Source organism: Nyctereutes procyonoides, unplaced genomic scaffold (assembly GCF_905146905.1).
Source record: "Nyctereutes procyonoides isolate TBG_1078 unplaced genomic scaffold, NYPRO_anot_genome, whole genome shotgun sequence".
NCBI classification, from domain to species: domain Eukaryota; kingdom Metazoa; phylum Chordata; class Mammalia; order Carnivora; family Canidae; genus Nyctereutes; species Nyctereutes procyonoides.
Window position 1 is genome coordinate 21,975,872 of NW_026575146.1, and position 287,607 is coordinate 22,263,478.

Here is a 287,607-nt window from a genome sequence, read left to right on the forward strand (position 1 = left end):
TTGGCCAAGCTCCTCCTTGGATGAGGCAACAGAATCATCTGGAAGTGACAAGGTGGGGACCGATTCATAGTCGTGGAGCAGGGTTCAGGTGGGTGCGCACCCTAGAACCTCACACCCCTGGCCCTGGAGCGGCAGAGGGGCCTGCAGGACACTGCTCTCCTGACCATCCCCCACACCACTGCCCTCACCAGCCAGCACCCCTTAGTCAGCCTGTGGAGGCAGGGAAAGTCACAACTGAAGGGAGGCCCCTGAGGGGATGGTGTCCCTGACCCCGACACCTCACATGTCAGCTAGCTGCCCTGGGCAGGCAGCCGTTCGAGCAACACCCAGACTTTCTGCTCAGTCTGTATTAAAAAAAATGCAGACAATATATAGTCATTGCTTTTGCCCATGAATTAGGCTCCCTTTGAGCTGTCCACCCGGTTGTACTTACTTAGGGGCCACAATCCTTTGCTATAAAAACGCATAAACAGCCAAGATCTTTGATGCATTTAACGCTATTTTATATAGAACATTCTGGAAGTGCGTGTCCACACAGAAGCAGCTTCTAAGATTCCGTGCTCCGAGAATTGACTTACTTGGGAAAACACTGACATTTTTGTTTGGACCGTAGGAAATAACGGGCGGTGAGTGACTGCGTGAAAAGCTGAAGTTATTTTTGAAAAACAGGAGAGATTTTTTTTGTTTGTTTCCATGGTTCTGTTTGGAAATCCGTGGAGCTGTGAGGCGTGGGTTGGGTCCCTCAGAGTCCTTTTCTGAGAGCTGTTTGGACTCTCTGGGAAGGTGGTGGCCTTCCCAGAAGCAGGCCAGGCCCCCCCGGGCTGCATCCCTGCACCCTGCCTCTCCCTGCCCTGGCCCCTGTTGTCTGCACCCCGGGCCCTGCTGTCCCTGCGCACAGGTGACGTCCTGACTGTATGAAGCTATCCCGAAGCCCAGCACGCACTGCAGTGACATGGACTGATTCCAAGTGTGGGCTGATTTGGACTCCAGAAGCCGCCAAGTGACAATTCTTTTTCAGAAATGAGTTTCATCGCTTCTGCTTTACAGAATCCTGCAGGGTGTGCTGTTTGTGGTGGCTTCTTCCACTCAGCGAGATGTCTCTGACATCCGTGCGTGTTGGCCCATCGTCCCGCTCACGGGTCAGTGGGCTCTCAGGTTGTTTGTAGTCCTTGCCGTTGAGAACTGACTGAGTGGCTGCTCATGTGCAGGACTTCTTGTGGCTGTAGTTTCCACGTCTCGGAGGTGAGGGATCCTAGGAGTGGCCACGTCACTGGGTGGACTCACGGTCACCCGGTAAGAAGCTGCCAGTTTCCAAAGAGGCTGTACACGCGGCCTGCACGAGAGGGAGCTCTGGCTGCTGCACATCCTGGCCCGTGTGTGGTGAGGTGGGTCTCCAGGTTAGCTGTTTGAGAAGGGGCACAGTACTGCGATTATTTCGATGCATTAAGAGCAACAACTTCAGTAGCCGAGGCATCTAAATCCTGGAGTGCGTGAATAAGCACGTGGGTTTGGCTGGTCTGTAACCACCAGGGATCAAAGACTGCAAACTCCGTGTTAACCTTCTAATTTAAGGGGACGTGTGTGAAGCTCGGGGTCCCCGTGGCCCCCACGATTCCCTGCACCGGAGCCCCTCATCTGTAGGCTCATATCCTCATGTACATTTTTGACATCAGTGTTGCCTTTTCTCCACGTCATGGAACAAGCTCAGAGACTCTGCATGACCATCAGCTTGGTCTCTCCAAGCATCAACCTCATTATTTGTGCAATAAAGGTCGTGACAGTAGTTGCTGCAAACAAAAATCATAAGGAAGAAAAGAGCTAGCAATGGAGCAGTTGAAACGGTGCTGGACACGCAGCAGGTGTGCCGGTGATGTTATTACCTAGTGGTGGAACTCTTCTCATGCTTCCCGGGGAGCAGAGCTGCAGACACCGGGCCGCACCAGCTGACATCTCTGGGAGAAGCCCAAAGCCTCCTTGAGGCCTCCAAGGCCTGGTGGCCCCATTCTGGGTCCTGCCACCCGCCCCATGGGCACCCGCAGCCCCGGTGCTGCTGGGGTGTGGGCAGGGAGCATGCACACGGCTGTGGTCAGAGCCCTTCTCACGCAGGCCCTCCAGCCACTTGTTCTGTCTCTCTGGGGGCTGTTCCTTCTGCTTCCATTTTCTGCAAGTGGGGGAAACGCAACTGCCTTCTGATGGAGCAGTGGGCTTGGCTCACAGGCCTCTCCGGGTGCTGACACCTCACGAAATCCTGCTCCTTCTGCAGAAGAGATATTCCCGTGGGTGGAAGAGGTAGGAGCAAGATGTGCTTTCAACCACCCTGCGAGGGGCAGGTGCGCCAGGGGGGCACCTTCTAAGGAAGCTCAGCTCCGTGGCTGACGCAGGTGAGAAAGCCGGGGTCCTGCTGCGTGGTGGGCCACTGGCTACAGGTGGAACCCCGATGCGCTGTCCTTGGGAGCAGAGCCCGGTGGCACGTGGGTGGCCCTTAGAGGCCTGTGTCCCAGACTTCCCACCACCTCAAGGGGCGCTGGACAGACAGGACGGAAGGAGGCAAACTCTAGCTGCATCAGTCATGTGCTGACCTTCTTGTTTCTCAACACCCACGACAGTCTCATGAATTAAACCATGTGCCCAGGGGAAGCATCGTGGAGCACACAGAAGGGCCAAGGGCGCCACCCTGGGTCTGAGACAGCTGTGTGTGACCGTTGTGTGGGAAGCCTGAGTATCGCTGGGGATGCTGTGAGTGGTCTCCATCCCCAGCCTGCAGAGCCTCGAGTTCTCAGCCTCCCCAAGGTTCTCCTGGGGCCACGTGCTGGAGGCTGCTCTGGGAGCACCCTGTGCTCAGACTGGAGATGCAGGAAAAGTTGTCCTCACGTGAAACCATCTGGGGGATGCCAATGCATGGGGGTGGGTGTCGTGGCTGGAGCCTGTGGCCGGCGCCCGTGGTTGGTGCCCGTGGCCGGCACCTGTGCGGGTGTCCCACCCTGTGGGCCGGCTCCTGCTTGGCCAGCCACACAGACTCTGGGCGTGGGATGACGAAGGTGATCTCGTGACCTTTATTTGCTCTTGGAGACTCTGATGTCGTTGACAGGTTTTGAGGACTTGTGCTCAGAGACATGTTTCGCTCCTTCAGCTGGCACGCTTAGTGGGTTATTCAACTGCCAGTGCGCTTATCCGTTTTGGTCTGAAAGTGTTGCGCAGGCCCCACAGGCTTTCTAGCAAAGGGAGTGTTCCCTTATTCATCAAATGACATACTCAGATCTGGGCAGGTGCTCTTCAGAGGGTGTTTCCTGCAATCGTGACTTATGGCCCAATTTCACAGTGAGGTTGTGGACTGGATGTCAGGCTCTCCCTTTGAATAACAGAAGACAGAGAGACATGTACCTTCTGGTTTTTGACAGTTCTTGGCTCTGCCACCTTAGCACCAGACTTGCCAGTCGTGGGATGATTTGAATTCTAGGCCACCATGTAGAGCTGCACCAAGGGGTGGCACCTTGGGGTTTCTTAGGGTTCTTATAAATGGTGAGAATCTGCTTCCATCATCTCCAAGAATATGAAGAAATTATTTTAAGACCCACAAAGGCCTGAGTCCACAGCATTTGTCACGAACCTGCCATAAGCATCCATTGGATTATGGTCTTGGCCCACGATCCGGGGATGGGACATCGGGCCTCAATGCTGCGGTTTCTACATCTGCACGCGGCCCCCCGAGGGAGCCCACCTCAAGGAGCGGGTGTGAAGAGTAAGTGACCTGAAATACAGAAGTCCTGAGAAAAGGGCGTCGCATGGGGCAAGCACCCGGTAGATAATTGCCGGTGTTAGCAGCGTTAGAAGGGTAGAGAACGGCCTTGTCTGTGAGAGGTTTGAAATCTAGGTAGTGAGAAAAATAACTGCCATTTGAGTGTTGACTCCAGGCCAGTCAGCAGCGTGGCACTTGCCATAGGTGTGAAGCGGGGCAAGGACCCGGGTGTGGGAACTGCACACGGCACGGAAACTCAGAGAGCCGGAGCTGGTCCAGACTCTTCCCAGCAGGTGCGCGCCGTCTGGAAGGAGGACCCGCCTTGCAAGTGTGAACGTGGGCAGGTGTGGGAGGTGGGGCTCACTCAGAGACGGGACGGAGCTCGGGTGTGGCTCGTCTTTGGGGCCCTGGTGTTGAGTGACATCTCCAGACAGAGGAGGCCCTGGGCGGGAGGGTGTGGGGTCCAGGGTGACAGCTCACCTTTTACTGGGATTGTTAATCAGCTGCCGGGTGAGGACGCCTCGAAGAGAGGAGGTGAGTGACAGAAAGGCCTATGCTCAACCACTGGGCTGGGGTGTCTCAGGGCGCCAACTGCCCTCGGGCCGGGCCTGCAGAGAAGGAGGAGGTCCCACAGGGCGGGACACCTCCAGCTCAGAGGGGGCCCGGGACAGACAAGCCTCCCTGCCCTCAGCACCAGCTCCGTGCCCGCCTGCGGAGCCTGTGTGTGTGTGTGTGTGTGTGTGTGTGTGTGTGTGGCTCCGGGCAGGGGCCCCGTGAGTGGAGGTGGAGGGGCCCCTCTCTTTCCCTTCAGTGGCTGAGGCTTCCTGGGGCTGAGGGTCTGCAGGGGGCTCTCCTACCCCCTGCCTCCCTGTACCACAAGCACAGTCTTACCCAGGGGCAAGGGGCTCTGTGCTGTGCTCACGCCCCACGTCCGCCAGGGGAGGACCGGGTCAGCAGCAGGTGCACAAAGGGGCACATGAACATGACAGGGCTCAGAAGGGAAGACCCTGGCCACTTTTCCAAGCAGCTGGTTCTCAAATTCTGATCCTGGAGCCCCTCAGGTGCTAGGGCAGGAGGCCTGCCTGAAATGCAGTGAAGCCGCTCCCCTCCCGGCAGGCCTGTCCTGGGGCCCCAGTGCAGACAGGGAGGCGTTCAGGTGTGGGCTGCTGGTGAGGGAAGGGTGCCCTGGGTGCAGTGTGGACAGCAGTGGGGGCTTCTGCGTGCTCCCTGCCCAGCCAGCCGTGGTGGGCTCTCCCCACACCCCAAGCCCAGGATTCTCCTCCCCTGGGGTGCCGCTGTGCAGCGAGGGTCCATCCTTTGTCCAACCTTTCTTTTAAAGATTTCCCCACGTATGTTCTTGGGTTCTGTGCATTTTTGAAGCTTAGGCATTTTTGAAGCTGTGGTTTTTCTTGAGTGTGACATGGCTGCTGAGAGGCCTCCCGTCGCCGGGTTCTGGGCTCTGCTCTGATGCTCCTGGGCTGTGTTGTGTCAGGGATGGTTTGCTTTTACGTCTGTCAGGTGCTGGTGACCTGGTGCCCCCCAGGGCCCCTTTGATCTGCATTTTAGCTTCAGGAGCTTGAATTCTGCATGAATTTGTCCTGCTCTGTCTGGGCCATGCCGATCCTCAGTCCCCTGTGAGGGGTGGGCTTCCCGCGGGACCCTGCTGGGGCCCCCACCTTACAAGGATGGCCCCCCAGGGGGGACACTGCTCCCACGTGCTAGGGATCTGTGGAAAAAGCAGCAGGAGAAAACTTCAGGTTGAGACAACGGTTCTTTGTCCTGACAACGGGAAACAGCAAAACAGAACAAACATAGTGTCATTATTAGATTTTATCGCAATATCTCACCCGAAAGAATGTGACCCCAGAGCAGCACCACATCATCGCCGGCTTCTGTCCAGGGTCAGCGGAGAACACATCTGCAAGACGAGGACGCCCGCTGGGTCGTTGTGATTTATTTCCTGTCGTCCGACACATTTCCTGCTAAATAAATGAGTTAGTTTTTGTCACCCAGACAGGAAAATGTGCTCACATCTCCTGCTTGTGATATTCTCTGGGTGTCAGGGTCATTTTCAGGAGAGCGTTAACACACATCACTTCATTTAAATTTTTTTTTAAATTTTTATTTATTTATGATAGTCACACACAGAGAGAGAGAGAGAGACACAGGCAGAGGGAGAAGCAGGCTCCATGCACCGGGAGCCCGACGTGGGATTCGATCCCGGGTCTCCAGGATCGCGCCCTGGGCCAAAGGCAGGCGCCAAACCGCTGCGCCACCCAGGGATCCTCACAGCACTTAATTTAAAGCTTGGCGAGCCCTGAGAAGCCGGGGGCATCCTTGCCCTCGTGTTACAAGTGGGGAACCAAGGCGAAGGCCCTGGACGACCATCTTCACATATTGTGATTATTCCTTGGCCAGGACCTTCCTCCGGGTTGGGGTCCTCAGACTGGATCTCCAGGCACCCACTGTCAGGCTGCTTCCCAAAACCAGCTGTGAAAGCACCGGCCTCAGGAACGTGAGGTTGGCTGCGTCCTGGCCGAGAGCATTCTGTGGTGTTTTCCTGACCCAGGAGTGAAAGTTGGTGTCCTGGATGCAAACTCTGTCTCACTTGCTTGATTTGCAATGTTGTTGGTTTTTTTCAAGATTTTATTTACTTATTCATGTAGAGACACAGGCAGAGGGAGAGGCAGGCTCCCTGCAGGGAGCCCGATGTGGGACTCGATCCCAGGACCTCGGGATCACGACCTGAGCCAAAGGCAGACGCTCAACCACTGAGCCACCCAGGCGTCAGGCAATGTTGAGTTATAATAAAAGGCCTGAGTCAGAGCAAAGAGATGGATCAGGAATCTCATCCCGCGTGACACTTGGGGGTGCCCTCCGCCCTGCCCTGTGAGCCGAGGGCCATCCCATCTCCTCTGGAAGGGCCTCCTTCTCCTCCCGGGACAGCTCACCCCGCAGTTCTGCAGCTGCTGCTGGCTCTGATCTCACGGAGCTGGGAGCACCTCACATTTGGGACAAGCTCCCCAGATGGGCTCGTTCTGACAACCAGAGCACGTGGAAGCAGCTCGTGCTTTGAAATCAGGCGGACGTTCACCTCTGGGTGGGCTGTGGCCCTGCGGTCAGCTCCGTCAGCGTGGACACGGCGCCCCCTGGTGAGCACGCAGGAGGCTGCAGGGCACCTGCCCATGGGAGGAGGAGATTGGGGGAAAGCTCTCTGACCTGTGACCCTGGCTACAGGAGCACCACCTCCCAGGGTGTGGGATGCCTGGGTTCCCGTGGGCTCCTGGTGGCGCCTCTGGAGAAGCCACCTGCTGATTGCACCTGCAGGCTGTCCCTCCTGCTGCCATGGCGGCCGGTGCCTCCCTTCCCTGTCTTTGCCCCCACTCCCTCCTCTGCCCTATAGGTTGGAACGCAGAACTGGGACTCCCGCTCAGGCCCAGCAAGAACTCCCCCCGACTTTGGACAAGTTACTTCAGCTCTAGCTTCCTGCTCCTCACCTGCGAGGCAGGTGTTGGAAGTGTCTCCTCCACTGCAGTGTGTTAACGCCACAGTCAGCCTGGCCTGGGGCCTGGAGAGGTCACTGTGCATCATGCATCCTTCTCCCTGTGGCCTCTAGACTGTCTGCCTCTTTGGGGACCCCGGTGGGAGGGGGGGTGCCAGCTGGGGTGGCCTGCAGATGACAGTCACCAAGACCCCTCCACACACCACAGCTGCGGTGGGTCCACTGGCCTGCAGCATGTGGGTGGGGGGTGGGGCTGGGGATACCCCATCGGGGCGGGGGGGGTCATTCCTGTGAAGATGCTGGTAGCTTAGAGCACAAACTACAATTGCAGGCATTCTCAGGAGGCAACGTGACACAGCCCCTGTGGCTCCTCGCTGTCCCTACAGCCGACTACCTTTGCTTTACGATAATTCAGGTGTGAACAGGTTAGTTCAGGTGGAGGAACAAGCACGAGAGGGGATTGCTGATGATTCAGCACACTCCTGTTGTATCTGCAGGGACAGTCCAGCTCGCGGGAACGGTGATGGGCTGGGTGGTCACTCCTGACTCTCCTGCCTGGGTTATTGTGTCCCCCAGCAACCACTGTCCACAGGCGGGGGAACCCATGCACTTTCTTCACCTGCTCACCTCTCAGGCTCTGGAGATGGGGGGTGAGCTGACCCCAAGCATGGGCAGGATGTGAGGGGCCCTTGCAGACCACAGGCCAGTTGCACCTTGCATATCACAGTAGAGAGGATGCCATGCATAGGAGTTGGACTTACCCTGTGGGTGACGGGAAACCGGTGGGATTGTGTGATGGGGTACCCTGCGGGGCGTGGCTCTCTGTGGGAGGCAGGGCACAACCAGAGGCCCTGGGGGGCTCATGGTGATTGCTCGGACAACAGCGGGAGGGTGAGGTGAGCCTGAAGCACAGGGAGGGGTGAGGGAGCAGGGGAAGTCCCAGCCTCCTGTGAGGTGCAGGTGACAGGCCCATGTGACTGGCAGGATGTGGGTGTCCAGCTTCTGAAATGGGTCATGGATCTCGGTGTCAGAGAAGGTGCAGGAAGAAGGTAGTGACTGTGCCCGGGGATGCCTTGGTGAGGGGGGTGAGGCAGATGCAGACGCTTGGCCAGGGCTTGGCTGTGTGGCAAGGCTTGAGAACTGGGGTGCAGAATGTGATCTGGAGCCCATCAGCCCAGAGCAGGCGATGGCTCAGCCTTGGTCACAGCAAGAACGGGCCAGTGTGCAGGGGGCAGCTGGCGGGGGGTGCGGTGAAGGAGAGGAGAGTCTGCCCCACGGGGAGGAGGGGAGAGAAGGGGGGCCAGCTGGTGGTCAGTGCTGTCAGAGGAGGCAAAGAAAGAGGCGAGTGAGGCCAGCGGCCTGGGGTCACCACCCTCAGCATCAGAGGTCCCTGACCGCTTTAGGGGGAGCACTGTCTGTGGGGTGGAGGATGAAACCGTAAAACATGCAGACGTGGAACACAGCGGTGCCGACGGGTCCCTGCTAGAGAAGGCATGTGGCCCGGGGACAGCTCCTTCTGCTCGCGGGCAGGGCTGCCATACGCTGGTGGGCCAAGCACATGCCGTGCAGGAGCGGCTCCGCCAAGGAGTGGCTGGGGGGGGGGCAGCAAATGAGACCCGTGGCAGGTGCAAGTTCCGCCTTGGGGAAGAGTGAGGGATCTGCACCTGAGCCGAGGGTGGGGGCACAGGCAGCCTGGGGGCCGGGGGCCGGGAGCTGGGGCCAGGGCGCTCTGGCCGGCTTGTTGTTCCTTTCCGAAAACAAAACTATATTTCGAAAATCTCAGTCTTTCCTTTGGCCCACATCCTCCTGTGATCTAGAGTCTTCGCCCACGGTGGTGGCTTAAGACAAAGCACATCTAGGAACCTAGACGTGCCCGGCACCATCTGCCTTCGCGGCTCAGGCCCTCCTGGAAGCATTTGCCTTTTCAGGGTGCTCCTTGGGGGGTCCCCCTCTGACTGTGGGTCCCAGCAAGGCCATCGGAGTGCTGCTGTCAGAAATTCACGTGTGCTCTGGCCTAAGTGGGTGCGCGTGAGAACACCCTTGAGGCCAGCAAAGCTCCGAGCAGATCACAGGCGCCGCGGTTGACCCTCTCGGGGTGTGGTGTCCTCTAGGTGGCCGGCGTCTGTTCTAGTATAAAAGCTCAGCAACTGCCTGGTAACTCAGTCGATAGAAGTAGCCAACGTGCACCAACCAGACGCCAACATTTTATGCAAAGGGAGAGTTTTGTGATTTTATTCAGTGATTACCTGAATTAGTCTCTTCCGTCTGCCTATTTATACAAGTTGGTGATTGCAGCGGAATGTTCTTTTTAAAAAAAAAAATCTAGTTTTTAAATGGTGATTATTGCTATTCAGTTGTTTTTGTAGTCTAGGCAACAAATACCACACTGTTAATGAAAACAGATTATTCTTTATGATATTAGTTGTCTACTTTACAAAATTATCTCTCGTGCGGAATTTAAAGAGGCACCTCTGACTGCGGAGCTGGGGGAAGCAGCAGGCTGGAGAGCGTCGGGTTCATGGAGCAGAGATCCCGTGAGCAGGTGTCTCCAACCTGAGCGGCTGGGGAACGGAGCCTTCTCTGTGCATTGACGGGGGGCACGGGTTCTCCGGTAAACCACTCTGGCTCTGGGGGTGGCCAATGGCGCCTCAGGGCAGGTACCTACATTTTAAAATAGCTCTCCTTTCAGTGCTCACAAGGGGCCTTCCCGTGACCCGCACGGGGCATCCCAGCTGCCCGGAGGAAGGACTTCTGTCCGGTGAGTGCACTGGCACCTGCCCCCTGCCGTCCCGAGGTGCCCTCCCTCCGTGTCAGGGGAGCAATCAGCGCACCTGTTGTGCCCAGAGGACTTGAAAGGAGCCAGCCCGTGATGGGGCAGAGGAATTACTCATAATCTGCTCCTGATACAGCAGGACTTTAGACAAGTAAGGGAAGGCGTGACGTGACAGTCTAACCAGGTGTACGCTGGGGCTGACCACAGGAAGAGGGCACATGAGGCTTAGGCTGGAGACGTGTGGTCGCCTTCGCCAGAACCCACAAAGACATGCCCTTCTTTCTTCTGCTTCTGGAACGAGAGCATTGACAGGCCCTTGAGGGGCTCTCTCCTAGAATAGAAGGAGCTGCTCTCAGAAATCCCAGCGTTTTGGGAGAATAGAATGAACTGGCTTCTTTAAAACCACATTTGAGGGGCACCTGGGGGTTGGAGCGTCTGCCTTCAGCTCAGGTCATGATCTCAGGGTCCTGGGATCGAGCCCTGCATCAGGCTCTCTACTCAGCAGGGCGTCTGCTTCTCCCTTTGCTGCTCCCTCTGCTCGTGCTCTCTCTCTCTCTGTCTCAAATAAATAAATAAAATCTTAAAAAAATAAAACCACATTTGTTTTTCAAATAATGACAAACTTACAGGAAAGTTGGAAGCACCGTACAGAGAACTGTTCGTCCTTGAAAGCCACAAGGGGCATGTTGCCAGCCTGGCACTGCTCCCACCGATGTGTGCGTGTGTACTTCCCGTCCCCCGTCCCCCGGGCCACGCTCCATGCAGCCGTGATTCCCATAACCACCAGGCAGGGGGTCGGCCCCCCCGGGCATCGCCGCCTCCCGAGACACAGCCCCGGGACGAGATCTACCTGCTGCCTCCGTGGTGTCTTTTCTAGCAAAGCGATCCAGGCCCCAGCAACCTCGGGGTGGTGTGTCGCTTTCCAGAGTCCGTCCTTCAGTCTGGAATGGGTCTGTAGTCTGTCTCTGTTTTCTGAGTCTGGCCCTTGTGAGGATCCTGCCATCGATGCTCCTCAGTCCAGGCTGGGCTCAGGCCTCCGGGCAGAGTCGTGACGCTGAGCTCCTGCCGCACCCGTCGGGGGCACACGGTCTCCCCGTCTCACTGCGGGTGCTGTTTATTCTTATCACTGGACGGCCGTGCTGTCAGCCGGGCTTCTTCCTTTTGTAAACTTTCTTCTTTCCTGTTTGTAACTAGCTAGTAAATTAGATGTTCATGAAGTAAAAAAAACAAAAACAAAACAAAACAAAACAAAAAAAACAGTCTAGGATTTCTACTTCTCTCCTTTGCTATTTATATTAGTATATTTCCTTTCTTTTTTTTTTAAGATTTTGTTCATTTATTCATGAGAGACACAGAGAGAGAGAGAGAGAGAGAGAGAGGCAGAGACACAGGCAGGGGGAGAAGCAGGCTCCATGCAGGGAGTCCGATGTAGGACTTGATCCCAGGTCCCCAGGATCAGGCCCTGGGCCAAAGGTGGTGCTAAACCGCTGAGCCACCCGGGCTGCCCCCCCTGATCCGAAATGTTTGGAAATGCAAAGGATCTTGAACAACAAAACAAATTTAATAAAGAAGAACAAAACTGAGAAACAAATGCTACCTGATTTCAAGACTTGTTACGGAGCTACCGTGAACAGGGCGGAGCACTAGGTTCAGCCAGAGAGGCGGCAGGCAGACCCGTAGGACAGACTGAGGAACGTGGATGTGGATCTGCACATACATGGACATCTGATTTCTGAAAAGCGTTTAAAGGCCATTCACTGGAATAAGAAGAATCTGGAAAAATCGTATATCCAGATGCCAAAAACAAACAAACAAGAAATCTTTGGTCCATGCCTTGCACCACATACAAAAATTAACTCCAAAAAGATCAGAAACATAAATGTATAATCAGAGAAGACAGACTCCAGAGGAAAACAGAAGAAATCTCTAAGACCTCTGGGTAAAGCACAGGTTCCTTAGGGTCTCAGAGCGTGATCTCAGAGTAAAATACCCACAGACACACACTCCGATTGATGACTTGAAGTTGTTCAACTTCTGCTCTTTGGAAGATGCTGCTGGAAGAAGGAGGTATTTGCAAATCTTGTATCTCGTAACAGACTTGAATCTTGAGAGTGTTTAAGGGACTCCCAACGCTCAGCAAGAACACAAACAACCTGATGAAAAACAGACAGAAATTGTGAGCTCCTCCAGAGAAGATGTAAGGATGGCAAGTAAGCACGTGAAGAGATGCTCGGAATCGTTAGTCGTCAGGGCAAGGCAAAGGAAGACCACGACGAGACGCCAGGACACACGTACTAGAGAGGCTGAGATCCGCAAGGATGAGCTCGCCCGGGGCCGAGGGTGTGGAGCGCCGAGACTCACACGCTGGCGGGGATGCAGGACGGCACAGCCACAGAGCATGGTTGGTGTTTTCTCAAAATATTAAAGACAGCTGCCCTGTGATTTAGCAATTCCCTTCCTTCGTACTCACCTGAGAGAGGAGGAGGAGCTATCTAGAACACGAAGGGACACAGAAAGTGTACCCACTTTATTTGTAGCAGCGAATGACTGTAAACTCTCCAAATCCTTATTAGGAGGTAAATGTATAAAAAATAAATTGTGCAATGCTGAGAAAGTGGGATGCTATCAGCAATCCGTGAGACTATCAACCCGTGAACTGGCACGGAGGTGCCTCCGAATAACTGTGCAGAGCGAAAGCAGCCAGACCCAGAATACCAATTGCGTGACCTTGTAGATGAACCTCCAGAAAAACACGAGCTCCTCTTGGGGGAGACACTAGGTCCATCCTTGTCTGGGGACCCCCGAGAGACAGGAGGAAGTTCACTATCTTGACCGCATTGATGGCTTCACGCATGGGTCCGTGCAGCCAAACTCGCCAAATTGCACACTTTAAGTGTGCAATGTGTGGTATGTCAACTGTACCCCAATAAAGTCACCAAAAAACCAAGTTCCCTGTGGTCATTTCCCATAGTTACGTGTCCAACATGGACTACGGTCTGTTCCATTTTTTTTCAGTGGTGACGACTGCTAGTTTCTTTTATTACATTTTATCTGTAAAAATGTATATACTTCTCCAGCTGAAGCCATAAACAGGGAACACTCAGGAAAGTCCCATTTGTACTCCTTCCCTCCTGCCCGGCTCCTTTCCTGCACCTAAAGGGAAACTTTTCTTCTCTTAAAGGGAGTTTCCATTTATTTTCCCATCAACTCTCTATGGAACTCTCTATGGAACAGGGAGTGTGTGTCCACGTGCACATATGCACACTCACAGTACACCCCCTCTTCCCCTCCGGAGCAGGGCCGTCCTGTATGTCTGGTCCTCATGTGGCGTCTAGAACATGGTGGGAGGAGCCAGCTAGTGATTTATAAGATGCTGTCCACACGTGGTCTCCTCTGGACAGCAGGCTCAGCTGTCTACACAGGTCAGGAGCACAGACACTGATGCTCTGCACCTGGCTGAACCCGTCACACAGCCAGGTGTAGCTCCAGGTCCGTAGGGGTGTGAAGACCCCACTGGAAACCTGGTGTGGCCTCCACCGACGCCAAGACCCTGTGCCTATCTTGGTGGTTCCCACCTAGAGATCATTTGTGCCCCATGTGGCCTGTCCTGGAGGGCTGTTGTCCTCAGTGACTCGTCCTGCGGTGCTGTCTCCTTCACGGGGACCCTGTGTGCACCTGCGTGCCTTCATGTCCACCGCGGGGCTTTGCGGCTCTCTCGTCAGTGCTGGCGGCCTGACCCTGGCAATTCTGTGTCTACTTTGGTGCTCGGGAGGATGTGAGATGAGGAGAAAGAATTTCCTTCTGTAAAGGAAGACATCCGTCTGAACGCTGGGGGGTGAGGGGGGTGAGGGCTTCAGACATCAGCACATTCCCATCCCGGAGCTTGACGAGAGCTGCTGTTCGCTCAGAGCAGCACACGTGTCCCAAGGCTCCTTCAAGACAATGACGGACGCTTCCGGTGAGAAAAGCCAGGGCGTTTCAGAGCTTTCAGGTCATGTTCTTCACGTGAACACAGTAGGGACAGAGCAGTGCCCGCATGATGTCACGTCCACGTCATGTACCTGAGACGGAGTTCACTGCATCTTCATGCTTTCAAAGAGTGCTTCACGCCTAGGACCCATGATTCAGAAGCATGTTTCTAAATGTGCATAATATTAAAAGACAGTCTTTGAGGACAATCAAGAACCACTCCATTCCCCAGAGTGAAAAAACATAAAGCTTTTTTTTTTTTTTTTTTACAACGTTGATGGTTTCAAATTTTAGTCAATATTGGAAATGGGATCCAGGCGCTGGTGATGGCAGGCCTGACACTTTCTTGAACATGCTCTTTTTTATATAATACAAATATGTTTTGTTTGCCAGAGCTCTTCTGGCACGTGAAATCGAGCTTTGTGTAACGTGGTTGGTGGTGTTGAAAAGCAGTCTAAGCGGGCAGAGCAACCCGGCCAGGAGGGAGGGGTGGGAAGGGGTGGTTCGCACAGGCTGGCGGGGGAGCTGGTGGGACGAAACAGTCTCCAGGGGCATGGGGTGAAGAAGGGTCCCCAGCACCTTCCACCACCGTTGTCTTCACAACATGATCGAGTCGGAGTGAATCAGAAGACACAAGTGCGGCCTCCACTGGGGAGGGACGGCAGGCAGTGGCTGCTATGAGGGGGTCCACTGCAGTACTATGTATAAGCAGCTGCAGAGACAGCACACCATCTCCAGAAGGGGAGTGGGCATCCTTCATTAGAAGCAACTGATTGAAAGGACCCCTTGAAATGTGGTCCCACCTGTGAAATGGCCATCAGAAGTGGTCCAGGAGGTGACGCTGGGGGTTAGTACTGGAGAGTGGTCCTGGGGATGGTCCTGGGGAGTGGTCCTGGGGGATGGTCCTGGGAGGTGGTCATGGGAGTGGTCCTGGGGGTGGTCCTGGGGTTGGTCCTGGGAGATGGTCCGGAGGTGGTCCTAGGGGTGGTCCTAGGACTGGTCCTGGGAGGTGGTCCTGAGGGTGGTCCTGGGAGACTGTTCCTGCACTCAGAGGGTGGGTGTTGTCTCTAAATCTGTGATGGTTTATATGTTGAAAAGGATGAATAGGGTGGGTTCCGGCCCTCACTGGGCCTCATGGTGACCCCAGGGAAGGCATTCGGGAGGAGTACAGGGTGCATCTCAGTGGGAAGGCACTCCTTTTTATGGAGGGACCTTCCCATGGGCACCCTTAACTATCCTGGTGTAAGCAAACTCCTTCTTCTTCCTCGGGAGGCCTGGAGCCCATGAGGTGTCAGCACAGATGCTTCAGGCTGACCTGGAGATGATTGTGTGGATGCTGGCTTGTTTCTTCGGGTTTGGGTCAGAGACAGGGAGATGAGGCCAGGATTTATAAGGAGGAATTTCTTCCCTAGGGAAGGCAGGGAGGCTCCTGGACATGTGGCAGGCCTGGCTGGGAGAGGGGCTGGCAGCGGTGGTCCCTAGGAGGGTGCAGTCACCTGCAGGCCTGCGCTTGGTTTCTCCTGGAGAATTATCCCCTACGTCCCCAAGGCTTCCATCTGTTTACCTCTGTAAGTGGGTTTTCTGCATCTGACAAGGAGCCTTGTCCTGTGTGGATGGAGGATGGCCAGGAGCAGGCATCTGGGGTGACACATTGACCCTCCGGCTGGGCTGGGTTCTCAGTGAGCACTTGGGAGGATGGGGCCTGGGCACCCAGGTTGCATCACAGGCATGGTGCCAGATCCATGGGGGATGCTGGGTTATATGGTTTCTGTCTCTTGAGTCCCAGCTTGGGGCTCCTGCTGAGTGAGACACATGGCCTCCAGGGTACTTTCAGGTTGGCCTTCCTGAAAGGAAGGGTTCCCAGGAAGACCCCCAAAGGGACCATATGCCACTCCCTTGGGTGATGTGGGGGGAATCTCTGGGGGGAGGCAGGGGCAGTGCATGGGAGCCAAGGGGAGGGACCCAGGGGCCTGTGTGGCTGCAGGGCTGAGGGGTGGCCAGGACAGACTCTGGTCAGGGGGTTCCATCCCAGAGGGTGTCTGAAAGGGCAGGAGCCACCCACTGGGGCCGGCCATTGGGCAAACAGAGGGAAGCTGGCGGGGGGCAGGGGTGGGCTTGGGCAGGAGAGGGGGGCGGGCTTAGGTGGGGATGGGGTGGCCTTGGGTAGGAGATGGGGAGCAAGGAGGCAGGATGCTCCCAGTCTCTCCACAGGACAGATGGGTGTTTGGTGGATGGTGGGTCGAGGTATGTGTTCCGTGAGTCCTGACTCCATGGCTGCTTACAGAACTCACACCACCCCTTGGTCCACAGGGCTTCTGACCTTTCCTGACAGCTGAGCACAGTGCACCCCCGCCAGGGCCTCTGCTGCTCCCCCTTCAGCCGCAGGCCTGCCCTCACCTTTGCTCAACAGCATGCACGTGTGGCCCAGGACTGTGCACAAACCCGCCAGCACAGACACCCTCCGGACAAACATTGGATGCTCCACTTGACTGTTGGCCCCTCTGAAAAGAGAAGAAAATCCAGAAGTTCCACATTTGACAACATGACCTTCTACCTCCCTGGACAGAAGCCGGGGGCCTGGGAAGCAGGATTGTGAGCGGGAGGAGTCAGTCTGTCCTCCCTGGAGCGCCTGACACCCCCTTCCACTGAGCACAGTGTGGACCTGTTGGCACACACCCAGGGCCGAGTGCACAGAGCCTAGGCCCCTCCCCAGGGCTTCCTTCCTTCTTCCCATGGCCTCATTGGTCTCAGGAAGGTAGACAGGGATGTGGGCAGGGTGCGAAGGCCTGTGGGTGGGGGCCCATGTGTGCATCCTGACACTCCACGTGGCTGCCACTGCCAGCACAGGCCCCGCCTCGCCCCACCTGGGTGTGCTGCACCAAACAGCTTGAGAGACCTGGTGCCACGGATGAGATTAGGAGGGACGGAGAGCAGTGTCACCTGTTGGCCACACCTGGTGACCTTCCTCCTCAATTCGGTGTGTGTCCTGAGGATGGAGACACTCGCCCAGGACACAAGGAGCTGGTTGCAGACCTCCCTACACACCCTGCAAGCAGCCACTCAACGGCCACGTACTCGTCTGCATACTCCACTGAGGTGGGTCAGGCCGGCCACGGAAAGCGTGTATATTCCCATCTGATTTGGGTGGAAAAGTCTATAACAACAGACGTGGGGGGATATGCCAGGATGATGATTATTCGGTGGTGGCCGCATCGTAGGGCTTTGGGCTGTTTCCCTCTTTCCTTTACACTTTCTCTGTTGACTATTTTTATTGCAAAACATGCATACTTACCTTGTGCGCGGAAAAAAATCAAAGTTCCTCTAACACGTAAGTTATTTAGAGCCCTGCTCCGTGAACGCTATTCTAAGAAAAGTGCGCTGCTGCAGAGCTGCAGGGAGTGGGCACCAGGAGGAAGGCTCCTGCATGAGCTCTGTTTGCAGGGCACACACTTACCCGTCCCAGAAAGCGGCCCCCGAAGGCGCCCCGTGGCTGCTCGTGCTCACGCGGGCCCCGGCCTCCGCCCCAGGTGACCGTGCTCGGGTGGTCCATGTAGCAGGAGGCTGGAGAAGGGAAGCGGGGTTCGTGCCCAGGTTTGGCCCGACCCCTGTCTCGCCGTGTGACACAGGGTCTCTCCTCGCATTTAGCTGCTTCCTTGACGGATCTGCACGCCTTTGAACGTGACGCCTTCCACCCAGGAGCGCGGGGAGCCTCCGCCAAGATGATGGCCGTGCCCGTGGGCTCCAACACGGGAAGAGCTCCGTCAGGTTATCAATACCCTTTACCAAGTTTATGCTTTGGGGGCTTGAGATGCACCCAACACCGTGCAAATTAAAATTCTGTTCTTCGTCTGAGTCTCTAGGTGCAAACCAGGCCTTTTACTAAAATTGCACTTAAGTCAAATCCCATCCCCACTCACAGTAATACTGTTTTCAGTTTTCATCTTGAAAATTATTTGCAGACTTGCTGGCTCACGGTGAATCTCCAAGTATTTTGCAATTCTGCTTTATTAAGTTATTTTTGGGGCAAGTTTCTGGCCACTGCCATGAAAACCGAGGGGTGAGTGTGGGGTCGGAGTGACCGGTGTTTTGCAAGAGAGGCTCTGAGCCCCGGATGTAGACGGCTGTGTGGTTGTCTGTGGGTTAGCAGTGACCATCCCTGGTCCTGTTCCGTCCGTGTCAGAAGAAGAGTTTGTCATCCATCTGTCTCTTCTACCTCCTTTCAAATTTCAAGAGAGAGGTGGAGAAATGTGAATCATGCAAGGGTTTTTATTCCCAGGGCATGAAGCGCCTCCTCCTCCCAGAGCCATGGAGCGTTCCAGCAGGTGGGCGAGGACACAAGCTCTTTGGAGACATGTGGCCGCACTGCAGGGTGTCTCTCCACGTGTGGCCAGGCCGTAGGTGTCTCTCCACACGTGGCTGGGCTGTAGGTGTCTCTCCACGTGTGGCTGGGCCATAGGTGTCTCTCCATGTGGCCGGGCCGTAGGTGTCTCTCCATGGGGCCAGGCTGTAGATGTCTCTCCACGTGTGGCTGGGCCACAGGTGTCTCTCCAGCGGGGGCTTCAGGAGGAGGTGTCTGGGCACCAGGGGCCACAGAGGCTGTCTGGTCTGAGGACCCCAAAGGCTCTGGTTCCCCTGTTCAGACAAAGCTGTGGACACAGGCTGGCAGTGCTGATCACCTTTCCCAGGGTCCATTTGGGGGCTCTTGTCAGGGGCAGTGGATGGAGCAGATGGTCTCCCTGGGGGGTGCTCGGAGACACAGACTAAAGGCGTTCCCCTTTTTTTGCGGGAAAGGATCTGCTCCCCTTTTATGGATCCACTTGGATTTCTGGATCAGAACCTAGATAAAATTTTGCCACCAGGACCAGGTTGGATAGATTTTTAATCCCCAGAGTGCCACGTGGTGTGAAACCAACAAAATCGTACTGTGCAGCCTGCCTGGAGAGGCTCCCAGGGTCCCCCCATTTTGTGCCATCCCTGCTGCTCCCCTACAATGGCCGTGGGGGGAGGGATCCAGGGATGGTGGTTCCTCTTTCAGCTGGAGCTGGCTTCCATGGGCTGCGTCCTCTGGCCACGGGGTGAAGCCCACCTCCCAGCTGCCCCGGGCTGGGCACTGTCTCCCTGCTCGTGACGCTGGCTCTCCCGACCTTCCAGTCTTCCCACCACAGTGGAGGTGCCTTCTCCTGTCCACCAGCAGCGTGGCCACTGGGCCCCTCTGCCCAGACCCCTGCCCCTGCCCCTGCAGGCTGCCCTGGCTCCACCCAACCCCCCCACACTATGCAGGAGGTCTGTCCCTCACTGTCCCCCTGTGCCTGGAACAGCCTGGCCTGTGAGGTGCCCAGCTTCTTCCTGACACAAATCTGCCCTTTAGCTCCGTTCCGTGATGGAAGAGCTCTTCCCAGGCCTCTTTGGGGATTTCCATTAGGACAAGTGCTTAGCACGGCTTCCTGTTGGCACTTTCGGAGGCCCCGGGGAATGTGCTTCTCTCTACAGCTATTGGTTCTCTTGCTTCTCCTGCTGAGAGCAGGAAGGGGCTCCTAGGATGGATAAGCGCACGTCTGCTGGGATGCTGGGGGTGGACAGGTCGGTCCCCTGTTCCTCTAGTGTGCTCGGAGCACACACAACACAACACCACACTTCTCCTCATCAGATCATGCGTGTCAGACCCCGAACAGAGGTGTTCACATGTTGTGTTGCAGTTGATTTGCATTTCTACACTATAAAGTTAAAAGCAGCATATATTCTGTATTATTTATATGACTGAACCATTAATACAATGTTATACCTGGTTACATGCAGTTCATGTATTTACATGATAGCATTTCCCATGCAGTGAGAAAATGAACATAAACATGAGCGGGTATCTGTCTATAAACCTTCTGTTCAATATTTGGCATTATTTTAACTTATTGATAATAGAAAAACTGCTTTTTTATTGTTTCAATAACGTGGACTCAAAAATCTTGTGTTGCAGTGCTCACAAACTGACCTACAGCTCCGGAGGGGCTGTGATCGCTTCATTAATAATTCATCAAAATATTTGCCTAGAGGTGGTAGGATCCAGAAGTCTCCATCAGATGCATGTTCATATGGTATTTTAGTCCTAATGTTCTGAGGACCCTCCACACCATTGTCCAGAGTGGCTGCACCAGTTTGCATTCCCACCGGTGGTGCACGAGGGCTCCCATTTCTCCTCAGCGTCGCCAGCACCTGTTGTTTCCTGTGTTGTTGATTTTAGCCATTATGACAGGTGTGAGGTGATAGCTCATTGCATTTTTTTAAAGATTTTATTTATTCATGAAAGACACACAGAGAGAGGCAGAGACACAGGGAGAGGGAGAAGCAGGCTCCATGCGGGGGGCCCGATGTGCGACTCGATCCCGGGACCCCAGGATCACACTCTGAGCCAAAGGCAGATGCTCAACCGCTGAGCCACCCAGGAGTCCCTCTCATTGTGGTTTTGATTTGCATTTCCCTGATGTCGATTGATGCTGAGCATCTTTTCATGTGTCTCTTGGTCATTTGGGAAAACGTCTACTCAGGTCCTCTGCCTATTTTTATTTATTTTTATTTTTTTTAATAAATTAATTTTTATTGGTGTTCGATTTACCAACATACAGAATAACACCCAGTGCTCATCCCGTCAAGTGTACCCCTCAGTGCCCGTCACCCATTCCCCCCCACCCCCCGCCCTCCTCCACTTCCACCACCCCTAGTTCATTTCCCAGAGTTAGGAGTCTTTATGTTCTGTCTCCCTTTCTGATATTTCCCACACATTTCTTCTCCCTTCCCTTATATTCCCTTTCACTATTATTCATATTCTTCAAATGAATGAGAACATACACTGTTTGTCCTCTGCCTATTTTTTAATTGGATTGTTTGTTTGCTTTGGTGTGGAGCTGTTTTTGAAAAGATAAATGCACTCCTATGCTTATTGCAGCGTTGTTCACACAGCCAAGAGATGGGAACAGCCTAAGTGTCCCTCAGCAGATGAACGGATATGGAAGGGGTGCTGTGCATACACAGAATATTACGTAGGCACCAAGAGCGGTGAGGCTGTGCCACTTACGGGAGCGTGGAAGGAGCTGGGGGGCACGAGGCTAAAGGACATAAGTAGCCCAAGAAAGGCAGATACCCTGTGATTTCCCTCGTGTGTGAAATCGTTAAAACAAATGAATAGACAAATGCAGAATCAGACTTATAAAGACACAGAACAAATGGATGGTTGTCAGTGGGAAGGGGGCGAGGGGTGGGGGAAGTGCGTGGAGCGGAGTGGGGGACACAGGCTTCCAGGTGTGGGGTGAGCGAGTCACGGGGAGGAGAGAGCTGAGGACGCTGCAGCAGTGTGCACAGGGACGGGGGGCAGCCACACGTATGGGGCGCACAGAATAACGCAGACGCTTGTCGAATCCCCGTGTTCTACACCTGAAAACAATGTCACACTGTGTGTCAACTGTGCTCAATTCTTTAAAACCCACGTGATTCATGCGTGGGGTCATGGAGAGCCGCCACCAGCCTCCAGGGAGCAGCTTCAGACCCAGGGCTGGGACCGCGTGTGGAAAGAGGGGTGACCTTTCCAACCCTCCTGACTCTCCCTGCAAACTCCCCAGTCTCCAGTTGGAAAGGTCCCCACAGCAAACGACGGCCAAAGCCCCTCCTCAGGCGGTGGGAGATCCGGATGCTCCCGGGCCTGCCAATAGCAGGTGCCCGGGGAAGGGGCGCTGGGATCTAGCCGCCCCGGGGCAGGCGGGGGCTTCCCAAGGTCCCCAGGGGTGGAGGAGCTGGGATGCTCACAGGACTTGCAGGGCGCGGTGGTTCAAAAACACCCTGTGGATGAAGCTGTTTTGCAAAGCTGGCTTGCTGGGAGTCCTTGGGTGAGAAAGCTCCAGGTGGCCTAGACCCCATTTCTGTCATGAGTGAGGAGGACAGGAGGATGGGAGGATGGAAGGATGAAAGGACAGAGGACAGGAGGACAGTGGACAGGAGGACAGAGGACAGGGGACAGGAGGACAGTGGACAGGAGGATGGAGGACGGGAGGACAGAGGATAGGGGACAGGAAGACATGGGGACAGAGGACAGGAGGATGGAGGACAGGAGGACAGGAGGATGGGGACAGGAGGACAGGACAGAGGACAGGAGGACAGGGAGACAGGAAGATGGAGGACAGGAGGATAGGAGGACAGTGGACAGGAGGATGGAGGACAGGAGGACAGAGGACAGGGGACAGGAAGACGGGGACAGAGGACAGGAGGATGGAGGATGGGGACGGGGACAGGACAGGCAGACACGGGGACAGGAGGACAGAGGACAGGAGGACAGAGAACAGGGGACAGGAGGATAGGGGGACAGGAGGACAAAGGACAGGAGGACAGGAGGATGGAGGACAGAGGATGGGGACAGGAGGACAGTGGACAGGACAGGAGGACAGGGGATAGGAGGACAGAGGACAGGAAGACAGGGACAGGAGGACAGAGGACATGAGGACAGAGGACAGGGGGACAGGAGGACAGTGGACAGGAGGACAGAGGACAGGGGGACAGGAGGACAGTGGACAGGAGGATGGAGGACGGGAGGACAGAGGATAGGGGACAGGAAGACATGGGGACAGAGGACAGGAGGATGGAGGACAGGAGGATGAGGACAGGAGGACAGGAGGATGGGGACAGGAGGACAGGACAGAGGACAGGAGGACAGGGAGACAGGAAGATGGAGGACAGGAGGATACGAGGACCGTGGACAGGAGGATGGAGGAAAGGAGGACAGAGGACGGGGGACAGGAAGACGGGGACAGAGGACAGGAGGATGGAGGATGGGGACAGGGGGACAGGACAGGCAGACACGGGGACAGGAGGACAGAGGACAGGAGGACAGAGAACAGGGGACAGGAGGATAGGGGGACAGGAGGACAAAGGACAGGAGGACAGGAGGATGGAGGACAGAGGATGGGGACAGGAGGACAGAGGACAGGACAGGAGGACAGGGGGATAGGAGGACAGAGGACAGGAAGACAGGGACAGGAGGACAGAGGACATGAGGACAGAGGACAGCAGCACAGGCCTCAGCAGGAGAGCTGCGCCAGGGAGACAGTGAATCTGCTGCCGAGCTCACCGACAGCCTCCCTGCCTGCCACCTGCCTGGGGTTGGGGGGGGCGGAGGGAGGGGAAGGGGGATGACCCCCCCCCAAGAGGCCGGGTCACCGGTGTCACCGGGTTGGCCCGCTGCTGCAGGGTCCGGCCTGAGGACCGCAGGCCACCCTGGAAACTGCTGGTGGACCTGATTTTCAGAGGAGCGTCATGTGACCCGTCCCAGGCCGACCTTGGTCACCTGGGAAGAGCCAGGTGCCCTCGCCGTCCTTGGAGTGTTTGTGGTTTATGGGGCTGGTGGCAAAATCGGCCCCGTTAAGCATTTCAATGTAACGTCCGTGTCTGTCTGTCCCAGCGTCGTTGTAATCTCCTTCGATCTGGAGCGGATGCAGGGGTGACAGGCCACAGCGTCACCCGCATGGCCCAAGGCGCCGCACACTGTGCCGGAGCTCCGTGCGCCAGGGACCTGGACCCGTGAGCCGCGGGGACCCGTGGGGTGGCCGACTGCGACGTCTCCCGCCAGGCCCCGCAGGCTCCGCGGCGGCCGAGGAGTCGTGGGCAGCTCCCTGCTACCGTGGGCCCCGGGCGCACCCACCCACCGGCCTGGCCAGGGGACCCCCGGCCGTGGGGAGCCAGGCCCGCCACCGAGCGCGACTCACTCAGCTGCCACGTGCTCCTGGCGAAGGGGAGGCACCGTGTGTCCTCCGAGCTCGTGGGGCCCGTGCCAGTCAGCGCCGCGGGGCAGCCCGGGCGGACGAGAATCCTGTCCCCTCCCGTGCAGCCTGCCACGTTGGGCGTCTTGCTCTGCATGGATTTTCCCCTTAGTTCCGACGCTCCAGGCCCTGTTTTAGGGGTGCGCGGTCCTGAGACTGCTGCCGTGCCCCGCTGTCCTCGGCCTGGGCCCACCTCTGCGTGGGGCCCTTTCGGTTCCTCGGAAGGACGAGCGGGAGGAGAGCTGGTGCCGATCCCGGCACCCACCTTCCGGGACGAGGAAACAGCCACAGCAAGCTGCAGGATCGGGCGTTCCGGAGACTTCGGAACCTTGCTGTGGAGACGGGCTGCTCCTTGGCTGCGGATGGCTCACGCCCGCACCGTACTCCCGGGCCGCTGAGCTGTGGTGCTCCGCCCGCCGTCCCCCACCCACCCGCTGCGTCCTGCACCCACGGCCCCCACTGGTGCGCCTCCTCTTCCACGGGGCCACCTCCCGCGTGAGGACAGAGCTCCTGAGCTAGGGAAACGCAGCCCCCCCCGGCTCTGGAGGGGGGCGAGCCGTGCTCCTTCGGGTCTCCAGGAGGGGCCCTCCTGCTGCCTGCAGCCCTGCGTGGCCCCCCGACCCCTGGGTCTGTGGCCGAATCCCTCGTCTCTCATGTGGCCTTTCCTGGAGGGACGCCGGTCACTGGATTAGGGTCCACCCTCCTCTACGATGGCCCCGTCTTCCCTTGGTAGCACCTGCACACATAAAGTCGCCTTATTATCCGCAAGTAAGGGGAGCTGTGTTGGGCCCTGGGCACTGTCTCTGGGGACACAGTTCTCCGTAACAAGAGGTGAGGGCGGTGTGTGCTCCCTCCCCGGGGCAGCGGGGCTCTGTGCGGACTTGGGTTTAGGGTCAGAACCTGGGGAGGCCCTGCAGGGGGAGTGGCCACCAGATGGCACTATTGTCCAGGGTTGTGTGGCAGGGGGCGCCAGTTCCTGCCCTGCCCTCCGCTGGGGGCCTCCCTCGGGGCTCAGCTGGGAGCCGCAGGCACCTTCCCTCCATCGGCCCATGGAGCAGGGGGGCCGGGAGGGTGCAGGGACGCGTCCGGGCCAGGAGCCGCCCCGCTCAGCTGCAGGGACGGGCTGTCGACGATGACTGCTCTGAAGGCACAGCAGCCAAGGAGTCAGGGACACTCAGGTGCCAGGGAGTGCACAACTGCTCTCACACACGTGTATGCACGTGTGTGCACCCATTCACAGTGCACACACACACATGCATGTGTGCATCGGGAGCAGACCCCAGCTGGGGGCACACTACAGTATGGGCCATCTTTGCCCTTGGCACCCTACAGTGTGGCCTATCTTGGCCCATGGCACACTCACTACACTGTGGACTGTCCTGGCCCGTGGCACACTCACTATACTGTGGCCTGTCCTGATCCGTGGCACACTCACTATAGTATGGACTATCCTGGTCTGTGACACACTCACTGTAGTGTGGCCTGTCTTGACCCGTGGCACACTCACTACACTGTGGGCTGTCCTGACCCATGGCACACTCACTACAGTATGGACTATCCTGGCCTGTGGCACATGCACTGTAGTGTGGCCTGTCTTGACCCGTGGCACACTCACTACACTGTGGACTATCCTGGCCCATGGCACACTCACTATAGTGTGGATTGTCCTGGCCTGTCGCACACTCAGTACAGTGTGGACTATCCTGGCCCGTGGCACACCACAGTGTGGACAGGCCCCCGGGCTGTGCCCTGTGGGACACGGAGGTGGTTGGAGGCAGGGCCCAGCTGTCCTGGGGCCCGATGTGTGCGTCTGGGGGCTTGCGTCTGTCCCTCAGTGGCAGGCAGTTCTGGAACCCTCCCCCCAGGCGGGTGACAGCTCGAGCCCCTCTCTCAGAGCGGCTGAAAGTCCATGGGCGGCAGACACTTGGCACCTGACAGGTAACAAAGCCCCATTCACCCCCTCGCGCTCACTTTTATGGCCAGTGTGCGGTTTCCTGGAGGATGCAGCTACTTTGATGTGAATGTTTGCTCCTCCCGAGCAGACGCCGTTGATCTTGAGCAACGGTCTGGGGCTGTGCAGCGGAGGCGGCGCTTCCCACAGCCTTTTATTGCTTTACAGGTGCCCGCAGCGGGGTAAGCGGGCGCGCAGGCGGTTATTGATAAGATTTAATACCTGCCGAGCGCCAGGCGCTTCCTCCCCAGCAGGAGCAGGCAGGGCTGTGGCCCAGGTGGGCGCGGAGCTGGAGGCAGAGCCCGGCCCCACCTGCTCCCGGTTACCGCAGTTACCCGGCACCTGTGTTGACTTGTTCCACACGGAGCACTCATCTTTCCAGCAACGCGACGCTTTATTCACCCAGAAAGACCAGTATCCGGAGCTCCCCCTTTCATCGGAAAACTGACAGCACCAAAAGAAGAGAACTTTTTTTTCCCTTTTTAATTTAGGAACGTGGATGAAGGTGACCTTCAAGGGAAAATGACTGGGGTTGTGACTTCATTCAGCCATCGTGGCTCAGCCCGAGACGCTCTGGAGAAGGGGGTGGACGCAGCTCGTGTGATCCTGCCCGCTTCTCCATGGAGACTTGCACCTGCGCCATGTGCGGGGGACGCTCTGAGGTCCCTCTGTCCTCGGCGGCTCTCGTTGGCTCTTCCTCTGCCCTCGAGACTCAAAGTCTGCCCCCACTCCTTGGCTCTTCCTGAGACTCAAAGTCTGCCCCCACTCCTTGGCTCTTCCTGAGACTCAAAGTCTGTCCCCACTCCTTGGCTCTTCCTTTGCCCTCGAGACTCAGAGTCTGTCCCCACTCTGGGCTCTTCCTGTTGGCGAGGAGGACAGGGGACTGGTTGGCCAACCAAGCACCTCTCCCTCCTTTGGTAATATACTCTGAGTGAATGTAACACATGCTAAGCATGAAAGTAACAGAACTTTGATGCTTCTCAACCATCTTTGACAGTGAATTGGGAGAATGTTTTTAGGTGAGAAGTGGTTTCAGTGGTTCTTTCTCACATATTTGTTCAAGTCCAGAACCCCTTCTGTGGCTTTTCCAGGTGGTAATGTGGGGGGCGGGGGTCCCCAGTGGGGAAGGATTGAGCCACTCATGCCTGAGCCATGGAACACCAACACTGGCCATGGTGGAAGCTCAGGGGTAGAGCCGGGAAGGTCCACCTGCTCTGGGCCTGTATTCCCCCATTGTGGATTGGGGGGCACCAGATATGGGCTGTGTGGGAGCGTGACACGGAGGGTGATGGGTCTTGGCTCATCCTGTGGACGGCTCCCTCCAGGGGCTCCAGCCCCAGGACACACCGCACTCTGTTTCCAGATGAACCTCCATGGCCTCTTCCCCAGAAGCTGCTCAGCCTGAGCGGAAGGGATAAAGCAACCCGTGGCTTGAACCCACGCCCGAAGCGGGACCGGAACCAAACACAGGCCTTGAGAGCCTTGAGAGCAGGGTGCGCTCCAGATCAGTGGAATTTGAGAGAAACCCGACTCCTTCCCACCGACTGCCTGGTCCTTCCAGCTGCTTGAGCTGCCCTGCATCCCACTTCCTGTGGCCTCTGGGATGGGGCTCAGGTCCAGCACAGCTGGGCAGACATGTGATGACCAGGGTGTGGCAGGCAGAGCCAGGGGACAGAGCCACCAAGGGGGGCTCCAGACCCCGCAATGCCCACAGGGCGTGCACTTCTCCCTCTCCTTTCAGAGGCTGCAGTGCAGAGGGATTTTGTGAAAGGGGATCCCTCTGGAGTCTGCCGTCTGCTGGAGCTAACCCATGTCCCCGGCTCCTCCATGCTGGAGAACCTCCTCCCTCACTCTTGCTCAGGGGACTTAGGGCACATCTCTCCTCAGGTCAGGTGTGAGAACAGAAATCTGGGTGTGCCCCCTCCTCTGTCCTCTGTATGGCCCACCAAATGCACACCCTGCAGGCGGCTGCTGAGAGGCCGGAACTGCTGCTCGGAGCTCCAGGATGCCAGGGTGGAGATTTTCAAGCTGCGTCCCTCTGAACTCCTGCATTTCCCTAAGTGTTTCAGGGTAGGGCCCTTGGAAGAGGTCTGGCCATGCCCCTACCAGGCCAGGTCGCCCCAACAAGATCTCTCTGCTCCTGCCTGGGGTTTCAAAGAATAATGCTTGCACAAGACACTCTGGTGCCAGGACCCTGTGAGCCATTGGGTGAAGGGCTCTTGCATCCTTGGAAAGCCTGTTGCTCATTCACAGAAGCACGGGGCTGGCAGGAACCCCGGACTGGCCCTTCGCCAGCCAAGCAAAGCCACCAGCTTCCTTGGGAGAATGGACAGGGCTTCACATCCTCCCCTGGCCCAGGCTATGGGTCCGAGCCACCGTCCCACACAGGTCGCTGGGCTAGGTGAGAGTGCTCAGGTGTGGGGTCAAACCAGGTGGATTAGAATTTCAGTGCTGTTGCTTTGTAGTTTCAGAACTTGGACAGTCACCTGATCTCTGGAAGGTTCTATTTCCTTATCTGCAAACTGAGCATAATAGCGGGTCCTTCACAGAATTCTGTGGATTAGAGAGAGAGTTTCCCTAAACACCTTGCAGGTGCTCGGGGTGATAAGGGTTATGCCTGCAAGCTGTCACAGCCCTGAGGCCCCTCTCAGGAACCTTCTCCATCTCCTGAAGCAAAGAACACCCAGGAGCCCCCTGTGCCTACCCCCGGCTCCTGCTCCCTCCCCTGGGTCATGGATTCTGCAGTGTGAGGCCAGAGGCACAGGGGTCTGGGTGACAGGAGTCTACAGCCTCTACATTCCACACTGAGCCATGTCCGGGGAGCATCCATCAGGGCGGGAAGGTTGATGGTAGCATGGCCACCATGGCTGTTACTTCACGTCCATGCAAGAGCTTGAATGTGGAGAGGTGATAGAGGAGCCAGGGTGGATCCTCCAGCCGGACGGTTTGCCTCCATCCTCAGGGTAAGAATGAGGATTCTTACCGGGAAATGTCCTCTGGGTAGTTAGTGATAAGATTTGAAGGTGAATCCAGTTTTGTGTCTTAAAAGCCAGGCTAACCACGTGTCATCGTGTGCTGACTTTTAAAATTGTCAAGGAGGAGCTGTCTCTGAGTGGCGTGACCCAGAGGGGACCCGGGGGTGCACTCACCTGCCTCACCCAGCCCTCAAGTGTGACTGGTTCTCTCTGCCATGTGGCCTCACCCAGCACAGTGATCCAGTGTGAACACCTGTGGCCCTGAATTTGGGAGCCACATGGAATGGAAGGTTTGACATCACGTCCCGACTCTTGGCCCATTTGGCTCCCTAAGCAGGTCAGTGTGATCAAAGAGGCTGAAACAAGTGGGTTTCCCATCTTTTAAAAATCCTCTTCTCCATATGTCTGTTTGTAAGCATCTTACATTTATCAGGTAATGGTGTCCGTACACTGATGATTTAGGATATCTAAGCTAATGTATTTTTTTTTCTAGGGCCTCATAAAATCTCATGTTTATAATCTCTCTGTAGTTACAATTTTAAAAATGAAAGGCTGGTGCCACCAAGGTGGCCCTGGCACATGTGCACATGGTTAAATGCATTTTTGTAAAATCAAGGCATCTCTTAGGGTTTTTTGTTGTTGTTGGTTTTATGTTTTCATACCACAAGATGCTAAGTAATCTGTTGAATTTAGTCAAGTACCCATTTAATCCCCCAAGAAAACTCTCAAAGGGCTGGCGTAAAACAGCATGCACATGTGATTGAATTAGGAATGAAGAGCAACCCCCCCACCCCGTCTTTCCCTTGGGAGTGAGGACAGTGGACAGTCCCTGGCGCCGTTTCCAGAAGACACAGCAACACCCTGCTACTGTCATGCGGGGAGCTTTTCCTCCACGGCTCCTGGCTCCTGGGTGGCCGGGAAGCCCCATGTTCCACCACGGATGGAAGCAGACAAGTCAAGGTCCCTCGGAACACGGGGGATCACTCTACTGCTTGTCCTCATATTTGCTGTTCATCCTGCCAAACTTCAGCTGCAAATTTAAGAGTTAAAAATCAGAAAGTCCTTAAATATGACATTTGTCCCCTTTGCAAGGCCTTCGTATGCTCTGGAATCCCACTACTGAGACACTTTGGTGCCTGCCCCGGGCTGCTGGTGGCGAGATGCTCTTTCTGACATTTCTCATTTCCACGTCACGTTGGGCCGAGCTCAGCAAAGCCTCGTCCACATGCTCTGCTTATGCAGCAGAACCTGTGTCTGCATGACTTTCACCCCCAAGAGTGCCTCTCCCAGCCTGGCAGTTCCAAAATGTCACATTGGTGGACAGGGTCCCTGAAGCATGTGGGGCCCACGCCCTGCAGGCCAGGCTATGGGCTTGCATTCTGTGGATGGAGGAGCGAGCCTTCCCTGCCCAGCTGTCCAGTCTGATGAGCACATCTTTCAGACTTTCTCTTGTCCTGGAAGTAACACCTACTCATGTTCACCTGGCCAGGGTTGCCAAATCCCATCAGGACTTCGGGAGTTGAGCCACCTCTGAGGGGTCGTTTTGCTCCATTGGTGACCCTTAGCCATCTGTGGACCCAAGGGCAAAGACGAGGGCACCTGCTGGTGCCCCCCCCCCCAGGGCCGTGAGAACTTGTCATGTGTGTCCTCTTAGATAAATTTGCTTCCCAGTTGCTTTCCCTCTGCCTGGCAGACCAGCACCAGAACCAGAGCCAACCACCCAGGGGAGGACCCGTGTTCTGTGACAGGTCTGCAGGCCATTGTCTCCATCCTCCAGGATGTGGGATTTGCTCAGACAGCCCTGGAGTACAAGTGCATCTCTCAGAGGAAGCTGCCCCAGCTCCAGACTCGCCCCAGGTAATGTGAGCGTGTGTGCGGGAAGTCCTCCTCGTGGGGGGTGGGCTGTGGGCTGTAGCTTGTTCAGCAGCACCCCTAATCTGTCCACCCTCTAGTGCCAGAACCATCCCTCCCCAGATGCCCAGCCCCTGCACTGCCCCTGGGGGCAGAACTGACCCCAGCTGGGAGCCCTGTCCAAGCCGACCATGGCAAGCCAAGTCTCCTTTCAGAGACCTTTCTGAACATGCCAGTGACCCGTGTCAGGCAATGACATATGAAGAAAGTTTGCTGGGGAGGGTCTGAGAAAAAATTTTTGCTCTTAGAAAATATATACGGGGAGATTTTCCCTCTGTCTCTTGAATTTTGTCTAATTTCGTGCAGTGCCATGCTGACCTGACAGACACAGAATGGGACAAATCCAGGTAAATCGAGGCAGGCACAGTCTTCAGCAGCCTGGGCCCCTCCTGCCTGTGGACTTCCTGTTACATAGGGCGTATGACTCTCTGGCCTCTGCTGGAACAGATTAGCACAAACTTGAGGGCTTGAATAGCACAAATGTTTCCTTACAGTCCTGGAGGTCAGTGGTCTGAGACCCGGGTCCTGGGCTACAGGGAGGGCATGTGGGTGGTCCTTCTGGAGGCCCCAGGAGACTGTCTGTGCCCTTCCTGTCTTTGGAAGTGCTTGGCCCTTTCTCCCTCTTCAAAGCACATCCCTTCATCCCTTCATCCTGCACTGGGTGACCAACTTTCTCTCTGCCTCCGTCTTGTAAGGATCCCAATGTCACAGTGAGGGCCTGCAGGGCAGCCCAGGATAAGGTCCCCAGCTCAGGGTCCTTAACCCTCTCATGGCTACAAAGTCCCTTCTGCCACACAGGGTAGCATATTCACAGGTTTCAGGGATCAGGGTGTGGACACCCTGGGTGGTCAGGATTCTCTCTGCCCCTCCGGGGTGAGTTACTGCCTCAGTGTTCATGTTGAGGGGATGCACAGCTGAAAACATCTTGTTGACATCCACATACACTGAGATTCCAGCACAGCCTTCACAGCCATTGTCACCAAGTGGGCTGCTGAGGCTTGCCAAAGACTGGCCTTCTTCCTGCTGGTGCTTCCAGCCAAGCTTGAGCATCTGTATTTAATTTTAATTTAAAAAATTTTAATTTGTATTTTTATTTGAGTATAGTTGACTTGCAGTATTACATTAGTTGCAGGTGTACAGTGGTGATGTGAAAAGCCTGGGCTGGTTATGCTGTGCTCACCACAAGTGTAGCTCCCATCTGTCACCACAGGATGCTATATTCCCCGGACTATGCCTTTCATCCTTGTGACCTATCCACACCATAACTGGAAGCCAGTATGTCCCACTGCCCCCCTTCCCTGCCCGCAACCATCTGTTTGTTCTTTGGATTTATGGGTCTGTTTCTGCTTTCTGTTTAGTCCATTCATTTATTTTACTGCAGCATTATTCACAACAGCCAAGATATGGAAGCAGCCCAAGTGTCCACTGACAGACAAATGAATAAGGGAGCTATAGTGTGCATGCGTGCTTGTGCATACACACACACACACACACACACACACACACATACAGAGGGATATTATTTAACCATAAAAAAGATTGAAATCCTACCATCTATGACAACATGGGTCGAACTGGAGGGTATCATGCTAAGTGGATTAAGCCAGATTGAGGATTCTTATTAGAAAATTACTCACCTTCAAGGTTTAGACTGGGGGTACTTAGCATGACAGTGAGTGATATTCACCAGAAGGAAATTAAAGAATCAAATAAAGCAGCCACAAATCACTTGCTATGGTCACATGGGCACCAGGCATCCTTCTAGAAACAGGCAGGCTACTGAGCAGGAAGTGAGCTCATGAATAATATTGCTAGTAAGTGCCCCCAACTGTTTCCTTCTGGCACGGAGCCTGATGACTACCAAGGGTATTTATGTGGCCTTCACACACATAAATATGTCATGCCTCCACAGGACGGTGATGGGTCTTTAACTTTTTGTTGTTATTTTAAATTTGGAGCTGTACCAAAAATGACATCTGATGAAAGGCTAAGTGGAGGTCCCACTGTGAAATAGATGAGTACCTGGGGCTCCCAAACTTCTCTGCCCATTTGGGTCCCAACATTATGGGCTGCATCACTTGCTCTGTGATGTCACTAATTTCTAACACTTTGTTAGGTAACAGCTCCAAGTATTACTGTAGATGTATGGAGACCTGACTCCAAGTCGGGGGCCTGTGTCAGGGCCTGGCCATAGCGGGCCTTTGAGCTCTCCATGGGAACTTTGCTGCCCGATTATTTTCGATGATGTTCTTCTCTCCTCCCAGAAGTGTGACCAGTTCTGTCCATCCTTAGGGTAGCCCCTGCTCTTAAAGTCTCTCAATAGTTCCCTTGCCACCCGTAGGAAGGGTTTTTTCAGCACAACGTGGGGCTGTCAGTGGTCGACCAGCACTCTGGTACTCGGGGTGGTTCCCAGGTGGTGCCCTGAGCACCACGCCTTCCCCTTCATGGCAATGATATCTGACCGTGCTTCAGGCTCGGGGAAAGTCTCACCTCCTTCTGCATGCATTGTGAGCCCCGCCAGTATCACTCATCACGTCCCTCCATGGATAGTGTGTTCCATGATGAGTACACTGGCTTTTCTCCTTTGCAGCCCCAGGGCCGGTGTCTGGCTCCCAGGAAGCGTGTGGTGAAGGTAGATTGAATAAATGGGTAAGTGAGAGGAGACAGTCCCACTGCAATCTCCTCCATGGGGTTTTCCTCCTGTCCTAGTCCAGCACTGCTCCCCCAGATGTGTCCACTTCCTCTTGTAAGATTTTAAAACACTTCACTTGTTCCTCACCTTCCACTGGTCGGGAAGCACTTTCCAGGGCACGTATTCTTGTGCACCATGGCCCCCCTGTAAGCTCCTTGAAGGAGAAATATGTCTTAGGTGTCTCATAACCCCTGGACCCAGAGGAGTTCTTGGCCACAGTAAACATTGGGTAATTGGTTCTAGAACAGACAGGGAAGGAATGAATGCAAGAGTGAGCGAGTGGGTGCTTTGATTTGAGGCTAAGTAAAGTTTACTTGATGCTTAGCCGGCATTCTCCGTGTGTGTGTGCACATGGGCACATATGTGCATACACACATATGGATGCTGCTAGCACTTGGAGCAAAATTCATGTTAACGCACTGAATGTGACAGGAGAGAAATCTGGCATTCTGATGTGTGGCTTTGTGTCCTAAGTTCTTGGCTAACGGGGACATGGGGGGTAGGAGATGGGCTTGCGTGGCTCACCACCTGTAGTTTGGGTCCCATACTTCTCTGCCTCCAAGAATGAATATACAGACTGGGCTCGGGATTACTTTACCCTCAAAGCCATGAGTAAAGGTCAAAGTCTGCCACCCTGTCGAGTGGATGTACAATGGTAAAATGGGGGACAACTTTCTAGAAGGAAGTTCACCTGAGGTCCATGAACTCACCTGTGTGGGAACGTCTCTATCACATAGACCATCACAGCCCCTATGTCATGTGCTGCATGCTGGCAGCTATGGGAGGCCCCTCCATAGGTGCGGCAGGTCCGGACTAGCCTGACCCCTCCTCGGATGTGCCCTGTGGGAACTCTATCAGGCCCAGGCATGCAGAAACAGGGCACTGAGCACTGGTGGGAGGGAGGTCTTAGGAGAGAGGCCACAATCCACATAGAGTGGGCACCCACTGGATACCAGGAACCGTGATGTGTACCCTACATTCATTATCCTGCTGAATTTAATAATTTAGAGCTGTGAGTAGGTGTTACTGACCCTGTTTTACAAATGGAGACTCTTTGTAGTGCGTAAGTCACTTGTTTGATACCACAAACCAGTGAGCCCTGTGGCCAGGTTCAAGGCCAGGTCTGCCCCAGCCCGGACCTCCCTCTTTCCCAGCTTGTGGTGTGCTGTCTGGGACCAATATCCATCTGAGTGGACCTGGACCCTCTGAAAAGACCAGAGTAGCCTACCCTTAAACAGTGCATTGCTCAGTATCCGTCCCTCCTGCCCCCCTGCCATCAACCTGTGATGATAGGCATCACCAGGCAGTCAGGTAGGGCGACCATCCCTTGAGGAGAAGGTCAGTGTGTTGGAGGACAGAGGGTCTCAGCCCTTAGCACCTGAGCCAAGCTCTCCAGGAAAGGCACCCGGTGAGTTTCTCTGGGAATGAACCAAATATTTGCCTCTAAGGACAAGAAGTAACCCAGCAGGTGGAGTTTGGATGCTGGAATGTTGGCATCAGTGGGACATCTAGGTGACTTTCACATAACAGCACAGAATGGTACAAATACCAAACCTGTGACCAACTGAAACAATGGCGATCATTCCTGGCAACATGCACACGTTCTAATAATGGCAAGGGTGGTTCCCCTGGGGAACTGGTGGGCAATGCCCCTCAAGTCTGGTCAGCAGGTCCAGTGGTCCAGGAATAAGACTGTGGGAAGGCCAGGCCACAGGATGAGACTGCTGTGAGTGTGCAAGTGGCGATCCCTTTTAGGGGACGGGATGGCCAGTCTCAGGACCACCGTGGTCCTCTTGTCAGGAGCTCTCAGCCCAGGGCCCCTTGGAGGGCCTGGACACTGACTCGGCCCCTTCACCATCTGGGGATTTCCTGGTCCCGAACCTCACCTTGAAGAAGAGGCAACCTCAAAGGACAAGCAGTGATGGAGGACCCAACACTGGGGACCCTCGCAGCACACCCTGTGGTGGCCACGGTCCCGGGCTCGAGGGAGAGGACACATCTCTCTCTCGCCTGCGATGTTGCCCTCACTCCCACACCACAAAACCCCAACCCTCACCCTGCAGCGGGTGTCAGCTCCACTAACTTGAGCGTTTTCAATATAAGTTCACCTTCTTCTTCCTCCTGAGTGGGTGTTACCTGAGAAGACGCCTCTACGAGGAGGTGGCGGGGGCGCAGGGCGTGAGATATGGGGTATGGGACGTGGGGTGTGGGACATGGGGCACACTCCCCACATGCTTCTGTCAGACCTGAGCTTTCTGTCTGTCAGGGTGGAGAAAACATGCTTTTCCAAGTCTAAACCACTTGAAAATCACGGGTTCTGAGTTACAACAACAACAATTCTGTCCCGTTCAGATTTGGGAGACATGTTCGCAGGGCATGTACTACATTCTCTCTGCGTGGTCAGAGTGTCCCGGGCAGGACGGCCTCCCGAGGGTCCCCCCAGGGCTCCGGTGGGGCGGCTGCGTCGCTTTAAGGATTCAGGGCCAGCCCTGGGCACCCGCAGGAACCCCCACCCGCCACCAGCCAGCGTGGATGAACAATGAGTGAATCAGAAATGCATGGCTTATATTTCCCTTAAAATAAATATATGCTAAAAAATTAGAGGGAAATGCGGTTGGCCAAATACATCTGGGGTTTTAATCAAACCGAAGTTATGTGAAAAACATGCGAAATGCTCGAGGAGCAGAGGCCGCAGAGGAGCCACGGACGGTCTGCATCGGCGCGGGTGCCCCAGTGCGCGGGGGCGGCCGGGCTCGGGCCTGGGCTGCCCCCTCCTTGCGGCCTCCGCCCTGAAGCGGCGAGACAAGTTTATAATTCTAAATCGGAAATAAACATACCCATAATAAAAGTGGCTGTTTTGTTTTCCGATTTTCCCTCTTCAGAGAGGCCCTGAACAATCCTTCTGCAACCTCACGGAGATCGCAGGCGCACCTAACAACGAGAGGAGGAGGACCAAGCTCGTGGCTGCCCAGGACCCCACGTGGACCTGGGAGTGACCCCGTACCCAGTGCCGTAGGTGACCCCTGTACCCAGTGCCGTAGGTGGACTGGCCTCAGAATGGTGGCCTCCAAGGGATGGCCAGCTTGGGGAACATTTTGGGGCTCACACCGAATTTGCCCTCGGATGCACAGCAGAGCTGTGGGGAAATCCAGGGCCCGTGGCCACCCCTCGCTCTGCGGGCAGGGCTAGGGGACAGCACCAGGGCGGTTCTCGCCAGCAAACCCACCAGACCCAGTTTGCATCTCCTCCGGTCACTGCAGAGGCCCCATTGTTTGTAGCCCTGGCACAGCCCCAGGGAAAGCCAGACAAAGTCTCTTGATTCAGGTTCGGAGAGATAAGAATCCTTCTTATGGGAAAATCATTTCAACCCTCCCTCCCAGCAAGCAGGAAACAGCTCTGACTGCAGCCTGGACCCGAGAAGTGGGTGGACGGCCCCCCCCTCCGAGGCCTGGCCGAGGCAGGAGGTGGGTGTGCCGGGCCAGGTGTGCCAGGCCAGGTGTGCGGCGTGTCGGGCACCGCCCTCGTGCCAGTTCTCTCGCCCCGCTGGAAACCCTGGGGCAGAGGGCCCCAGGCCCGGAACTGGGAACTCACACACTCACGAGCAGAGGGTTCTGCGGGTGATGCCGGGTTCGCACACGTGTGCAGGGGTGGGGGCCAGGCACACGTGTCCCGCGGAGGCGGCCCTCTCGAAACCAGGGCAATTCTTAGTTTCAGGTTCTCAAATACCCCAAACCCGGCTGGGGCTCGTGGGGCTGCCTGCCAACACTTGGTCCCACTTGGCTGGCAGATCCCTGCCCCTCGCTCCGGCATCCTCCGAGGCTGGCCCGCCAGGCACAAGCCTGTTAGGGAGCCTCCGCCCCAGCTTGGCAGCACTGCTGGGAAGGCTGGCGGGCCTGGGAGCGCACCTGGGCTGATTTAAGGCCCGATTGGGAGCCATGGTCTCCCTCTCTGTTTAGGGAGGGTGAGGCCAGGAGAAAAGACTGGTTTGATTTAAAACCAGGTGAGCTTCCTGCATTTCTTTGATTCCCAGAATCCAAAAACAGTTCCTTGGATCCAAACATGTAATGAAGCCAAACCAAGAGTAAAGGGGGTGCAGAGACAGACCCTGTGCAGGCCTCGGCCCTGCGGGGAGGATCGTTGCTCCTAACGGAGCCCCCTCTGCCTGGTGTTGCAGGCCTCGCAGAGCAACTCAGCCTCGTGCATTTCCTGGTCTAGCTGCGACTTGTCCTATATACTTTGCAAACGACACACCTGCAGGCGTATCCTGGCCTCCTGCTGACTGTAACGCTGCTCACATCTGGAGTCAGGGCCGGGTGTGAGCTGTGCTGAGGCCTCGGCTGTGTTGCTCCCCCGATAACCCCTGTCCCCCCACGCTCTCCCGGCTCCACCACCAGCGCATCCTGGGGAGGTTCCTGGATACCACATTGTGAATTTAAATGTGGGTTTACATGTGTGTTATGTAACAGTGACCTGGTCCCCAAGCTTGTCTTCATTAATTCACAAGCCACTGGTGAGTGCCCATGGCGTGACGGGGATCCTGCTGCCAGCTGTTGATGGGAGAAGGGGAAGGAAACCTCCCTGCCCTCCCAGAGCTGAAGGGGCAGGAGGTGTGCAGGCGAAGGTCAAGCACCTTCCCTCATCTATTCTCCATGGCCTCGGGCCGCGGGCAGCTGGGGCCACCAGAGGGCTGATGGGCACCGAGGGCTCCTGGAGGAGGTGGCTTCCTGGCATTAGTGTGGCGGGGCGGCTGCCCACCCAGAGGCTTGCAGGACCTATATTCACACCCCCAGGACCCCTGAAAGCCCTGAGGTCCCTGGGGAGAGCGTCTGGGAGGCCGGCCTCCTGCACCACGGTGAGGGACAGTCCTCTATGCTCTGTTGCATGTGTTTACATTTCTGGGTGAGATTTCTTTTGAAAAAAGGAATCTGCATCTGAGGCTAAAAAAATGTCTGGAAACCCTTACTTTAGTTTCAGATGGCTGCTGTATACTTACCGTGCTAAAATAGGCTCCGTGTGCCCCATTGTGTCTCAGCAGCACATACATCAAGTGACCGCTGGGCACCCTGACAGCTGCTGGCCTCAGAGGAGCTGGTGTTCACGCAGCGGCCACCAGGCCTGACCACCCAGGGCCTGCGGGACGGCTCAGTGTGGCCTCAGGGATCCTGCCCAGGAAGTGACTTCTGAGTTGAGCAACTCAACCTCGAAGGCCAATATCAATCTAAGATGTTATAGATGGAACATGCTGGAACCACGTCCAGGGATCAGTAAAAACCTGGCACATCAGATTAACCTACTTTTTAAAAAACACCCATCATGTTCAACCTCTGCTGGAACCACAAATCAAAAACAGGTTTGGTCCTTGCCCTTGAAATAAGATAGTTTAAAATATTATTCTGTTCTTCCAAGTATTTTAATCTCCTATGCTAGGTGCATCTGAAAAGTAAGTTATTGCCAGCGCTTATTACATGGTGGTGTTCCTCCTGGGGAGGCCTCTCCCTGCTGTGTGCTTCTGGGGGGCTGTCCTGTAGCAGCGGCGTCCATGGCCCATCCTGGAGGGTGCTGGCCCAGCTGGAGACAGGCCCCAGGATGACTGGGGCCGGGTGGTGGTCTGTGAGTCCCCATCCGCTACCACTGTGTGGGGTAGCTCGCGGGGCACCTTCTGTTCTGCTCCCAGAGACCCCAGCACCACATCCCTCCTGCCTTCCGCTTCTGTGCACCCTGCACCCCTGCGAGGATTTCCTGGCACCAACTCCCAAGTTCACTGCTTCCCCCTGAACCCTCATTTCTGGGTCTGCTCCTGGCAAACTAAGCAAAAACATGTAGGCTTACAAAACCGAGTGGGCAAGGAGCCATCTGTTGCATGCACGGGCGAACAAAATGTGGGGACAAAGCCCAGCCTCTGCCCGTGCATCCTGGCTGCACACCTCACCGTGTGTATCGTCACCAGGCCTGCTCATGGGGCTGAAGATGCCGTGTCCCACTTCCCAGTAGGTTTCAGAGCAGCGTGGAGTCACAGGGCGTGTCCAGCTGAATGGTGCAGGGCAGTGGGCCCCGGGGGTTCTTGCTCCGACACTTCTCAGAGGAATAAACTGCCAGCCACGGTCAACAGCTCAAGGATTTGTGTCTGCAGCCCCCACACCTGACTCGGGAGCTCATACTCCTGGCAGCCTTCATTCCTTGTGTCTGGGGGAGACTCCTGAGCTGTCACAGCGTTGGCTAAAGGACCCAACTCTCTGTGCTGTCCTGCCCACAAAATCCTCCAGGACGAGGTCTGAGCTGATACCCCTGGATGCAGAAGCCAACCAGGGACCACTCCCCTCCTGGCCCCTCCAGGCTCCCTCACTGTGGGGCAGGAGTTAAAGACCATCCTAGCCTCCCTTCGACGACGGATCTCGTGCTGGACGACAGAAGCAATGCGTGTTTCTGCAAGAAAAGGAGAAGTTAACACAGGGCAGGATGGAGGGAGGAAGGAGAGAAGGAAAAAAGAAAGGAGGGGGGCAGAGAGGCCCTTTTGTGACTCTGACACCTGAGACTTGCAGTTCATTCCATTTGCTACCACACACACGCACACACATACACACATGCAGGTAAACATGCGTGCACATGCATGCACACCCACAGACACAAACACACATGGATACCCACGGGTGCTAAGATGCACCCATGCACACCCACGAGTGCAAACATGCACACATGGGCACAAACATGTGTATACACACATATGCACACCATGGGTGCTAATGCACACGGGCATAAACATGCACACATATATGTGCACATCCATACACACACGGGTGCTAACCTATACATACACGTGCACAGAGGCACAAACACATATGGCTGAACATGCACAAACACGCACACAGATGTGCACACCCACATGCACTAATACACATGCATGCACACTGGCACAAATACACACACATGCACACAACCGTGCACACCCACGGGCACTAACATGCACACACAGATGCAAACATGCACACACCCACATGCACTAACACACATGCGTGCACACGGGCACAAACACCCGCATGCACATGTGCACATGCACACACACACACACACATACACACATGTGCAGGTGCAGCTAGAGAGGCACCACACACACACCTCAAGGTCAAATAGCCTGAACTGAAAGTTCGGACTCAAGTGCACTTTATGGCTCCACGGCTGCTCTGAAGGTGAAGTTGATAATAAGAACCCAAAGCGTCTCGAGATCAGAAGTGTAAGGAGAACACGCAGGGTTGCACAGGGCCTGTGCTCACAGTGGGGCGGATGTGTATGTTGTATAAACACACCTAACTAAACAACATGGAGAGCACGTTTAAGATTTTTTATCACTGTATTTTGAAAGTTTTTCTGCCCTGCTCGTGCGGGGATTTATTTAGCCAATCCCCTATTGTTAGGGCAGCTTCTAAATTTTCTCTTGTTAGCGAATCTCTGAGTTTCTGTGCACCTAGTGAACCACTGTGCATTCTCTGGCAGCTCCTCAGGCTCGTTCACAACTTTATTATATGGTGGCTGTGTGGTGTGGCCCAAGGATGCGGATTTTAGACGCACATTGTCTGGCGATGTGTCAGGAGGTAGCAATGTCCCCGCGTCTCCTTGCTGCTCTGGGGAAGACCTGCCGACCGCACACCCTCTCTATCCCTGCTTCTCGGTCCCTCTGTCAGCCCTCCCCTGGGGTCCTGTGAGAGCAGCAGGTGCAGGGGCTTCAGAACAGAGCAGGGGGTCTTGTTAATCCACGGAGGTGAAAGGAAGCTGCCTCGTCCTCAGCTTCCCTGAGCTGAGCTTCCAGATGAGCGGGGAGCAAACCAGACAGAGTGGCCACCCGGTTAGCTCTAAAGACGAATTTAGTGTGTTTTCTGTGTGCATGTGCCTGGGTGTGCCCGTGGGAGTGTGCACCAGTGTGTGCACATAAGAGCATGTGCATTGAGTGCGTGTGTGAGCATGCTTGTGTGCCTGGGTGTGTGTGTGCATGCAAGTATGTGTATGTGCATGCACCTTTCTGAACATGTGAGTGTGTGGCTGTGTGCATGTGGCTGTGTGTGCACACGTGTGTGAACATGTGAGTGTACACGAAACTTGTGTACACATGAACATATGTGTGCATACTTGTGTCAACATGTGAGTGTGCCCGAACCCATGTTTGAATGTGAGCATGTGTGTACATGTGTGAGCATGTACATGTGAATGTGTATGCCTATGTGAACATGTGAGTGTACATGAGCCCTGTGCATATGTGAACATGTGTGCATGTGAACATGTGAGCATGTGAGTGTGCATGAGCCCTGTATGAATGTGAGCTTATTTGTGAGCATGTGCATGTGAATGTGTACATGTGTGCAACTTGTGTGTGCATATGAGTGTGTGAGCACGTGTGTGAGCAAGTGCATGTGAATGTGTGCATGTACCTGTGCAAACACATGAGTGTGCGTGACCTGTATGTGTGTGTGTGAGTGTGTGTCTGTGGTGAGCTCTGCACATCAGGGAAGCCTGGTGGCTCTCTGCGAGGTGAGCAGCCAGGACTCTGCATGTCCTGCACCCACGGGTGCGGATAGGAAATTGGAACCGCAACACGCATTGCCACATTTGTCATCTCCTTGGTCATTGCAGACTCTTGGTTTATGGCCAAACTTGGACTTTCTTGCCGTTCTGTGTTTGTTCATACAGGCAAGCACAAGCTTTTGCTTTTGAGACAGAAGAATTAAAAGGCCATTAAACACCCTCACTGACCTTAAAGAGCTTGAGCATTTCAAGGAGGTAAAAACACAAATAAATCAGAATCAGATGCGAGGCTTCCATCAGATCTGCCGTTTTCAACATTTAAGGGCTGAGTGCACAGGAAGTGCATGCGGAGGCGTCGAGTGCACTGAGTAAAACCAGAATTCACACCGCCTCTGATCAGAGCGGGACGCGAGCTGGCGGTCGGCGTGAGATGCCAGTTCTCCGCAGGTCTGCACCGCATTGTCCGCGCGCGGCTCTGGGGCAGCGACCCGCCACCGTCCGCGGAGCCCCGAGCAGCCCTCCCGCCACCCCAGCCCGTGGCCCGCACCGGCCTCTGCCAGATGCACTTCATCTCATGGGCGAGGCTGTCATCGGTTTCCCGGGGAAATTAGATTTTTAGTTTTGGAGCGGATTGAACACTTTTCTTTGAATGATCCTAGTTTCTAATATTATTGTTCAGATGTTAGTTTTTAAAAACCAGTACAAATTTGAAGCAGAAAGGAGCTGATCTCGGAGGGTGAGGCAGCCCCCTATTGGGTCACAGGGCCTCAACCACAGAGGCTCCCCAGAGGGTGGTCCCGCATCCCCTCCCTCCAGCCCCCTGGGGCTTTGTCAGAGCGGGTCTCAGCCCCCCGCCCATTCCCCACCCACTCCCAGGGTCTGCGGGTGGGAGACACAGAAATGCCCTCTGTAAGCAGATCTCTGGGGTGGCCAGACTCGGTCAAGGTTAAGAGCTGCTGCCTTAAAGGGTGCTTGTGTCAGGGGCGCCTCTGGGCCTGAGGAGGTGAGAAAGTGTCAGGCTCCCAAATATCCTTGAGGACCTGAGCCAGTCTGAGGAGCTCAGGCCCACCCAGAACATGATTCCTTTTGGCCCCGATTAGGGACCTGATCACAGGGGTGACACTCATGCTGTTTGCAGGTTCTGTCCTGGTGCACGCAGAGGCCTGGCCCAGCATCCCCTTAGATATCCACCCACCACACTCATGCCCAGTGCCATCCACGGGAGGCAAGTGATTAGAATGAATGAGGGGAGAATCAATGACAGTTCTCAGGGCCTGGTGACCAATAGGCCCCGCCTGTCCCCCATACACAGACCCCCTACCCCTCACCTGCCCCCCACCCACAGGCCCCCTGCCCCTCACCTGTCCCCCACCCACAGACCCCCTGCCTCCCACCTGCCCCCCACCCACACCCCCTGCCTCTTACCTGCTCCACCCACAGACCCCCTGCCCCTCCCCTGGAGAACTTGCCCCTTACCTTCCTGGGCACGTGTTGTCACCCCTCACTGTACTTGGGTTGACCTCCCGCTCAAATCTTGTCATGTAAATGGAGCTCAAATGGTCTCAGAACCGGGAAGGCAGGGCCAAACCCCATCTACCCTGAAGGCAGCCGCCTCCCCACAGTGTCAGGGGTGGGGACCACTGGGTCCTGCAGGTGGTTCTGCGCAGGCGCTGGGGGTGGGCGGCGGCGCCTCTGGTCCGGAGCCCCTGCTCTGGGCTCACCTTGGCCACGCGCCCCTCATCCCCTGCTTCCCACTGGTGCCCGAGCTCTCCATTCTTCCTCCTAAACTGAGGACCTCTTTCTCTTTCCCATTGCGCTGGCCTCGCTCACCGGAGATTTGGACCGGGCAGCAACGGGGCTGGTGTGATCACGTCGGGAAGGCAGCATCTTAGCAGGAGCAGGCTGAGTAGCAACATGCTTGGAGGATGAGGGTCAGAGCACGGTCCTGCTAGAGACCCCAGGGCAGCCCCAGGCTGGCAGTCTGCGGGACCGGGGACACACGGGGCCCTGGGGCACACAGGCCAGCAGAGTCGGACCCATGGTAGGAGCACCCAGCTAGGGCTCTGTCCACACCCTGCACGGCCCCCGTTACCACACTATCCAGCAGCTGCTGGAGGACACACTGTCGCAGACGCTGCGGGTGACCCCTCCTTAGGCGGCAGATACACTAGGCAGGTTTTGAGGTCCTTTTATGTTCAAGACCCTACATTTATAGGAAGCTGGCCTGGAAAGGCCCTGATGCTCTGAGCTGCGGTGTCGGTGGTTCATGCCCTTGGTCCCCACACCTCGTCTTCTGCAGGAATAGAGCCTTGGGTGGTACGTCCACTTAAACCGCGGCCTTGCTCGGCATTGCTCTGCAGCCGAACCAGGACCTACCAGCGGCTGCCCTGAACTTGTCAGTTCCTCTGTCCTGGTGGTCTCAGGTCTGAATGGGTTCTTCCAAGAGGCTCCCGTGGTCCATGTGGACACCCCAGTTGTCTCTGCTCCTGTTTCTCTGCCATATGACCTCTCCTTTCAGGTCCATATAATGACCATCTTCCAGCAGGTGGCTTGGGGCCCTTTCACTGCCCAGACCTCAAACTTTCCAGGGCGCAGGGTGGCCTCACCCACTGAGCACGAAATCCACCTGCCTCGGCAAGAAGTAGGTGTCCCTCGAATGTATGTGTTGAAGTCCTAGCCCACAGCCCCTGCGACCATGGCCTGACTGGGAAAAGGGCCATTTTAATATGACTAGGTAAGAGCTAGAAGGGTAGAGTGTCCTTATGAGGGGAAGAGTCTCAGAGACAATCACCTGGGAAGGCTCGCGTGAGGTGGAGGGACAGGGAAGGTGTGCGGGGGTGATGCTCCACCGGTGGAGCATGACCTGCAAACAGCAGAAGCTGGACCCTAGGACAGACCCTGGGTCCCCTGCATAGAAGGGGCCATCTGAGGTATCTCCGACCCCCAGACGAGAAGAGAGGACACTCCATATTTAAGGAGCTTTGTTACCCAGCCTGGCTGCCCCACGGGTTGTTTCCTCATCTGCTCCACGGGTAGCAGGTAGGATTATGGTCCAAGACCTGGACACAGGCGAGGATTTCCCCTCCTGTTCACCTCTAGATTTTCTTCTTCTTTCTCTCCAGTGGCCGGTATCTGACGTCTTCAAAGCCCCATGCACTGATTGACAAAGTTTGACCCAAACTCTCAGGGCAGGTATCTCTCCTTTCATCCCCTCCACCCTCGTGAGCTGAAGCCTCATTTTGTAATCATGAGGGTGCTTCTCTTCCTCTCAGTTCCTTACCCCTGACCCCTCGTCATATTGTCCAACAAACACGTTCTGGTCATGGGGCCGTGGCTCTGCTGTCAAGAACTGCAGTGTGGAGGGAGGGCAAGCATCCCTGCAGCTCTAACCTGGGACAACTGAGGCAGTCACAGGTCACAGCCCCTCCAGCTGTGTGGGCGGGCCCCAGAGGCCCCCTCCTCTCTCCCGGCCCCCTTATGGAGAAGAGGCGGATGTGTCAGTGTGTGTGCTGGTGAACTCCAGAACCAGAGTCAAGCCCGGGATGTCCTTGGGCCAGCCAGAAGGCCCAGTACGGGCTGGGACGGTGCGCTCCCCAGACTCCAGCAGCCCTTGCAGTCGGCAGGTGGGGGCACTCTCAGAGCAGCAGGGGCCACCAGGCCACCTGAGGCCTGGGCAGAAGGACGCAGGAGAAAGTCAGCAGTCAATGTCATCATCCCAGGAAGGTGGCCAGGCAGAGTGAGCACGCTTGAGCCATCATGTCTAAATCCTACTCTGCCTCCCAACAGCGTGTGACCTTGGGCAGCTGACCTCTTGGACGAGTCTGCTTGGCCAAAGGTCACCAAACACCTCAGAGTGGACAAGGGAAATGCAGCCCCTCACTTTAGTGGAGGGTGCAGGTCTGTGACCTGCATGCGGGCAGGGCCGAGGTCCCAGCAGGTTCAGGGAGGGGTGTCCAGGCTCCCATCCTTGGAGCTCGGCTTACAGCCTATCCCTCCTCTCTCCACGTGGTGCTCTGTTCGTGTTTGTGTCTAATGCTCCCCTTTGTGCAAGCACACCCGTCGTGTTGGACAGGACTCCAACCGCCTCACTGTGACCTGGTCAGCTTGTAAAGGCCCTACCTCCAAGTAAGGTCACACTTGGAAGGGTATACGAGGGTCAGGACTCCAATGCTTCTTGCTGGGGGTGGTCAGAGTTCAACCCAGACACCCTCGAATCCTCTGTGTCCTCCTTTGAAGCGACAAGTGACACTCTAACTCCTACAATTTTTATAAGCTCTTAATTAGATAATGGACTTAAAGTGTTTCATTCTGTTCTGAACACCGGGAAGATTAACTGTTTTCTTGAAACTCAGCCGCTCAGAGCTGGCACGTGGGTTTCAGCACAGAGTTGCTGAGGCCACGCGACTGGTTTCCTGCCACAAAAACCCAACCCTTAGGCCCAGATGCCTGACCAAGCTGCAAGCAGAAACGAACTCAGAGCAACCCTTTTAATTTAATGTCCAAAAACTGGACTCTCCGTGTCGTCCTCAGGGGATGTCTGCGTAAGAAATTCTTGACAATGTAATTATTCCCAGACCGTACAGTCATGGACGTAAAAGTCTAATCACGGGCTAGGACTCGCATATAAGGATAAACAGATTGGAGGGGACACATGTGTCACCATAGTGAGGTGGATATATTGAACAACAGAGGTGTGTGACGAGCCAGAAAAGGTAAATAGACATTCTTTCGTAAATGGCATGCTTGAAGGTCCTTCAAATAGAGTTTGCAGAGCGTCGGCGTGGGAAAATCTCCAAATGGTTTTTTATCCAGTCCCGTTGAGGTTAGGCGCTGCATATTTCCTGTTAAATAAAAACCCTGAGACGCGCAAGTGATTTAGTCAGAGCAAACAAAAGACGTTTTTGAAGCTGATAACTAATTCTCTGAAGGCTGAATCTCTGAGTAGATGGAGTTTCGGATCGAGTGAGCTCAAGCCCAGCCAGGGCGTCTCAGTGCTTGGTGTCGATGCCAGGGGCGCAGAGATACCACTGTGGATGACACCCTCTGCGTAACTCTCCACGCACATCTCCTGGCAAAGCGTTTTTGGGGCATTTGCCTGATGTCAGTAGCCTGGGCAACAAAATATGTATTGGCACAGAAGTATTCTTACCATAACCGCCAATAAATGCAACCATTTTGCAAGTCACAAACAAGTGTGTTCTCGTTATGCTGACACAGATTCGTCTTCAAACTGCTATGAGCCTCATGGGTTTTTCCAAGGGCAGAAATGGATAAATTAATCTATCTTTATTTTCTCAACTTACGTCTCTTATGATCAGTAAAGTGCATTTTCCAGGTGACTGATTGAGGTCAGGAGTGTCAGCTGGGGAACAGAGGGAATCCATCCATCCTCCCACAATGCGTTCAAGATGTTGCAGGAAATGAGTAACTGCTGATTCGCCTACTCAAAACAGCAAATACTTAGTTTTATACTTTGACCAAGGAACAGACTGACAAACTTTCTGTGGAATGCCGTAATCTGCATTTCCAGAGAGAAGGGAAAAACACGCTGCCTCGGGCCTTCGAATCCCTTTCTCTAGATTAAACCAAGGTGTGGCATTTCTAATTCATTGACTCTACCTTTTGGTTCGTGTGTTAGCCAACTAACCACTCAAGCTGCTAGAGTCCTTTCCAGCTCCCCGAGCTGCGACATTAATTGCAGAGGCTCTGCTCTGTGAGCTCACATCCATGAATTCAGCCTGACTCAACTTTATGTTCTTTCTTCCCCGTCCCATGTGTTCTCTGAATTTCTGTCAGGTATAAATAGGAAACTCAAGGAGGAAGGAAGGAAGGAAGGAAGGAAGGAAGGAAGGAAGGAAGGAAGGAAGGAAGGGAGAGACAGAGAGAGAGATGGAGAGAGAGAGAGAGAGAGAGAGAGAGAGAGAGAGATAAAGGCCATGTGATGGTGGAGGCTGAAAGTCCCAGGATCTGCAGTGGCAAGTTGCAGGCCCAGGAGAGCTGATGGTTCCGGTTGAGTGTGAAGGCAGGAAAAGACTGCTGTCCCAGCTCAAGGCAGTCAGGTAGGTGGACTTCTCTCTTCCTTGAGGCAGTGTCCACCTTTTTGTTTTATTCAGTCATTCAACAGATTGGATGGGGCCAACCTATGTTAGGAGGAAAGTCCATGTTACCAATTAGTGTACCAATTCAGAGGTTACTGTCATCCAGAACGTTCTCACAGACACACTCAGAATGTTAGACCAAATATCTGGGCTCCCTGGGACCCAGTCAAATTTACTTATAAAATAAACCATTACAGTGACCTCAATCAGACTCTTGGCTTTAAATATCACTGGATGTGAAAACTCCCAAATTTGTATTTCTAACCCAGACCTCACTCAGCTCTGAATTACACATTCACGTATTCAACTGATTGCTCAGCACTTCTCCCTGAATATCTAATAGGCTCAACCCATGATCCCCTTCACCACAAATGCTGCTCCTCCCATGGGCTAACCTATGTTAGCAGTGGACAGCTCCATCGTCCATGGACGGCTCCATCATCCGTGGGAAGACCCATCATCCATGGACAGCTCCATCATCCGTGGGAAGACCCATCATCCTTGGGCAGCTCCATCGTCCATGGGCAGCTCCATCATCCATGAGCAGCTCCATCGTCCATGGGCAGCTCCATTGTCCATGGGCAGCCCCATCATCCATGCACAACTGTATCATCAGTGAAAAGCTCCATCATCAGAGCACAGCTCTGTCGTCAGTGGGCCACTCCATCCAGTGGATGGCTCCGCCCTTTCAGTTCTTTAGGTCAAACATCTGTTATCCATGATTCCTTGCTTTGTTGTATATTCCACATTCCAACAGCTAGGATTTGCTCTTGGCTCTGCTTTTCAAGTATATCCAGGCTCCACCTAATCCTCACACCCTCACTGCCACATCCACTGGAGCCACCATCTATTTGTTTGGAACATTGTGGCTCCTCCTTCTCTCACCTTCACCCATGTTCCATGCCCATGGGCCAACTTTGTTATCTACTCAGAAAACACAATGATCTTCTAAAAACATAAATCAGGTAATGTTAGTCCGCTGGTCAAAACACTTCAGGGACTCTCAGCACTAAAAAATAAAACCCAAAAGCCTTAGCATGACCTATAAAAGCTTGAGTGATCTGCATCCTGGCCATGGGTTACATATCTCCTCTCACTGCCCCTCTTCAGGGTCCATTCTAGCCACAGTGGCCACCTCACACTCCATCAGTAGGCAGAAAGACTCCTGATCAGCCTCTTTGCCATTGGACCCAGGGGCTGGAAAGCTCTTTGCCCTGAGGTCCAAATGGCTCTTTCCTTCACCGTCATCTTCAAGTCTTTGCTTAGGTGCCACCTTTTATGTGAGACCTTCTTGACTGCCTACTCAACAAGCAATGCTCTTGCCTCTGGTGATTTCTTACTCCTTCTTCTGCTTTTCCCTCCACCCGACTGCTATGTGTGGTCTTTGTATCCTGACTGATGTACAAGCACCAAGGGGGTGTTTTGTCTGCTGCTTCCAGAATGCCCAGTTCTGGCTCATCAAAAAAGGCTCAATTAATACTTGTTGAGCAAATAGGCAAGTGCATAAAGCAAGATACAGCTCAACATGATTTTGTGCCATAGTAGGAGTGTGAGGAAAGATTGCCCATTTAGACTTGATGGCAGAAACATTTACCTGTTAACTGTCTAGTTACTTGAGTCAATCTGCTTGATCCTACAGTGAATAAGTTGGATAAAATACAGAAGACTTCTGTTTTTCAATGTTTAGAATCATTATGTCATAAAAGGATATCAGGATTACAACCTGACCACACAGAAGAAAGAATGATGACAGGTGCTGAAAGGCAAGAAGGGAGGGAAGGGAGGGAGTCCAGGTCAGCCTATTCCCTCAGATTTAAAGGTGGGGAATCCATTGATAGAGTCTACATTCAGAGTATCAGACATAGAAATGATCAAAAACTGGTAAGTGATGACTAAGAGGAAATGGGGGTTCAATGTATTGTGTTAAATTCCTTAACTTTCCTAAGTCAGCAGACAGCTGGGTCAAGTGGATATGCCAATAAACAGATGCATTCATTCCCTTCAGAGGGCATTTAGACCACCATCCAGCAAAGCTATAGATGCATGTCCATAGCCTCTACCCCATAATTCCACCTTGTGGAATTTATCCTACAGCAGGTGCTCTGATGTGCAGAAATCATCTGCAGGAACCCAGACTCCAGGAGTGTGGGGCTGGCCGGGTAAGTCCCTGTACCGCCCAGGCAGGCATGCTACAGAATTGTAAACCAGGAGGGATGTTTCCAGGCACCCATACGGATAGTTCTGTAAGGCCAATTGTGTAGTAAAAAAGCAAGGTCTTGAATAGCATATACACTACAGTAATCTTCGTATAAAAAAAGGCTGAAAATAGGAACCCACCTGTGTCTTTGCCTATTTGTGCATAAAGAAACTCTGAAAAGACCTGTGAAGGACCGTGAGGCATGCTTACTGATGAGGGCGGGAGCCGGGTGATGGGTTCATGTCAGGAGGGAAATGTTCAAGGTATACATCCAAATAATCTGGCCTTTAAAATGTGTTGACATATCATCCACAAAAAAATTAGACAAAAACTAATGGTATCTGTGTATTAGTGATATCTAAGTGTTACTTGCGAGGATAGAAGAACCCAAAGCCAGAAACAGAAGGGACTGGACCCAGTCGGGCAGTGAGAGGCACTACACTTGCTTTCTGTTTGGAGCCCACTTTGCTCTCACTGAAATCTCCTTCCTGCGTATGTGCATTATGGCTTTTGTAAGTGCTTTCATCGTTTATAAAATCAGAGCTTCAAAAAAACAAGGCTAACACGACATTCGTCTTCTGTGTCCTGTAACCTATTCCTGTGACCCAGGAAACCTCGGGAAGACCTACTACGTGCAAAAGCTCTGACAGTGTGGCTGCTTTTCAGTTTCAGAGAGAACTCAGGAAGGTACCGGGACAACCGTGAGGCCCAGAATGGCCAGGGAGCAGTGAGTGGGCAGGGGACCAACCTCAGGGTCTGGAGAATCCCCTATGGGGCTGGGGGAGCGGGCCCCAGGGGGATGGCCCAGGATCATGGATGCCCAGGACTGCTCCGAGCTTCCCTGGATCCTTTGGAGGGAGGACGTGCCCTCACCTCACTCCCTAAAAGATGAGGCCCGTGTGGGGAGGATCCGACGTGAATTAAGCAATATATTTTCAGTTTTTATACAATAGAAAGATTGATTTTTATTTCCTTCAAAGAAAACAAATTTGTGGCTGACTACTTAGCAGGACCTGCCCCACATCGCCCCGGAGTGAGGCCGTGTTTATGCTTGGGAAGGAGGGGTGGCCCTGCCTGCCACTCCCAGGACGGTCACCCACATGTTTCCTCAGACGTGGGTTCCAAAGCCCTCAGGAGCGAGTGTTTATGGAGCCTGACAGGCCTGTGGACGCTCCATGAAAGGGAGGCTTCTTCAGACCCTCAGAGGACGGCCTGCCCGGCATCCACACCTCGGAGAGAAGCCGTTGGCCGGCGTCCACCTCCGCGGCCAGGTCAGCGGCTGCTCACCGACGTGTCCCCTCCTGCACTCGGCACCAGTGAGGAACCCTGTGCTCCTCCCAGCGCCCGGCCTCGGCCCTTCCTGCACGCCCTCCTGACCTGCGCGGCTGAAGCTGCTGGAACAGCCTCGGTGGGCCTTGGGTTTCTTAGGTGACCCCAGGGGGAGCTTCGCCGAGGAGGTCAAGCCTGTGGCGTGTGTAGCCAGAAGGCCTGGGTTCGAATCTCTCTGTGAATTGGGCAAGCCTGGGGTCACCCACAAAACGAGAAACACACGATTCATTCATAGTGATTCTTTTTTTAAAAAATATTTTATTTATTTATTCATGAGAAACACACAGAGAGGGCCAGAGACACAGGCAGAGGGAGAAGCAGGCTCCCTGCAGAGAGCCCGGTGTGGGACTCAAACCCGGGACCCTGGGATCATGACCGGAGTCAAAGGCAAATGCTCAACCACTGAGCCACCCAGGTGCCCCTGAGTGATTCTTTTTTTGAGGATGAAATGAATTTTGATGCATGTAAAGGGCTCGTGACAGTGGCAGCCACGGTCCCCTGTTGGTGATGATGGGGGTTGGGTGTTCCGAGGGCTGGGTGTGGAGTCCAGCATTGTGTGCCCACTAATTCCTCACCCCACAAGGGGGCGGAGAGAGAGCCCAATGGGACTACAGGCACCTGGGGACAACTTTCTGGAGCAGGAGTGAGCACATTGCCAGAGTCTACCCTTCAGGGGCTTTCTCAAAGAATGACACTGAGGCCAGTGTCCCTCCCAAGGCCTGTGTACCTTGCATCGCTGAGGGGACTTGTAGTGACCGGCTCATCTACAGGGTCCCTGAGCATCGAGGTCTGAAATGGGAGAAAAACACACGATCCACTAACAGTTCTTGTTAGCCTTTGTAATAAAGGTGATACCAGGTGAGGTGCAGGGAGAGGTTAGTAGTCCAGGGGGAGGACAGCGGGGGGGGGGGATAGCAACGGGAGGGCAGTAGTCCTGAAAGGAGGACAGCAGGGGGAGGACAGTTGTCCTGGGAGGAGGATAGTAGTCCTGAGAGGACAGCAGAGAAGCACAGTAGTCCTGGGGGAGGACAGCAAGGGGAAGACAGCAGTCCTGGAGGAGGACAGTAATCCTGGGGGTAGGACAGTAGGGGAGGACAGTAGTCTTGAGGTGAGGACAACAGGAGGAGGACAGTAGTCCTGGGAGGAGGACAGCAATGGGAGGACAGCAGTCCTGGGGCGAAGGCAGCAATGGGAGGACTCCAGAGGGACTCTGTGTTGTGCAATGAGAGGAGACAATGGGCAGCACATGGAGGAGGGCCGGTTGCACACTGTGCAAGGGGAATCATCTGTCCCGCCCGGCGTGAGAGTAGTGATTCGGAGGCTGGTCTCTCTATTTTAAAGATGCTCCTGATTGTACCTGAACGTTCTCTTAGATCCTGAAAGTATTAAACACTAAACGATTCAGAGACCTTGAGCCATAATTATGGAATGAATCATATGCAATTTAGTAAAGATTTAACTCAAATATTTATAAGGAAAGCTAACAATATGCTCATTGCGCAGTGTGGTTCTGTTGGTTGGCAGGAGGCAGCAAGGAGTCACGTCCCTCTGTTCCTGCGGGCCCTGCCGCAGCCTGACACACAGTCGTGGGGGTGGGGGGGTGGGAAGCCCATGAGCCCCTGACTCCCAGGCTCTGACCTTCCTCCCGTTTGGCTGAGGAGGTGCTCCCGGGACTCCCAGGACTCTAGGCAGCGTCTGGGCAGCGTCTGGGCGCGGGTCAGACCGGGAGGTGCTTGTCGTATCTCCGATGGCGTTTCTCTATCTCAGTTATTTCTGTCTTCATGTGTGTGACAGAGAGAGGACCTGCTCCTTGTGAACGTCTGTCTTAAAATGCTTTCTGACATGGAGATGAGGTCAGCGCTTCCCTGGGCTTGGCAGGAACAGGGCGTCCTCCCGGACCAGGGATTCCCGAGGCAGCCTCTCCTCTTCACAAGCACAGGTCTGGTTATTTCCCCGGCTTTGTTCGGAGATGCAGGGAGGTGAAGGCTGGTTCCCGTAAGGGGAGGGAGCCCCGGCCCCACGGGGAGCGGGGCTGGGCCCTGGCACCTCGGCCTCGGAGCTGCACCGGGTCTGGGTCCTGCTGGAGTCCCGGGCTCCAGGACCGCGGGCCAAGCTTTGCTAGAGCGGTTGTGGTCAGGGCATTTATGAATCTGGAACATGCAGGGCATCTTCCACGCTCCACCCTGAGCCACGTACCGGACACCCTGGCAGAAATGTGCTCAGACAGGTGAGCTCGTCTGTGGTTTCTGCGACTCAGCTCACGGCCCACCCCTCTCCGCAGGCCGGGGCTTCAACTGCAGGAGATATTGTGTCCCAGGCCTGCAGGTGGGTGTCTGGTGACAGCTCTCCCCCCCATTCCCCCTCCACCTGCAGATGCTCGTGCCTCAGTGCCTCAGTGGGTGCCGTGTGTGGAGAGAGGGCTCTGGTGTTCCCCCCCTTAGAAGGACACAGCCCATGCAGCAGCATCAGAATCCCCCCTCACCACCTCACTTCACCTTCCCACCTCCCTAGGGGCCCCATCTGCAGTCACCTTGGGGACAGAGCATTTAGGGGACACAGTGTGGTCCATGACAAGGTCATTAGGCTGAACCGATGTCTTCATCTTTGCTGGTGAGTTAGCAAGTGGTGCGGCCCAGCCTCCTCCGGGGACTCGAGCAGAGGATGCGCTGTGAGTGGGGGCTCTGGCCCCAGGACGACCCCAAGGAGGGCCCTCCTCCCCTCTCCTTCCCCTCCCCTTGTTCCTCTTCTCCTCTCCTTTCCCCCTTTCCTTCCCCAGTCCTCCCTTCCCCTCCCCTCCACTCCCCTGTTCACACCTGAGCCCTGTCTCCTCCTTCCTGACTGCTCCCTAGTCTGAGTGGAGGGTCACCTGTGAAATGACACATGGAATTTAACCGTTTGGGGATCTCACACACCTAATAGGGCCGTTGTACCTTTACAGTGGATGCACACTCTGTTGGGATGTGGTTCCAGGTGAGAAATCATTCTCCAGCCCAGATCTGAAGCCATATAGGCCTCACTTCCCTTTCCTGACTGTAGGGACAGTTGTGGCTCTTCTGAGGCCTGGTGTCTTCTGTTTCCTTTTGTTTTTATTTTTTTCATTTTTTCCCTTTTAATTATGATTAGAAAACCCCCCCACAACATAAAATCCACTACTTCAACCATTTTTAAGTGTGCAATCCTGTATTGACGTGCACGTCATTGGCCCCCCTCTGTAAACATGCACAAAGGTTTGTCGAGAGAGGAGCTCCCAGGGGGGCCTTTTGCTCAAGCTCTACATCTTGGTCCTGAGTGAAGTCCCCAGACCTGGGTCCTGCCACCACTCAGGCTGGAGCCAGCCCTGCAGGCCGACCACACCGCCCCCCTTCTGGGGTCTCTGGGTCTATGGGGGTTCCGCCTATGCTCTCCTCCTCTGCATCGTCCTGCCATCGGGCATACAGGGGACTCTGTCCCAGATGTTGCTGTCTCCTTATGGGGGTCACATTCGCCGGTGTCCCACCAGTGCCTGCCAGGGAGGAAGGGACACCACATTCCCTGCCAGCCTGTAGAAACCCTCGGAGGACACCACAGTGGCCGCGGCTCCTGGGGAGGGACTGATGAGCAAGACCGGGTGATGCCCAGTGCAGCCCTTGCGTTGCTCTCACAAGCCATCTTCACCTGGTGAACTCAGAAAGGCTTGGGCATCTGAGGACCCTCCTCCGTGTTTGGGGCCTGGGCGTGCTGAGCCTGCCACCCTTCGGGGGACATGCGGATGGATGCTGGGCCCGCTGCCCCGAGTGGCCCTGCCCCGCCTTGGGACCGCACAAAACCTACACAACTTGGCTCCACCACTTAGAAATGATGTCGGAGAAGCAAAGACGCCTTTTCTGAACCACTCTCTCTCATGACTCAAAAATAAAACACAATTTTGTTCCGTCTGCAACGTTCACACAAAATCACCTCTTTGGGGGAAAAAAAACAAGACTAACTAGCTTCAGCCAAGACGTTCTCGGAGAGTTCTGAGTCACTGAATATAGGATTATAACGAGGGTCTGTGAGCAAAGGCAGCAAAGCACAGTGCTCCATTCTGTGTGCGGGGAGGAGCAGGTCCGCGGACCCGCCTGCCGGGGCTATGTTGACCTTGGCACACCCTGCACTCTACTCCGGGCCCTGCCAGCTTGTGTCTGTCACTGGAAGACCCGGCTCGGGACCCAGCTCCTTCCCAGCCTCCCCTCTTGGCCGAATCCCCTCGTGTCCCCCGCTCCCCAGAGTATGTGGGTCTCTCTATGCAGCTGATGACACATTGTCACGTGAATGTGTTCTCCTGTGTTCACAGGAGTTCTGCACTTCATCACGCAGACTTGGTATCTCTGCATCCCTCCCCCAGAGCTGGTGACACTGCCTCCTGGGGGGACACGCAGGATGCCAGATGAACTAATGGACTCGGCCAATGTAGGTGAGGGGACACTGCAGGCACAGGGCGTGCGCAATCTCACACGGACCCCTGCTGGCGTGGGCTCGGGCTGCTGCAGAGCACAGGAGGGGTGCCTGGCGGCTCCCGGCCATCGGAGGGCCCAGCGCTGTGACAGCGGCGTGAGGGACTCCGGCTTGCTCCACCCAGGAGGGCAGAGGGAACACCAGGGCTGCGTCCAGGGCTCCAAGGGTCAGGCCCAGAGAGGGCACGCATGCACTACGGTGTGTGTCCCCAAGCAGAGAACAGGAGGTCCTAGCGCTGGGCGGCCCTGCTGCTGTCCACGGGATGAGCGGTACCCAGACGGGGAAAGTCCAGCTGTGCTCCCCGCCTTGGCCATGCTCGCTGTCCTTTCCCGGGGTTTGGCTCCTCGGTGTGTGCGGGTCAGCCCCGCATCTGGTTCTCCGAGTGGTGGCCCCCAGCTGTTCTGTGAGGGTACAGCTACGGGGGGTGGGAGGGGCGAGCCACAGCCCGATGCCACCTCCCTGAAGGGAAGGGGCCCAGCGCTGGTGGGACATGCACACTCATCAGGGAAGCGAGGCTTTACTGAGCCCGAGATTCCGGGGATCACACCCCATCCTCACCACGACCCTCCAGCTAGGCACAGGCACCCTTATTATATGAGGGGAAACCGAGTCTCCAGTGACCTGGTTGCACACAAGCATCGAACCTGCATCAAGCCACTGCACCGTGCGCCTGCCCTTCACGGGGGCCTCCCCACTGGCCCGCTGCTCTGGCCTGACCCTCTGAGGCTGAGGGGGGCTCCCGCCGTCGTCAGCCTCGGGGCGGGGGGGGGGGCGGGGGCTGGCGGTGGCGGCCCCGTGGCCGTGTGGCTCCCCGCACACGCTGCAGGCCTGTCCAGTCCTCGAGCCCCCACGCCCGCCTCTCCCCTCCTGCCCCTTGCCCTCCTCCCCGTGCTTACTGAGTGTCTGACCCCGACGCCCTCCCGGCGTTTGGACCGGTTCCTGGCCCCGGAGCAGTTTCTGGCAGACCACCAGGCACCTCGGCAGCACGTGTCAGAGCCCGGGTTTGGAATCGCCCTGCAAGCTCCTAGCGAAGCAGAAATGCATCGTTATAATGAAAATGCTAATGTTTCTCTGGCACATGAACTCTTCATTAGATATTTATCAGATATTTTAAAAGTTGGCTTGAAGCAATGCCTGAGTTCCCACGGAGCTTCCTCGCCATCAGATGAAAGGGAGAGCTCTAGAGCCAGGCTGGGATGGCTTGCCCCGATTTCTCATGTTGCTGGCAACCGGCTGACACCCACGCACGGTCTCCCCGGAGGACGCTGCCTCGCTTCCGATGAGCGCAGGGTCTGCGCAGGCTGCCGTGGGCACACAGGTGTCTCTGGGCCCGCCTTGGGGGGGTGGGGGTGGGGGGTCCAGCAGCACACCTGGCTGGGAGGCCGCCGGCACCTGGCTGGGAGGCCGCGGGCACAGCGCACGTCCCCACGTGTGCGCGGGACCCTCTCTCATGACCCTGTGTCATCACACCAAGTAACTCAGCAACAATAACAACCCAGTGCGGACGTGAATGGGATGTGAGGAAACACGGTTCTGGTATTTAAGTCGATTTTCCCATTTTGCTTCTTTCTCTCTTGCACACACCCAGACACGGCTTATCTACCTATCTTTAGAGAAAGGGAGATGTTACCCAATGCCGAGGGATAAGTCAACATTTATTTTTGAAAGGCACTGTGAAATCAGGGAGGCTGGGGTTTGCCAAAGACGCCGAGCAAAATTCCTTGAGGCCTCCCTGAGAGATTCAGGCCGCCGGGGGCACCGTGCTGTGCCTCCACGTGGTGCAGAATCAAAGGCTGGCGCCGGAGCGTTCTAGAACCCTGGTGCCCACGTAGAGGCCGCCGCGGCATAGACAGCAGGCCTGGCATGGCTGGGGGGGGGCGGGGGGAGGTGCTCTGTGGCTTCCGCTGATGGGTTCAGCTGTGTGGACGGACCCGGGAGCTCCGGGCACAGCGCGAGCTCTCACGAATCCCAAGTTTCTCCTCCTAAACTCCCATCAATTTTGCAAAGCAAACTTTCTTCAAGACATGTCAAAAGCTGTACACGTCCCAGGTGGGCCAGAGAAGAAGCAGAATTGGTGTAGAACGAGCCAAGAATTTTCATTTGTTGATGAAAGGTAGAATTACGCACCTGGCGCTCGCCGCGTGGCTGAGCCAGCAAGGAGATGCCTTCCCCGGGCCTTCCTCTGAATGTGGCTCCACGGGGCTCAAACAGAAGTGCCTTTCACATCTGGCTGCGCAGACCCGGGTTCCACCTCCCCTGGACGTGCTGTGCGAGCCCGGGGAAGGCACTGGTCCTCACGGGCCTGTGCTCCCATTCTGACGAGACGGCTAAGATTTCAGGAGGGAGGAAACATCTTCTGAAGTCTTCTGTCGTCTATAGCCCAGGAGGCCACTTGAGTGGCCTGGGCGCGTGTCCGTAGGTGGGGGTGAGACACGATCCCGGGGGAAGGGAAGGCGTGGGTGGCCCGGTGGCCACAGATGCACGGGGTCTCGGCCACAAGCCAGGTTCGCAGGGAAGGGGCCGCCGGCCTCAGTCAGTGGGAGCTCTGCTGCGGCCTGCGTTAGAGGTGACAGCCCCTGCCTGGTGTGAGACAAGGAGCCCCCCGAAAAATCCCTGAGAACGTAGCCCTCGGCCCCCGAGCTACGCAGCTCCTCGGCATCCAAGCCACCAAGTGGGCTGTTCTTGAGGCCCAGGATGCAGCAGGACATTGTAAACAGAGACCTGTGGCTGGAGAGTAACTCGGGGCGTTTGCTCCGCTGCGTGTGCGAGACCGACGTGGTTAAGGAGAGGCAAGTGGCAAGAAGCAGGCGCTGATAGCGGCCCTGCAGCGGAGCGGACACGCGTGGATTCCTGTCCCCCAAGGTCTGGGGACAGTACAGGGTGGGGAATGAGCAACCAGAAGTACCAGACCTAGGACAGGAAGAGGCCGTTGCCCCTCAGGGTCATCGGGCAGGACCATTACCCCTCAGGAAGGGAGTCTGGCTTCATCCGTGCTGGCCGCTGGCGGACACACCTCCCATCAGCAGACATTCGTTTCTCAGGCTTCGAGGCCAGAGTCCAAGGCCAAGGTGCCCACAGAGTCTGTGTCTGGTGAGAACTCACTTCTCGGCTCACAGACGGCATCTCCTCCTGTCCCTGCACATAGGGGAAGGGGCCCAGGGGCCCTCTGGGGCCTTCCAAGGGAGTGATCCCATCCACGGAGCCTCAACACTTCCCACAGGCCCACCTCCTACCACCATCACGTCACCCGGCGGAGCAGGACTTCAGGGCATGAGCTCTGGGGACACACGTCCTTAACAGGAGCCAGTGTGATATGAAAAGCCGCACACATTTCTCACGTGACCATCGGGGAAATGGAAGACCCTGATTTCATAACTTAGGCTGGAGCTGCCATCAGACTGAGAACGCTGTCACCTCCTGCAGCCCTCAGCCCACACCGGGGGTCCACGGGATAGGATCGCGCCTGAACCTGAGGCTTTCCGAATACGCACACGGACAGCACTGGTGTGGGCTGTTGCCTGGGCAGGTGGGGCCTTGCATCTTTAGGATCTAGGCTTGCAGGGCTGGGGGAAGCGGGGCGGGAGGGACGATCGATCAGAGAGCACGCGACACCTCCCTGAAGGTGAGGTGAGTCTTCAGCCCTCAGGAAACATAGGAAGGAAAGTCACTCACCCCTGCATCACAGTCAGATGTAAGATTATTTTTATTTTTTTAAAAAGAGATTTTATGGGAGATCCCTGGGTGGCTCAGCGGTTTAGCGCCTGCCTTTGGTCCAGAGTCCCTGGATCGAGTCCTACGTCGGGGTCCCTGTGTGGAGCCTGCTTCTCCCTCTGCCTCTCTCTCTCTGTGTCTGTCATGAATAAATAAATAGAAGAGACTGTCTTTCTTCCAATGGATAGTCTTTCCTCCTTTATCGAATATTAGTTGACCATAAAATTCAGGGTCCACTTCTGGGTTCTCTATTCTGTTCCATTGATCTATGTGTTTGTTTTTGTGCCAGTACCACACTGTCTTGATGAACACAGCTTTGTAGTACAACCTGAAATCTGGCATTGTGATGCCCCCAGCTATGGTTTTCTTTTTTAAAATTCCCCTGGCTGTTCGGGGTCTTTTCTGATTCCACACAAATCTTAAAATAATTTGTTCTAACTCTCTGAAGAAAGTCCATGGTATTTTGATAGGGATTGCATTGAACGTGTAAATTGCCCTGGGTAACATTGACATTTTCACAATATTAATTCTGCCAATCCATGAGCATGGAATATTTTTCCATCTCTTTGTGTCTTCCTCAATTTCTTTCAGAAGTGTTCTATAGTTTTTAGGGTATAGATCCTTTACCTCTTTGGTTAGGTTTATTCCTAGGTATCTTACGCTTTTGGGTGCAACTGTAAATGGGATTGACTCCTTAATTTCTCTTTCTTCAGTCTCATTCTTAGTGTATAGAAATGCCACTGACTTCTGGGCATTGATTTTGTATCCTGCCACGCTACCAAATTGCTGTATGAGTTCTAGCAATCTTGGGGTGGAGGCTTTTGGGTTTTCTATGTAGAGTATCATGTCATCGGCGAAAAGGGAGAGTTTGACTTCTTCTTTGCCAATTTGAATGCCTTTATTGTCTTTTTGTTGTCTGCAATTGCACTGTTGGGGATTTACCCCAAAGATACAGATACAATGAAACACTGGGACACCTGCACCCCGATGTTTCTAGCAGCAATGTCCACAATAGCCAAACTGTGGAAGGAGCCTCGGTGCCCATCGAAAGATGAATGGATAAAGAAGATGTGCTTTATGTATACAATGGAATATTCCTCAGCCATTAGAAATGACAAATACCCTCCATTTGCTTCAACATGGATGGAACTGGAGGGTATTATGCTGAGTGAAGTAAGTCAATCGGAGAAGGACAAACAGTGTATGTTCTCATTCATTTGTGGAATATAAATGATAGTGAAAGGGAAAATAAGGGAAGGGAGAAGAAATGTGTGGGAAATATCAGAAAGGGAGACAGAACATAAAGACTCCTAACTCTGGGAAACGAACTAGGGGTGGTGGAAGGGGAGGAGGGTGGGGGGTGGGGATGAATGGGTGACGGGCGCTGAGGGGGGCACTTGACGGGATGAGCACTGGTGTTATTCTGTATGTTGGCAAACTGAACACCAATAAAAAATAAATTTATTATTAAAAAATGAATATATAAAATCTTTTAAAAAAATAAAGATTTTATCTATTTATTCATGAGAGACACAGAGAGAGAAAGGCAGAGACACAGACAGAGGGAGAACCAGGCTCCTTGCAGGGAGCCTGACGTGGGACTCGATCCCAGGACCCCCGGGATCAAGACCTGAGCCAAAGGCAGGTGCTCAACCACTGAGCCACCCAGGTGCCCCTATTTCTATTTTCAAATAGATAACATACCCAGGACAAGCACGAAAGAGGCACAGTGGGTAAGCAGTGGATATGAGGCTCTTCCCCGTGGGTTCAAGTCCTGCGCTGATGTCCCAGGCTCCCTCCATGGCTGCGGGCACCTGCAGGATGAAAGGTGGAGGGAGCACCGGGCAGAGGGTGCAACATGGATGCTGGTGCAGAGATACTGATGTCTGAGACACATTGGGGCAGAACAAGTTACCTGGTGCAGCCAAACAGGGTGCTAGCAGGGAGCCCCAGAAGGAAAAAATCAGAAAACAGCAGTGTGGGGAGGGAGCTTGGCTTCTATGCACTGACCTGTGGGAACCACGGAGCATCCAGGAGGACGTGGTGCTGAGTCGAACCTGATGAAAGGATCATTCAAGACTCTCAGGAGGCAGGAATTTCAGGTGTGGTCCCTTTGCCCTGCACAGCCTGGGTGGGGAGATGAGCAGGTCCTGGCTGCCCTGGTCACACTGTGGGGTGTGTGACCCAGCTGCACCCAGGGGTCCAGCTCCTGTCCAGCCCTTGTCACTGCCACCGTGGACTTTTACCCTTCCTGATGCTTCCCTGACGACTGCCCTGGGGTTAGGTGACATCTCCCCGTGGGTAATGATGCCGGACATCTCCCCATGTGCTTATTTGCAATTGTGTATTTTCTTTAGTGAAATGTCTATGCATGTGTTTTGCCCATTTTTTTTTTAAGATTTTATTTTTTATCCATGGAAGACACACAGAGGCAGAGACATAGGCAGAGGGAGAAGCAGGCTTCATGCAGGGAGCCCGATGTGGGACTCAATCCCGGGACTCTGGGATCACGCCCTGGGTCAAAGGCAAAAGCCCAACCGCTGAGCCACCCGGGCGTCCCTGTTTTGCCCATTTTTAATAGGATTTTTTTTAACCGTTGAGTTTTGCAAGTTGTGTATTCTGGTTACAAGCCCTTTCGTTTGTCAGGTATGTGGTCTGTAGATACTTTTGGGGTCTGCTTCATTTTATTATGTGACGAATCTCTGTGATGAATCCTGTTCACTGCACGTTTCAAAAGAAAAATCTCAAATATAGACAAAATTTCAGTTGGCGAATGGAAATAAATGACTGAAAGTCTTTAGGAATGTCATCCGTACAACATGTGGCTCTCTGAAACTGTCTCCGCCATAGCACTTGGACCTAAAAGCCTCATGCCTGCTGTGAATGGTCCTCAGTCCCGGAGCTCACCTACAGAGGAGGCTCTCAGACAATGCCCAGGGTTTTCCTGGGGTCAGGAGCCCAAAGCCTGGAGGGAAGTGAAGAAACACGATGTTCCAGCCCAAGAGCCACCTCCTGTCCCACTCCTCCCTCCCCCGGAAATGGCCATGGCTCCGATGCCTCTGGTTAGCATTACCTTGTTTTTCCCTAAATGTGTCCTGAGGTGACACAGCTCAGCTTCATGGCCTTGATTTTTGCACACTTAAACCCACACACTCCAGTACTGAGAGTCACTGTGCTTTGCTACGACAGCCAAGCTCACGTACGTGTCACAAAGGGACGCAGCCATGACGGTTGGCAGGTGCTGAGACTCACGACGACCTCCTTTAAGTCCCATCATTCTCATCCCGTCAGGTGCATCGCTGGACACGCAGAGAGGACTGCAGTGGTGCCACCTTCCCGAAGTCCGTTTTCTCTCTGTCCTCCCTTCTCCGAGCTCCTGATGAGCAGGACACGTCAGGAGAGGACACGGCAAAGAATGCGGACAGTTCCCAAAGTGAGCTGTCCTCTGCAGCTTGTCCCCACTGTATCTTCTGGGCCTTGTCTTCCTGCGGAAGCAGGGACCCAGCCTGGCGCCAGAGGCCCCCCCGTGCAGAGCCCCGCTGCCGTGCCTCTGCTTTGCATGCTGGGGTGGACGTATTCCCGCCTCAGGAACATGCAGTGACCAAGCTGGCCTAGTGTACCAGTCCCTTTGGCCAGGCGATTGGGTGTTTGGTCAAACGACCCTCTCAGTGTTGCTGTGAAGCTGTTTCCAGAGGAGATTGGCATTTAAATCAACTGACTCTGAAGCCGAAGACCTTCCATAGGGTGGTGGGCCTTGTCCAATTACTGGAAAGCCCCAGTCTGGGGTTCCCCGAGCAGGAAGGGACTCCCCTGCAGGAGGCCTCTATTCTCCCTCGGGCTGCAGCCACCGGCCTGCCCTGCAGATTTCAGATGCACCCGCCCACGGGAGCCATGTCCCCACAATCTACCTCTCTCTAGATGGATCAATCAGTCTGTTCCCTGGAGAACCCTGACTACCACGGCCACTGCCTACTGCGTGTCTTAAAACCAGTTTCCTCTAGAGTAGGAGGCTCGCCGCAGTGGGGTCTGAGCTGACACACGTCACCGTACCGGCCACTGCCTCTGCACAAGCACCTGTATCCTGCTCATACACGTCTTCTCACGGCGCGACATCCAGGCCGCACCTGCGGGAGCTGTCTTCCTGCAGCTGGACAGCCTCCAGCTCCCGTCTCTTCTAGAAATCCTACCTGTCCTTCAAGAGGCGGCTGAAGCCCCACATCCTCTGTGATTCTATGTACCTTGAGCTCAGAGACATCTACCTCCCAGTGCTCAGGGTCTAACTCAGTTGCCCTCCCAGGAGAGCATGTGTGCCCGGCATCGGGAACCCCCGGGGGATGTCACAGCACAGGGGGGAGCCTGGGAGGTAGGGTCACACTCACCATGACGCCGTCTGACCCTGGAGCAGGTGGGAGGAGGTCACAGGATGTGCTGTCCCAGGGGGCCGGTGCTCCGTCCACGCCGGGAGACTCATGGGACCAGCTCAAGGAATCGGCATAGCAGACACGTTAGTCAGACGTGTTCTAGGAGCCAAATTCTGGGGAAACCCAGCCAGGTCTCGAGTTCGACGAGTGCCCAGACAACTCAACAACAAACAGTGTGGTCTTTGGCCTGGGGGGCAAAGCCCCTTTCCCGGGAGACAGCGCTGGCTGAGGAGTGGAGGCGCGCCAGCTGTGAGTGCACTGGACAGCAGCACGGGGCCATCCCTGCGAGCTGGGTGCAGACGAGAACTCGAGGGCCAGAAACCCAAGCCCTGGGGGCAAGTTTCAACTCCAGATGGGTGCCAGGCTACGGAGAGATTTTCCTTCAGACTTATCTCGGACATAGATCCTTTGCCCTTGCAGCTCCCTGTGGCCCGGCTGCTGCCCTGCCTTCCGGGGCCTGGGAGCTGAGCCACTGCCAGCAGGGCACCCTGGTGGGACCAGGGCCACACCACAGCGCAGGCCTGGGTGGCTGCACAGGACGACCCTCGGCACCCTCATGACCCTCCAGTGGGGCAGCTGTGCTCCGGGGGCTCCCTTGCAGCCCTTGGGGTGTGTGTGGGGGGGGTGGTTGTGCTCTAAGGACACCCTCGCGGCCCTCCAGGGGGACGGCTGTGCTCTGGGGGCACCCTCGCAGCCCTCGGGGGGGGGGGCAGCTGCCCTCCATCTGGGGACAGGAAGATGTTATTCACAAATGTGAACCATCCTCTGAGGACAGGCCGTGCCCTCAGGCTGTAGGAAGGGGTCTGGTCTGGGAAGGATGAGGGGCCAGAGAAGGAGGAAGCATCAGACCTTATGAAGGCCCAAGGGCAGTTTCCTGGCAGCAGGGTTCTGGGGGGACACGGGGCATGCCATCGCACATTGGGCCCGTGGGTGACTGCCAATCTTGGGGCCTCCGTGCTCCTCTCCTCCCCTCGTCCCTGCTGAGGACCAACTGCCTGGGAATTTCATTCTCTGTCACCTGTGTCACCCATCTCTGCTTTGAGCCAGTGCTATTGGGCCCCTAATTCTGTGCAAAATTATTTAAAATTCTGTTTCTTCCCCGAAACTTGTGACCAGCAAGACGCATCCCTCTTATGTTTGCTTCCCTGGGTTCTGTGCAGGTGGCGTCTTCGACGGGGGAGGAAGGGGTAGCCCCTGGGCAGACGCAGAGGGACTGCCACGCTGGGATTGAGCTGCACGCTAGCCACGTGACTTTCTCAGATGATTGAGTCGAAAAGGATTTGGAAAGTATGCATGTGCCCGCATGCACGTGTGCATGTGTGTATACACATGTGTATGTACATGCACATAAGTGCCTTGTTCACCTGCATGTTTGTGTGTATTCCACACACATGCAAACATGTATGCAGTGCACATATTATGTGTACACATGCATACACACATGCATGTGTGTACACGTGTGTAAGTGTATATACATGTACACACATGTGTCTGTGTTCATTTGTACACACCTGCATGTACATGTGGATGTGACTATGTACATGTATACTTGTGTATTTATATACACATGTGCATAGTGTGTGTGCACACGTGTGTCCTGGCATGTATGTGTATAGCTCTCCTGTGCCCCACCTCTACTGCACTGGGAGGGCTGAGACCACCCTGACCCCTGCTCTTGTGGATAAACGTCTCCTTTCCCTGTGGGTGTTTTAGCTCTTGGCCTCAGGGCTCCTGTCTTTCCCCAGATCTTGGTGGGGGGTGGTCCCAGGAAACCTCCTTCCCAGAGGCTGGCCTGTCTCTGGGAGCTATCCCTCAGGACGACTGTGACAGGAGACCCGGCTTGCTCTCCAGCCCGGTGGCCACACTGGCTCCCCTCCGGGTGGCGGGCAAGGAAGCAGGTTTCTTAGCACCTGGCCCCTCTGTTGGACCTTGGGATCGAGGATCAGTGTCCACCTGGGAACTGGTCAGGGAGCCGGGGCCAGACCCCCAGTCCTGTCCCAGGTGGCCCTGTCCCACGGCTGTTCTTGCCCCTGCTTCTGTGGGTCAGGGTCCTCAAGGTCAGGCTGGGCACCTGCGCAGGTCAGGGCGGGTGGGCGAGGGCAGGGTGGTCTTCCCGGACGGCTTCCTCTCCCCTTCCCAAGGCCCGTTCCTGGGGGAGGCTGTGTTCTCTCTGTGTGGGGCTCTGATCTCCCCTGGTTTTCTCTCCCGTTTTTCTAGTCTGTGTGGTTTTGCTTTGTTCTCTTCACCTTTATCTTCAGCCATTGTACCGCGTTTCCATCCCTGCCACACTAGAGATTGTTTATTTACCCTTTCCTATTTGAAGTTGCTTTGAAAAGAACCAAAAGCATCCGGTTCTTGCTTGTTGGATGTGGAGATTCCTCAGAGGGGTGTATCAGAATTCCGCCCGGACGAGCTGGTCTCTGCGCAGGTGGCAGCTCCATGGGCCGGCGTTGGGCTCCGCGTGTCCAAGGAGAGGGTTCCCTCCACCGCCCCGGGCCCGCAGTCCTTCAGGGAGCGAGCAGGGTGGGGGAACAGACCTTCTCCAGTGTCTGTTACACAGACCTGCCCCTCACCTGCACATGCACCCCGGAGCCCTGCCCTGGATGGTCGCAGGTGTCCAGCAGTCCCGAGGGCTGGCATCCCTGCTCTCTCCGCTCGGTAGGAGAGGGACAGGGGCCTTCCTGGGGCTGCATCCATCTGACGGTCTGACATGGGTCTGACAGTTTTATGACTTCTAAGTCATTGTCCACCTGCACATCTGCTTTCTAGCTTCTGTAACTTCCCTGCACGTGGGTACCTCTTCTGTTCTCTCTCTCCTTATGGATTTATGGTTTTAAAAACTCCACTATGCTTTCTGGAGAAAGTTGGAGAAAATATGTGCATCCCAACCACGGTCACTAATTGGAGAACTCTGGGTGTTGTCTGAATTTTTCTTTTCTTTCTTTTTCTTTTGCTCTGTGGATATGATCTTACTTTGAGCAAGAATAATAAACCAAAGTACAAACCACACTGAGAGATGCACCAGAATATGTACTCTTGGCCCCATGTTGTGGCATCTCCCAGGGCACAGACCCTACACCACTTGTGAGGCAGTGTCATAACTTTCTCAGAACACTTGCTTCCTTTCATAGTGGCAGAAAAAGTACTGGCATTTTTCCAATGATGGCATTTTCTGTATTCTAATATTTTACATGTGGAGATAAATTAGAGATGTAAAAAAATGCCAAAGATGCATAAATAACCTGACAAATTCTTAAAATGACCAAAAATCCTAAAAATAAAGGGCTGAAAAATGTCTCTGAGGACTCTGGTCACTAAATAATAATAAAAAAAAAATAGTAATTTGAGGTTTTTTTCTTTTCTTTCTTTCTTTCTTCTTTCTTTCTTTCTTTCTTTCTTTCTTTCTTTCTTTCTTTCTTTCTTTCTCTTTTTTTTTTTTTGGCTAAAAGCTTCAACCACACTTTTATGCTGACCAGTGTTCCAAATTACCGTATGTTGATCTTGCATCCTACAACTTCATTGAATTCATTTGTCACTTTTAATAAGTTTTTGGAGTTTTTAGGGTTTTCTAAAGATAATACATGTAATCTGCAAATAGTGACAGATTTATTTCTATATTTCCAATTTGGATGCCTCTTATTTCTTTCTCTTGCTTAATTGCTCTGGCTAGGACTTCTAGTACCGTGTTGGAAAAAATGATGAGAATGGGCATCCTTGTCTTACTCCCAATCTTAGAGGAAAGCCTTCAGTTCATCATCATTGAGTATGATGTGGCTGTGGCCATGTCACATATAGCATTTATTTCATTGAGATACATTCCCTCTATACTTGCTTTGTTGAGAGTTCTTATCATAAATGGATATTGGATTTTGTCAAATGCTTTCTGTGCATCTGTTGAGTTGATCGTGCGATCTTCATCTTTTATTTTGTTAACATGGTAGATCACCTTGATCAATGGGTGGATGTTGAACCATCGTTGCGTGCCTGGAATAAATCCCACTCGATCATGGTATGTGATTCCTTTAATGTAATGTTGAATTCGGTTTGCTAATATTTTGTTGAAGATTTTTGTGTCTATGTTCCTCAGGGATATTGGCCTGTAATTCTCTTTTCCAGTGCCCTTGTCTGGTTTTGGTATCAAGGTAATGCTGGTCTCATAAAATTAGTTTAGAAAAGATCCCTCTTCTAGTTTTTGGAGAGTTTGAGAAGGATTGGTAACCATTCTTCTTTGAACATTTGGTGGAAGTCACCAGTAGAGCCGTCTAGTCCTGGACTTTGGTTTGTTGGGAGGGCTAATCCGCCTCTTCAGATTCTTTGTCTCCTCATGATTCAGTTTTGATAGTTTATATGTTTCTAGAACTTCATCTATTTTTTCTAGGTTTTCCAGTTTGTTGGCATAAAATTGTTCATAACATTCTCTTCCGATCCTTTGTATTTCCGAGGCAGAGATGTAATGTTTCCTCTTCCACGTTATTTATTTGAGCCCTCTCTCTCTCTCTCTTTTTTTTTTCTTGATGAGTCTAGCTAAAGATCTGCCCATTTGGTTTATCTTTTTAAAGAACCAGCACAGTTTCATCAATCATTTCTATTGTCTTTTTAGTATCTATTTCCTTTATTTCTGCTCTAATTATTGTTATTTCCTCCCTTCTACTAAGTTTGGGAAGAGGCATTTTAATATTCTGCTTAAAGCTGGGGGAGCACACAGGGAATAGTGGGATGCCACCCCTGGCGTGTGTGCTGGGCTGGGGAAGGGGGAGTGGGTGCTGAAGGTAATTGAAAGGTTTCTTTATTGGGGTATCTTCTTACACGACTTTCTGTGGGTATAACTCGAATCTGTGTGGTCCACATGCCGCAGAGTGTTCCTGGCAAGCTGTATTTCTGTTGCCATTTAAAAACTTTTTTTTTCCCCCTAAAGGCAGTTCTCATGTGAAGACAGGAGGAAGGGACTCCTAGACTGTGGTTAATAAGGAGGAAGAACCCAAAGGCAGTTTCGGTCATCTGGAGCCATTAACTGGCTCTAGGCCTCTCCACACTCACACTTTGCACCTTCATCAATCTTGATGGTGATGGGCTTTTAAGATTATCATGATTTTTAGCTCTGTAACTGATATATTCTGTAAGTTTCATATACTAATAAATGTAGTTTCATGAATGGCAAAAACAGCTTCTGGATATTATGGAAACAAATAGATTTCAATAAGCCTGTGCTGTTTCTGCTGGTGGTAGCGGCATGTTGGGACCTGATGGTAGATTGGTTGGTTAGATTGAGTAGATCTCTGGCAGCAGCAATACATCCTTTTAGAATGGCTCAGGCAACTCCTGTCAACTTTAGAGGGAATGTTCTCACTGTAAAGTAGTAATTTTGCATTTGGCTTTGTAGCAAATGTGTATTTCTTTGGAAACATTAAATCTTACTTTTGGAAAATACTCTAGTGGGGTTGCAGTATTACCTATGAATCAAGAACAACCCTAAAGTTCTTTTCTTACTTGTTTGGTGGTGGATCTTAACGTGCAAAACAGTGCAAGCCACCAACGGTGCATCCATGCACTCGTGCACACGGGAGTGTCAACTGATGGGGAGAAGAATCCTGGGGCCTGGGCGTAGGCTGAGTTCTGCTCCTACCCCTTACTAGTCATGCAAACCTGGGCAGGTCCTGTAGTCTCCTTGGGCCTTATTATTATCATCTGGAAAATAATCACTTCGCAGGGTTTCTGTAAGAGTCAATTAGATAATGTGTATAAAACAGCCAATATATTTCTTTTTTTTTCAATATATTTCAATTTGTTTAAAATTTCCATAAAGTGCCTGAAAAGTGTTGTTGAAACACTTGTTATAAGGCATCTTGGGAAGGAAGGATAAACTTGTCTACATGATTTTATTGAGACAAGATCAATCCAAATGATCTGTTACTTAAATGTATAAAAATAGGGAGAGAACACTCACATTGTGACCCCAGCTGCTGTTCACCTTGTCTTGCCATCACGGCGAAGGCCAGCTGACCCAGCACTGTCCATCTACCTGACCAGGCAGCTTGGTCTCTCTGCAACTCTTTTTTGACACACAGGTTTCTGGGGTTGCGGGATGGATGAAAACCCCAGGACTGAGGCGAGGGGCTACATGGTGAGGGCAGGGTGCAAGTCCCCAGAATCTCCTTAAGGGAAGCTGAGTGAACCAGGAAGATTCTTCTTGCTAGGGTTAAGTAGAATCTGGGAGAAGTGTTAATAAAGTGAGTGGAGGCTGCTGGTGACCTGGGGTGTGCACTCTGAGGCAGCTGACAGTGACGTTGAGGTAAGCTCTGGAAACAGGACATTTAGTTAAATGTCCTATATTTGCATATGCAGGTGGAAAGGAGCGGACAGAAAGTGTTCTGGCCAAACACAAATTATCCAGAAATAGTAATTAAATTAAATCATAAGAATAAAGTCCTCCTGCAGTGTTTATATAGTAAAAGAAATAAACAAAGTAAGCTGGTGTGCCCGAGAAAGGGTTTTGCTAATGGCCTGAGTGGGTTAGAAACCTAAGCATGGCTGGAATACTCCGTCTTTCGTTTCCTTTCTTTCTCTTCTCTTTCTTTGCTCTTCTTTGCTTTAACTTTGATCAGTGACAGGAGTTTAAATTCTGGATCCACAGGGCTGTTTTAGAATGATCTCTTATTACTTCAGAAAATTTTCCATTTCCAAGAGAAGGAAACTTCTTCTACAGACATGTCTGTCCTATAGGAGCTGTTTGGAAAATACTGACTTGATTATATCCTGTTGTAATTTTGAAATACTTCTATCTGTGTCCCAACGAATGGGGCGATTATCTGTATTCATGCCAGTAATAACTTCATAGAGACCTGAGAGTGACAAACAGACATAACTATGACCTGGTGTTTTAAATAAACATGTTGGTTTTTTCTCCATAAAAATGGAAACTATGTCTCCAGACTCCACCACGAGTATCTCTAAGAAAGCGACTCTGGCATCCAGCGCCCATGGGCTTGTCCAGTTGTTAGGGAGTCTGTGAACGATCCAACCCTGCCTCATCTGTCAGAGACTTAGACAAACCCATTGCATTTATCTTTCTGGAATTCCCGGAGGACCTGCAGGTGATGTGTGACAGACATGCTGACACATCTTTCTTGAATAAAAGGCTTTGAGAGCCAAGTTTTCTTTCTGCTCCCATTGTACCCCCACGCCTCCAAAGGAAGGGAAGTGGAATTGCCAGTACTGCAAGCTCTGGCATCCAGATCTGGTCCTGATTTTGTTGTTTATGAGATTTGGCTAAGGTGTTTGACCTATTTGCTTATATTTCTCATAGGTAAAATGGGGATCGTTAAGTCTCCTTCTCTGTTGTCCTTGAAGGCAATGAGGGTGAATGAATGGACATGTGTCCAGTCTTCTGAGTTCTGCTGAAAAGTGCACAATATCACATGAATATTTCAGCTATTGGCCATCCTCTAAGTAAAGTAGAAAGTAAAAACGAAATTTTTAGTAGGAAGTGCTTTTTAAAGGATTCGTGTCAGCTCTGAATGTAAATGTTCTTCTTTGGATGGTCTTACAATTCACGGTATGCGGTATTTACTTCTTTATTTTTACCTTAATTTTTATTAACGTTTCCTAATGGCATTCCATATTTATGTAATCATTTGCAGCTGCTTTGCTCACCTGTTTCTCAGGCCCCAAGAGCCTTATTATAATTTCCTTCTGAGCCCTCGAGCCAGGAGGAATGTGTTTAAGTACTCAGCAGATTCTCAGGGCTGTGGAATCTGAAGGAGACTTCGTAGTGGCTTTCAGGAAGATCCATTTCTTTCCTGACCCTGTCTGTGTCCATCACTTTCCTGCTGGAAGTGGGAAGACCTCTCTCTCCACAGTTCGGGACCCTGTGGTTGGAATAATACAGCTTTCGTCCCAGGAACCAGGCACCGGACTTGCTGATGCAGCCCGGAGACTCATCCCCACCCCTTATAGCCAAAGCTTCAGATTAAACATCTGATTAAAAATCAGATTTGTATTTTCTGTTTTGTTCTTTTTCCCAGCCCCCTGACAAGTCAATTGAGGCATTGTTCTTGAAAATCCTCACTCTTCGGTTTTCTGTGTGAGCCAGAATTAGTTTTTTTTTTTTTCTCCCTGTAAAGTTGTAAGCCAAGGCTAAACTATTTCAGCAATGTCGTCTGCGATGGATACTATCCAGAGTCTGGGTGTGCAAAATTCTCTTGGTTTCCAACCAGTCCCCACCAAGAAGTTTGCACCCCCTACAACCACTGTGCTCCCTGCGTAAACACCTGAACCCCTTGACAGAGCTGCTCTAGAAGCAGCCACATTTCTTCCAGACTTGACCCGTGTCACTGCGGGCCGACCCAGGATCTCTAGTTCACAACTCGCCCCCAAGTGCGTTATTCTGCTAAGAAAAAAAAAAAAAAGTGCCAAAGGCACGCAGCCCCCTGTGAATTTTCTGGCCCTTGTGGTGCTGGTACGCTTCTTTTGCTGGAAAGCCAGCTAATCAATCAGCAAATTTGAGAGGTGACATTCTGGCCTGGACGCGGCAGCAACGGAACCTGCAGGTCGAGGACAACCTGGGGGCTGACCCAGGTGTGAGAGCGGTGGGTGAACCACAGGGCAGGTCCTGCGCCCAGGGGGTCGGTGCCCTGGGACACCAGGAGGGCGCAGCGCATCTTGTGGTGGTGCCCGGGACTCTCCTAGGGCGCGCGCGCGCGTGTGTGCATGTGCGTGTGCATGCGTGCGCATGAGTGTGCATGAGTGTGCATGCGTGTGCATGTGCATGTGCATGCGTGTGCATGCGTGTGCATGAGTGTGCATGCGTGTGCGCGCGCAGCTCTGCTGGGCGGCGCGGCCCCAGCGGCCCCTCTCCACCTCCCGCTCCGCAGACCCGCGCGCGGGGCGCCCCCGGCCGAGCGGAGCCGAGCCGGGCGCGGCGGCGGCGGCGGCGGCGGCGCGGGGGTGGGGCTGGCGAGGGGAGGGAGGGAGCGCGCGCAGGGGGAGGATCCGGGAAGTCCTGCAGTTACTTGACAGCAGCCGGCGGAGCGGCTCCGCAGCCGAGGGCCGAGGGCCGCCGGGTGAGAGGGCGGCTGCTGGAGCGCGGGGCGAGGACCGCCGGGGAGCACCCGGCTCGGCTCGGGCCGCCGCGGGCGCGCGTCACCATGCTGCTCCCGCAGCTCTGCTGGCTGCCCCTGCTCGCCGGGCTGCTGCCGCCCGCGCCCGCGCAGAAGTTCTCGGCGCTCACGGTGAGTCCCGCGGGGACCCGGCCCCCGGCCCCGGCCCCCGGCCCCGGCCCCCGCCTGCCCGTCCTCGGCCTGCGCGCGCCCAAGCGCGGGAAGCAGGTGACCCTCGGGGACCGCCAACGGGGTCGCGGCAGGTGGGGCCCGGGCGCGTCCCCAGGCGCTGCGTGGGCTCCTGGGGTCTCGCCTCCGCGTGGGGGTGGGTGCTCTCGGGGTCCTGCGCCTCCGGCGGGCGGGTGGGAAGGGCCGGCGGCGGCGCGGACAGCAGGCGGGGGACACGGTCGCCCACCGGCTCCTGTCCCTGCGGCCTGGAGCGCGCTCGGCCTCGCGTCCCTCCATCACCCCGACCTCCGTGGGCACAGCGCGGACCTGCGCCCCCGGGTGGAGAAGCCGCTAGCCCCGTGCGCTGCTCCCGGGAGCCCCCTTTGGTTCGCCTGCGGGTCCCAGGGACCCTCCCCAAGTGAGCCCGGGGGGAAGCAGATGGCATTACACACTATTTCCCTCGTGCCAGCAGGCAGCAGTCGAGGCGTCTCCGTGTCCTGCGGCCCCCTCTCCCGGGTCCCCTCCTGGTCCCGGTGCTGCGCGCAGGCAAGCGCGCTCCCGAGCGCGTGGGTCACCGTGGTTGACCGCTGCGTGTTTTTCTTTCTTAGCTGAAACTTCTCTGCAACAGCCCCGGGGCCGGCGGCGCGCGGGGCCAAGCCTGGAGCTATGCGCAGGGCGCGAGCCAAGCCACCGGCTGCCGGCCTGGGCCGGGTGTCTGCAGCCCCCAGTTGGGGCAGACCTCGTGGGCTTGCAGTGTTTGCAAACCCATAATTAATGCAATCTGCAGAAACGAAAACATTCCACTTAAATGTGTTTTTGAACAAGTGCTTGAGAAAACACGAAGGTAGAGAGAACACCTCTGGTGGAGAGATGCTTTTAAGTGGTGGGACTGGTCCTGAAGGGGTTTATTGTATCGAGAATACCTAAGGTTTGAAAGGAGCTGTGGTCCGGTTCTGCTTTTCAGCAAATTTGAAGCAGTCCTGTGAGCCTTATTTTTTTTCCCCCAAGCAGTATGAGGGGGGAAGAAGTTAGTGAGTTCACTGTTCATACCTAAAATTCTTCTGGAGCCGTCCTTGGGTCCCTGCCTTGTGTCTTGCAAATGACTTGTAGATTAGAAACCGCTCCCTGGAAGCTCTACCGAGGTTTGCACAGGCTCAGCTGTCCTACAGAACTTTTCTCCCCCAGAGGGGCCATCAGACGCTACTTCCCGTGTGTATTTCTGTGCGTCCGTGCTCCTAGTACCTGTGCACAGGTACACGCACATCCATACAACAGACTCCTCCCGCCCACTGAGCACTGAAGGCCACAGAGCAACAGACGGATTCTGGAAATACGACACTGGCATTTTCTCCTAGAGCGGTCGTGACAGCTTTTCCACCCTTGCCATGGGTGTTCTGAAGGTGTGAAAGGTAGACTCCCGTGTGCCTGCGCTCCGGGGGCGCCTGGGTCTGTTGGTTCCTCCCTGGAAAAGCAGAAGGGAGATGCTTAGTGATTAGATCCCTGCAGGTTCTCATCTCTTCCCTCCCCACCACTCTTCTGTTTAACATTTACTCCGGAACTCTTGTCCTTCGTTTCTTGGGATGGAGGCTCTGTGGCTTTCCTGGCTGCCCCCGGGGGAATTCCAGTGCAGAGCAGAGCCCCTCACTGCACTCCCCCAGAAGACCCTTGCCTTAAATCTACATTCGCAAATGCAATCATGATGCTTTTGCATCCAGAAGAAAATTTGAAAGCCCTAAAATATTTTGGCATAGTCTTCCCACAATCTGGGAATTCAACAAGTTGGCTGAGGGGTCAGGAGGGAATGTTAGATGTGCTGGGTCTTCTGCGGTGATCATCTCTCTTCAGATCACTTCCTAGTATTGGGGGATCTTTTGTTTCTTCTACGAGATTTACATCTGATCTTTAATAAATCAGAGAGGCAGCCTCAGCCCACGGGAGCCTGGGAGTGGCGACTCTGGATGTGTGATCGACTCTAGATGCATTACTTAACTTTCTTAATCTCCAGGTTCCTGATCGGTGAAGTGGGCATATCTGCTTAGCACGCTGTGAGGATCACAGATCAGGCTTTTAATATGCCTGGTATGTGTTAGTTCTCCAATTAATGTTATTTTTGATGGCACCCTTGCCATTGGTCCCTATGAGGTAGTTTTAAATCCTATAATCACAAGCTACATTGCTGTGTCCTTCAGGTGTGAGGGGATTGGTTTCATGGTGCTGTCACCTTTCACAGATGCTTAGAGCACGGCGCTTTGCTGTTGGTGTGTCCATGTGCTTAGCTGAGGTAGGTCGTGCAGGGCTGGACGCAGATTTCTCTCTGCCTCCTTCTATCCCACCTTCTCTTCTCACCTAGAAACAGGGATAATCCTCCACCTCTGTGGGTCAGAAGCCTGTCACACCTGGCTTCCCAGAACGACACCTGCCTTCCTCGCCCCTGACACCAAATGCTCTTTGTCTGGGGGCAGTGCTGTCAGAGTGTCCCTGGGTTTGATCACCGCTACTACTTTGTGTTCAAGACTAAGAGAATCTGCTTTGCTTGATAATTATCTTTTTTTTTTCTTTTTTTTCCAACCAGAGCCATTCTTTAGAAATGGCACCACAAGGCCCTTTGTGTTTTCCTTATGACTTTTTCTTGGCTTTGCATGGTCATCAATCAGACTTCGGGGTTATTGCTAATCAACAGATGGTGTTGTTAAGTGCGTTTGATCCTCCCTAATGGGGTCCACATCTATTTCTTCCTTTAAGAAGTAGAGACATTCAAAGGCCAGATCATGTCCTTTTTTCTGTGGGAATGCTTGGCTTTTTTCTTTTTACTTCTTTCTTTTTTAAAAAATTTAAAAAATATTTATTATTTGAGACAGTGGGGGGGGCAGAGGGGGAGGGGGGAGGGGGAAAGAATCTCAAGCCGACTCTGACACTTTACCAACTGAGTCACGCAGGCACTTCTCTTTTTATTTCCGTGAATGGCGAGACTGGAATAATTTGTAGGAGAAGCCATCTGGGTACACTTAATTCTATTCTCCAAAGGGTGCAACAGCTGTGATCACCATGGCTTTACTTTGTCACAGGTGTAGTTGTGTGGGTTTGGCAGGCTGGCAGTAAACCTGCACCTGAATGTTTTCTTCAGGGCCAGTGAGTAACGATGTTCCCTGATCCCCTTCCCACGGTATTTGGGGTAGAGCCCAGGGATTCCTCTTAGAACTGACTGAATGGTATTTTGTCCATCCTCAGCATGCAGACATCCTGCCTTTTCTTGTGACCAGTGGATGCTGCTGCCTTCGGTTCGCATCCAGGACTTGGTTGTGAGCACGGGCTGTCTCTCAGCACTACATACTCTGCTTGGGGCACTTTGTGTGTGCTGTTCCCGTAACGCTCACAACCAGCCATCCACACAGGTTCTGTGGCACCACGTTCAAGAGCCAAGGGAACTGCCCCTGGACGCTGGGCTGGCCTAGCCGTTTCCAAATTCAACCTGAATTTGTTTTCCTTGCTTTGAGGGATGGGTGTTCCTGCACTAAGGTCAGTGTCCCCTTCAGGGACTTGGTGATTCCTCAGGGTCTTTCCCTCCCACCTCCACACTGGGGAGGGAGCGTGCTCAGGACTCACTGGTGTGTGGGGGGGACATGTAGGAACGGAGTCCAAATGGCTGTTTTCTGCCCCTCTGTGAGTTCCTTTGCTTTGGAAGAAAAGGAGGGAAATGGAAAGACAGTGCTTGCTCATACATAAATTTTAAAATATTTCCTCATTAACACGCCTGTGAGAGGGGCTGGTATCGCTGTTACTGGAACATGGGCACCAAAATGCTCCTGCGTCTCTGGGCCGTCGGGGGGTGAAATGTGCACCACATGGTTTCGGTGCTGTGCTCCCTCAGGGTCAGATGTTATAGGCAGTGATTCTGGGTGTTTCTCCTCCCACCACAAATGCTGTGAGCACGAGCACGTGTGATGCTCTGGGAAGGCCGTGTTTCCTTCGTCAGCAGAAGGCAGGCCAGAGGTGGCTGGGGAGGAGGACAGTAAACACAATGGACAGTGTCCAACCTAGTCGTACATGGCGACTGAACCCCCACATCTGGAGGGCCGCTTTAACTTTGATTTGGAATCAAGACCATAAATAAAACTATAAGCGACTGCAGGCAGTAAATTGGGGAGTAAATGGGCATTGATGTGACAAGGGCTCAGAACAGAGCAGATTTCTAGGTAATTTGGGATCAAAATAAGCCTTCATGACCCTCCAGGATTTTAGGATTGGAGCTGTTATTAGGATTAGCAGAATGCTGGGATACAGAGCAAGGTAACACCTATGTATTTTTTTTTTAAGATTTATTTATTTATTCATGAGACACACAGAGAGAGGCAGAGACATAGGCAGAGGGAGGAGCAGGCTCCTTGCAGGGAGCCTGATTCGAGACTCAATCCCAGATCCTGGGATCACAACCTGAGCCGAAGGTAGGCACCCAACCGCTGAGCCACCCAGGTGTCCCAACACCTATGTATTTTTTAATTAAAATTATGGCATTCTCCAAATACCAGACATGGACTGAAAATAATGGATTTCTAGTGGGATTTTGAAGTTAAAAAAGAAACAACAAGAAATAAATTCTGAGCTCATTTATAGAAAACTAGAACGGTCCCTTCTCATTTTGCCAATCGATGGTGTCTGTAATGGGGTTGGGATCCCACTATTAATACTTGTACGTGCTTAGAGTTTGAATAACACTCAGTACGTTGAATATTTTTAACTGAAGCCCGTGAGAGGCAGGAATTGAGAAAATAAAATCGTCATTTCATATGGACTGAGAAGAAATTATTCTGGAAGTATTAATAAGAGACTGTCTTATGTGGTTTGGTCATCTCAGGCTGAAAATCAGAGAGCAAAGATTCGTAATAAAGCACACACAAAAAATTGGAGCCAAGCAAAGTGTTAACGCATTTATATTGTCAGAATTTTTTAAAAAAAGAAATTATAAATGAAAGATTGGGTACTGTAATATCTGGCTAAATTTAATTAGAAGTTTTGACATGAGGGCCGTCTCAGAATGACTACTAAAACCACAATTATGTGCAGATTTTATTGTGTATGACATAATGCGGCCTGTAACCCATGAAGCTGGCACTTAAGACAAGGTGAAATGTCCGTACAGTAAGTAAATTCTTCCTTCCTTCGGGACGTGTTTTCCCTTGTTTTACTTTCTTTTCCCTGGTGGTCTCTCTGTCTTCTCCTTCTGCCCACATTACAGCGGATCCCCTATGCTTCCATCACCAAGACACCCAGCATTAATGCGGCTGTTGTTTGTGTGTGAGCAGCGGCCTCTGAGCTTCTGCCCCCGTGTCCCCCTGGGAACACTGGTGTGTCCCCTCCGCTTGTTCTGCCCTGGAGGTCAGTGTGCTGTAGGGGGTGGGCCACCGCTGTCACTGTATCCCCAGCATCCTGTTACTGACCCATCCATTAGCAAGCCCCAACGTCTCGGCCAGATTTTTTTTTTTTTTTTTTTTGCGGGGAGGGCGGGTAAGCCAACTTTTAAGGTTTGAGGTTGCTGGCAACGTCTCTCCCGATAATAATGAAGTTTCAGAAAGCATGAAGAGTTTTAGGTAAACACAATAATCTGCGGTGTGTTTGATCACGGGTTCAGAACACTTTAGTGTGGCCCAGGCCATGAGGCCCGTTCCATGCTGGATGTTCTCAAATTTGTTAGACTTCAGTCACTTCTTAAAGAACAAGTTCTTCGGTTTGTCGGCAAAACAGTGCTGTAGCACCCAGGCCACCCTTGCCTGAGCGGGGTTCTGTGCATCTGTCTTATACTCTGATCAGGAATCCAGGTGCTGGAAACAAAGGCATCCGTCCTACCTATGAGATGCTGTGTGCTAGATGGCCGACTTCCTTCCTAGGATGAGGGGGGGCCTGTGTGACTTCCAGCAGCTTGGTCCATCCCCTCCCAGCCCTCAACAGGCAGACACAATGGCAGACTTCTCCCTGGACCAGACCAGGGCACTCCAGGATGATGTGAAGGCTATGCTGTGAAGGGGGCTCTCGTGGACACTCCCAGTGAAGGCTGATGTCCTGGGGGGGCTCAGCCCCCAGTCCTCTCTGGGTGGTGGGGAGGGCACAGTGCCCCATGGAGCCTGAGGAGGAGGTTTTTTTGGCTCTTGTGTCTGCCCCCGACAGTGAGGGCTTTCAGACCGGCAAGCAGTGGATCCCTTTCTTCAGAGGGGGCCGTGTTTTTGTGCCTCAGTGAACAGTGGCTGAGAAAAGTGTACACACATGCTGGGGGGTGATGGGAAGTGCATCGCTGAGTGGGCCAACCGAGGGTTCTAATTTCTGAGGGAACCTCCTCAGCTTCAGTGTGGCTCAGTTTGTCATGACCTCATTTACCTCTGGGGTCTGGCCAGTGCCTCTCCCCGAGACTCCTGTGGTTGTGCCAGGGCTGTGAGTGCTTGGGCGCTGTGGCCCCACAGCCCAGATCTAACCGCAGGCCCCATCCTTTTCCATCTGGTGCCATTACCTCTCTCTCTGCTCTTTTCTCACTACTTTTTTGGAACTGTCTTGAGAAGAACTGAAGGGAGAACTGCCCTCTCTTCAGGTATCTGGCCGCTGTCTCTGGTCAGCTCCTTGCACAATGGTAGCCTCTTCCCACACACCTGTCACAGACTTGCATTCTCCTACCCTGCCCCCAGCTGTCCCATAACACAAATACCAAAATGATCACAGAGGCACCCTCGCAGCTTTACCTCCACGCATTAGACACCAATCAGAGTAAAGCCTTCATAGGGTCCCGTCACCTCATGGAGAGGAGCCAACCACTTGGAAACGTGAAATGGAAATTACAAAAGATGGTAAATTCCATGAATGCCTGTAACTTTAAAAATGACTTGTGAGATTTGAATGAAGGTTTCAGAGCAGCATTTAGTGTATCGTTTGTTTTTGGTGGTGTTTTGATTCATTCCACAGAGGACCTGGGTGTGTGGAATCACACATTTTTTTTACAAGTATATTTAAAATTAGTTTAAAAAATTGATCTTTGGAAACAAGAAGTCAGTGTCCTGCCATTCTATGTGGCTGGCAGTGTTGAGACCGTCCCCTAAATGATCCTGTGGGTGTTCCCGGCCGACTGGGGTAGGGCTCCTGATAGCTCATCCCCACTGGGGCAGACACCCTTTCTGTGATTTGCCATTACCTTTGGGACAGGGTAAAATGAATGTCATGCCTTCCCATCCTACTTTCTGCTCAGAGATCCATCATGTTAAGTGCTCGAATAAACTGTTACATTCTTCCCTGCGAGACGCCTGAGCCAAACCAGGCCAGCAGCACAGCTGTCCAGCCCGAGCTCTACGCGGGGCACGGCTCAACCCCCCACGCCTTCCCCTGGGCCAGGTACCAGACATAGCTGCCGCCCGAGGACGTGCCATCTGTAGGAGGCAAGAGGAGAAGAAAAAAGGAAGAGGCCCCTGTCTCCTGTAGAGCCAACTGAGTGTTAGGACATCATGGCCAGAGAGTCTTTCATCTTTGGGAAACAGACACACATGAAGTTGTAAACATTGAGAAGAGGGATAATACAAACATCATGGTGCCCTGCTCTCATGCTATTCTTCGGGGAACACAATTTGTCATCAGCGGGATTCTCTTGGACCTATAGGAACTCTGGGAGGAGTTTGGTTTTAATGCAGGCTGAGAATCAATCATGCAATCTTTAAAAATTCATCTGTGGCTAAATCAACAAGAATTTACATCACCCCTTTTCCATGGGCCACTCATGTAGGTGTTTAGAGAAGATGACTAGGTCTTCTGGAGGCACAATGCCTTCCTCCTGCTGGGACCCCTTGCTTCTCTGGCCTGGGCTCTCTCTCCAGCCAGATATCTGACAGTACCTGAAGATTATCTGAAGATAAAGGGAGTTGTCCACGTGCCTGAGGCATCCGCTGAGCCTTTCTCTGGGTCTGTTCTTTTCCCTTCTACAGTCCTTAGGGCCTGAGGCTCCCAGGGCCCTTCTAAACAGGCTCCCTTTTGAGCTCCAGTTGATCAGTATCCATTTAGGAATGTCGCTGTCAGTCTAGATACAAGATCGCAGAAGCAGTTGGTCATTCAGCAGCAAAGCATGACTTGAAAGAGGCACTCATGGTGGGTGCTTGTGGGTGTTCGGCTCACTTTTCTATGTAACTTTCTAAATTTGAGATTCTGTTAAGCCAGTGTCCCCTGTAGTTGCTTCCTGCCCACCATTTGTAAGTGGAATAAATTATTCCAATTAAAACTGGACTTACATCCTGATCTCCTTTATCCCAGATTGGGACTACCCCTCTGGCTCATGCAAATTTGTTTCGCACTCCTCTGTCATCCTGTAAGAGGGCTATTGACCCCCATACACCTGAGGGATAGACTAGGAGGTGAGACACAGGGCTCATGTCCATTTGTTGCATTGATTCACTGTTCTAGGGAAAAAGCCCCGGGAGATTCCCATTCCCCACCTCCTGACCCCTGGAATCGATGACTTAAAATCAGTAAAAACACCACGTGGGGCTCTTAAGTACTTGTTCCTGTAAACCTTACTCTGAAGAGCTTGCGCTAATCCCATAATTGACACTTTGTGAACGAGGTCATTCAACCAGCTGCCAACAGACCCGGTTGTTCCACACCCTATTCTCGAACCTTGTGCATGGGGTATCTCCTGGAAACGTGGAGTGTTCTTCTAAGCATCGGGGTGATTGCCTCTGGGACACGGGATTAGGAGTTCTGTGTGATATAATAAATTGTTTTGACGCTCTGAATCTTTCTCTCTTAAAACAGATAGAGCCAGCTTTCTGTGCTCTTACGATCGTATCTCGTTTGTCCCCGAGACATCCCTGCCAAGAAGCTATATATATGTCGTGGGTGTATATATTTTAGATTTCTGCAGACGCCGCAGGGTAAGGAAAGTGAGTAACAGCTCTGACCTGAATATACACGTTGACTAAGTTGTAGCTTTGCTGGATCTGCAGATATGCACTCGTGATAATCAGTTCTTCATTCTTAAAAGATTTATCTTTTGGAGGGAGTTGCCGCAGATGGATCATTCTTTTCATTCAGAGATATAATCCAGGTGGAGCCACGGATCCGGATCCGGTCTGTGGCACCCCTGGCGTCCCAGCCCCTCTCGGCCCTGCTGGTGTGCGGGCTGCAGGTTCCACGGCCCAGCATCCGCCACAGGAGGGAGCCCAAGAGCAGCCTGGCTCTGGCTCTGGGGGGGCTCCTGGGTGGGCTTTGGGGTCCGACCACCGGCAAAGCCTCGGCCACCTCGACAGCGAAAGGACCCCACGGGCTGCTGCTGCTTTGTGTTCAGGTGCCGCATTCAACTCTCCACTTTTGAAGCTTTGAGTCCTGATGCAGCGATGCTCAATCCAGGAATTAGGACACAGGGACACATTTTCTCCGATGTGTCTGGCAGCTGCCCTGCAAGTCTGGGACGAGCGTGTGAAATGCCGGGCGGGTACTCAACTAGCGGGCAGGAGCGCTGTGATGTTGGGGTGCAGGAGTGGCTCGGAGAGGCCCCGGAGCGGAGTGGACTGGCCCTGGCTGCTGCCGCTGCAGGACCCGCTGGCTCAGTGAGCAGATTTTACCTTCCTGCCAAGTCTGCATGGTGGACGATGTGCTCCAGGGCGGAGGTTCTCAAACATGCCGAGTTTACAATGGCTCTTCCCCTGCAAGATCAGATGTGCAGCACATCGAGCCCCCCCATGAGGCCCTAGGGACGCCCCGTCCCTCTGGACTCCCACTGACCCCTCACTGGCACCAGGCTTGGAAACCACTCACATTACTTTGTTCCCAAAACTCTCAAGGAAGTTCAGAGAAGATGTTACGGGCCCATGTCAGGCTCTTTCCTTTCTGCTCTCCTGCTGTGGCTGCAGTGGCCCATGGACTGTTTCTGGGGGCCATCAGGAGGACGGTCACGCCTGCTGTCCCGGGGTGTCCCTTCACCTGCCTGGACCTCGTCAGAGCTGGGGCTTGTTTATAGCCTGCATCCTCATCCCTGTGGGGAGCCAGTAGCCGGTAGCCCTGCCGCTTGCTGCTGGGTCGGAGGGGGCTTCCCCTGGGCTCCAGGGGTCCTGGGCTGTGGCCTGGGTGATGAGGGGCCCTGGCATCTGGTCTGTGTCCCTCAGAAGGCTGTGCACCCATACTCTGCAGCTGGAGCAGGTGTGGGATGCTCAGATGGGGCAGCCCCTGTCCTGCAGAATCAGGGGGAGATCCCACAGCGACCCTACACATAGGGTGCCGGGGGGACCAGGAAGGACGAGCCCCTCCAGTGTGGCAGGTGGCAAGGGAGGCTCATCCTGGGTGATGGCAGGAAGCATAGATCTCTGCCCTCCTGCCAGATCGGAAACGTTTGTAAGATGCTCAATCAGATGCAGTCCTCCTGGGCTCACACCACATCTCCATCTTGAGGCTGTGTCCTCGGGGCAGGTGGAGCACACTGGGGGCAGGTGGAGCCCATATCCCGGAACAGGGGAGGGGGGTGAGTAGCCTCCTGGAGCCCGGGGCCAGCCCCAGGTCAGCCAGTGGTCACGCTCAACCAAGGACCTTTCCCAGCAGGCCTCCCTCCTCCACTGTGTGTGTGATTCCTGCCTCAGGAGGGGCAGTTGGGCAGGAAAGATGCCTCCAGGGAGGGCCCAGCACCCATGCAACCCCTGCATCCCTCCTTCCTTCTGGGGCAACTTGGCACGTCAGCCCTTCCCCCGAAATCTCATCCTTGCTCTTATCTAACCCCCACATTTAGCAAAAAAATGGCAAAATAATTCAATTTGCAAAGCAAAGGTAGAGTTAAATGTTAATCTCTGCTGTCTCTCGTCTCCCTCAGTCTCTCTCTAATGCTTTTGGTGTCTCGGTCTCTTTCTTTCTATCTCTCTGTCTCTGTATTTCTGTCCCTCTCTATCCTGGGGTCTGCCCAGTGTGCATGGAGACGCAGCCATTCTCACTACACTCCCCCCCGCCCCGAGCTGTGGCCCCACCAGCCCGGGCCCCTGGGCTCGGTTACCTCCTTCCAGCACCAGGGAGGAGGTCCCCTGTTCCCTACAGGGAGGATGGAGAAGTCTGTAAGTCATCGGGCTCCGTGAGCTGCAATATCTGAGAAGAATCCTGACCTAACCCAGAACCCGAGTCAGCCAAATTCTAACCAGGTTTTGTTTTAAAAAAAAATTGCTATTTTTTTTTCACCTTTTCTTCTTTCCTTTCTGGGTTTCCCAGTTTCATCGAGAACTTAAAATTTCCCTCTCTAAGTTTACGGCTGTGAGATCCAGGCTCTTAGCCCTGGCGTCCCTGCTGTCTGGGTGTCCCCAGGGCGAGCGAGGTAGAGCTGGTTTGACCTCGACTCTGCAGGTGGGGAGGCAGGCGCCCATCTGTGCCAAAGATGGGAGGCACATGTGACCGATGCGTGCTGCAGCTGGCACCCTGTCCATGTGCTGGTGGGATCCTCTTAGGCGTGTTCTGTAGAAGGAGAGGTAAGGCCGCCCTGTGAGGTATGTAAATACCGTTGTAACATAGCATTCACAGTGTCTGGATGTGCTTGAGGGGCCAGGGGCATGTGACAGACAGGAAGTCTCCCCTGGGTGCCTGTTCCTTGCTCAACACAATGATGCAGACAGGTCACCATCCAGCAGGCGAGACAGTTGTGTGTCGTGCAGCTTGAGCCTCTGCTGGAGCCGTGGCCAGTGGGCTGGGGCTGTGGGGAGGGGTCACCGCTGTCAGAAATGCTGCCTGGGAGGTGGCTCCCCTGGCTCCTGAGTGTCTGGGTGGCAGCCAGAGGTGGGGAAGGTACCATGTGGAGAGGCACCTGGACAGGGAGGAGGCCTCATGAGGGGCCCCCTCAGGGCACAGGGGTCAAGGCAAGAGCAGGCGGTGTTCTGAGAGGGTGGGCTGGACAGCTGAGGGGACACTTCCAGGGTGTCAGAGCAGGAGTGCAGGGAGTTGTGATATGGAGGCAGGGGTGCAAGCTGTGTGCTGCGGGGGGTGCTGGGGGCAGGGATGTAGCTGTTGTGCTGTGGGGTGCAGGCAGAGCAGGAGTAAAGGGAGCTATGATGCTGGGAGCAGGGATGCAGATGGTGCTGCAGGGGGTGCAGACAGGCAGGGGTGCAGGGAGCTGTGATGCTGGGGGCAGGGATGCAGATGGTGCTGCAGGGGGTGCAGACAGGCAGGGGTGCAGGGAGCTGTGATGCTGAGGGCAGGGGTGCAGCCATGGTGCTACAGGAGTTGCAGACAGGCAGGGGTGCAGCCCATGATGCTGGGCACAGCACCCCTGGTTCTGGCTCTCCAGCTGTGTCTGTTGGGGTGAGACTGCACCGTGCTGCTTCACCCTGACCCTAGGCCGGGCAGTGGGCTTCAGTGACTCCACAGTGTGCAGAGTCCCTAACAGACGAGCGGTTTCCACCTGCTGCCCTTATCCTAGCCGCTGTTTCCTCCGAGCAGAGTCTCAGGGGAGGCAGGAAGGTCGTGGCTGGGGTGTGCCCTATGCAGGCTGGGGCATGGGGGCGGGGGGGGGGGGGGCGCTGTGCGGGGCCTCTCCACCGCTGGGGGCAGGCTGCTCCTCTCTCCTTGTGGTCTTTCCTCGGAAAGTTGGTGCCGGTGCTGCTCCTTTCCTCCATGAGTCTCACTTCCTGAAGATTATCTGAGACTCCCTCACCTTGTGGACGTAACAGAAGGCAGACGGAGAACACAGATTGCATCCTCACTCAGAAGCGGGGTGGCCGGTGTCCCTGGGGTTGTGGGGTTAGTTGTGGGGACCCCAACACCACGAGGAAAGAGTTGTTAACAGACCCCAAAGGCCATCCTGACCTCACAGGGGCGGGCGCTCTGGGGTACAGTTGCTTGCCATGTTGCACGTTGGTGGTGTGCAGGGGTGCAAGGGGGTGCGCTCCGGGTCCCCCAAATGTCTGCAGAAGCTGTGCGTGACTTTCCAAACTGTGAAGGGCTGGCAGGGCCCTGGCCAGGCCCCTGAGGGTGCTGGTCCCTGTGTTGCATGACCCTGGAGGACAGTGGGGTGGGACCTGCACGTAGGTATGTGGGCCGTGCCAGGAAGGACTCGGTCTCCCTTCCGGCTTCATCATGTGAGGGCTGATGTTTGAAGGCTTGTGACTAGGGAGTAGATTGCATGTGTGTGTGTGGGGGTGGGGCCTGGGGTGGGGTGTGGGCAGGGTCCTGGGAGGTAGAGGGGGAGTGGGTGGGGCATGGGAGGGGCTTGAGGAGATGGGGGAGTGGGCAGGGCGTGGAGGGAGGAGGGATGGGAAGGGTGTGATGAGACAGTGGGGGTAGTGGGTGGAGCATGATTGGGGTGTGGGGAGGTGGGGGGGTGGGGTGTGGAGGGGATGTGACTCTGCACAGAGCCCATGGGTGGGCAATCCCAGGCAATGGTCTTTCCCTGGTGCTGGCCTGGATCTGGGTCGAGTGTCCTGGCTGGGTTTGCAGCAAAGCCAAACAGACTGTGTGTCCCTCCCATGTCGCCCCTCTTTCTGGGGATGAGGACCCTCACGGTCCTTAGTGGGAGTTGCTCCAGGACATGTTTCTTGGTGCTACGTGGTGATGACAGTGACTTTCAGAGGTGGGCTTTTTTCTTTTCTTTTCTTCTTTTCAATCCTGGAGACAAAGCCTCTATTTCTGAATAGAAGTGTCCTTTACTTGTGAATTCTCTGCTAGATTTTTTAAATGCTCTCCAGTTCCAGGTGGTTTGGAGGAAAATCTGTTTTTTGTTTGTTTGTTTTTTAGCAGGGTGCTAGGGTCTTCATGGGCTGCTCCTTTAGGTGACAAGCAGAGAGCGTGTCCGCAAGGAGCAAAGGGAGGGCGGGGAGGTGCGTGGCCCACCATGGAGGAAGGTCCATGAGCCAGGCTTCACCAGAGATGTGAGTTTGGTAATGAAGATAAAGTCAGGCAGCAAGAATTTTCAGGAACTGACCAGGAACAGGTGCACACAGGTGAAGGTGAGGTGGTTATTTTCTGGTCATGCTCAGGTTTTTCCATCTGGCAAACACAAAATTAGGAAGAGCCAGGCCCTGCCTGATGTGTGCAATCTCCCTGAGAGTTTTTGCTGGCTACCGGGCTCATCTTGCTCTGTCCTGTGACCTTGGTGACACCTGTGTGTCTGGAGTCTCAAATGAGCATTCAGGTGGGGTACAGGTGTGAACTCTGAACAAGAACACAGTGTAACCCCAGGTAACACATTCCACACCCTTTATAAGGTGCCAGAGCCAAGCTTCAGGGCAGTCGCGGGTCCCCATGTGGCCACCGCCTCACTGCCCCTCTCACCCAGAAGTGACTCCTTGTTGGGTGCGTGCTAGGTGACCATGGGCGCAGGTGGCCCTCGTGCAGGACTCACTGAGCAACAGGCACTTCACCCCTGTGGGCTGTGCTCAGGTGCCCTGTGGTTGTAGAGTGACCTGGAGGCGTTGCTCGTGGATATGCAGCAAGCCAGAGTCTCTGTGGTTGACACAACGGCCTCAGGGCGCCCACACCAGCTGAGGTACATGCTTCCTCCTCTGTGAGGTGACATGCTTCCTCCTCTGTGAGCGCTGCCGAGGCCTGAGGCCAGCCTGGTGCTGCACACGGCTGCTTGGGCCGCTGCCTGGGGGCTGAGGAGCCACGGCCTGTGACTCAGGATGATCCCAGCAGGAGAGAGGACAGTGGACCCACCAGAGGGTCAGCTCTGGTTTTTCCAAAAGTGCTCCTTCTCTCTCTTTCCTGCTGTTTAGGAACATTCTAAATAGTCTAATGGGGACATTCCTGCTCCATTTCCTCTCAATCTTCAGCCGTTTTGTGGCTAACTCACCTCATGTTTGCAGTCTTTGCAGATGTTCAGGGCACGACACGACATGTAGCCGATCTTTTACACCAGCCAAAAACGTGGACATGGGGCCCCATGACGAAACAGGCTCTGGTGTGGGGCTTGGCACCACACGGTCCTCCTGGACTTGTACTGGAGGGACCCCACAAGGACAAAATCCCTAGGCCCCTAGGGATGGCCAGCAGAAGGCCCAGCGGCGGGCGGGGGGGACTCCATCTGGTCCTGGCGCTGCTCGTGGTGGGCGGCCAGCTATGGAGTCTCGGTGCTCTGTGCCGCAAGGTGGGAGCATCCTCTTCCGTCACCATGTGCTTCCTCCACTGCCTGGCATAGAGGCCGGCTCTTCGAGGGGAGATGGGCCTCCTGGACTAGGCCACCCCCTCTGTGTGCCCCTGTCTCTAGCTGGGCTGCTTCTGGCCTGGCCTGCCGAGTGCTTGCTCTGCCCCAGCCCCCCTGCTGCGCCTGCAGGATACCCTGTATTTTGTTGTGTGCTTGCTTTGGCCTCTTCACTTTCTACAAACAACAGCTCTTCCTCCAGGAAGCCTTCCTGACCCTTGGGTTGGTCTGATGCCGACTCCTCATGGAGGCTGCAGGAAAGCTGGGGGCATTCAGTTAAGAGCATTGTTTTTATTACTCTCATTTTATAATAATTAAAGAGCTAATTTATTAATTATATCTTGGAAACCAGCGTAAGGTTGCAGTTTAATTCAAAGGAAGTTGCAAAGTGGCCCCCCACGCCCCTTGCTGTGCTGATGAATGTGAGTTAACGGGATGCTGGCTGTATTCTGGGCACTAATTCCCCTGTTCCTTGTGGTGGGTGCACTAACTGTTCCACTTTGTGGGAGGACTTGGGCACAGATGGATCAAGTCCTGTGCCCCGGGTCACACAGCTAACAGTCATGGGCCAGGGCGAGTCTCTGGTGTGGTGGGTTAGCTGGGAAGCAGGTTGGCAGATGAGGGTCTTAGAGCTGTGTTGCCCACGAAGCGTTCCGCAGACTCAGAGCTGTCGAGACCAGAGTCCACCGGGTTCATGGACGAAGAATCAGGGGTAGGGGCAGGGGCTCAGCCAAGGACGGTCAGGCGGGAAGTGTCGAGAACTCTCCACACATACGCTACAGGGTGACCATCCACACCCACTGTGTCCATGGGCCCCTGCGGGAGGCCCTGGGTCTGCAGCGGCGTCAGGGGTGGAGGGCTGTTCCCATCTGGTAGCCCAGGTTGTGGTGGTGGGGACAGTCCCCATGGGGCTGTGGCCAGACGTTTCTCCCCGTGCTCTACCCATCTCGTCTGTGCATCACGTGCATCCTCCGAGTGGTGGTGTTGGCTTCCAGAGGCTTCCTGGGTGCAGGTTTGTCTTGCTGCAGGTCTGAGCTCTGTGGGGTCCCGTGGAAGCCTTCCCTTCTGAGGTGGTGTAAATGCAGTGTATTTAGGTGGAGTTCACCTTGACAGGCTGATGTGTGAAAATATTTTCCAGGGGCACTTGGTCTGCCTTGGACTTTAGCTGTGCTCACATGACTGCCAGCGCACATTCACGCGGCCGGAGGATGCCTCAAATAAGATAGGTGCTCCAAAACCCCGTCCTCTGAGACGTTCTTTAGGAGGACGTGATGGGGTGTCTTCCTTAGGAGCTTTGGAGAACGTCTAGAAGCAACGTAGTGACGTAACAGACGTTGTAAGTAATGGCACTGCTGACCCACACGTGCCACTCGACACATCTACTCTGTTTTGCTGTGTCCCCTTCAAGACCTCCCCACGTCATTTTGAAAAACACTTTTGTGATGAGAATTTTTCATCTCTTTACCTGGTAGCGTTGAGGGGTGGGGTAGACGAGGGAGAGAATGAGTCATCTCACTGGCCTGGACGTTACTAGAAGGGGCTGGAGATGCCCTTGCCAGCCCGAATCGGGGCCCCTGGGCGGCCAGGTGTATGGCACAGGTGTGTGGGCTCCGCCCCACCAACTCCCTGCCACTCCCTTTGGTGGCTTAATCTTTATGGTGAAACCTAATGCCAAATTGTAGCAAAAGTGATTTGGGCTCCCGAACCTTCATGGCGTATTGCATTCATTATCAGGAGGGACTTATTTTGGTGGAGACGTGTTAATAGACAGCAGGACCTATTTTTAAAATTAGGGATGCAAGACGACGTGAAGGCCGCTGTGGCTCTTCTCTGCCTTCAACGCTGGTTGCGTGAGGGTGAAAGATGATCTGCACATGGGGTGAGCTCAGGAACGGCCTTGGCCCTAACCCTGTCTGCGAGGTGCCCATGCTGACACGTGGTATTTTCACCGAAAGGCCATGAGAATCTAACCTAATTCCCGTGTGGTGTTGGGCATACTGTGAATTTCAAGTGCATCCCTTGTAAACGTTTTGGGTGATTTTGCAGAGACTACCTCCAATGGTGATATGCAGGACAACCTCTTAGGGGTTCACCCTTTCTCTTGAAGCAGACAGAGGAAGGTTTATGCTACCAGTGGCTTTTCATTGGCCTCCCATGGTGGTTTTCCTTTGGATATTTATTGAGCCCGGTGTGGAATTTGGGTGTAGTTCAAAGCATAGTGGATGTGAACTAAAATCTCTACTAGCACGTTGAACAAGGAGGAGCACATGCAGACGTGCAGTTCTCACAATTGGACCTGGTCACTCAGCTAGTGAAGGTGCACCCAGTGGGGAATGACGCAGCTGCCTGCAAACACTGCTGCCCCCCGGTCCCACTGGCGCGGGCTGTCCACCAGCTGGTCTGTGCTGCTCCTGTCCGACTAGTGTTGTTGGGGGCACCGTTTTTTAATGCCCCGTGTTTGAGGTCAGGGCTGGAGTTTCTTGGCATGGAGATGGCATGTCAGCTCCTTGGGAGTGAAATCACTAACTTAATGAGAATCTTTGGTGGTGGCTCTTGTCTGGGTCAACCAAGTGGTCTGGGCTGTGCCCTTCCGCACCAACGCCCTTTCCTCTCTCCTCCCTTAACTTCTGACACTTTTGGTTGCCTGGTAACTGGGGTCAGCAGAGTCCATCACTTGAGGCCACTTCATGGGTAACTCTGCGATCCCACTTCATCAAGTATAATGAAGGCTGTTCCCATATTGTGCGGTTCAGGCCAAGCGCTGACAGACTGACCTTGGGGAGATTTCACATTTGCAGCAGGGTGGAGGATGCAGCTGGGTTAGAGCGGCCCCGTGTCTGCAGACTGGGTGGTCCTTCCCAGGCTGGCGCGCAGCCTCCCCCGTTCCAGGGCCCCTCCTGGGCGGCCTCTGCCCTGAGGATTCCGGGCTCCTCTGAGCTCTCTCTGGCTGGGGTCACCTGTCCTCCTCCCTGACCTCTCCTGGTCAGACACGCGTGAGGCTCTCATGTCATGCTTCCCAAAGGGGGATTCTGGTGACTGATGTGGAATCACACAGGATGCTCATCAATGCCAGGAGATGGCATTGATGCAGAGATGCTTAGGGAAGGGGAGGGGATGGTGGACTTAGAGGTTGGAGGGAGAGGCTTGGGGGACAGGTGCATCAGCTTGAGAAATGAGCCGACCTCATGGGCATTGCCCGCCAATCTGTGTGCTGGCGAGACTGAAAGGAGGGTGTGTTCCTGGGAAGAGGGTGAAGTGGGTGACTGGGTAGTGAGAGAAACTTCTCTTCCTATGGTTTGCAAGATTCAAATGACCTTTGGCCATGTTGGCGGTGATCTAAGGTACACCAAGCAGATGTCTAATTTGGAGGTCCCCACGTCTTTTTTTTTTTAGGTTTTATTTATTTATTCATTAGAGACCCAGAGAGAGAGAGAGATAGAGAGAGAGAGAGAGAGAGAGAGAGAGAGAGAGAGAGAGAGAGGCAGAGACATAGGAAAAGGGAGAAGCAGGCTCCCCAAAAGGAGCCCGATGTGGGACTTGATCCCAGGACAGGGGATCATGCCCTGAACCAAAGGCAGGTGCCCAGCTGCTGAGCCACCCAGGCATCCCGGAGGGCCCCATGTGTGAGGATCCTGTTGGGGTCTGGCCCTGCGGGACAGTGGGGTGGCTCTCACTGCACACTCCCTCCCTCGCCACCCAGCTGTCTGGTGCTCTGTTCCTAAAACACGCTTCTGACCCACACTCGAAAAACAGAGACTCATAAAATGCAGCATGAGGATTACCTGCGTAACATAAAGTAATATATCTTTCTCCTCTGTATTTACCTTAAGGATAATCTCATTTTAGTAAACAGAAACATTAGTCATAAAGAAATCAGAGCTTGAGGCAGTTCACAGCTAGTAAGTTTTAATGAAGCCATTTCAGGTGGCACCTGTTGCCTACACTGTGTTCTAACGAACGTGAAGGTTGTTCTCTCAAGATATAAAGGGGAAAACACTTATTTTGAGTGGTTTGAGAGGTTACTAAAATCTGCTAGCTTTGACTTTTTCATTTAATGCATGTGGACACTTGAAGGGATGTGAAGGGGGAGGGAACGCGGCTCGTGCAGGGGAGGCCATCTGTGAACTGCAGTGGTGTCTGGGACGGGCCGAAGGATGAGGACGGTATTTCTGGGTAGTAACCTGTGCGGGCAGCAAGTAGCCGAGAAAGCACCTCCATCCCAACGCTGGTCAAGTGATCTCGGGGACATCAGGGCAGGTCCGGTGGGGCCCTGGGCCTTGCCGAGGTGCGGGGTCACAGGGGCAGGTACCTCTGCGGGGAGGGTTTTCCATGGAGAGAGGCTGGCCAGAATGGAGCTGGGCCGGGTTCTGCATCATGACACAGTGTATCCCTGGGACTTGAACCCGGGTCCATGCTGGTGACGGCTCTGGGGCTGGCCCTGTGGTGACAGTGTCTGCGGGGGGTAGCTGGCAGTACTGTCTGACAGCCAGAGGCTGCTGGAGGGACGTCTTGTCCAGGCCACTTCTGGGTGCATTGTGTTCCCCGGGGAGGAGTTGACGAGGTCCCCCAGGAGGAGAACCAGAACCGCGTGGGCATCATGAGTGAGTGACGGGCCCAGGTCTCCCCGCTTCCCTGAGTGTTGGGTTGGTTCATGCCATGGTTTCTTCACATGCCCTGTGCACCTGAGGGTCAGAAGCCAGCGTTGATGACAGTCCCACAAACCGTACATAGATAAGCTTGATGGTGTCAGGTGTCATGGACATTACATGTTCATATTGAACTTTGATGTTTTCAAAGTTTCCCGATTTCCCTCAGGACTTTCCTAGTCAGCTTTCTTCTGCTGTTGCAGAAACAGATATCCGTGGGGCAATGTTGCATTCAAGGAACCACTGGGTAGAGGGATAGAAAGTGCTAGGTGTTGGGGAGGGTAATCCGCCTGCAGGAGTGTGGACAGGAGCACCTGGTGAGTCTCCTGCCAGCAAGATGCTCCAGCCCCTCGGGGGTCACAGGCAGGGGTCATGGGGGGGGGGTCATGGGCAGGGAGTCACAGGCAGGGGTCACAGGGACTCACAGGTGGTGGTTATGGGGGGTCACAGGAAGGAGTCACAGTGGGGTGTCATGGGGAGTCACAGGCAGGGGTCATAGGGGGTCACAGGTGGAGGTCACAGGCAGAGGTCATAGGGGGTCACAGGTGGGGATCACGGGCAAGGGTCACAGGTGGGGGTCATGGGGGAGTCATAGGTGGGTGTCACAGGCAGGGATTACATGGGGGTCACAGACAGAGGTCATGAGCAGGGGTCACATGTGGGGGTCACTGGTAGGGGTCACAGGTGGGGGTCACAGTGGGGAGTCATAGGGAGTAACGGGGGAGGCACAGGCAGGGGCCATAGGGAGTCACAGGTGGAGGTCACAGGCAGAGGTCATGGCAGGGGGTCACAGGTGGGGGTCACGGGCGAGGGTCACAGGTGGGGGTCATGGGGGAGTCATAGGTGGGGGTCACAGGCAGAGGTCATGGCAGGGGGTCACAGGTGGGGGTCACGGGTGGGGATCACAGGTGGGGGTCACAGGCCGGCAGAAGCCCCGGCACTGCAGGACAGCCCCTCCCACCCAGGAAAGCCTTGCCCCAGGGGGTGGACCACTTATTCCTGGGGCATAGCCCCCCAACCACACCGCGTGCAGCAGCGCCGGCTCCCGTCCGCCACAGAGAGGAGCCTGGCAGCCTTCATGGGTCCTGTGGCTTCGTTTAATCTGCTGCTTCTCATCAAAGCTTCAACACTTTCTTTCTGTTCTTTTTTTAATAAAAAGTGGATTTCTGTGTTGGTTTTTGTGATCTTTACTGGGCAACACCTAGTCGGCAATCCTCCAAGCTGTTATTTTGTGTGAGTGTTTTTAATGTCGTGTTTTACATGTTAAGTTCCTGGTTATACATAGAACAGCCTTTGCTCTCGACTTCTCGGCTGTGAGAGAGCAACCTCAGAGGCCCTGGGTGTCCTCGCAGAGCTTCTGGAAGCCTGTGGGCTGGGCTGTGCACAGTCAGAGGGTCGCCGGGCTGCCGGCAAGGTCTGTAGGCGAGGAAGCAACTTCCATTGGAGGCAGTTTCCAGAAGTCTCAGGAAGAAAGCATAGTTCTCATAGTATTGGCCCCAGAGGAGGAATTCTCCGAACCCCGCTGGATGCAGGGTGCACCTGCAGGGTGTGTATGTGTGCGTGAGCCAGGGCTGGGTGTGGGACGGAGGTGGGCGGGGAGGCTGGCCACCGCCAAGTTGTCCTCCTGGTGTGGCCTCCCTGCAGATGCTGGGGTGGCCCTGGGCAGAGGCAAGCAGGGCGGCCGGGCGGGGGTCCTGGGCTGCTCCCCACCACCCTCCTAGGAAGGGGGGCTCTGGCTGGGGTTTGTCTCAGCCAATTGCTCAAGGTCCCAGCACGACGGGTAGGTCACTGAGCACCCGGGTGGTGTCTCTGGGGCCCTGCAGTTCCTGCTACACCTTGGGGGCCATGTAGCCCGATCTGCATCAACCCCCGAACCCATGCCATCGGACTGAAATGCAAACTGTTTCTTGTCCATATGAACTTTATAGTATGTGGAACATGTATCAACAAAGCTGTGGAAATTGTACTTTACTTTCGATGTCTTGCTGAGTTTATTAAGACGCTGTCCCTGTCAATCAAGGATATTTTCTTTTGGACAGGCCTGCTGTGAATGATTCTTTTTCAGACTTTTCTTAAATTCTGTGTAATACCTGTTATGTGAAAAGATTTACTGTGCATGTAATGAAATCAGAGCAAAGAGTTGCAGACTCGTCTATACTCTGAGGGAGCAATGATAGTGTTGTTTGCTAACACAACAGATGCGCTTCATTAATAGCAGCCCTTAAAGGCAACTCCAGGAAGCTCTCAGGTGTCCAGTTCTGCTATTACTTGGCTCCAGTAGCACGAGCTCCTTCCATCAGTACCAACACTGAACAAAGTCAGAAGCTGGAGACCAAACGCTAGGATGTTGGCCTGGGTTGGTGTCCAGACCCGTGGATGCAAGCCTGTAGGCTTTCCTTTCCCACGGCGATTAGAGCAGGTGAGGAGTGCGTGCCATGGGCCTCCCTGCCCTGTGGTGCTGCTCCACGCATGAGTTCACAAGCAAGTGTTGGTTGTTCCGGGTAGTGATTTTCAAGGCCCTCCTTTCGGGACACACAGATGCCCTCTGGAGACCTAGAACCACTCCTACCTTTGCCCCACTGCATGGATAGGGTGCCACCTTGTAGCTGCCGTGAGTGTGGGTGTTGGCCACGGGGTTCCATAAGCACGAAGCTCTCTTCTGTAGCTTGTACATTCTGAAGGGCTGTGTGAGGAGCTGAGCTAGTTGGGCAGTCTTTTTTTTTTTTTTTTAAAGATTTTATTTATTGATTCATGAAAGACACACACAGAGAGAGAGGCAGAGACACAGGCAGAGGGAGAAGCAAGCTCCATGCAGGGAGCCTAATGTGGGACTCGAACCCAGGACCCCAGGGTCACGACCTGAGCTGAAGGCAGACGCTCAGCCACTGAGGCACCCAGGTGCCCCTAGTCGAGCAGTCTCCCATGGTCCTGCAGGAAGCTGGAGCCCTGGTGTAACCGACCTTCACAATGAGGTCCTGCAAGCTCGTGTTCTGGGAACCCAGGCAGCGCAGGTCCCAGGCTGTCTGTCAGGGCAGCTGTCTTGTGCCTGCGTTCTTTGAGGACCAGGGTCAGAGGTGGGCCAGGGCAGTGCTGCCCCTCCAGGGATGGGGTCTTCTGTGGCCCCTGACTGCAAGCAGGGCTTTAACCCAGGGTGAGGGCCACATCTTCCAGGGGGCTGTCTCTGGCTCTTGTAGGAGCCTCAGAGGGAAGTGATTTCAGTAGTGCCTTTTGAAACTTCTGCATTTCTCTGGAAACTTCTGAGTGAGCAGTGCGTTCCCCAGTGAGGAAAAGGTTGGCAAAACCTATGGCCAGTGGGCTTCTCTGGGGGCAATTGAGTGTGTTTTGTGAACGGATGAGTGCTCGTTTTCCTAAACACGAAGCCTAGGCTGGTGGAGCCCAGGGGCGCTGTAGAACTCCAAGGGTCAGGGTTTGGAGACAGAAGCGATTTTCTGAATCCTTCTGTTTGTGAACGTTGTCCTGAGGTCAACAAATGTTAGCCGTTCAGAGCACTGTGCAAATTCAGGCCTGCACCAGAACCCCAATCACGTGGCTTTGTAGTAAAAATAAGCAGAGCATTAGGCTCCCTCCCAACATAGCTGGTCTGCGAGATGACAGTTAGGAAGACAAAGCGCATCAAGCCCATCAAGAGCACTGCCAAGATTCCTGCTCTGTAGTCTCATTGCAAAGTCTTTCTCATCCTTTCAAGAAAACTGAATGGAAATTTCCAGACCATTCAAGGAAATTGTGTGTGTGTCTTTTTCCTGGTCTCTGCACTGGAGGGCTAGCTGACACGATGATGTCTTCTAAGCTCGATGTACTCATAGAAAAGATGCATGAAATTTTACATACATTCATTTCCTCAAAACTGGCCCCATGACCATGTGTAGGATCTCACACAGGATTCTCCAGAGCATGGGCAAGGGCTGAGACCATCAGAACCACCTCATGTGCAGAAAGATGCAGATCTGCATCCATTCGGGGTCCCCCGAAGCAGGATTTATCAGCTGGACCCAGAACACGCTCTTTTCTTGGCAAATATCCTAGGGATCCTTACAACTCCATGTTAGTCTCTCCATAGGATGTCCTTCAGAAATAAGGCTCCCACTCTTTCCTTGTAGGGCATCTGATCTGTTCCCTTCTGCGAAAAAAACCTGCCAGTGGAGCTGCTTTGCCCCACAGATAGTTTATTGTTTTTTTTTTTTTAACAATTTTTAAACTTGGCCACCTGTGACATTAGTTTGTTCTATGTTGAACAAGTATAATCAAAATTTGGAGTAATAGGGGCAGCCCCGGTGGCCCAGTGGTTTAGTGCCGCCTTCAGCCTGGGGCGTGATCCTGATCCTGGAGACCCAGGATCGAGTCCCACGTCGGGCTTCCTGCATGGAGCCTACTTCTCCCTCTGCCTGTGTCTCTGCCTCTCTCTCTCTGTCTCTCTCTCTCAGTGTGTCTGTCATGAATAAATAAATAAAATCTTAAAAATAAACTTTGGAGAAATATTTCTCTTCCAGGATTCCACAAAGTATTTCTCTGACATTCTGTTTTTCAATGAAGTCATATTAAATGCATCTAAGGCCACAAATCCCAAGACACAGAAGATTAGCAAGAAGCCTGGACTCTCTCCACGGCCTTTTGAGGCACTTCCAGGATAACTTTTACCAAAACATTAAAAAAAAAAAAAAAAAAGGAAGAAGTATAAATGTGAGATGCTAGGAGCTTCTTATATACACACCCTGCTCTATCTAAGTTTATGTTAATACTGAGATTTCTGTCTATGCAAATGATTTCTTGCAGGCGTGGATGGCGGGTTGGGCGGGAGGCGCCATCTTGAGTTCTGGGAGTGGCCGCTGAAGGCAATTCTGTCTCACATTTATTTCGATGAAACTTTCCATGTTCCTAAGATAGCAGATTGCTCTTGTGTGTGGCGTCGGGATTTGCCAGTAACCGTATGATTAAGACTTCTGTCAAATTAGGTTTTAGGTATCATCCTTCATGCAGACAGATGGAAACGCAGGCTCTTTCCCTCCAAGGCAGGGATGAGGCCACGCTGCGGGAAGATGGTTTCTTAGGAACGAAATCTTTTTCTGTGTGTTTCATGTTTTAGTGAAAGCTGGAGGGCAGACGGGGGACTTCCCATGTCTTCCTGGGAAAGCGCGGGGCTGGAATACGTGTGGCATGTTGGAGCGTCATGCCCCCCCCCCCACTGCTGGCCCGCCCTGTCCTCTCTGTCCTTCTGGGGCCCCAGGGGCCTGTGCAGACACCTGGAGCAGGTCATGGCTCACGCACATGGGCACATGATGCTGCTCCCCTGGCTGTCACCCAAGACGACAGATCCTGTGTCCTCTGGTGTGTCCAGTGTCCAGTCTGGTCTGCACACCTCTGTGTGACTAAGGCTCTGGTGCTGTGGAAAGGGGTGCAAGACAGCCAGGGCCACTGTGGCCCCCCGGGGGGGATGTGGGCGGGGAGGTGGCCACTCTCTGCAGGCCTTCGCCATCTCACCTGGGTTCCATGGTGCCAAACAGCATGAAAGGGTGCGTTCCATAGTCAAAGGCCTACAGGTCCAGCAGGACAGGTGTGCTGCCAGGTGCCACTCCTCTTGGACACCGTAGGGCTTCCTGTCCTCTATCCACTGCCCAGACGTGTTACCTGGGCTTCCCCTCAGTGAGTCTAGGTGTCCTCACCACTAACTTTCTCCCTCTTCTCATGTGTAGATATGTGTGAGTGTGAGCATGTGTGTTTGTGGGTGAGCACCTGTCAGAGTCTGTATGAACATGTATTTGGGTGTGAGTGTGTGTCTGGGTATGAGCATGTGTCTGAATATGGATGTGAATGTGTGTGCGTGTGTGTGTGTGTGTGAGCATGTGTGTGGGCAGGAGCATGCGTGAGCATGGGTGTGGGTGTGAGCATGTGTCTGGGTGTGAGTCTGTGGGTGTGTGTGTCTGGGTGTGAGAGTGTGTCTGGATGCGGATGTGAGCCTGTGTCTGGGAGTCTGTCTGGGTATGAGTGTGTGTGTATGTGAGCGTGTGTCTGATCTGAGTGGGTATGAGCATGTGTCTTTATGTAGGTATAAGCATGTGTCTGGGTGTGAGTGTGTGTGTGTGTATGAGCATATTTGGGTGTGAGTGTGAGTGTGTGGTGTGGATGTGAGTCTGTGGATGTGAGCGTGTATCTGGGTGTGAGAGTATTTCTGGGTATGGATGTGAGTCTGTGTCTGGGTGTGAGCGTGTGTTTGGGTGTGAGAGTGTGTCTGGGTGTGGATGTGAGCCTGTGTCTGGGTGTGAGAGTGTGTCTGAGTGTGGATGTGAGCCTGTGTCTGGGTGTGAGTCTGTGTCTGGGTGTGAGCATGTCTGGGTCTGACTGGGTGTGAGCATGTGTCTGGGCGTGAGTGTGTGTCTGAGTGTGAGCATGCATCTGGGTGAGCCCCTCTGCACCTCTGCTCTGATACAACAGGACCATTGCACGCATGGTCGGACTGGGCACTGGGTCACCTTCAGCGCTGAGTCCCTCCCAGCATGGGGACGGCTGGGGAAGGGGAGAGGGTGGCTGGCCCTCCTGCCTGGTTGTAGGTGCACAGCCAGCTCCCGAGCATGTGCTCTGTGTGTGTGTGTGTGGGGGGGGAGGGCAGCGAGGCTAGCCCACCTGGACCCCATGTCATGGGGGTACATTTAGTGAGGCCTCGGCTTCCTCCCCTGGAAGCCTCCCCTGGGCTCTGCAGCCGCCGGCCTCTCCTGGAGTTTGCCCCCACGCTGACTGGCCCTCCTGTCCGGGCACCCTGTCCTGTGCTGAGCCCGCTCTGTCCTCCTGTCTGCTGCCTGGTCCTGGCCCCTTTGCCCTCGGCACGCCCTCTCTGGGTAACGCTACCATGTCCAAGTCTTTAACACCAGCTGTGATCTGAGGATTCCTAAATTTATCCATCCAGCCAAACTCCAGGTGCACATACAACGTCCGTGAGAGCTCCGCAGCCAAGAGCATGGGGCACAGCCGCTCACGCTGAACGCTGAGCCACTCCAGGGGTGTCATTCACGTGCACCATAAAGCACAGTGACCAGCTCAGCAGAGCTGCTGCTGTTGGAGTTAGAAAACGTGGAACAGTTGACCGAGTTATCAGCTAAGCATCTCCTTGGCCTTCTGAGCATTTCACATTTTCCAACATTTGGGCCTGGACGTGTGGAGGTGGCTCAGAGGTTAGACCACGGTTTCAGTTATTGGGACATGTTACAGGTTTACTTCACTTTTCAATGATACCGCACTGCTAAGTGCATAGAAAACTAGTTTCTAGGGACGCCTGGGTGGCTCCAGTGGTTGAGCATCTGCCTTTGGCTCAGGGTGTAATCCTGGGGTCCTGGGATCGAGTCCTGCATCAGGCTCCCCACAAGGAGCCTGCTCCTGCCTTTGCCTGTATCTCTGCCTCTCTGTGTGTGTCTCTTAAGAATAAATAAATAAAATCTTTAAAAAAGAAAAGAAAAGAGAACTAGTTTCTAGTCCTAGGACTAAGGATTGAGGTACACTTCTAAATACATTTTTAAAAAATAAATGAAGAACGTAAGATAGATTTGGCAGTAATTTCAGATTAGATGGCTTTGTATTGAGCAGACACTCGTGATGCAGACTTAGGTCAGACCATTCTTGTTTTAGAGACCCATGGAGATGGGAGATGTGGGAATCAGGAAGAGTGAGGTTCAGGTGCTAGCTCTGCACCTGGGTTAACTTCTCAAATTCTTGGTCTCCTCACATGAATGTACTGCATTCCTCCCAGGTTTTGGACATGACGTGCATGTGTGGGGAAGGGCAGTGGGTGATGCAGGGGGGTGGCTTACAGCCCAAGGTCAGGGGCGCAGGACAGGCTCGCTGCCCTAGGTTTGGGGTGATGCAGGGGGTGGCTCCCTGCCTGAGGTCAGGGGTGGAGGGTGGGCACGCTTCCCAAGGTCAGGGGTGCAGGGCGGGCTTGCTGCCCAAGGTCGGGCAATGCACGGAGTCGTCGGCTACAGCTCCAGGCTTTGGAGATCTTCCGTCCCGTTGGGAACAAAAGCAAAAGGACCTGGAAACTAGAGAACAGTCTGGACCCTGTCCTGAGGCTGTTAGGACGATGATAGTTGAAGGAATTTGGATAAAGGGAGGGTGACTGGTTGGGTGGGTGAGCCGTGCTACAGGGGAGCCAGAGTCAGCTGAGCCTTCAGAGAAACGGGGCTCCTCCCCGCAGAGGAGGCCCGCATGGGTGGGTCGGCAGGAGAGGTGGGAGGGGTGGGGGGTAGGAGCGGGTGTGCCCAGGGAACCAATGGAGATGACACCCAGGGCCCAAGGGTCCGTGTGCCCGGCCTGGCACAGGTTCACAGGAATGGGCCTCACCTGAAGCAGATGGCTTTCCGCTCAGCGCTCCGCCTGTCCTTGGAGATTCAAGTGCTGTCTGTGGGCAGAAGGTAGTGGTGCAGGGTGTGCTCAGCATCTGTCTGTCTGTCCAAGGTCCCATAGAGGAGTTGGGGCACCTAAGACCGTGGGTGTCTGGTTTCGGATCGTTCCCATTTACAGACAAGTCTTCTGTCTCTGATCAGCAACCAGGTATAGCACCTGATTTATAGCGCGAGGGCGGTTGGGAGCATCACGTGCATCCATCATCCATCAGTATGTCAAGGTGTATTTGTGAACTACATCTATGAGGCCCTCCTGCTCCACGGAGTAAAGGGAATCAAGGAGGGGAAAATGCTAGTAGATTCTGAGTATTAATGATACAGTCCAAGGGGTTCCCTGTAGGTTCCCACGGCTCTTCATCAAATTCCAATGTACCCAGTGCTAGATTGTGTGTGATTTTCCGAGTAATTCCGAGCTGCCATGAGCTGAGCCACGGAACGTCTGGGAATGAAGACAAGACTTGGGATGGTGCTCCCGGTCCCTGCTGGACGGCTGGGCTGCCCTTAAACTCCCGCCTTCTCCCGGTCTTGCAGTGGGGTCTCCCGGTCCAGCCTGGGTTCAGCGCAGGTCCAGCCCCAGAGGCTGGCTTTGTGCTTCCCCGAGAGATGCAGCCAAAGGAATGGGCTCCGTCTGCAGAGTCACTGAAGAAATCTGAGGGCAGAACAGAGATATAAGGTCCCAGTGGGCGATTCTGAAAACAGCACTGCACCCTTCGCCCTGTGACCCTCATGCACCCCCTGTGTGGGGGAGCCCTGCAGGTGCACGAACAGGACAAGCCAGCTGGGCCAGGGAAGGGGTGCATCGTGCCACCCGCTGCTGCTGCTTCCCAGGGGCGGCAGTGAGCAGTGCTGCGGAGTGTGGGGGCCAAGGAGCGTGGGGTCCATGTGGCTTGGGGTCCGCGTGACTTGTGTTTGCCAAAGCTGCTCCCGATTGTGTGGCTGTCGGAGCTGCCCCCACGACTTCCATTCTTGGAGCCGCAGGGACATCCGAGCCGCTGGTGAGTCACCGATCAGTCAGTGACGGAGGGCTCAGGGGTGCATCTGCAAGCACTTGACTCCCCATTTTGCTCGGATGGCATCATGCCCTCCAGAGTCTAGCAAAATACTGCTGGTTCCAAGTCGGTGCTCCAGAAGCACATCTTATAACTTCTCCTCACGGAGTAGAAGTCCCGGGTGAGCCCTCAGCCTGGGAGAGTCACAGACGTCCATGCTCACGTGTCGGCCGTGCACAGGGCCGCGGCCCAGCACGGTCAGGCCCTCCCCCAACCTCTGCTGTACCACCGCTCGGGCAGGCCAGGGTGGGCTTGTGCTGTCCTTGGGTTTCAGTGGCCTAATGCGTTCATCTGTGTGCCCCATGTGAGTGGACAGAAGGTGACAGTCGGCCGCGGGAGCAGGGAGGAGGAGAGGGTGTCACTGGGAGGTGCCTGCAGAGCCCCCCAGGCTGCACCTGCTGGTGGGGGCGGAGCACACCCTAACAAACCCCCGAGCATCTGCCGCAGGACACGCCGTCCCCACTCCACAGTGACCGCGTCCCACGGCTCCCCAGCCCTGTTCCCCTCCACCCCCCCCCACATTACTGCTCACCTGTTTCAGCCACACAGAATGGACCTTGAGCCTTGATTTTTCCATTTTTTTGGAAAAAAAAATCCATTTTCCTTTTTCTCCAGCCTTGATTTTTTCATCTTGCTTTTTCCATTTCTCCCTCACAGAGCCGTCACAGGTGCCTGTCCTGTGAGTCATGTTCTCCCGGGGGGTCCCGAGCAGGACCGGGGAAGAGGTGAGGTTGGTCCTCCCACTTCCCCTCTCCTCAGCGTGTGCCCTTCTGGGATGGCTGCTCCGTCACGCCGGGCGGCAGGAGCTGGGTGGTCACCCCTCCAGGACCCTGCTTCCCGGCTCTCTGTTCTCGCCAGGCTTAGGGCACAGGTGCCGTTTAGAGGAGCTGCTGGCAAACACGGGTGGCCGGCCTCCGGCTTATGACATTCAGCTCCATGACATCTCAAGGCCTGCAAACGTATATATTTTAGAAAAATACAATATGCAGAAAAGATTTGGGAAACTTGATTCTGCCCAGGGAGGGCATTTTAGTGTTTACTGGGTGACCCAGACACCTGGCAATGTAATTCTCTACAAAAGGTAAGTACAGCGTGAATTTAAAAACTGCCATATGATGGAAGAACATACATACACGTGGTACATAATCTATATATAGATATAGCTCTTTTTCCCATTTTGAGTATTTTTGGGGTAATTTTCTGTGCATATTTTATATGTAAAGCAGTAAGATTTTCCAATCATTTTGGCTGGGGCATTTTTTATTGTGATGACAACACCACAGTTCCATTATTTTACTCCTTCGTTGTTATCAGATTGCCAGTCTGTTAGTGTCCTGGCACCACCACATGGTCCCAGGGCTGCTAACAATGGTCCCAGGGCTGCAAAGGATCATCCCAGGGCTGCTAACAGTCCTCCCGGAGCTGCTATCGATGGTTCCAGGGCTGCCACGATGGTCTCAGGGCTGCAAAGGATCATCCCAGGGCTGCTAACAGTCCTCCCGGAGCTGCTATCGATGGTTCCGGGGCTGCCACGATGGTCCCAGGGCTGCAAAGGATCATCCCAGGGCTGCTAACAGTCCTCCCGGAGCTGCTATCGATGGTTCCGGGGCTGCCACGATGGTCCCAGGGCTGCCATGATGGTCCCAGGGCTGCCACGATGGTCCCAGGGCTGCCACGATGGTCCCAGGGCTGCAAAGGATCATCCCGGGGCTGCTAACAGTCCTCCCAGAGCTGCTATCGATGGTCCCGGGGCTGCCATGATGGTCCCAGGGATGCCATGTGGTCCTAGGGCCGCAACAACAAATGATCTTAGACAGCAGAGATCTCTTCTCTCCCCGTTCCACAGCCAGAAGTCCAAGGGCAGGGGTGTACAGGGTGGGGGAAGAGTTGGCCCCAGACCCCTGTCCGGCTCCCGGTGTTCATGCTCTGGCATCTTTGGTGACCCTGCTTGTTCGTCCTCACACAGCCTTCTCCCTGTGTCCATGTCTGTGTCCAGATCTCTCTTTTTTATAGGACAGCAGTCATATTGGATTCAAGGCTTATCTTCCTTCAGCATGACTCAGTTTAACTTTACTACTTACATCTCCAACAGCTATTTCCAAACCCGGGGACATTCTGAGGGGTGGGAGCTAGGATGTCACACGCAGACTGGGGGAACAGAACTGACCCTGACACTCACAATGGCACGTGGGGTCACCCTACTCAAGTGTAGACTGATCTGAACTAGATCATGTCAGCAAAGACCCTATTTCCAGATATGGCCACATATGCAGGTACCAGGGAGTAGGACGGAATATATCTGGGGGTGGGTGGGTGGGGCATAGCTTGGCCCACAACATCTACAAAGCACTCTCGACCCGATCCCATGCCTCGCCTTCTGACCCGCAGCCTCGCGTAAGGCGGAGAGAGCAGGCCTGATTTTTGAATGCTCCTCTAGGAGGAGGCCATGGGGGGACCCAGCTCCTCGGGCAGCTGCGCCAGGTGCTCTGCACACGGTTCCATCCTGGAGGGAAGAGGAACTCGTCCTCTGGAGGACACAGCAGTGCAAACTGTGGTGTGCCCGGAGGAGGTGGCTGCAGAGGGGCTAGAGGTGGGGTGCTCCTGCCCTCCTCCTGCCCCACCGTATCGCAGATGCTGACACACATGGTTGGAGGAAAGAGGTTTCAGATTTTAAAACTTGCTGGGACCTGAGAAATCCTCTCGTGCCCCAGTTTTGTTTTTATTTATTTATTTTTGAGAGGAGCACACAAGTGGGGAGGGAGGGGCAGAGGAAGGGAGGGGGGCAGACTCCATGCCCAACCTCGACCTCCCCACCCTGAGGTCATGACCTAAGCTGAAACCAAGAGTCGGGCTCTCAACCAACTGAGGCCCCATGTCCCCTGCTTCAGTGCCCTTTGCTGTGGCCACGCACCCACGCAGCCAGGCCCGAGGGCTCTGGGGTTTGCACTCCCTGCTCACACTGCGGTGGGATGTGCTTCTGCTTGGGTGTGTCTATGGATCATTTAAACAGGGCAGGGAATGTGCTTCCCCCATAGAGGGTGACCCTGTGTAACTTGGTTGGGGGGTCACTCCTGACAACGGGCAATGCCTCTGGGTCATTGGCTAGATGTCATGGTGGGTCAGCCTAGGTCACCACAAGTATTTCTCCTACTGGGCCCTCCCTGTCCTGTCTCCGAGCAGGGCAGTGCTGGTGGTCTGGGTCCAGCTGAGGCTGGACGGGCTGGATGAGCAAGAGCCAGACACACACGAGGCTGAATGGGGAGTTGACCTCAACACACTCACCACGTACTTTATGTCTCTGAGATTGTGGATTCAAGACAGTTTCCCGAGCACATGAGGACCGGCTTGCCAGTCAAGGGCAAGAAGGACCCCAGGGTGTGGGGTCAGGGAGGCCTGAAATCCTCCTGTGCGACACCTGCTGGAGTCAGGCCGCACGTGTGTCTGAATGGTAATGATAATGGTTATTCCTACTAACGAAGTAGTTCATGAAAGCTTAAACCAAAACAGTGTTTGGGTATAGTGGAGTTAAGACGTCCGCACCTGTGAGCCGTAGGGATGTTCTCATCTTACTGGACAGGGACACAGAACAGCCAGGTGAGTTTACGGGACTGGGATTTCACTTGGCTGTTTCCAGAGAGCTACTGCCCTGCTGGCCCTATCAGGAGGACTGACACCGGTGGGCATGGACCGCAGAAGTTTATGAGCCTGGGGATAGTGAGCTGTGTTGTTCGGTGTCTTTGGTCTTTTCTGGAGCAAATCTCGGTGCTTCTGAGTGTGCGGCGATCACAAAGTGGCCGTCGGAGGACCAGACGCTCATCCCAGGGCCCCTGTTCTTCAGGGAGCCCTGTCCTCACTCCAGAAGACAGTCTTCTAATTTATTGATTTCCTTTAATTAATTTCTTTGTATTTTAGTTCATTTTAATATCAAATTTGCCTCTGGAATTACCGATAAATTTATTTAAGCAGAATAAGGTCTCTTCCATCTTTTACTTGTGCATGAAGAATGGCAGGTTGTATTTGAAGGGGGATTCCTTGTGGAGGCAAAAAAAAAAAAAACCCCAAAAAACAAACAAAAAAACACCCTCTATATCTCGAGTGGAAATGCACACTGTGTCTAGAATGGAAGTTTAGCTTGCCATCACAGGGGGATCCTGGTGGCCTCACCCCATCCTCTTGGAGATATGCTGTGCACACAGGCATGGAGTTTGGCTCACGCTTTCATCTTTTCCTACGTCTACTTCCCTCCCAGTCCCAGTGGGTTTTAGTCAGTCTGTTCCAGAGGCTGGAAGGAAGCACCACTCATGTCCACCCACGCCTGCCTGTGTCCACCCATGCCCACCTGTACACACACTGATGCCTGATTGTCACAGCTACTGCTGCTTGATGTGCGGCACTGGAGGCCGGCCAGTTCCCTCCTCAGTGACAGTCCAAGGCCGGAGGGGAGATGGTGAGGCCAGAGAGGCTGCGTGAGCACCTGAGGGACCAGGAGATGGTGGGGACATCATTTTTTTTTAAGATTTTATTTATTTATTCATGAGAGATAGACAGACAGACACAGGCAGAGGGAGAAGCAGGCTCCATGCACAGAGCCTCATGTGGGACTTGATCCCAGGACTCCAGGATCATGCCCTGGGCTGAAGGCAGGTGCTAAACCTCTGAGCCACCCAGGGATCCCCGGTGGGGACATCATTACAGAGCAGCGTCACTTTAGCTCGGTAGGCTCCTCTCTCGGTTCTGGACGGCCACAGATTGATGTGCACGCACGTGGTGGACTGGTCTCCCCCCCGGGATAGCCTTCCACCCGCGTGGCTCGCAGGCACCAGCACGGCTGCCTGCACAGGGAGGGCCTGTCTCCGCTCCCCGCATGCCGGGCCTTGCTGGGTTACACAGGCTTCCACAGGAGGAAATTCGGTTTCACCAGACACGTTTTCTGGAGTCTTTCATAAACTGTTGGGAAGGTACTTTCCAAGGACAACCTTGAAAATTGAAATAAAGACAAAACCAAAATATTTGGATGCTCGGAAGTGACCTCTGTGAAGGACGCTGGCTGCAGCCTTGATCTTTATTGGCAGAAGTTTGTTAAAAACCCAGATCCCATGACTTTTTGCAAGATATTGTGTAGCTTTGCACAGTGGTGGTGGCAAATGTTTTATGAACAGTACCCAACTCTAACATATCTGACGACCTTCCGGAGCCAAGGACAGCTTCAGGAGATGATATTCAAAGTATGAAGATATCTTCAGGATGGATGCCACTGTGATAATATTTGGCTCCCCAATAGTATCATCACTGAAAATTATATTGGTTTGGTATAATAATATCAAAATTTTTTTTCCATTCCTACACCCTATGTCTTTTGATTGGAGCTCTTAGTTTATTTACATTCAGAGTGATTTTTGATAGATATGAATTTAGTGCCATTTTGTTACTTGTTTTGTCATTGTTTCTGGAGCTATTTCTCTATTCCTTTCTAGTCTTTGTCACTTTTGGTCTTTTCTTCCCACTTACAGAGTCCCCTATACTATTTCTTGCATCTCTGGTTTATTTTTTATTTTTTTTAATAATAAATTTATTTTTTATTGGTGTTCAATAAGGGAACTCTCTTACACTGTTGGTGGGAATGTGAACTGGTGCAGCCACTCTGGAAAACTGTATGGAGGTTCCTCAAAGAATTAAAAATAGACCTGCCCTACGACCCAGCAATTGCACTGTTGGGGATTTACCCCAAAGATTCAGATGCAATGAAACGCCGGGGCACCTGCACCCCGATGTTTCTAGCAGCCATGTCCACAATAGCCAAACTGTGGAAGGAGCCTCGGTGCCCATCGAAAGATGAATGGATAAAGAAGATGTGGTCTATGTATACAATGGAATATTCCTCAGCCATTAGAAATGACAAATACCCACCATTTGCTTCAACGTGGATGGAACTGGAGGGTATTATGCTGAGTGAAGTAAGTCAATCGGAGAAAGACAGTGTACGTTCTCATTCATTTGGGGAATATGAATAATAGTGAAAGGGAATATAAGGGAAGGGAGACGAAATGTGTGGGAAATATCAGAAAGGGAGACAGAACATAAAGACTCCTAACTCTGGGAAACGAACTAGGGGTGGTGGAAGGGGAGGAGGGCGGGGGGGTGGGGGTGAATGGGTGACGGGCACTGAGGGGGGCACTTGACGGGATGAGCACTGGGTGTTATTCTGTATATTGGCAAAATTTTAGGTAAATTACACCCTGGTTACTTAATTTAATTTTATTTTTTTTAAAGATTTTTAAATTTATTCATGAAAGACACACAGAGAGAGAGAGAGGCAGAGACACAGGCAGAGGGAGAAGCAGGCTCCATGCAGGGAGCCTGATGCGGGACTCAATCCGAGGTCTCCAGGATCACGCCCTGGGCCAAAGGCAGGCGCCAAACCGCTGAGCCACCCAAGGATCCCCTGGTTACTTAATTTCAGATGAGCAAGTTGACAATGCAGATATATTTTGTTTTCAAAAAAGTGTATAAATCCTGGTTTTCTTTCCCCAGTTCAATGGCAGCTGAGAAAACCTATATTCCATTGGCCATGTGTCCTAGTTTTAAGTGCCTTTGTTATTGAGCTCCTCACCAGTTTTTGCCGTCCAGGGTTATTTGACGTGAACGCCTAATGGAGTCACCCTTCAGAAACCATAACTGGACTCCGTGCCACGGCCACTTCTGTGAGCTTCGCAGCTCAACGACCATCGCTTCAGAGTGCTGTGATTCTGAGGCTATTGGATCAATCCTAAATTAAAGTGTGTCTCTGTTTCCATGATAAACCTCCCTGTTTTCTGGATTTGACATGATTCCAAGCGCATTGGTCCAGATCTTGGCGGGATTGTTAAATAGTCATACCAGATGCTGTTCAGAGTAGGTTTGCCTCTTTGGCAGTCCAGTGGATTTACTCTTGACGTGATGGTGGCATCTGGGGCTCGAAGCTGGACCTGTGGAGCGGGCCCTGTGGCAATCCTGTCTTCACCCTGATTAGAAAACTTTCAGGGGTAGAAGAGTCTTCTCTTCCTCCCTCTCCTATTTTTCTGGATGTAACACCTGGCATCTTTCTACAGAGATAGAACCCGTCAAAATCTTTTTTGGATAAATGAACCTTCACTAGAAATATTTGCTGGACTCATCATTGCTGCCAAGAAGATGGGAACAACTTGATAAGGATGTTGGAACTTTGCAGTGCGTCTGACTTGGGATGTGGCTGATTTTCCGGGGCACGGAGCCCCAGCCCTTGGAGCAGACATGATCTGAGGGTGCAGCTCTCCCTATGGTGCTGTTCTGTGCTTCTTCCCCCAAAGCCAGCACAGCCCCCGGCAAGAGCCGTGCCAACCAGGGTGCAGCTGCAGATTCGCCCCCGGCCCCTGGGGCTCCCAGGTCTCTGGGAGTCGGCCGTGTCAGCTGGCCCAGCTGAATCAGAGCATTGGTTCCTAACCCCCAAGTTCCCAGGCTGATCAGCCGGGGTGTGTCCGAGGATGTGGGGAGCCCGTGTGTGGATGTGGACTCGCATTCTGGCAGGGATTCATTCTCTAGATGAGTCATGGAATTAGGGACTCTGCACACCCTCCTCCCCACCCGGGGGTGTGTGTCCCCCGGCCAGAGGCGGTAGAGTCTGGGAGACCCACGATGGCAAGTCCCCTTCATCCATCCCTTCATCCATGACCTCACATGTGCAGCGCTGACTGGTGTTAACCCAGGGCTGCCTGTGCCAATTCCAGTCGACGCTGCGAGGCTTGTTTCCAGAGTTCTGACACTTTTCTTGGAAAAATCCAAATTGTTTGTGTCTCTTCAGGACATTAAGTTTCTCCATAAAATGGGATGATGTGTACGTGATGCTTCGAGTGCCTCATGGAGACAGAAGGTGCCTGGTGGGCAGCGACCTGGCTGCCCCTCGCTCCACACCACTCGCTGCTCCGACTCTCTAGCTGCAACACTGAAATGCTGGTGACTTCCCTACAAACCTCTCTATCCCCTCTGCACAAATCTCTCTTCCCTGAAAGTAAGGCATTTCCTTTCTCTGTAATTAAGGTTGTGAATTTTGACATTTTTTTTTCCAAAAGAAGCTTCTTTTCTCAGCATTTTGGATTTGTTTCATTATTGATAGAGCCACAGCATTTATTTTTATTTGTGCTTTTGCAATGGTTCTAAAAACTGGACTTTAGGGAGATAGATGAGGGATTGACATCACATCTGTGCAGGTTAGAGCACAGAGCTGGTCCTGCCTGCGTTAGCACCTGGGGAAGGTGGTGTGGGGATGGTGTTGGATGAAGGGTGCAGATTAGAGCAGAGACCCAGTTCTGCCTGTGTTAGCACCTGGGGGAGGGTGATACAGACGCCCTAGCAAGAGGTGTCAGATGATGGATCACAGAAGCAGCCAGCACTTAGCAAATATGGGGCTTCCAGAACCGTTTCCACCTATCTCAGAGATTGTACTTATGCATTTCAATAATGATGATAATTTTGGGTGGTGGCATGACTGCATTAGAGGTTTCAGATGCTACATTTCAAAGAACTGTGAAGAGAATTCCCTTGGAGGATCCCATGCCGTGGCTATCTCGTAACATAAACCAAGACTGTTAAAAAATGTGAGGAATCTGTTTTAATGTGTAAACCAAGGTGAGAAGGGCAATAAGCCACGTTCCCCATCTGATGATGCCAGACATGAGCCAGCACCGAATGCCCTTCCAGGCAGGAGATGAAAGGAGGAGAAGGTGTTGGGAAGGTAGACAGAAGGTCCGTTCTGTGGCCAATCCTCCAGCCCCTCTTCTGTGCATCCTCCTGGAGCTTCTTTAAGAAAATTGGTCCTATGTTTCAGGTGAATACTTTAGCCCTGGAGTCAAGACCTAGAGAAAGACGACCCAGCCCTGGCACCCTTGGGTCAAGGACCCTGCCATGCATGCCTGCAGTGGAGAGTAGGGGCCTGGGTCCAGACTCCTTGGTTTGGTTCTAGTGGTGTCACAGACTAGTTGGGTGACCTCCTCTGGGACTCTCTGTCAGTCATAGGAGGTACCTGTGCATGGTGTCCTCTGAGGACCTTGGACTCTTCATCTGTGCTCTTGAGAGCTTCCCACCTAACCTTCAGGCCCTGACAGGATTCCATCTGCACTTGGTCCCTGGCACATGAGCAAAGGGCATTTGGTTCTCTTCTTCACAGAGAAGGGACTCAGATGTGTGTACCAGTTTCTTTAACCTTGGGGGTGATAGTGTGTTGGTTGGTGGAGATGAATATGGAGAGATGAAGGTCTTCTCTTGTGCCCTCTCGTCCTCCAGGGATTTCCCCTCTGCTTGTCCCCCATTGAGCATGCACCTCCCTCGGTGGTGAGTGGAGCAGGATTCTTGCTGCTTGGCATACAAGAGGGCTGCCCCAGGGACACCCCATTGTCCGGCTTGTTCACATGGCAAATACTTGTTAGAACCTGCTTCGTGCACAGACTTGTCAGGAACACTCTACAGGAACCAGAGCCTTGGCTGTCTCCAGCCCTGTGACTCTTGCTAGCAGGAAGCATCGCTACTTTCAGAATCCCTGTTGGGCCCACATCTTGTCCGAGAAAGGGCAAGATCACGAACACAGGGGCAAGTATGAGGATTCGGTGCAGCAGGGAACACAGATGGCATTTCAGATACCATGTGGGTCTCCCTGGAGTTTAGACAAGGATGCAGATCTGGGCCCTGTTCTGTCTTCATTCGTAGAGCAGAGTCCCTGACCCTCATGTGAGGTAGTTGCTAATACTTAAAGAATGCAAACATGGCCGTAAGCATCCGTGAGGCTTCCTGCCCGCCCCCCCCCTCCCGCTCCTCACTCCAGCTTCTGGGGCGCTGCGGTCATCTCTCGTGACAGCGTGAGCAGGTCGTTTCCAGCAGGGCTTGTCTCCTGGTTCCCGCTTCCCCCTCGTGATGGCTGCAGCAGCGGGAGTGGTCTGTCCCCTGAGGTCTGGCCAGTGAGCAAATGGTCTGGTATCTCAGCGTTTGGATGCCTTTCCCCTGCTTCCCAGGTTACTCAAGTATTCTCTAACATGTATTTTAGTGCAATTTGTTCTAAGTGCTTTGAAATGAGCAGGAGCCTCAAAAAAGAAACTCCGGCTGAATGCCTTGGAAAAATGTCATTTTATCAACGAAACACATTTGGTCTTCTAAGGAAAACCAGGACGCACAGAGAAACAGCAGTAATCATTGCCTCTTAGGTGCCTCAGGAAACGTGGGGCCACCGGGGAAGTCACGAATCACTTAGAGCCCCTCTGGGAGCACAGAGGCCTGTCTGTTGCAGGCAGCACCTGCTGCTGCCACCTGGCCCGGTGCCGGCAGAGCTGATGGTGGACACCTCTGTCAGCAGCGGAGCATGATGCCGGGCCAGGGGTCCCACGTGTTCACACGCCCTGTTTATTAGACACGGAATTCCTGCCTTCCACCCCAGGCCTGCGAATCAGAGTCTCTGGGCGGCGGGGAGGCCAGGGGTCTGCTTGGTGAGCCAGCTGCCCAGCGGACAGCGGTGCTGCCAATGCAGAGCTGTGGTGATCCCGGTGTTTAGGAAGTGGAGTCCAGCCAGGGATTAATCCCTTATATTCTTATTTTCAGACACTTCTGATATAGAGCATTTCATCCTGTTCACTGAGAATTGCTGTCCAGGGAGAATGTTTGTCTTTGGTGCCACCCAAGGGCAGAGCTGCTGTCTGAGCTTTTCCGTGCCTCAGTCCGGAGATGCCCGGAATGACTGGCAAACAAGGCATGTGCCACAGAGGGGGGTGGAGAGACTGCGGGTGTGCAGAGAGCACGCTGCTGGTTCCAACGCGGTCACAGTAGGGCGCGCCAAGCGTGCCTTCCTCCCTGAGTCTATGGTCTGCCCGCGGCCTCAGCCCTCTCTCGTTCCTGCGTCCCCAAATCACTGTGTTCAGAACCTTCTCTTTCCTCTGCTGTCTGCCCTCGTCATTCTGTAGTGACTTCCACAGAGTTAGCTATACAAGCATTTACTGAGCACCAACTGTAGACCAGACACTCTGTGGGGTGGCCAAGGCCGTGTGGATGAACGTGTGTCCTCTTTAGCCTGTAAGGGTGGTGGTCCCAGTTGGTTGCATGTCCACTATAATGGGCTCCTATGTGCCAGCCTTGCACTATTTCATGAGGCCGTGGTCCCAGAAAAACATCATTTGGCATGTTCCTTGATTCTTCCTGAGAATTCTGGATTCTGGCTGAGAAGCTGTCGCTTAAACTAATGGCAATAGTGCCCAAGATCCAGTGAACCCTCTGTAAATGCTTTTATATGACTGAAAGTCCTGTGAGACCCCCAGGTAGGAGTATGACACCTAAGACTAGAAATTCAGTTCCATGTAGTCTTCTATAGGGTATCAAAGTCAAAATCTGCCACGTGCAGACAAGTCAAGTCTGATATTTGGGAGTAATGACGAATGTTGACTAATGTGATTTTTTTTTTTTGTGTGTGTGTATGTGTGCCAAAGTTCCTTCTTGCGTTAGGGTAATACCATCTGCATGATTTTTTTTTTTTTTGTTAAGAAAGATTTTATGATAACCAAGTTCTCACTGAATGTCAAGTTAACATGAATCTGGAACAATTAATAACCCAAGAGATTTCTTGGCTTGGCTCCAAGAAGTGCTAACAAGAAGTAAAAATACAAGAAAATAAATATTGAAAATAGGGTTGATGTGGAAGCAGGTGAGGAAAACAAATAAATAGGACATGTTTGGAGAAAGGGGAAGAGACAGGCACAGCAGGTGGTCCAGCAGAGCTCATGCCCATCCTCAGTTGTGGGCTGGAACTGAAACCTCACCATGCAGAAGGAGATGTCCACAGAGGAGCTAGAAGAATTTCAGGAACAATGGGTCAGGGGGCCAAAAGCCAGCAAGGAGTCTATAATAACAGTTATAGAAAGTCTTCCGTCCATGCCAACGGTGAAGGCAGTGAAAATAAATAAAGAGAAAAATACCAGTTTCTATGCTCCTGCTTTCATCATAGTGCATCTGGACTGTGTGTTTCCATGTCACTCCTGACCATAAGAAGCATCCAGAACCTGCATACCTGAGCGTCTCATCGAAACTGTCCAGACTGCATTTGTCCTGGAGGCTTTCCAGCCCTGAGAGTTCTGTCTTGGATCCCCACACAAAGTGGACAATCCTCCTGGGGCTTGGTACTCAGGGGCTTTGCACCAGCCCCTGCATCACCCCATCCCACACCTGTTGCCCCCCATCAGTTAGGTCCTCTGGTCATAGGCATCCACTCAGCATTGGCTGTGAGAAAATGAAGGGCTGACCCTTCATTTTCTTCCTGCATGATCCTTGAAAAACCTGCTACTTCCTCCTGACCTGGTGATCATGGGTGGTCCCAGATAGTGTGGGTCATGGGTGGTCCCAAATGACCTGGCGATCATCTGTGGTCCCAGATGACTTGGTACTGATCAACTGTGGTCCTAGATGACCTGGAGGTGATCATCTGTGGTCTCAGATGATGTGGTGGTGATTATCTGTGGTCCCAGATGGTGGGGTGATCATGAATGGTCCCAGATGACCTGGTGGTGATCATCTGTGGTCCTAGATTTTCTGCCCCCTACATTGTAAGCTCTACAAGAGCAGGCCCTCTTTTGAATCCCACCATTCTTTAGACCAGAGGAGGTAGAGAGCAGTTGCTCAATAATTAATGATTTTATTTAAAGCTGGATCTGACTCGGTTTGTATTGCCTCTAGCACATGAGTGAGTGAGTGTGACAGCCGTCTCTCTGGGAGAAGCACCCTGCAGCAAGTACCCAGCTGGCTTCACTCTACCCTATAAGTGCAGTTGTAGACGTGACAACAAGATCTCCACATTGGCATCATGGATTTCGGGTCTCGGACTCACTAAAAAGGCAGGGAACTCTGTCCTGGAATCTGAGGAAGCTCAGAGCTTGAAGTGGAGATGTTGTGACTTAGAACACACTTGTGTTTGTGAACACGCTCATCCCTGTCCTTCACTGGCTTTCAAAATTACTCCGTCTTATGCCCCAGTGGGGGTGCATGCTTCGCCGATGCCCTTACTGTGCTCCTGCACCCCCAGTCCCCAGGGTGAGATTCGCCTATAGATTAAGCAAACGTACTTGGAAGCTATACTCACTTTTGAGTTACCTCTGATTTAAAAAGCTCTTGCTTTTGTGAATCTTACAGCTGCAGAGCAATTATTTCTTAATGCTATCCCATAGCATAAACGGTTAAAAAAAAAAAGTCTTAAATCAACATCTCCGTGGGAAAATCCTTCCACATGAATATTTAAAGAGTGTTTGAACCCGTTTCTTCAGTGTTTGGGTTTTGTTCTAACTCTCCCTCTGGCTCGCACCTTCGATTTAGTAAGCAAAATGTGTTTGTGATCCATTTGCCTTGGACTTATCTATTTTCCATGCAGGACTCCATGGTGTCCAGACAGACATTGCTCGGGCACCCTCTGCTGCTTCCTCCCGCCACTGTCCTTGCACTTGGGCAAACAGTGCTGCTTTGTTAACATTAAAGACCTGGGGACCCCTGGAACTCTGAGGTCTTTCTTCATGTCACTCAATGTCTGATTTCCTTCTAAATTTGGCAAATTACCTTTTATCTTAACTAGTTTGAAGACCCTCAACCAAGTCCTTTTAACAAACAGTGAATTCTTTAAAATAGGGCTGTTTTATTTCCCTTTTACGGCCTTTGTTGGTTAAAGAATATAGCCTGGGTAAAAGCTCATTTTCCTCTGTGCACTGTCTCCTTGGAATGTAACTGCCATTAAAAGTGGGGAGGGGGAGAAACGTGCGTAGTAAAGTGTGTGTTCTCTTATTTCTGATAAAGAAAAGCTCCATTGTTAGTTCTACACCATTAAATTATCAAGAATTATGGTCAAATTCCAAATGCCTGAATGTTAGGCTTTCTTTCCTTCTTTTTTTTTTTTTTTTTTTTTGTTTTATTGTAAGTTGTAGAATCTGTCTGTCTCTTTGGAGAAAATGATAATTACAATGTCTTACCGTAAGTAATCTGCATTTCCTAACTTAGGGTTTCAGGAGTTGCAAATGGACCACCTCATACACATCACACTTAGTGGGATTTGGGTGACTTGTAGCTTTGCGCTGAAATGGGTGGGCGTGGCTGATGGGGCGGGACTGGTCCTGAGCACCTGACTCCCTCAGGTGGGCTCCTGCTTTCACAGGCTCTCTGTCTCCTGTCTCTGTCTGTCTTTGGTTTGTCTCTGTCTCTATCTCTCCGTCTCTGTCTCTCCATCTCTGTTTCTCTGTCTCTCTCTTGCATGATGCTCCACTGTTGGGCTGAACTATGTGTTCTGAGAGGACGTCTATCAAAACTCCCCAGAGCTTTTTGGGAGGAAAGAGGTAAGGGGAAAACTGGGCAACATTGGAAGTGACATTGCAGTGGGTGGATGCACCTCCTCAGGTACACTGTGCTGAAGTGTGGCATCTCCCGGGAGCTGGGGAACCTCCAGACCTGCACCTCTGTGGCTGGAAAGTTAAAACACACTTGGGGCAACGTGAGAAAACCAGGCCTTAAAACTCCATAGAGACACATTCAATCAAACGTTCTTACGTGCTTGTGTGGCCCTTTTTTAAGTAAAAGAACAAAGTTTTGCACGACCGCGAGAAAGCAACGATCTGTTTTCACTCGCCTCTCGGCTAAAGGCAACACACATCATTGTAGCGAGAGAACTTGTTCTCAGGAAACATTAGGGCATGCTGCTGGAGCAAGTTAGAACCGGGCGTCCCTGCCGTGTCCTGGGCCCCGCTGAGGGAAGACCCCGCTGCCTTCTGGGGCTGTCACCTGTCTTGTGGCCTGAACCTTCGTCCAGATGTCAGGGACTCAGCCACCTTCCCCAGCCCCCCTGAGTTCTGGGATGTCCGTGTCACACCTTCCTGGCGCCCGTGCCCTTGGCCCTTCCCTCCCAGGACCATGATTGGGGCCCTTCCTCCCTCCCTTGTGCTCTGTCTCAGTGGCAGCCCTGAGTCACCCTGGAAACAGTGCCAGCAAGGACCCCCCAGAGCTTCACGGGGGGAGGTATGCTACCTTTTAAGGAATGGAGTATCTTAAATTTGAGAATTTCTTTTTTTTCTTGTACTGATGAGGGAAAAAGTGAATGAGGGTCCCTCAGCATCTGAACCCCGTTCCTACTTCCCCAGCTTGGACTCTGAGAGGGAACAAGCTGTTCTGAACACAGGTTCTCTACCTCATAAATATTACTGGGACACACAATGACAGGTAAACCTGTTCAGATACACGCTCAGTAGTCAGACGGCCAACCACCACCGAGCGGTGCTCAGAAATAACGACAGCTCTCCCACGCCTGGGCGCCTCCATTGGTGAAGCATCCGCCTTAAGCTCAGGTCATGATCTCAGGGTCCTGGGGTCGAGTCCCAACTGGGCTCCCTGCTCAGCAGAGAGTCTGCTTCTCCCTCTGCTGCTGCTACCCCTGCTCGTGTTCTCTCTCTCTCTCTCTCTCAAATAAAATATTTGAAAAGAATAACCACAGCTCTCAGTTTTCTACTTTTTCCTTCCTTCCTTCCTTTCCTCTAATGAATTGCTAATGCTCCATAGATCAGAGAAAACACGTCCGTGGGGCAGGGGATACGCCAGTAGGCAAAGGCCCATGGAGATCTGTTTATCCCGGAGTACGGAGCCTCCCTGGATGCTTCCTGACTCCACCTTCATGCTCGCTGCTCTGCCCGGCATGACGGGGGCTGCACAGGTGTGAGGCTGGACAGTGTGCAGTGGGATTGTCCACCGAGTGCAGGTGTGGGGAGGGTGGGCCCCAGGAAGACCCTGCTGGCTCCGTGGTGGGGTCTGGCATTGGGAGGAGCAGAGGCCAGGATGGGGACCCTGGAGCAGGCAGGGGGAGCACGGGCATCTCCGTGGGCTCCCTCGTGGTCCTGTGCTTGCATGTACCTGCCATATGGGGTGAGAACAGGCCCCCCGGCCTGTGTGTCCACTTCATGCTGGGGGTGAGGTGTGCATGTGTGCAGTGCTGCTGGGCATGTCGTGGGAATCAGTGGCCTCCCAGGGATACCCAGGGGCTCCCAGGGGTTCCCTGGGGCTTGGGTGCTTATTCAGAAGATGGTAATCTAGTTCAAGCAAGTGGGGAAGACACGGTGGCTGGGACACAGGTAGTTACAGTGCCTTCCTCCCATTACCCACCCCGTGGACTCCTGACTCTCCGCGGCAACTTCCAGGCTGGGGCAAGACAGGGCTCAGGCAGGAGGGGCTGGGAAGCCAGTTTAGAAATTAAAGGGCCAACTATGTCATTCAGGCTGGTGCCAGTCCCGCAGCACTCCTGCGCACCCCACAGCAGGTGTACAGCTTCCTGCACCACTTAGTGTCTCATGTGGGAATCCGGCCACGGGTGCTGGTTTGGAGATGAAAGGTTGTAGAGACCGTGGCAGCCCCCAGCTGGGATTTTTAGGGGTCCCTGCGATGTTCCTGGCAGCCCCCCTGCCATGGGCGGTGGCCTCGGGCAGACTTCTGTCATTGGCTGCGCTGCAGAATGCCTTTTTACATGTGTCTGGCTTCTTTTTTTTTTCTTCCCCAAGTTTTTGCGAGTTGACCAAGACAAAGACAAGGACTGCAGCCTGGATTGTGGGGGCTCCTCTCAGAAGCCCCTCTGCGCGTCCGACGGCAGGACCTTCTTGTCTCACTGTGAGTTCCAGCGCGCCAAATGCAAGGACCCTCAGCTAGAGATTGCTTATCGAGGAAATTGCAGAGGTAAGCTGGTGTGATCATTTCTTCAGACACTTGTCGGTCATCCGTGGATGGGTAAGACCATGCATTTTGTCTACATCTTTGCTACATGTAAAAGCTCAAGGGCTTTAGGTGTGTGATGTTTTTTCTTTTCAGGTGTGTAAAGAAGAAGAGTAGTTTCTGGGACTCTCAGGAGCAGAGGCATCTTTTAAAGATGTTTAATGCTCTTCCCTTAGGATAGTTCAAATTGGCAGCATATGAAATTATTTCATAGAATTATATATACTTATATATGCCGTCCCCCATAAAAAGCATATTGAAGTGTCACATTTAGAGGTAGCAAGCTGGAGTCTTGGTTGTAGCTAGGACTTGCTCTGTCTGTCTTTGAGGGATGGAAGAGAGCAGAACATACCTTTTAAAAAAGATTTTTATAAGTGAAAAAAAATTTTTTTTTCTCCTTAAATATCCATTCTGGGGCACCTGGGTGGCTTAGTGGTTGAGCATCTGCCTTTGGCTCAGGTCATGATCCTGGGGTCCTGGGGTCCTGGGATCGAGTCCCACATCAGGCTCCCTGCAGGGAAATTGCTTCTTCCTCTGCCTGTGTCTCTGCCTCTCTCTCTGGGTCTCTCATGAATAAATAAATAAAGTCTTAAAAATATATACATTCCCACTTGTAGAAAACAGAAGAAAATAATTTATCAAATCTCATCCCCTGAGTTTCCAGAGTTCTGTATCATGTTTTGTCCTCGGACTTGTTTTCTCAGGGGCCATTAGGTTTCAGTAAACCATATACTGTTTCTGATTTCTTCAGAGAAGACTTGAGTATAAAGCCTCAGATTCGCTTGACAGAGATACAGACACATGGAATCTTTGTTTACTCAAGTGAACAACTGATACTCTTGAGGCAGCTTCATTCTGTATGATTCTGAAGTTGAATGACTGCTTAGAACCAGCCTGATTTTTCCCAATAGATTCTGAAGTTATTCACTGTGGGTGTGCCTGAGACATGGCGGGTTGGGCTCCTCACCACCACAGTGGAGTGAGTATCCCGATAAAATGAGGCAAACCAATGTTTTGGTTTCCCACAGCATGTGATTTCTGTCTACACTATCCTGAAGTCTACTAAGTGTGTAATAATAGCATGATGTCTAAAAAAAAATCCATACCTGAATTACAAAATACTTTATTGCTAAAAATGGCTACCCTCAGCTGAGCTTTCAGTAATTTATAATCGCTGATCACAGATCACCAACAAAATATAGTTATGATGAAAAGGTTTGAAAAATTGCAAGAATCACATTTCTGGCTCAGAGATAGAAGTGAGCAAAAGCTGTTGGAAACATGGCGCCAGTAGACACACTTGATGCTAGTTTGCCACAGACCTTCATTTGCAATATCTGAGAAGCACACTAAGAGGAAAAACAGTGAAATGAGGGATGCCTGCAGTGACACTTAGTAAACTAACGCTTCTTGTTATGAATGGTTCCCTGAAGAGTAACCTGGATGAGCATGGGAGGACATCACTGTTGGTGACCTTCAGGCCCTCTCCCTGCCTTTGATTGACCTCTAGTTCCTAGACATTCAGTGACTCTGCAAGAACCTTCAGTTCATAATGCCATCATCAAGGCTGTGGACAGCCTCCTCCATTCTCCAAAATGGCCCATGGGAGACTTTCCAGAACCTTAGTGCTCTCCCCACCCAGCTCTCCTCTGACAATCTCTCACGTGGGTTTCAGGGACCTGCAGTGACCAAGAGAGCTTGCACCTCATGAGGCAAAGTGAAACCGAGGTTCCCCAGTGCTCAGAGGGCAGCTCCCCCATCTGGGGTCATGAAAACAGGACCTCCAAAGCCTCCCAAATGGCATCCCCCAACACTAGAAATTTGTTTACTCTGCCTTCAACAAAGACTGAGTTAGCCCAGGTACTTGGTGATGAAATAGTTTTTGGAGAAGCGATCTTTAAGCCCAGGCACTCCTGCTCATCAGAAACCACCATTCCTGCTTTGTTCCACTTTGCTTTTCAATACAGACCACTCCAGGAGTTCTTACACATTTTACTAGGAAGGATGGTGTGCCCAGACAGTTGTCTGGGGGTTAAAATGATTTGCATTTTTCTGGATATGTCTCCTGAGGCAAGAAAAACAAAAACAAACTATTGGGATTTCATCAAAATAAATCTTTTGCAAAGGGAAAGAAACAATCAACAAAAATAAAAGACAACCTACTGAATGGGAGATGATATTTACAAATGAAATATCTTTTTTTTTTTTGAGTCAAAATGACTGTTTATTTGGGTCAGAGTGCAAGCTACTTACGGCAGAAAACCTAGATTGAGGTCCATCAGTGGAAGGTCCTGACTGACATGCATCTGAGTTTGTTGTTTGTTTGTTTGTTTTTTTTAAATTTATTTTTTATTAGTGTTCAATTTGCCAACATATAGAATAACACCCAGTGCTCATCCCATCAAGTGCCCCCCTCAGTGCCTGTCACCCAGTCACCCCCACCCCCCACCCACCTCCCTTTCTACCACCCCTAGTTTGTTTCCCAGATTTAGGAGTCTCTCATACAAATGACATATCTAATAAGGGTTAGTAGTCAAAATATATAAAGAACTTACACAATTCAACATCAAAACCACCAATAGTCCAATAAAAAATGGGCAGAAGACATGAATGGACATTTTTCCAAAGAAGACATCTAGATGGCCAACAGACATGTGAAATGATGCTCAACAATGAAATCAAAACCATGATGAGATGTCAGAATGGCTGAAATCAGCAACCCAAGAAACAACAGGTGTTGGCGAGGATGCAGAGAAAGAGGAACCCTCGTGCACTGTTGGTGGGAATGCAAACTGGTGCAGCCACTGTGGAAAATGTTACGGAGATTCCTCAAGAAGTTAAAAATAGAGCTACCCTATGATCCAGTAATTACACTACTGGGTATTTACCCAAAGGATACAAAAACACTAATTCAAAGGGATACACACATCCCTATGTTTATAGCAGCACTATCCACAATAGCCAAATTATGGAAGCAGCCCAGATGTCCGTCGACTGATGAATGGATAAAGAAGATGGGATCTGTATATACAATGGAATATTACTCATCCATCAAAATGAATGAAATCCTGCCATTTACAATGATGGGGAGGACCTAGAGAGTATTATGCTGAGTCAAATAAGTCAGAGAAAGACAATTATATGATTTCACTCATATGTGGAATTTAAGAAACAAGACAAATGAGCAAAGGAAAAAAAAAAGGAGGAAGAGAGAGAAACCAAGAAGCAGACTCTTAACTCTCCAGAACACACTGCTGGTCACCAGTGGATAGGAGATGGAGGGATGGGGAAGACGGGTGATGGGGATGAAGGAGCACACTTGTCTCGATGAGCACTGAGTAATGTGTAGAATTGGTGAATCATCAGATCGTACACTTGACACTAATATAACACTGGCTGTTCACCATGCTGGAATTCTAAAAAAATGATTTGCAATGGGCCTCAGCATGGAAGAAGTTTGATCATGGTTTATAGAAATGTGGCATCAAAGAAGTGGCATCTGTGTAAGGACTGCTCCTCCTATTCTGTGTCTAATTAGCGTGTTCTTGTTCCAAACACATCAATCTGAGAAAAATTTGGATGCCTTGGTAGAAGTTCCGCTTACCAACCCTGCCCTCGATGTCCAGCAGGCAACACCCCAAGCTGTCCGGGGTGCCGACAGGGAGAAGGTGGTTCCTGGTGAGTCGGAGGAGGAGGTAAGGTGAGCACCAGGGTGGACGTGGCCCAGGGACAGGAATCCTGCTGCCACAGGGCCGAGTATGCTGCAACCCCCCACCCCCATCACCTAAGGGCATGGATATTGCAGATTCGAAACACAGCCAGCTCGAAAGCTTGCTTGTCTGACTGGGACGGAGGGTGCACAAGACCGAATGTCCCTTTACACCACTTCATGTGATACCAATAACCATCTGAATTTTTTTCTCTAAATCATTCCCAGCATTGAAATAGGCTAGTGCACCATAGGGTCAATTCCACAGATGGGAAACTGCATATTTTGAGGGCATTTACATGGACTGGGGACTGGGTTCCATAGGCCTGTCTGTTTCAAATGTACTAGTTTGAAAACAACAATTAAAATATTTTAGTCCATATTTAATTAGGTTGGGTTAAAATGTTTGATGATTTCGATGTTATGACCTAACCGTTGACCTTGAGTAGAAATGCAGTGGTTTGCGCTGATGGATGTTTCTCATATTTTCTTAGAAATCTGTGGAGTTTGTGTTTTCAGAACTTAGCAAACATATTAATATTTTTCTTTTGATCTGAGACAATTAGAGCTGTCTTTCTTTTCAACAAAATTTCCGGGATTGAATTAAAAAAAAACAACCCTCCCCCCCAAAAAAAAAGGAAGAAGAAGAAAGTCTAATGCCAGGAGGCATGGAAGTCTGTGGAGGTTTCTGGAAACAAAGTGATAATGGAGCTCTCACAGGGATAGCTGTCTTGGGGAATCCCATGAACGAGGAGTTTCTTTCTTTCTTTTTTTTTTTTTTAAGATTTAATTTATTCATGAGAGACGAGAGACAGAGAGAGAGAGAGAGAGAGAGAGAGAGAGAGAAAGCAGAGACACAGGCAGAGGGAGAAGCAGGCTCCATGCTGGGAGCCTGATGCGGGACTCGGATCCCAGGACCCCAGGATCACGCCCTGGGCCAAAGGCAGGTGCCAAACCGCTGCGCCACCCAGGGATCCTGAACAAGGAGTTTCTGAGGAAGGGAACATCGTTACAAAATGCTCCTGATCTTGCCCCACTCTTGTCTGCTGCCAGCATCTTGTGGTCCTACGTCGTGACCGCCTGAGCGAGGCTGCAGTGTCCATGAGCCCACGGGGAACCCTCAACAAGTCCCCAGCGAGACCCCGTCAAGCCCACGGCACTCGGGCCAGGACGTGTGGGACCTCCGCAGTGTCACTGTGGAAGCAGATTGCATCCTCACAACAGGGACAGATGAATGGTTCTCATTCATAATAACTGCTGTGTTTGCTGAGGTTTCAGAGTCTTGTTCTTTCCCATCGAGAACCCCGAGTGACACATACACAGGGCTTCCTCCGGACAAGCAGTAATTATTACTGGCGTAGAAGGCTGAACATGTGCTTCTAGGGCCTTCCGTCCCTGGTTGTTGTGCTGTGACTAAGCCTTTATCTTATTGCTGTTCTGGGAAACCCTGTGTCCCCAGGACCGTGTGGCCCCTGCAGAGGCCTCATGCCACTGCCATCTGTCCTGGAACCTTCCCCGCAGCTCTGCAGAGATGGGTGGCCATGTGGGGCTTGTGGGTGGCAGTGGGAGCAGCTGTGTGGGGGCTGATGCATGTGCACGGGGGACCCTCCGACGATGAAGAACACACAATGGAGCCCCCAGCCTTGAAGGAGAGAGCACTCCAGTGGCCCCAGCACCTTCCCCTGCAGACATGCCATCCAAGGGCAGCCTACCAAGGGGCTGCTTGGTGACACTGGGTTCTGGTGTGGTCTGACAACCCCAACAGAAAGGCAGCCCTAGCTCTGTGCACCTGCATCCCAGGCCGGCGGGGGTGGTGGTGGTGGTGGTGGTGGTGGTGGTGGTGGTGGTGGTGTGTGAGCCTCAGCGGGGCTCGTCCTCCCTGAAACCAGCCAGGCTGTCAGGTGGGATTTCTGTGAAGACTGGAGGGCTATGTCACTCCGTATTGGGTTGGGTGTTGCCATGAATGTCCTCTATTTTTACATTAATTTTATCGAAAATGTGATGTAAACCTGACAGGAGTAACTGCCCTGCAGCCTTGGACCCCTCACATGGGGCGCGAGGATCGTGTGGCCTCTCCTCGCTGCTGGTTCCCCGAGTGGGTGCTGGGAGCGTGGCTGTCAGAGCCCTCGTGCTGCTGGTCGGGTCAGGGAGGGGAGGTGCCAGCACCTGCACCTGCAGGCTTCCTGGTGCTCTGAGGCCTGCTTTCACGGGCGACAATCACAGACCCGTGCGAGGGGGGCTGGGCCCGGGCACACCTGCTGTTTCTCTCACCTACTGGCTGGGGGCCACACGTCCACATCAGCCGCTCGGCTCTCTGACAGGGCAGTGAGATCTGATGAACACTAAGAGCTGTTCCTAATGAGCCTTGGTTTACATGCAGGGAGTCATGAAACAGGCCCAGAAACTCCCTCGCCTGCTGTTTCCTTAGGCTTCTGGTGACGTTGCCTTGGGAAGCCAGGGCAATGTGGAGCTTTGCCCGGAGGCTTTGTGAACACACAGAAAACATCAGGATCAGAGTGTGGTTCGGTTACTATAAATTAGTTGATAGCCTGCTGTTATTTTCTTCAATAAAACAGATCTTCCCATAAAAGTAGTCTATGTAGAATGTAGGGGTGTGTGTGTGTGTGTGTGTGCGCGCGCGCATGAATATCTGTGCGTGTTTGTGTGTGTGCATGTGTGTATATCTGTGTGCATCTGTGCATGTATATCTCCATGCACATGTGTGTATATATGTGCATGTGTATCTGTGCATGTACCTGTGTGTACACATATGTGTGTCTGTGCATGTGCGTGTGTCTGTGCATGTATGTGTCTGCACACGTATGTGTCTGAGTATGTTGTGCATATGTATATGTAGGTGTGTGCATGTGTGTATCTGTGAGTCATGTGTGCACATGTGTGTATGTATATGAAGGTGTGTGTGCTGTGTGTCTGAGTGTACACATGCCAGTGTATCTGTGCATGTATGTGTCTGTGCATGTGCGTATGCTCGTGTGTCTGTGTGTGTGTGTATGTGTGCCAGTGTGTCTGAGTGTGTGCATGTGTGTGTCTCTGTGTGCACATGCCTGTGTGTATGTGTGTGTGACTCTCTGTCCAGTTTTTAGACTGGGTCCCTGTCGGCACCTGCCACACCTCAGCTACACTTCCTTCTGCCCACAGCAGGCTATCCGAGGCAGGCACAACATACGGGGTGGGCTAGGATTTTTTTTTTTTAAGATTTTATTTATCCACGACGAGAGAGAGAGAGAGAGAGAGAGACAGAGACAGAGACACAGGCAGAGGGAGAAGCAGGCTCCATGCAGGGAGCCCGATGTGGATCTCAATTCTGGGTCTCCAGTATCACACCCTGGGCCGAAGGCACTAAATCGCCGAGCTACCGGGGCTGCCCTGTGCTAGGACTTTTAATCATATCTGTGTTTGTCTCTTGCAGAAGCCCTATGCAACTCACATTTACCTTAGCTCTTTGATGGCATTCCAATAGGTCCGACGTTAGAAATGTCCTTTTTTCTGACCGAAGTAGACAGGACTAGAGCTAGCACCATTGCTTTCACGTTCGAGCTGCCATCAGTACCTCGACAGAACTTTTTGGGATGTTTTGTGGAAACAAATCCTCCCTCTGCCTTAGCAATGCCTACATTCATCAGCAGACCAAGAGGATCTCAGCACAGTGTCGGGCGGTGTGTCCTGGGCAGGTTGCACTCAGATTGGTAAAGGGGACTTGGTGACGGCTTCACAATGGTCTGTTTTGATGCATTGATACATGTGGTTATCCATGATCGTGCAGATGGTTGTGATCAGTTTTCGTGTATAAATGCTGTCAAAACTGAGTACTTTAATATATTCTTGCAATAGTTTGCAGTGTATCTAATTTTTTTCCTGTATGACTTGGCAACCCCAATTATGTACTAACGGTTTTCCTGTTATAATTTGTTTCTATCTCTCTGCATTTAAAATGATAATACTCGTTTAAAAGGGATACTCTGTTTCTTCCCCCACCAGCCCTAGAGTGCTCTGGTCGAGTGCTCTGGCCAAGACTTACAACACAGCTGCCCTAGCTGACCTGCGCTGGATGGGCGGACGGGGTGCCTTGCCCTTCCTGCTGGTCTTTTATCACAGCACATCCACCTATATTAAGGAGGGAAAAAGAATGTTCTATTTATGTAAAGAGCTTTGCAGCACAGAATCCTTAATTTTTCTCAGAGTCTGGCCTTCAAAATTATGGGTGGATAAAATATTACAACCTTTGAAACACAGTGTCTGCCTTCATTGGATGCCAATACAAATAAAAGGCATGTCACTCGTAGGGCCAGCATTTCTGTGGCCACCGCCCCAGGAGAGCGTGCCTGCTTTGTCTGGTAGCCTCTGCTCATCCAGCTCCCCTGTTCTGAGGCCAGCCTGGTCCGTGCTAGGCCTGCACTGGGCCACGAGCTGCCGCCGCGAGGTCTGTCTGGACCTCAGAGATCACACAGCACCAGGCTCAAATCAGACCGAGTCACCAACCAGAAAACGTTCAGTCTCGCCTCTCATCTCGCTGTGCTTATTACCTGGATTTCTGTAAAGAGAGGTGTTTGATTTAGCCCGAGCGTGTATACGCTCACCATGCGAGGGTTTAAAGTTAAGGACACAGGGGACGTGTCGGCTACCCAGGATCACCAGGGACATGGCACCGTAGTGAATCACTTGTTAGAAAGGTGGATCTCACGTGGAGTGTTCTGACTGCAGTAAAACAAGTAACAAACTTGGGGATCCCTGGGTGGCTCAGAGCGGTTTAGCGCCTGCCTTTGGCTCAGGGTGTGATCTTGGAGTCCTGGGATCCAGTCCTATGTGGGGCTCCAGGCATGGAGCCTGCTTCTCCCTCCTCCTGTGTCTCTGCCTCTCTCTCTCTCTCTCTCTCTCATCTCTATATAAATAAATAAATAAATAAATAAATCTTAAAAAGAAAACAAGTAACAAACTAAAGAGAACAAAAGGAGGTGTTACTACTTTGGGGTGAAATTTCTGGTGTTTTTGCATGTTTGAGTAGAGTTGATCTGGTGGGCTGCCTTCCAGACTCTTCTCCATGGAAAAGGGCCTGATTTAGAATATCTACAGGTGGTGTAGGCACACGGCACTTTTATTTTTGAGGGATGGCTGACACAGACTGCAGATTCGTGCTGCTGTCTCGTTCCCTGTGGCTACACGGTCAGCAATGTGCCAGATGAAAACTTGGAATTTAATCTTGTGTCCGATGTGAGGGCTGCCTGTTAGAGGACTAGCCGAGCGGCGGTGAGTGCAAAGTCTTTGAAGGAAGGCATTCAAACCAGGAATAAGGTCCACAAGCTGTTTGGAAAGTTTATGCTTTCTGGCATGTTCGATGACGGTTCAAATATTAGATACGATTTGTGATTCCATCTGTGCGCTGGTGGGGACCTTGCAAGCTGGAGGTCGTATCACTTTTCCTTTTAGACAGTCAAACCACAGGTTATACTAAAAAAACGAGGACAGAAGTCCAGCAAAGCAGTGATTTGTCCTCAGCTAAAACACAGACTGCATTAAAACCACATGTTGCTGAGTGCTGGCTGGCCAGGCCAAAATGTAGATCGGGATGTGAGCCCCGGATGAAAGACCATTTTCTGCAGTGTACAAGCCCTTAATGCACGGAGTGGCCTGCAACCACGGCTTCACGCAAGCCTGAGACAAGGATGTTCCACGCAGGGTCTATATTCAGCACAAGGACGCCGCTGGAGCTGTGGCCGCGGCCCAGGGCCCTGGAGCGGGTGCCCAGATGGCACACTGTCATAGCCAGCCAGCCGTTTCTACTACCAGGCAATCAAGTCACCATCTAAAGACGTTGGCCAGGGGACACGTTTGAAGAAGCATCTCTCCGAGTCCAGAGGGCCTTTAAGATCTAGACAACTTGTTATTTAAATCTGGAAACACTTTAGAAAAATTGGGAAAGCCATTCTTTTCAAGTCTTAAAACTCAAATGAGCTCCATCATAGGATGGCCTGAGGAAGGGAAACAAACTCGCGGTGGCGTTCTGGGGCGAGAGGCCCGTGGTGGACACACAGGGGGCCCCAGGGGCTCACAGCTCCACGCCCTTCACTGGAGGCCTGGTGCCTGCAGCGGGCGTCACCAAATGTACCTCATGGTCCCAGACATCTTAGGCCCGTGGGCGCAGGCTGTGGGGATGGCAGAGGGGCCTCGCTCCCATGCCAGTGCATCCCTCATACACACACACATCTCCTTGTTTGGTTTGAGGGTCTGGGTCCTGTCCCTGAACTCTTCATGTGCAGAGAGATTGGACACACTCACATGTGGGTAGACTCTTCCTTTTTTATGAACGTGTTTGGTTCCAGGAGATAGCTCCCTAAGGAGCGGTAGGAACGGAGCCCTTTTTGTTGAATTCTGTAATAGAGATGTTAACACAAATGCCTGAAAGTGTAGGACAGAGAGGATGGAGTGCTGAGGATATTTGATTTTTTATCTGACTTATCGTCAGATTTTCTACTTGCAGGTGGAAGGGGCAGGACCTCAGTATCGCTTTGAGACCCTATGACTGGGTGACACAGACACGAGGGCAACTCTGGTCTCCTGGCCAAGGGGGTCTTCAGAAGGGGCTGGTCCCCTGGGCCTGCAGCTTTGGGCTGGAACAGCACAGGCCAGAGGGCACTGGGTCAGCCCCTAGCAGGACTTCTGGACCTGGCCCCTGGGTGTGTCCTCACCTGGTGCACTCACACACCCAGGCCCACAGCGAGCGCGTGTGCAGCTGCCACACCACAGCAGGCGCTTCTTCACTCTCCAGGGAGCGCGTCCACCTTGAGGCAGGATGGCCCAGCGGCCTTCTCCCAGCCGCCCTGGCCTTGCTTACTCCGTGTAGACCACACCCCGCTCTTCCTACTGTGCAGGCCCACCTTCCTCGGGGAGCCCTCCGGCCTGCACCCTGCACGCCACGGGGGCTCCAGCACATGTGTCCCCCAGTCGCATGAGTGCCGCCTCTGATCTGCTCTCTCCTGCAGATGTATCCAGGTGTGTGGCCGAGAGGAAGTACACGCAGGAGCAGGCCCGGAAGGAGCTACAGCAGGTGTTCATCCCGGAATGCAACGACGACGGCACCTACAGCCAGGTGACCGCGCGCCCCGGGGCCTCTGTGTCCAAGCAGCAGGGTGGGGGGCTGCGGGAGGGGGCCGGGGCTCCACCGGGAGAGGGCCCCACGCATGTGCCCCTTGGTCCCGGTCCTGAGGGTGGCGGTGCTAACCATCCTAGCCCTCAGTAGAGAAACAAAGTAGGATCTGCTGGGAGCCTCCCATAAGGACCGAATTGTGTGTGTGTGTACAACAATCACCCCTCGGCCTTTGGGAGCCTGAGGGAGGAGGGCAGGAGACGGAGAAGCGGGCGGAGGTGGCTGCAGCAGGAAGGGTCCTCTCTGGCCAGTTGGTGTGGATGGGGCCAGGGGCAGGAGGAATGCTGGGGGGGAGGGATGCCAGAGAGACCCTGAGAGGGAAGGATACTAGAGAGACCCTGGGAGGGAGGGATGCAGGGGAGACCCTGGGAGGGAGGGAGATGCAGGGGAGACCCTGGGAGGGAGAGATGCTGGGGAGACCTTGGGAGGGAAGGATACTACAGACACTCTGGAGGGAGAGATGCTGGGGAGACCCTGGGAGGGAGGGATGCAGGGGAGACCCTGGGATGGAGGGATGCCGGGGAGACCATGGGACGGAGGGATGCCGGGGAGATCTTGGGAGGGAAGGATACTACAGACACTCTGGAGGGAGAGATGCTGGGGAGACCCTGGGAGGGAGGGATGCAGGGGAGACCCTGGGATGGAGGGATGCCGGGGAGACCATGGGACGGAGGGATGCCGGGGAGAGCCTGGGACAGAGGGATACTAAGGAGACCCTGGGATGGAGGGATGCCGGGGAGACCCTGGGAGGGAAGGATACTAGAGACACCCTGGAAGGGAAGGATAACAGGGAGACCCTGGGAGGGAGGGGTGCCAGGGAGACCCTGGGAGGAAGGGATGCCAGGGAGACACTGGGGGGCAGGAAGGATGCCGGGGAGACCCTGGGGGGATTGGGTGCTAGGGAGATCCTGGTGGGGGAGGGATGCTAGGGAGACCCTGGTGGGGGCAGGAAGGATGCTGGGGAGGCCCTGGGTGGGTGGAGCAATGCTGGGGAGACTCCCCCAGGAGACCCCAAGGGGAGGGAGTGATGCGGTCCCCTCTCCTTACTTCTGCTGCAGCAGAGCAGGGGCTGCTGAGCGTGTCTCTGGAGTCCCTGGGGCCCAGCCTCTTGCCTTGCCATGAGACGTGGCTCTAGCTCAGACAGGTGAGCATCCTGGACAGCAGAGTGGCCAGTGCACTGGCACGCAGCACAAGTGCTGTGGTGGTGCTCTCTAAAGTCCCGGGGCCTGGGGCCACCCCGTGTCTCACTGAGTGATGCAGCGAGGTGAGAGGTGCGTGGCCCAGCAGTGCTGTCAAGCTCACCTCCCTGTTCTGCTGTCCCCCAGGTGCAGTGTCACAGCTACACCGGATACTGTTGGTGCGTCACACCCAACGGGAGGCCAGTCAGCGGCACAGCCGTGGCCCACAAGACACCCCGGTGCCCTGGTAGGTCCACAAACAGGCCGGCTGGCCTGCTACTGACAACTGGCCACTGTCATTCTGGTCACCCACCCGTGTCTGCTCACAATGCACAAGAAATCCAGTGCCGGTGGTTGTGAGGCGTCACAGGCATTGGGTTTGTGTCTCTGGACAAAGCCTAAAATACAGTAGAAAAATGTTTTTAAGACTCCTTTACCAATGGAAACTCTGGCCTGAACTATGATAGGTTCTTTGATTCGGGACTTAGTGTTTTAGGAATGACCCCAAGGACTAGAGTCAGTGGTGAAAATGACCACATGTTTCCTCTGCCAAAAAAAAAAAAAAAAAAGGAAAAAAAAAGAAAAAGAAAAGTTATGTTTTTATATGTATATGTTTGAAAAGAAAAAGAGGGCCATTCCCTGTAAGTCCATTTCCAGACAGTTTGTGTTCTTTTATTACTCAGAAGGAGACTTGATCCACCGAAAGTGAAAATACTGTCAGGAGTATAGACTGTGAAATAGTCCATCTTCCTTTACTCTTTTACCCCAAATGATATAAATGATTATGATCATTTTTGGTGGAGACTGTTTTACAGCTTGACTTGTGACTAATTGGCTGGGGGACGGATCAGACCACCTGTGAAGGGGCTTCATGGTCTCTGCATCAAGGCTCCTAGAGTGGACTTAGTACAACGGTCAGGGAAGCACAACGTGTTCCTGATTTTTCATGTAAAATATTGAAACATTTGCACTTAGGATTTACTTCTAGACTTTTTTTTTTTTTTTTTTTAAGGTCAGACATCTTATAATTAGGAATTCTGTTCATGATTCAGACGTTTACGCCAGGAGCCAAGGCACAGGCCAGAATGCCTAAGTGCTTCAGCATGATGACATCTGTAATTAACAGTAACACGAAACCTAATATTTCCAGCGACTGGTCATCACTTAAAAGCCACAGGGTGTGCATAACGTGAAATTAAAACATATTTATTTAAAAAAAAACTATCTTGTTATCCAAGAGCTAAAAATTGCTGACAAATATTTTTAGTGAGCTAACATTTGCACCTAATAATTCTTTTACGAACTCATGGAATAAATGAGAGAAAGAGGAAAATTAACACATGCTATTTGCCTCTGCATGCGTCCCTCACCCTGGAAGATACTTTCACATACGCGTTTTATTCCAGGCGTGTGGGCACCGCTAGGCATCGAGCCTTATTTTCACGAAGGAAAAAGCGGGGAGGATACCTGTTTCTGTGATTTTAGCGATACTGTTAGAAAATTAAGTTGTGTCTGAATGATCTTTATTGAAAAACTGGGACAAAATTGGCTGAATTCCTTACATTTTCCAACTAGTATTTTGTTTTTGAAATCAAACCACTGTACTGTCCATTTTCGCATTTTTCTTAAACCAGGTACCAGTAGTTATAATTGGACCATATAGAAATGCTCCATTTTCACACTGGCCGTGCGGGTTATTTGATTCACGTGATGGTTCTGGTATTTCTTGTGTGGGAACAGTGGGGAAACTCAGTGTTTCAGGTCAGACTTGCAAGTGAGGTTGGGGCCTACTCTCCTTTCAGACTTGCTTTCTGCAAATGAGTGTCCCTTTCCCCTCTGGGCCTCAGTTTTGGGGCTGTGACTTCAAGATGCCTGGCCAGGGTCACCTCATACCTGCTGATATGACCAGTACATTCCATCACTTGCAGGGTGCTTCGGGAAAGGTCTATGGGTGCCCAGCTGCAGTCATGCTTTGATTCCACACAAATGTGTGTGTGTGTGAGAGCAGATGCCTGTGCTCAGAAACTGCAGCGTTGTGGGGAGTTGTTGAGAACATCTGAGACCAGGGAGTTTCGGGACGGTCGAGCTCCCATACATGTGCATGGTGCACACACAGACTCCCAATGCTCAGTCACACACGCACACACACACACAGTCCCACACACACGCTCACACATGCATGCATGAAGAGTTTATGGCAAACCTTTGCATAATGCACTTCAGCTTCTTCCTAGCTGTTGACAGAGCCTCATACATAATGCAGCCAAGCAGGGCGAGAGGGCTTCGCTCTGCGTGGGGTGGTGATGGTGACACGCACCACAGGGGTTCACGTTTTTTCATCTGCAAACAGCCAGGGTCTTGTGTAGGTACATCTTCCTCCCTTCACTGGTACATCAGCTGGGGTGTATTGTGTCTGGTGTGTGTTATCCACTTGCTGTAAATGATGAGAGTGGCTTTCATCCTGTTTATTAAAATTGACTTAGTCTCAGGGTTCAACAGTTATCTTTCGCCCTGAAGTTCACACCAAGCTTCCCCTATAAATACACACTGTAAAACTGTGAAAACCAGGACAGGAGACTGAAAACAGAGCCATAAACAGGAGCTGTCACTTAGAATGTGCGTATGTGTGTTTATTATGAACACATGCAAACGCGCCGTGAGGCCACAGCGGAGTGAAGCAGGTATCCACAGGTTTGCGATTTCGGAGAAGAGCCCCTGCCCCCAAATCCTCCACGTTCTCACTTCTCCCAGAAGGACCTTCAAAAGGGGGAGCATCCTTTATTTCATAATTCTGGATTATAAGCCATTAATACAAAAATACCCAGATTCCTATTCATTGATAAGGAAAGTAAGATAAGACACCATAGCAGAAAAATGGTCAAAAGTCTTGAATAGGCAGCATTTTACACAGGAAGGAAACCCTAATGACCAGTGAACATAGGAGAACAGGTTCAGGCTCATTAGCACCAGGGAAATGCAAATGACATAACAGTGAGATTCCCTTACACACCCGCCTGACCAGCGGCAGAGGAAAAGTGATGTACGATGTGCTGGTGAGGACATGGAAGCATGGAACTTTCTGGGCTGCTGGTGCCATTGAGGCAGAATCAGCTTGCCCTCCGCATGTGGTAATGGGATGTGAGTGGCTCCGGAGACGTGCACTCAGTTTCCAGCAGTTTCCATGCACCGACACATCCAGAGCAGCGTTTGTACAACAACCAGATCTGGGAAGTGGATGTGCATCCGTGGTACCTGACTGGATGGGCCACGTGGCCCACCTGGTCTATACACACACGTGGCTCCCCCGGGGTCCTGAGAGGAAGCACCAGAGCGCAGAATGCAGGAGTCCACTCAAGATTCAAAACCAGACAAAACTCAGCTCTTGCACTTGCAGAAATGTGTTTGGGTAGAAAGCCACAAGGACACTGAGGCAGGGGTTACAGTGGGATCAGGACAGGGTTGCAGGCGGGGAGAGGGGCCCTGACCAGAGACCAGGCTGGACGTGGTGACTCCTTCTGCCCTGGACGCTGTTTCTCTGGATCTTTAACGACAGTGTACCATGCTGTATGTCTATGTTCTTTATGTGTGAGTGCAGTATTCCACAGATTTAAGGAGATTTAAAAAGTTCAAGATGCAAATATCATTGGAGAAAGTAATACACAGACTTAAATCCTCCCTAGAGTCATGCATCTGTGATGTCATTCCCCGAGGGTTTTGGTGCAGAGAAAGGGGTGGATGTGTAGGACCTGAGGGGCTGGGTGAGAAAAGCTGCACCCGGGCTGGAGGGCAGGGTGGGGTGGAAGAGGCGCACGTGAGGATTTGGGCACGGCCAGCATTAGTGTTGGGCATCCGTGGCGTTCCGGGAGTGGAGGCGGCAGCTGTGCTTGCTCACGGGGACCCAGCAGGCGCCGGGGTCACAGCAACCTGATCAGAAGTTGTGTCGCCTTCCCTTTACAGGTGAGGACTCTACCTGGGGCTTCTGTGCTCGAAAGCGATAGACCTGGGATTTAGAACTCTGTCTTTTGTCTCTAGAGCCCACATTTTCTGCCAAATCCGATAATGGAAATTCGCGGGCCTTGCAGTCTTTACTTAGCCTACGTAGAGCTCTAGGTTCGAGGTCTGTGAGCACGTGGTAGATTTTTCCAGGCCTCGGCATAGTGCCAAGAGGACTGGGAGCCACGTGCTGCTCCCCACCCACCACACTGACTCCACGGGGCTTTTGGAAACCCACCGTCTGCTGTCATCAGCGGTAATCAAGGCTGGTCCTTTGGGGTGTGTGCTGCACTCAGGTTTTCGCAGCGAGTGAGTGGTCGGCTTCGTCTTCCTAGCCAGGCCCCTGAGTGAGTGGCGCTCAGGCTGGCAGAGGCAGAGGCTTCAGTGCAGGGGCACTTTTGGGGGTGGCAGGTCCTGCCTGCCCACCCCTGTTGACCCCCGCTTCCCGACGGCTGAATGATGGAATGTGGTGATCCCTAACGCACTGATAAGATTCTGCTATGGTAAATCATGGGGTAAGTGACCCGTGAACCTAGTGCTCATGGTGAACATCCACGCTACCATTCTCCCAAGGAATCCACCCATCGTTTGTTGCTAATTCGTTTGTTGTGGAGCGTTTGCCAGGCAGGGCGCACATGGTCTGTCGAGGGCTCTGCAGCCACACGCGTCATGGGCTGGGCGAGTCAAGTGGGAGCTGCAGGCACTCGGCGGGGGGGGGGGGGGTTGGGGGGGTAACTCGCTGCCCGAGGACGTGGACAGGTGACGGGGAGACAGTTCTAGAAAAGAGGAACACGTTGGCCTGACATAAAGAGGGGGCAAAACGGTCTTGTTCACAGCATTTATTCTTGAGAGTCCCTACTCCTTGCTGGGCCTGTTCCAAGGCGGGCATGGGAGGGGTGCGTGCAGGATGGGAGGAGCACTCTCCCTTCCTGGATTAGGGAGAGCCTGTGTGTCGATGGCAGACAGCACATGGCCTTGAGAAATATTTGGGACCAAAAAGCTGCTCTTTGAGCTGCATCCAGATGCACTCCAGGCCTTGCCCTGCTGAAAGCAGGTGTTTCTTGCTCATGGCTTGCAGATTTATATGCTCACCGAGCCCTGTTGACTTAGACCCCTGGGTTTGCAGATGGGTTTGTGCTTGGGGTCTTCTCCTGCTTGGGAGATGCTCAGGGGATGAAGGAAATGACAGGGAGCCCACCGAGCATTGCCCCCACCCCCTGCCGTCCTCCACGCTGGGGAAGAGCCAGGTCAACGTGTCTCCATCTGCACACCTCTGATTTATATTTATTCTGTAAGGATTTCTTCTTTTCTTCTTCCTTCTAAAGATTTGAAGACTAACATTGCTGGGGGCAGAGTAGAACTCAGAAACAAAGGACTTTTCTCCAAGGGAGGATTTTTGTAGCTCGTCTCTTCGCTGTTATTTGGAAATCGCTTCAGGGTTTTTAATCTCATCTCCCTTCTGTAACGACGCACCTTGGCCAAGAGCTTATTCCTGGCAAGAGTACAAAGCACTTCGAGACGCTGTAAGCTGAACGTACATGCAAGAATTCTCCGTCTTACAATATCCCAGGAATCTTTGTATGTCGCTCAGCTTGAGGCATGTGTTTGAAGTCAGCTACAGAGTTGGGGATGCAGAGCAGAGGAGGGGACACATCCCACTATATGACTGAAGGTCTTTGAGTGCCGCCCAGCGCACCCCTTTCTGAAACCAGGGTCGGTCGTGGGGGGAGTTCTCCGGAGCAGGACAGGGGTCATGTTCAACCTGGTGTCCCCATTCCCCGTGTTCCAGCGCCTTCTCGTGGTGCAGGGCAGAAAGTCAGCTCTCTGGCCCTGCTCATTTCCCGGCGAGTTTTATCACATCAAATATTATCTCTCCTTTGGTGTCAATGAGATGCTTTGCATTTCCGCTGAGAGGGATGAGTGAGTTAGTGGTTCTTTCCCGGAGCTGGTTGCTTATCTGAGCAGCTTCTCCCTTTGGGTTTGGGATGGTCCATGCATGAACCATAGAGGCCTTTGGGTGAGATCAGAGAGCTTCTTGATGCAGTGTCTACATGAGCTTAACCATGATCCTCGTATTTGTTCACAACGCCCACAGTTCTGGCCTCTCCCTGAAAGGGGGGGGGGGCTTCATGTGTCCTTGAACATCCTAATCCTTTCTGAAAATCTTCACTTTATAGACAGAAGCTGTTTTATTCATTTTTCACTCATGAATTTCCCTGGCACTAAATGAAGGAACTTGCACAGCTGAGGATTTTTTAAAAAATATTTTATTTATTCATTCATAAGAGATAGAAAGAGAGAGGCAGAGACATAGGCAGAGGGAGAAGCAGGCTCGCTGCAGAGAGCCTGATGTGGGACTTGATCCCTGGACCCTGGGATCACACCCTGAACCAAAGGCAGACGCTCAACCACTGAGCCGCCCAGGCGTCCCCAGTGGAGGAATTTGAAAGAAACATCCAGAACAACTGAATTTCCAAATATTGAAATCAACAACACAGCCACAGCTGGCTTCTCAAGTCTCTGGAGTATTTCTTTGTACAAATTATTGAAATGCAAATTCAGAGTTGCTTTGTGTGAACCAGTCTACATATTAGAAGGAGCTGTCTTTTCCCCCAAAATGCCTTCCCTTGGCTTAACAATTCTCTTCCTGAAAAATGATAGTAAAGTAAAACATTTCAGTGCACACTGGCAAGGGAATTAGATCAGACAGCTTTAACAAGAGTAGAAGGTGCACAAGGACGGAACCCGTGGGCCCCTGGGGTGAGAACCAGAGAGGGGTGACCGTGGCTGCTAGGCTGCAGTGTAGACGTCACTCACTGACATTTGCTTTAGAATAAAATACAAATTGTCAGGGACTCTTATGACAATTTTCAAAGTTTTGAGGAGATTCATTTTATATCCCTAAAGAGATAAAATAATGATTTGATAACAGCCAACACAGAGTAGGTAAATTTCCTGATACAATTTCCAGACTATGGAAATTTTCTTTTTTTTTTTTAAAGGGAAACAGGAAAAGTGCACACAAAGCAGCAGGATAGAGGGAGGGCCAGAGGCAGAGGCAGGGGAAGAGAGAGAATCTCAAGCAGGCTCTGTGCCCCATGCAGAGCCCAACCTGGGGCTCGATCTCATGACCCTGAGATCATGACCTGAACCAGAATCAAGAGTCGGAAGCTTAACTGACTGAGCCACCCAGGGGCCCCTCTCTGTGATTACCCTAAAGCCAGGATTCCTCAGACATGTAACAGAAACTATGGTCATTAAAACCATAGTGTATAGAAAACCATCACTTAGCTAGTATGAGGTGTTCCTTCCTACTGTTATAGTCTGTATATAATAGGTGCATAATATCTAGTATTTCATACAGGCAAGATTTGGGATTCACTAACGAGGCTCCTGCACCATCTCCTAAGACCTAGTAAGCATCATAATCTAATTGGTTTTGAATCAGATGAGCCACTACCATGGTGGTAAGCTGCCGTGTTGCCCGAAGGAAGACTGCAAGCCTGGTTAGATGCTGGCGTGGGTCTTATAGGGCAAGAGTAGAGAACACATGTATTTCACAGCATCAGGTCCCATGTGGGGGGGTGGGGTAGCACACCGTTGTGGTGGCTGCCCAACAATGTTTTGCAAGTCATGGAATGATCTATGGAAGGTCATGTTGTGCTCTGGACTTTCCTGTTTCTCAACTTTGATACTGGTGTTCATGCGGTTGATTGGGTGTCCCAACAATCCCGGGACGTAACGCAGGCAGGCGTTGTGCCCTACTGATTTATTAAAAATTGAGTGCAGGCAGCTCTCATTGTGCACGTTGGCTCCACCATAGGACTATGCCTGTCACCCTCTGTAGGGCTGACCTTTGACCGAAGAGCAGTGCGGGACTGGCGGGTTTCCAAGCACTTTGACATCAACATCAGCTTCCATCCTGGGCTTGGCACCCCCTGCATCTTACGCTCAGTCTTTCTGGCCTCGTTCTCCCACCGCTGGGCCGTTCACTGGGAGGAGGGTCAGTGGACCTGAAATCAGAGGTGCTGTTGATGCTGAGAGGCTTTGTCAGCCTTCTCAGGTCACGCTCCGGCATCCCGACTCTGATTCAGGCTCTTCCATGCACAGGCACCACACTAGACTCTGCAGAGGCCAAGATGATAGGAAAGTCCCCACCCGGGTAGGTATGTCCTCATAAACTGAGAATGTGCACAGAATAATGGGGACGAGGAGCTTGCAGAACACTCTTGTAGAGTATTCCTTTGGACATGCCATGCCCCGCTGCACTGCCAGCCTTGCTCTCAACTCATGCTGCTATCCCCTCTAGCTGGGGGGCCTGTTCACCCCTCCATCTTCTTCAGGAGCCTGCCTGTCTGCTCAGCTCCCCCAAAGGCTAACAGTGCAGACATGGATCCTGGCCCTGCCACTGGCTAGCTAAGAAAGCTGAGGCCAGTTAGGCACCTGCCCAGACCTCAGTCTCCTCATCTGTATAATGGGCATAATGATGGTTGCACTTTCTCGGGTTGTCGTCAGCATTAAATGACTTAATGCATGTGAAGTACTTAGAACAATGACCAACACACAGTAAGAACTTATAGCTTAGCTGTGTGCACAAATGTAGTATAAATTATTTCATTAATTTCCATTTTATGTTTATCTCCCCAAAGTAAATGAAACTTTTTAGTGCTTTGTCTCTTGCATTGTTTGCTAGCACACAATGAGCATGTGTTAAATGAATGAGTGGAAGTGGTCATGGAGAGAGGTTGACATCACTCAGGCTCATTGGGGCCCTGGCTGACCATGTGCTCTGAGTGGAGACAGCATTGCTTTCTGCTGTGTGCAGACCTTGTCTCCACCTCTGCATATAAAATACTGAGTGAAGGCAGAGGCCACAGGTGGGATATGCAACAGATAGGTGACAGAACACCTGAGGTTTTTAAAAATATACTTTTTTAAAGATTTTGTTTATTCATGAGAGACACAGAGAAAGAGAGAGAGAGAGAGAGAGGCAGAGACACAGGCAGAGGGAGAAGCAGGCTTCATGCAGGGACCCTGAGTGGGACTCAATCCTTCGACCCCGGGATCATGACCTGAGACAAAGGCAGATACTCAACTACTGAGCCATCACTGAGGGATCCCACACCTGAGATATTTTAAGTGAATGTTCATTGTGTGCTTCTTTTCTGTTGATTTCTCCCGTGTCGTCATTCGAGCAGGGAGCAGATACTCCTGACACTGCCCATTTTGCAGATGAGGGAATGGAGCTTGGGGCAGATGAAGCCACCTGACAGGGTCACAGAGCTGGCAGGTAGTGAGTTCGTTCTCCAGCCCAGCTTCTGTCTTCCCCCCTGAGCCACTCTGCCTTGCGGTGTTTGCGAGATCATTCATGGTAATGCTGGCTGGGAATGAGGGGCAGAAACAACCAGCCAGCTCCTAGGAAAAGCCCACTGGTTTGTACCATGGTGGGGAAGGAAGGGTTTGGAGGGGTGAGAGGGGTGAGAGGGGAAGGAAGGGTTTGGAGTTTGGAGGGGTGAGACCACTGTTTGGTGCAGGCTCTCTGGGCCTCTGCTTTCAGAGAGCACAGTGTCTACTGGGTTACTCAGAGTTGCAGCAAAGAGACACATGTCCAGAAAATACAGGAGAAACAGAGCCTCTAATCCTTCTATTCCTTTTCTTTTTTTTTTCTCATTCTTTCCTTTTTTCTGAAACAAAGCCATGCGATCTTGTAAATCTGCACTCAACTATGCGATTTCCAGAAACGGATAACTTACAGTGGCTTGTTTAACTGGGCCCTGTGGGGGCCATCCATTCTGCATGTTAGACATGTGCTTGCCTGCCCTGGGTGACCTCCTTAACCCTCTCCCTTCTGCCCAGGCCTCACACACTGGGGTGCAGTTGGCACTGGGGAAGGAGTTGGCTGGGACCTCCAGCTCTCAGCAGGACATGGCACCCTCTGTCCAGGCTGGTCCAGGCTGTTCCAGCAAAAAGCTGGTATCCCTGCGTGCAGCTGGACTTGAACCAGGTGCTCAGAACTACAGCTCATGCTATTCCCCCTTAAACTGTGGGTATAGTTCTCCCCGCATTGTGTTTCTGTGGTTTCCTCCACCAGTTACGCATACCCGAATTGCTAAAGAAAGCCACCTCTTTTAAAAGAGCATTTAAATGGGATAAGATCTCACCAATGGAGGGAATTCATCTGTGTCCTTGGAAAAAGGAATCCGAGGAGCGGTGTCCATGTCCATGAGCCCATGAGCGGTGATCAGGTCTTGCAGGTGTAGCCGGCCAGCCCGTGGCTCACAGAGCTGTTCACTGTCCCCCAGGGGTGCCCTCTTCTGCACCTACATCCTAGAATCTCACCTGTCCCAAATTCTTGGGAATTCTTCAGCAAATCCTTTTCTCCAGAAAACTGTAGGAAAAAAGTAAGAGTTGCTTCTGGTTTTGGGTTCACGGATTCTGGTTGGCATAGTGGTTTTGCTGTGTGGACAGTGATGTTCAGCCTTCTTCCACTTCCCAGGGACAGGACACTGCAGGGAAGGAAGTGAGATCTGGGGGAGGCTTTTTGTCCAGAGGCAGTTGAAAGATGAAATAAACAGCGTCTCTGGGTCTTCTGTTGTGCAACACTTGAATCAGGGAGCAGGTTACCAAGGACACCTGACTCTGCTCTAAAATCACGTCTTACTATTTAAGAACAAGATGGGATAATTTTGTATCGACTGGTTTGAGTAAATGCCAAATGAATTCAGGGGGGCCAGTGAGCAAGCCGAGAGGGGGTTGATCTGGGAGAAAGTGCACCCGGGGTTGCAGGGAGATGCTCCCCAGACGCCCCTGGGGCCCCAGCTTCTCAGAGTGCAAATCCACAGCTTGTGGTCCTCAATCCTTAGATGTCACAATACTACCTTAATCCAGCAAAGAGGCTCTCATGTGGGGCGTGGAATTACTATGCATGACATTTACATTTAGCTTAGAATATTAGAATCTGAATAGTCATATTGAGAAATATTACTGAAATATTATCATTTCCAGTCACAAGTAGAAAACATTTTTTGACTCATTGCAGAAACACATGATAACAGTAAGCTGATGACTAAAGACGCTTAAGCTCTTTAAGAAGTCTGGATTTGTGTAGAGAGGCATGAAGGGAGAAGCAGGCCAAGTAGGGCCCCAAAAGCTTTAGGAGAAGGCTACACAGTGGGGTCCCTTTCATGCCCCAGGGGGTTCTCAGCAGAAGTGGAATCCTGGGTTTTGAAGCCTAGACGCCATGGGCCATTCCCCTAGTGGCAGGAGCAGCAGCAGGGAAAGAGCCAGGGGCCAGCTTCAGGGAGCACCCCTCTGATGTCACATCACGGAGAGCTAAGCTCACCGTGGTCCTTTCTGTTCACCGGCACGTGAAATTTCCAAATGCACGTCGCCCACTTGTTTCTTAGACTCAGGGCAGGAGGAGCGGGTGTGTTTCCACCTGAGCTGGAAGCAAACCCAACGAGCGCAACCACCGTGGACCCTCTGAGCTTTCCTGAAGTTGGCGCTGCTAGACGCATGTCTGTTGTGTGTGCATTCTGTTCCCCGAAGTAAACCTGCTCACTTAGTTTTGGCAAAGGGCATGAGGACCCATCACCTTCATGTGATTTCCGCCGATATTTCAAGAAAATGAATAGTCTCTGCATGATCGTGTTAACTCTCTGTCCTGTGACATCGTTTCCTGTGATGAACTGCTGGTACATGTGCAACTGTATTGCTGCTATATTCTAAGAAACAGGAAAAATATTATTAAATGTCATAAAGTTTATATCTTCAGCATAAATGATGGTTTGTATTTCAAAGTCACATTCCAAATTGTCAAGCCAGTAATGGGTTTCACGTTCTGTGTCATGAGATGTTTTCACGGAGGAGTGCAAGCCAGCGTGAGACTGTGGTAATTCTAGATGAATCCCGCATCGACGATTCTGAACACAATCGGCAGGTAAATTCCGAAGTCATGCTGAACAGAATTTTCTGTTTTTGTTCTTCCGAGTAGGTGTGATAAAGTGAGAAAAACAGTTATGCCTGTTGAGTTTTGAGCTAATGGGGAAGAGAGAGCCACACCTCACATCTCTGATGCAAACCTCTCAGTGTAACATAAATATTACAGATGCTCTCATGAATCACTCTGACAGCCTGAGCTTGTTTCCCGCATTCTTCTACAGAAAGCTCCTCTATTTTCTTTCCTATAGAGCAAAATCCAACTGAAATCAGGACTTTATTTATCTTTGGTTGTATGACTTTTTATTTAAAAAAAAAAGTTTCCTTTTTAACTGTAATTTATTCTGCTGCCTCAACATGGCAATGCATGTTAAAGGAATTAGGACACTTTGCGAGTGAAGAAACTATGACATATTGCACACTGAAGAGTATATGTCCTTGTGTACATGGCCAGCTAGTTAGCAGCACGAGTGGGAACCTACCTTGGTTTACTAGTTGAGGGCTTGTGTCTACAGATGACATTGCCACCTCAGGGTCCCAGATGCCTTGAGTAATTTAACTAGAAAAGCACTGTAAACTAATCCAAATGGAACCTGATATTTGCATAACAACTACTGATGACCATTCGAGAGCCCCAAATAATTTATTCCTTATTTTCCCTTTTAGGTTCCATAAATGAAAAGCTACCCCAACGAGAAGGCACAGGAAAAACAGGTAACTATCTTAAATTTCCCTGATGATAATATATAACAGCTAATTTGATCTATGCCTGAAGTTAAAATTTAAGTGTGGATTCCATGTTAGGGAGAGCTGACACAATTAGTTACTTATTCGTTCAACACACATGCATTCACCCCTTAGGGTTGCCAGGGACCTGCAGGTGCTGGGTGTGTAACCCCCACATGTCCACCTAAGGGCCTCTCCGACATGACTTGTGCTGGGACCACCTGTAGATGCTGGCAGGTGCTTCCTGGAGTCTGTACCTGTGGGGAGGGTTCCAGATTGGTGTTGGGTTCCACACGTAGATCTGAAGCATGGCAGTCTTTGAGTCATTTATGTTTAGCTCAGAATGTAAGACATTAGCTTTCTCAGTAGCTGAGAAAGACATCTCAATGCTTCCTCATGAGAAAGATGGGTATGCTTCCCACCTAGGAAAGTCACATCCTCTGGGACTGGGGCCAACATGAATGAGGTAGAGCAGCTAGCCATTTGTTTTTGGAACCGCTCCATAGCACCTGATTCATCTTACGCAGGCTATGGTGTGCCCACCATGACCTTTCATGAGTCCCACCTTTTCTCTTTGCGCTTCCCGCAGCCATCGTCCTGTAGACCCAGTGATGTGTGTTCTGCCTTTATCCTATGTTGACCTTTATTTATTTATTTTTCTATTTTTTTTCTACATTGGCCTTTAAAGTCAGAAATCATTTTCTTTCTTTTTTTTTTAGATTTATTTATTTATTTATTTATTTATTTATTTATTTATTTATTCATTCATTCATTCATTCATGATAGACACAGAAAGAGAGAGAGAGAGAGAGGCAGAGGCAGAGGCAGAGACACACAGGCAGAGGGAGAAGCAGGCTCCACGTCGGGAACCCGATGCGCGACTCAATCCCAGGACTCCAGGATCGCGCCCTGGGCCAAAGGCAGGCGCCAAATCGCTGAGCCACCCAGGGATCCCCTGAAGTCATTTTCAAGACAAAATAAAGATAATGATTTAGTACCAAAATTTTAGGCAACTCTTTTTTTTTTTTTTCTGATGTAAGTTGTAGTATATGACCCAATAATAAAGAAAAGTGATACAAAGCCAAGTAGACCTGAGTTTCACTCAAGTCCATTCCCGTAAGCATGTATTGAGGTTATGGTGGGGACTGTCTCTGCCCTGGGAAGGTGGTAGAGTGCCTGTGTGTTATGAAGATAAATACAAGTGACATGCACCTGGCACACGAGACAGTGTCAGCCTGTGAGGACAGTGCCCGAGGGGGGTTTGGTGGGAGCATCGGTGGAGCAGTCTCATGAAAGGAGAGGCGGTGGGTGAGCATGGAAGGGTGTGGGTGTAGGGATGGGTATGATGTAGGACAGAACAACATGATAATTGGGGAAAGTAGCACATTTTTTAGGGGAAAGATGGTGGCAGGCAGAGTCAGAATGCAGGCTGGAGAGAACATTTACATTTGGAAAAGAATGTTAGATGAACAGCTTGGATTTGGGTCTGTAAGGTCCCAGGGTGGACATGTCAGTATTTTCTAGAGAGGAGGAAGGGACAATATTCATGTGACAAACATCCATCAGATGCTCAAGAGGTAGAGGTGACAAAGGAAATACTGCTTCAGATGCGGTTTCCGGATGCAGGGCCTCATAGCACGTGCTCAACCTGCTATAAAAGTTTAAAAAAAAATCCCTAGGGAATTGGTATGTGGGCACAGAAATTAAGGCAGGGATATATTCCTTCTGCTGAAGGCTCTTGATCTACAGACATGCACACAACAGAGAAAATACCTGAAATTAAACCACACCACTGGCTTATGGATCAAAATGAGGCCTTGCAAACTCTTGTAGGGAAAAACAGAAAGCACACAGCTCTCCACATTTTGATTCGTTTTCTCAAGTCTGATATCAGTAGACACTGGTGCATTTGTTACGTTGAGACAGAACGACACAGGGACCCCGGGCATGGGTGGTGGTGGAGCGGGTCATGCTGACGGCGGGGGAGGGCGGGGAAACACAAGGGCCCCTGGTGTTGGAGTTGGGGGTGGGGTTGGAGGGAGGCCTGCAGCAGCCCCCTCACCATGTCCTTCCCATGGTGCCGTGAGCCTCACCTGCCGTGGGTGAGCTGGGCTGAGTTTTCAGGCTGGCTGGGACCCACTGATTTGGGGAATAAGCTGATGGTCCCATAGTGGTCACCTGCCTTGGCCTCAGTAAAAATGTACAACACTAATAATGTACTTGATTGGTGCCATTTCAGAGGACTTCTAAATATGTTAAGTGCACTATAGATATGGCCCCCATTTAAGTTTTGTTTCTGGAAGGAGGTTACAAGATGTTTGATGGGTTTCCAGTTACTGTCAGTGTTAGAACTTGGGTTTCTCAAATAGGCAACATGACATTCTGAGTGTTCTGACAGAGAGCACGTTTTTTATTTTCCCCAAAGATTGTTCCATGTTAAGGTTTTTAAAAAGGCTTTTCGGTTTTCCCCCAGAAAGAATTTATGAGAAACTTCATTTTTATTCCTCAGACATCTGGGAAAGTCATGAATCACAGATAAGCCTTGTGGCCAGTCCTTATCTCTCCCACTGTTTATTGTATTTTAATCCTGAAATTATTATATAACAAAATCACATGAGAAAGCTTGAGTGAAAGGCACCAGGCTGGCTCTTGAGGGCCCCGCCAAATGCCTTGGACTGCTCCCCTGCAGGGGCCCCATTCACCCAGAGCAGACTTCCAGCAGCTCATTTACCATGTCTCAGAACCCTCTAGAACCTTATGCTTTACTGGGGCCCCCACAGTCTGTTTTTCTACTAATAAAGACTATCCCCTGGAATATCTGCCTCAAAGAAATGATGTAGAGCGGTTCTCTAATGCACACCTGTTCCCCCGCTCTGTGACGTGGACTCTGGTCCCTCCATGAGCCCTTACCCCAGCTCCTGCAGGGGTGATGGAGAAGCTGATGATTCAGGGGTGCATAGGGCAACAACTCAGTACACAATTCTTTGATCCCTGCCTTGTACTCGGGAAAACGGTGGTGGGGGCAGAACAAGGATATCCAGCTTCCCCCAGTCCACCCAAGCCGTCTCTGTCTTTGGTCACCCCAATTCGCTGACTCTGTTGATGTGAGTCCCCTTTCCCACTGCTGTGTCCCCTGACTTACATTATTTCTGTCTCTTCCTCCCCTGTCCTGAGCTGCTCTGGCTCCCAGGGACTGGCAGCCCACCCAGCATTTCCCTCAGGGGCCCTGTTTCCAGGCTGCCGACACTGTCCAGGGGCAGCTGACCAGGTGCCCTGTGTGGTTTCAGGGGAGCCCCTGCCCGGCCCCACTCATGGGTGCCCCTGGGGTGGTGGTTTTGGGTGATGTGTGGGGTATATGCAAGCCCTCAGCTTCCATCCTGTATGCACACTTACTGAACTTACTCTCATAATTGTAGTCTCCTTGCAAATCTTTTCCGTTCTGAATTCAGATGATGCGTCAGCTCCAGCGCTGGAGACCCAACCTCAAGGAGACGAAGAAGGTGAGCCTAGGATAGGATGGTCTCTGGCTGGGGGAGGGTGGTGGACATGCATCGGGGGTGGTCATGGGGCTGGGAGTGCTGGCCAGTCTCACTGCTGGAAGTCGGGTCTGACCACTTCCAACATTATGGGGCTCCTGCTATCTTTGCTAATGGCTTTGAGCAAGGCATGTGGATGTCACCATGGCGCTTTCATGTAGCACAACCCAAGGTCTTTCTTTTCAAATAAAAATTTATGAGTTGAAATGTAATAATTTGAGTAGCATAAAATATTTATGTTAAAAGAATATAAACATGTATGTCCTGTTCCTTGTTCAGAGATCATGTCTTTCACGTCATGTGTCACCACAACGTGGTACACGAGACAGGCCTTGGAAGGTCACATGCATGCAGATGTTTCTGAGGGTTTTTGAATTTGTAGTCATGGCCAGGATGGATTGCCTATTCTTAGCCCTCAATGAATTGTCTTAGGTGTTTGCCAACGTGTCACAGATTCTCAGGTCAAAAGGAATGAAGGTTTGAAGACAAAGTGTAAGGAATGCACATGATAAGTAAATCAAAGATGGAAAGATAGAATTAAATGGCACGTTGCAGACAACAGTAGTAGGAATAGCTCACATCTGCACCGTGCTAGGTGCTACCAGTGTCGTTAGCTCACTGGTCCTCAGATGCCCCTTCACAGACACTTCACTGACATAACTGGCCTGAGGTCACAGGCCATCGTGGCGAAGGGTGGCTCAGGCCCAGGCAGCCTTTCCCGTTCTCTCGGGCTGCTGTGGGATTGACAGGGCTGGTGCTCAGTGGCTTCTTTAGTGGTATTGCCGAAAAGAAGGTGTTCCTGAAACATCTGATGCAAAATGATATCTTACATGTTGTAGTTTGTACTGAATCTGTCCTGAACAAAACCTCATGTGTTACATGAATACTCATCCTTCCCGCACAGGGGTGTGCGTCTGTCTTGCTTTAAGTGGAGAGTGTCTGGACCCATATAACTTTTATCTACACTTCTGGGTGAAGAAAGATAGAAAAAAAAAAGCATATGCTAAACTTTAAAAAATATAATTTTCTTTCCTTTTGTCTCACATACTTGATCACTGTAATGATTTCTTTAAAAACGCGCAGTATGTATTTATTTAGCACACTGACTTTTTGGCTTTCAGGCTGCCTACTGAGATCTTGAGTTGAGAGACTGTGCTTTCATGATGCATCAAAAATAATTCTGATTTTGTTTTGGCTTATTAGATATTGCATCACGTTACCCCACGCTTTGGACCGAACAAGTTAAAAGTCGGCAGAACAAAACCAATAAGAATTCAGGTAAAAAGGGGCTCAATGTTACTACTTTGTGAAGAGAGCTTTGGTAGATGTAGAAAGTGGTTTTGTTTTCTGGAAGTTAAGCATGGGTAGTCCATCTTTTTCCTCAGTTTTCGATGCGTCATGCAAATAATTCTCGCGACCTGACTACCAAAATGTAGTTGGGATTTTGCTGTTTTTATTAAACTTTCTAAGTTCTTTAAACAGGTTCTCTGAAAATGTCAAGCAAACTTTAGCTTCAGGTATAAAAATAGAAGTACTTGATAACAAGTATTTGTTTTTGACCTAATTTCAGAGATGTCCAAACACTTGGCTGATTTAGTTCAAAATCCTCAAAACTATGTGAATTGCCTTTGCTACAAAAGACTGTTTGACAGCCTTTTACATGTTAAAGCTGACTGTTTTGACATTTGGAGAGGTGAAGGGTTGCCTCCTATAGGGTTCACGACTTTTGCTGGTTTCATGAAAGGGGACTCGGTCTGTGATCTTTGCGCTTAGCTGATTGCATGTTTGCTTCTTCTGGCCTTTTCAAGTGATTTTTTTCAAATGAATACTTACTGAAAGAACGTGTCCTTCCAGGTTTAAAGTATTCAGCTGCTGAGGGACCACAGACTCAACATCATAAAGGTTCACAAAGCAGTCTTAGAATCACAGCTCTGCTACCAGTGGTTACATGTATTCCTCTTAAATGTGTTTGAATGCCCATGTCTAAAACAAACAAACAAACAAACAAACAAACAAAAATACCCAAAAGACAAAAGGTTCAGGATACTAAGAATAGTCTGGTTCTTTCCCATACCTGCGCCCTGATGTATACCCCATCAAGGACTTCTGAAGGAAATCCAAGAGTCCTGCTATTTTGCAGCTCCCTAGAAGCCCCAGGACAGACTGTCTGTTGTAGGAATGGTCATAGATACACAACCCAACATGAGGAAGGAGTCATGAAGTCAGAGGGTTGGGATGGAGCAGGTCTGATGGGTCCTTCTTGTGTGGTTTCTGCCCAGGACATCCCCATCACAGCCTCCAGCCTCACATCTTCATGCTCAGCTCACACTGTTACAGCCCAGGACATGACCCTCATCCTTCCTGGCTGCAGCTCTCAGCGGACTGAGATGAGAAAGTGAAAAATCTAGAGGTCTGACTATCCGATACATGTGTACAAATGGCAGGGAAATCTAAAACATATTTATAGAATTTGAATTTTTTTTTCTCAGAAATGGCTGGAAAAAGGTTTTCCTATTGCATAAAGATATTAACGTGCAGACTTCTCTTATGAACTTTAGAAATGGGGAGTTAGTTTTATTCAATCTTGTCACCCTATTTCCCAGAGTTACCTCATTAGCTCTGCCTCTGTAGCATATGATTAGTATGTGGGAAATGAACTCAATGTGGTGTTTTCAGTGGGCCTTGAAAGCTTCTCATGGGGGAAGCAATGGGGCCAGACCTAAGCTTCACTTGGGGAACATGTATAATTGTTCTGAACAATATCCTTGGAAAGGTGTATGTTTCTATAAAGCAGTTTGACTTGTCAGAGGAAATGACTTCAGGTCTTGATGGAGTTGCATGTAAGCTCATAGAATAAGCGCATTTCTGTGTTTCTCTCATCATGGGCTGTTACCAGATTTTAAGGCCTTCCGTGACCTGATAGTCTACATAACCTACAGCAACAGGGATGGCTTCCACCATTCAGTGGGGCTGAAAATGCTTTTCAGGAAACACCAGTTTACCTAAGGCACCCTATACTAGGATTTGATTTAAATCAGCCTAAATGAGCAGAACACAAAAACGACATTCAGTTGATTTATGGACATGGAACAGGAAATTACTGAATTCTCTCTTGAGGATCTGAAGAAAGATCAAATTGGTATTTTACAGTATTAGAATAATATTTAATTGATTATGTGTAACAATGGAACATCAAACAACCATAAGGTTTGCATAACAACTACTATTGTCGTTGAAATTTCAAATGTAAAGTGAGCTTCATTTGTATTTGATTTTAATTATTTAAATTTAATGTTTAAATTTTTAAATTTTAAGAGTGAGTAGGGCAGGGCAGAGGGAGAGGGAGTGAGAATCTCAAACAGACTCCACGTCCAGCATGGAGCCACACGCAGGACTCCATCCCAGGACCCTGGAGAGCATGACCTGAGCCAAAAGCAAGAGTCAGATGCTTAACTCACTGAGCCACTCAGGTGCCCCTAATTTTTATTTCTAAAAGATCCTTTTACTAATGATCTTCTTTTGTAGAAATAGGCACATTTGTTTAACAAAGCACAAATAATTTGTGACTTACTATTCTGTATTTTTTTTTAAAATTCGCTGTCTTTTCTTACTTTTTCATGTTCTTTAATGCAAGAGGCCAGACTGGGAATGTATTTTTCTTTTGCTCTGCTGTTTCTTTATCAATTAAAAGTGCCTCTAGTTTTGCCCTGTGAGTTTGTGCTAAAATAATATAAGATTACTGATGCTACTAAATACATAGACAATGATTGCCGTGCGTAATGTGTGTGCCGTGTGCCTACATTCAGGACGCGTGGGGGCATTCAGTGAGGAGTTCACTGCAGGAACCATTCCTGCAAAGGAAAATATAGCACTGCTGTCTATGATAATTCACACATTGTAGGGACTTGTGCTGTCCTATGTTTCAATGGCTCTCTGAGGTAACATTACTTTTTTCCCTGAAACAAGATAAATGAAGCAAACAGCAACAATAAAGCAAACAGATAAATAACTAGAAAAGAGAATTAAGTACAGCTTGACTCTGCTGCACTTTTATTAATTGAAATTCAATATTAATATAAATGTAAGAGTCTCTTGATTCATTTAGCAAGAAGAGCATCACTCCTGTTACGTGAATCCTTATACATTAATGAAGAAAACTAAAATTCTGTTTTAATTAAGAATGTATTAGTCAACTTTCCCTCTCAATATAAAATTGAGAGTGTCAACTACTTTCCCAAATCATTTATTATGTTGTTTTATTTCTATTGAAACGAGATATAAAAGTTGATCTTGAAATTTTACCAGAGAAGAGGTTTTGTGACACATGGTTTTTGAATTATGTAAAATGCATTTGTGGAATGTAAAAGGAGTAAGAGAACAAGGAACACTCTCACACTAGGGAATGCTGTTGTTTGCAATATGGGGCATGGATGAGGACAGAATCAAAATTCCAGGAAGAGAGTAACCGGGGCGATTTGGATGCTGCAAATCATGCGGCTTTGAGCTGGGCCTGTTGGTGCCCAAAGCCCAGTCCTTCCTTTTACAAATCAAAGCAAAGGAAAAACAGAATTCTGAATCTCAGGGAAATGGAGAGACTTGTGTCATTGCTCTGATTTCTTCAGCTTTTGGAGCACGTTTCATGGGGCAGCTGAGCTTTGGGAACTCCTTGCACAGTGGGGAGGCGTTAGTGGAATTATGGAATCTCACAACTGAGGAAGCTGCAGAGGCTATCTCATTCAACCCATTTCACGCAACAATTGAAGAAACAGACTTCAGGGCAGCACAGGTGGATAGGTATGTTTTTAAATGTGCTGTTCATTAAGAGGAAGCCACGTTACGTGGACATTGATATCTTCACTTGGAACGTTCTGGTAATCTGCAAGCTGTGACGAGAGGATGACGGCCCCATGAGGCTGAGGTGAGCCCGGGTCTGTACTGATGCATGGACTGGGAGACAAGGGGGTCCATCCCAGCCATGGCTGCACCTCAGGATTCTTACTTGCCTTGGACACCGTGCTTCTGGCCCCCTCCGTCCTCACACCTCTAGGGACACGCGGGGCTGCCCGCCCAGGGCCACCTCTGCCTCCCGGACCTCTTGATCTTACCACGTGATTGACTCATGATGGCTCTTCTGTCTTGTTGAGTTGCGGGTCTGGGATCCTTGTAATTCTTAATAATTCGAAACTTCCTTTGCATCTGAGCAGATTCACGGACCTGCCTGTTAGCCTCCAACACCCGGGCTGCGGAAAGTGGAACAGCCTAGGTAACAAGGCCCGGTTGTCCTCAGCAGCCCGCAGCCTGGCTGTGGGAGCAGCACGTGCACACACGGGACCCCCTTCAGTACAGACATGGTCTGGGGGACACGGGTGACTGTCACCACCCTCTTTCAGCCTGCATAGACTGACTTTCTCGCTTTAATATCGGGGTTAATTTTAGATATTTACTTCAGCTCTTTTTCTGAAAATATTTTTACCAACATAATTAAGATTTTCATGCCAAGAAGAAGTGGCGTGCCATCAAAGGCTCCTCTCTATCAGCTCCCACAGTGGCTATGATTGAGCTAGGAGTGAACGACCATGACCACCTTCCTCCCGATGTCATATTTGGCTCCGTGACATCTGAGCGATGCCCTTCTGACTCCCGGATGGAATGAATGTGACATACTGGAGGTTTGGGGAGAGTCAGCTAACATCCTCTGAAGGCCACAGGCAGGTCCTTCCGTTCTGTGAGCAGCAATGACAGCAGTGGGGAAGCGGCATGTCCTGACTTGCCGTGTGTGGAGCCCCTCATGTGCCTTCCTGCCCATCCTGCTTGGCCCTCAGGACAGGCCAGTGGGGCTGGGGTCCTGGCCTGGACTCAAGGAAGGCCTGTCACCTGGGGATGCTCATCACCCTCTCCCCAGGAGGGGCTGCTTAGGGGTAGCAGGTGGTTTTTAACTGAAAACCAAGAGGGTTGTATCCTCTGCCCTGGGTGCTGTAGATCCTGACATTGCTCTGGAGCGTCCTTCTTCCAGCAGGAGCCACCCAGGCATCACTGTGGGCCTGATGATGCCCGGGTCTGCACCCAGAGTTTTCCAGTGAAGCAGAAAGGGGTGAGGGGGATGTGAGGCTGGCAAGACACGCAGGGGCCAAGCGCATCTACAGGCAGTGAAGTGGCATCTGTTTCTGGGGTGTTAGGGGCCCAGAGATGCCAGAGTATGGTCACGCAGAGTGTCTGGGAGCTGAGATGAGGGGAGGACCCCCCTGAATGTGCAGCTACATGGCAGAGGGCGGGCAGCATCCCGCTGGGCCCTAGCTGTCAGCCTCTGGGAGGAGGGCAGGGTCTGGGGGAGGCTGGGGGCCCCAGTCCTGGGTGCAGGTTGCACTCACTGAGCCTTGGGGGGAGAGGACGCCCCCTCCTGTCCCTGAGGATCAGAGTAGGAGCCAGGACCCCGGAGGACCCGGGAGCACAGGCTGTCCTGGAGCGATCTGGTTCTGCTGGCCGGTGAGCTCTGTGTGCTCAGGCTGCCGAGCTGTCTGAACCTGCACCATAGCTGTGAGCTGGGGTGCAGCCGGTCACCCCGACAGTGTCCTGTCAGCTGGGAGACCATAATGCCTGCTTCTCTTCTGCGTCCTGTCATCAGGGCCCACAGCTGGGTTCTGGTGTCAGCCCACCGGGGCCTCTGCCCTGAGTCAGCCTCTTGGCTGGACTTGGGCGGCGGCTCCCCTGGACGTGTTTTCTGCATGGTCAGTGGGAGCCAAGCAAATGCCGAGGCCCGAGGAGAGCAGGGGGGGCTTGGTGCAGGGATCTTTGTGCGCTGCGATGAGGACGCAAGCTCGGCCTGGCGCCAGCCCTCCTGCCCAGCTCCTGCCCTCTGCACTGCCTGCAAAGCCTCTCCCTTCAGACCTCTGGCATCTCCTGCCTTGGTGACGGTCCCGCCTCCAGGGGACTTGTAATCACGGCCAGGGGGATGCAAGACCAAGGGGCTAATGGTTCTCCCAGGTGAAGAGAAAAGAATAATGTGCCGGGAACCATTAAACGCGTCAGGAAACAGCCCGGGCTCTGTACCCACCAGGGTCGTGCCGTCCAGCGTTCCTGAGCTGGGGGCCGCCAGGAGGATGCATGGGTCTGAAAGCTCGCACTCCCCTGCCACAACTGCCCGGATCCCCTCTGTGGCGCACAAGGAGGTGAGGTCCCTGGGGGCCCATCATGCCAGCGTCTCAGGACAGAATTCCTGCCGATGGAGGCCCCACCAGCTGCCTCCATGCGACCCCCGGGCCTGCCCCTGTGACCAGGGCCTGACCACAGAGCCCAGCCCCAAACCTCCCAATCCCCCGGGCCCAGCAGCTTCTGTGGGAATGTAGGAGGACCTCATCTGACCGACGTGGAGCCCAGCTGCCTGGCCACGTGCTAGATATTCCTGAGACGGCATTTTGTAGATGAACATTTGAATCAGTGACACCTAGTGAAGCAGGCTGCCCTCCAAAGTTCAATGGGCTCATCCGGGGAGCTCCAGATGTCAAGGGTGGGTGCAGGGGCGCGGGGGGCAGTCGGGGATGACCGAGGGAACCCTGCGGCCATTTGCCAGGGCCCCTGTTCCAGTGAAGCCTGTCCCCCGTGTGGACATGACTTGTCCCCGGTGTGCGACACGGTACCTGCGAGCCACGTGGGACTCAGGTGGGTCACGCCCTGAGGGGGTGTCTGTTGGAGGGTGTGGGTCCAGAATCAGGGCTGTGCCCACTGCCCTGCTCTGGGGAAAGGGAAGCAGTGTTTTCTCTGTGTTGTGGTCCACACGCTGACCTCTCCGGCCACCGCCTTTAATGACCTGGGGCTGCTGGTGGATTGAGGAGCGCCGTGTGACTTCTCTGTCTGTGGGAGACTCGGGGACGTTGACCACGGCCTTGAGCGTGGGAGCGGCCCAGCTCCTGGAGCCCTGAGTATCATGTGGGTCCTGGACGGCTGAGCTCCCCAGGCTTTCCCTGGCCTGGGTCACAGCACCCCGCTTGCCCCCTGTGGGATGCCCCTGCTGACTGCAGGGTGGGGTGCTGACCCAGGGCGCTGTCTAACCCTGGGGGTTGATCTGAGTGGCTATGGCCGTAGGTGGTGGCCGTCGGGGTGCCGGCAGGTTCTCCCAGCGGCTCGGAGGGAGGGTTGGCTTCCTGTCGCTGCTTCACATCCGAAGTTGGCAACTCAGTGTGTCTCCTCTCTCTGCCTGTGGCTCTTCTGACAGCCAAATGCCAGGTGGCGGAGATGGCCCTTCGAGGATCCCAGGGGAGAGCAGCCTGGGGCCAGACTGGCCCGGCCCTGAGAAGCCTCTGGTCTCACTGGTCTTTTCCAGTTGTGCATGTGCGCTGGCGGAGACGTGGGGCCGTGTCCTCCTCCTGCTCAGGAGAAAAATGTTTCTTCCTCCCTGAGCTCTTAAAAACAGCTCTGTTTTATATCCTGGGGATGTCCGTGATGCCCAGGATGTTCCGCGGTTTTATGGGACCCCCTTGGTGGAAACATTCTTCTGCTTTCTTCAGAGCCGATAATTTCTGTTTTATTGCACATATTAAAATTAGTGCCAGAAGATAATTATCTTTTGATTCTGCTTTAAATCATGGTAAATTGCACTCCCTCGGGAAAAGTCATACCCATTATGTTTTCTTTCTTCGTTCCTAAGTTTTAAAGTATTTGTTACCCCAGTTTCCTTTTTATTCTGTTTTTCAAACGTAGAATTGCAAAGACATCGAGATACCCACTAGATTCTTAAGTGATAAAATTGATAAAATCTCGGTTATTTGCAGAGATTTAAAGTATGAAAATACATCCAGTACCTTCTTTTAAATGTGGACTGTAGAAGTATATTATTTAAAAAATATTGGGACGCCTGGGTGGCTCAGTGGTTAAGTGCCTGCCTTTGGCTCAGGGCGTGATCCCGTGCACAGTCCTGGGATCGAGTCCCGCATCGGGCTCCCTGGATGGAGCCTGCTTCTCCCTCTGCCTGTGTCTCTGCCTCTATCTCTGTGTCTCTCATGAATAAATAAATACAATCTTTTTTTAAAAAAAATTCATCTACCCAAAAGTGTGCATAACTGAATTGATTCAACTTTCCTAATGGTGAAGAGAAGTTTTCATTTCAATCATGTGCAATTCTTAGCTTTCAGTATCCAAACTGTGGTTAAAGAGTCGGGAGGCGACATTTCAGTGTGAGTACAGGAAATAGTCACAAGCGCAAGCACATGACCCCCGAGCTGGTTGAGAACACACACTGGCCCAGTGTTCATCCATGCTTCTGTTCTCACCACGTAAAGAAGCGCATCTACTTCACCGTTGAGCTGATGAGGTCTGGTATTAAATAGAACCATTGCTGTAATTTACAGAAAGCTTATCATGCATCCGGCAAATACGTGTTTTAATAGGTAAGAGAGTCTAATTCTTGTCTCTCGGGGAAACACATTTTCAAAATCTCTAAGTGGCAGAGGCTTGGATTTAGCCGGGATCTGGGGACCCAGATTTCCTATCGCAGCATTGCTGATAGGACAGGGGTGTCGGGTTTCCAAAGCCAGTGGGCTCGCCAAGGAATGGCTTTGTCTGATTCTCTGGAAGCTGTCTCTCTTCTTCAGAGCAGACCAGGGTGCCTGGCTCTGCTGCCTCTGCTGTGCTCCTGACTGGGTGCAGGCCTGGGCTCTGGGGAGGGGCTGGCCGCAGAAGTGGCGTGATGGGAGGGAGCACCGGGAAGAAGCAGGAGTCAGGCCCCTGAACAGGCCCCCCGGGTGTGAGGTGTCCGCGTCTCCACTCTGGAGACTGAAAGCCGAGCTGCGCCTTCTCACCATTTATGTGCCTATTGCAAAGGGACACACCAGATGGGGAGGGGATTCCTGGAGAGGCTGGTGCACCACGTGTCGTGGAGGAGCCGCAGGGCCCGTGCCGTGTACACACGTTATGTGTGGGAACACCGCAAACACAGCAGCTGTGGGTGTGACAGTCCCTTCTCTGGGTGGCCGTGAGTTAGCGGTGGCCTTTCCTCCAGCAGCGTCTCTGCTGCTCCCGAGAACCTCCCATGGCCTCTGTGACGACTGAGGACTGAGGACGGGAGGTCGCTGGGGCTGGTTTGGGGTTCCCTCGGTGTGACCCTCCTGAGCTCATCTCTGCACATCAGAATCTCAAGTGCAGTGCTGAGACTGACCAGGTGGGAGTCAGACCATGGGTGTGAAAGCCCCGCCGGCCAGCTAGGGCCAGCCGTGTCAGCCAGTCCCCAGGGGTTCACCCCTCAGGTGAGTCTCAGACTTGACAGATAGCAGGAGGAAGTTCCTTGAGGCTCTCGTGTGTGTGTGTGTGTGTGTGTGTGTGTGTGTGTGTGTGTGTGTGTTCAAGTTTCTAGAGAGCCACATTGCGAATTCAGGTGCTAGAAATCCTAAGGCCACGTAACAGATACCCCGAGAAAAGGTTTGCCGGTTGCAGTGAAGTGCATGGGTTGTCTTGGATACTGATGTGTTTGAAGCATGAACTTGAAGGAGACGTCTCTCCTTGCCTTTCATGCTCAGGAGGAGACATCTAACAAATAAGACTTGATAGTATTTTCTGGAAGTTTTTTTTTAATTTTTTTTAATTTTTATTTATTTATGATAGTCACACACAGAGAGAGAGAGAGAGAGAGAGAGAGAGAGAGGCAGAGACACAGGCAGAGGGAGAAGCAGGCTCCATGTACCGGGAGCCCGACGTGGGATTCGATCCCGGGTCTCCAGGATCGCGCCCTGGGCCAAAGGCAGGCGCCAAACCGCTGCGCCACCCAGGGATCCCTCTTTTTTTTTTTTAATAAATTAATTTTTTTTGGTGTTCAATTTACCAACATACAGAATAACACCCAGTGCTCATCCCGTCAAGTGCCCACGTCAGTGCCTGCCACCCAGTCACCCCCACCCCCACCCTCCTCCCCTTCCACCACCCCAGTTCGTTTCCCAGAGTTAGGAGTCTTCATGTTCTGTCTCCCTTTCTGATATTTCCCACACATTTCTTCTCCCTTCCCTTATATTCCCTTTCACTATTATTCATATTCCCCAAATGAATGAGAACATACACTGTCTTTCTCCAATTGACTTACTTCACTCAGCATAATACTCTCCAGTTCCATCCACGTTGAAGCAAATGGTGGGTATTTGTCGTTTCTAATGGCTGAGGAATATTCCATTGTATACAGAGACCACATCTTCTTTATCCATTCATCTTTCGATGGACACTGAGGCTCCTTCCACAGTTTGGCTATTGTGGACATTGCTGGAAGTTCTTAAGTAACTGGAAGAGTAAAACATGTGTCATTTTGTACTGACTACCTTGCCCCCTGACAGCAGTCTTGTTGCAGCTCTGACGGGAGGAATGATTTTCAGGCAGTCCTCACTTGAGGCCTAGGAGACATTTTTTTCCCTTTTTAGGCACAAAAAAAGTGCAAAAATTCACCTACACCACGAATCCTGGTGACTGGCTTAATGCTTCCATTTACTGGGTCTGCTGACCCCCAGGGGTGTGTTTCTGAATTACATACCTGGATTTATCAGGTGGGAAGGTAGGCGTGCTGGAAGCAATGCACCTGGACGTCAGAAGTCTGCTGTGTGCTCAGGTGAGGAGCCCTGGGGAGCACGGGCTGACCTGGTGGTCCTGCAGAGACGAGGCACCTTCTATCTACAAGTCTTGCTCCTCATTCACATGGTGTCAGTTTGAGGAGAGGAGGGCCCTTGGAGGAGGTGACCGCTCCCTCCTCAGCCCCAGCCAGGTTGCAGGGGGCTCAGTCACAGGGCCACTGCCTGAGGGGACACTGGGCCCATAGCTGCTTGCTCCGCTGTGGTGCTTTGCCCGGCGTTGCTGGGACAGCTGGTGATCTCTGCCGAGCAGGTGCTCACGGAACTTGGGATATCATCTTTAGGAAGAAAGCAAATACGATTGTAACCTCACCACATGCGTTAGGTCCTGGTCATGGATGAGGTCATGGTTTTAATTTTGTAGCATTCACGTGGCTGTACACACACATGCATATGTGTGCCTATGTGTGGGGGTGGAGTCATGTTCTGTATACATAAATATTTATGTATTTCAGTGCCTTTGCTAAAAACGGCCGTCTCCCTAGTCCGATGCACGCTCCTCAGGAAGGGCGGCATGTAGTCCCACCTATCAGCCCTTCTGGCTCCCGAGGGCAGCACGGTCTTGCATCACCTGCTTACAAACTTATTAACTTTGCATCTTGTTTATTGATCCTGGATTGGAATTCTGGAATGACTGGAGTGAGGCTTCCAAAGCTACATAGTAAGCAGCTTTTTGATTTTTCAGATTTTCAGTTTTTTTTTTTTAACTAAGTTTTTAATTCTAATTCCAGTGTTGTTAACACACAGGGTTACGTTAGCTCAGATGGTTCAGCACCTGGTTCAGCGATTCTATACATCACTCTTCTCATCAAGATAAGTTTGCTCTTTAATCTCTGGTGATTTTTTTTTAACATTAAAATTTAACTCTCACTATAAACACTTTAACTATCATCAACAAGGTTTTGGACATTTTAATTTCTCATGATTACTCATTTATTCAAAACAAAACATTAAATGTTTTGAAGGCACCTGCGTATCAGGCCAAGGCCAAACAACATGAAGCCTCCCTGGATGCAGTCTCCTTGATGTCTCACGTCCAGGTGGGCAGGCAAGCCTGTGCATCCTGCACCTGAACCGTGTCCAGCAGTAGCTGCTGTTCTCCTCAAGCCAGGAGCTTACGGCACCTGGGTCACCACAGTGGACTCTGTGGTCTCTGTGCCTCCTCAAACACCTGTCTACTTGAGTCTTGTCCACATGCTGCTTTCTTGACACTGACCTTTAAAAATACGAGCTCCTCCTCTGTCCAGGCCTTTCCCATGGCTCCATCACCTCATATGGCGAGACGCCTATCTGGGACCTTCGGCCCACTCTCCTGTACCTTCTCACTCACCCACACACATCCACACTCCATGCCGTGAGCTTCTTTCAGCAGCTCTGTGGGGTCTGGTAAAGCTCACACACTTGAAGCTTTTGGTATGGTCCATGAGTTGTGCAACTATCACCACCATCTAATTTAGAACATTTTCATCATTCCAAATAAACCCCAAACCCCGTTCCCCTTTGCTAGCCACTAGCCCCAGGTGACACAAATCCACCTCTGTCCCTGCAGATGTCATTCATTCTGTGTACCCCAGGCAGAGTGTGGTCTCTTGGGACTGGCTTCTTTCACTCAGCTTGCTGTTTATGAGGGGCATCTGTGCTCTAGCAGGTGTCTTTGCAGCATCCCTGTTCATGCCGGAATGTTCTATGGTGTGATGGTCCACATTATGTATCCCTTCATCAGCTGATGGACATTGGGTTGTTTCCAGTTTGTGGCAAATGAACAATGGTTCTCTGAACTTTTGTGTACACTTGTGTGGACATCGTCTTCCCTTCTCTTACCTCGCTAAGGGTAGAATTGCTTGGTCACATGGTGACTCTGTGTTTAACATTTTTGGGAACTGCCAAAGTAAGTGCACTGTTTGGACCTTCATCAGCAATGCATGAGGGTTCCAGCTTCTCCTCGTCCTCTTCAACACTTGTTACTTTCTATTTTTTTAAAACAGCTATAGCCATATGACTATGTGTGATGTCTTGTACTATTATAGTTTCGGCTCACATTTCCACAATAACTAATGATACACCCTTCACATGTGCCTGTTGGCCACTTGCATATCTTCCTTGGAGAAACGTGTATTCAAATCCTGTGGGCATTTTGAAAATTTGGTCATTTGCCACATTATCTGAGTTGTTTGACTTCTCTATGCATTCTGGATTTAAGTTTCTTATCAGATACATGATTTGCATATATTTTATCTGGTTCTGTGACTCATTTTCTCAGTGGGCTCCTTTGAATCACAAGGGCTTTTATTTTTGATGAAGTCCACTTCACCTGTCTTTCTTTCATTGGTCATGCTTTGGTCCTGCATGCAAGCAGCTGTGGAAGCTGAGCCCCATCCAGTGAAGAGAGCAAGCTACAGCCCCCTTTGGCGCTCCATGTGGATGCCCCACATCCAAATGGCAGGGCAGCGGGTCTTTTGGGAGCAGCAGGTCTCACCAGAGCACCGGTGTGCTCTCACATCTCCCACTTATGTAAGATTAATCTGAACCTAGAGGTTAATCCCACTGGATGATTCCCTCCCTTCATCTTAAAAAAAAAAAAAAAAAAAAAAAGCAAGTGAATCTGGTTAGGAGTTACATCAACAGGATCTCCGAATAAGGGAAGAATAAGAGGAAATGTTATAAAAGAAAAACATAAATTCTGCATGGTATAGACTTACCCTAAATTCACATTTAACCTGCTCTTCCACATTTGATCTGTCAACCTGCCCTCAGTAAATACACTTCCCAATGCTCAGCCTTCGTGCAGCTCACCTTCGTAGAGAGAGTTTCCTTGGGCTTGTTCAACCATAGAATATTTACACGGTGTGTTCATCTGGTAGGTCTGTCATGACAAAACCCCACAGACCAGCGGCTTGAACACCAAGGATTTATTTCTCTCCTTCCTGGAGGTTGGGAGTCCGACACCAGGTGCAGCAGAATGGGCTCTCCACGAGGCTCTCCTCCTGGGGTGCAGCCAGCCACCTTCCCTCTTGGGCTCATGTGGCTTCTCCTCTGTGGATGACATTCCTGGGGTCCCTTCCTCTTCTGTGAGGATGCTGGCCAGGTCACCACAGGGCCCCACCCTCATGGCTTCCTGTACTCAATCAAAATCTCCTTGAAAGGTGATTGTATTAGAAACCCTATCTCTAAATATAGTCACATTGCGGAACAGTTGGGGCTTTAACATATGAATTTGAGGGGTACACAGTTGAATCCAACACATACAGAATAGAATGATCTTAGTGAGACTTGGATTTGGACATTTTGCACGAAAAGCAAAACCTATCAGTAAAAAGGCTCAGCGTGGAGGTAAGTCTACCCCTGGAACGTGTCCCTGTCGCTGTATCTCTCAGCCACGCTTCTCCATCCTTCTTTCCGTGGCCGCCCTAGATATTTAGTATCTTCCTATTAAGAAGTTCCTTTACAATAGGAATGAATTTGTGGTGGATAAAGAAGAGCAATTCTCACGAAAGCCACGCTGGTAACCCCTCGTGCAACTTGGTACAAGCTTCCTCTAAAGCTACAGTGACATTGATTCCAAGCTCTCAAATTTTAGATGAAGACAAAATTGAGAATTTCCTCCAGAGGGCCCCACGAGGACTGGCCCTCTGTCCCAGCCTGGGTCCCCTGTGGGAGTCCATCTTCACATGGCTTTTGTGGCTTTTCACTACAATTTTTGTTTGGGGCAAATTTAAGGGTAAGAGAAGGAGGAGCAGCCTCTTTTGGAGGGGACCTCTCAGACACAGGCATCATTTGTGTCCCCCGAGAATGTCCCTCCTGCCCCGTTAGCCACTGTGACCTCGAGCCTAGCCCCTCTCCACGCCCCCCACACGGCACTCCTCTGCCAATTCTGCTGAGGCTGCACAGACGGCACTCGGCCGCTTCCTCCCTGTCCAAGGACATCTGCCTTCTAGAAGGACAATGCAAAACACCGACATCAGTCATGGCTGTGGCTGGGTCTTGCTTCAGTTGTCCAGTTTATGGTCCTGATTTCAATGCTCTTTACTTCCTCTTCCTTTTTTTAAAACTTTTTAACTAAAATGATCCATTTATTGAGTTAAAGATTGCACATTCAGGACATTTACTCTGCATAGTAAACCTAGAATGAACCAGAGACCTATTTTTATATATGAAAAAAAAATTCAATGGTATATAGACTTATAATTTGGGGGAGAGGAAGTTTGGGAGGGGAAACATTCTTTTTTTTTTTCTTCCATGTGATAAAATATATGTAGCATAAAAAAAAAGAAAGAGAATTTCTCCCAAATTTACCTTTTTCTTTTACCACCACAAATATTTCGTATAAAATATCTATTTTCAATTGGTGATTACCCCTTCCCCATTTTTGTGAAAACCAGCCAAGTACAGTTCATGTAAACTAAGAAAAAAAGTCACATATTTTATGGAACTACAAAAGGCATTGGGCCACTTCTGCCAGTGGGGACTTTTTTCCAAATGCTCTTGTGCTCCCACTCCTGCCCTTGTTGTGTGATCTGTTGAAGACACAATTTCTGTGCGATTCTCAGTAATACCCCTTGTGGATAAAATGCAGCATCTGATACTTTATCACAAATCTTTGCAATAGGTAACTGGCCTTTACTTTGTACATTTGTGGAATAATTGTGGAATTAATTTTAGTTTCAGAACTGAAATTTCTAGTTAGGCTAAAGGCATGAAGGGAATTGCCAGCTTTTGCCATCAACACTCCACATGGCCAGTGTGGAGAGAGACCGTTGGAGGCGCGCGCACCTGCTGGGTGCAGAGACACTGGGAAGAAGGCTGGTGACACACAGCAAGGAGGGGAAGTCAGTGTCTTCATGCACAAGTAGTACTTGATGGACGCAAAGAGAAGGAGCCTCTCTAACAGCCTTCTTGCTGCTCACAATTGTTTGAGCTCCACTTGGGGAGGGAGGGTTCCAAGGTTCGTCCTGGCCAGCAAGCATGTTTTCTCTCTTGTCTAGAAACTTGGAAGTAAGTTTGTTTTCATGTTTTGTGTGACTCTGCCACAAGAGGAAGGAGGATATTTTCTTCATTTTAGTAGTTAGTTTTTAAAACAAAACAAAAAAAAAAGGAAAGGAAAATTTCTCTAAAATGCTTGGTTGGGAAGAGAGTTTTTTATTAGCTCAAGATTTTTTTGAGAATTTTAAGCATTTTTCAATCGTGATGTGTTCTCATGATTGCTGAAATATTATATCTAAAACCATTGCTTGAGGTTTTGAAATAACCTTGTTACCATGAAGCTACGTAGGAAATGGGGTTGTGGGATGCAGCACTTGACAATAAATCACTTTGGACAAATATCTTTTTCATGTGCTTATTCAACATCTGGGTATCTTCTCCGATGGAGTGCCTGTTCAGGGCTATTGCCCATTTTTTTCAAGTTGTCTTCTTATTGTTGACTTTTAAGTGTAATTTACATATTTTAGATACAATCTTTCATCAGGTACATGTTTTGCAAATCTTTTCTCTCTGTGGCTTGTCCTTTCATTCTGGTGACAGTGTTGTTTGCAGAGCAGATATTGTCAGTTTGTATTTAGTCCAAGCTACTAGTCATCTATCATCATGGCTCACACCTCTGTCTTATCCAAAGAGTCTTCACCAAACCCAGGGTCCTCTAGACTTTCTCTGTGCTGTCTCCCAGAAGTTTTATAGCTTTACACTTGAATCTATGATCCATTTTGAGTTAATCTTTGTGAAGGGTGTAAGGTGTGTGTCTAGATCCACTTTTTGCACATGGATGTCCAGTTGTTCTAACATCTTTGTTGAAAAGACTGTCCTTCCATTGCATTGTCTTTGCTTCTTTTTCACACTTCCATTAGGTGTGTTTGTGGCATCTACTCTGGCCTCTACAGCAATGCCAAGACATACAAATGTTCAGAAATCAGCGACAGGGTGAGTAGTTGGCCGGGAATGGGATTGATGGTGAGTAGAGGCAAGGTCTCAGAAGCAAGGACGGGAGAGGTTACATGCTGAACTGGAGGATGCTATAAGGATGCAAGTTCTTGGCCATGGTCTCTTCTCAAAAACCTGAAGAATCTTGACCCAGGTGTCCCAGTGGGTCCCAGGGTGCCTCCCGCTCACCACAATTCACAGTGTTGCTGTGCGTGTTCAATCGTGGTCTTTGTTAGTAGGAAGCCTATCCTACCCAGAGTCCTCAGCAGGCCATGGGCTAGGCTTCTGCCCTCTGAAATGTGCCCCATGTTGAAGGGAACACAGCAAGGCTGACATATTTTCTGTGGGGTGAGATGGGTGGCACCTGCCATGGGCCTCATTCCCATCAGGACATGGAGGACATTTGCAAACCTGGGAGAAAGGCTCCATGTGACTCCAGAAGGAATTTGAAAAGAAAATTTGAGGTGAGGAGACAATTGAAGATAACATAATTTTAGTAGTTTAAACCCTCTGTCATAGGTGGAAAATGTAACACTGCTATTTTTTGTGGGAACACTTCTAATGCTTCCTTGCATTTATTTCTGCCTTATATACTTATTCTTGGCAGGGTGTGTTTTTGTTTTTGTTTTTGTCTTTTTAAATCTCTCTTCTTTTCTCCCTTCGTGCCCTCCATCATTCCCAGGAGCATCTTGCTTGTGGGGATGTTTGCCCTCCACTAAGGTAGGTCTCTGAATGGTGGGAGGGGGTAGGGAAATTTCAGGGTATGAAGCAGAAGCTCATTTTGTTGTCAGACTCCACATGGGCATGTTTTCCATGCTCCAGGTGCCACTTAGCTTTTGGACCATTTATTCTTTCACTAAATGTGTCCACCTGTTGCTATTGCTCTAGGTGCTCGGAGCCAAGCTGCTTGAACGTTGGTGTGCATGAGCAGCACCTGGGATCACGTCAGAAGACAGTTTCTGGTTCACTGAGGGAGGTGGGGGACCCCGTTCCTGCCAGGTTCCTAGGGCACATCCATGTCGCTGGTGCTGGGACTGCAATTCGTGTGACCAGGCTGGGGAGGCAGCACAGAGTGTGAGTTTGTCTACACTGCTCCAGCAGTGAGCACCTGTAGCACAACTAAACTATTCGATGTATCAAGGGACTGTTTGCTGCTCATCCTTGCTCTGGGGGGGACCCTCCCCTCCCCCCATCTCTGCACCAGCTTCCTTATCAGCAGCACTTCTCCACGTGTGGGCTCTGGTGGCTCCAGGGTTTTTTCAACCATCCTTCTAGCAATCTAGTTGATTTTTTTTTTAAATCCAAGTCCTAGAAATTATTTCCAACAGACTATCTTGGGTCACCTGTCCTGAACTAGTCACAGGCCAGAGGGATAGGGCAGGCTCAGTGGTGTTGCTGGTGTCCCCACTGCATGGGCTGACCTTTGAGTGGGTGGCTCCACACCCTACTAGGAAGGACATAGCTATCACCAGGCTCTCTGTGGCTGAGAAACCTAGTTTGGGGTGGCTGGGGTACCTGGCACACCATGCAGGGGGAGCAGTGCTGGGGGCAGTCACTGGGATCACGGTGGCATGGGTTGGGAGAAACAGAGGTTGGGTAAGTGACCGCATGCCTGAGTCTCAGCAGGACCGTTTGGGCCGCAGGGAGGGGACACTGAGATGTGAATCCACAGGACTTCAGTGTGAGGAGGTGACACGCACCCTGTGCACTCAGGTTGCCTCAAATAGCAGGACTCAAGTGGGAGCACTGAGGAGCATTGAGCCAGCGAGGTACAGCCTTGGGTGCAGGTGGATGAAGGGGACAGACGTTTTCCAGAAAGTTCCAGCTGAATGTTTGGAGCTCAGGTTTGCTCCTGAGTGCCTCAGACTCCATGCACCACACTCAGGGAAATCATATGTGTGGCAGCCCGGTGGCTTGGTGCCTGTGCCAGGTGACCTCTCACCACCAGCCCCAGGTCCTGGCCTCCCTGACCTCTGTGAGGCCGCACCCCATGTTCTCTCGCTGCAGACGCCAGGAGGGCTCTGCTTTCCAAATCACACTAGGCGCCCCGAGTGTAATGCGTGTGTGAAGGCGGCCAGCAGGCCGGCGGCTGCCCTTTGCATAAACTAGCGCAAATGTTGCCTTATTAGGTGACTCTGTGCCAGACTTGCCGTTTCCTGTGCACAGTGATCTGCAAAAGTTAAATATTTAGACTCTGCTCTGTTTGAACACTTCTGCCAAAACGTGTTTTTAGGTTCTCTCTCCTTGTCATGGAGAGCCGCGAGCGTGCGGTCCCCGGGCCCCGCAGGAGGGTGAGCGTCTGGGGAAGGCGAGCTGAGACGGGGTGGGGGGCCAGCCGGGCAGGGTCCCTTGTCACGAGGACTGGACGGGTGGTCCACGAGCTCCCTATTTCTGCAGCCTCACATCCAAAAACAGTTGTTCTGTGACTGAGAATTAATGTAGATATCAGGTCACAAAACGAGCATCAGATGTGTGTTTTCGATTCGCCTTTGATGATAATCTTTCCCTCCTGGGTTCCAAGTCTCGCCCAACACGTCTGTTAATGTCCTGCTGGAAGGCACACACTTTGCGCATCACTCGGGTGAGGTCGGAGGTGCCTCTGCCAGGACGTGGGGACCCTCCCAACAGCAGCAGGAGGACTATGGGGACACGGGAAGACGTGCCCCTCGTTGCCCTGACGAAGATGATGGAGAAGCCCATCTGAGGCCGGGTGTCTTCATGAAGAAGGCAGGGCCAAGCAGAGGGTCTGGCTTCAGGGAGAAAAGCAAAACGCAGGCAGAACCATTTGAATCATCCATAAACACTGAAAAATAAACTATGCTGAGCAGCGTGAGGCCATCCCTGCGGCCGAGGGAAACCTGCCCGGGCGTTGGGCCGGCCTCCCGGGCTGGGGCAGGTTTGGGGATGCAGCTCGCCAGTCCAGCTCTTTCTCCACAAGTGAGTGTCCCCCAGGACTCCCTTGCCTCTTTCACTGGGATGACTGCTCTCTGTGTGACTGCCCCCTTCGTAAGGTCATGGTCCTGTCTGGGATCTGCACTCAAGTGCATGGATTTCACCAATCTCAGCTCTCCTGGATCGGACACAGACAGAGCATCGACGCCTGGGGGCTGCGTGCCACCCTCAGAGCAGCGGGGCAGCAGGTGCAGAGGTGGTGATGTGGTGCTAGTGCTCCCCTCACTTGGCCTGTGTGTTGGTCAGGCTGAGGCTCTGTCTAGCAGGGATGATGATCCCCCCACACATGGCTGTGGTGAGCACCCAGATGGGTATGTGGAACAGGCCTGGCCCACCCCAAACACATGACACAGATTCACCATAATTAGAAGAGTCCACAGACTCACACTGAGCACAAGGGTCTTATCCTCAAATAATTTAAATTTATGGTCTAATTCAGTAGTACTTAAATTTTCTGGTGTAAGAATCCTTTATATTCTTAAATGTTATTGAGGACCTCAAAGAGCTTTTCTTAACGTGGATTTATTTACGAATACATATGATCAGTACTAAAGGTTGATGAGTGTTTAGTACCCGAGGACACATTTCTATCTGGTGTCCTCACAAGTCACTGGTGAGAATCAAAAAGCAAAGGACATGTTGATATTTTACAGAAACGATTCTGACCTCGTGGATCTCCCAGGGGGTCCTGGGGCCACACTTTGAGAACCACTGTTCTAAAGTAGGAAGAAGACATAGCCACATCACAAGCAAACAGAGGCGCCCAAGTCTGTAAGGTCACGATGGTGGAGAAACAAGCAGATGAGCTAAGCTAAGCACAGTGGGAGGTCAGACAGTATGAGTCCCTCCTGGTGGGGAGGGCTGGGGTGTTCCCCTGAGGACTTGGGACAGAAGTGAAAGGATGGATTTTGAGGTCAGGATCATTGGCCTGAGGCCCATCTTTGACCCATATGTATACAACTCACACTACTAATGAGAACACTTGGCTTCTCGGCCCCAAACATCTACATTCAGGCTATTTAGATGCTTCTCTGAAAGCAAGTAGGGGGATACACTTTATGTGCAGAGCATGAAGGGCCCTTTCTGAAGGTTTCCTAGAACCGAGAACCCCTGGAAAGGAGAGTCAAGCCACTGTATCCATCCTTGGAGATACTTGTTTTGAAATGGCTGTTTGCCCTTTGAAATCTGTCCATGTTTAAAAAAAAAATATCTTGGGGCCAAAGTCCAGTTAGGACGTCTTATTCTATCTGAGAGCCTCTGCTTCCATCTCCTCAAGAGCTTGTCGGCACTTAAACTTCATGACATTTGTTTTTTTCCCCTCTTGCCCCAATTATAAATAATGGTTCTGGTTTCAATTGCATTGGCTGTTTTGGGTCCAGTGATTAAAAAGTGATTGGAGAATGTCAGAATTTCTCATTGGGACCAATCTCAGAGAGAGCACCTTAGAGTAAATGTGTTCTGGCTTTCCTGAGATTGCCAGTGGTTGCTTGTGTGGTCAGAGGTGTCACTGTCCTACACCTGGCTCTCCCTTGCCCGTCAGCCGCCCCTAGTGGTCATTGGCTGCATTGCCATGGCACGAATGGAGCTCAGATCTAGCTTAGGGTCAGGTGCACCTCTGCAACAAGGCCATGGACAGAGGGCTGGATAAGGTCATGGACATGATGACAGAGTAGTGCACCATGTAAGGAGTTGGTCACTGCCTATCCTGTGAGCTGAGCCCAGGACTGGGAGGCCAGCTTCTGGGAGGCCACAGCTGACCCCACTGGATCAATCTTTTTCTATATTTTGGGCTCCTGTGAGAGTGAAAGTAGCATTGCCTTGGGATTAACAACTTGACTTCTGTGCCATTACTTGTTGCATGGCCTTGGGAAGCCTTTGAACTTCCCTGCACCTGTGTCCATAAAGGGGACTCGTGGTTGATTTCAGTGCTCATCATACATGTAGGTGGTTAGGACTGAGGGAAATTACCAGGTGCTGCTGGTGGCTGTACTCTGGGTGGTGTGGCCTGACTTGTGTGCCAGCTGTGCCCAAATGGAGCTGAGGGAGCCTGGGCAAGTTATGGACTCACTCTGTTCCTCATATCCTTGCCTGTAAAATGGAATGAAGGTAGCTTCTGACCTGAGTATCCTTGTGTATTTATGACTATGTATGAGTGCCCATGAGTATCCGTGAGTACCTAAGACTATGCATGAGTATTCGTGAATGCCTGTGAGTATCTATGACTATGTATGAGTGTTCATGAGTGTTTTTGAGTATCTATGACTATATATGAGTGCTCATGAGTATCTGAGACTATGACTATGCATGAACATTCATGAGTATCTATGACAGTGTTTGAGTATTCATGAGTATTTGTGAGTATCTATGACTATGTATGAGTGTTCATGAATATCTATGAGTATCTAAGACTATGAGTTTTCGTGAGTATCTGTATGACTATGTATGAATCTTCATTAATATCTATGAATACTCATGATTATCTTTTGAGTATCTTTGAGTATCCACGAGTATCCATGACTAGCCATGAGTATCTATGAGCTCACAGGAAGTGGTTGGGATAGTGCCAGCTTGTAGTGACCCCTCAGGAGTCCTCTGCAGTTACAACTGAATAGGATAATAAGTGGGAAGTGCTTCAGTGCTGACAAGTGCAGTAGAAATGTGACTTTATTTTCTTTAAATTCTGTAGAATCTGTCAGGAGACCTAAATGATACTAGGGCCCCTTCTGCTATAATTGTATGTAGCTTGTTTATCTCTGAATTTTTCCCTTGCAACTAGGCCCGTGTGCTCCCCTTCATCCCCTTTAGTACAGAAGCAATCATCCCAGCTCAGGGCAAATGCTCCCTGGGCTGTTTTCAGAAGTGACAGCTTCCCCAAGAACCAAAAGACTTCTGTGTAATATTTTCCAGGAAGAGAGAAGAATTCTACCTCAGGATTGAGTTACTTTTGGTAATTCCAAAGCAAAGGAAGGGATAAAGGACCACTTCAGAGTGATGTTGGTGCAATTGTCACTGATAGAAATGAAGTTGACCTTCACTATGGATGAACCCTCCAAGGATGCTAGGGACACAGGGAAGATACAGATAGAGTTCAGATGGGAAGGAGGTATGATTGAGGACTGCTTAGCATCAAGGGGCTCTGAGAATCGGCCAAGGTGGCTCTTCCTTGTCATGGCATATGGGGCTGTTGTTCCTCCTCTCTAAGGAGCCTATGCCTCATATTTCAAACTGGGAATGATTTCTAGATCTACATTACTTAAGTCTGGATCTGTTGCTATGGGAAATAAATATGGGAAAAATAATTAGAATGGACACTCGTGGTCACTATTTTCTTTCCAAAGAAACTAGATCCATGAATTGCATCCAAATCTTTATTTTTTGGAAACACGACTATGGCTGTGGGCTTCCCATATTGTCTGTTTTCTGTTGGTGTTTCTAGAGAGGGTGACGAGGGGTGGGGAGTGCTGTGGTGGGCGCATGAGTTTATGTGCCACAGCCTGAGTATGGTTTCCCACTCAGCTTTTCCTAGCTTTGCCATCTTACATAAGCCATAAATCTTTTTGGAACTTCCCTTTTTTTGTTGGTAAAGTACATAGTGGGAATACATATCACTTGATCTGTTATTACCAGGATTATAGGAGAATATGCAGAAGATGAGTTTTGTGCCTGCAATGCCTGTAAATATTAAGGCAATGACCCTGGATTAAAAGCTAATCTTAAATACCTTCCTTTGGAATTAAATTGCATAGCTGGTCACAAATACATGCTGGTCATGGGCAAAGCCTTAGCATTGTGACTCCTGTTTTGTATCTTCCTGAATGTGGACCTGTGGATGATTATATTCCATTCGTACTAAAATTTTCAAGATCTCCCTTGGCCTAATCTGCCATTTCTAGAAAATCAAATTGTAAGAATGCATTTCTTTTTATTTTATTTTTTTATTTCTTGCCTTCTTTAATCATCTGTGTTGTATAATTAAAAAGAAAACCACAAAAATTCCATGACTGATGAAGACGATATGAGTAAAAATCAGGGATTCAATTCTAAGAAAACATGGAAACCTCTTTGATGACATCTGTGACAGATGAAAATATATGCCTGTTTTAGCATTATCTGGTAACTTGTCAGGAATGCAAATCACTCAGCTCACCCCAGATGAGCACTTTGGGGTCCTGACGGCTTGGCTCCAGTCCTGTCTCTGTCCCTTGTTACCTAGATTGGGAAAATGATTTATCTTCTGTTTCCACACTAAATTTGTAAAATGATGATAATAACCCCACCTCATGGAATTAACATGTGACCAAGGAAGTTAATACATGAAAATTTGTAGTCGTGCATACCCAGTAAATGTTATCAACTACCAATCTCCAGGCTCTGCTCATGTGCAAAATACATATGGTTTTTATAAGTGGGATTCTAATGAACAAACTGCTTATTATTTTATCTCTGAAATACTTGTATATGTGAAGTCCTCTGTAACCTCAAAATACTTCATAGACCTGCCTTTACGTAGCAGTGAAACTCGTGGGTATCCACAGGTTAGACAATATATAATCACACAAAATAGTTGTGTATCTGGTATGACGGAGACTCCCTTACAGTTGATGAGTCCTGGTGGTACTTATATATCTTTTAAAGCAACAGAACAAAGGTGAGAGGCTCACCATTGATCCAGAGTACTGACCAGATCAGTGTGCATGTCTACCCAGGTGCTGTGGGAGGTTAATAGGGGTATCCTTGGCCTTCGAAGAACAGTGGTTTAGACATACCTTTAATTGAGCACTTAGTCATTTATCGCACTTGTGCTAAATTATCTATGTATGTTATTTGTGTTTACTAATATTTACAGTGTTTATTACTTCACCTTGTATGTGTCTCAAAGCCTCATATTTTAAGACCTCATTATCCCTTGTAGGTAAGGAAATGCAAGGGTCTTAAGCTGGTCCTCTATCTAAAAGCTTAACACCAGGGTTATTAAAGCACAAATATGATCATAACAGTCTTCAAAATTCTTATAAGGTTTTCTATGTTTGTGGAAATCCCTCAGCTTGGCTCAGCAGTCCCCCAGTCTGGGCCCTGCTATCCTACATGTCCACTTCTTCCCAAGGACCCTCCCTCTGCATCCATGCATCCTCATGTATAGCTCAGTGCCCCCTATATTGTGTTTGCTGAGCACAGGTCTACTCACTGAGCATGCAATTAACTGTATGCACATCAAAAGCAAATGTCATGAGCTAATAAGGGAATGTGACAAAATGCTTAGAGTAAAATATTTGGTATCTTAATTTGGAATATTTTTTGAGGGAATTTTGAAAATACCATAAGGAGATGCAAAAAAAAAAATAAGAAATACTGGTTTTGGAAGCTTATACTGGAATGACTGTTGTATCAGAGAGTGATTGCTTTGTAACAACCTCAGAGTGTTTGTGGTAATCAACTATGAGGATTTGTTTCTTATGCACCTGCTGATCTTGTCTGGATTCTGCTCCACATGTCTCATACCCCTTGTATGAGTGAGAAAATGAGAATGTTCTTCTTGGAGCAAGAGCAGAAGCAAGGAAAAGCAGTCCAAAGGCAGGCACCTGTCAAGCCCCAGCTTGCTTGATGCCTTACAGACATCCCATGAGCCAGTTCACATGTGTGGGCCCAATATCACAGAGTAAGGAAGGCTCCCTGCCAGTGTGGAAAAGCTTCAGAAACTCTGCTGATGAGGAGGGAGGAAGGATGGGCCAGCAAGGCCATCTACTGATTCGTGAAGTCAATGTGCAATTATCCTGAATGGGAGACCCTGGAGGAGGTGAGACACAGGGATGAGTGTGGGAATCGGCTGAGGAAACAATGCATTTCCAGCCTCCCAGGCTGTTGCTGCAGTGGTAATTGGGACTTGGCAGAGGCCATCAGAGGTAAACAAGCTCTAGTCCATGCACGTCAGAGCAGTGCTGCAGGCCTACGAAAACTTGGGAGTCAGGCCAGCCAATAATAATGAAATTTCAGGCCAGCAGAGGACATTTAAGCAGGACGCTGAGGACTGTACCAGGAAAGTGAGGAGGAGGAGGGGTGGATGCAGGGGTTGTTTATATGACACATCCGACCAGGCAGAAAAACTGCTTCTAACTTGGAAGCTCTTACAGAGCGGATTCACACTGATGTTAATCAGGGTCCTTTGGACATTGGACCAAACAGAGTTTCTGCTGGTCTTATTTACACTTTTAATGGAAACTCTCTTTAATTAAGTCAGTGCTTGGAAGCCCAAGAGTTATTGAGGACAAAGCTAACACTACAGGTCTAGAGTCACACTCAGCCGGTAGATTCCCATTTCCTGTTCTTTATGCCACATTTTGTGGTAAGAGTTCTTTGTTTGTAGCATGTGTAGATAATGGGACACCAGGTGCTACTGGAAAAAAGAAGGAAAAGACTAAATGTTCATAATCACCACTTCCTGGGGATGGACCATGGGCTTTCACAGGTGTTTTGTACATCACTGATTTGAGGCAGTCTCCATCATAAGACAGATCAAAAAAATATATAAGAATGTATTGCCAATTAAATTGTGATCAATATTTTCTTATATCTTAAATTCATATTTTACTTTTATTTTAAAAACATTTAAAGACTCATGTGGTATAAATTTGTTTATTGCGGAAATTTATATTTAACGAGATGCACTGACCAGTGGGATGTGTTCTGTGCGATGAGCTTTGACAAGTGGGAATGCCCATGTAACTTCCACTCCATCAAGACCAAGATGGTCTCCATCACCTGGGCAAGCTCCCTCAGGCCTTCTGGGTCAGCACCTTCCTAGAGGCAACTCCTGTTTTGAATTCCATTATTCTATGTTACTTTAACCTGGGTTAAGGTTTCATATAAATAGCATAATGCACTTTTACCCCCTTGTTTCCATCTTTTTTGCTCATTATGATAGTTTTGAGATTCATCTTTGTTGGTTATATGCATTATCCATTTATATGTATAATTGTATGTTATATGCATATGACACAAATTGTGCATTTTCCACTTAATGCGTATTTTAGTTGTTCCCAGGTTGGGGCTATTATAAATAAAGCTACAATATATGTTCTTATGCTATTTTATGAATGTGTTATTAACTACTGTTAGATAAATACCTAAGAGTAGATTTCCAAAGTATTCCTGTCATTTTACACTCATGTGAGAGTCCCAGCATTTGGTCTGGTGTTTTTAATTTGGGCCACTCTAGGGGCATGCAGTGTTATGCCATTGTGGTTTTAATTTACATTTTCCTGATGACTAGTGATGCTGAGCAGAATTTCCCAGTGCTTATTGTTTAGTCATATATCTCTAACTCTGAAATATTTGTTTGAATATTTGCCCAATTTAAATGGAATTATTTGTCTTTTTTATGGATTTGTAGGAGTCATTGATATAACATGAATCTTTGTCAGATGTATGCATTAGAGACATTTTCTCAGTCTATAGCTTGCCTGTTAACTTTTTTAATGGTATCTTTTGGTGAGTATAAATTTTAAGTTTTAATGGAGTCTAATTTACCACAATTTTCTTTTGTGCTTGGTGCTTTCTATATCTGCCCTAAAAATCTTGTCTAACCCAATATCATAGAGACAGTCTCACTATTTTCTTTAGATGCTTTATAATTCTTTTTGCTTTTATGTTTAGAACTCTAAATTGTCTCAAAAATTGTTGTGTGTGTTGTGATTTAGGCTTTTTTTTAATAGGCATGTAGATAGCCTGTTGCTTTAGAATCATTTGTTGAAAAGACTTTCCTTTATTTAATTGCTTTGGTGCCTTGCTAAAGATCAATTGAGTGTATATTTTGGGGTCTAATTATGAAGTCTTTATCTTTTCCATTATCTATTTAGCTATCCTTATTCCAATCATATACTGTCTGGGTAGGCAGCTTTATAATGACTTTTCAAAAATAATAATATTAGTCCTACAAGTTTGTTCTTTAGAAAGAGTGCTTTGGCTATTTCAGGTTTTTTGATTTTCCCACATATATTTTAGAATAAAAACGTCAATTTCCACAAAAGAGCTTCCTAGGACTTTTATAGGAATTGGAACCACAGAGCAATTGAAGAATGAACATTATAACATTACTGAGTCTTCTGATTCATGAACATGGTATATCTCTTTCCACATGTGTTGGCTTCCTTTCACTTTCCTCAACAATGCTTTTTCAGTCTTGCACATCTTTTCATAAATTTATTTCATGTTTTTGATGTTATTGGGAATACCATATAAATTTTTTTTCCATTTAAAAATTTTATCTTCTAGTTATTCATTGCCACTACATAGTTACAGGTGATTTTTGTATATTGACATTATATATTGAGACTTTGCTATGTTCACTTATTGATTAATTCCAGTAGTTTTTTTCTCATTATACATATTTTTTAAAGATTTTATTTATTCATGAGAGACAGAGAGAGAGAGAGAGAGAGAGAGAGAGAGGCAGAGACATAGGCAGGAGGAGAAACAGGCTCCATGCAGGAAGCCTGATGTGGGACTTGATCCCAGGACTCCAGGATCACACCCTGAGCCAAAGGCAGATGCTCAATCACTGAGCCACCCAGGCATCCCTCATTATACATATTTTAAATTCATCTTACGTGCATAATTCTATCACATGTGATAAAGTTCTACATTTTTCTTTCCAATCTTTATGTGTTTCTATTTCTTACCTTTAATATCTTGCCTAGGATACCCAGTGTAATGACAAATAGAAGCAGTCAGGCTATTTTCAGTCTTAGAGTGAAAGCGTTCAGTCTTTTATCATTCAATCTGATGTTAGCTCTGGATTTTTAAAATATATGCTTCTTTGCAGATATAGAAGGTTTTCTTCTAATATCAGTTTTCTGTAAGTTTTGCCATTTAATTGATGAAGTGGTTCATTAATAAAAGTGAACACCTAAATTCTTTTTTGCCTAAAAAGAAATAGTTTTACTATAACTAAAAATATTTGCACTTAGGGTGTAATGTTATTTAAATATTTTAAAGAGTTACTGAATATTATTTCTAGTATTCCAGATAGTACCTTCAATTTTGTAGGGCCCCTTATCCTTCTTTCTAAATACACTAATATATTATTCCATTAGCTCCTCTATCATCTTATGAGGAGTAGCACTGGTGTGATACCACTTGGCAAATTATTCCTACAATTTACATGACTTCCCTAAAGATGTAGGCCAGGCCAGACTAAATTGAGTCTTGACTCTGTGTTTCTCCTTGTACAATCTTCTCCATTTCACATCATGCAGCCTGCCATAATTTTGGAAGGATTACCAGAGACTTAAGTAACAATGCTGACTTTGAATATTAAATTTGCTTAATTGTCTGCCCATTTATAGAAATAAATTAGATGAGAGTAAGTAGAAAATAGAATCTGTATAAAATAGGTAAGAGCTAATGTGAATACGGTGAGCAAGAACTATTAAGGTAATGGATAGGCACCCTTTCAATACCTGCAAAGTTTCTGAAGGACTCTAAAAATATTGGCTACTATCAAATAACAATTTTATTCAGTTCTTTAATAACAAGGTATGACTGGGAAAACAAAATGCTCCAAGAGGAGATTATTATATGAATAAAGGGACACAGGGTCCCTTAATAAAAAACAACAACCAACCAACCAGCCAACAGCTGGGTGACACTCTCCCCGAAGCACAGACTATAGCAACCTTTTTGTGGAGGATTTGGGACCAGGAGTAGAGTCCTTACAAAGTGTACAGATAACTAAGAATGGAGCAAAGGAGTCAAAAAGAAGTCAAACAGAGTCAAGAAGAAGTAACTAGAACCTCATGATGAGCTGCTTTTGCCAGAATTCTGTGTCTGTGGTGGTGGACATGGGGATGGGCAAAGACATAGTTTCAAGTATTTCAGTTCTTTAAGGAGCTTCTCAGGATTCTGTTGGAGAGTGAACAATGAAACCATAAATATTAATGTGAAACTGAATGTGAACTAGCCAAAAGAACTTACATATGCAGCCTGTATATTCTTGAAATGTGGCCAAACCCAAAGGTCTGTTTTTTTGCTGTTTTCTTAGAATGGATGTGATTTCAAAATGCTTTGGCCATCATCATACTAAAATCAAATGGTATACAGCTAATGAGATAATCAATTAGGAGGTTTTATTTTTTCCTTTAAGTTCATTCATCAATGTCCTGCAGCTATTTGTTATAATCTAACTTTCTTCTGGATGTCAGATTATTTGAACATGCTGTCAGACATGTTATATAAGTCATCAAAATCTACGGCTAGTTTGGGAAATAAAATAATTTTTAAAATTAACCAATTTTTGTATCCAACTGGATTTATAGATAAAGTTTTCTAAAAGTACAGAGTTGTTATATGATCATAGAGATTAAAATTTGTGGAAACAAATTGGGATTGTACATGTTTCTAGCTTAATATTTTAATGGAAAAATATTGAGGCTATCTCCAAATTGCTAATTACTTCTCAGGAGTCTTCTCAGAATGGAGTATGTGGCCCAGGATGTCACATATCTGAGCCACACACACTGGCAAGTTTGTAGAGCCAGAGAGGGCACAAATGCAGCTGCTCGGAACTATCCAATTATAAGTGGAGTGAGCTAGGGAGGAAAATGCAATGCAATCATTGCAATTGTGTGGAAGAGTTAACACATTATCACATGGGCTCAGAGTATCAGCAAGTGACCAGTGAGGCCATGGCAAGAGCAGAACCATCTAGATTGCTGAAAGCCAGTGGCCTGGATGAGAATGGATTTGATAAACTGAATGGCAGGCTGCTCTTCTGTAGAGAATGTTGGGATTTGGCAGCATAATGAATTGTGTATATAATGTTGAGAGCTGAGTAGGTGCCTCTACGACCAGACACAGAAAGTACAGAACATGTAGCAGAAATATTAACATCTGTTTCTACTCCTATCAGTGACTTGAGGCTTCTTTGTGCATCACTGCTTGGTGCACCAGGTAATGAGTAGGATAATGTAATGTGAATGTGGGTGTTGATAAATCCACCAGTTATAGAAATATCTAGTATTTCCCCATTCTGATGCTTGAATATGTGATCTTAAAAAAAATCTATGTGCGTGGGATTGAATGCATCTAAATTTTCTTCTGGGCTACAAGTTGTGGTCTTTCTTATCTTTTTTCTCTATCCCTTGCGGGTAATGCAAACCTGGCACTCGATAGTAGTATTACTTTAGGTTCCTATAGAACCTATCACTCCATATGTATGACTCTGTTCAGTCACAGTCATCCTGGGAGGTGGGCAGGATGGGCAGAAATGAGGACATTGGATTCAGTTTTTACTGAAGCTTGTCAGAGGAGAGATAGAGGGACCCAGAAAAGCTGGGAGCCTGACTCCGAATGCAGAACCTGACCTTTTCCCTGGTGATGCCACACGGGCTCAGATCTACTGTCCCATCCTTCACAACTGCACTGGAGGCTTCCACTCACTTTCTAATTCTGCAGGAACAGGACCCTCATTTATCACTAAGGCTCTTTTCCCACCTCTTTAATTAAAAAAAAAAAAGTCTATTCAACCCAATCATCAATTCTAAATAACATCTCAACTTTTCTTTTTCCCATGGCATATTTCCCAAATGAGGACTTCTTTGGGCAGTTTCTCTTGGATAAATTCAGTGACTTCTGGTGCATTATACCTTCCCTGGCCCCTTCAGTGGTTTCACATTAGAGCTCCTTCTATTCATTTTTTTCTTTTTTCAATCTGTCCTCCTTCATACATTAACTCCTCAACATTCAGAGTTAAGAGAAAATTATAGTGTTAAAGCTGTTCTGAATAGGAAAGAAAACTGAAATATTTGCATCTAATATATTAAATTGGATATTATACTTTGAGTTTTGTATGTGTTATTCTATTTTCTTGCTGAATTATTTTCCAGAATCCCAAAATTTATTTTTCTACGTTGACGGCCATTATTTGGAATGGATTCAATCTAACTTCTGATAATGTCCTTATTTTAAAACTCCTGCTTTGGTGGCCTCTGTGACCTGATGGATCCAGCTGGTTATGGGCATTGCCACCTCCATGTCATGCTTTAGGGCATTCAGCTGGTCACCCCATTCCTCAGACCAGGCTCTCCTTCGAGTTTCCTTATTTCCATCCTCATTGCTCTGTTCCTCCCAGAAGAGCTCCTTTTGCCCCGTGTCTTTTCTAATGCTTTGTGGGACTTCATTGACATGTTTCTGAACCTTCCTCAAGACCTGTCTTTTTTGGACCTGTGTTCCTTCCTGTGTGTCTCAGTGATTGAAAGCTTCTAGAATTGTGCTGAAATATGACTTATATTGCTTTGCTCACCATTTACCTCTACTTCCAAGTGCTTAATGTCCATTATGGAACAAGAGTGACTATGCCATCTTCTTGTGGCCCCAGCATGAGCTGATGTGGAACCAGTGGTCAGGCTCCCTGGGGCTGGGGTTATCTTGGTTGGGGGGGCACTTTCCAATGTGGAAATCATGCTTCTGTTTAGCCTCTGTTCCCAAAGGCTGCCCGTAGTTTGTCTAAAGATCTTTTTTCTCCATGATGGCCCTCGCTAACAGGAAACAGAGCTGTATTTCCCTAAGGTTGAATTCCCCACGTGGAACCAGATTTACCAAATAAAATTGTTTCAGTTAATATTTCTAGCCAACCAAGATGTTTATACAAACAAGCACAAAATTTCTTCTGACTCAGCTATAATATCTTCTATATTTTATAACATTCCTGGCAAATTTTAAGATATTGTTGATTGAATCAACCTTATTTTGCTTATAATGAATCAGAAAATATGAAATAAAATACTCAAAAGGCACATTTCAAGAATTTCCCAGAACCATTTCTATAGATACAGTATGTCCTTGGATGGGGCATGAAAAGTATTTTGTGCCCAGATAATCACACCATAAATTATGTTCACTAATAAAATTTCCAAAAAGGAACCAAATGGATGCTTCAGTGAGCAGTGCATTTTCCAGGGGTGCCTGATGGAAAAGCAGTCCTCAGCACTGGCTGATTCCCCCGAGCATGTAAGTCCATCTGGTCATGGGCTCACTACTCTGCAGGTTTCTGAAAAGCAACACCTAGTTGCTTCTAAGATGTGGTTCACCTCCGTTTTCCTTGGTGACTTCTCATGATCTCCGCTGACCTACTGGACAACACAGCAAGAAATCAAATCACTGTCATTTTCTTCTTGACAATTTCCAAGTTGGAGTCAGAGTGAAAGCTTCTCTATGTAAACCATGTGATGCATAGTTGGATTTTATTTATGTGTTTGTGTATTTGCTGAGCAAAATCTAGAGTATATGGAATAAGACAAGACTTAAAAGGAACAAATTAAAAATTTTAAAAGAATCAGGTGGTGGTGTTATAAGAAATGCAGTGGCTGTTAATTGTTTTTGTGTATTAGAGATGAATTAAATATTTAGAGGTCTCCTGCATGGGCTGTCTTGCCAGCACCTGGATCAGTGCCTGACACAGAGATGCTCTTCAACCAGAGGGTGTTGGACGCACGGATCATTAGAGTGTTACTTCTGAAATCAAAACCAAATGCCTGCCCTAATGTCGGACTGTTCCAGGATCCAAACTTTGTTGTTTAAAATTCTTAACTTACAGACCAAAAAAAAAAAAAATCTAATTCTGGGTAAGTAAAGCCACAGGGAATTTACTGGAAGTACTTGGAGGCCTCGCAGAGTGGAGGGCAACTCAGGCAGCTGCTCCCCAGCTTCCCGGAGTGGGTTCTTGTGGTCTGGACAGCCCCAGAGACCATACACCAGCCTCCTGAACATTCACATGCCACACAGACAGCACCCAAGTGGGCACGGCCAGACCCAGTGCAGGACTCTGCAGCCTGGCCTCAGGGCGCAGCGGCTGTCCTGTACCGGGCTATGCACTGGCCACTGGCCATTGGCATGGCTCCCTACACCAGGGTTTCTGCACCGTGACCAGAGCACTCCTGCTAGGAGAGGGAGGTGTGCTGTACACACAAGGGCCAATTTCTTCCATCTCTCTCTTATCCAGGAAAATGATTTTGGCACCTACTGTGACGATCTGGACAGATAGGGTGATTACTTAAGCTTCTACCTCTCTCATCTGCTGTTTCAGGAAGCTGTGTTCAGCCTCGGAGGCCATGTAGGGAAAACACTTTTCTTGTAGGAAAATGGAGAAGGATCTAAAAAGGCACATTTTTGCATTTCTCTAGTACATCTGCAGAGATGCATGTGATTTTATTTATTTTTTAACAGTATTCTAATGCAATCACGTGGCAGCTTTTTTTTTTTTAAGATTTTACTTATTCATTCATGAGAGACACAGAGAGCGGCAGAGACATAGGCAGAGGGAGAAGCAGGCTCCGTGCAGGGAGCCCGATGTGGGACTCGATCTTGGAACTCCTGGAACCACTGAGCCACTCAGGCATCCCTGCATGTGGTTTTAAAAACATTTAATAGCACCTGGTAATGTCAGTAAGAGACCAATCACAAAATCCCATAGATGTTACCCTCATGCAGTAGATGGAGTGGCCAGAGAAGCTAAAATCTAGATAGTTTTCTGTTCATATCATAACCGTGGTTTATTATCTAAAAAGAAATTTATGAGTGTCTGTTATATGCCAGGCATTCTTTTAGCATTGGGAAAATAGTGGAAATAATAGCTAACATTTATGAAACACAGCCTGTATGGTCTGTATGTCACACTTTGCATGTCTAACTTTCGTCCTTGTGGCGGGCATGAGGCAGGTGTGGGTCCTCTGCAGCAGTGGGGCTCTGCCTCCAGCCTTCTGGCGTGGGAGCACGCTCTTCCCAGCTTCTCGGTGGTTTCCACCTGTTTGATGTCACATTTACAGTCATAAAATCCCTGTATGTTGTAATATGGAAAATCACTTTATAAGCAGAAAAGTACTATAGAGATTTTTATATCAAATATATTTGCTCAGTGCATTTTTTTCCTTTTGCTTTCTAAGGAGAAATGTGAAAGCAAAAGATTGTCATTTCTAGATGCCGCACGACAGCTCAGGGTGTGACCGTGAACACAGGCTCCAGTCTCTGTGGCTCCTCTTTAAAATGCGTGAGGACGGAGATTTAACTTGTCAGTGTTAATGTTCATTGAAGTATATTTAGGCTGGAGGATCCAGAAGAGGAATTTTTGTGCTATTTCTAGAGTATATTTTAAATTATGTGTGACTTTGTAGTGAAGGATAAAGTGTTTTCCATGTTTTACTCTATTTAACTCAAATTCATTGTCGTCTGAGGACCACTGAGTAGACAAGACTCACTTTGTTGTGATGCTGGAGTGTGATTACGCCATGAGACAGGCTTACTTTTAGACCTGTCTTTTTTTTTCTCCAAATATTAATTTAAATTCCAGTTGGTTAACATATGGTGTTGTATCAGTGCCAGGTGTACAATATAGTGACTCAACACTTCTTACATCACCCACTGCTCATCACGACAGGTGCTCTCCTTCATCCCCATCACCTGTTTCCCCCACCCCCTCCCATTCTGCTCTGGTGACCAGCAGTGTGTTCTCTGTAGCTGAGAGTCTGTTTCTTGGTTTGCCTCTCTCTCTCTTTTCCCCCCTTTGTTCATTTATTTTGTTTCTTAAACTCCACACGTGACTTTGATCATATATTTGTCTTTTTCTGACTGATTTCATTTAGCATAATACCCTCTACTTCCATCCACATCATTGCAAATGGAGCAAAAAGATTTCATTCTTTTTTATGGCTGAACAATATTCGACTGTATATATGGACCACATCTTCTTTATCCATTCTTCCGGCGATGGACTCTTAGGCTGTCTCCATAGTTTGCTCTTATAGATAGTGCTGCTGTAAACATCGGGGTGCAAGTCTCTTTGAATTAGTGTTTTCATGTTCTTTGGGTTAATACCTAGAAGTGCAATTCCTGGGTTGTAGGGTAGCTCTATATTTAACTTTTTGAGGACCCTCCATAGTGTTTTCCAGATGGCTTATTTAAATCACTGTTGCACAGATGGTGTGAGACTTCCATCTGCCCGGAGGCAGGGGTGCAGGCCAGTGGAGCAGCAGACCGTGTGCTTCTGAGTTCTGGGTCAGCCCCTCCTAACTGCGGGGTCTTCCCCACATGACTAGTGTGTTCCTCTGTCTTCTCATCTACCAAGTGGTTAAATGAGAAAACCCATGAAATGAATGAGGGCAGTTCTAGCAGGTGGAAAGCTCTAAATAGCAGCTGTTGTGTGACACAATTGTTAGATGCTAATGCTGTTAGATTGTGTCTCTCTCACTGTTAACACCACGTGTCTCCCCTGTCATTTCGAGCATTCACGGCATCCTCTCCTCTGTCACTGGGGGCGACATACACACCTTGTGGCTGTTTTCGGCTGCAGGAGCCTGGGCTCACTATCTGCTGAGATGGGGTCCTGCTGTGCTCAGAAACAAGCCAGGCACTTAGGCTGTCACTCCCCGTGCTTCAGCATCATCTTAAATAAAAGTTGGTGACAAAACTGAAAGAAGTGGAAAATGATTCCAGGTCTCGCACTGATTGCCAAAGAACACTTGAGGATGCTTACCAATGGCTTCGGTGCTCACAACCGAGACTGAAACCCTGATGAGGCTGATGTGGTTGTCCTGACTACGTTTAACAGGAGTGACCGCATGGGTAGCTCGGGCCCACCGAGCCCTGACGCCCTCCCTATCGCTCTGCCCTCTCTTCCGCATGTCCCACTGCTTTCTGGTCACACCCTCAGGCCCTCCGCGTGTGACTGCCTATGTGCTGCGTGCTCAGACCTCCCATATTTCCTCCCTCTAGTGTCCTCGTGTGACCAGGAGCAGCAGTCAGCCCTGGAAGAAGCCAGGCAGCCCAAGAATGACAACGTGGTGATCCCCGAGTGTGCCCATGGAGGCCTCTACAAACCGGTGCAGTGCCACCCCTCCACTGGCTACTGCTGGTGCGTCCTGGTGGACACTGGACGTCCCATCCCTGGCACGTCCACCAGGTAAGGCTGCTCCTGCGGGCCAAGGGAGGTGCAGGGCAGGGGATGGGGAAGGCTGGACCCCTGGGGGTGCCACTAACGTGGAGGCTCAGCCCTCAGACCTCACTGTGCTGCTGGATGGTGCTGGCCACACGCTCATGTCCCCGTGCCAGGATGCCTACACCCTGCAGGCTCTGGCTGTTGGAAGCTGGAGGAAACTGTCTCTCTGATGGCCACCAGGAGCTGCCTGTGTGAGTGCCTGTAGGAGAGGTGCAGGCTGATGTCTTTAGGCAGTGTTTGCTCCTGTCATGATTCATACAGGCTGGCACGTGACCACTGGCTCTGAACCCTGCATGGTGGGTGCTCAGAAGGTGCCCATATCAACTGCAGCCTCCTTATGCTTCTGGTTTTAGCAAAGGGAGCCAAGCATTTCACAAGCTGAAAGAACCGATCACCAAAATTGGCTTTCTACAGCATAAAAATAAAGATGGTGTGCTAGAGGCAAGAGCAACAATCGCCGTGCAAGGTCTGAGATACAAAAAATGTATCCACTCCTATTTTGTGTGAGTTTGGGCAAAGCACACAGTTACATAATCACACCTGAACCACTCATGGAATTTATAAAACCTGCATGAAGATGTCTTTGCAGTACTTTGTTATATGAATTGATCCTTGAATTTTCATAGATTGATATAAAATGATTTGCAAATGTACAAAAATATTATCTCTTAAAAGTTATCAAATTTAACCCCTGGTTTCATCTCTAGCACCTACGCATGAGCATTTTGACACTTCCTAAATTATTTCCCCCAATTTTTCAAGTGTGATCATGAGACTTTTAGAGGAGGAAACACTCCTCTAAATAGCAGGTTCCAGGCAGCGAAGTCCAGGTAACCAGCAAATAAATGTCTTGTCAACATGAAGTCCACCCACACCTGGTCCCCCATCTGGCTCATTCAATAAAACCAGTCTCCTCGGGGTCCCTGCTTTGAGATTGGAATGACACAATGGGATTACAGCTGGTCCGTCCTTGGTGGCTGGCATGCCCCCGTGGAGGGTTGGCCTGCCTTCTGTGCTGTGCACGGCACAAAGTAGAGTCCAGATGAGGGTATCAGGCCAGAGACAGAGTCTCGGTGTCTCCGGGGTGCTAATGGAGATCATTTCACACAAGGGTGCTCTGCACGGCTTGAAGAGAACATAAATCTTTTTAAGATTTTGGTGTGAGAAATGTGTTTAGGTTCCTGTGCACATATGTATAGGGAGTATTGTTTTCTAAGAAATCTTTCTTCGGAAGCAGTATTTCTACCTTTAAAACCCTGCCTTGCTTACTATGTATTTAGGTTGAGCATTTGTTCCCCAGAAGGGAGCTTGGTTCCTGCCCTGCTGGCCCCTCGGCTGCACCTCCAGGTGTTGCTGGCAGATGCTTTCTTCAAACTAGCTGACAAAAACCCCCAGGCTGTCAAAACCAGAAGTCCTCAAATTGGCCCTTAAATGAGGAGATCAATGTTTATGATGTTATCCCTAAAGAACCTGTATACATTTTTATTACAACCAGACAAGAAACATAGTAACCCCTCTTCCTTCCCATCTGTCCTGATTTCTTTCTGCCCAGACTTTACACTGTCTTCACAAGCCCCAGGAAGAAGAGCATCACGTTCTCATCTTCCTGAAATCTGCCTACAGGAGAGAATAACTCACTCTTAGAGCTTTGAATTTCAAGAAACAATATTAGATTAAACCCAGTTAGGAAGACCCCTTAGACTACTGCTGCATTTTGTTCCATCTATTCATCCATCTGTCCATCCATCCTTCCATCCATTCATCCGTCCATCCTTCCATCTCTGTCTGTCCATCGATCGATCCATCCTTCTGTCCATCCATTCATCCATCTACCCTTCTGTCCATCTGTTCATCTGTCCATCCACCCAGCCATCTGTCTATCCATCCATTCATCCATCCATCCTTATGTCCATCTGTCCGTCCTTTCCATCCATTCTTCCATTCATCAATCCATGCATGCATGCATGCATGCATCCATCCATCCTTATATCTATCCATCCATCTGTCCATCTGTCCATCCATTCATCCATCTGTCCATCCATCATCCATCCATCTATCCTTCCACCCATGCATCCTTTCATCTATTCATACGTTCATCCTTCCATCTGCCCTTCCTTCCATCCATCCATCCATCCATCCATCTGTCCATCTGTCCGTCTGTCCATCCATCCTTCCATCCATCCTTCCAATGATGACAATCCCTTATTATTCTAGGGATTGAGGAAAGAGTGTTGACTAACAGAGCAGGTCTCATGCCTCAGGGGCTTCTCTCCTGCTTGGGGAATGTCAAGGAAGGAGCAAGTGGCACCACTTCCCAATGCAGCAAAAGGGAAGTCCTCACATCCTGCCAGCCTCAAAACTTAAAACTTGCACACCTCAAAGGCGAAGGGAGGTTCAGATTATCTCAGCAGTTCAAGGACATACTTTAATAAGCCATGTTTTGCTTCTCCCTGGTCTGCCATCTCCGACCTACCGGCTGGCTCTGTAACTCATCCCTGACAGTGTTTCTAGAAGCATCATTCAGCATAGCTGGTGCTTCCTTCTGACAGCAAGGACAGCCTTCCCCACAGACCCTCAGGTGGCCTCCTTCCCTTGAGTCAGCCACACTGTCATGCTCAGGCCAGGCCTACTGCTCACGGAGGAAGGGCCATCGTGGTTCCCATCTCTTGGAATCAGGCCTGGGACAGGGCCGCCCCCACCTCTGTCCCCTCACTGTTGTGCACACTGTTCTGGGGGTTGGAGATGTACAGGCAACAAAATGGACAAAAATCCATGCTTCCCTGGAGCTTATGTTCCAATGGAAGGAAACAGACTATGGGCAAATCACATGAGTAGGTGTGCCAAATGTAAGTAATTATGCTGGTGAACGACAAGTGCTGTGGAGGAAAACAAACCAGAATAGGGAGAATGAGTGCTGGGGAGGCCCAACTTGCATTCTGCCGAAAGCTGACCTTGGAGTCGAGTCCTGAAGATGCTCGGGTGGGGATGCAGGTGGGGGCAAGCTGATGGATGTCTGTGAGAGCACAGCCCAGACAGAGGCAGCGAGTGCTCCCTCACACAGGGGAGGTCCCTGAGCCAGAAGACGGTTGTTTTGGCTCAAAGGTAGGGTGTATCAATTAGGAACTTTTTCACTTCTGATAGTGGCAAATCTGACAAGTACACATAAACAAGGGACTATGTTACCTTGGGTAAGAATTACAGAGAACAAGAAAGCTCATTTCAGTTGACACTGTGGTTTGGTGATGTCATCAGGGACACAGCTGTCTTTGCCCTTGGACACTCTTCTCATGGTCGCAGGATGACTGCAGAGATCCAGGCATCTCATCCAGACACCACAGTGCTCAGAGAATACACAACCCATCTCTCTCTGTCTTCGGAAGCCAAATGACCTTCCCTACAAGTCCCCTAGCAAATTTAATATGTGGATTATTGGGCAGAACTGGATCATATGACCATGGCTAAACCCAGTACTGGCAAGATAAATGGAATTGGTTTAAATTGATCTTCTGGGAGGCATGGATATTGGGAAATCAGTCAAAATTAGAAACATTCAGGGATATCTGATAAGCTGCTGGCCAGCTTCACCAGCCCACACCTACACTGGTTCTCTGTTTAAATACCCTCTGTTGCATTATTCCTACTTTCTTATAATTTTCTGAGATAAAGCAGTTCTTCCAGGGAGACACTTTATAGTTTTGCTTTATATTTGGAGAGATGGTTCAGGTTTTTTCCCCCAATTATCCTATTTATATTCACTGATGGGAAAGAACAATTTAAAAATCCAACACAGAAAGAAGCCATAAATATAAAGCACATTGTCATTATAAGCCAGTTCCCTTTTGCTCCTGTTGCCAGGCAAGATCATTAAAACGCACAGACTTTGCTGTGGGCTGTGCTGAGGATGACAAACGTATGCTGTTTGCCTGCCAGGGTCAACGGCAGCTTCCTTCTAACATGGAGCTGCTAGCTGGCACGATCATCTGTAGAAACATCAGTTGGACCAGATGAGCAAGTCCATCTTGATTCTCTTGCTTTTTTGTGTCAAAGTTGACATGTTGGCCACAGTGTGCAGATTCCCTTCGGGCTGGAGCCCAGGCACCTGCATGGTCAAGTAGGATCCGGTCGGAGAGGGGCAGGTTCCAGCCCGGCTACCGTTTAGTGGGACGAGAGCTGATGTGGGCTAGCAGATCAAGCATGGAACAGGCCGATGGCAGCTACATTATCTCCCAGAACGGAGCAATTTCCCTTTCATGTTTGTGATGGCTGGTGAAAGTTCACCATCTGCCATTAGACTTCCAACTGCTCTCACCTCCCACTAGGGCTGCCCAGGTCCCCTGACGCCAGAGCCTGTCTCTCTCGGTAGCCGGATGCATGTGGCTACGTGAGCACGAAACCCCATTTCTCCCTGGCTGGAAGCCTGGTACTGATGGGCACACAGGCAGTCAAGAGATATTCATTCTTTTCATACAAATAAGTTCAACACTATTGAAAATAATGTGATGGATGTTGACACTGAGTCTGGATTTTTTTTTATTGGCATTAATCATATTTCTTGAGATGGCCATTTCTGCAAGGTAAGGCATTCCCCAGTATTATTTAAAATTAGAGACAGAATGCTGTCATTTAAATAGGCATTTTTACATCAGCATAGTGCTGGGATTCTTAAGGCATCCCCAGGTCAAATTTGGAACAAACCCAGAATGACCAATTTAATTTGTGTCCAGGTTGCTGCAAAGGTAAAGATTCACAGCGAGGGTTAGAAAGGACCCGCTCTCATCACTCATGTAAAGGACGGGGCACGGACTCCTAGCCCTTGGGTGGCTCCACACGGAGTTCGTGTTACCAGTTCGGCGTCTAACCCAGTGGAGCAGCCCGTGGCTTCCCTGAGCCACCTGCTCTGATATTCCTGCAAATGGGGTGTCCCCAGGAATAGCCCGGCTCTTGGGTTTCCCCCGGGAGTCCTGTCCTCATCCGTCAGGAGCTGGGACACCTGCTGGTCCTTTCACAGCTCCCATTTCACGGTACAAGTTCCAACTTCTTCCAACCCCAGGGACACTGACCCAGAGCCTGAGATGAAGACCTCAGTGGTGAAGGTTCTCCAAAGTTAGCACGTGTAGGTGAGAACAGGAGCGGTCCCTCGGTGAGCTGGCTGCGTCACACATTTCCTCTTGGTGAATGTTGAGCTCCCATCTACCTGTCACAGCCCCAGGCAGGAGAGGGTCACCCCGGTTGGGGAGTGGGTCCCCGCAGCCCTGCTCACATGCCCGTGACTTTGCTTCCTCTGCACTGCTTCAGTCTGCACTGAATCCCACCACGTTTCAAAAGAACATGAGTTGATGCCTTTTGGTGAGAACGTGGTGGCTTAACTTCTTGCCAGAGTGTCAGGGACTCTAATTTCAAAAACATCATTTCAGAAAGATGTGTTAGGTTTGTGGGAGTGCATGCTAGGTTCTCTGGCATCAAAGAGGCCACTCAGGGTAGGGGGGCTCGATGTCTCAGCTGCGTCTCAGCTGCTCCAGGTTGGCTGTGCAAGGACTGGCCACCAGGGAAGGACACTTCCAGTGTGTCCCTCGGGGAGACAGTTCTTGTCCTCTTGTTTCCTATGGTAGGAAGACAAAAAGTAAGGAAAAATAAGAATTGGAAATGATCCTTATGAAGTAAATGTGAGCTCCCGTCCCTCTCTTAGGAAGTGAGGAGGGAAGGAGGGGGGCACAACGCAAGGCGAGGAGCCAACAGAACCTCGTTCACTTCTGGAAACCAGCCGGCTTTCAGTCTGGAGCGTTCCACCTCGCCCCTCCCACTGGTGCACATTGTCCCTGCTGTCAGACAACGTGAGGGGCTGGGGCGGCAGTGTTCCCACTGCGTGGGGGCGGTTCTCCCTGGGACCCAGGTCCCCCGGTCTGTGGTACCCAGTGCCCAGACCACAGGCATTCCTGAATTGCCGCTGAGTACCCGCACCAGCTGCTCCCCTCAGCCTGCATCCAAAGCCCGTCAGGGACAGGTGCCCTGGGTCCCATCAGCTTTCATGGGGGAACGGCACCCACACCTCGTGCTTGGATGTCAGGACACACCTGTCAGACTTCTCCACGGTTTTTGTTCACTTGATGTGGGGCGGCATGTAGCACTTTCTCCTCCCTTCCTCCCTCCCTCCCCCTACCTTCCTCCTTCCTTCCTCCCTGCCTCGCTTCCTTCTTTCCTCCTTCCTTCTTTCCTTCCTCTCTTTTCTCCTTCCTTCCTTCCTCCCTTCCTTCCTTCCTTCCTTCCTTCCTTCCTTCCTTCCTCCCTTCCCCTTCCTTCCTCCCTTCCTTCCTTCTTTCCTTCTTCCTTTAACACAGGGACAACCTTTTGTAGCTTCATGAATCAGAATAAGATTTAGTTGGTCTTTCAGTAACAGGTAAATCTAAACTTCTGAGGTTCCTTACAAGACATCTTTCCGGGCCACACCCGCTGGCCTCCCTTGCTCCAGGGGCACTTGACCCTCCTCTCCCCCGCCCTCCCCCTCGGATCCTGGACGCAAGGATGTGGTGGTGCTCGGTGGCCACTAGTGACTGACGGGCAGAGCCTTACGCGGGGTGTCCCTTCCTACTGGCCGTGAAGAATAAGCTTACCATAGTAAATTGTCACAAAGGTCATAAAAGGTCACAAGTCTGAAGAGGTCGCTGCAGCTGGTACACTGCGGGCTGAGGGCGGGCACCATTGCACCTGATAAACGGAAGAAGGCATCCTCTTCCAGGCGTCACCCCGTTTCCCTTTCTTGCCCTCCTCGTAGGTATGAACAGCCGAAATGTGACAACACAGCCAGGGCTCACCCAACCAAAACCAGGGATCTGTACAAGGGCCGCCAGCTCCAAGGTGAGTAGAAGGGAAGGATTGCTTGAAGCGCATCCACCACAGCTCCGAGCTTGTTCGCAGGTCTAGGATGAGAAAGAATGTCTCCTGCTCTGTTGCCTGTGGCCAAGGGCCTTTGGGCGGTCCACCAGTGAGCCTCCTGCCAGGGCCCTGAGCTCAGCAGACGTGCAGGAGCCCCAGGGAGCACGCTCACGGCACGCGCAGGTCGTGTCACCTGTGGCCGCTACCCTGGAGGTGCCAAGCCTAAGAGCCACCATTTCAGAGAAGCAAACAATGCCCCCTAAAATCAGATCTTCTAAACCAAAAGGATCCTTTAATTCCTTTACCTAAAAGAAAGCAGTAATTCAAATGTCATTTTCTGGCATTCCTTTTGGATTGAATCAACAGTTCAAGGAGCCGAAGTCCAGGTTTTAACAAAACATGAGCTCAGTCTTTGTATCAAGTGAGTTTAATTACAAAGAAGTATTCCAAATTAAACAGAGGCAGTGAGTTTAATCTTATAATTATTAAAAGTGCGTTCACAAAAAATATTTTATGGATGTTGTCTTTCATCAAAAAAGCACATAAGTGTTTATGATACACCAAAAATGATTATTTCAACAGTTAAACCTAAAGCCTCTGGTGGACCCCACGTCCCTCCAGGAATTTACATGGGATTAAGAGTGGCGGCATCGAGCGTGGGGGCCTGGCCAGCAAGGTTCCCACAATTGGTTCATCTCGTGAGATCAAGGAGTTTAGAGACAGAGCTCTGACATCATGGGGTGAATTTGATGGCATCCGTAAGATGCTTCAAAGCCAGTCACTATTTCATTTTGGTTCCCTCTCTCTCTCTCTTTTTTTTTCTTTTAAATATCTCCAGATTGCATGTGTTTTTAGCCAATGCCCCAGAGACTGTGAAAATCATTCTCTAACGTCCTTAGCTCAGAGCACATGTTTGATCTTGGTCTTACACCAAGTTCGGATAAATTCCACTTGGAGAAATGTGGCTCTTGCTCTATTTGCATTAGTCTCGATAAAGAGGGTTTTAAATTCTAAGACATTTTCCTCTTTATGAACAAAGATAGAAATGACTAGGGTATCACCCAGACACGCACGTCTCTATCATTCAGCAACACTGGAAATGAAAGTAGCTAAGACAGAGGAAGAGGAAGAGCAGGATGAAGGCAACTCTCCTACCTAAAGATGACTCTACCTGTCACCTTCGGTGTTTCTGGGGTGTTCACAAGAGGGGCCGTCTCCCAGCTCCAGATCTCCTGTGACGTCCTTTCGATGCAGGCTCACGGGGTCTATGGGAGATGTGATTTTTGGGATTCTGTGGTCGACGTGTTCTGTGTTTCATGGACCGTTCTCCTTCCTGCCTCTTGGGATGGGGAGAGAGGGAAGGAGAGGTCATGTAGGTGCAACCACAAGCACCACGCGAATTCCTAGTTAAGCACCATTTGTATACATGATGTCTTACCCTGAGAAGGAGCTCAGTGCGAAGCCGAATTGCTCCCTGATGTTCTTGGACCAGACGGGAGTTCTCTCCCTCCATCATCTGATGGAGTCTCTTCCCTCTGAAGTCAGACTTTAACACTGGCGGATGAGATTTTTCTTCACAGGAAGTAATGAATCTAACAGGTGCGTGGTGCGTGGAGAGCCCTCTGTGAATGTTTGCCGTTTGTAGCTGGTCTTAATCTGTCGCATGAATGTCAAACAGTCCATTTTTTGCTAGGCGTCCAACACTCTTGACGTTTTCTTTTTGGACAATACAAAACTGCATTACTTCCAAGTCAAGCTCTGTGAGTTTTGCATTGTGACGTCCAGTCCATTTATTAACGTCCAGAGTAGCTTCTCGGTTTGTTAGTAAAAGGTGCTATGACAGGAGACAATCCTGTTTCCTCCTGGTGGTGGTGTCCCTGCCAGGAGGCTCTTTACATGATAGACCCAACCCGTTAAATACCAGACCCGGTTCTTGATGTAAGGGTGGGAATGGTCGTCGGCTCATGGGAGCGGCTGCTCATCCAGTTGAGAAACACGAGTGGCGTCTTGTGGGCTGGTCGGGCTGTCAGAGGTGAGGTCTGGTGGGCCAGGGAACATGTGGTGAGGAGTCACGATCCCGGCTGGAGAGTCTGCCCCTCGGTCCCCGTGGGAGGAGGATTATTCGGCTGTCCCTGCCGAGGTGCCCCTCCTCTCCCATCCCTTAAATAAAAACCAGAGTCTCCAGGCACACAAGCCACTTTTTGCAAACTGTATAATTGGTATAGCTTGGTACCATTCATGACCACTTCATCATTTTGATTTTTTGAAGATAGTTATCCTTATTAGGAAAGAAACAAGTAGGTCTTGAAGCGAGTCCAGGACAGAGACTGTTGGTGGTGGGGAGGAGGAGGCAGCCCGGTGGGCACACACTCAAGCCACACTTAGGCCGAAGCGTTTTCTTCTTAGAAGGTACAGTTTTCATCTTCAGCAGCTTTCTCAGTCCCGGCCAGTGAGGGCCCTTTACTTTCCAAGCCAAGCTGATACCTGTCTCATGAGCGGCCCCCTGGTTTGGAGGGTTCGTTGGCTGTCAGATGCCTTGCCCGCCCTCCGTGGGTTGGTTAGGACACTGCTCAGCCCTCACGAGATGACAGCGTCTTATTGTGGGGGGCATCAGCATTCCCCCAACAGGTCCCCTTTGAGAATGGGGTCATTATTTGGGCTCTTGGATTCCATGAGTTTCCCCTACAAGACCTGCCATGTGTCCTGACAGAGGTAAATTCCCAGGATGGTAGGAATTTTGAACAAAGACATTGAAGAACTACCTTTCCCGTCTATAAGTTTGCTGTGGTTCACTCTGTTCTGGTAAGCTCCAGCCTGCCCGTGCCCCCCTTGGGCCTCCTGGGGTCCAGCCTGCCTGTGTCCCCCTTGGGCCTCCTGGGGTCCAGCCTGCCCGTGACTCCCTCAGGTCTTCTAAGCTCCAGCCTGCCCATGTGCCCCTTGGGCCCCTGGGGCCCAGCCTACCCGTGTTCCGCTCGGGCCCCCTGAGGTCCAGCCTCTGCCCGTGACTCTGGGCCTCCCAAGGCCTCTCACCTCTGTGGGAGAGCAGTGGCGAGCTTCAGGTTTTTCCATTCCCTTGGGGTCTCCCCATTCTTGTGTGGCCGCCAGGACTCAGCTTCTTAGGGAGACTGTCCCGGGCTCCTGTCTGCTGGACAGGGTTCACGGTACGTGTTCACGGGGCATCTGGGGTACACGGACTGTGTGCTGGTGTCGCTTACCCTCATGTCCTCCAAGAGGTGGCCCCGAGCCGTCCGGGGTCCCACCAGCTGGCATGGACCTCGCAGGAGGCACTCCCATGCTGAAAAGAGCTTGTCAATGAAGGACACTAGGCCATGTTTCTTTTCATACTCAAAGCCTCTTGGCTGCTCTGTCCTGAGGGATATTGTGGAATTAGCCCAGCAGGTGGTTTTGCTGATTGGAAGGTGTGTGGTGTGAGTGTCTGATACCTGGGGTGTAACGTGGGGGGAGGATGGCCCGATGGATAGAATCCATTATTCTGGCTGGACCCCTGAGTCCTGGCCAACCGGTAAAGGGAAGAAGTATACCTTCTGCTCCTGCGAGCATGAGGAGATGCACAGACCCACCCCGTGCCCCCTGAGACCCCCAGAGGTCATGCCTGCACCGGCTGCAGGGATGAGATGCAGGTAAAGCAGAGGCGAACAGAGGTGTAGCACCTGCCAGCGATGGGGGTCCCTCCCTTCAAAGACCTCCAAGAGCAGGGGAAGCCACAATTCAGGGTCTTTTCAAGTCTACAGAGACAAAAATCTCCTTTCTTAAAGTCCCCAGTGATTGCAGGTATAATGGGATCTCGGATTCCGTTAGAGACCTTAAAAGCACCCTGCCTGCATTTTTCGAGTAATATTTTTTTAAAGATTTTTTAAAAATTTATTTATTTATTCATGAGAGGCAGAGACACAAGCAGAGGGAGAAGCAGGCTGCATGCAGGGAACCCAATGAAGGACTCGATCCTGGGCCTCTGGGATCACACCCTGAGCCTAAGGCAGATGCTCAACCACTGAGCCCTCAGACATCCCTCAAGCAATATTTTAGCCCTACTCTATTTTTTTAAATTATGATTTTCTAAAGTAGCATAAAATGATCCTTACCTTGCCCTGAGCATAGCACAAGATATTTTTCAAAAAGTAATTAGACCCTCTAGATCTATACTTGTTACAAATGACAAGACATCATCCTTTTTATGGTTGGGTAATATTCCACTGTGTGTGTGTGTGTGTGTGTGTGTGTGTGTTTGAGTGCACGCATGTGCACACATGCAGACGTACCTCTTCTTCACCTATTTGTCTGTGTATGGACACAGGCTGCTTCCATGTCTTGGCTATTGTAGATAATGTGGCAATAAAATAGGGGTGCAGGTATCTTTTCAAATTAGTGTTTTAGTGTTTTCATTTTGTTTGAGTAAATCCCTAGTAGTGCAATTGCTGGGTCATAGTTCTGTTAACTTTCTGAGGACCCTCCACACTCTTCTCCAGAGGGGCTGCACCCATTTGCATTCCCACTAGCAGTACACAAGGGTTCCCCTTTCTCTGCATCCTCGCCAAAACTCGAGCATCTTTCCTTGTGTCTGTTGGCTGTCTGTATGTCTTCTTTGGAAAAATGTCTGTTCAGGTCCTTTGCCCACTTTTAATCATATTATTTGTTTCTCTGGTGTTGACTTGTATAAGTTCTTTATATATTTATGATGCTGAGTGAAATAAGAGAGACAGAGAATGACAAATACCATATGATTTCACTCATATGTGGAATTGAAGAAACAAGACAAAGAAAAGAAGAGACCAACAGAAAAGCAGACTTGAGCGCGGAGAAGAGTCTGGTCACCAGAGCAGAGGTGAGTGGGGGTGGGTAAAGTAGATAAAAGGATGGAGAGGCACCAACTTCCAGTACCAAATACATAAGTGATGAGGATGAGAAGTACAGCATAGTGAGTGTCGGCAGTAAACCTGTAACAGTTTACAGGACAGACGGTGACGCGCTTACATGGTGAGCCGTGAGGGCCGTGCAGGACTGTGGGATCTCGCTGTTCCATGCGCCTGAAATGAATGTAGTGCCATGTGCTTGTGCCCCATTGACCAGAAAGGCAATTGGACTGTGAGCCTAGCACCTGTACGGGTACTGAGGACCCCGGAACTCCACAATTTACCCTTTTTCCAGAGTGGGCCTCACAGCCTTCAAGGCTCTTCCAAAGATGATATAAGAGGTCAATATTTCACCCATTAAAAACTTCAACTTCTATGATTTTTGTACCAAATACCGAAGTCATAGACAAGCATCTGCTAAGTTTTAGCTGGAACAAAGCTTTCGTTTTAGATGAAAGCTCTCTACCCCTGCATCCATGGCTCACTCAGGGTCACCACATGTGCTCTGTGCCCATGGTGGCTCATCTGTCCAGCCCCATCCATGCTCAGCAGCTGCACAGACAGACGTCCTGCCACCTGCCTGCTAAGAGACCTGGCCAGGATGGGCAGTGAGCATGCCAGCACTGTGTGTGAGAGACGTTCTTGGAAACACGGTGTTTTGCCTTAAAGAGCTGTCTGCTGGCATTACTGTGAACGATTCATGCTCATCAACTCCACTCAAAGTTTGGGTTTGCATTTCTGGATGTGGCAGGGGACTGAGTAGCAATGCTTGGAAGAGAGACCTGAGCTTCTTTATTTTGTTTTTTGACCAGTGAGCTTGATGATTAAATATGAAATTAAATTTGTAGGTGAATAGGAATACTAAACCTTTAAAAGGAAATTGCATTTTGTAGGATGTGTGATGAAATGGGCCCTTAGATCCGGGTTTAGGAGAGGATACAATGAGTAAAAATTCAGTTAAAATCACACATGTTTTTTCCATCCTAAAGCCTTGGTGAGGCAGGAATTTCAGGACAAGGGGGGTGGGTGGTCAAGAGCGTGCAATCATCAGGATACGGCATCTGCAGGGACATCCCAAGATGCTGGTTCCATCTCACAGATGGGTTTCAGGGAATTACCCGCAAGGCGCCGATGGACACGGGGACATGTGGCAAATGAGGCCTTTATATAGTTCAGCTTTGCCTGCTACCAGAGAGAAGAGCGTACCAGTGAAATCTGTTAATCCAAATGGTATAAGGAAGCTATTACTATTAATTTATGTGGAAATATTTTTGAGCGTTCCCAGACCCAAAAACTCACCTGCCTTTGGCTTTTCTGATTGATACCTTAGGATGTGTTTTCTAACGGACACACAAAATATGTGTGATAAAGCCCAGAGGTGCCCAGACACAGCCTGGCACCTGCGGCTGGAGGTGGAGATGCTGCAGTGGCCTCTGGGGCAGGAGCTCGTGCTGGGTGTGCGCTGCCTCCCTGCTGGCTAGCGAGCCCGCTGCAGGCCAACACTGGGCACCAGGGCAGGTGTCTCCTTTCTCTCAACTTGCCCTCTGCAGGTCACCTTCCGTTAGTGAAAATGTCTCTTTTTTTTTTTTTTTTAAGATTTTATTTTTTTATTCGACAGAGATAGTGCGAGAGAGAGAGCACAGGGGCAGAGGGAGAGGGAGAAGCAGATCTTCTGCTGAGCAGAGAGCTCCGTGTGGGACTCGATCCCAGGACCCTGAGATCATGACCCGAGCCGAAGGCAGATGCTTCACCAACGGAGCCACCCAGGCACCCCTGAAAACAGCTTCTCATGCAGGTGTTTCCTAAAAGCCAAGGGGTGCGTCGCACACTTGTGAAAAGCAGGATGCTTGTACCATTGCTTATGAGGACAGCGGATGGGATGCTGGATGTGGCAGGAGGCATGTGCAAGGCAAGATCTAAACGGTCCTAATTGTGTTACACTTGGCTGAATTCTTTGTGAGCTTTTTATTAGGATATTTATTTAGTTCAGTTGATATTTTTTCTCCATTTTAAGAGGACAGGGAGAAGCTGGAGGAGACGTGGTGGAAAATTGTGGGAATTACTCATTCACAATAAAACAAGAACAAATAAAGACAAGTTAAAGGAGCAAAGCCTTCTTCTTCTTCTTCTTCTTTTTTTTTTTTTTTTTTTTTTTTTTTTGGTCTTAGCACGCAGAGGAAAGACTCATAAAGGTCAGCTGGAAATTTGAAGTTACATACAGGGAGATATTGGGCACTTTTTCCATTTATTAATACTTCGACAGCTGAGTGTTAAGGCTATTCCTTGGCTGAGCCACAGAACATGAGGAGGGGCTTCCTGGGCACCAGGCTGCACCCAGGAGTGAGTGGAGAGGTCTACGCATGCAAATCTGTGCATAAAAATGGAGTTTACAAACTGCAGGAAGGCAGAGAGACCACGTCTTTCATATGCTTCCAGGTGGGGATTTATGAGAACTTGATTTGAAGCCACGTCTGCTCCTGTCCAGAGCCTCACAGCTGCTTGGATGTGCCCCCTCCCCTTCAACGGTGCATTGTCTCGAGTCTCTGGGGCTCTGCGCGGCCTCCTTCCTTGGCCGGGGCTCCAAGTGGCCTCCCCGCAGGGCTCAGATCCCCAGTCCACACTGGCAGCTGCTGGGGGGGGGCGAGGAAGAGGCCGATCCGCCGAGCGCTGCGGCTGGTGACACGGGCCCCTTGCTACCAGAAGAAGCTGAAGCTGCACGCACGTCCCAGAGGCGAGGCCATTGGGGCCAATCCCACGCCTTCCCCCTCCTCCCCTCGGAGAGCCCATATTCGAGTCTCACCGAATCCTCTGCTCCAGGAAAGGAGGCACACGGGTCTCAAAGCCTACGAGTGATGTAGCGAGGGGCTGCTCTCACACCTGTGCGCACCTGCATCACTCGAGGCTGTTCACCTGGTGGCCACCCCCTCCTGGCTGCCGGTGACTGCACGCCACCAGAGATAACACCATCTCGGATCTGATATGGTTAATCCACTCAGGTATTCCTTGTCCAAGAAAATGGACAGGTTTCCCTCCCCTGGTTGGTTGGGATGTAACTATTTAGGAGGAAGAATCACACCCATCGATGGTTAAAAAGATAGGTCAGCTTTTTAACATTTTTTTTGAAGTTTTAAATTTCTAAAATGCAGTGTCCAAGCTGATTTCTTGCTTCCCAATGCAAGAGCATGATACGTATCTTCATTTCAAGACATGAAGGCATTTGCCAAACAGCGGAGCCCCCAGTGTTGGCCTCACCTGGTGCAGGGGGCTCACCAGACGCCCGGCCCCCCGGCACTGCCGCATCTACGGTTCTTTGAGAAGAAATCTGATCTTAAATAAACTCTCTCAGGCGAGAGGGGAGTGCTGTCCGAGATACTCGTATGGTACAATCCAGATCGGTTTGGCCTCTGCTACTTTGCAAGTGGTGGTTCTGCAGAGGAGAGAGGGAATGAGGTTAGATGCCTGGTCATCATGAGAAGGCGTCGGCCAGATTCACTAATGGTGTAAGCAAGCGTTCACAGACAGTGTGAATAACCGAGGAGGACAGACTGTTCTCAAACACCATTCAGTAAGTTAAATCTGTTGTTAAACACCTCTTATTCTATGATAAGCAGTTTGGTCCCAAATCACCACTTTAAAAACCTCCCAAGTGTGGTGTACATTGGAAAATAACAGATTCACTATTAAGTGGCCTAGAGCTCACTTTTATTACTGTAGGCGTCCCTCGTGGCTCATCTGCATGTATCGGGCCTGTGCCGTGGCCAGATCGAAGCGCCACCAGGACACGGGATCACGTGCATGCCCATTTTCATGGCATGTGGCACATGGCACGGCTCCCACCACCCCAGTGGCTCTGAAAGGGTCCGGGTGCTTCAGGCTGGGGTCTGCGGTCAGGCTTCTCCCCAGGAACCTGTCCGTTGTACAACTTAGCGTCTGCCGCGGTCGGAGACTGCCTCCTGTGACAGGTGCAGCTTTGGTTGGCCGTGTTCAGCACCTCTCGTCGTCCCTGGAGCGGCTGGCCGTCGGCCCTGGCTCCCTGCACACCCTTCCCGAGCGCACCGTCGTCGTGCCTCCCGTCGGTCTTGCTTCTCACACAGGCTGCATGCTCGGCAAGGCCAGGTCCTGGGGCGCTGCGTGTGCTCTGCTCGTCCCTCTTCACCAGGGAAGCCACGAGAGGGCCTTCCACCTGCTGTCTCCCTCCCAGCCTGTCCCCGAGTCTTACTGTCCTCACGTGTCCTCACGTTTCCAAGCCCAGAACCCGTCAGAACACCACAACTGCGCTGTGCCTTCTCTGTTTTATATTCTTATTATAACTGAGAAGCCCCTTCTTCATGAGCTTTGTGACTGAATGTTTGTGGTGTGCCTATGGTGCAGAGGGCCCTGTGCTGCAGGCTGGGGGTGCAGGGATGCTTAGGCCCAGTCTCTGTGCTCGGGGAGCCAGGATTGCAGTCTTGCTGTCCCTGAACTGATGCTCTTAAGACTGCAACAGGATAAGCAATTAGGAAAATCAAGGAAACAGAGATTGGTGCATGATAAAATTTCCTCTTAATGACTGAAAATGTCATGGCATCACTCTTAAAAGCCCTGTTCCAGGTTTTGTGCCAACATCAGGAATCCTCCTCTCATGCCCCGGGCAGTGCTGCTGGATGCAGGTCTCTCTGGGCCATGCCATAGCACCGATGCCGAGCAGGGCTGGGGAGTCAGGGTGAAAAATTGCTTCTCTCCCAGAAACCCAAAGGGAATGCACACAGGCACAAACCAACCAAAGCTGGACATTGGCCAGAGCACAGGGTTATTACTTCTAGAATGCAGACCCAACTAATGAAAATGGCACGGCTGATGGTAGAAATTGAGTTGCATTCTTCCGGATAACTCAGTTCTCTAAGAATTTCCGTGGACCAACCGAGACCACAGCGCTCAAATACACACGCTCTGTGTTGGGCTACTGGGACACTCCCAGATGACCAACAATGGTAGGAAACTTTCAAAACCTCGTTTATAATGAATAACAGCAGGCCATGGAAACTTCTAGAATATTTTCCCTGATAGGATGATTTCATTTTATTCTTAGCTCTCTCCTGACTTGTCAAATCAAGAACAATTTCTTCAGAAAGATCAATGGTTCTCTCTCTGACAGAAAAGGATAAATGGACTGACCCTTGGCCATTAGGCAACTTCCAGAAATCCCTGAGATGAATCTTCTGAGAGTGATCTCCAGCAGATTAGCTTTAGAGTATTGGGTTCTCAACCCATTTTTTTCTCTGTGCTTTTGTTTATTAAACTAAGTCGCTTATTTGGAATGTATGATGGCTTGTTTCCAGGGGGGAATCTGGGGCACCTGTCTCTGCTCAGAGTTGGAAGTCTCAGAATCTGGCTGACGTAGAATGACACTGTTGTTACAAGTTCCTCAAATTCAGGAAGTCCTAGATTTCTGATTTTTTTTTTTTTTTAATCTGAGAAACACACATCATCTGCTGTGAAACACCACTTCTGGTAGCACCATTTGATAGGCCCTTACGATTCCAGTTGAGGTCAATATTCTATTTAACACTTTGTAGTATTAAATAATAATCACTTTTTACTTATACGGGGTATATTTGTTTATTCAAATACAAGGGAATAGCAATTTTGTCTTTGTAACTTCTCTAATGGAGGAATTATTTTTGAAGCAAAGAAAGGAATAAAACATATCAGACGAATAGATACCTGTGGATATCTTAGTTCCTTGTGACCCTCCCCCCTTTTTTTTTTCCTAGTCATGACATGTCATTTGTTGACATCACTTTTTATTGCCAAGTGAACCAATTCTACTGGCACATACTATTTTCCCAGAATGCACCAGCCCTAAAGTCCACTTCTGCATGACTTTTGATTGGCCACTTCACCTCTAAAACTCATCAGAAGTGAGGCGGTCACCCTGTGTCAAGGGAGCCAATGAAGAGTAGAGCTGTGTGTGCAGTCCTTGTCTTCTCACCATTAATTCAAAGTCCTCTCTGCTTTAGGGCATTATTCCTGATGTCAACATCTCTACACAAAGGAGCAGCTGACATACAAAATGCTTTTCAGAAGAAGCAGATTGTTTTGCACCTAAGACACATGGTCCATAAAGAAGGAAGTTCAGGATGTGGAAGTTGTTATTCTGGGGCTCATGAGAGCATGTCCCTCCCCTCTGAGCAAGGACAACCCCAGAAAGCAGGAACTGGTCAGGTTCTGGGCAAGAATGAGTCCTGGCAGCCAGCCTTAGTAAACACTGGGAAGAGCAATGTTTTCAGAAGCCCTTCTCTACAGACAAGGTTTTAATTTTCACAGCATATGTATCTGGATGGGAGTTAGCTCAATTTTTACATAAATGAATATGGATTAAATGAGCCCTTTATCTGCTGGCTCTACCATTTGGGGCATTCCTATAGAATTCCTTAAATATATGAAGCCAGAGAAGCTGGATTCATGAAGCAGACCGAGGTCACCAAGTGATACTCTAAAAGGAGAAAACAGGCTGGAGGTTTGGCAGGATTCAAATCAGGTCCTATTATGGAATTTGGATTATATCCTGGACGATTTTTGTATAGTTATTTTTTTTATTAAAAAAAGTCACTGACAGAGTTGTGGATGGGGAGTCAGAGGTGCTCAAGACAAAACAGCAACAGCACCAAAAGCCACAAGAGCATTCGTGCTTGTGAATATTGATCGAGGATTCAGAGACATCAGTGCAGAAGCTTTATGTGTATTCATTCTCTCAGTCTTTACATCTGAGAAGAGGGCCCATGAGGGAAGTTCACTTTATCTGTGCTTTGTAGGTGACTGTAGTGACATTAAATATCCCAAATCTGTATTACTGAGACCTCACCACAGGGGTATAGTGAGCTATCTAGCTTATGTGCAAGCCAGTGAGAGTCACACAAACACGTATTTCCATGAATCTTATTGGAACTAAGTTCTTTATAGTATGGCACGTATGATAAGGTGGGCTATATTGAATGTCTTCTGTGATTTATGATTAAAGGAGCCAAAATAAAACTATAATACAGTTGTCACCATCACCATCATTACCATCATCATTGCCATCACTATCACCAACCCCCCCATCACCTCATCACCATCATTATTGCAGTAATCAACATCACCTTACCATCATCACCGTCGTCATCATCATCATTATCACCATCATTACCATCATTACTGCTGTCATCATCACCACCACTATTATCACTACCACCACCACCACCATCACCACTACAATCACCATCTAAATCCAATTTGAGTGAGGCTCAATTTACCAAAATCAATACAAATGGTTTGAACCTTCCTCCATGTCCTCCTACTTTTCTTCCCTGGGGCTCCTGTGTAGGGTTTGCTGCTAAAGAAAAACAGCAACAGCACTGATTGGCCACTTCACCTCTAGCTCAACAGAAGTGAGGTGGTCACCCTGTGTCAAGGGAGCCAATGAAGAGTAGAGCTGTGTGTGCAATCCTTGTCTTCTCACCATTAATTCAAAGTCCTCTCTGCTTTGTCTTGACACCTGGGACTCCCAGGACACCAAGAATACTACACATCCTTGGGTGGGCTGGGATCTTGCCCTGGCTCTGGCTTATGATGAACACACTTTTGGAAGGATGATCTTAGAGGGTGATAGGCCAGGAGATTCACTTCCCTTATGCCCATTTGGGTTCCACCCAGCAGAGATTATGGGATGCTAGAGCAGAGTGTTGGCCTGGACAGCAGCCAGTCCAGGCACTGCTCTGAGGTGAGGACCTTTAGATCCAGAGAGGTTAGATGACTTGCACAAAGTCACACAGCCAGTGTAGGGTGCCTCCGGAACTAGACTCATGCTCTCGTCTATGATATCAGGCTTCTAGTTTCATCACAGCATTTGGTTTTGTGGTTGTATTTTTCCTGCTGTTTCTTCTTTACCTGTCAAAAATAAATAGCACAGGCTCAGATGTAGAAGCAAGGAGTTGGCCTTAAGTTTGCCACTTGGCTTCGTGTGCCACCTCCTGGCATGCTTCCATTCCCTTGGAGTGTGGAGGGTGTACACACAGCAAAGGCTGGCTGAGAGCTGAGCCCTCCGTGACCCTGGGCCCTGGGGCAGATGAGTATGACTCCTCCCTTGGCAAGCTGTGGCTCGCCCACTGTAGCTCCGTGGCCGGGGAGGCTAGCCTATGGGTGCAGAGAAGGCAGCCAGACAAGCTCTGGGTTTTCTCACTGCAGGAGGCAAGAAGCTCTCTGGGGAGGAAGTAAATTCTGTGTTTACATGTTTAATAGCCGGTCATATACCTTCTTGGACACTAGAGTGAAGACATCGATCTGGCTTTCATGGTCTGCAGGCTTTGTTAAGATAAGAGCTACCTCGCTCAGAACAGTAAAAATCAACAGTCTGTGGCTTTAGTAATTGGAGAAATCATTCAAATAGCCCTACCAGAGACAAAGTATGAGTCCAGAAAATGAAGTCTCGTCCCATTAAAGAGGTGCATTCCTTACGCTGCTTGGGAAAAGAAGTCTAAGGTCCAGAGGGAAAAATCCCCTCCAGCCTAAGTGAGATCAGCAGGTGTCAATCCAGCGCAGACCTGCCTTGCTCCTAGCAGCTCAACAATGCTTGCTCTGGGCCGTGTCAGGGGCTGGTGCCGGGCTGGCCATGTCCACCCCAGGTGTAGAGACCACTGAAGCTCGGGGCTCGAGGGAGCATTAGAAAATCATAATTCTCATTTAGCCTCTGCTGTTCCCTCTTCAGAAATAATTGGCCACGTGTGAGAGATTTCTGCAGGCTCGGCTCAGATTACTCGAGGTAGTTTGGGGAAGTCTGGGACACAGCTGCATTTTTATATACATTCTATTAAAGAATCAGAATAGACACATTTAATAGGACTTGGCCTTAGCATTTGCACAAACGTGCCTGTGGCCACTTGGGTTTCGTCTTTGTTGGCTGCAACATGCTACAACAGCCTGCACCAATCAGGTCCATAAAAGGCAACGGTCCCTACTCTCTAATTATCACCCATGAAGGAGGACTACAGGTCAGTCATTCTAAAACTAAACATTAAAAAATAAAATAAAATAAAATAAAATAAAATAAAATAAAATAAAATAAAATAAAACTAAACATTAGCCTATAGTATAGTGTATAGTTAGCAAACTTACCTAGCAACCGACCCTGTTCTGTGACCTGCACGTGTGTCTCACAACCATTGTGGATGGTTCCCCAGGAAGTGGCACCACTCAGAATCGGTGTCTTCACTACTTGTTGTCATGGCTATGCCTGCTCACAGCCTCTTTTCAGCTTGAAATATGGTCGTGGAGACTCGGGATCTTGATCAGTCCCGGGTTGTGTGTGCTTGAGTGGGCCCCAGGCAGCTTTCTGAGGACCTTGGCCGGCCACCTCTGTAAGTAGAAAACATCCTTCTATCCACTGTATGTTATGGTTAGACTCCTAATTGATGGGATTCTCAAAGCAAACAGTTCCTCATTTAACTAACTTCAGAGAAGAGATGCATTCCAGGCCCTAACATCTGGAGGAGCTCAATATTTATCAAAATCTGAGAGAACAGAGCAAATGTGCAGGAGAGAAATGTACATGGTTCTTGCTGTATTTGTACAAGAGAGTTGGGCAGGCAGTGAGGTGTGTCTGCAGACCCCTCGAGTCCGCTATAGTGATGGGAGTTGCACATCTTCGGGCTTGTGCTGTAGGTTCAGTGGGCATCCCTTGTAAACGTAACCCTCTGGAAGTGTGGTCGTCAGTCAGGATATCAGCAAGTATGTGGTCAGCCTCACGACACAGCTTGTTTGGTGGCCACAGGGTCTTACTCTCCTGTTTTGAAATCAGCAAGTGGCATTTCTCTCCCTGTGGTCTGATTTGTACTGCATTGCCTTCTGGTTGATCTTCCCTCTCTGTGTCGGCTCTGGAGTCAGACACACGTCTCTGTCCACACCCGATGTGCCTTCTGTATTTTAACCCAACTCTACGTTCCACCAACTGTCTTCACTCTAACTTTTCTCCTGTGCTGATTTCCTTCTCATTCATTTGAAAACGGATTATCTTGCGATAGGGAGCATGTACTCTAGCAAGCTGTGCATCCCCCAGAGTCCACAGTGAACACGCGCAGATAAACGCTCACATTCCAAACCACTTTTCATCCACACCATCCTTTCAAAAGCTATAGCCTTCATCCACTGAGTTTATTACCTTTTGAGAGTAAAGGGCACAGGTTGAGATTGCCATGAAGCCATAAGAAAGACAGTTTTCACCTGGATGTGGTTGGTTGTATTACAATCTGTGGGCACAGTGTTGAGAAGGGAAGTGTGTTTCTTACTGCAAAGTATAGAATTGGCTGATTCTGATCATTGTTCAATGTGATCAAATCTAGGCAAGGATTTAGGTCGACATGGATTCCCACCAAGCTGATGCATCACTCTGCCGCTTCACGGGGTCACCCAGGGCTCTGGCTGGAGGGCTGTGGTCCTAGTCCGAGGGGAGGGCCACCGTGGGCATCCAGTAGGCGCCACCACATGTGCAGGTATGGCTGTGATGAGCCGCCACTTGAGGGGTGTCCCGCGTGGCCATGGGGTGAGCGTGCACGCAGCCTGTTCAAACTCTGTCACCGTTATATTGAGGAAACAAAATGCCTCCGAAAGTTCTTGGAAACAGAACAATAAAATCCATTTACCCTCCAGGGAGTACAGTTAGCCATTCTGTGGCTACCTCCCAAATAAAAATATTGGATTGGAGAAAATAGTTCTGCCTTAAATTAATATACCCTGAACAAATATAAATAAACATTGAAGCATTGAGTGAAAGCATTTCGTTCCAAAATGAAACTGGATTTCTGCTTCTCCATGGCAGTAACAGTTTGTCACCATCCGTTGAGAAGAGCCTACGGGGCCAGCCTATGGAAAATCTGTAGGGAGATAATAAACACACACAGTTTCAATATTAAGAAATGACTTGAGTGTGTAATTTAGAGAAACAGTGTAAGTCTGAAAATGTGAAACTAGTGGTGTGGATCCAACATAAATTATCCTCGCACCATATTCCTTTCCGTAAGTCCTCACTTCCTCACTGTGTTTGTTAATTTAGTAGGGTTTTCAGAAGGTTCACTGTCAGATCACCAGGCTGTAAGTCGAGTGCTCAGTGGGATCACGCTGACGGGCACTGTCTGTCCGTCGTCAATACCTTCTGTGCTCTCTTACTGGGCTCTCTGGCAGCACTCTCCCGCGTGGCATGCCCACTGGGGTTTTCCTCTAGGGAGCTGAGTCCCGTGGAGATGGATGGGAGGAGCAGAGCACCAGCTCCCGGCCCTGGTGCAGTGAGGATGTGGGTGGGAAGCAGGCCTATCATGAGGTGCAGATCACCAGGGCCCAGGGTGAGTCTTGCAAATGTCCCCACCCTCAGCTGTGGCCTGCGGAGGTGGAGGCGGCCTCATCCACACCTTCTTCTCTGCGAATAGACACTCTATCTCACAGGTCCCTGGTTCTGTGCATGCAGCCTGTGACCTCACTCATACTCCACACCCTGGATGTCAGGGTGCAGTGCACCCCTCTTCTCTGGCACGTTTCCACTGCCTTCTCACTTCTCCCATATGAAAACTGAGATGGGCGGGGTCTGGAGATGTCCTCCACCTCTTCTGAAACATGGCTCTGCGGGGCTCTGCTCGTCAGAAGGTTCTGTGCATGGGGTCTTCAGTGGTGTCAGGCTCATCTGGGGTGCCTGGGCTCCCACTGAGTGCTGGTTTCTGAGATGTTTATTAAACCCATGTTTGTTATCTGTGAAATTTTAATCCAGTTGGGATTATGATACACAAGTCATTTAGCCAGAGTTTCCATAAATGGGGACCCCTATTGGGGCACATCACCTTTTGTGTGTAACACTCTGGGTGCTATAGCCCTAGAGACCCTGAGAGTCCTCAGGAGGTGGAGGTCATTGCTTAGCCCTTTTGGCAAGCAGACACACTGCGAGGTGGGCAGCCACACGTGTGTGCAGGCTCATAGATGGGGCAGAGGGGTTCATGGATGAACCAGGCCCGGGAGTTGTTTTCACGTGTTCTGTGGCCTGATGTGAAATGGACCCATGAAGCTCATATTCCCATGTGCTTGAAACTGGCAGGTGACTCGGTGGTGGTGGACTTGGGAAGCACAACGCGCTGTGTGTCTAGCCAGTCCTGTGGTTAGCCTGCATGGAAACCTCATGGTTCAGGGTCCTACTGGTCAGGTGTCTGCATACACCGCATGTCAGGGAGTGTCTTTTCGTCTCCACCTGAGGCTGTTTCCTTCAATAGCTCCTCCTTGTCAAAGATTCGTAGGGTAGAGAGAATCCAATCACACATACCTTTATTTTCTAAACTCAACACAAAGCTGTCCCAGCAAAACCAGCCCGTAAAGCCCTGAGCACCTGATGAAGTGTTTGGCACCAACTTGGTCCCAGTGGGTAGATGGCTGCTTTTGACATCAGGAATTTAGAAGAGAAGAGGGTTCATGTCAGTGGAACTAAGCATTCCTAGAGAAAAGGAGCTTCGAGCTGCTTTATCAAAAGTGGGAAAGAGAGGATCCCTGGGTGGCTCAGCGGTTTGGCACCCACCTTTGGCCCAGGGCGTGATACTGAAGTCTCAGGATCGAGTCCCTGCGTCAGGCTTCCTGCATGGAGCCTGCTTCTCTCTCTGCCTGTGTCTCTGCCTGCCCCCCTCTCTGTCTCTCATGAATGAATAAATAAAATCTTTATTAAAAAGTGGGAAAAACTAGAGTAGGGCAGCAGATACACCATGTTTGGGGAGGAGGGTGAGCTCCTTGAGCAGCAAAGCACAAGTATAAACATAGGCTCATAATTACTACACCTAAGGATGTGTTTGGGAAGAGCTTTTATTCAAAGAAGACAGAAATTGATATGGTTTCCTGGTTTCTGTTTTCATATCCTGTCGTACTATTAGGTTTTTTTTTTTTTTATCCTAAAGAAGATAGGACTTCTAGTTGCAGTAATTAATTGTGGTTCCAAGGGAGGAGCATATATGTAGACTTTTCTTCAAAGATTCTGCCCATTACCAGAAATCCTATGCTGGGACCATAGCCTCTTGAGCCAGGCTCATAATGGCTAGGGCATGGGAGAGGATGACAGCAGAGCAGGAGGACAGAACCGCTCTAACTCGCCACCAAAATAGATTTTGGATCGCAAACACAGTGTTAAGAGATCAATGTGAATCATGACAATCATGAATGAACCCCATTCCCTTCTTGGCATCTCCAGACTGGATGCTTTCTAAATATGAAGTAGAATAATCATTCCAGAATCTTAAAACATCTTCACCCAAATCCTTGAAATGACAGGAGACTTTGTGGCGCCTGGTTGATTAATGGTTGGTTGAGTTGGTTTAATAGTTAATGACTTAGCTCAGGCCCTCAAGAAGTAATATCTCACCTTAATATTCCATCTCGATGGCCAGTACTCCCTTAACTAGGTCAATTTCTAAAAACTACTCATAGCCATATACACTAGAATGGATTTTTCATGATGCAAATGTGCCAGATGTCAATGGCTTCTGTCCTTGACAATTTATTTGTGAAATTAGTGTTTTTAAAAGTACAAAACCAAAAACCAAGTATAGAGATGATCTCCTGTTTCTTGTCCTTGTCCTTCATTCCTGCTGAAGTGAAGGCTCTTCCCTGCTGGCTAGTGGATAAGACTGTAGGTGTTTGCCTTTTATTTTAAAAGGCAAGGGATATTTTAAAACCCGTTATCGTCGGTTGGGTAAAACATTGTACATCCTGCACCTGCACAAACCGCAAGACTTCAACTTTGTTATGTTTCGTTTTGGTGTCGGCTAAATGTCCAGACACCATGATTGTTTTGAAACTTGATTTTGAAAATTCTCTTATCTGGCCCATTACCACCATCCTCATTTTTGTGCACTTCCAAGTTTGATATGGAGCACATCAGTGTCTTTCTTCATTCATGCCATCGCAAAGGGTTTTTTTTGAAAATGAGAACACTAAAGGCAAGGTCTGGGCTCCCCTTGCTAGACATTGACTCTAGTCCACTCACCTAACACCCTGACCCCAAGTGACAAGTCGCTGACCTCTATCACCTGAGGAGAGGTCATTTTATCTTCACTGGAAATGAGAATGGCCCAGAGCAAAGCCTGGAGGAGCCGACCACTGAGTTCCACCTTCTCCTTGGAACAGAGGCCACTCCAAACCACGAGGAGCTCACTCTCTCTCCTTTATTCTGAGAGTGTTGATGAGCAACCAGGCCAGTCCAATTCCCACTGATCTTTGGACAACATAAGTCAGGATGATGTCCTTTGTCTTCTTTGGATAGTTTTCCCTTGTGCTTCAGCTCTCTGTGGGAAATGGGCTTTGGGAACTTGCTGTGTCACCTAATCATTTGGACACTGAGGAATGCATATATAGGGAATATTTTGATATTTGAAAACTTCAGCAACCGTATCAGATATGCCCCAGAGGGTCTGATCCATTTCTTCATCTCTGGATGCAAACCCCACAACTCAGAAATGACGGGAGGGGGAGTCCCAGGAGGAGGGCCTTGGTTAAAGGGTTTGTGTACAGATGCTCTGAGGTGTAGACTTGGGGGTTACAGGGACACAGATAGGAATTCTGTGTGAGGGGTATAGTGGTCACAGCCGTGGGCTCTGCAGTTGGGGCAGGGGCTTGGAGCCTCCACTGCCCTGGCCTGATGGACGTCACCCTGCCTACTGCTTCTGAGGCCCGGTCTGCTCAGAGGGAATGAGGGAGACTGCCCAGGCCTCAGGGCTCTTGTGACATCAGCTGAGGACATGTGGGTGAGTTTGATCAGTGCAGGCTCAGGGCATGAATGGGTGGCACGTACATGTGGGCCACGATCACACTGGCACGCCGACGGCAGGGCGACTGGGAGATTGTCTGTGGTGTCATCTGTAGACATTCTGGCAAATTCCTGATTCAGCTGGTCAGAGTATCGCTTCTACCTCTCATCCCCCATGTTTGTCTTAACGTCTCACCCCTAATTGTGAGACCACAGAGGTGGCGGAGTGGCCAGGCCCCTGCTCCATGGGATCCCTGGGGGGGGGGGTCCCTGCAAACTTGAATGGGTCAGCCACAGCTCCTGAGAAACGTGTCCCCCGGGAACAGCAGCACAAGGCTTCACTTGCCCTGCCACGTCCTCAGCTTTCTGGCCTCACTTCATTTCTGTGTTTGGGGCTCATTGTCGCCTGTATCTGGGGAACTGAAAACCTGAGTGATTCTGGTTTTGGTGAGACTCACTGATGGGTGATTGGTCATCCTGGCATATCCCTTGGGCCTGTTTCCTCCAGGTCGTGGTGGGTCAGCAGGGTTCTGCTGCTGTCGCTGTTGGGTGGCTCCCGGCTTCTGCAAGACCTGCTGTCCCCTTCCTTCCATGGGGGGGGCTCATTGCTGACCGAGTCTGACCCAGCCAGACAGTGGGCAGGCTCCCAGGCCCAGTGCATCTGCCGATGCTGAGGATGCTGACGCAGGGCCCCAGCCGCAGAGCCCATCACGGTGCTGACTCCATGGGGCCCGCTCATAGGCTCATTAGCAATGAGGAGACAGCAGGAGTCCCCTGTCAGCATGCATGACAGGCTGCAAGGACAACACTTGCTTGCTTGTCACATTAAGGGTTTAGTGACACATAACCGCATTTGCAATCCCATCAGGGTCATCAGTGCTATAAAATATAACTTATGAGCACACCATACACTGAAAGCTTATTTTCTATGATGGTAAAGTATGGATTTGCACGGGGTTGCAGTTTGAAAATACATAGGCTGTCTGTCTTGTTGTCAAGCCTGGTGTTCTTTCTGGAATTCCTCACAATGGCTATGGAAGAGATAATATTGCAGAGCGAACTAGTGGAAGTAAAAAGAAATATGCTGGTAGTGTGAGAGAAAGTTTTCTCTATTTGAATGGAAAGCATTCCTTAAATGACATCTGTTAAACAAACAAACAAACAAAAAAAACAGAAAGCAGCGAGCATGTGGCTGAACACCTGACAGAGTCTGTTTGTCCCTGGACCATCTACTAGGTGCACCTTTGGTCCTGTCGTGGGGCTGGAGTGAGCTGCTTGTTCTTCCTGCCAGCCTTGGACCAGGAGGATGCCATGCTGCCAGACAGGGGACGGCTGCCTCTCAGAATGATGCCCTGCTCGGGGAGCAGAGAAGGCCCGGCCCCACCCCCCGGGTCACCCTGTTCCTAGCCCTGGTTGTGTAGCCCAGAAGGACACATCAGTCTCCACCCAGAGGGCTTCTTGTCTGATCACGATGGACGGGTCACAGGTGCACGGTCAGGGTGCCATGCGCCATGAGGAATCTCGGAACCACTGTTGTTATGTCTAGGTTTATAGTCATACTAGTAGACCTGAAGACCTTTGTAACTCAACTATATTTCTGGCCACAAGCATGGCTTAGCTCCTATAGGAAGGTAATGTTATGTCAAGAAATATTTCAGAAACAATCTTACAAATGCAGCCTGTGTATGTGACCGATTGGCGGAGGGCGTGGCAAAGAATTAATACAGATCAGATTCAAAAACAGGAAGCGATGTTCTTGCACAAGGTAGGGTATGAAGGTGATCTCCTGTGGACGCGCACAGCGCCTGGCCACAGATTCCAGAGCGCATGTGAGCAGGTGCGTGTCGTCGGAGTTCACGCTGGCTGGGCGCTGACTCCGTGGTGATTCCAAGCGTCCCTTTCTCAGTTGCCTTATCTTTGAACAAAGACGTGCTGTTTCCTGCTGAGGCTTTGTCCTCCTGTTTTAGGGAACTGCGGAGTGGAGGCCGTGGTGCGGTGTCAGGTCACATGCACACGAGGGTGCAAACAGCTTCCTGAAGTCCACAGAGGTTCAAATGCTCTGAGAGTAAACATTTGACGGTTAGTTAATTCTTAGTGGTCTTAAAAACACTCCACCTAAAGCACGTTGTCAGTTTGGCAACATAAACAAATTTTTGCTCAAGAGAAAATTCAACTGAGAGTGGTCGTTTTGTTCTCCTGAGTGATGCCGGGAAGAGAAAATAGCGTGCCTTGAATCAAGAAAGCCTCAAAAGGACAATAATGATAATCCGAATGCTTTGTAAAAACATATTCTGGGCATCATGCCCCACTGAAACATCAACATGTGTCCTCAGACACTTCTTGTTCCACAGCGGGCGGCAGGACCATCCCCTGAATATGCAATGACTGTGGAAATACTTGTGTCTCCTTGCTCAGGCCATCAAGAACCCTCTATGTGTGCTTGCCCACGCCTTGTTTTATGAGCTCCTTTGCACTGAACATATGGTTAATAGATACTTACTGAGCGAGTGATGACATAGCACTGTCCTCAAGAAATGTAGGAAGACTTGGGAAACATAAACACTTGTCTTTAGGATAAATATTCACAATGAACTTATCAACCATTCCAACTTCTTAGTGCACTTTGTAGACTCAGATGACCTAACCAAAAGAGAATTAAAATCAAGGGCAAGAATTTCTGGAACGTCACAGGCCAAGGGACACCCAGGGCCTCCACATGCCAGCCCCTTGGTGGCAAGGATGGTGTTTCTCTGCGCTTCTTCACGGGAGTAACTGCAGAGTCCCACAGGCACTGGCTTCCATGCAACCATGATTTCTGACGTGTGTTACTGTTACCTAATCAGAACATGGATGCAAGCCTGTGAACTTCTCTGTTTCGAATAATGAAAAAATGTTGAAAATGTGAAAATATGAAAATAAATATATAAAATATGTAAATACAGAAAAGATGGAAACCCTAGAGTCAGGACACAAAAATCAAGATTTTGTTTTTAAGATTGGAAAATTTCCTGTTTTTTTTTTTTTTTTTCCTAAAGACTTTTTTCTGAGAGTGGACCCTCGCTGATGGTTTCCAGTATGGACTCTGAAATCTGTGAGCCTCACAAAAGCATTAATAAGGATGTGCTTCTTGGAGGCAGGGGGCCCTTGTCTGTGTCATCGCAAAGCAGGGCTCAGACCCCAGTGCCAGGCTGGACCCTCTCTTCCTTCTGTGGCTGCAGGCAGGGCCTGAGTCCCTCTGCAAGGGTGGGCTTTGAGGAGTGAATGGAAGCCCATGTCTTGCAAAGGACATTCTCTACATACTTGCTGTGTTGAGGCCTGAGTTAACCCCAGCTGGGACACTCCCTGCCCACACCCCCCCCAACCCCGGAGTGCTGTGTCCTCCCTGATTCCCTCTGAGGTCATCCCTGGAGGCCTTGGTGGTCTACCCTGGCATCCCTCTCAGTAACCCTGTCCCTGGACCATGGTGACCATGTGTCACTCTGAGACCATAAGTCAGACTGTGTTACCTGCAAATCCCCCCGAGTTTCTTCCTGTGGCTCCCGGCACCCCGCAGACTGGGGTCCTGCTCCCCTCCTACTGAGCTCTCCAGCCTCTGCTCCATTGCAGACGCTCTGGCTCCGTCCGCCCCTGGGGAGGGCCGGTGCATGTGGGAATGGTGCAGTATTCATACTTGGCGGCAGTGCCGTGACTCCAGAGCCTCTCCGCTCTGTGCTTCTCTCCGTGTCTCTGATGCTCTTGCTTCACCAGCAGTGTGGGTTGGGTGCTCTACACATTTCCGTCTTGTCCGTGCCAGATTTTGTGTTTTAAACAATGAATATCAAAGAGATTTTATTTCTTGTTGTTGTAAACGATCGCCTATGTCTGTGCCCTGTACATGCGAAGTAACAAACGTACAACCGGGTACAAACCTGAGCCCAAACTCGAAGGCATTCGCTGTAGATGCCTGAGAGCTGGTGAGTCAGTTACGCCACAAGGCCACCTACTCTGAAAGAAGAACCCAGTGGATAGGCCTGGTGCCCTTCCCACTTTGCTGACCCAGGAACTCACGTGATCACCTGTTGGGCAGGGCTCAGACCACACCCATGGGTCAGGGTCGGCTGACATGGGTCCGAAAATATGGGTTTTCTCCATATAATGCTTTCCTCTTGACGGAGGTCTGGGGAAGCAGCCATCATTCCCCACTCGGCGGCTGTCCCGGGTGTGGCAGGTGCCAGCAAGGAAGGGACTCCCGCTAGCGCTGATTCAGAGAGCGGTGTTAGGATGTGATTGGGGCAGAAGTCCTGAAGATGCATCAATTTCTGTTTGAAAGAGAAATGGAAGAGAAGAAAATGGTAATTTCCAGACAAAAAGCTTCTGTTTTTGAAAATAAGGATGTTTCACAGGAAGTGAGGAACTCGCTCATTTTGAAAGGCAGCAAATCAAGTGATCTTTAAAGTGTCCCAACCTTAACCGGGCGCCCCCGAGAGCCAGGCGGTGGGTGGACGTGGGCGGCTGACTGAGCGCGTCTGTGGCCTGGGTGAGCGGCTGTAGAGCAACGACAGTGGCCACTGGACAGTGAAGTGTACGCACTGCGGTCCCAAACCAGGATTAGCACTCAAGTGTTTTCACGGAAACCGAATTGGGTGCCAACGATTTTACTTGGATTCTGCAGATAAATGGGATCAACAGAGCATCTTCAGGCTAAGCCACATGCTCTGTTTCGCCACAGATTTGTAAATAAATTAGTGTAGTGACTGCTTGCAGCTTTGAGAAGGTCAGTGTGGTTTCCTCTTTCCCTACAAGCGCGTCTCTAAGTGGCTGCGAGCCGTCTGCCCGTGGACACCACGCCTGCGCGCCTCGTGGGGCCACCCTGCACTGTGCCTCCGGGCCAGCTTCACACTCGGCCGACAGCTGTCCTGACATAAACAGTGACGGTGTCACCATCGTCGAGCCTTGCAGGCTGTGGTTTTAGCAGCAACAGCTTCAGGGCGGCCGTGGAGCTGTCCCGGGGCCTGCTGTGCAGGGGGAGAAGGAGGTGAGCACGGAGCCAGGGCCCCTGGGCCCGTTGTTGGGGGTCATCCTGTTGGCACGTGGCCCCCCAGGCCCCAGAGGCCCCGTGCACATGGGTCTGCGGGCCCCAGAAGCCCTCACCACCACCACGGCCCCCGCCTGTGTGGCTCTGACCAGTGGCCCTCGGCACAGAGACGGAGCCTGTGTCCCTGCTTCCCCGTTGGGAGGACCCCACCCCCTGCACCTTGGGGACGCGCTCCCTCTGCCTCGGACCCGTCACTGCTTTTGTACATTTGCAGGACCTGGTCTGTTTCACATTTCCATTTCGCGCTTCTGTCACTTTACATGTGATGAGAATTTGCTCAAAGAGCTCTGAATTTTTTCCTTCTGATTTCGTCTTGTTTTACATTTTCATTTGCCTTCTTTCCTGAGAAATGGCTTTGAGCTATGATCGATCCATGTCCTGCAGTGACAAACAGCATTCCAGGGTGACTAGGGCAAGGACTCTCCGCTCCAAGAGGGGCGTCCTCTCAAAAGTAGCCACTGAACAAGGCGACGGCACCTGGACGGGGACAGTAAGTGGAGGCCGGGCCCCTTCCCCCAGCTGCCTCCCCTCCTCTGCCCCTCAAGCCGATGGACTCTCAGGGACCATGGGACTGTGTTCCCCATAATTGGGACATGGCACCCCCATTCCCACATGCTTACCCCCGGCTCCCCAAGTCCAGGGAGGTCAGGAGCCTGGTCCTGCCAGGTCCTGCCAGACTCAGGACGCCCACTCCATCTGCTGCGACGGCTACCGTGGACCCAGCACGTTTGTTAGGGTCTCAGCGAGTATCTGTGGGGTGAGTGCCACGTGTGGCCTGAGCGTGCCCCCCGCAGGCGGACTGGTGTGTGCAGACCCTGCTAAGTGTAGCCGTTGCGCGGGCCTCGGAGTGCAGGACCGAGCTCGCCTCCAGGAAGCTTTGCAGGTGTGGCGGCTTTGTCTTTCTGAGAACAACTTTGTTTTTATTTTCTTTGTTTAAAAGGAAGTTCAACGTCTTTGCAAATAAAAGTGAAAAGTGTTCTTTTTTGGACCAAAGTACCTCTGAACTACAAAGTAGAGCCCATACCCACGCAGGAAGACCGGTGCCATTCAGTCTGTGTTACGTAACAGCAAGAAAGGGCTTTAGCGGGACTGATGTAGTATTTCTTGTTTTAGAAGTAAATTAAGCATTTGCTTTAACTCTTTTTTGCATGAAAGAATCCTAAATCTTTCTCATGCCCGCAGTTTTGGTTTCCCAAAGTATAGGTGTCATTTCTGACTAGAAACTGCGTGCAGCTTTACTCCGTGTGGGGGTGTGTGATTACGGTAGCAGCAGAAACACCAGCTGGCTGTGTCCCCTCTGAGGTCATGCCCTCCACACACAACACAAGCACCGTCCTTTCCTAAAGCCGCTCTGTGCTGAGCATCAGCCACATGCTAGGCCTTCCCAGACCTCGCGGTCTTCCTCACCTTCAGCACGTGCCTCCCCGGATGTGTTGAGGCTCATGAGTGGTGGGGATCCCAGGGATCGGGGTCTGCAGGCACCCGGGGCATTGGGGCCAGTTGGTTGTTTCCCCACCCCCCACACACACACACACCCCAAGACGCTCCTGCGCGTTGGTGCCTGTCTGAGCTGGATGAGTTCTCCTGGGCAGCAGGGCTCCCGACCAGCCCCTCCGGGGCAGGGAGCCCGTTCGGCCTGTTGTCCTATTCAGTCCAGCAGCCACCAGTCCTATCGCTCACAGCTTCACTGCCCTTGAGAGCCTCCGCTGAGGCCGCGGTCCTCTGGCCGGATGCAGGAGGTTCTCCCGGGTTCCAGATCACGTGCAACACACCTGCAGCCTCCCAGAGAGAATAGCTAAGTAGACCATTATTTTTATTCAAAAGGAACATTCTCCCAGTGGTGTGCATTTTCCCTCCAGAGTAGAACCTACCCTTTCAGTTGCCTCACTGTTATCTTCCTCTCCCCGATGGGGACTCACATCTGTTCTCTGATATGTGTATGTAATGCGGTGGAGACCGGCGTGAATGGACTCCTGCTATCAGCAACTAGCAAGTACTTACACAATTATACCAGAAACTCAATTGTCAGGGGGGAAATTTATGAAAACCGGAGCGCGTGTGACGGCATAGCATGTCGTTGTCTGGATGACCAGCCTGCCCTGACAGCACCTCCACCCTACCCATGCCCAGCGTCCGGAAAACAGGCCCCTGCTGCTCCCCTTCTTGTCCTCGTCATCCTGGAACAGGATGGAGAATAGTGTGGGGAGTCTGGGGCGTTCCCAGCCGTGCGAGTCTGTGGGAACTGGGACTGCCGGCCGGGTGGTGTCTTGCAGGAAAGGATGTTGTAGGAAGGTGAGCTTCCCATAAATACAGTCAGTCTTGAGCCTGTGTGGTCTCTGGACTCAGCCTCGTCTTGCTCCAGCAGAGCGACCTCAGGGCACCTCCTGATGCTTCTGAGCGCCAGGACTTCATATGCAAGGTCGGCCAGTGGCAGCACCAACCTGAGATTGCTGCGCGGATGATCAGTGCTGCAAATCTCTTTATCCCGTGTAGTGATTTAGTAAATGTTAGATACTGTCATTTACAAGAATCATCCAAAAGGGGCGCCCGGGTGACTCCATTGGCCAGATGTCCAACTCTTGATTTTGACTTAGGTCATGGTCTCATGGGTCGTGAGATTGAGTTTCGGCTCTGCGCTCAGTAGGGAGTGTGTTTGAGGATTGTCTCCCCCTCCACTTGCCCCTCCCTCCCTCACGTGCCTGCACATACACATATGCTCTCTCTCAAATAAATAAATCCTTTAAAAAAATTGTGATCCAAAATCAATATATGTATTGCAGTGTGCTCAAATGACCATTCACCTGAGCTCATTAATATTAAGGTACCCCAGCACTCTAATTTCCAAATATTAAACTTGTCTTTCCATGACAGAGAAAGAGCTCTTTTACTCTGTGGGTTTTGTGAAATATGAAAAAAATTGTATGTGCGTTATTTCTTTAGGTTGTCCTGGTGCCAAAAAGAATGAATTTCTGACAAGCATCTTGGACGCGCTCTCTACCGACATGGTGCATGCAGTCTCTGACCCCTCTTCCTCTGGCAGGTACGTTACATCTACGTGAAGTAAGGATCTGAGAATAAGCCCCAGTAACCTGAGAGCTGGAAGCCGGTGTAGCCGATAGGTCTCTGGAGCAAGTCAGCTTCTCAGCACTGCAGGAGCCATCTCCCAAAATTTCAAGTTGCTCCATGTGTCTGGGGGTGATTTGTTTAGCAGGTTTTCCCTGTGATGCAATTAAGCCGCTGAGGGCCGTGTCACAGTGGGCAGAGCCAGAACCAGTGATCCCAGTCATCCCACCAGGTGGTGGCAGGTGGGTGGGCGGGAGGCAGGAGGCAGGAGGCAGGGCCTTTGGTTCTGATGGCTTTGAGCCTTGGGTTTGCATTTCAGAGCTATTGAGTAGGCTTTATTTTTAAAGAAGATTTTATTTACTTATTCATGAGAGACACAGAAAGAGGCAGAGACACAGGCAGAGGGAGAAGCAGGCTCCCTGCAGAGAGCCCGATGTGGGACTCGATCCCAGGACCCCAGGATTATGACCTGAGCCAAAGGCAGACCTTCATCCACCAATCCAGCCAGGTGTTCCTATCAAGTAAATTTTAATACTTGGAATTAAAATGTTGGATTTCAAGTTTTCAATACCCTATGTATTTACTATAGAAAAACCCACATAACATAAGGCTTACCAACTTAAGACCCAAGTGTACAGTGGCATTATTTACGCTGACACTGCTCAAAGGGGGACCCTGAGACTCTGGACGCGATCCCCCTGGACACATGGCAGGTGTTCTGCATGCGTGGGCTTGGGCTTCGGGCTGAGCCTCTATGGTTCCCCAAAGCTCTTCTGTAGCTACCTGCAGGTGTGAGGGAGCTCCCAGAGCTGCCTGGACCTGACTTCACAAGACTGGACCCTCCTGAGAATTCACAGCAATTTATCTCTTTCTTCTCAGAGGGAGGAGAATCTTTCTGTTTTTATCTCCTCGAGCGCTGGCCTTGCTCCCCACTCCTGCCTGCAAAGCCCTGATAATCTTGCCTCTTCTGGATGATCTAAAGCTTTCTGGTCTCCTCAGCTGATGGGCTCTCCTCTCTCTGTCTCTCTCCTTAGGAGTGAGATTCAAAAAATGAAAAAGAAAGGCAATGCTAATAGAAAATGTTATAATCGGGCAGTAAATTAAGCTTAAGAAAGCAAAAAAAGAAAAAAAAGAGACCTATATTTCAAGTGGACACATTCTTGGAAAGAGTGCTCTAAGCTGAAAAAGTAGAATTGAAGGCAGTAAATGAACTGGTGTGTGAAGAGCTCCCCTGAAAGTCTGGAAATACTCAGTAGTATCCCAACGCCCCGATACCCGTGAGCATTTCTCCTAAGTTACTTCCTTCACACCCAGGAACATGGGCTCCTCCAAGCCGGTAGAGTCTAGACAGTGGCAGCCAGTGGAGCAAAAGGGCCCGTAGGGGCTCACGCCCTGTATTTGTCCTCTTCCCCTTAGGGAGAAGGCATGCTCTGACATCTGGGACATTTTCACAGGTGTGGCACAAAGCCAGATCTTCTGGGAGAGTTTTTAGTGATTTGTATCTTAAAATATCAAACTTTGTTTTAATCCAAGGGAAGAGGTCTAGTTACCTCTTTAAGATGTATCTTTACTTGCATCTTTCGTTACCCCGTGGTATAAAATGGGATTGTTGGTGAATCCCACTTACAGGAGTTGAGACCCTTGGGGCCCCAAGCTGACCTGCCAGCTCCTTGGAGCCCAGAACCTGGGACAAGGGGGCTTCCGTCCTTAAAGACGTGTCATATGCACGTATAAGCTCATGGTGTCATCTGCAGTTCTGAAACCAGCGTGAAGTATTCTTGCTAAATTCCCTTCTCTAAATTATGTTTAAAAATTGCTCTGCGGAATGGCGAACCGCGCAGGCTTGGGCACCCATGCTGTAGGCGTGATGAGTGGGGCACCCCTTCTAGGAGAGTTGGGGTGCACGGTGCGCCCTCCGTAGACAGGCGAGGCCGGGAAGAGGCCGGCCGTGCCTGACGACCTTGTGTGCTCTTGCAGGCTCTCAGAACCCGACCCCAGCCACACCCTCGAGGAGAGGGTGGTCCACTGGTACTTCAAGCTACTCGATAAGAACTCCAGCGGGGACATTGGCAAAAAGGAGATTAAGCCCTTCAAGAGATTCCTTCGGAAAAAATCAAAGCCCAAAAAGTGCGTGAAGAAGTTTGTCGAATACTGTGACGTGAATAACGACAAATCCATCTCCGTGCAAGAGCTGATGGGCTGCCTCGGGGTGACGAAAGAAGAAGGTAAAGCAAACGCAAAGAAGCACCCTAGTAAGAGCCTTTCTCGTTGTTTTGTGCTTTGCGATGCGTCAGGTCTTGACACCTGCTCCGTTGGCTTCTTTAAGCGTAGCTTGTCCTTTCCGTCTGAGGAGGCCTCTTACCTGTAGGGCGTTTGTCCGTAGAAATAATAACAGACCAGAGGGAGAGGCTGGTCGACAGGGGCGAAGCTGAGTGTTGTGTGAAGACGCGCCCTCTGGCTCTGGCCGTGGTGGCGACGTTCCAAATGTGTTTGATGCCAATCTGGAAACCACTGGGAGTCACTCTACGCCCCTGTGTGTGGACCAGCCACATGTGCAGGCCAGCTCATCGGCAGTTGCATAATTCCTGTTACCCAGACCAGTTACGTCGATAGTTGAAAACACCCTGTTAGCTGTTTCACCCGCCGAGCACGTCCTGTGAAGGTGGCCACACCGACTGCCGTGGAGACAGACCTACAGTAGCCAGAGCTTGCTGGCTGCATGCATGTGGTGGACTCGGTTTCCCCATTTGCACAGTGCACGTGCTGGGAGGCTTTGCAGAGGCGTCACCAGTGTTTCATGATTCTGTTCTACTACCGATGTCGGTAACACCGTTGAAGGAGAGACCAGGCTTGAGGGTAGAGTCCAGGGAGTGAGTTCATCGTGTTCCGCGAGGCCCTCCCAGGTCTGCACTCGACTGTGCAGCTGGCCCTGGGGCGGCTTCTGAAGCAGTGGCTCCCGTCTCTCCTTTGTCCCTGTGTCCCTAGCTCTTTTCACAATGGTCACTTGCCACCATCCCGCTCCACGGGGTCCAGGCTGGATCTGTGTCCCCGCTAATGTCTCTGTGAGAAGTTAGTCTTAGGAAAACTAGGCTTTGTTTGGAAGCCTTGAGTGCAGGTGTGTGAGACGCTTGCACCTCATGCCATCCTGGAAGAATCTGGAGCAGAGGCCAGTGGCGAAGACGCAGGGCTGCCCTCTTGGCTCACCCTGCAGGGTGCAGGTGGGAATGGAGCCAGGCTCAGAGTCTCACAGTTGGCAGGCAGGGGGATGGTGCACGGGGGCTGTGACTGTGTGCCAAGTGTGGCCCTTGCCAGGGAGGCAAGCGCGGCGCTTGGGCTGAGGAGCCTAGCGGAGGTCTCGGTGGGAGGGATGTCTGGGTGCAGCCATCAGGATGTTGAGGGAGACCTAGTGGGTACCCTGACCAGCCCTGGGGACGCTGTCCTACCTCAGGCCCTCGGGCATCTAAGAAGCCAGCGGGTTAACCCTGCTCGGCCAGGGAAAGCGGCAGCCTGACAGGCACTGTAGCTGCGTTAATGCCCAGAGAAGAGCCTCAACTGGGCAAATTCACACTGCTGGAGGGGGGCTGGTTGTCTACCTGCCTTGGGGTGATGGGGGGGTGCTGCTTGTCTAGTATCTGCCCTGGGGTGATGGGGGTGGGGGGCTGGTTGTCTGGTACCTGCCCTGAGGTGATGAGGGCGGGGTGCTGGTTGTCTAGTACCTGCCCTGGCGGTGATGAGAGTGGGGTGCTGGTTGTCTGGGCCCTGCCCTGGGGTGATAAGGGCAGGGGGCTGGTTGTCTGGTACCCACCCTGGGTGATGAGGGTGGGGGGCTCGTGGCCAGAGAGTGAGAGCCGCACAGGGGCTCTGGATGGGCTGCTTTGGATCTGGGAAGTGTGATCCCAGGTGAGTTGTTTGCTGTCTCTGGGGACCGGCTCACCTGGTCAGCAAGTCCCTTGCTGGCAAAGCATCCAAGAGGCTCCCCAGGATTGCCATACCTTCTCCTGAGAGGACTGGCCCAGTGATTGAGTTCAGGCGGGACCGTACAGGCCCCTTCCTGGCAGGGGACCTCCTCGGTTACCCGGGAGGCGTCATGGACAACGGGGGGAATACAGATCCTGACTGTGGTGGTGGGGGGACTCAGCGCCTTCCCGGGTCGCTGAGGTGGAGCGGACCTGGGACGTGGAGCTCGCGTGGGCTCTGGTCCTGCAGGGAACAGTGCGCTGCTGCAGGCGTCCAGGCTGCCCCCAACCCCTGCACAGCCGTGCTGCGTGGCCGGCAGCCCCCAAGCGCATCTCCCCTGCCTCAGGGGTCCTGGAGGGTCCCTGCGGGTCCCCGCATGCTGCAGGCCGTTACCAAGCGGTTCAGGCCGGAGGCTGGCTCTGCCCCTGATGTGGGGCCATGCGGAGCACAAGCTCCGTCTGGGAAGCGTGCGTTCACCAGGAGGGTGGGGGCGCCAGGGGCCGAGGGACCCACCTGTTCCCAGGGGAGCTGATGCTCTAGGCGGTGCAGCATCCTGAGCGCGATCTGGGCGTCTTGCGTCTGCATGCACCGGACTCACGCAGGGACAGGGTGGGAGTGCACCCCACCTGTGCCCAGAGGAGGGGCGTGAGTGCCACAGCAACGATGATGGGCTCCCTTGACACCATCACCCTTCACCAGAGACCCCAGCTGCTGCAGGGCTGGGCTTAATTCCTGGGTAGCTCTGTGCAGGCGGATGTATCTGAAGTTTACAGTCATGTTAGCATGTTAACAACCAAGGAGATGGCTGATGAACCTCCTCCAAAAAAAAAAAAAAAAAAAAGAAAGAAAAGAAAGAAAACCAGCAAAAATTTGGTAAATGTGGCAATTTGGTCAAAAATGACATCAGGGATTTGGATTCATAATTAGTTGCTTTAGCGACTTATTTCCCTGGAGGAATTTAACTTTTTTCCTACTATTATTTTCATTTCCAATTCATTCCTTGCTCCCGCCTCGTGCGCCTAGAAATTGCTTTTGAAAAGTAAAAAATATATATATATATATTCAGGCGAGGGTTAGTTTGGACGCTCTAAATATGCAAACTGTTATCAGTGTCTCTTGTTGCCTTCATCTTTACTCACCACTTAGCAATGTATGTTTTATTCTTAAAAAGAAAAAAAATTTTTGAAAATCAGAAATTAAATAAAAACCAGATAGAATGCCATTTTTCTCAGACATAATCAGACCCGAGCCTGTACCTTTCCCTGAAATATTTCTGTGTGGATACCCACCTGCGTGCATGTACTAAGACGTTTCACTACAATATGGGGTCTACACACATGTACTTTCTAATCACACTTATTTTATGATATTACACAAGATTTTGCCTGTAAAGTATTGCACCAAGGATGTGTTATTGGAAGGTTTGATCTAAATTTTTACTATTGCAAAAAAAAGGCAGAAAAGAAAATGAATTAACTGAACTATTGAGAAATGCTAAAACCAAGAAAGGAAATGTTTCTAAAGAACTCAGGCGGCTCCAGGGAGGGGGCTGCGGGGCGGGAGCGCGAATCCACCAGCGCAGGCCCCGGAGCACAGGGCGCCGGGACACAGCCCAGGATCCGGCCTCCCCCGGGACAGGCAGAGGCCGGGAGGGCCCAGGACAGCGAGGACGCTCCTGCCCCGAGCTGAGCAGATCAGCGGCCCCGCCCCGGAGCCTCCAGGCCCTGCGGACGGAGAGCCGAGAGCCCCGAGCCCCGTAGTTCCTGCGGAGGCTGAATCCAGGCTTCCAGAGTTGCCATAGCAACTGCTGCTGTTCCTCCTGGGGCCCGACGGGGTAAACAACCCCCGCAGAGCCCTGCAGCAGGCAGGGGCAGAGCAGCTCCCCCAAGTGCTAACACCTGAAAATCAACGCAACAGGCCCCTCCCCCAGAAGACCAGCTAGAGGGGCCAGTGATACTCCCCCGTGTTCCAATACAACTTGTTTCTGGCCACTCTGCACTGAGCAAAATGACTAGAAGGAAAACCTCAACTCAAAAGAAAGAATCAGAAACAGCCCTCTCTCCCACAGAGTTACAAAATCTGGATTACACTTCAATGTCAGAAAGCCAATTCAGAAGCACCATTATACAGCTACTGGTGGCTCTAGAAAAAAGCATTAAGGCCTCACGAGACTTCATGACTGCAGAATTTAGATCCAATCAGGCAGAAATTAAAAATCAATTGAATGAGATGCAATCCAAACTAGAAGTCCTAACGACGAGGGTTAACGAGGTGGAAGAACGAGTGAGTGACATAGAAGACAAGTTAATGGCAAAGAGGGAAACTGAGGAAAAAAGAGATAAACAATTGAAGGACCATGAAGACAGATTAAGGCAAATAAACGACAGCCTGAGGAAGAAAAACCTACGTTTAATTGGGGTTCCTGAGGGCGCCGAAAGGGACAGAGGGCCAGAATATGTATTTGAACAAATCCTAGCTGAAAACTTTCCCAATCTGGGAAGGGAAACAGGCATTCAGATCCAGGAAATAGAGAGATCCCCCCCTAAAATCAATAAAAACCGTTCAACACCTCGACATCTAATAGTGAAGCTTGCAAATTCCAAAGATAAAGAGAAGATCCTTAAAGCAGCAAGAGACAAGAAGTCCCTGACTTTCATGGGGAGGAATATTAGGGTAACAGCAGACCTCTCCACAGAGACGTGGCAGGCCAGAAAGGGCTGGCAGGATATATTCAGGGTCCTAAATGAGAAGAACATGCAACCAAGAATACTTTATCCAGCAAGGCTCTCATTCAAAATGGAAGGAGAGATAAAGAGCTTCCAAGACAGGCAGGAACTGAAAGAATATGTGACCTCCAAACCAGCTCTGCAAGAAATTTTAAGGGGGACTCTTAAAACTCCCCTTTAAGAAGAAGTTCAAGTAACTCTGAACGTGAATGGGCTTAATGACCCCATCAAAAGGCGCAGAGTTTCAGACTGGATAAAAAAACAGGACCCATCTATTTGCTGTCTACAAGAGACTCATTTTAGACAGAAGGACACCTACAACCTGAAAATAAAAGGTTGGAGAACCATTTACCATTCAAATGGTTCTCAAAATATACCCTAAAAACTACAGAACACTTCTGAAAGAAATTGAGGAAGACACAAAGAGATGGAAAAATATTCCATGCTCATGGATTGGCAGAATTAATATTGTGAAAATGTCAATGTTACCCAGGGCAATTTACACGTATAATGCAATCCCTATCAAAATACCATGGACTTTCTTCAGAGACTTAGAACAAATTATTTTAAGATTTGTGTGGAATCAGAAAAGACCCCAAACAGCCAGGGGAATTTTAAAAAAAGAAAACCATATCTGGGGGCATCGCAATGCCAGATTTCAGGTTGTACTACAAAGCTGTGTTCATCAAGTCAGTGTGGTACTGGCACAAAAACAGACATATAGATCAATGGAACAGAACAGAGAACCCAGAAGTGGACCCTGAACTTTATGCTCAACTAATATGCGATAAAGGAGGAAAGACGATCCACTAGAAGAAAGACAGTCTCTTCAATAAATGGTGCTGGGAAAATTGGACATCCACATGCAGAAGAATGAAACTGGACCACTCTCTTGCACCATACACAAAGATAAACTCAAAATAGATGAAAGATCTAAATGTGAGACAAGATTCCATCAAAATCCCAGAGGAGAACTCAGGCAACACCCTTTTTGAACTTGGCCACAGTAACCGGAGAAGGACAAACAGTGTATGTTCTCATTCATTTGGGGAATATGAATAATAGCGAAAGGGAATATAAGGGAAGGGAGAAGAAATGTGTGAGAAATATCAGAAAGGGAGACAGAACATAAAAAAGAACTCAGAAAAAAAACATTCACAGAACATTGTGTCATTCCCTCGTTATTCTCCAAAATGACCGTTACACAGAAACTCGCCAATTAAGAAATACTCTTTTTTGACCAAATTATCTCTTTCAAACAAATTGCCATGCTAGCAGGGTGCCTTCCAGGCACACTGCCTGACGGACAGATTGTCCTCTCCTGGGTCGCCCGGAGCAGTCGGTAGCAGTTGTTACCTATGATGTGAACACTCCTGACTGTCCCTGAACGCCACACCAGGCAGGTGGCTATGAAACAGTCCTCTTCTCTCTGGTGGTCTCATATTTCTATCTGTGGTGTTGCTGCCTGTGGCTCCTTGCTGGGGTGACCCTCTCAGTGGGCCGGGAGGGTGGGAGGAGCCAGAGGGGAGGAAGGAGGGAAGCTGGGAAGGTGGACAGTCATCCTAGGAGCCAGGGAGGAAGGCAGGTGCTAAGGAGCTGGACCCCAGGAGTGCCCGAGGGACATGGGAGGTGACCATGGGGCCGGGTCTGAGCCTCCTACCGTGAGGCCACATGGCAACCACTATGCATCTCAGGCATCTCCCTCCACCTTCCATTTCCCTCAAGGATTTGGAAAACTTATTTTGAGCTGGACATGTTAGTTTCTCATGATTTAAATATGAAAAACCCAGGAGATGTCAAAGATCTGGTGTTCCACAATGCCTAGGCCCTCACACCCCCTGGGAGAGTTTCACAGGGTCAGAAAGGTCTCAGGTTAGTCCACTGTGCTTTGCAAGCTTTGGTAAAAAATGTTTAGAAACATTTTTCTATGTTTGGACTAGAGCATCTGTAATTTGAGAAAGTGTGTACATCATGAATTTATAAGCCACCACAGATAACCTGTGCTTTCTCTCTATTACCATTTTCTCTTGTAAATAAGTTTGCCAGTTGATGACACTTTCGTAGAGTGATTTTGATCTTTTCCTGAAAAATTATATTGAAACTTTCATGAGCTAAAGAGTATTTGGTTTTTAATAGTGTCTTTTTTCTTTCCTCCCTTAGCCCCTAGAGCTAATGCTGAAAGCGCCTCTAATAGACAGGTGAGTATTATCGTCTGTATTTTAGCATTAATAATTTACGGGTTTAATCGTAGGCAATGACAGCTTAGGGTCCTGTAGATTTGGAAAGTGCCTTCCCAAAAAGGAAACCATCCAGGCGAGGCAACATAACATGCACATACCCCCATGAGGCTAAAAATAGCCTCAAAATTTCATCAAAATCAACTTGTGAAGTCATCAACGTAAAGATTTTGTCTTTTTTTTCTATTTGAAATTTCAATCATTTTTGATATTTTTAGAAAAAATTCAAAACTGGTTGTTTTGTGGAATTTTTTTTTTTTTTTTTACAAACGATTATCCAGGGTTGTGCAATTTATTTCTTATCATTTGTTAAGGAGATTGCAGGGACAGGAGACCCTCTGGGCATTCAGGTGAATGTTCTCTTTTCATCTGGGGATCTTAATGAGACATATCTTCTGCTCCAAAAGGGATTTTCAGTTTCCTGCCTGTGTGTGTTTACAAACATATTTCTGTGTTTCTGACTCCTGTGTCTCTGCAGGTGCAATTAAAGCAGATAATTGTGCTGGCTCTCCCCAGCACCCCATGCACACCTGTCCAAAGTCTAGAATATTTTCCAGAGGATCCACAGGTGTGAATGCATTTCTCCCTCCCTCAAAGCCAAGGCAGAATTCCCCCTTCTTATGACCACTCGCCAATTTGTAATTTATTTGGTCTTCCCTGTTTGATGTTGGTTGACATTTCCTAAGGCAAGCCCTGCATTTGTTGTGGGTTTTAAGTGGAGACCTCCAGTGCACACCTTCAATGTAACTTGAAACCATTTCATTAGGAAAGCCATGTGATATGGTTTTCTTTGTTTAGCAAGTGTTTAGGGTTTTAGCTTTTTAAGTCCTACCACAAATCACTTATGCTTTATTTATTTTTTTTTTTTTTTTGGATTTCCTTTTTTATTTTTTTATTTTTTTTTTTTATGTTCACTGTTTTATTTTATTTTATTTTTTTTTTATTTTTTTTTTTATAAATTAATTTTTATTGGTGTTCAATTTACCAACATACAGAATAACACCCAGTGCTCATCCCGTCAAGTGTCCCCCTCCGTGCCCGTCACCCATTCACCCCCACCCCCCGCCCTCAACCCCTTCCACCACCCCTAGTTCATTTCCCAGAGTTAGAAGTCTTTATGTTCTGTGTCCCTTTCTGATATCTCCCACACATTTCTTCTCCCTTCCCTTATATTCCCCTTCACTATTATTCATATTCCCCAAATGAGTGAGAACATACACTGTTTGTCCTTCTCCGATTGACTTACTTCACTCAGCATAATACCCTCCAGTTCCATCCACGTTGAAGCAAATGGTGGGTATTTGTTGTTTCTAATGGCTGAGTAATATTCCATTGTATTATGCTTTAGAACAGGGCTGGCCTGAAGCCGTTAGCGCAGGTCAGGTGCCTGCAGTAGTGACAACTGCCACACATGCACTGCTCTCCACTGCGAGTAAACTCTGCTCAAGATGCAAGCCTCCCTCTTCGGCTCTTTCCCAGAAAACGGAGCCAGAACAGCTTCTCCAGCTCTTTTTATGGTGTTCGGATAGTGACTGACTTCCCAGCCATTGATGTAAACTGTGACCCTTGGATTAAGTCCCCGGCCAAGGCCAGCTGTGGCTTGCACATGATAAAATGACTGAAGGCCATAGATGTTTCTTTGAAGAATAAACAATAGGACCGAACACCAAAATCTTTCACTATGTGAATAACCAGACAGGAAACGTTGGATAAAGGGGAGCTGGGATGATACCGGAACCAGTACTGGATCAGACAGTGAGTGGAGCTTTCTGATGATCTCATGTCCCTGGTGGGCCACCATGCCCCCACACCAACGTGGATGTGGGCTAGGATGTCAGCCCTGTCTCCTCCAACAGTTTTTTTTGTTTTTGTTTTTGTTTTTTAAGATTTTATGTATTTATTTGATAGAAGTGAGAGACAGCACAGGAGCAGGGGAGCAGCGGAGGGGGATGGAGAACCAGGCTCCCCACCAAGCAGGCTCCCTGATGCAAGACCCGATCCCAGGACCTGGGATCATGACCTAAGCCAAAGGCAGACGCTCAACCACTGAGCCACCCAGGCGCCCCTCCTGCAACAGTTCTGACACGCTTCCAGAACCGAGGAATCCGCTGATGGCTTATCTTTAACCACAACAAATCAAAACAGAACTTCCCATTAGCTCCAAGCAGGAGATACGCTCCTTTCTCTTCCAACTACCTACTAGTATTTTTATCGTGGGGAGGAAAACCAGCCTAGAAGCCTTCTAAGTATTTAAGTTTAATTATTTTAAATGATGAAGCAGATGCATGGATCAATTCATATCGGTACCCTTGATCAATTGGTACCCTTGGAAAATTAGATCTAGAAGATGGTAGATCGCTTTTCCTTTTCATTCCAAATTGCTTTCAACTGGCAGCCAGGGTGCAGAATTCCTGTAATTAGCAAATAAACCTTTCAAGTTGCATTTCTTCCTGGGGAGATAAACTTGTAAATGGAAAGGATGAGAAGAAAAATTAAAAATCAATGATGCCTTTATTAAACTTGAAGCATAAGCTAGATTATTAAAATTATTTTGTATAACATCCAAGGTGACAAGAGACTGCATGGAACATTTAATGTACTGAATCGAAATATTTAAAGCAAATGCTAAGTTTCTCAGCCAGTGGGTCTTTCTGATATTCCTAATCACTGAGAGGGAGGGAAGTGTTGGAATTTAATGTTTGCATTGTTTTTTTATTGATCCTTACACCCAAAAATATCAAACCAGCACTCTTTCTTTTTGCATTAAAAAAAATATATATTGGTTTTGCCCTGTATCAACAGGTCGACTATGTCATCCCTAGAAGGCAAGCCTTAGTCTTCACAGATGAGGAGGGATGTCCAATGATGCTTTTCCTAATGATGTCTCCATTTCTTTTTTTCAGCCAAGGAAGCAAGGATAGTGGCTCACACATCCCAGGCGGTTCCTAGACATGTGGGAGACTCCCTCACCAAAAAGCAATTAAAAACAAAAACAAACACATAGTATTTGCACTTTGTACTTTAAATGTAAATTCACTTTGTAGAAATGAGATATTTAAACAGACTGCTTTAATCTGTGAAATGGAAGGGCTGGTTTCAGAAAACTAATCACATACAATGTATGTGTCCTCTTTTGACCTTGGAAATCTGTACTTGGTGGAGATGTATTTTGAATGGCTTTGAGCTTAATTTCTTTATCCTACACATGTTGACATAGTAGAAATCTTAGCCTCAGGCACGCGGTCCCTGCCCTGTGCCTTCCTCCCCGCCCCGGGCACTCACTCCTAGTCAAGCCACGTTCGCTTCCTTTGAGATCGGCTGTGCCCACAGCATTTTTGAATCTACGCCGGAAGCTTCCCTAGAAGTTTGCAACCTGCTGCTGTCCTCATCATGCAGCTAACAAGTGCATGGGTTTGTTTGTTTCTTGGAATTTTGTGTTAGTTTGTTTAGTTTTGCTGTGCAGAGATCCCGTTCATGCGATGAGTCACGCAACCACTAAAGCAATCTGATCATTCCAGGTAGCGCCCTGGTAGAAAAGACAATTTTTTCAACCTCTCTTTGGTGTGCTGCTTTTCCTTTTGAAGCTTCTGTTTGAGCTTTGCCTGAGGCTCGGATTAATCACGCAGTAAATACTAGAGGATTCCCCCTGCTGTCCAGAAGCAGCGTAAACAGGCCCATCGTTCAGAGAAGTAGACTTAGAGCGTGACCCCGCCAGCACTTGTCTGCCCTGCGTCTTCTCTTACATGTGTCCACTAGCCATCCCACCCTGGGCCACTCTGGGGCCTATTGCAACGTAAAATTACCACCTGAACAAATTTGGGGTGTCCTCCTTACAGAAGGCTCAGCCAGCACAAATCAGCCATGTGCTGGATGCTGAACAAGTGCCTGCAGGTCCCCAGCTTCCTTCTTTCCTGGTGGCCTCAGGAAATTCACCCGAGTGGCACTTGAGAGAGCAGGGTCAGGCACTGAATGTCCACAGTGTGAGCAGCAGGACTGGCCCGCAGCTACAACCAGCGGACCCCAGCAAGCGTCCCCTGGCTCGATGGAGCCATTTGGAGGACGGTCCGAGGGCTGTGTGGGCCAAGTGGCGATGCTATTTCAGCTCCAACTTTTGGTTGGAAAAACAATCTTCACGGCCCCAAATCCCCCAACACACGTCATGTAAAATGATCTCTGTGCGTCTGCATGAAGATATTTTATGAGGCTTCTTACTTATTTAAACCGTACGGAAGTAAAACCCGAAACTTGGGAGCCACAGAACCAGCTTAAGTGTGTGTCATCATTGTTTAAGAAACAGTTAAAATCCTAAATTTATTGGATAACCCTTTATATTTCTGAACTTCGAATTTAATCATTTTTTTTCTTAGATTCAAATAAAATATGCTATCAAAAACCCTGCATACTGTTTTCTTTCCGGCAAACAGCCATCTCTAATTGCTGAATCCTAACGCTGTCTCAGTCGAGGAGGCAAAGGCAGCAGATCTGGGCTGCAGTGAATGAATCCTGACTCTGCCCCTCCAGCGCCGTGACTTTGGACAAGTTACTTAAACTTTTTGTGCTTTAGTTTCCTGCTCCATAAAACAGGGAGGGTGGCAGAATGCACCTCCGGGTGAAGATCGTGCAAGTGGGACTGTGCCCTGCTCGGGGCCTGGCACAAAGGATATAGTGTTTGGCCCCATCACGGGAAGTAGTCACTCACTCGCGAAGACCTGAGCGAGGGCTGCCGAATACACCTCATGCTGCCAGATGCTGTGGCAGGCTACAGAAGGAACAAAGAAGGTTCTTATTTTGATTAAAGCTATTGCTGTTCACTAAGCCCCAAACTAGAAACCTGAGGCCAGCTCTCCTTTTCTTTCCAGTCCCAATGTCCCGTCCCAGGCTGGGCTCCCAAACATTTTAGTTGGGCTGTTGCTGTCGCTTTTTAAGCACTCATGCTTCCTTTCGAATTCTCTACTGCCTTCTGCTAAGATTTTCGCTCTTGCACAGTTTTCTGTCTACTCAGAAAAGAGTGATCTTTGTAAAACTCAATCTTAGCAAGTCAGTCGTGCAGGAAAGACCATACTGGGAATGGAGTGGGGAAACCCAGTTCGTAGGGTTGCTCGTAGATGGAGTGGGCCCTGGACAGGGTTCTGGAGCAGGGAGGAGAGGGTGAGGGGTTCTAGTTGCTGAAGGAGCTCCAATAAGGAGGGGTGAGCAGGAGAGTCCAGGTGAGCATGGAAGGTAGTGAGCCAGAGTGCATGCCCTGGAGCAGATGGTTCCTGCTGCAAAGCGTGAAGATTTCAAATCTAAAACAGAAATCTCTTTTCCTTTACATACCAAGTGAGGTCATTTTTAGTGATAGATGCCTCCCTCCCCGACTCTGCTCATGTTTAAAAAGGGTCTCCTGCATCCTTGTCAAAAACTTCCAAGTTAGGGATTTTTTAGAAGTATACTGAGCAACTCACAAATCATGCCCATAAATGTTATATCTGGAATGTTTTAAAGTTATCAAGGTGAAAGTCATCAGCTGTTTTTGAATCAGTGCACGGAAACGACTGACATAATCATGAACTGCCAAGGGGACCGAGACATCACGCAAGCGACAAAGCTGCCCCAGAAAGTAAGAATGCATGCGGCACTAAAGTTAGGGCCTTATGGTGATGATGGTGATGGTGGTGATGATGGTGATGATGGTGGTGATGGTGATGATGATGATGGTGATGCTGATGACGATGGTGATGATGGTGATGGCAATGATAGGGATGGTGATGATGATGATGATGATGATGGTTTTCTCCCTAATCATATAATAGTACATGGATCAAAACTGTAAAAAGCCTTTTTGACTAATTAGATATTTAGCCAGTTTTGCTATTTCTTCCTTCTAAAAAGTTATTTTAGCCTTCTTTTACTAAAATGCTGTCAATAAGCCTCTCTAAAATTCATGGCTTAGAACAGCCCTTGTTTATTCTTGTTCATATTGCTTTGTGTTGGCTGGGGTTGACAGTCTAGTCTGGGCTCAGCTTGACACTCCTTTGTGCCTCACACTAGATGCAGGTGTGCCCCATTCCCTCACTCTCTGTGGCCCAGTAGGCCATCAGGGGCATGTCCCTGCATGGCTGTGGATGAAGCCCAATAAGCCCAATAAGCACAATCACATTCAAGCCTTAGTTTATGACCTGTCTGCTCATGTCTACTAGCCAGAGCCCATCACATGGCTCAGAACAAATCACAGGGCAGGAAAAGGCATGCTGCCCACCAGGAGGCCAAGGCAGGGTGTGGATATGAAACCTTATTTATGGTAGGAAAGACCTGCCACCTGGACTGCAGTCTCACACACAAGTGTCTCCTGAACCTCTTGTTAGCAATGCTCAATGTTCAGTGGTGCAGCTGAGCAGATACAGAAGGGAACGCATGTCAGTGTGCAGAGTTGGAGCACAGACATGCTGGAAAAACAAAACTGAAGGCATCACCATTTACTGACAATGTGACCTGTTTGGTATAAAACAGGCATTTAATTGATGGCATAATGAACTCAAACTTACGTGTCGGGACTCTTCTGTACCAAGTGATTCTGAATCTCCCCCCTTAGGAAAGTATCAAGAACAGGGAAACTTGAATCTGAAACCCTGAACAACACATATCAGGGTAAAAAGGCCAGGTCATTCCTACAGAAAGAAATTCCCTCAGGATGGAAATATGGGAATTTTATGTTTGGGAACTGACTTCATTTTTAAGAAACAGGGACTAGAAAGCCAAGCATATGAGCCAGTTTCCTCCCATCACGAGCCAACAGACTGCACATAGGCCAGGTTGATGCCATTTGAGAGTGAGGCTTGCTCCTGTATATTGCCTGAGGGTTCCTATGTCTTTGCACAGGCCACCAGACACGACAGAGGGCGGGGTGACAGGCAAAGGGTTGTGCCCACTGAATGTGGCACATTTTATACCTCACAGCTTCCCTGAGCCCAGCCAATAGGCTTCCAATAAATGTCATTGCCGCCGACACATGTCACCTACATCCCTAGCTTTAGCTTTAGCTGCACATTTGCCGCCAGGGACAAAGCAGGACTTCTATTGAGAAGGCCGAGGGGAAAACAGTTACTGGCAGGCAGCGATGTTTGCCACAGCCACCCTCTGATATTTAATGGTACGCTCATAATAATTTTTATTCCATCTTATATATTTTATGTGAAATAAATACCTTCTTTTCTCTGGATGTCTGGAGGTTAAGTACTGATAAAGTTGACAACTTAATTCAATTCATGTGTGTTTCCTAGCAGAAAGGTTTTATACATCTTGTTATTAATTTTTTAAATTCAGGACAAATATTTTGTTTCCTTGAATTAAATTGGAAATTATGCTCTGAATATATTGTTTCTTTGTTGAAAAGGATGGAATTTTTATATTCCTCACCAGCCTGTTTTTATATCGCCTTTTCAATTAACTGTGGCTACCGTAGTTAAGAGGAAAGGTGGCTTTTTATTGCTTCTAAGGATCTTGTAAGTGTGCCTTGGGGTAAGACGCTGTTTTAGTTTAAAGGCACATATTCATGATTCTCTGAGTGTTATAATAGAAGACCTCAGTTTTTATTACTTAAAATATGGTGAGTCTTTTACTTTTTCATCGAAGAGAATGGTCTTTCTAATTTGGTTAGTAATTTTATTAACTGAGCCTTGTTATAATAAAAGAAACATATTTCTAAAAAGTAAGATATCATAAATAATTTAAATGTGTTTTAAGATGGGGTTGGGATTTGGTTTGGTAGTGGGTTTTTCTTTTAATGGTGAAAGAAATAGCACTGAGGGGACTAGGAGGACGTGTATGGTGACGAGCACGGCATCATATACAGAATTGCTGAACCACTGTATTGTACGCCTGAAAGTAATACGACACTGTATGTTATTACACTTGAATAAAAAAAAATTAAGGAAACGGCATTTCTGAGCTGAGCTGTTGGTCCCGCTCTGATCAGAACCAGACAGGTGTAAGCTGGAGGGCCATGTGCACAACAAGAGTGACTCCCTCAATGTTGCATCTAAACAAAAGCTGCTGACAGCGACTTCCAGATGTTCTGACGCTGGGCTACGTACTTGCTGAGCCTTCCGCTGAACTCCTCCAGTTGGGGAAAGAGGAATAAAATAGAAGCAGAACATCCCAGTCGCAGCATTCAGACCTGCAGTGGACGGCAGTTCTTGCATGCCACCACTTAACTGGAGCAAACCAGGAGGGCTGCAGCCCCTCGACGGAGCCCTTCCTGAACGTGCCACTTACTTTGCATCAGGTCCCCCACGCAGAGCCTGTACTCATTCACCATTCCTCAAAGCACATAATAATCACATGAAAAAGGTGCTCGAAAACTATTTAGATGGTTCAAGATGACCCCGTTATTCCATGAACATTTTAAGTAGGAAATGTAAGACTATGTCCTCCATTTCATCCCCGTCTGTCTACATTTAGTGTAGTTATTTTTGATTTTTCCAAATATATTTGCCCGGAAAGTATATCTATTGAGTGAAATATTTAGAAATAAATTATAACCTGTCATTTATTATGATTATCAGGATATATTGCAGATAAAGGAAAATAGTGATAACAGAAGATTGGACACATTGATGGGGAAGCTTCTCAGCGAGGAGCTAATGTTGCAGCCCCGCGAGAGGGGGTAGGGGAAGTCTTCCTGCCTCACTACCATTCCCGTTGGTCATGCCGCAGTGTCACAGATTCACGTCCAACAGTGTCATTCCGAACTCACAACAGCTCTCCATATTTGTCAGTCACTTTGATCATTCTTTCACCAAATTTTGAGAAATCTTACCCTTTTTTTTGCATTTCTAGAAGTTGCTTTTTTTGCTTCCATTGCTTGCAATGTGTTGCTGGGGCTCAGCTGAAATTCGCTAGAGACTCACAAGGGCTGTTGAGGATTCCTTATGTGGAAGACCTGTTATGAATCCATTCTTCCTTTAAGTCTGAGAATCCCCAGGCCAAATGTGTCTGTAAGGATACACTTCTAACAGCAGACATCACACTTTTAGCAAACACCAATTATGTCATTAAATTAGGTCATGATTAGGTCACCATTTCAAACAGTTAGATTTACCAAAGAATTGTCTGTATTTCAGTTCTCACATCAAATAAATAACTCCTTCATAATCAAATCCATATATTTTCTTCCCCACAAATTTATTTTCATTATCTTCAGGTGTCTCTTCTTAGTTAACATCAACTTTTTCCTTTGGTTTTTGTATTTTTCATATGCTTACTCTGACACAGAAATGCCATTTGATAAATTTGCAGCGGGCATGCTATTTTTCATGTTCTTTGGTCTTTCATGCTTGAAAAAAAAAAGGTAGGAGAACTTATCTTTCCGTTAAATGCTAAATACACCCATGTTTTGCAGAACCGGCTTCTTTGGAGACCGGGGCACGGGACTGTATCCCATCTTGTTGATGAAATGCACATTGAGGATTAAAAGCAAAACCATTCATGTAAATAGAACTTCGAAAGGAGGAGCTTTTAGCGATCCCAGATGGCTACCTTTAGGGTGCAGAAAAGCCCCGTAGATTAATATCCTCTGGCAGCGAGCCCAAGGTATTCTTATTTGATTATAAATTGGGTACATTTTCAATCAATCAAAGACAGACCCCCGCTTGCTGATCGGGAGGCGGACCCCAGTTCCAGGAGCTCTGGGCACCTCCTCCGGGCACTGGCTTAAGGCCAGTGTTCCCAGGTGTGTACCAAGGATACCGGCTGTGCTCCTGGCCCGTCTTTCTTCTTTGCAGTTACAGAATTTTCTTCAGAAACACTCCTCACACAGCGATGTGGCACAGGTCACATTCACATGTGCTGAAAGCCAATCAGGGATCAATTCCATTTTCAAAGAGAAAACGGTAGAAATTGTGGGCAGTCCTTCCTGCAGGTGGGCAGTTGATCTGGGGAGCGCAGGGTGTGACCCCGTGGAATGCTCTAGTGGTCTGTGAGCTTGGACAGGTATTTATCCTCCCTGGACTTCAGAACCCCCTGGAAAATGAGAACATTTATGTCTGTCTCTTGGGTTACAGGTAAGCAGTTTCCAGCCCCTGCTTCTTACAGCCGCCCCCCCCTCCTCCTTGCAGGAACACTCCTGAGGACCCCACGTTGGGCTCCCCCCACACCGTCTCCTCCCGCGTGGCTCCTGCATCATCCTGGGCTCCCACCTCCCTCCACTGTTTCAGTGCCTGGCTCCCACTTTCACTCTCCAGCCACCCCAGTTCCACGGTGAGTCCGTCCTCCCTGAGGCATAACAGAGGCGGCTCTCGCCCATCTCCATCCTGATCCATGCACCCCACGACCAGGGTTCCTGGAAACGCTCCTGCAGTGCCCTGAACCTATCTACAGATTCACCCCATCCTCAGCCACTGAGGCCTTAACGGTCCCCCCTCTATGCCTTGTCCTTAGAATCGCCTCTTTGCGAATGTCCTGGGCTCCTCGACAGCGCTCTGCCTTCGTCAGGACTCCACCTGGAATGAAGCCAGGTACCGGGGTCTTCCACGTTTCCACCCGTGTGGCAGAGCACGGCTGGGGAATGACTACAATTGTGCCGACCCGTCCTGTCGTTGGATAACACTGGACGCTCTGCCCCAACTATGCCTCTTCATTGACTCCAGGGTAACACCACGTCTTTTATGGGCCACCAGCCACTCCCTTCACATTCCCCTCTGCTCCCCAGCTCCCAGCCCCCACCCTGCACACCTGCAGCCAGTCAGCTCTCACCTTGAGGCTGCAGGCACAGTCCCCTCACGGTCCCCCCACGGTCCCCCCCCCCCCATCACACGGATCTCCGGGCCTGCATCTTTCCCTCCTTCCCCAGGGTTCGCTGGAGAGGATGTGCCCTTTCCTCTTCTTTTAGTGGGTGACATGCTTTGTGCATGCAAATCCCTTCCCTCCACTGACCCTTCTGACCCCTCCACCTCTGATCCTGTCCTCTATCTGTCCCCTGCACTAAGCATTCAGTCAGGGTTTCCACTATAGGTTTTGAAGGGACACAGTTGAATCCATGACAGGTTCTCCATATGGAGCATTTGGTTGTGATCTCGTCAGGAGTGGAGAAGTTATAGGTGAACAAGGAGGGCAGGTGACTTTGGGTCAAATTCTGTGAGAAAGTGAATACCGGGTGGAGGAGGCGGTGGATGTGTTTGCACTGGCAGTCCTGATGGACACGAGGGACAGGCAGGAATGTTGGAGAGGCCAGAGGAGCTAAGAGGGTCCTGCGCAGACAGTGCAGGGTGACCGTGTGGAGAAAGCCAGTGTCTGTCATTCCTGGAGACTTTTTCTCATCCGCTTGTCCATCCGACACTCACTGGCCTTCGCGAGGATGTAGCATCTGCATCACAGACCAGCTCCTCGTCCCCATGACATGCACATGCAGCTAGGTAACATCGATGAAAAATTAAAGGAGAAACCAATGTACATTTCCAAATCAATAGCAGATTTCAGCAGAATGAGGAAATCTGAACCACAGCAGAGATTAATTTCTCTTTGTTAAGTTTTACGTATTAAGACTTTAAACAAAACTTAATTCCATAATATTTTTTTATTTTATTCCCTGTAACAATAGATCCTTTGAAGATTTGGCTGATAGAACACATTTTACTCACTTACTTAGCAAACTCATTCATGGTGAAGAAAATAGCCAAGTGTTCGCTTTTCTTTTCTTTCTTTTCTTTTCTTTTCTTTTCTTTTCTTTTCTTTCTTTTTTATTTTATTTATTTTTTTTTTTTTGGTGGTTGTTGAAAGATTCTGGTGTGTTACAGCTAAAAATAAAAAAAAAAATCTTAAAATGGAAGCAGAAGTTTCTATATAACACGGTTTTATGACAGAGACACCATTGGAGGCTTTGCAGAGGCCTCAGAGCAGCCCAGTGACCATGCAGCTGATGCTCTCAGCCCCGAGACATGCAGACCCCGCCACATGGTCTGCGTCTGTGACCTTGTGTGACCTTGCCCCAGTCATTCCTCTGCTGCCATTGAAACCAGCGCCAGTACCCACACCTGCTGCACACCTGCCTTTTGGATGCTCTCAGACCACAGTGAACTTGCAGCGCGGCCGGCCGTGGGGACACTGAGACCGCGCGTGGGGCCCGTGGCTTCCGTGGCTCACACGACGAGGCCAGGCTGCTGAACCTGAACTCGGGTGCAGTGTGTCTGACAGGAAGTCCTCGGGGGAAGTGGTGGCACTGAGAGCCTGTCTCAGCTCCCTGGGCAGAGGGCAGGGGACAGACATGGCTGCCGGCCCTGAGGGCGGGGTCCCAAGGCCGCGGTCGCTGCCAGGCCTGCAGGGGAGCTGTGGCCGTGCTGCCCTCTCTCTGCCCTTCGCTGGACCTGACCCAGGGCTTCCCCCAGGGCTACTCCCTTCTGCAACCCCAGGGCCACCCCAGCCCGGCCTCCATCTCTCCTTCCCTGGGGAGGACGAGGACACACCACTCCATGTCAGCCAGCGACCCCCCTTGGAGGAGGACCAGGCACCTCGCGAACTCTCCAGCCCCACCACCCGGTGGCACCCAGCCCTCCTCCCACCTCCACCTCCCGCCCCGGCTCTGCCACCGAGGTGCACCTGCCAACTCGGCCCGGGCTTCGTGCAACAGGCGCTGATGCATCATTTCACTCAACCACAGGCCTTACGACTACTATAGAAACAGAGATTAAAAAGATTTTTGTGCTTAATTAGAAAACTCTTCTGAAAGAAAGAATTTTTCTTGTGTAAGCCACTCCCTCAGCCTTGCCCTATCTCCATTTCCCACAGGTCCCTCCTGTGTTTCCAGTCCCTGGACTATGTTTGAACGGTTGTCACTTATCCATATTTTCTAATAAAGTGAAACATGCCTCTTGGTGAAAGTCCTGTTGCATCACTATATTTACTGTTTTTCTGAACCTGAGGAATACTGCGTGTCCCACCTGGTCTCGTCTCCTGGAAGTGTGTACAGACGGGGGCATCGCCACACGGGAGGGGTTTGGGTGGGGAAGCAGAGAGTGTGAGAATGACCGGGTTTCCAAGGAGACAGGAGCACCTGCCCCCAGGGCATCCATGAGCCATGATGAGGCCCCGCGTGCACATCATCTCCGTGTCCTCGGTTCCCAGGCCCCATGGCCAGGATCACAAGCCTGGCTGCCTCCCCTGCTGCTCAGCCTTAAACTGCAGGTCAAGGTCCACCTTCAGAGAAGCTCTCCACGTAGCAGGCTGCGTGTAGCCAGGCATCTGGCGTGGGGGATGTCCGTCACTGCGGGGTCGAGTTGAGTGGAACCGTCTGTCCCTAGTAAAATGGGAAGATCGCAAGAGTATCATCTCATTATGGATTCCTAACAGTGTGTTCCTTTTCTCCCCTCTGGAGACAGTAATCAGGCTCAGGGTTTCACATTCTTATTGTTCTAAGAAATTTCCTTCAATGTAATACCATTGGGTTTCCAAAATACCTCTAACCAACGGCAACCAATTGAACATCAGGCTGAGGCTAGTACGAGCCATCCCAAAGCGCTGTACTCCGGAGGGTTCTATCAAAAGCTGCCCAGTATTATGGGATCACAAGAGAAAATGGTTAAAAGACAATGAGTTCCATATTTCTGTGCCCTGGAATTCCTTAAAACATGCAAATGTGGAATGAGTGCTCATTGACAGCTGTAATTGTTTTAAATGTAACTTTGTTTTTGGTTAACATCAATCATACATGTACAACGTGGAGCATACGGCTTGAATTATCACATGAGCCTTAATGTGTATTTTTCTTAAGTCTATTTTTATGTTTAAATGCTCTCTTAAAACCTCATGTGCTGCTAAAGATCCAGAGGTGAACTAATAATAATGGCTTCCCTATTGGTTTGAGGTTTTATCGAAACATTCAAGTCGGAGGAATAGCACAAGAATTGTATACAAAAAAAAAAGCCAAAAAAACAAAGGTTAGGCAGGGAGCATCAGGTAGGCTGATGACAAACAAAGCTAAGCTTAAATATTCAGATTTTCACCAGCTTTCTTCTACAGAAGCTACACAGCTGAGAAATGGGATTCCCATCGGATGGTAAGGGTCAAGGTTACAATTCTTTTATTATTTTTTAAAGATTTTATTTATTTATTTATGAGATGAGAGAGAGAGAGAGAGAGAGAGAGAGAGAGAGGCAGAGATGCAGGCAGAGGGAGAAGTAGGCTCCCTGTAGGGAGCCCGATCTGGGATTCGATTCTGGGTCTCCAGGATTACTCCCTGAGCCAAAGGCATACGCTCCACCACTGAGTCACCCAGGTTCCCCACAATTTGTTTCTTTTCAATGGATAGAAGGAATTAGTGAGTTAAAGGGTGTATTAGTAATTGTATCTGTTCTCCTGTTTTTCTGGGGTTTACCCATAAAGAACGTCTTGGATCTGCCATATATTTGAGCCAGGGTTGGGATAAATGTGGTTAAGTGTGATGTGTCGTTACGTAAAGTCAAATTCTGTATTCATCACAAGAGTGTGTTCAGGGGGCACCTGGGTGGCTCAATTGTTTGAGCATCTGACTCTTGATTCAGAGTCAGATCATGACCTTAGGGTCGTGGGATGGAGCCTCACGTCCATCCCGCCTCCGTGCTCAGCAGACTTTCTCTCCTTTTCTCTCTGCCCCTCCTGCCCATGCTCTCTCTCCTTCTTTCTCTGTCTCTAGAACAAATAAATAAATCTTAAAGAAAAAAAAGAGTGTGTTCAGAATTGCAAAGACAGAATAACTGAAGAGGTCCCCATGGGAATGGGGGGGGGGAGACGGGCATCTGTTATCCATGAGTCATGAAATCCTCTGTGCCCTGGACACTGTCAGCTTGGAGGAGAGAGGAGCAATATTCAGGGCCTCAGACCCTGTCAAGGGCGCACAGCAACTGTCCTGTCACCAGAGTCCCTCGTCCCTGGACCTTCACTTACAGGTAGGGAAAATTCCACATCTGGCTCCAAATCTGATTCCACCCCTGCCCTGCTGCATGGGACTCCTCTATGCTTGTGTCATGTTATTCCATGTTTCCAAGAAGGGAGTTTCCGTGGACACATCTGGAGATGGGCTCTCAGTGGGCAGTGGGCAGTGGCCGTGGACAGCTGCCTGGGTCCCGGGACCCCTTGGTCCGGTGCTGAGGTCGCCAAGCAGGGCTGGTTCCCACAAGCACGCACAGCTCCACCCACAAGCTCAGGTCGTCTGTACTTCTCTGCCATGGGACTGTCCCCACCTATCGGAGGCAGGACCTGAGGCTTCTGGGGTAACCCTGAAGCCCTCAAGGGCAGGATTGGGTGGATAAATGCCTGGTTTTCTTAACACAAAGTGCAGCAATTTTGAGGAGCACTTCCCAGGATTGCTCAGAATGCACATGCCGTGGCCTCCCTCCCTTGCCTTTGCCACGTTCCCCACATTGCCACGTGGTTACGGGGATCAGTCTTCAAGTGCATCACCTGCACCTGCAACCTTGTTTCTGCAGTTGAAGGCGGCTGGGGTGACGCCCCACACGTCTCTTCAACCAGCGGTGTTACATGGGGCATCTGCTGTGTACCAGGGCTGCTCAGGGCACTCAGAGCGGGGCGTAAAAGTGAACAGAGCAGTGAGGATCCTTTTCCCACGGCGTTTACAGCACCATCTGTGCGCTTGCACATTCCCGCAGGCATCATGAGGGGAAGGATGAGAAGTGCTGACACCTGACAGGTGTGGGGAGCAGAGAAGCTTGTTGTATGGGATGCGTCCTCTGAGAGCTGAGCTGGGGGCCCAGGCTCTGACCCCAGTGTTTCCAGGGCCTGTGGGTGATGTAAGCACGGTGGGCAATGCCACCTCTGGGCCAAGAACCCTTTAGTGAAGGTTTTCATCTGCTTCCTGCTTACTGTTTTCACGTTCTCCAGAGAAACAGGACCCGGAGGGTGTGCGTGCACATTCGAGAGCCGCAGATCCAGGGAAGAGCAGTCTGCAGGCTGTCTGCCGGCAGAGCACCCTCCACCTCCAGGCGGCTCAGGCTTTTCTCTTAGGCCTTCAACTGATTGGATGAGGCCCACCCACATTATGGAGGGCCGTCTACTTTATCACAGTCCAATGATTTAACTGTGAATGTTGTCTGAAAAATAGATAAACATCACATCAACGTCACTGACATCATATGAAAGGCCCCAGAAAGATTGGCATTGTCACAAAAACCCACTTTGTCTTCTATACTGAACTCGTTCAGCTTCTTCCTGTTAACCACACGTACCACATGGAAGTCTCCAGTACTGGCGCCCAGACCACAGACGTCACAGCTACAGAAGACAGCAAATTTCTGTACATCCAGTGAGGAAACAGAGACCCAAAGAGGACTCGTGGCCTCCCCGATGGCGCTGCCCATAACCTGTATCCCTTATCGAAACCCAGACACCCAGGGTCTGAAGCTCGCTTGTAGGCTTTCACACTTGCACAATTATTTTGAGCTCCTGATAAGAGGGCCCTCCCTGAAGGCTCCTGTAAGCAAGCTCTGGAAGGACGCTCTCACGACAGCTGCATCCCGAGGGCAGCGTAGATGTTGGCTGGTGATGGGTTTGCTGCGCCCCAGAGGCCGTGGGGCACTCAGTCTTAGCTGCAATGTTCAAACTCACCATCTGCACACCTCTCAGACCCTAAAGGCACTGAAGTCATATCCAAGTGCATCCCTTTCGGCCAGGTGGCTTCTGGACATTGTCCACTGAAATTCAGAGCTGATGTCTCTCGGCTGATGCTCGGTACACTCACAGTCGGGGATGATTCTCCGGGCTGCTCCTGGCTGAGTACTTCCATCATTTTAGCTTCACGGCCTTCTTTGGCTCTGACGAGCTCATCGACCACAGTGGGGCTGAGGGTGGGAGTGTCTCAGCAACCATGCAGCAGAGATGGTGCAGGAGCAAAACAGGAAGGGAGCATGCTCCTCAAGGAAACAAGCCTGAATTGGGGGGGCAGGGGTGGTGCATATTTCTTCCTCCAAACCCCCTTTAAGGCTATAGTAGAGAGAAATTGCTCTGAGTGCAGAAATACTTTTCACAGGTTGCACACGGTCATACATGTGTCCACTCTGGGCATGATGTCAACATGTTAGGGATAATGCTTCAAAGCTTTCCTTCTAGCTGAACACAGACATTCAAGACAAAAGGACTTAATGACTCTAACGTGCACCATCAATCACAAATGCTTCCCGGGACTCACATGTGAACGTCACTGTTGGAAACACACAGGCCCCAGGCTGGCGTGTTCTCAATGATTGTTTTAGTTATGAACACTATGTCATTCCCAAAGCAGACCCTGCAGCCCCGGCTGGCCACGCACTGCATCTGCATCTAGTGCAGGACAGGTTGGTCGGCACCCACTCAGGGCAACACACAGGAGCTCCCCATAAAGTGAGAACGTCACCCAGCGGCCCCCATCTTTCCAACTTTGACTTGGGTGTGTCTGCAAAGGTTCTTTGAAGGCACTGAATGGTGTCCAGAATTCATGGTGGGTGGGGCCTTGGGACACGTGAAATAAACCCTTATAAATACTCTATCAACACTAATGACTCCATCCGGCTGACAACAGGTGCCGTGTGTCATGGAGAGAAAGCCTCTGCTGCTGAGACAAGGCTATGCACTACCTCCCGCTCCCCACACTGATTCATGTTAGAAGAATTTTAATTGTCACTTGGAAGTTAAACTGCATCTGAAATGTCAAATTCCAGGGCTTTATTTAGGTTTGCATGACTTCTCAGAGATTATGGCCAGGCCCTGAGACTGTCTGGATTGAACCTTCTGGTTGACCTCGTTGATCTATGGTCCTGTTCAATCTCCATGCAGGTTCCGAGTGAGGTGCAGAGCACATCCTGGTGTGTGTGTGTGGGGGGGGGGCGGTTGCACTTGTGACTCTGCTAGGGGAGAGGCATGGGTGTCTTGTCCCTGGAGTTCGGGATATCTTCAGGGAAGTGCCTGTGGTGTGGACCTGGCTGCTGAGTGGCAGTTGGCTCAGCGACCGTGGTGGGCATGGACATCTCACACAAAGGGTCTCTGCCTAGAGCTCTGCACTGTCCCAGCAGTTGATAAGCACTTTTTGCCATCTTGCCTTGAACCTTTCAAGGAATCTGTGAGAGATAAATGGAAAAGTGTCTTTGAAGCACAAACATTGTGCCATATGTTGCCACTGACAGCCCTGATGGGGTACCCAGGGGACCCCAGGCCACCTGACACAAACTCCCACCTCTTGTTCAATGAGACGCCATTGGTGGGCAGGCAGGGGGGATCCGGGAAGAGGTGGGAAGGATACATGCAATGACAGAAACAACATCTAATTTGGCTTTGCAGACTTCTCGGGTCTACAACCCTTTCTCAGGTACTCCCATCAAATTCAATGTAAAACAGGGCTTGGTAAGTACTATTGTTTGCATTTTTCAAACAAGGAGATTCAGGGCTTATCAGTTTGAATTATTTGTCGAAGGTCATGAAGTCAACCACTGGGACAACCAGGACTGAACCCCAAGTCCCGGCATCCAGGTGAATCTGGGCACTGCAGCCCAGGGCACCGGGTCTCCACGCTGCTATCCCCACGTCTGCAGAGGTTTCCGGAGCTCCTTAGCGGCTCAGACTACACACCACCAAGGACAGAGTTTGCTGTGGAGACCAACCCCAGAGCTCTAACAGGAACTCCCTTTGGGGATCAGAGAAATAAACTCACCAGAGTTCATGGGGAGCAAAAAATCCCTTTTTGGCCAAAGAGATAAAAAAGGAATAGAAAAAGCACTTCTGTCTGAGAGGCACCTTCATACATGTGATTATCACCTCGATTTTTACTCCTCAGCCCAGTTCTCTCTAGGGGATCCCAGCTTATGGGCAATCGAAAAGGGGGTACATGCAATTTCTGTGTGTTTCTTTCCCTTGCACTTGGGGGGACAGTAGCACGGCCGCCCTGGTGAGGACAGAGAGAAGAGCCCCCCATTCTTCATAACGCCCGCCTGCCTTGTCTCGACCCTAGCCTCTTGCTTCTGGAAGATCAGTGCAGTGTCTGTCCCTCGAACACGGTGTGAACACTTGCGAGGGCTGGGTCCTGGGGACACACAGCTGGAGCACCGGCAGGCCCCCGCGCGTCCCTGTGCCTGCCTGCCTGCCGGGGCCCTGGTCATCGCCGCTCCCGGCCCAGGGAGGGCCTCCCACATGGACTCGGACGCACAGCCTTCACGCACCGCTGGCAGCCTTCACCTCCCTCACGATCTCCTTGCTCCTCACCCTCGGGGCCACACAGGAAACGAATCCGATGATGGAATTCTCAGCTATTTGTAGAGAATAAACATTCACTCACACACAAACGTCATTTCGAACCTCGTGAGTTCAGAGTTGAAATATGCAGGGTTTTGAGCTGATTGTTTTTCTGAACATAAGGCCCTGACTTTGGGAAAACAGTTAAAAGTTCAAAAACTTTCAGACATCAGATAACCATTACAAAGCAACATTAGATAAGTTTCAGTAAGAATAAGAGAATTAGAAACATATGAGTCATACTTTCCTTTAAAACTGTCTTGCATGTAAAGACAAAAGGGCAGAGAGACACTGATGAAGCAAATGTGTTCAAGGACTCACTGACTCCAACCTGTCTGAAGTGTGGGGACCACAGTTCCGGAGAAGAGTTAGTGGCTGCCTCTCCTCAGCTCCACACGGGCCGTGCAAACACTGCAATGTGTAGGGAGCCTCCAACCTTATCCGTGCGCCAACGTGACTGATCAGGACAGAGGGGGTCGAGTGGCCACTGCGTGCATGCCACTTTCCCTATTTCCAGCCACAGAAGTCACCGTAGAGGCAGTGATGAGCAGTGCCGACAAGCCACGGAACGCAGTGTCACGGGGCAGCCTCTCCATCACCCTGACACGCTAGTGCAGCCCACTGAGACCTACCGACTTTTAGGGGGTGCCCTTCCTTCTGTCAAGGCACAGGTATTTTTTCCCAATCGATGGCAATCCTACATGACACTGCTTCTCAGCTCACAAAACCTGGTTAGAACAATGAAATGAAAATAAGGAAGTCAGAAAACTGGTGCACATAGAGCATCCATTTATTTTTTTTTTAATTTTTATAAAGATTTTATTTATTTATTCATTAGAGACAGAGAGGGAGAGAGAGAGGCAGAGACACAGGCAGAGGGAGAAGCAGGCTCCATGCAGGGAGCCCGACGTGGGACTCGATCCCAGGACTCCAGGATCACGCCCTGGGCCGAAGGTGGCACTAAACCGCTGAGCCACCGAGGGATCCTTAGAGCATCCATATAAAAGCAACAAAAGCTTAGGATGAAGCTGGTGAATGGCCGCGTGCCAGAGAGTGGGTAACCGGGACGCCAGCCTCTCTGCACCAGAGGGAAGCGCCACCCCCAGCAGCAGGGAGGTCGGCACCCAGGCTGAGGCCTTGGGCACAGAGCACCCCATGACAGCCCGCCCTGGGTACCACCTGTTCCATCTGTGGCTCGGGGACGGGAATGCGACGCTGCGAGGTGTAAACCAGACGGTGGGTGCCGTCGTCTGATGCCCGGGGACGGACGCTGAGCTCATTCGGGCTGTGTCCACCCTCTCGTGCGGAGGGCCTGGAGCAACTGCACGCTGGCTTTGCGCTGATCTTGACAGCGCATGGTTCCTCCACCCCTCGGCCGCAAGTACGTTGTAATTCTCTGTGTTATCTTTTCTTCAACCCACGATTGACACAGGAGCGTCGTCCAGCTTCCCAGCACGTGACACGGCTACGCTAAGGTTCATTTCCAACGGGTTCACTACTGTCGTGTGCTTGGAATCACCTTGGAGTTTGCCAAGACTTTTTTTTTTTTTCCCAGTTTTTCTCTTTCTCCTTTTGACTTTGGTGTTTATTTTGCATTTTACTTTTTATTTTGAAATTTCTTTTTTTTAAGATTTTATTTATTTGTTCATGAGAGACACACACACACACACACAGAGAGAGAGAGAGAGAGAGAGAGAGGCAGAGACACAGGCAGAGGGAGAAGCAGGCTCCATGCAAGGGAGCCTGAGGTGGGACTCGATCCCGGGTCTCCAGGATCACGCCCTGGGCCAAAGGCAGATGCTCAACCACTGAGCCACCCGGGCATCCCAATTTTGAAATCATTTCTAACGGGAACGTTGAGAGACTAGCACACAGAGCCCCCCAGATGCTTCAGTGCCATTCTTCAGTTGTTAACTTTTTTCCATGTTTCTCTTATCTGGCTCATCGCCCTCCCCCTACACACGCATGTGCACACACATAACACACACACAATACACTCGTGTGTGTTCATGCATGCACAAACATGTGCACACATGTGTTTGTATGCCACAGAAGCACACATACATGTATACACCACAACACGTACACTTTTGCACACACACACCTGAGTGAAGGCTGAAGATGTGCTGTCCCACACGCCTGCATCTTGCTCTGCATTGCTGAGACAAGAACACGCACACACCAGTCAGACCATATGTCACCCACGGGCCCCATTCATTTTCTGCGGTGGTTCCAGCCGGTCCTCTCTCTCCCTTCTCCTTCCTGTGCACGTACTGACCCCCTTGCTTTCCTCTAGTCCAGAACAGATCCTGCTTCTTCCTTTCTTCTGGGACCTTGGAATGATGTTAGCAGGGTCTGCTGTCCCGGGAACCCAGCACAGGAGCGGGCACACTGCCGTCCCCGGCGTCCCTGTGGGGTGTGGGCCTGGCCCGTGTGGACACTCCCCGAGTGGTGTGTCTGGGGTGGGCGGCTGGGGCCACTGACAGGAGTGCCTGAACTGGGGTCCCTGGCTGGTGGCACGGGCAGCATCGTGTGCGGGGACAGGGTCCTCCCACTTGTCCCCCGAGGACTCACCAAGCAAGCAGTGCATTTAAGGAGCTTATTTCTCGTTTGCCTTTCACCCAAGGCTTTGTCTACCCCCTGCTCTGGTGCAGCCACTGAGTAGATAGGGTTTTATAGGTTGAATCGTGTCCCTCCCCAAAAACCGTATATTGAAATCCTAACTCCAGTACCTCATAATGTGTTTTTTTTTTTTTTACTATTATTTGTATTTGTTTCACTATTTGAAAATAAGGTTCTTACGGAAATGATTAGGTTGGGCCCTGATCCCCTACAACTGGTTTTTGGGGAGGGACACGATTCAACCTATAAAACCCTCTTTATCCACTCAGTATTTTTGCGTATATTTTCCTTTATCGAAGATTGTCGTCGTATCAGTTTTGTTGTAACTTTCCTTCTGCTTGGTTTCAAATTATTTTGTGTTTCCTTACCTCAATACTCTTTCTCACAAGCAGCATGAAGCTGGAACTTTGCATTCAAATTCCATAAAAGTTTCATTCAGTTTTTCCATTCAAATTTTTTCTGTGTTGTGTGAGGTTAAGACAGCTACACTCCCCTTTACTGTGGCTACTGCTGCAATAAAAATCGTTTTATTGGGCACCCCGGGTGGCTCAGCGGTTTAGCGCCACCTTCAACCCAGTACCTGATCCTGGAGACCCGGGATCGAGTCCCACGTTGGGCTCCCTGCATGGAGCCTGCTTCTCCCTCTGCCTGTGTCTCGGTCTCTCATGAATAAATAAATAAAATATTTTTAAAAAATCATTTTATTTTGCATTTTATATATTCTTTTCTTTCTTCCTTTCCTCATCATCCTGGCTTGTGTTGGTGGTCCCATTTCTCCGGACCATCTGCTTGTCCCTCTGTTCACAGGTTGTGTTCACATCCCATTGACGGCTACTTAAACGTGTTTAGGGCATTGAATTTCCTTGCAAATGCCAAGCATTGAGCTACTCAGTATCTCCACGTCTTTCCAGAAAAGGGTCTGAGCACAGTTCCATCAGCCTCTGGATGCCTCCCACTTTGTCCGCACGTGATGCCTCAGACTCCAGCACCATTTGGAACATAAACACGATGTTATTTTGTCAGGAAGAGTCGACAACCCTTTTGCTCAGAGCCACGTCCTCCTGTGACCTCTTTCCCTCCTCCTGGGGTTTCTTCTTGCTCAAGTGTGTGTATTTAAAATTCTTTCTTCACTGCTTTCTTTGCAAGCACTAGATTCAGTTTCCTTTATGTCACAAGGCCTTCATGTAACTTCTCCAAGGGAAGGTATTTGGGGTGGGCAGAGGGCCTCCTTCCTGAGATGGTGACATTATTATCCCCCTGCCTTGGGGCAAATATGTACTTTTTCGGGTGAGTTATCATCGACTAGACACTAATGTGTTTTCCCTACCTCATGACCTCCTGCTCTTTCTATCAGACCTCTTTGAGGATTTTAAACATACATGGTTTTAAAAACCTTTCCAGATCATTCCTTTTATTTCTGTAACTTCTGAATGAACGAAAGGTCATCAGATTTTACATGGACCACCATGATGTCATCGTGAACATGTGTCACTCTCCCTGTCCCCCTCACCATGCGACCCAGCCGCACATCGGTGGTCCGAGGACCACCGTGTCTGCAGGTGGCTCCACCTTCCTGAGCGCTCAGCCGTGTTGGCTTGCTCTGGTGACCCGGGCACACAGCTCCAGACACCTGCCACCCCCTGTGGACCTGCTGCCTCCCCCTTCAGATGGACAGCCATTCCTGAGTCCCCACCCTGGTCATTGTCCTTGCTGGACCCATGGCCTCTGGAGCTTTGGGTCCCACAGCCCCGAGGGGGGGACCCGGCAGGTGTGTGTTGGGGGGGTCCTCAGTTGGGAGTGAGGCTGGGCCCTTGCTTATATTTTTATATGCTGTCATATTGGGAACTTGTCTGGTGCAATATCTGAAAGTCACAACCATGGGTGTAGAGCTCATCTAACTTCCCTGCCTGGTGGGCGCTAGGCATGTGGCCTTCCTTCCAAACGATGGATTCATCTCTTTACCCAAGGGTAGATGTAGAGTTATTTTCTGTTTGTTTTTTTGTTTTTGTTTTTGTTTTTAAATAAAAATCTTTCAGGAACACAGAAGTTGACTTGAGGGGAGAAGGGGAGAGTTTTCTTTTCTTGTATATTTTTAAAAGGCTAGACATCTTTGCAACCAGACAAGAAAATCAGGATATAGATATAGATATATGGTGATTTTAAAGTACCATTAACCACTTTTGTCTTTGATTTTAGAGATACTCTTCTTAAACCCTTTCATAAAGGGGAAAATGTCAACCATTTGCACCAGTAAATAATAACTGTAATAACTATTAATATTATATATTCTGATTGAAACAATAATAAGGCCTATTCAAGGCACAAGGCAGGAGCACGTAGTTGGCTTCTCAAACAATGAGAGAACATTTTCTGTTTGTCTTTTATTTGGTTGTTGTTGGTCACAATAAACACATTTTATTTTTAAAATTTCATTTGAAAGGTATTTATTAAAAATTACTTCCAAAGAATGAGTGATTGGATAGACATTAACACTTATTAACCCATTTATTAGTCTTTAGCCCACTTACCTCAAAAGTTCTTTTAATGCACACATGCATTTTCCGGCCATTATTTTGCTTTTTCTTCATTTCTTAAGAACTCTGTGTTCCACATAAATTCATAGAATTAGTGAGCAGACTTGTAAAAACTTTGAAATAAAGAAAAGAAGGAGAAAGTTTTTGATGGATTGGGTATTAATGAAGTCGTGTTAGTTAGATTCAGTCAGCACACTTCCTAAATTTTTGTCTGTACGCTGAATGTTCAAACGATCAGAAAGAGGGATCATTTCCAAAGACCCCATCCTTCCCCGTATTAGTGGATGTCATGTGTGGCTAGCGCAGTTAGTGAGAGCTGGGGCTGAAATGTGCCGTGTCAACACATTGCCTTTGCACGTCTCGTAGGAACTTACCTGTTGATGACGAGCACCTTCCCACTACCCCCATTGTCCTGCGAAGGGCCTGTGGCAGGTGTTGTCCTTGAGCCCAGGGCTCTGAGCTGACTCAGATGGGCTCAGAAAGGAATATCTTCTTTCTTTCCAGATTGCATTTCACAGGGTCCAGGTGCAGTGTGGAATGCACCCAGCTGCGCTCAGAGAATTCGACAGCGGAATACTTATCTCAGGAGTGGAGTGGCTCCAGCATTTCATGTTTCCTCTCCATGGCCCCTCATTTCCTTGTAACTTCCCTCCTCACTACCAGACCCTCTCCTCCACCTGAAACCTATCCCCACCCCCAAAGTGTATATATACACACACGGGTAGGGGTAAAGAAAGGAGTTTAGTGCTGAGAAGTAAAAGGTAACTAAAAAGACGAGTTAATGGTGATAAAGTTGGGGACATTTTGGATAGAATTTCAAATGAACTTCATTACAAGTGCATTAAGACCTACTGTAGAGGTTGCATTTATTAGTATGAAGAGTAATAAATAATATTCATCTTTGTTGTAAAATTCTTTATTATTCATAAAATGGTTTCATTCTGTGGGTCCCCAAAAATTATGTTTTTAAAATATATTTTTTTTCTCTACGTGTTTTCACTGAACCTCTGTGACTAGCCTGAAGCCCATATGCAGAAAATATTGCAGAGGACGATACAGTATGGAGAAGTTTACCCAGTCTCATTTCTGCCACTAACCAATTTATCTTGAACGGGGCCTATTGGTCTTGCCTCCCTCTGAAAAATCAAATCACGTCTCCTGTATCTCCTCAGTGCTCACAATGCAATCATCACAGGCTCACATGCCTGGGTGAAGAGAACATGTGAGGCAGTCAGTGTGTTCTTCAGGTGGATTCTAGCTTGGGATCTTCCTAGAGTGTGCTCAGTCAGGTTTGGAAAGAGAAAGAGCATTCTGGGACCTTGAAGAACAGCTAGGCAAGATTTATGGTTTAATTAAAAACTGTGTGTAAACAAATGTACAAACAGCTACTCAACTAACGGAAGGACAAAAATATAGTAAGTGGCTAAGTCAGAAAACTAACAAAATGGCAAGAAAACCTGCTTCCAAGCAGTCAGACAAAACATGCAACCCCCCAACACTGCAGGATAGGCGCCAGCTTTCACAACTCAAAAGTGATGGTCGACTTCTGGGGAGCCGGGAACACCATGGGGTGCAAACTCCAGGAGTAGCATGGCGGGAGGGGCTCTCATCCTGGGACCAGGACACGCCTGCTCTGGTCTGCAGAGCAGTCCAGCTTCCCTCAGGTGTCAGTGCTGTGGACAAACTCTGTGGCCTTTGTCCCCTCCTGGGATCGGTTGCCTATCTGGAACATTCCAGGAGAGGCAACATTTAGTACCTATGATGACTTTCTGTTGAAAATGCCCATGCAGAGCAACTCTGCTTCCAGGAGGAGCCGCTGTGTGTTCTCCCAGGGTGGGTAGGTCTGATGCCGCCCTTCCACCCACAGTGTTGGAAATTCTGTGTGGAAGTTGTTCCGTTCCGTAAGTGCTTTGATTTTCATTTACTTTTTTCTTATTAGCAAAACTTTAATCTTTTTACATAACAAAACAAAACATATTTATCTTAGGTTAGATAATATCAGGTGCATGAAGAAGTGGAAGATCTTCCTCAACCACCTACTTTCTTCCTTCCATTCCCCCTCTCTCCTTGTCCTACGAATCTCCTCCAGCTGCCTCCCCTCTCCGTGGGGTCAGACCTGTTCTCCTTGATGTCTGTGTGGTTTGAAATATAGACATGACCCATCTAAAGATGAGCTGTGTTCCTTGCTGCTGTGGAGAAGTCTTGTATTTTGATCTGGCGGGGTTAATATGAATCCAGACAGGTGACAAACTGTTACAGAATTACACACAAATACATGCACACACAAAAGAATACCTGCAATTCCTAGAAAATTCGGGTAAAGACTGTAGTCTAGATTAATGTATTGTGCTGATTTAAACACCCTGGTGTTTCTAGTGCTCTTGACTTGGGGGGGACATCACCATTGGAGGGATCTGGGCAGAGGATATATGGGAGCCCTCTGTGTCTTGTGTGTCTGCGAGTCTGTGACTATTTCAAAATTTAAAAATCATAAAAGTAGCAGCATGGTATTTTGAAATATGGTGCATCACGACTTACTCAATCTTTCAGTTGTGGAAAGACATTTACTCCCCCGCCACCTCGTCTGAGTCCCTTGGACTTGCTCCAGTGACGCCTATTGGTGTCATTTGTCTGTTGTTCCGGGCAATCTCTTCTCACCTCGTCCTAGGGGCTCCTGGCAATGTAGGGGTTGAGCTCCGCTGGCCATGCAGAGCTCCATCCCCCACTGTATCATTTCCAGTTTTACTGTAAGTGTGGTTTCTTTTTCCAAATAAACATTGGTGTTTATTTGATGACAAGATTTCCTAAAATACAGCTTGGCTTCTTCCCCTTGAAGGAGTCCACTCACCTTGTTGACCTAGGCAGACACTCACCAGTGATGGTGATGGCGCTTAGAGACATCACATGATTTAGCTGGTAACTGCATCGAGTTGTAATTTTTGGACATAGTTTCTTAGGCTTATTTTTAATACTATTATCTAGTTGAAACCTGAGATCCATCACTCACCACTTGTGTGACTTTGAGCAATAGACTTAACCTGTGACGTCAGGTCTCATCAATGATATGGGCCCTGTCACCGTGCCATGGGCATAGTGCTACGGGGATGAGAACATTATAAGGAGTATGGATGTGTTTACTATCGTGGTTACCCGATTACTAGGAGCGTCTTCCCCTTTTTATGAAGCAAAGCCTGATGGTTTCTATTGTGGAAGTCCGGCCGTGGATTTCCGAAGACACCTGCGGGGTCTACCTTGGGTATCTGCTGAGCTCCTGATGGCACCAGGATGAAGTGACCTCACCTGCCAGCCTGGAGCACCCTGAGGAATCAGGATAACAGATGGTTCCTGGGTGGCTGCAGCGGTCTGGCCACACTGAGTCCACACTCCAGAATTCAGGCCTCATCCACATGGGCCTTTTGTTTGGGAGAGGTCATCACACTCCCCAAACCTGCCTTCAGCATGTGAGGGACAAAGTGATGTTCCATGGACCGACTGGGTCATCCTCCTTTGTCCCAAGGATCAGAGCCCTGACCTGACAGGAAACGGAACCACCACCCCAGGAGGGGACTCTGACCAGCTACTGCCAGTAAGGGCTATGGGTCAGGGGCTCTTGGGGACAGGGATGATCCCAACAGGCCCCCGCTATGCTCGTCCACAGGGAACCCCAGGTCTGTCTCTGGTGCCCCTGCACCTCTGTCCCTGCTGAGACCAGGGCCCAGAGCGGCTGAATCCGGTTTCACCTGTGTGCGTTTGCTCAGCAGACTGACATGAAGAAAACAAAGCAAATCCCACAAAGAAGACTATGCTTCTTTTCTGTTCCCAAATGCAATTATTTCCAAAAAAAAAAAACAGCAAAAGCACCAAATATCCAGTCAGTGGCTAGTTCATTCTAAGTCCTGGTCACCTCTTACCGTTCAATCCAGGGAAGCGATTCCTATGCCCCCAGCAGGCACGGTCCTCCCAGGCTCCTGGTGTGAACACACTAGGTGGGGACGGGTTTAGGGTTTCCATAGGCGCTGGCAACTTGGGGAATATTAGGCCTAATTAGGGCTTGAAGATTTCCCAGGAATTTGAATGCACTTGACTTTCACTAAGCGTTTATTTATCTGACTCTGGAGGCTCCGGGTGCCAACGTTCTCCTGGGCAGGCGCTGGTGGGAGTCCAGGTGGCGCGAGCTGCTCCGAGCAGACAGCCCGCTTGGACATCCTGTCAGGGCCGAGCCTGAATGAATGCACCTTTTTGTGCTGCTCTTGGCTGTCAGAGATGCTGAGGACATCACCTCTCACTGTGCTCCTTGGTTTTCAGGGAGAGGGCCTTTATTTGGAGCTACACGAGAACACTGCCGCTTCTCAGCCTGCAAATGAGAACCACATGCTGGAGCCCGCCGGCCCGGAGAGCGAGCGGCGCGGCCTGGTGCTCCCGCCCTGGTTGGCGGCTGGCGCGGAGGCCCTCCCAGGGGGGCCGGAGAAGGTGAGAAGTCAGAGTGGCAGCTGTCTGGCGACCAAGCCACCGTCGGGAGCCGGGGTAGGGATTGCTGGGACCCGCACAAAGTACGCTGGGCTTTTGCTTCTTCGTTTTCGTCGCTACTGAAAACAATTTAAGGCCGTGTTTTAAAATTCATGTTACATGAGAAATGAAAATGCCATCAATTTTCAGTTTGTAATGAGAACTCTAATTCTATCCTCCACGGAGGGAAAAACAAACAATTCATAAAGAGTGACTGGAAGAAGTTGCTACATCATAATATTGCATCCCTGTATATTTAGGTCAGGGAGTGTATTAGGATCTAAGTCGCACACACGCAGAGGGCAGGAGCGCTGGGAGGGCCTGGGAGGGTGCTGCGGCACAAGGCACTGGCACCCCAAGGGTGGACTGTAGATCGGCAACGATGATGAGGCAGGTCCATGGGCAGGAACCCAACCCCACATGGTGGGGGGGGAGGAACAATTCGATCGCTGGGGTCCATGTGGGTAAGAGACTGTCCACCTCCAGCCCCAATCCTGCGACCTAGAGACGTCACCCGGAACCTGCCACCTTCACCTCTGGATGGAAAGTCAGTAGCCACTTCCTCTGGGGGCAGGACCCAATCTCAGGGGTGGTGGGGAGAGGGGGCAGGGGCATGAGTCCTGTACTCTGTCTCCCACAAGGGAGCATTGACTGTCTCTGTGCTTCTCTCCTCTTGTCCCTGATTCCGTCCAGCAACGCGGCAATGCTGAGCCCCGATGCGGAGCCTGCAGACAGGAGTGCCGTGAGGCCCCACAGGCCTCCCTCACTGTGGGCTGCACGGTCACCCTCAGCACTGGCCAGGGTGTCCATCACCTAGGGAGCAGTTTGCAGAAGATTACACACTGACGCAGGGGGAGCAGAGGCAACAGACCTGCTGGAAAAGATGGTGCAGATGCCACCTTGGTGCTGACATCGGTGACAGCACCATCAGCCCAGGTGCTGGTGGCTCAGGGACCACTGACATGGACATCTCCACTGCTTCATCGGAACTTAATACTGACGTATACTGGTGTTCACTGCATTGAACCTCCGAAGCTTCTATTTGCTAGAATGGAGAGAGAACAAACCGACCCTTCATGTGTGAGGAATGATTCCAATGACTCTTTCACCTTGGTGCTTCCTACTACTTTCCAAAACCCTTCTGGCCCATGAGCCCAGTTAGCAGGCAGCAAGGTGAGGCAGAGGCAGAGCAGGATGACGGAGGGTTTGCACCTTGCACCCCAAACCCAGCCCACCTTTGGTCACTGTGGACTGTGGACGTTGTGTCATTTCCTCTCTCAGCTTCCCCCACGAACTCGGGGATGCAAACGCCTGCCTGGTAGCGTCCTTGGGTCATTTGCCTGAAACTCTGCATACAGTCGGTGCTTAATTCACATTGTTCTCCACTTCCTGCTCACCTTCCCCAAACAACAACCATGGTAACAATAAAATCAAGGGTCCAACCAACCTAAAAACTACCTAGAGGCTTACTGGGTCCTGCCCTGTCCTACGGTCCCTATTCTGGGGTGCTCCAGATGCTTGCTTTCTCATCAGGATCGCGTGAGTACAGGGCCCACATGTGAAGGGCCCAATAGCTACTGATTTAATTCTCCAATATTAAAATGCTCTGAAGCTCGGCCAAATGTACAACTGGTAACGGTCTCCCCAAACCTGGAGGGGAGACGTCTCTCTGTTCTCCTGGTTCGAGGACCTCCCGGCAAACCTTGTATCTCCCCCTCAAGGTTGCCATCCCATTCTTGCATATTCGGATGAGAGCGTTTCTTGTACTCTTTGGATGTACTGTTCATAGATTTGTGTCTCCCAGAAGACAAATTCCGTAGGGCAGGGCCTGTCTTTTTCAGAAGTGTATTGCCAATAACCAGTTAAGTTACTGATAAATTCATACGTACCTGATGAATCTAGTTTATCCCTGGCCCATCACCTGGGTAATATCCAGGTTGGTTCTAGCAAAATTTTAGGAGCTCTAGATGTGATAAGTCATTCAGGCCTTACAACAGGGAAATCAAGTCTCGAGGCTCAGAAACATCTCCATTTCCTTTGAATCCATGAAAACCATAATATAGTTGTTCAAGAGGGGACCTGCATCCAGGCATGTGTCCAGGGGTCGGGTCAGGTCAGGATCCCTGCTCACCAGTGGAGGACCAGGGTGCCGTGCACATTTGACCCGGACATCTGCCTCTGGAGCCCATCTGGCCCGGATGGTGCCTAACCCACAGCAGGCTGTGGCCAGGGAAAATCAGTTTGGTTTAGCTCAGATCTGTACTCACACTTGGTGCATTTTGAATGTACAACTTCAGCTATAACTTTTATTTCAAATCTTGTGGCTGAATGAAAATGCTTGCTTCATGACTTGGCTTAAAAACACACATTTTTTTTTCCTCTGTGGGTATATTCTTTATATACATAAATTTAGAAGGATAGAAGGAATAATTTGTTTCCCTAGGGTGTTGTGTGTGTATACATCCAAGAAGTCTGTCTTCAGTGAAAGGTGATTGAAAATGCAGGCATAGGAAGGTCACACCGCGGCGGCCACAAGAATGAAGCCACATGCCATGTACCCCAGAGGTGGACAGAGGGACGAGAAAGAGGGAAGTAGCTTCAAGGAGCATCAACCACAATGGTATGAGATGTTGGGGTACCAAGTACGATCTGGATAGAAAAGACTCAGGCATCAGTGTTGGAAAGCTACTCAAAGCAGGCACTTACACAGGGAAATGTAGTCCAGACAGCTTCTCAAAGAAGGAAGGATGTCAACACCTCCGGGGACTTCTCCCTTGGCCAGTAAGCAGAGGTGGTGGGTAGCTGGCAGGTAATCTGCTCTGCGTCTGATACTTTCCTGGTTGGAAAAGATAAGTCCTGGAGGCTCATGCTCAGAGCAGACGGTGCTCTACCGATACCACTAGGCCAGGTTGGGTCATGAGGTGATTTAGAAACATATTACTCCTTCAAAAAGGCAGAGGGAATCATTTAAGGAGCCAAAGGAGGCCTGACTTCAAGTACTGATATTAATAGAACCTGAACTCTAACTCATCCCAGCTCTGTCCGAAGGTTTTCTATCTCCTTTCTCTATTTTATGTTAACATCTTTTCATAGATTTTCTATGCTCTATGACTCATTAGGTTTCTAAATCCCTAAGTCAAAACATGTTTAATTTTATTTTTGGAACATGAAAATTATCTCTTTTTTTTCTTCCATTGCTTTTGCATTGCTTCTCCAGCAATGAGAAATGAATATTTCCTTCAAATTCCAAAGATACAGGTTTTGGAGCTCAGCAGACCCACTTACCTGATCTCTCAGTTCTTGTTCTAAATTCATTTCTGAGATGTCAGACATAGTTATTTCTTGATCTTGGTGTGAGTTTCCTTAGAGAATGCATAGCTGATTCACATTATCAGGTTATGAGAAATTAAAACACAGTTATCGCCCTGAATACAGTATGCATCCCTTACTGGTTAGTACTTGGTGTATAGATTCTCATCTTCATTTTGAAGATGCAATTCCATTTAATAAGTTTCAAAGCATAAAAGAGATTTTTTAAGGAATATTTTTGGGAATTAATAAACCTCAGTAGTGGAACTAGTTCATATTTTCAATTAATTCTATTACTTGATGTAACTATTTTGCTTACAATTACTCATCAAAGCTGTCTTATCGCTGGATGAGTAAATAAGACAAACCCACAACCTAAGAAGACACATAAATGCTGAGATCTGATCCCTGCATGATTTGTCAGACATGGAATTTTGGGTGTCCCCTGAATAATTCCATTCTGGACCATAATTGTGCTGTTATTAATCCAACAAAAATAGCATAGATGGCCAGTGGTGTGCCCACACAGCCTCCTCCTGCATGGCAGGTCACAGCCTGCTCCACCGTGTGTGAATTGTATCACCTTTTAAAATTGATTCTGAGAAGTAGTAAAACTGTAATATATTTTTTAGTAGACTGGTGGGTTAATTACTTGGATTGCAGGACATTTTTTTTATGTGATAAGAGACAGCAACTCTTGAGTTCAAACTCAATTCTATATCAAGTCACTTATTCTTGTGTTAAATCTTGGCTGAAGATGCTGACATTCTTACTTGCTTTTAGAGGGTGAGTCTAGGGAGTGAAGGTGGAGGGCATACCTTTGAAAGTTAAGATATTTCCTATTGAAAATTATCATATTTCTTTCCCAGACTGGTAAAGATAGTCACTAGGAGCACTAGAAGCAGCTAACTGTTCTTAAGTCAATGCTGAATGAACAAGCTAATTTTTTGACTTGTAAAAACACTGGTAACTTCTCAAATTGTGAAATGTTAAGAGATAGTGAATGTTTACTGCTAAACACAAATATTTAAAAATACCCAAAGATACTTCTGACCTCTGTAGGTGTGAATGTGTGTGCATACATATGGGTCTGAGATGTGAAGTGGGTATAGCAGTGATAACCTAGGTGGGTATGACCCTGACTCAATGTGGCTTTCCAATCTTTCATTTGATTTTTGAAAGAATTTTTCTCTCTTAAATATATTTTGCATCAGTTAAACTATTCATCGCCTTCCCAAAGTAAACATTAGTCAGCACATACCATTGATAACCATTGGGAAAATCCTACAAGAAGCTTCTCCTAAAGAGAGAAAATTTTAAAACCAAAACTCTTATTATTATGTTAGAACCAAAGGGGTTTTGATGAAGTGGGTACATGGAAAATTAGCATTCATGCTGGTTGGTTCCTTATTTTCAGGTTTTTGTCCTCTGTTCTCACATATAAATGTTGTCCATCTGAAATCACCAAACCAGGCTGACGTTTGGGACCTCTGTCGCAGACGTGGAGCGGGCTGTTGGCTTTCTGCCCCCACTGGTTTGTTATGTGCAGTGCAGACTGCAGAGCATCACTCTTGGGTCTGCAGGGTGTGAGCAACTCGCTTATATCATTCCACATTCTTCAGTGCTGATTAGAGGATACTGTGCAGCCCAATGTTCACATGGGATCCGATGTCTTTCCAGGCTTTCTTCAGATTTCCTGCTGTAATTGTTGTTTGTTATGAACGTACACGTTAGTGTGAATGTTTTCCTCACTAAAGAGGAGGCTCCAGTAGGGCATGAGGTTTATTTACTTTTTCTTTCTGAGAATACAGATCAGAGTGAATGGATGCAGGCAGTAGGGTTCAGTTGAGCTGGAGGTTGTCACAGAGTTCCAAGAAGGAAGCTATGGAGAGTGGGAACTCCCAGGAAGTAGGCAAGGGCATGTGAAACAGATAATAGCACCAGCCAGCCAACAGTGGAGAAAAAGATAGAAAAAAGGCAAAAAAAAAAAAAAAAGGAATTTCAATTGAATCATAGAATAAAAGTAAGAAAAATTATATTGTACTATGGAGAGAAGAAAAATCAGGTGGCAAGTTTAATCGATCATTTTTAAGCTGCCTGTAAAAGATATGAGAGGAAGTGGAATACCTGTTTCATGCAGTAGTTTTTTTAAAAGGCAGAATTGTCTTTAAAAACGGTCAAGTGCACTGGGCTTCCATCGGCAGTGAAGCCTCTGCAGATCAAGCTGTATGCCATGTGTTGGCCCTAGAAAGCTGGGCACCAACCACAACTTGGTGACATCTGCCAAAGAGAACATGGCTCATGTGTATGGGTGGTTGGTGGGGTGGCTCCAGTGGCCTCAGCGGGCATGCTCACACATCTGGGATGTCTGGCTATGTGATGATGGAAGGCATCTCCTACGAGGATGAGTAGAGCAAGCTGGCCCTGCTCCACGTCTCATCTTCCAGCAGGTAACATGCATGCATTCTCCTGGCAGCGGAAGAAGAGGGAGCCCGTGAACAAGGGCCTTTCAGACCTCTGCTGTGTCACACCATCTAAGGCAGTGTTGGCCAGACAGGGCACAATGCGGCCTACAGTGGGGAGTCTTCCCTCCTAAGTGGACAACACTGCAAGTGGATGGAAACTCCCCCGGGAATGATAAAGCAGCAGGCCACACCTACTCGTCTACCCTCACTCCTATGGTGAATGTGTCTTGTGCCAATCAGTTGGGGGTCATTTAGTGTTCTTTTATCCACGATGAAAATGGCCATTTAAAAATAGGATAAAATAGGGCAGCCCAGGTGGCTCAGAGGTTTAGTGCTGCCTTCAGTGTGATCCTGGAGACCTGGGATTGAGTCCCAGGTCGGGCTCCTGCATGGAGCCTACTTCTCCCTCTGTCTGTGTCTGCTCTCTCTCTCTCTCTCTCTCTCTCTCTCTCTCTCTGTTTCTCATTAATAATAAATAAAATCTTAAAATAAATAAATAAATAAATAAATAAATAAATAAATAAATAAAATAATTTTGGTTTGAGATAATTATTTTTATTTCTAAAATGGTTTGGTAATAAAGTATAAAGCAATTATCTTTAGTTTAAAATCAATACCAACTCTCTCCTAAAAGTCCGGAGTTACACAACGCTGCTCACACTGTGAGCCCCATGAGCACATGGGGGTTTCCACATGGCATACACAAAAGTAACCATTTCTAAGGCTGGTCATGACGTGTGGTACAAGCAGAGGGGCTGATAAGTGTTTCACAGCAGGCATTCTCCACACACACCCAGGAAAAAGAAGAGACAAAAAATGGGCTGTGAGCATGAGCTGGTAGTGTGTGGTGGGTGTGAAGTGGGGGTGTGAGGTGGGGGTGTAAAATGGGAGTATAAAGTGGGGTTTTATTTTTTATTTTTTTTAATTTTTTTTTTTTTTTATTTATGATCGTCACAGAGAGATAGAGAGAGGCAGAGACACAGGCAGAGGGAGAAGCAGGCTCCATGCACCGGGAGCCCGACGTGGGATTCGATCCCGGGTCTCCAGGATCGCGCCCTGGGCCAAAGGCAGGCGCCAAACCGCTGCGCCACCCAGGTATCCCTAAAGTGGGGTTTTAATTGAGGGTCTGAGTTGGGGCATGAGGTGGGGTTATGAGGTGAGTGTATGAGTGGGGTTTGAAGTGAGGTATGAGGTGAGGTGTGATGTGGGATTTGAAGTGAGGTGTGAAGTGGGGGTATGAGGTGGGGGTATGAGGTGAGAGCATGAGGTGGGGGCTGAGGTGAGGTGTGAGGTGGGGGTATGAGGTGAGGGCATGAGGTGGGGAGTGAGGTGAGGTGAGGGGTGAGATGGGGTATGAGGTGGGGGTATGAGGTGAGAGCATGAGGTAGGGGGTGAGGTGAGGTGTGAGGTGGGGGTATGAGGTGGGGGATGAGGTGAGGAGTGAGGTGGGGTGTGAGGTGGGGGTATGAGGTGAGAGCATGAGGTGGGGGCTGAGGTGAGGTGTGAGGTGGGGGTATGAGGTGAGGGCATGAAGTGGGGGGTGAGGTGAGGTGAGGGGTGAGGTGAGGTGTGAGGTGGGGGTATGAGGTGAGGGCATGAGGTGGGGGGTGAGGTGGGGGTATGAGTGGGGGTATGAGGTGGGGGGTGAGGTGAGGAGTGAGGTGGGGTGTGAGGTGGGGTGTGAAGTGGGTTACTGTGTGACTGTGACTCTCAGGGTCCCGGGAAGCATTGGGTAGGCCTCTTGGACTGCTCTGCTTTAGGGGAAGCCGTCTTGCTAAGTCTGAGGTGACCCTGGGCAGACCTGACAGCTGGGGCGTCAGCGACTCCTGCTTTGGCGAGCAGGCCGCACCCGGTGGGCACCAACAGCTGCACGTCTTTCCCAGACGTCAGCCGCCCATGTCTGCGTGCTGCTGTCTTCAGGTTTCGCGGGGAGAGACCGATTCCCTCCATCAAGTGCTATTTTGCGCAGGACCCTGAAGGAAGCCCCGCCACTCTCTGACGGGTCTGCTTCAGGGCACCCGCCTGCCCCAAGCCGCAGAACAGTGACGCCCCTCCCAGGCCTGCAGCCGCGCCGCTGACGGACACTCAGCTAATTGTCCGACGCCCTGAGCATCTTGACGCGCCTGGAGAGTGGCTGTGATTCTCTGTATTTTGTGGATGAAAAAAGTGTAAGAAGCTGTAAGTAATGGACATTTACCTGCTGCTGCAGGCAGGTGGAGGGGCCCCCGACCTTCCAGGCCAGTGGGCTGGGCCGGGGAGGGCCTGCCCTGGTGTCCCCTCTTTCCAGGCCCTTGGGCTGCGGGGCCCCCTGGTACAGTCAATGACACAACCTGCCGCCTGCCTCAGCTTTCCGAGCTGCAGCTAGGGAAGGGACTACTTTCTTCTGACCATAATTAGTTTTTAAAAGGAGCCTGTTAACCAACTAACCCGCCTGCACACAGGATGTAGCATCAGGCAGAGGTCCTGGGGGTTTTCAGGGCCAGTTAATGACCTGTCACAGTGGCGGCAGCGTCCCGCGTTGCCCGGGCGGGAACTGTAGGCGGGAGCGCTCTGGCTTGGGCAGGGGGCCTGGCTCTTCCTCGCACTGCTGGGCCCGGGCTGGCTCCCCAGCACTTGCAGACCTTGACGTCCCCTCCAGCACATGTGAGTGCCAATTCCTCTGCAGTCATGAGGAAGCTGACCAGCACGGGGACACTGAGCTTGGGACTTGGTGACGTTTTTATCTTCTTGCTCTGGGAAGACCCTCCTACTCAATGAACAGACCAGATTTGGGCAGCTCTGCCTTTGACCACAGAGTGGAGCCTATCCCCTCACCCGACTTGTCCTGCAGCCTCAGCAAAGATGAACTCGAGGGGCAAACAGGGACTTACTTGAGAGCTAACAACGAACTAGGGCTGGTGGAAGGGGAGGTGGGTGGGGCGTGGGGGTGACTGGGTGACGGGCACTGAGGTGGGCACTTGACGGGGGCACTTGACAGGATGAGCACTGGGTGTCATTCTATATGTTGGCAAATTGAACACCAATAAAAAATAAATTTATAAAAAAAAAGGGCTAACCCATCATCTTGTTTTATAAATTCTCAATTGTTTTGGGTGTAGGTGCTCCAGGCCCATGGTGACCTCCCCCACTGTGACCCAGCAAGGGACACCCACTGTATCGCCTACCTGGGGATACAAAGCAACATGTCTGGCAACGAGAAGTTGAACCCACTGGTCTTATTCCTCCCAAAATATGCTTCCAGGCCCACCGAGTGGCCTGGGCCATCCCTTCCTCCTGCCCGATCTGTGAAGGCTGGAGATGCCCAGGTAGGAGGCTCAGAAAAGTTCGTGTGCGGGTTCTTGGAACCTCACTCCATGAGGTCAGGGGGGCTCCTTGGTGAGCAGTGGGCGCCTGGCGGCCTGCGCTCTCCTAGCCCAGCACTGAGCTGGCCTGTGACGAGCAGTCAGTGTGTGGGAGCACCTCTTGGGCACCCCGCTGCACCCCTGAGCCCTGGCTCCCCCACCCCACTCCCTCCAGGGGACCGCCCGCACAGCTCTCCACGCGCCCCCTCCAAGACGGCCCCTCCTCCCCCTCGCCCAATCTGACCTGGGCCCCTGGACCTCCCAGCCCAAACCTGGAAGCACTCTCCACGGACGCAGCCAGAGCGAGCACGTCTCAAGTGATTTATGAGGCTTTTTGCTCGTACATTCCTGCGCTCCACTGCTCGCTGCAGGCGAGGATTTTCTGACAGATTAGTATGGAAACAGCGTTTCTATTAGAAGCTGCTGTTTTATTTTCTGAGACACGAAGCAGTGGTTTCATCGAGGGCTTTTATTAGAACTTTGTGATTTTCACATCTGCTTCGGCTGCGTGTGCACATGGAACTCGGTAGAGGTAGAGGGAGTTCTGGGTTTGTCATTTAAACGCTGTCCCACGTGCAGAGGGGACATGAATGCACACGTGCTCACTCGGGTGCTCCTTGGCACCTTCCGCCCAGCCCGTGAGCCTTCTCTCAGCAGCTCCCACGTTTCTACAACCATCCTGCAGGCCAGTGGAGGATGCAGGCTCAGCGAGGGCGCCAGCTCACAGGGTCCTGCCCAGGTGGAGGAGAACCGCCTCCAGCCTGAGTTCCAGGAACAAGGGCACAGATTTTGACCCTCTCACACCCTCCAGGGCCAGGATTTCGGAAATAAAATATGTTTAGCCCCTGAGGTAGAAGCGGGATTGCACCTCTGAGGAAGCCTGAGCACAAGGGCCTCTGGTGTGTGTGTGGGCGGGGTGGGGGGGCTGTCCTTTTGCCTCCTCCAGAGACAGGATCCCATTTGCTCCCCAGAAAGCGGCCTATGGGGAAGCAGAGCAGACAAGTGAAGAAGACACTGTCCAACACTGTCCCTTCTTGCATGAAACATTTCTTCGAGGCTGGTCCTCAAGTCATTGCAAAACACGATGGAAGGAGATCCAGAGGAACACGGCACAAAATCATGGGACTGTTCCACAGGCCTTGCCTCTTTCCAGAATGAATTTCTGGGTTTGATGAAGCCACGCTATGTTCTCCGCTTACCTCTTGGCGATGACTTTGGGCAAGACACATCTCTGTACCGTTGTAGATCATTTCGATGGCATGATAATTTTAGCAAAATAAGGAAATAATTTAAATAAAAAGTTTTTGTGCTATGTACTTTTCTGGAAATTTCCTTTCTGTTTGTCACCCCTTTGACTCCATAACTAAATGCTGGAATGGTCTGGGTGATTGTGAGGAAAAGAGGAACTTTGGCTGCTCAGCCTGGAGTGCAAGGACATGGTAGCGATTTGACTGAGGAAAACAATTTGGCTGAGGAAAATGCACATTCAAATGTGCACCTGCAGCAGAAACCAAGATTGCTCTGTAGGCTCATGTGAATGTTACATTTTTAATAAATAAAATTTAAAATTTCATATTAAAAATTTAATCCATTAAGTAGAACCTGCAAGAGTGCCACTATAGTTTAACTGTTAAAACCCGTAAGGCCTTCTGATGGTGGCTATTAAAATATTGACTTGTAAAAATTAGAGCACACGCTCCATGTACTTTTTGATTCTACATCTTTCAGTATTTAAAATTAAAATATCAAAACATCCCCAGCTATAACTTTGGTGAGGACACTTACTGCAGCCATGATTTTATGCCATCGCAGCATCCGTTCTTAACTGAGCATCCAATGTAACTCAGTGGGGTCCCCTGTTTATTTATTGTGCACCCCTTTGGAGCTGTAGCTACGATTTGTTATTTCTGTGATGAGAAAGAAAGAAATGGCGGTCCATGGAAGGCCATCAGAAGGGCCATCGGAAGAGCTCTAAAAACAGTATTTATGATGAACAAAGGTCAGCAAGACCAGGCTGTCGTATCATTTTGGGACCAGAACATGGACCATGGCAGCACTTCTGTATATTGAAGTGACATTACTATGTGTCTCGTTCTTTGCGTTTTCATTTTTGACATTTATTAGGCCAGTGGACCTGTGCTTTACATCATTATTTTAAAATCGAGGCTTATTATTTTGGGACATAAATAAGCATAAATGGCATTTCGAGAAAATGAAATGCGATCAGTTCCGAACCAGAAAGAAAAATATGGAGAGCAGATGACATGGCATGATGAGGCAGGGTCTGGAATAAAGGCCACAGCTGACAGGATGGACCAGTGTATGCAGTGACTGGTCACTGTGAAGCCTGGACTGGGGGTTGTAGCCCCAGGGAAACATGCATGTGACAGGGTGAGAGAAACGGGGTGTGGGTCCTGATCCACATGTTGAAACCTTAACCCCAACATGATGGTATTAAGAGCTGGGGCTTCTTGGGGGTGGTTAGGTCGTGAGATAGGGCCTTCATGAGTGGGATCAGGGCTCTTAATAAATAGGACCCCAGAGAGTTTCCTCACCCTTTTCTCCACATGAGGACACAGTGAGAAGATGGTTCTGTGAACCAGAAACGTGCCCAGACCAGATACTGAGCACAAGCAGGGGGAAGGGCAGAGGCAGAGGGAGAAGCAGGCTCCCCACTGAGCAGGGAGGCCCACGCAGGACTCAACCCATGACCCGGTATCATGACCTGAGTCTAAGGCAGACACGTCACCGACGAAGCCACCCAGGCATCCCCACATGAGTTAACTTTTGCATGTGGTTTGACAGTAACATCCTGATCGTGTGTGGGACTCTGTGCCAGCCCATGGTGCAAGTTTACGGTGCCTCCGACTCCCCGAAACCTGGATCGGTCGACTCTCTAGCTAGGTGCATAATGTGACCTATTTTTTTACTCAATGTCAAGGGAATGTTCTAGCTGGTTCTCCCTCCCTCACTTGAGGATGGAGCAGGAATGGAAGGACCAGCAGGAGGGTGTCCACAGACCTCTTGGAAACAAGATTTCCAGGGTGCAAAGAGCTCGTTTCTGAGTTCAGGGAGAAAGAGCCAACTGACAGACCCACGCTCACTGGGAAAAGCTTGAGCGTGAGTCTCGCCAGAGTGTGAGATCTTTGGGAAGTCTTCCCGGGCTTCAGGGGTGCAGCAGGGCGGGGGCGCATCAAGGAGACGCCAGCAGAGTATCAAAATTCCTAACCTAAACATAGGACTTGTTGAGCTTCTCCTCCCTAATTAGGCCACATCCCTGCCTCCATGACTAGAACACGTTGTCCTGATCCCACACGGTGTGAACATCTACTTACTTACCAACTCAGGGAATCTGTGTCCAAACCCATTTTTCTCACTCTGGGAAAATAGACCTAAGAGCAGCAACGCCAAAGTGTCCTGGTGGTCACTGTTTTCGGACCAAGCCCGAGCTGGGAATTTGAAGGCGATGTGCACACAAAACCCTTCTGGCTGAAGCGTGTGGAGACCAGATTGTGATCCAAGTTGCATTTCCTCACAGGATTGGCCAAACTGAGATTTAATAATCAGAGGTGAGCTTTTCAGTGAGCCTATAGCATTTGGAAAGCATTTGCCCAGCTATCTTGACGTAGTGTCAGGGTGCTTGTGTCCCCCACCTGCCCCTCCGTCTGTCGTCCCCTCCGAGGGAGCTGGGCCAGCCGAGAATGGGCCTGAATCTCCAGGTAGACAGCGTCAGTGTGGTGGGCTCTCTGGCTGGGTCTGCAAGTCCTGCTTGCTGGGTTTCGTACTTCCCAGAACATTTATTAAAGATATTCTCTGTAATCTCACGATGCAGCCTGTGACCCCGGGGTGGGCTGCCTTCCTAGAAGGGGCATCACGGCAGCAGGGAGTGGGGCTCAGGCCGCGGGACGTGGCTACACGGCCCCCACACGGGCTGGCGCGGCCTCCAAACCCTTCATTTGGCCTCCAGTGTAGCTCTTGTCTTAATTGGCAAGGTTTTGACTGGAGTCATCTGGCAGCGTTGAAGCCTAGAACAGAATCAGTGGATTCCATCTGACATTATTGCATATAGGTTCATGAGGTTTTGTGGTTTCTTCATCAAACATGTAGTTAAATGTTACAAAATGAAACCATAAAAACCTTGTCTAGGAAAAATTCATGTCTCTCCAGAGGCGCCAAATGTGCTTTAAGGCTAAACTGTGGGGGAAAGCTGGTAAGACTGCTCTGAAATTCAGTAAACTCGCTCAGATGAGAGATTAAATCTAGCAATTAAATCGTTTCTAATAATTTTAAATTTTGAATAAAAATAAACCTTAAAAAAGAGGGCTCGTACAAAACAACAGTGACCTGAATATACCAGACCCTCCAGAGGTCGGAGGCTGAATATGAGCTTTGCCCAACATCCCTGGAATCCTTTGACATTAAAGAAAGAAGTCAGGCCTCCCCGCAGAGGTGCTGAGGCTGGAGGGGGCACAGGGTCTGGTCCCCAGCTCCGCCCGCTGGCCACTGCGCCGCCACACTCAGGTCCTCCGTGCTCAAACACCGCCCTGTCAGGAGGAGAAGTTTGTGCTCGTCATCGTTGAAGGGCGCCGGTCAGTCCAGGAGCCGTGGCTCTCCGCTGCCCGTCTTCGGTTGCTAACGTGCAGTGGGAAAAGCTTCTCCACTCTGTGCTGGCCGAGGCCCGTCCCTCCCAGCAGGGGACGGAGCCCAGTGCGAGGCCACCGCCACCGAATAGTTTCTAGGCTCGCTGCAATTTGCATTTCTAAGCTCATTTCATTAAAAGTGGTAAATTGAACTCCAATAAAAAATAATAAAATGAGAAGAAATGTGTGGGAAATATCAGAAAGGGACACAGAACATAAAGACTCCTAACTCTGGGAAACGAACTAGGGGTGGTGGAAGGGGAGGAGGGCGGGGGGTGGGGGTGAGTGGGTGACAGGCACTGAGGGGGGCACTTGATGGGATGAGCACTGGGTGTTATTCTGTAGGCTGGCAAATTGAACACCAATAAAAAATAAATTTATTATTAAAAAAAGAAAACTATCAAAGGAAAAAAATGAAATGAAATGAAATAAACTAAACTAAACTAAACTAAAATAAAAAAGTATACCTTTTAGTCTCAAAGACCACCTGAAGTGTTGCATTTTCTATCAGCAGTTTCTCTGAAGGGAAACACAGATTTCTTCCCTATAGGTTTAGGCCGGGTGACCGTCCTCTCAGCGTGTCTGCGGGGACACCAGGTGCCAGGTGTGTTGGTCCTGCAGCTGAGCCCTCCTCGCTGCAGAGACCAGAGCACTGGTGTTGCTGCCCCTCGTGGCTGCTCGGTGATGAAGGGACACAGTGGACACTTGTGATTGGAAAATGATAAATCCTGGATGCTGAGTATCTAAGACACGGACTCTGAAATGATCGAATCCCAGAATGGAACACGACCTTAACAGTGCTCAGCCCCAGTGCTCCTCAGGCATCTCTGCTGTGACGTCCCTGCAGCAAACTGAGTTCTGTGAAGGCGCCAAGGGTGTCAGGCGTGTGTGGCCCCGAGGGGTCTGCCTGGACGGGGCGGGCACGTGAAACGCTGTGGGAGCGTGAGGAGTCCTACTTCTGAAGCCAAGGGCTGGGGACACCCGGGTGGCTCAGGGTTAAGTGCCTGCCTTAGGCCCAGGGTGTGGTCCTGGAGGCCCGGCATCGAGTCCCAGGTCCAGCTCCCTGCATGGGGCCTGCTTCTCCCTCTGCCTGTGTCTCCATCTCTCTCTCTCTCTGTGTGTGTCTCTCATAAATAAATAAATAAATTCTTAAAAAAAATAAAACCAAGGGCCATAGCAAACATGTTTGAATGGCAATTATATTTTGGTAGAATAAGACTAGAGCCAGGCTTTTTTTTTTTTTTTTTTTTTTTTTTAGATTTTATTAAGCCCTCAGGATCCCGGGTTCTCCCTGCAGCGAGGGTCTGCAGCGCCTCCGAGGACCTCAGAGTAAAACCCACACTCGAACCCGCATGAGTTTTCAAATAGGATCAACTATTCCCCAAAACCAGGATTGAAGAAGTCCAACAGCCCCTGAGGGTTTTCAGATGGATGCAAATAAAGTTCAAGGGCACTGACAGGTGAGCGGAACAGAGCCCCTGACCCAGAGTCTGCAGAGCCCGCCAGGAGCCCTGCTTCCCCGCTGCTGCTCAGTCTTCCGGTTTGGTCACCCCTGCTCCCTCTCTGAGCCCTTCCCTCCTCCCTCCCTCTGCTCTCCCTGCTCCCATCCCTCCCTCCTGCCTCCCTGCTCCCTCCCTTTTCCCCTCCCTCCTCCTTCCCTGCTCCTCCTCCCCCTTCCCCTCTTCTCACCAGCCCCAGTCCCTCCCTCCCCGCAAGCATCTCCTACCCCAGAGGCCCAAGCTTGCCCCTAGGAGCTGGAGACCAGCAGCACACACCCTGGACCTCTCTGACCTCGGGGAGTTGACCTTACAGAGAAAGGGACAAGGACTACATGGGCTCACTAATGAATCCATGTCAAACCACAAATGTTGGAGAGGATGTGGAGAAAGGGGAACCCTCCTGCACTGTTGGTGGGAATGTGAACTGGTGCAGCCACTCTGGAAAACTGTGTGGAGGTTCCTCAAAGAGTTAAAAATAGACCTGCCCTACGACCCAGCAATTGCACTGTTGGGGATTTACCCCAAAGATACAGATGCAGTGAAACAGCAGGACACCTGCACCCCGATGTTTCTAGCAGCAATGGCCACAATAGCCAAACTGTGGAAGGAGCCTCGGTGTCCATCGAAAGATGAATGGATAAAGAAGATGTGGTTTCTGTATACAATGGAATATTCCTCAGCCACTGGAAACGACAAATACCCACCATTTGCTTCAACGTGGATGGAACTGGAGGGTATTATGCTGAGTGAAGTAAGTCAATCGGAGAAGGACAAACAGTGTATGGTCTCATTCATTCAGGGAATATAAAAAAATAGTGAAAGAGAATAAAGGGGAAAGGAGAAAAAACGAGTGGGAAATATCAGAAAGGGGGACAGAACATGAGAGACTCCTAACTCTGGGAAACGAACTAGGGGTGGTGGAAGGGGAGGAGGGCGGGGGGTGGGGGTGAGTGGGTGACGGGCACTGAGGGGGGCACTTGATGGGATGAGCACTGGGTGTTATTCTATATGTTGGCAAATTGAACACCAATAAAAAATAAATTTATATAAAAAAAAAAACAAATGAATCCATGTCTGCAAATGTCCTTGCTGTGACAGGAAGTAGGCTGACAGGGGACCGAGGACAATGGGTCTGGGGTTGGATATTTCGGGTGGTCAGGAAGGGCCTCTGTGACGAGGTGACTCTGCAGCTGACACCTGAACTCTAGGAAGACGTGAGGTGTGTGGACATAGGAGAGCTGCGCTGGGTGGAGGGTGGAGCAGGTCCTGGGGCCAATGGTGGGGACAGCAGCCAAGTGTGCATGTGTGTGGGGGACACGGGGTGCAGGAGGGATGGGGCCCCTGCCCATGGCCCCACAGAATCCAAGCTCCCGCAACCCCAGCCCCAGCAGATGACCATGGCTGCTTAGGGATTGTGTGAGGAGCACTCTCTCAGCTCAGGGAAGGAGCCCAGGACTCCGGAGGACATGGAAGCCCTGGGGGGAGCATGGGTGCTGCTCCCACAGGCTTGCCCTGTGGAGAAGTCTTGCGGGGGTTCTGCTGCTGAGCTTGGTGTGGACGGCAGGACAGGGCACCTCCAGGGCTGTCAGGCTCTGCTCCAGGATCTGGGTGCAGAGTGCTGGTGACGGTGATCAACAGTGAGCACTTAAGTAGCACTTGCTGTGTGCTGGGCATGGTGCAGAGAGCTTTCAGCCTAGGGACTCAGGGTGTGTACTGAGGACAGCTCCCGGAAATCCTGTCGCCCTGATTCAGTGTCAGGACTGGGGCGGGGGTGGGGTGGGGTGAGTGGACTTGTTTGAGCTGCTGGAATCAGCCACGGCAGGACGCCCTGGGAAGGACCTGTGGGAGAGGAGGGCGTGGGGGGGCATCTGAGCCAGGGAGGACACATGGGGGTGCCTGGGAGGACCCATAGGGGGTAGCCAGGGAGGACCCATGGGGGGAGCTGGGAGGACCCATGGGGAGGAGCTGGGGAGGACCCATGGAGTGGGGAGCCAGGGAGGACCCACTGGGGGGGAAGTTGGTAAGGACCTGAGGTAGGGCGGTGAGGGGACTGACAGGGGCCCCTTGCTTCAATGCCCCCGTGAGGATGGAGATGAGGTGGTGGAAGGTGGAGATGGGACTGTGGGAAGCGGAGGCTGCAGTCCTCACCCTAAGTTCTCCTGGGGAAGGGAGGAAGGAGGGGAGCAGGGCCTGGCTGGTATTTTAAGGCGAGAGCTTTAGTTTGCAATGAAGGAGGGAACTGAAATGTGTTCCACGTTGACTGGGGAAGGCCCCGGGTGGACGGCAAGAGCGGTCGCTGTGGAGAGACGGTGAGTTGTGGGGAGGGCCCTCGAAGGGACGGTCAGGTTTCCTCACCCAAGCTCTGCATTGACAGAGCAGGGCTAGGGACAGGCAGGCGCTGCCCTTGGGATCAGAGGGACAGGGGCTTCTATGGATGGGACCAGGGACGTCTGGTTCCCCCAGTGCCAGGAAGAGGGAAGGACCCGGGCTGAGGACTCAGGTTCAGGAGGGCCTCTGGGGTTGAGTGGAAGGGACCTGCCACCGTGACCTCAGGAGAGGGGCCTGGAGCCACCACGGGGCTGCAGGGGGAGTGGCTGGAGGAGCTGGCCTGTGTTCTGGAGGAGCGTGGGGACGTTGCCTCGGCCACTCTGCCTTCTGTGCCCACACGGGGAAGCACACATGCGGCCTGTGGCATCCAGAGGCAGGTAGGTCCTATGGCAACATGGCATTAAAATGTTTATTTCTGAAGTACACACAGTCAGGGGAAATGGATCAGTTGACGTGCATTATCACATCTGCCACATAATGCATCATTGTCACTCACACCCCCGCAGCCTCATTTTGCTCAAGTAACATTTAAAACATAAAAGGTAAGTGTTTCAAGATGGCCCCAGAGCTCTTTTTTCTTTTTCACTGATTTTTCTCAACGTGCCTTGCTCGGCTCAGATTTGGAGCCTTCCAATCCTCGGGCGCTCTCACAATGGGCTTGTTATGAAGAGCCATCAGAAGCCAAAATTGTACTGATTGGCTCCCCTTTTTTTGTGGCTGTCAGAAAATAACCTGTATTTATTTTGAAATAATGCTTCCTGCCTTTTTGTTCTATATAAATATAATTCCTATTTACTGTAGAGAATTAAGAAAATACAACAGAGTATATAGAAGAAATCTAAATAACTTCTATTTCTGCCACCCAGAGAGAGAACTACTGTTAGCATTTGGATGTATTTTCTTTCAGGCTTCTTATACATATATTTATATAATTGGGATTATTCCATATCTACACTCTCAGACTCTTATTCCCCAGGCAATATTACACTGCGGGCAGCACGGTCCGGCCTGTAGCGGTCCCATCATGAAGTGGCCTGTTCCTCTTGTTGAGCTTGTGAATAATTTATTATTTCATAAAACAAGGAACTTCATGGCAAAGTCTCACACACCTTTGTGTGATCGATGGACATTTCCTTGAATCCTAGATTTTTATGGCGTCAAAGTTCAGAAATAATAGGTTCCTGAGCAGAAGTTTGGACTCATGATATCACTTCACAGGAATTGATGCTGAAACTGATATTTTAGCTGCTTCATATGATTCTTTAGGTTTTTTTTTTGTTGTTGTTGTTGTTAAAGATTTTATTTATTTATTCATGAGAGACACAGAGAGAGAAAGAGGCAGAGACACAGGCAGAGGGAGAAGCAAGCTCCCTGCGGGGAGCCCGACGCAGGACCCGATCCTGGGACCCTAGGATCATGCCCTGGGCCAAAGGCAGGTGCTAAATCACTGAGCCACCCAGGGACCCCCTGATTCTTTAGTTTTTTAACGTAAAAATTCACAGAAAAATATGGACTTTCTTCTGGGGGGGTTTTCTTTGCTTCATTTTGGTTTTCAGAATCTCTGATAAAACAGTGACAGGGCTGTTGCCTGAAATCTTCACCAAAGGCAAGACCATCAGGGCATGGCTGTGGGTGAAACAGTGTCTTCCCAAAGGGCACACGGGAGGCCAGCCCCCAGAGCCTGGCAATGGGACCTCTTTTCTAATAGGATTTTTTCAGGTGTGCTTGAATTCAGGTGAAACTGTTAGGATGGCCCTGGTCTAACAAGACCATGTCCTTATGAGTGGAGAGTCCGGGCACAGGCGTGCACATGGTACAAGTTCTGTGCGGAAAGTGGGACAGAGATGGCATGACACATCCACAAGCCGAGCGATACCAGGATCGCCTAACACCTTCAGGCTAGAAAGGCGAGGAGGAAATCTACACAGAGTTTCAAGCACTTTGTCTGGGTCCCTGGCCTCTACATCTGTGGGAGAACAAATCCCTGTCATTCTGACCCAAGTGGGTCACAGTGCCTGGTTATGGCGTCCAAGCCCCGATGCTATAAGGCTGCAGTCATGTCCTAGTCCCCATCTCGAAGGCCCTCCTGGGAGAGAAAGTCTGTCCTGATTCACCCTGATGGTAACAGTAACACCCTAACCTAGTGTCTTCCTCACAGGACACAACATTGTGGTCACCAGTGACAGATGTGCTGTGGGGGTAGGGTTGTTCTCCAGGAATGAAAAGTCATTGAGAAACTTCCCAGAAGAGAACAATCATTTTCAACTATCACCTGCGTTCCTTCCAGACACCTGAACTCTTACAGGTGCATGGCCTGCCCTCAGGGGCTCACCGCAGGGGAGGAAAGAGAGAGGCAGATGGTCCCCAGGTGTATGGGCAGAAGGACACCTGTGCTAGGGTCCCTGGGTGGCTGCATGGCAGGTGCAGGAGGCAGTGAAGAGGTCACTCCAGTGGTGGATGAGAAATGAGAACAAGATGGAAGGATGGGGGCATCTTCCTGGAACTACTGCAGGAATACTGCATATCCGATGTCATGTGGTGCTTCTTCTTAAAGAACCTGGTTCTGATCAGTGACAAAGCATGTGAGGTCCAGAAGGAAGACTTCATAGAGCCCAGTGAACACCACTGGTGCACCTGTGCATGATATTATCTTGGTGGTGAGAGTCCTCACCTTGTTGGTGAGATTCTGGTGATGGCGGCTAAACATGTTGCCCAGACACTCATTACCTATCACATTGCTTTGGTCTTTGGAGAGCTCCACAGGTGGAGCAGAAACTCAGCAGAAGTGCTGAGCCTCTGCCTGCCCCTCCCTGAAGGCCATTTCCACCCTAGATAGGGGTTGGGGCTGGAGACTCAGCAAATCAAATAGGGCAAGCAAATTTTCTTTTCTGAGAAGGAGGATGGAATGTGAATGAACTGACTTGATCACTGAGCTGGTTGTTTTCACAGATAAAGGTCTACCTGTTTGGAGTTGAGGGCTATGTATTCAGAATTCTTTACCCCTGCCTGCCAGCGGAGCATGAGGTGGAGCCGGGGTCTATGGGAATAGAGATAGTGGAGCCATGAGCTCCACGGGGTGTATGTGGTATAGATGCCATAGGCCTTGAGAGGATGGGGATCTACGGGAATACAGATGGCAGAGTTGTGAGCTCCATGAGGCAGAGCTGCTTCCTCTGTAAGCAGACTAATGTGTGAATTCACACATGATGCCCACTAGCTGTCTCAGTGCACCCATCCACTTCGTGGTTTCCCGTCAGTGTGAAACATTCACGGGTTAACTTCAGGAGGAGAAGGATGCATGAGAACATGTGTCTTGTGAGACAGAGATGCTGGGTGCTGGAAAGCAGACATGCATGCATCCTGAAGCTGGTCCAGCCCCTCCCGCCTGATACCCTACAAGTGCACATGCCACTCATCTGGCAGAGCTGGCCCTGAGAGCCTCCCTGGTAAGATGTGCCTCTTACAGTTTCCATGACCAAAACTCAGACTTTCTTTATCCTTCTACACGGGCTGATTTCAATGATCAGTGAAGAGCAAATGAGCACCAGCTGCTGCACATTGGTGTGTGGAGTCTGACCCCAGCCTGGTTTGTGACATGAGTCCTCCTGAAGGGACAAAATGATTCCAGAGAAGTACCTACTTGGTTGCTCCCTTGCCATTCACTTGTTTTCTGAAGGGAGGAAAACACCTGCATCTATTCTCCTCCCTCCCATGAGGAGTAGAAGTATCATTGCTGCTCTGCCGAGAGGTGTGAGCAAAGAGAGTTCCTGGGTTCTCTGGCCCTGATGAGGAGTGCATGCTTGCACAGACACTCTGAGCTCAATGCTTCATCAGGAAAGTGGAACAGTATTGTTGCTTATTGGATGAATTGTGACCTCCGTTCATATGTTGGGGTCCTGACCCCTAGAACATCAGGATGTGACCTATCAGGGTGACATCTTTGTACAGGTGACCAAGGTAAGATGAGGTCATTAGGGTAGGCTCTCATGCAATATGACTGAGTCCCCATGGGCAGTGGACATTTGGACATGGACACAGACTTGAGGAAGATGGCTGGAAGCCCATGGGGAGACAGTGGTCATGCACCTGGAGTGACCCGTCCATAAGCCAAGGAAACGCTGTCATTGCCCGCACACCAGACACGGAAAGATGCCAGCAAGGGTCTTCACCTGGAGCTTTCAGAGAGGACATGTATCCTCCATACCTGGATTTGGGGCTTTGAGCGTCCGGAGTTGCAAGAGGACACTTCTATTGCGTGAAGCTGTCCAGTTTGTTGGGTTCTGTGTGGTGACCCCGGGAAGCTCCCAGACCACCACCTCCCCATGGCAACAAGTGCCCGTGGGTATAGCTGCATGGCCTTTGGTGGGTGACCAGGTCTCTGTGACCCTCACCTCAATCCCACAGTTCTGAAACAACTGAGTGCCAACAGTGACCAGGAGGATGAGGTCTCTGGTAATAGAGCAGACAAAGTTTTTAAAATTCAGAACAAGTATAGACCTTTTATGGAAAAATGTCCCAAGGACCCCTGAGAACACATAAGAAGCTGAAGTGTAGTCTATGTTAATATACGTTATTTTTAAATTTTTTTTATTTGAGTATTATTGATACAAGATGTTACATTACTTTCAGGTGTACAACAGAGGAACTGGACAAGTTCAGAGCTTATGCTGTGCTCACCCCAAGGGTGCCATCCCCGTCCCCAGAGGTACTGCTATGTTGTCTTTGGCTGTATTCCCCATGAGCGGCCTTTCATCCTGTGATGTGTTCACACCATTACTGGAAGCCTGTGTCTCCCACTCCCCTCCACCACTTAGCCCAAAGAAAACAAACATACTGATTCAAAGGGGTACACACACCCCAATGTTTACAGCAGCATTATCTACAATAGCCCAACTATGGACGTGGCCCAAGTGTCCATCGATGGATGCATAGGTAAAGACGAGGTGGTCTACATGTATACAATGGAGTATTAGCCATCGGAGGGAAAAAAATCCTGCCATTGGCAATGATGTGGATGGAACTGGAGGGTACGATGTTGAGTGAAAGAAGTTAACCAGAGAAAAACAAATACCATCTGATTTCACTTGTAAGATATTTTTAGCTGCAAATTTCCACTGCAGAAAAAAAAAAATTTGTCTTTAAAAGTTAGCAAAAATAATTGGCTTTAGATTAGCACCAACACAAAATTATGATATTTAAAGATTCCCCAGGAATGGGAGCCTTTTAGCAACCCTGTACACCAAGCTTTGAAGAGCACCGGACTGGTATTTTACTGCTTCCAGGGGGCAAAGATGAGGGGAAGCTGCAAACCTCGAGGAAAGGAGCAGAGAGCTCGCAAGGAGTAGCAGGACATCGGCACCTCCTTTCTGGTTGAAGCTAAACAGTATGGCATTTGGGGGACCCAGTGGGCTGATGGGTGTCCCCAGGGGCTCCAGCTTCCTGCCTCCCTGGGTTTGGCCCAGGGCTCTAAGATCTGGGGTCCTGGTATGACCCGTGCTAGCACCTCACCCCGTGACATGGCTCCAGGCTGCATCCCCGTCGGGAATGCCCCCTAGCCCGCCATGCAGCCCTGCACACCTTTGAGGACACTTCTTCATTCAGCCCTCCTCCAGACCCCTTGGGGTGTGATGGGCTTTCAGGTCCAGGACCAGCCTCCGTCCCATCAAAAAATAGTCAGTTAAGGAGCAAGAGCACAGCAGGGAGCCCCTCCCCACCTCCAGTTACACGCTCTTGTTGGTGGATGCTCCACATGGATTGACCACATACCAGGAGTGCCCTGGAGCCCTGGAAGCAGGAGCCGACATGACCATTGGGCCTCCTCTATGGGGGCCCTGCTTTGATCCAAAGCGATCCTTCCTAGTGAGCCAGTTGAGAGCACGGACGCCTCAGCACCCCCAGAGGGAATATGCGCATCCTGCAGCGGCTACATGAGCACCCACCGAGTTGGCACAAGCCCAGGGTGCGGCCTGCCCTCCCCTCACCCTGGCGGCCCAGCAAGAAAGTGAATCCAATCACCAAGACCAATGAAGGAAAGAGCGGGTCTAGGAAGTGGGGGTGCTCCTCTATTACCAATTCTGCTTCTTAACCAAATTAGTGTGGATGTCCAATATCTTTTCCTAAACCCGTCTCTGATGGATTAAAGAACATGGAAGCAGCGTGGCCCACTCAGGAACCTCTCCTGGTGGAACACCTCTGGACCCTCCCACTGCTGAAGAGACCAGACCTTCACCCACCAACTCTTTACAGAGACGGCGCCTTAGTACACGCGGCAACTTCAAGGTCTGAGGTCAGTCCTTCCTTCTCTCTGCTGCTTCATCATTGTCACACTGTCACCGTGTCCCCAGGCTCTTACCAGAAAGGCGGGGCATTGCCTATATTTTGGCAATCAAAGACATTTGTAGAGATAACTTTCATCCTAAGATTGACACAAAGTTTTGTGGGACCGTGTGTTTCCCACCTCATGACGCCTGGAGTTAGCCCTCAGGTGTGTCCGGGGAGCCCTCTATCCCGAGGCCACCAGGGCAGCATTGCCTGCGATGTAAAGCAATTGTGTGTGCCCCTGGAGAGCCAGTGTGTCCACAGCACGGGGATGCAGAAGCATCTGAGCCCTGACCACCAGGAGAAACTTCCATTCCCCATGAGTGTTTTAAAATCGGCATCAGCAACCTCAATAAAGCCCTTGGGAGGCACCTGTCATCACCTCCTGTTCACGGCGGGCCTGCACACACCAGGTGCTTCATGTGCGTCAGGCCTCAAACGTCCTGTTTCCCTGTGAGGATGGTGCCTGGCCTCACGGCGCTGCCCCCAGGCAGGCAAGAGTCAAGAGCACACCCCTGCTTGCATTCATGAGCCTTAGGAGGGGTGAGGGCACTGCCTGGACCCCCACATGAGGGGCACTGGCCCTTGTTGCCTGTCGGGCTGGTGTGGGACAGGTGTGGTTCCTGCAAGAAGCCTGTGCCCACCCAGAGGAGGGCCTGCAGCAAAGGTGTGGCCGGGTGGTGGCCACCGCGGAGCTGTGTCTGTAGAAGGGGCCCAGGGAGGGGTCCCCAGCCCTCCATGGACTCCGCCAGGCTCATCGGAGTGGGTCCTCGGTGCACACACAGCGCAGGACGGCATTCCTGTTGCCTGATTAAAGGGATTTTCTTTTGTGAATTAAACCACACTACATAAACCCCAAATTGTCCTGGTCCCAGCCACACATGCAGCCACTCTCAGAGTGCTGGGGGCCGCGAGGCTAGCGCCCAGACCACCCGGGATTCCAGCAGCTTCTGTGCCTCCGCGGGGAGCGCCGGTTCCTGTGTGGGGTGGACGCGTTTCGGCGAATCGTGGGAACAGTTACAAGAAAAGCTCGTTTCCCTGCTGTTTTCCATAATTGCTCTTTCTCAACCCAATGTGATTGAAATGGAAAAAGCAAACACATCCATTTTGGTCGGCGTTTGTCTCCTCCCCCTTAATATTTCTCCTTTTGTTTAGAGTCAATAAAGCAGCTGCGGCTTGTGCCTGACGCGGAGGCCCCGCACACCTGGGGTCCAGGCGCGAGGCTGGGGGTGGAGGGGGGCGCAAGGAGGCTGGAGCCCGGCACGTGGTGAATGAGGAGCCGGATTCCTGCCTCTGCTCCATTCAAAGTGACACAGGGAGCCTCTGCCTTCCGAACAGCACCTTCCTCTCAAGTTGGGCTGTTCCCGCTTGTGGAGAGAGAAACACCAGCAAGACATTCCATGCCCGGCCCCTCCTTACTCACTGGGCGACCCTGAACCCATGTGGGGCTCCAGGTGACCTTGGGAAGGTCAGGAGGGCTAGCTCCACATGGAGAAACGAAGGCTTGGGAGGAGAAGGGTCTTTCCATCATCACCCTGTCATGTGGAAGCAGGCTGACTTTTCCTAGGACACACATGAGTGACAGGATATACCTAAAAGTGGCATGTCCTCATTTGACCTGAGAATAGTTGTGCTGGACACCGGACCAAGCTTCCACTACAATAGGCCACACACCCTAAATGTGCTCAGAAGGGGCCACAGGGAGGCCGACGCTGGGGTCTAGCAGGGCGATTTGCACTGGTCAGAACAGGTGGGGAGGACAGTGTGCAGGACGCTATGGGAAGGCTGCTGTGCAGGTGGTGGGGGCCACATTGAGCAGCCCCAGTGGGGTTGTCACCTGCTGCACCCCGAGGACAGGCCTCCTCGGGCAGGGAGGACGCTCGGTGCCCGAAGGGTGCCTGATGCGGTCCTGGCTCAGAGGCAGGGAGGAAGAGGGAGATGGAGACTAGGTTCTCATGCCTCAGAGGGGACACGAGATGAGCAACGTGCCAGACACAGTTGGTGGGACTCTACAAACACGTGTGCTCCACGGCACAGGCTCGACTAGCATGGTGCACGGCCATTCAACCCCGCACAGCGGTGATGATAACTCTGGTTGCTATGATTTCTTTGTTCTTTCCCTCTCTCTGTCTCTCTGCCTGCCTCTCTATCTCTCTGTCTCTGTCTCTCTGTCTCTGTATCTCTCTCTATCTCTGTCTCTTTGTCTCTCTCTGTCTCTGTCACCAACAAGGCAGGCATCGGGTTTCGCCCGGGGCGGGGGGGGGGGGGGGGGCTGTAAGGAGCAGCATGTGCTGTGTGATGAGTAGAGCTGGGCAGTGGCCGCACTCCCAGGACAGGCCGGCTGAGCCACAGCGCCAGCTGAGCGCTCTCTCCCCCTGCACGGTTACTGCTGCTTCAGCTCCCGTTGCTCCTGAAAGCTGTAATTAGGGATGACACTTCAAACACATAGTCACCTATGGTCACCTTCAGGGTTGTGCTACCAGTAGGGTCCTCCTGGGCCAGGGAACCTTGTCACTGGGCCACACGGGTGTGTTGGCACCACATGGGAACCCGCGTCACTGTGCTTGGGGCTCTAGGAGGGTCTCAGGGGTGCGGGAACCCCATGTCCCTGTGCTCAAGGCTCTGGGACAGTCCTCAGGGGTGCAGGGATCCTGTGTTCCTCTGCTCAGGGCTCTGGGACAGTCCTTAGGGGGGAGTGGGCCCCGTGTCTCTGTGCTCAGGGCTCTGGGACTGTCCTTGAGGGCACAGGAACCCAGTGTCTCTGTGCTTGGGGCTCCTGGAGGGTCCTCAGGGGGGAGTGGGTCCCCAGGTCCCTGTGCTCGGGGCTCTGGGAGGGTCCTTGGGGGCACGGGAACCCCATGTCCCTGTGCTCAGGGCTCTGGGACGGTCCTTGGGGCACTGACCATGTGCGGCAGGAGGCACTCAGGGCTCTCTCCCTCCGGCCCTACCATCTCGGGGCGCCTCAATCATGCCACTCAGCAAACTCTGGAGATTTTCAGTTACCTGCTATTGGGAGATTCTCTGCCTGAGTGATTAGCAGCTAACGTTTGATTCCTGACCTCTCCTTGCTGTCCCCTGTGTCCCTTTATGATCACAGTCTCTGAGGCTCTGCAAGTTGACTCTGTCGTTGGAGCAACACAGAAAATGGTCAGAAAGATGTATCGGGGACATGGGGACCCACTCCCCCCTGATGTGCTGAAAAGGCGGAAAACAGGCCGAAGCTAATACATACACAACAGGTCAGGAACCAGGGCTCCGCGGGAGCCAGCCGCCATCCAGGCCCTGTGGGTCACAGTGCCCGCCCACCCAGGAAGGCTGGAACCACACCACCCTGGAAAGCCTCGACGGGAGTCTAGAAGTGGCCAAATCTACCACAAATGTCTGATGATGATCTCAAAAACTAACATATATATGTATTATATGTTAGTATATATATATATATATATATATATATATATATATATATATATATATGAAAAAAAAGACTAGTGAACAAATCTGTGTTCCGAAAGGAGGCGAGAGACCACCTGGGAAGATACAGGGCACCTGGGCATGGCACTGGACATCGGGAACCGGGATGGGGGCAGGGGACGTGTCAGGCCGCTCCCCACATCCAGCCCCAGGGGATATTCTGCCTCCCCCCTCTCCAGGAAGAATCACCTGCTCCCATCGGGGCCCTTGGGGCTGGGAGCCCAGGCAGGCACTGGTCCAGCCTCCGTCCCGGCTCCCGTCTCTGCCTGGTCCTCGCTGAGGAAACCTGGACTCCGCTATGGTGTCAGAAGGTGTCAGGTGCTTGAGGAAGATGGTGAACTGGCCATATCTATTTTTCACACGTCTCTTGAGACAAGGAAGACAAGATTTCACAGTGCCTATTTTATAGGTTTAAAGAAGAGGCAGGTAAGAGAACATTTGCCTACCGATCTCTGTCTGAGCTGGAGACCAGACTGCCCACTGCTGAACCACCAAGAGAGTAGAGGAGCATTGAAGAGAAAAATCTGCATTTTACAACTTAAAATAAATGCTGAACAATGGGAAACACCTGTGTAGACTGTAGTGTTCACATCACGAGGGAACAGTTCCCTAATGATCCGGTTCATGTGTATCCTTGAGGCCTGAGGGTGTCCACTGGGACATCCTCACTCCCTGCTCCACGGGGAGGGGGCCGTGGGTGCTTGTTGACCCCACAGAACCGTTATCCCACAAGTGAGAGAAAATAACTACTGGTTCAGTAAACAGGTCTAGTTGTTTGCTCAAATCCCTCATTGAACATTACATGACACATTACAAACAGCGATGTTAGAAGAACAATTTATTTTTACCTCCTGGATGCTCTTAGAAGATTTTATTCAATCACATAAGAAAATAAAACACCTACTGTTTTATGCATGTTAATTTTTTTTTTTTTTTTTTAGGGAAGCCTGGGTGGCTCAGTGGTTGAGCGTCTGCCTTTGGCTTAGGGCGTAGTCCAGAGTCCTGGGATCGAGTCCCACATCAGTCTCCCTGCATGGAGCCTGCTTCTCCCTCTGCCTGTATCTGTGCCTCTCTCTCTCTCTCTCTCTCTCTCTCTCTGTCTCTCTCTCTCTCTCATGAATAAATATATAAAATCTTAAAAAAAATTTTTTTTAATGAATATATGTACAACAAAACATCCATGACTTCCGTACTTGAGAGTTGTGACAGCATTAACAGGATGACTTAGAGTGTAGAGCATGGAAACGATGCTCTGTGGGTGAGTGGAGAGGAGAAACACAGGATCACCTTCCCCCTCTTTCTGGTCCTCTGTGCTAGCGTCCTGGGGCTGCAGAAACAAAGAAGCACAACCTGGTCGTCTGAAACAACCGAAATCTCTTTTCTCACGTTCGCTCAGGAGGCCAGAGGTCTGGCTGGAGTCAATGGGTCATAGGTCATGCCCCTTTCTGAGCCCCTGGGAAGGCTCCTTCCTGAGGCCTGCTGCTCCTGGGGGCTGAGGGCAGCTAGCCGGGCCGTGTATGGGGTTCTAATCTCCTCCTTCTACAGGGGCACTAGTCATGTTGGATTAGGGTCTATGTGAGCCCATCTGAACTTGACCACATCTGCAAAGATCCTACTTCCAAATAAGATCACACAGTCACTGGGGTTAGTGCTCTGGTGTGCCTTCTGGGTACACGACTCCCCAGAACATGCCCAGACTCCTGCTGCGTCCGCCCCTCCCAACAGCTTCCGTTGTCAGCCCAGAGTCAGATCCCACGAGCCAGGCAGGGTGCAGCCTGGGGGCTCCTCTGGGAGGGCTGGTCCCCACCGCACACAGAGCAAGTGACAAGAGGCAACGGACCCATTAGCAGCCAAGCTGGTGAGGACAGCAGGCAGGTGGGTCCCTTCCCGCCCATCACAGGGTCACCCCCATCCCCCGGGTCAGGCTCAGCCCCTCCCCTGCTTTGCACCCAGTAATAAAGCCTCATGTCAGGCCTTGTGGGGTGAGGTTTTCGAAGTGTCGGGAAGGAGTTGAACCTAGAACTTGGTGCCCCAGCCTTCACTGGCTCTCTCCTCCTCTTCTCACTCCTGCTTCCTCTCATCTCTCAAAGCATCTCCAGGCCAGTCCCCGCAGGCTCACCTGTACCTGAGGGTGTGCCCAGCATGGGCGCACCTGGACACAGCCGTGCTGGGGTCCCCTGCTGCGGACGAAGGACTCGCGGTTCTATGTGGGCGTGGAATGACCTGCGTGTAGGAGGTCAGCCTAGCTACAGCCTCTGGGCCAGCATGTAGGTCTGCCCAGCGACGTGGTCTAGAGCAGCAGAGCCTGGTCGGAAGGAAGAGAGAAGTCACCCCCCGGGGAGGAGAGCCCCAGCTCTGGACCTGAGGTGGGAGAGGAGGAAGGACGAAGCCTCCAGGAGGTAAGGCCTGTCTAAACGTTTACAACTCCGAAGCATTCCCCATGAGCCGCTTGTTGATGATTCCAATAAAATCATATTCGCCTTAACCACAAATATTTTCCAGTTCAACCTACATTCCATAGAAGACCAAAAGCAAAATTGATGTGGCCGAATGGAAATGAGTGAGTTTGGGGGAAAAAATGAACATGTAAATTCGTTTTTCCATTTTTAAACCAAAACATTGCCCGAGAGTATCCTTGGAAACCTCAGTGGCTTTGCCGCAGGTGGGAGGTTCCACGATTGGCAAGTTTCAGGGATCAGGACAAGCCTCCCACCCCAGCCGAGCAGACCCCTGGACCCTCTCTGTGTCTCTCAGGGACCCCTGCCCGCGGCCCAGGCACCTTCCAGGCCGTGCCATCCCTGCAGGTACAGAC

General features: G+C 50.5%; 1 protein-coding gene across 3 annotated transcripts; it reads left to right on the forward strand.

The window, feature by feature from the left end:
- Positions 1–73,051: 73,051 nt before the first annotated feature.
- SMOC2 (SPARC related modular calcium binding 2) lies at positions 73,052–231,547 on the forward strand. 3 transcript variants are annotated; one of them, XM_055311513.1, is made up of 13 exons: positions 73,052–73,270; positions 119,078–119,249; positions 129,993–130,099; positions 131,482–131,581; positions 143,932–143,979; positions 147,408–147,491; positions 148,731–148,805; positions 184,745–184,931; positions 191,737–191,819; positions 219,499–219,598; positions 221,599–221,873; positions 228,465–228,502; positions 231,445–231,547. In XM_055311513.1, exons 1-13 carry the CDS (start codon positions 73,187–73,189, stop codon positions 231,460–231,462), a joined length of 1,371 nt encoding a protein of 456 aa, XP_055167488.1. In that variant the 5' UTR covers positions 73,052–73,186; the 3' UTR covers positions 231,463–231,547. The 3 variants fall into 3 exon arrangements, with proteins under 3 accessions (XP_055167488.1, XP_055167490.1, XP_055167491.1); XM_055311515.1 differs by having other exon boundaries at positions 147,441–147,491; XM_055311516.1 differs by having other exon boundaries at positions 147,441–147,491; positions 221,599–221,846.
- The last annotated feature ends 56,060 nt before the right edge of the window (positions 231,548–287,607 follow it).

Bases quoted from the DNA above. Each gene is read 5' to 3' on its own strand.
- SMOC2 (XM_055311513.1), top strand. From the start codon at position 73,187: ATGCTGCTCCCGCAGCTCTGCTGGCTGCCCCTGCTCGCCGGGCTGCTG. The intron at 131,582-143,931 runs GTAGGTCCACAA...TTTCCCTTTTAG, and splicing joins CAAGACACCCCGGTGCCCTG to GTTCCATAAATGAAAAGCTA. The intron at 221,874-228,464 runs GTAAGAGCCTTT...TTCCTCCCTTAG, and splicing joins AAACGCAAAGAAGCACCCTA to CCCCTAGAGCTAATGCTGAA.